Source organism: Hypanus sabinus, chromosome 8 (assembly GCF_030144855.1).
Source record: "Hypanus sabinus isolate sHypSab1 chromosome 8, sHypSab1.hap1, whole genome shotgun sequence".
NCBI lineage: Eukaryota > Metazoa > Chordata > Chondrichthyes > Myliobatiformes > Dasyatidae > Hypanus > Hypanus sabinus.
This window is the reverse complement of record NC_082713.1, coordinates 160,032,945-160,265,686: the sequence shown is the minus strand read 5'-3', so window position 1 is coordinate 160,265,686 and position 232,742 is coordinate 160,032,945. Positions and strand designations below refer to the sequence as shown.

The following is a 232,742-nucleotide window of genomic DNA, read 5'->3' as shown; positions in this document are numbered from 1 at the left end:
GATTTTGAGGAAATGTGTGTGTGTGTGTGTGTGTGTGTGTGTGTGTATTTATATATAGTAATCATGTGCACGGGTATTCTTTAAAATTTTCCATCCAATTCAGTTGGATGCTTTGTATTATTTTATTTAGTAAATGTTTACGTTCATCATGAGACTAAACATGGCTTTGTCAATAAAAACAATCTCAGTTTGATTTGTAAGTTAAATTTTGGCCACTTTCTTCGTCCACATTAAAATAAGGCGAAAATATGTTCGTTCGGATTATTATTTTATTTGTATTATATATTTTATTTCTGTCACTGTCACTAATCGATCGACAATCGCTTTGCTAATTTAGATGATTCTAAACATTTGTTTGCAATTTGTTTGGCAGACTGTCAAAACCCCTCGAGAAGTTTTGGGGAAACCATGGCGCCCAATCAGCTGCAATTGATACGGGTTCCAGAATGGCAAACTTTAACCAAATCCAAGTCATAAACCGATCAGGGTGTGTTTATCTATGCACGTATGTTAATTAGAAGCATTGGAACGCCCGACCTGACTTAAGGTAGTTACAATTTACGTAAATATAATTATAGCCTTTGCGCGCCTACAAACCTTAATCACTAATACACTTGTAACTAATTGATTTTGATTTTGTCAATGGGAATGTAAGATTTGATGTATTATCACATTTATTCGTTTTTCGTTGCTTCAGTCGGTTATTGGTATGTATTCCTTCCCAACTCACCGACAGAATGATAATCGGAAAATAGAGCAAGTCAGCGAGACATCCCATCCCTGCCCTCCCAAAACATGTCTAACTCTTCCTTCTCCTTTTTTCCTCTTATTGCACAAAGCATCTGAATATATCTCAATTCTTTTTTTTTGAATACCCTGCTTGTTCACTACACTTCGATTGCAGTTTTGGAGCGAGAATTACCAGAGGCGAGGCCTACCCATAATTGTTCATTCAACGGAAGAACTGTGAGTGCAGCGGTGCATCGGCTCTCTTCCTCTGCTGCATTTTAATAAAACATAAAGCAGGTAGACACGTCTCAATATTTAAAATAAGTCAAAACTTGGATGTATAACATCCGCGTCGCGATTAACAAACTTTGGACCCGGTTTCCATTACATCCGTGAAGCAGGTGGACCCAATGCCCTGTCAATATGCCATGGCCCTTTTACCTCGATTTGTATAAACAGTTCCATACTTAACGCTAGAGTTACTTAGCCATTCCACCCACCTGCGTGCTTAAAATTAATTTAAAATTAAGATAATTTTAATAATAATAATCATGTAGGGGGTTTGACGTTCGAACATTAGTTCCTTAAGCAGCCCAGCTTGGTTAGGAGATTCATTTCTATCAACATCTTTGTGTGTCCTAACATTAGGCCTTATAACCATATAACCATATACCAATTACAGCACCGAAACAGGCCATCTCGGCCCATCTAGTCCATGCCGAATGCTTACTCTCATCTAGACCCACTTACCTGCACTCAGCCCATAACCCTCCATTCATTTCCTGTCCATATACCTATCCAATTTTTTTTTAATGACAAAATCGAACCTGTCTCTACCACTTCTACTGGAAGCTCGTTCCACACAGCTACCACTCCCTGAGTAAAGAAGTTCCCCTTTGTGTTACCCCTAAACTTTTGTCCCTTAACTCTCAACTCATGTCCTCTTGTTTGAATCTCCCCTACTCTCAATGGAAAAAGCCTATCCACGTCAACTCTATCCCCCTCATAATTTTAAATACCTCTATCAAGTCCCCCCTCAACCTTCTACACTCCAAAGAATAAAGACCTGACTTTTTCAACCTTTCTCTGTAACTTAGGTGCTGAAACCTAGGTAACATTCTAGTAAATCTCCTCTGTACTCTCTCTATTTTGTTGACATCTTTCATATAATTCGGTGACCAGAACTGTACACAATACTCCAAATTTGGCCTTAACAATGCCTTGTACAATTTTAACATTACATCCCAACTCCTACACTCAATGATTTATAAAGGCCAGCATGCCAAAAGCTTTCTTCACCACCCTATCGACATGAGATTCCACCTTCAGGGAACTATGCACCATTACCTGCCACCTTCCCTTCGAACTGCACCAATATTTGTGACACCTGCCATGGTATCGTACAGGAATGTTCAAGACATTGTCCCAGCAAACTGACATTTATCCGTCACAGGTTAGTGTTTATATGGATGTGAAATGAGTTCAAAGAGCATTGTAAGAATGACTTACATGCGATTCACTAGGCGTTTTACAATCCATTCAGTCATTTTAAATTATATATATTATTGCAAGACACTCAACATCTAATGTTTGCACCTGAAACTAAATATAATGCCTCGACTAATGCAAATCCTTCTGAACATGTTTTTAATATTCTCTCTAAAAGACACCACTTCAAATAATTCAGCACTTTATCACCAGTGGGCACGACGTTTTACAGTACAGACGAACAGGGTTCAATTCCGCTTTGCCTGAAAGGAGTTTGTACCTTCTCCCCGTGACCGTGTGGGTTTTCTCCGGGTGCTCCGGTTTCCTCTCACGAAGATGTACCGGTTGGTTAATTGGTCATTGTAAATTGTCCCATGATTAGGCTAGGATTAAATCGGAGGATTGCTGGGCGGCGCGGCTCGATGGGAAAGGCCTAATCCGCGCTACATCAATAAATAAATAAGTAAATAATCTCCAGCCTCGGGGTACCAGTCAGGATCATTGAACAACACGGGTTCTGAAAATGAATGGCCTAGAATATAGTTCATTAATTTTACATTTTGATGTCTTAGCCTGTTATATTTGTTATAGTTAAAGCCAAATAACCAAACAACGACCGAATTACCAGCATTTTGTTACCGAAAATTTTGTGGCTTGCTATGTTGACACCAAAATGTGCGGTGACACTTGCAGCACATCACAAGGTGTGTTGGCTGTTAACGCAAACGAGTATTTCACTGCACGTTTCAATGTACGTATGATAAATAAATCTAAATCTGAAAACAAATAACACACAGGCAATCTGAAAAACACGAAACCATTTCGTTTGGAATAAATGCAAATAAAAAGCACGATCGCCTGACTCAGAGAGCAGTTTGCACCCAACTGATCCTTTCTGCTAAATCAGAATAACCTATCTCACTGCTAAATAATTCCCAGCAAAGAAGTAATAGATTATAGCAGAGAATTACCTGACGGTGCCCGGTATGTCCTGATTTGACGATTTGGGACCTTTTTAAACGCGTGCAGGATGCCTTGTACTTTGAACGTTGTATGGGTATAAATTGATCTCATTAGGATGAATTTCTGAGATGCATCAGCACTGCAGTGAAAGTGAGATTTAACCCCATACTTTTATGGCCAATATATTGTGGGATTTTCTTCCCTCTCAAGGTTTAATTGTCAGTAAGGTACAATTGTTTCTCACGGAGCATGTTACTGCACTTGTTTTACGCTTAATGTTAACTCCACCTAAAGATATTCCAAATAGCATCGCATAAAATAGTCCAGATTTTGGAAGGTTGCAGCGAAACTTTGAATGAGTTAATTATCGTTGACATCGTTGACATTTCCAAATTTTGCCGACTGAGAGAGCGCTCAACAGCGCGGTGAAGGCTTCTGTTTTAAGTTTTTGTGTTAATCAACGTGGGATTTAAAAAAAGTGAATGTTTGACCGTTCAACTGCGAGTAAAAAATATTGGAAATAACACCCTCAAAATTTGGAGTCACGATATACGGTGTCCGCTAGATTATAGATTCCACACATATTTAAAGAACTATTATTCTAAAAAGCTAATTGTGTTGCACATAACTTTTTCTTTCAGTTTTTGTGCTAAGGTTAATAAATAATCCTTCACGCGGCCAGCTTCGTTTATTTTCCGAAAATCACTAACTATTTGGAAGGTGCAAGTCGCAGTTAGAAAATGCGAAATATGGGATACAATCCCAATTAAAAGTTGCGAAAAATTGGCTGCATTCCCGTTTGCTCTCACATACATTGCACACTTCATCCACTCTACTTGCTGATTTCTGTAATAAATATACATAATTAATTCTAATATATATTAGAATTACAGTAAACAATGACCATATAACCAGAATCTTCATACAGAAAAAATATTTAATCTACAATTTGATTAGTTTTGGATTAGTTTTCAGATCAAGCGAATTCAAGGTGCAAAAGTATCCATAAGACCATAGACACCAGAGCAGAATTATGTCATTCGGCCCTCGAATTTGCTCCTCCATTCGATCATGGCTTATTTATTATCCCTCTCAACCCCTTTCTTCTGCCTTCTCCGCATAACTCTTGACGCTCTTGCTAATCAAGACCTAGCAACTTTTACTTTAAATATACAAAATGATTTGGCCACCACAGCCGTCGCTGACAATGAATCCCACAGCTTCACCAACCTCTAGCTAGATTCTTCATCATCTCTGCTCTATTCTGAGCCTTTGCTCTCCGGTCCTGGACTCTCCCACTAATGCAAGCATCCTCTCCACACCCGTTCAGCCTAAGCCTTTCAACATTCGGTAGGTTTCAATAAGATCTCACTCATTCTTCTGAACCCCGGCGAGGACAGGCCCAGAACCATCAAAAGTACAGCGTCATCAAAAACCAACAGTCATTGATCGCATTCCTAAAGGCTAGAATGGTGGTCCACAAATCAGATTTTTTTTTCATTTACGCCAAATTAACGTGCCTATAATGCTATCACCTGGTCGGAAAATGATAGGCTCAATAGAAATAACACCATGGCGCTTTTCAGAGAGGAGCACCTGCCACAACAAAACCTATCAATAGGAGCTGCTTGAAAAGCTAGCAGCTGCGATATCTTTGCTGCTCCGGTCGCTGGGAGGAGAATCAGATCTTTAAGATACGGTCCTCAAGACGAACATACAAGAACGAGGGTGGAGGTCAGGGAAAAACGATCCTTTGTGCGTATGTGAACAACTTTTACACCACGATCTTCCCCTCGCCAAGATGAGGCTCGGGAAAATCAAGAGAACGGGCATCGCGGCGTGTTAACTACATTTGACAATTTAAGAGGCGCTGTGATCACTTATTGACGTTTCATTGCTGGCAACGCAATGGAAGAGTCCTAGGTTTGAGCCTGACCTTTATCTGTTTTTCATGCAGTTTCTCTGTGGCTGCTTGGCTTTATACAATCACACCCCAAGTAGGCGCTTGTAAATTAAAACCAGGATTTCCAGCACCTGCATATTTTCTCTTACTCTTAAGTTATCGCTCAGCTTAGGTTCATGATAAATAGAATTAATGAGCATGCTTGTGAGAATAAGAGCGGAAAATTGGGACTAATGGGATCGTGCTTCTGGGGGACAGCGTGGACACAATGAGAAGACCTCCTACGCCATTATGTAAAATTTCTCATTTCCCTACTTTGTAAATAGACAACTGACGTTTCGTGTTGACTCTTATCTGGACTAGGATCTTCCATGGAGGTTGCCCAACCAACTCGAGTTCCTTTAACATTTCAAGTGTTGCTCCAGATTCCAACACTTGTAGTCTCTTGTAACTCCAGATTCTCTCTTGTACACATCTTTCACCTTGGTTGGTGCATGATCTAACACTATTCCCGTTCTCTTCAACAGAATGTCACTGCGAAGCAGCACTTTTATATCTCGACAGCTACACCTTCTTCACAGCCCTTTCCAGCTGCGGAAAACACGTTTTCCAGTTCCCTTGGCCCAAACAACCCCTGCAGCGCACCATATAGTTTACACATTGCAGAAAGCCGGATTGCTTTGCAGAACACCCCAGTCTACAAGGTCAATTTTAATTCTCAATCCACATCTCTTGGACTCTTCCAGTTTCACCAAGCTCATCGAACAGTACATTTCTACCTTGCTCTACTCAGGATTCCGGAATTTCAGATTCCCTTAATTTCCATAATTTCAGATAACCCTTTCCAGTTTGTTTTTATTTATATTCATTTCTCTTTAAATGCAATTCTTGAACCCAAAAGTATTTCCAGACATATATTTTGCATTCCAAGAGTCAAGTATCTTAAGGCTGATTGATCACACTTCCCATCGTAGGTAATGATACAGAATTAAAATTGCAACACTTAAGTGTGATAATTGAACATTTTAAAACAACTATGTTTTGTGTAATGCGTTATAGAAAAGTGAAGATTTCAAACTGGTTATTCATTTAGTGCCCACTAACCTGTTATTGGTACTCACCCTATTCTACAGTACTGCATCAAGTAATCTTAGGAACCCTAGATCTTTTTAATATTAATTTTGTTTTCTATATTAAAGTATCAGTGGAATGGGGCAAGTTTTAGATCTCCAAATATTCATTTTTCAAAAAATATGGTAGAGACATCTGCATTTTGTTTTTTTTATAAAAAGTTGATTATTTTGTAGGTATATAGCCCAGTGCAAGATTAAACAAAGATAACACAGGATGCTAATAATTAATGACATGAGTTGAATGAACTAAACCATCCAGAAATGGGAACAGAAAGAATTAAATTGGGCAGAGAACAACCGAAGTAAAAGATGAGGGTGTGGCAGTGTAACCTTCAAATCATCAATTCTTACACTATGGCAAGAGTGAGCATTAGAAGGTTGTCAGCACAAGGTGGTCAGCCTGCATCAGCAATGTCTCTCACGAGCAAGTTTTGTGGCAGACAGAAGTTCCAAGATGTGCTGTCCAAGCTCTTCCAATGAGGCACAGAAATGGGCAAGGTTGAGGACCAGAAACACAGTGGTCAGCCACAGTGCAGCAGACAAGATATACAGCAAACTGACATTTTTTCAAAACCAGAAGCCCAGCACTGCTATCAACTCTGAACTCACAGAACCCACTGTACACCCAAGTCCATAAGTAGTCTTCATGGAAGAGTTGCTGCCAAAAAGCCATTCCTCTGAAGTAGAAACAAAGAAGAAACTATCCTACACCCAAAAATACAAGGACTGGGATGCTGAACAATGGCAGCCAGTGCTCTAGACTGGCAAGTCAAAATTAAAAGTTTTTTGCCTCAAACAAGAGGCAGTTTTTCTGTGGAATTGCTGGAAAGGGCATGAATGAGTGTTTGCAGCCAAAAGTGAACCACTGCTGTAGTTCCCTGCAGGTTTGGGGCTCCATTTCTACAAACTGAATTTGTGATCTGGTCAGGACTAATGAAATCCTCAATGCCGAGAAGTACAAGCAGATTCTTAACCACACAGTACCATCAGGGTGATAACTGATCGGTCCCAACTTCATTCTGCAGCTGAACAATTATCCAAACACAAGGCCAAATTCATAAAGGATTAACTGCAGCAAAACGAACAAGGTGTTTTGCAACCGATGGCATAACCTTCACAGAACCCTAATCTCAACATCATCAAAGGCTGTCTGGGATTACCTGGACAGAAGCAAACAAAACAGCCAGTCTACAGAACTGTGGCAAATTCTCCAAGATGCTTGGAACAACCTAGCAGCTGATTCTTATAAAGCTGCACAACAATTCACCAAAGAGAACTGATGCCGTTTTAAAGACAAAGGGAGGTCACACCAAATGTTGATTTGATTTAGCTTTTTCCTGTTTACTGTTTTACAGAAATTTTTGATATTTAGAAACATCTCACTTATTTTTGAAAACATATACTCTTACAGAACTTTTTTGACACCGCACCTAAGACTTTTGCACACTACTGTATATTCAAAGCTTTTGTCACTACATATTTAAGCAATTAAGAACAGCAGGGTCAGAGAAACACTATCACAGACAAGTCACTCCCTCCAATCAATTTAATACAAAGCACCCCATTATTTTACTTTGATATGAACTCACAATTTAAAAGCCCATTCCTTTCAGCTTGCCCAATTTGTACATCCTTCATACTCTCAGTTACACGAGTTTGTGTTGAGGTCTAATGAAAAGTAAGTTATTCCCTTGACAGAGCAAAACCAGACCCATGTCTTAGTGATTGATTTATCCCAGAAATCTTCCTCTTTGATCAGCCGAGCAGTAATTAAAATAAATAAATTTAGATCATCAGCTAACGTTTAGAACAGCGATTCTCAACCTGAGGTCCATGGACCCTCAGTTAGTGGTAATGCTGCATGACACAAAAGGAGGTTTGGAACCCCGGCTTGGAATTACTTTCTGCTTACGCAGACTGCAAAATTCATTTATTTAAATAAAAGTACTTGGAAGAAAACTCCAATCCCTGTATCCTCCATAGGGAGTTTGTAAGTCTTTCAAGTGGAATGCGTGAATTTTCTCCGGCTACTCGTTTCCTTCCACAGTCCAAAGACTTATCGGTTAGTAGGTTAACTGGCCATTGTAAATTGTCCCTGTGATTAGGCTTGGGCCTAATCATGCTGGGTAACATGGCTTGATGGGCCACATTATATTTCTAATAAATAATAAAAAAAATTAAAAGACAAGTGTAGAAAGGAAACCCAAAGTTAGAACAGAAATATATAATAAAAATCCTACAAACCATGATATATTAATCAATATGGTGAAACAGACCAATAAAGAGAAGCATTTCAAAGATAGCGAACAGGCTGCGTGACAGTTATTTATTTATTTACCACAAATCAAAATAAAACATTTTAACGGTAAGATTTCTGGTAACGTGCACGGGCACCAGGTCCACCGAATTTCTTGGCCTCACAACGACGAGGATCAGCAACCAGCAGAGTCCTGTCATACTGGATGAGGATGTCCTTGATCTCCTTCTTGGATGCTTCATCTACATCTGTACAGCAACAACAGAAGTCATTTTAAAACTGCCCAATGGAAAAAAAAATCAGAAAATATTTCCAAGCAAGATGTTGTCAAGTACATACATTTCTGGTAGTAAGCCACCAATGCTTTGGAAATGGATTGACGGATAGCTGTTGAGAAAACAAAACCACGTTAACCAGCTTCAGAAGAAAGATATAGGGAACAACTATCACAAAAAAGAGCATTTTAGTTCTGAAATACACATTAATTTGCAACAAAATTTTTAATTCAATGACCATTCCCTTCTCATTTTACAACAGCAGTGTCACCCCTCTCCTGCCCACAGCTGGACACCTCCAGGCTTAAAAAACTCACTTATGGGACTACTGGCATTTATTTGTCTCAGAACAGAGATAGCAATGACAACTGCACAGATGGAACCGAATCATAGGTACAAAAGGCAGGTTTCCTTCCTTGAAGGACATTGGCAAATGAGATGAAAATTCATGAGAAATCAGAAGTCTTGTGGTTAACCTCATTCATATTACATTTCCCCTTCAGATTTATTTAACAAGTTGAATTTGAACTCCCCAGCTACTAAAGGATGATTCAAACTCTTCCCTCCAGATCAATAGTTCAGGGCTCCGAATATTAGCCTGGTAACTTAACCATTATTTGTACAAGTAGGTTAGTTTGGCAGCTGGACCTTGGAATCCATGTCTTGAATAGAATCTTTAGCTCAAAGGAAGATACCATTCGCACAATTCCAGCAATCTTTTGAAGCTCCCAAATCTCATGCCTCCACATTTGTGCAAGTGGTATATAAACAGTAAACAGCCAATAAGAACTAAATTTTCTACTTTATGAGTGGGCTGTAATTATTGAGGCAAATCCCAATGGTTTTTACTTGGACTACTATTTTTTTCAGGCAGTATAACCAGCAAGTAGGAGAATTTCTGAAAATGAATAAAGTATAGAATACATTGATAATAATACCATAGATTTGAGCTACGTGACCACCACCCTTCACACGAACTCTGATGTCGACACCAGCAAATCTTTCTTTGCCCAACAGCAGAACTGGCTCCAACAGCTGTAAAGAATAAAATGATGTTCTTTAAAAATCTTATTTACACTTTGTTCAGTGTAAAATACACAACAAACCACCACAGAATGAGTATTAAAAGCCCAGAAAGACCGCAATTATTTTGCCTCTTCCAGCAAGTCAGCATCTCCCCCTTTCAACAATTGAACGTATTTCATGAAGAGTGCTTTATGACATTTAGGTAACTTAAACTGAGAAACTTAAAAACAGTGCAGAGTTGAATGCTAAATTATATTAAAAAAATACAACTTTTCTACTCCATATTCCAATAGCATCACTGTTAATAGCGTTTTCTTGCTTTGTGATTTGCAGGATGAAATTTCAGGCTTGTATTCTGTATACATATTTTGATAATAAATGTACTTTGAATAATATATTGCAGAATCCAAGTTTATTCAGTTACAAGTCAGCATCCTGAATGTCACTGACTTGAAACATCCCCTGTTTCTCCCACAGATGCTGTCAGCCCCATGGAATATTTCCAATAGAACCTAGAATAGTGCAATGCAGTACAGGCCCTTCGGCCCACAATGGTATGCTGAACTCTTAACTTACTCCGACCAATCTAACCCTTCCCTCACACACAGCCCTCCAGTTTTTATTATGTTTACTATTATTTTCAGATCATCATGGTCTGTCACATTTTGCATTTAATCAGGAAAACTTCTCCATTGCTGCCTGGCGTAAGATACAAACTCAAACAATGATCAAGAAACACTTTTGAAAACTAATAGTCTAGTGGAATGAATGCATCAAAGACAGAATTCTGAACACGGAAATATCTGGTAGCCTTGGTCTCCATCAGTGTAACTTTTTATACATGGAATGCTACTTACAGAAAATGTTTGAAAACATATATGCTGTTTGATTCACAGGAGTGATGGCCAACAAGACCACCATCTCCCCACCGTATGTTATATGAGAAGCTAACTCAGAACAGTTTTCCACAAAAAGAATAATGCCCAACAATTTAGTGACATACAGATGCAAGAAAAAGTTTATGAACCCTTTGCCATTACCTGGTTTACTGCATTACTGATAAAATGTAGTCTGGTAATGTGATCTTCATCTAAAACACAAAAATATGATAAACACAATCTGCCTAAACTAACAACACATAAACAATTGTACTATTTCTTGTCAATACTGAGCACACCATTTAAACAATTACAGTCTAGGTTCAAAAAAAGTATGTGAACCCCTGGGGTAATGCCTTCTACAAAACAAAGACACTCAAAGTCAGATTACTGACAGAACCCGCTCTTCAAGAAAGATCTGTTTGTGTGCACCATGCCTCAATCAAACAACTTTTAGAGGACCTTAGAAGATGAATCGTAGAGATGCATGAAGTTGGAAAAGGTTACAAAAGCATTTCTAAAGACCTGAGTGTTCATTAGCCCAGTTAGAGAAAGTGTCTCTAAATGGAGGAAACTCAGTACTGTTGGTACTTTCCCTAGGAGTGGGCATTCTGCAAAGATCATACTAAGGGCACAACATGCAATGCTGAAGAAGGTAAAAAAGAACCCAAGGGTTATAGCGAAAGACCTGCAGAAATCTCTAAAACTTGCTAGTCTCTGTTCATGTTAGGACGCCACAAAGGAAACAACCGCTCTCCAAACAAAAACATTGCTGCACATCTCAAGTTTGCAATAGACCACCTCAATGTTCCACAGTACTTCTGGGACAAGGTTCTGCAGACAGAAGTTGTTTAACATTTTAGCAGAAATGTACACTGCTATGCTTGGAAGGAAAAGGACACTGCACATCAACACCAAAACCTCATCACAACTGTGATGCAACATGAAAGGAGCGTCATGGTTTTGGGCTACTTTACTGCCTCAGGGCCTGGACAGCTTGCAACTGTTGAGGGAAAAATGAATTCAAAATTGTATCAAGACATTTTACAGGCAAACGTCAGGGTAGCAGCCCTACATCTGACGCTTAATAGAAGCTGGATGATGCAACAACTCAATGATCTGAAACACAAGAGAACCCATGTTTTAGAATGGCGGAGTCAGAGTCCAGACCTTAACCCAATTGAGATGCCATGGCATGACCTGAAGAGAGCTATTCATACAAGGTTTCTCAGAAATATTGACAAGCTGCAAGTTTTGTATGGAGGAATGATCTAAAATTCATCTTGCCGTTCTGCAAGTCTGTTCAGCATCTACAGGAAACTTTTGGAAGTTATTGCTGCTAAAGAAGGTTTTACAAGGTAACAAATACAAGGATTCACACACTTTTTCCAGCCTGGACTGTGAATGATTAAACAATGAGTTCAAAAAAGAATGAAAAGTACAATTGTTAGTGTGTTAATATTTAGGCATATTGTGTTTGTCTATTATTGTGACTTACATGAAGATTAGACCACATTTTATGAATAATTAATACTGAAAATCAGGTAATTGTAAAGGCTTCACTAATTTTTTCTTGCAACAGTAATCAGCATTAGCTCTAATTATCGCAACAACATACAACTGAACGTGCACAGTACATGTTATAACTTCTGCTGAAAACTAATTCCAATAAAGCTGAAACTCAGGAGACCTGTGATCACATAAATACAGTTTACCAGGTTAAACATTACCAAAGAAGTTTTGAGTTATTATTGCTCTTGACAGTATCTCCGAAGATGTACCCAACCATCAAGTAAACTAGACAAGCAGTGAAACAAACTAACATGCACATAAACGGTTCTACCAGATCCAGGTAACAAAGTGCACAATATATCAAAATATGAAATTATTTTTTTCTGGAATATAGTTCTGCAGTTTGATTCATAAAGATGTGACACTTTTTATTTTACAAACATCAAAGCTTGAGTAAGGGCTGTTCAAGCAGGTCACTCAGTGCCACCACCCTCAGCTCTGAGACAGTCAAATGTATGAAAACTCATTACAATTAATGATGACACCAGCACCAATCCTTGGATGAGTCATCAGAATGAACACTGACCCTCTGTTCTGAGATGTTAGAAAAACTCTCAAAATGCTCGTCACTACAGGTTGAACACCCCTTATCCAAAATGCCAGAAGTGTGTTGGATTTTGGAATATTTGCTTCTGCACAATGAGATAGTTTGGGGATGGGACCAAGTTTAAACACAAAATCCATTTACAAAATGTTTGTGAAACCTATCAAACCTATCAAGAAGGATGTCCCTTTTCAAAAGGGCGATTCATGCCCTTTTGATAATGGACTGGTAAGGTACTCACTCCTTCAAACAGTGAGGACACAAGTTTTTACCAACCACAGCAGGTTTGCACTTATGCATGGATGCTGCATTACCATATCCCAGCAGTTATACCATCATTGGCGACCTTAATTCCTGTAAAAGCTTTCTCATCAGCTGTGGTCAGTGTCTTCCTGGGGCAATAATGCCAGAACAATTATTTCATCAGCTTTGAAGATGCGTTCATCAGTGACAATCTTGATAAACTCATCAATAGATTTCTCTGCTGCTTCACAATCAGCAGAGGTTTATCATCACAAATATTTCAAAATTTAATGCTGTGCTTTTTCTTAAATTTCTACAATTAGCCTGCTGAATATTAAATTACCTTCAATTATCAGTACATGGTAGATGCTTCTCCCTATAGATGCTGCCTAGCCTGCTATGTTCTACCAGCATTTTGTGTGTGTTGTTGGTAGATCTTTGCTTGTTTCATGATCAGCATACCATTAAGCAACATATTCAACACTGACAATTCTACTTTTTCCATACACGATTGAGATTTCATTTACTGCTTTATGCAATGTTTTTCTATTTTTCCTTAACTTCTGTTTGCTCAGGCTGCACAATGCCACACTCCTCAGTGTTAGATGCTTCACACAAGCTGTTGTTCTTCCAACAACTTGACTTTCTGTGTAATAAATGCTTCCTTTTTTCCTTTTCACTATTACCTATTGGGGTAACTGCAGGCCTTTTAGACATTTTCAACAATACTTTCACAGCACAGGGCAAGGAGTAAGTACGAAACACATGGTAATCACTGTGAGTAACACACGAAGGTCTGGCTACAACTGCTGAAAACAAATTGGTGGCAGCAGGCCCCACTCAGGATATGTGAGGTCACTTCACAAAACTCAGTGGTGCAGAGCTCCTTGGATTACCTGGGAACTTTCCCAGTGTCCTGTGGAATTTTCCACTTGTGGTGCCATGTCAGCACTCAAAAAATTTTGGATTTTGTATAAGGACTGCTCAACCTGTATCCATATCTAACAAAAACATCACTGATGTTTAAGGGATATTATGAACAATTTGGCACTAATTGCAAACCACTGAGATAACAACACCTGAAGACATGCAAGGTCATTGTTGAAGGAATACTGTACTAGATTCTTCTAATGTCAATCAAGGATATGGGAAGCATCTGCATCACAGAGAAGTTCAAGTGCTCTGAAACATATTTGTGCCAAATAAAAACACAAAATGCTGGCAGAACTCAGCAGGCCAGACAGCTTCTATGGGAGGAGGTAGTGACGACGTTTCGGGCCGAAACCCTTCATCAGGAGTACCAAATCCCAGTTCCGAACAAAATCTTTCACAATTCCACACAATTGACTTGTTCAGTGGTGCCAACAACATGGGGCACCAAAGGTGCAGCTCTACACCACAGAGGAGCAGTTAAATCACAAGATCACAAGACAAAGGAGCAGAAGTAGGCCACTTTGCCCATCCGGTCTGCTCCGCCACTCCTCTGAGCTAAACTATTCTCCTACCTAGTTACAATTTCCAGCTTTCCCCCCATATCCCTTGATATCCTGACTAATTAGATACCTATCAAATTCCTTCTTAAACACCCTCAATGATCAACTGGTTATTCAAAAGTTGTAGGCTCAAATTCTCAGTTCAAACCAGCATGGATGGAATCTAGGATCGCCTGTTTGTTGGTTATTGCCGCATAGCAGTAAATTAGAGATTTACAACCTCCAACTTCTCCCAAGCAAGCAACTTACAAAAAGCAGAGCCTGCATACGTTTCAGAATGCTCTGACAGTCAGCAGGCATAAACAGGTGCAGAATATTTCATATGAATCCCTTCACTTACCTTGTACTGTAAAGTCTTTGGCTCAATCTGTTCCAGAGGCCTGCCATTCACTTTGATGAGGCCATTTCCCCTTTTGCAATGGGCAACAGCAGTCGCTGTTTTCTGTAGAGCAGAAAGGTTTTAAGTTGACTTCAGAATCAGAACCAAGTTTATTACCTCTGATACAATGTGAAATTTGTTGTTTTGCAGCAGCAGCACAGCGTGAAAGACAAAAAACATTGTAACTACAAAATATAGTACAGAAGTGTTCATTGATTATGGACCATTTATAAATCTGACAGAGAAGGGGAGGAGCTATTCCTACGGCTCTTCATCTTTACATCTGCAAGTGAGCTTCATGGAGAAAACACAATTTTTTAATGCTGTAGTTAGGCTGAAGGAGTTAAACCATGATAGACTAGGATACTGGGGTAGAGGACTGACTGGCTTATACATTTTACTTCACACTTCTGCAGAACATACCAGTGGACTGGAGAATGACAATCAGAAATCTACTTTAATCTGAACACCTACAGTAGTTTCCCCACATCTTTGATAAAACATCCAGACAGTACAGTCAGAAGCAGCCCGACAGGTTTCAGGCAATAAAGTCCATAAATTATTTACAGCAAGAGAACACATCACAAAAGAATTAAATGTACTAAATAAGATATATATTAAGTTAAAGACTTAATGTTTCTGTATAGTCTATCTTGTGATAATCTTGTTAACATCCTATCCCTGGAGATCTGAGTATAGTGAACTGAATAAAGATTTAGGAAGGTTTAAACAGAATACAGGTACTCAGTGCAAGTAATCTATTGCATTAGATATTTCTCCAGAATGATTTCTGCACATTGTTTATTGCTTACTTAAGACATGCAAAGGGTTCTATAGAGGTTCCTCACTGCCCAAGTAGAGTATGTGATCCCTTCACGGGTGTGAACTTTCAGATCGTATAATGTGGATTAACTATCAAGTACAAAATGGTTGAAATAACGGAATAATTGAAAATTGTTGAAGAGATGGAAAAAAAGTTCTGCATTATCGTTTAGAAATTGAGGTCAAGTGGCTAGATCAAACTAAATGCAGGACACTTTAGAGGAGAAACCGTTTTCATCGGGGCTTACAATGCAGTCAAATTCACTTCTAGGGTTAAAATGCAAATCAAAATTCAATACTGAATTGGCTAAATGAAGCAAACAAAATCACTGGGGAACTATGCAAGTCAGTGTAATTTTAACTATTACTGAGATTAACCTACAGCTGAATAATTGCCTAAATAATAACATCGACCATGTTAAAAACAGTCAAGTTCCACGCTCTACTTAAATAGCTGTATTTATATTGTTTTAACCAATTCAAATATAATCCAGAAGATTCACGTCTCAGAACGAACTATTTGTGTCTAAAAGAGAACACGTATCGATGACATTTCAGGCTTTTGGGGCACATGAAATGTGAAGATAAAGAATAGATGGGGATGCTCACATCTAAAGGGGAAATGGCAGGCCGCTGCCACCCGTCAGACTTGCCCCGATCGCCTGGGACGGCCTCGGGTTCGAACTGAGAACAACGAGAAGCACGGGCATCGCGATCCGGGACCGCCCGAGGTTGCAACTCAAGAAACACGAGGCCCAGGCGCGATCGCTGCGCCAAGTACACGCGGGGGAAGTCCGCCCCGTAGAAAAAAAACTCACCTTTCGCCCAAAAACCTGAACAGATTGCAAAGGTCCTTTCGCAGGCATGTTCCTAAAGTTAAAATAAGAAAAGAAACACAGTTACAATGGGCACAGAAGAGGTGTAAAGTCCTGAAGGTCCCACATCCGACAACTAGGCCCATTCACCTGGCGGAGCGGCAGCAGCTAGAAAGACCGTACGGGGTTTCCGACCCAACAAATCAAGAGCCGTTTTACGGCAGCAGCCCGGTTTTGCGACGGCTGAGGCTGAGGAAATGACGGCTGTCCTGCTATTGGCTGAGGGTTTGGATGACGTTGTCAATCAGTCGGCGCAGCCCGCCGAAGTTGAAGTCGGGGTCGCTGTCGCTTTGAGGACTTTTTCCTTCATTAAAAGGGGACATTTTTTACCAACTAATTTCTGCGTAAGTATTTGGAAGGAGAAGCTATGGAAACAAGAAGGGTGAAAGGTTTTGCCGAGATCCGACGAAAGCCGCCTGAGCAGTCTTGAGGGCAGCCGTCAGAATTGGTTCTGGGGGAAATGAAGCCTTGGATCAGCAGCAGAATGAATCACGCGTTTATTCAAGTCCTTTCTCAATCTCAGTGAATTTCGACGGGTATAATGTACCAATTAATCTGCACATAAAAGATGCCACAAAATGACGTGAGATAACGGAGATTTGGTCCATTCCCAGAGTTTAACTCTTTACGTACTTGCTTATATTTCATCACTAATTCCCATAGCTATCAAAAATGCTTGAACAAAACCTTTCTACTCTGCCCAATCACTGAACTGTTCTCACAAACAATGAACTCATTTTCAAGAACTCCATCTCATGTTCTCGATATTTATTGCTTGCTTGCTTGCTTATTTGTTTATCTATTACTTTCTTATTTGCACAGAGTTGTCTTATTGGTGTGGTCTTTCACTGATTCTGTTATGGTTATTGGATTTATTGAGTATAGTTGCAAGAAAATTAAACCTCAGGGTAGTATATGGTGATATATGTGTACTTAGATAATAAATTTCAAAGTTTTTTGAACTCTGCCCATCAGTCTTTTTCTATAAGTGGGCCGAGGAATGGCAAATTGAGTTTCACTTGGATAAGTGCAAGGCATTGCGTTTTGGAAAGACAGATAGGACCTTCACAGTAAATGGCAGAGCCCTGGGGAGTGTTGCAGAACAGGGGAATCTCGCAGTTCAGGTACATGGTTCCCTGGAAGTGGAGCCACAAATAGACAAGGTGGTGAAGAATGTTTTTAGTAGGTTGGCCTTCTTCAGTCATGGCATCGACTGAAAAAAAAAAATGGGAGGTCGTCGTGCAGTTGCACAGGGTGCTAGTGAGGCCACAATTAAAATGTTGTGTTCAGTTGTGGTAGCCCTGCTAATTGAAATACATTATTAAACTAGAAAGAGTGTAATGTTGCCAGGACTCAAGAGACTGAATTTCAGGGCAAGGTTGGACAGACGAGTACTTTATTCCTCGGAGAGAAGGAGACAGAGAGGTGATAGAGTCACAGAAAACTACAGCACAAGAACAGGCCATTCAGCCCATCTAGTCCATACCAAACCATTTAAACTGCCTACTCCCACTGACCTGCACCCAGACCATAGCCCTCCATACCCCACCCATCCATGCACCTATCCAAGCTTCTCTTGAATATTGAAATTGCATCCACCATTTCTGCTGGCAGCTTATTCCACACTCTCACCACCCTGTGAGTGAACTTGTTGGTGCCAGATGAGGTGGCTACTTTATTAGGTACAGGAGTGGAATCTGGAGTGGAGTTTAGCTGCTGTAGCCCATTCACTTCAAGGTTTGATGTGTTGTGTGTTCAGAGATGCTCTTCTGCACACCACTGTTGTAACGTGTGGTTATTTGAGTTACTGTTGCCTTCCTGTCAGCTTGAACCAGTCTGACTATACTCCATCTCATTAAAAGGCATTTTCAACCACAAAACTGCTGCTCAATGGATGTGCAAACACGAGGAAATCTGCAGATGCTGGAAATTCAAACAACACACACAAAACGCTGGTGGAACACAGCAGGCCAGGCAGCATCTATAAGGAGAAGCACTGTGGACATTTTGGGCCCAGACTGTTCGTCAGGACTAACTGAAAGGAGAGATACTAAGATATTTGAAAGTAGTGGGGGGAGGGGGATATGCGAAATGATAGGAGAAGACCGGAGGGGGTGGGATGAAGCTCAGAGCTGGAAGGTGATTTGTGAAAGTGATACAGAGCTGGAGAAGGGAAAGGATCATGGGACGGGAGGCCTCGGGAGAAAGTGGGGGGAAGCACCAAAGGGAGATGGAGAACAGGCAGAATGATGGGCAGAGAGAAAAAAAAACAACTAAATATGTCAGGGATGGGGTAAGAAGGGGAGGAGGGGCATTAACAGAAATTAGAGAAATCAATGTTCATGCCATCAGGTTGGAGGCTACCCAGCCGGTATATAAGGTGTTCTTCCTCCAACCTGAGTTTGGATTCATGGATGTTTTTTTTTGGTTTCTCACACCATTCTCTGTAAATTCCAGTGTTTGTTGTGTATGAAAACCACAGGAGGTAAGTAATTTCTGAGATTCTCAAACCACCCCATTTGGCACCAACAAGTTCACTTAGATCAGATTTCTTCCCCATTCTAATGTTTTGCCCGGACAACAACTAGAATCTCTTGACCATGTCTGCATGCTTTTATGCTTAGAGTTGTAACTTACAGTAGATATATTGCATTAGCGTGCAGGTTTACATGTATCTAGTAAAGTGGCCACTGAGAGAGGCCCTCTGTTGGTTGAGGTGGACCATGAATATTGTGCCCTGGCTGTCTTTGTGATATGCATACCATGCAGACCCTTGAGTTTAGATTGGAAATTCATGGGCCACACACAGGCAAATGGTATTAGCCTTGCTGGGGCACCTTGGTGTGGAGCTGTTGAGCTAAAGGGCATTTTCTCTGTAGTATAACTCTATGAACTCCATGAAGTTGTAAGTTTGGGTGGCAGATTGAGTTGAATCCCAACAAATGTGCACTTTGGGAGGTCAAATTTAAGAGGAAAGTGCACAGTAAATGGCAGGAAACCTCACAGCATTGATGTATGAGGGAACTTAGGATGCAGTCTCATTGCTTCTGATGCTGCAGTGTTCACCGAGCTCAGCAGACAGACAGACATACTTTATTGATCCCGAGGGAAATTGGGTTTCGTTACAGCCACACCAACCAAGAATAGTGAAGAAATATAGCAATATAAAACCATAAATAATTAAATAATAAGTTAATCATGCCAAGTGGAAATAAGTCAAGGACCAGCCAATTGGCTCAGGTGTCTGACACTCCAAGGGAGGAATTGTAAAGTTTGATGGCCACAGGCAGGAATGACTTCCTATGCCGCTCAGTGTTACATCTCGGTGGAATGAGTCTCTGGCTGAATGTACTCCTGTGCATAACCAGTACATTATGGAGTTGATGGGAGACATTGTCCAAGATGGCATGCAACTTGGACAGCATTCTCTTTTCAGACACCACCGTCAGAGAGTCCAGTTCCACCCCCACAGCATCACTGGGCTTACGAAAGAGTTTGTTGATTCTGTTGGTGTCTGCTACCCTCAGCCTGCTGCCCCAGCACACAACAGCAAATATGATAGCACTGGCCACCACAGACTCATAGAACATCCTCAGCATCATCTGGCAGATGTTAAAGAACCTCAGTCTCCTCAGGAAATAGAGACGGCTCTGACCCTTCTCGTAGACAGCCTCAGTGTTCTTTGACCAGTCCAGTTTATTGTCAATTCATATCCCCAGGTATTTGTAATCCAGGTATTTGCAGTTAGCTTGCAGACGTTTCACCACCAGTCAAGGTGACATCCTCAGTGTGTAGTTGGTGTTTCTCTCTGGGAGTGCTCCTGTTTATATAGACCCCCATTCGCTTGTCTTCGGCCTGATTGACTACCCTTCCAGTTGACCTTTAAATTCTATTGGCTCGCATTTCTTTGGCAAGTGAACGGGGGCCTATATGAGCACAAGCACTCCCAGAGAGAAACACCAACAACTGTGCACCAAGGGTGTCACTTCGACTGTGATGAAACACCTGCGAGCTAATTGCCAAGTCGGCGAACATTGCAACAGCAAATGCCCCAGCCCGAGCTACAAATATTCACCACCATCCTAATTCCGTGGGCTCCTGAAAGTCACAACACAACAGATAAGTTGGGAAGGAATGTGTATAGCATGCCTATTTTCATCAGGTGAGTACAGTGGAATGGTAAGTCATGTTGCCGGTGTATAATACCTTGGTCCAGCCACATTTGGAGTTTGCAGTTGCAGTTTGTGCATTACAGGTAGGCTGTGGAGGCTTGACAGAGTCATAGAGCACCACAGCAAAGAAACAGGCCCTTCTGCCCCTCCAGACCATAGGTGCAGAAGAGATGTTAGCAGCACACACAAAACACTGGAGGAACTCAGCAGGCCGGGCAGCATCTATGGAAAAGCGTACAGTCGATGTTTCGGGATGAAATCCCTTGGCAGGACTAAAGGAAAAAAGCTGAGGAGTAGATTTAAAAACTGGTGGGGTGGGGCAGGGGAGAAAGAAACACAAGGTGACAGATGGTACACCACCTTATATTCCATTAGGGTAGCCTCCAAATTGATGGCATGAACATTGATTTCTCAAACTTCTGGTAATGCTCCCGTCCCCTTTTTCCTCTCTCACCTCACTTCCTTGCCCGCCCATCGCCTGCCTCTGGTGCTCCTTCCCCTTTTGCTTCTTCCATGGCCTTCTGTCCCTTTCACCAATCAACTTCCCAGCTCTTTACTTCATTCCTCTCCCTTCACTTGTCACCTGGTGTTTCTCTCTCCCCTCCCCCCACCTTTCGAATCTACTTCTCAGCTTATCTCCCGTCCTGCCAAAGGGCCTTGGCCTGAAACGTCTACTCTTTTCCACAGATGCTGCCTGGCCTGCCGAGTTCCTCCAGCATTTTGAGTGTGTTGCTCAGATTTCCAGCATCTGCAGATTTTCTCTAGTTTTGTTCTAGGTGTTGCCTGGATTAGAGAGTATTCACTATAAGCAGAGGCTGAACACACACTTGATAAGGAATTTATAATTATGAGAGCATAGGCAGGGTGGATGTCAAATACCAGATGACATCATTTAAAGGTCAGAGGGGAAAAGTTTGAAGAAGATTTACAAGGCAGGTTTTTTTTCATCGAGATCAGCTGGTGCTGGGAATGTGCTGTCCGAGGAGACGGAGGAAGCAGATATGACAGTAATGTTTCAGAGACATTAAGACATGCAGGGAATAGAGGAACATAGACCATGTGCAGTCAGATAGGATGAGTTTAATTTGGCATTGTGGGTGTTACATTCTGTACAAGGTTATATACGTTTTGGCATTGTTGGCGATTCATTGCCCATCCCTAATGGCTTCTCTGTCTGGGTGTGATCACTGGAGTCCTGGGTCTTGGGCTAGGTTTAATCAATGCAGTTTGTGGATTGGACTTTGTAGTTTATGTTATGATTTGTTTCTGGTTCTTGGTTGCTGCTTTTTTTCTGTTGCTATTTTGATCGGGGCAGACTGCATGTAAAGAATGACACAGCACGAGATTAAACTGAACTGAATATGCCTGGGTGCTTTCAATGACTTTGTGGGTTGGTGTTTTATATTCTGCATTTTTGGCTAATTTTTTTTCTTTGTTTTGTTGCTGTTTGTGCGGAAGAATTTCGGGGTTGTACACTGCATTTATACTTTTATAATAAATGTACTTTCAACTTGAATTGTCCGTAACAAAGGGAAAGGTGGTAGTGACTCATGTTTTTGAACTGCTGCCCTGTTTTTAGATTGAAAGTTCCAAGATTTAGACTTAGACTCAGTGACAAAGAAGGTCATTAATATATTTCCAAAGCAACACACACAAAATGCTGGAGGAACTCAGAAGGGAATGCAGCAACTATGTCAACCAACAAACAGTCGCTGTTTCAGGCCAAGGCCCTGCTTCAGGACAAGGCATAAGACCATAAGAAATAGGATCAGGAGTAGGCCACCTAGAATCAAGCCTGCCATTCAATGGCGGCATTCAATAAGATCATGGCTGTTCTGCCCATGAACTCATATCCACCTACCTGCCTTTTCCCCATAACCCTTAATTCCCCCCTTTTTATTTATGAAGTGATACAGCACTATAACAGGCCTTTCTGGCCCAACAAGCCTACGCTGCCCAATTATACCCATGTGACCAGCTGGAGGAAACCCATGCGGTCATGGGGAGAATACACAGTACAATCTCCTTACAGGCAGTGGGGAACTTGCACTTGGATGGCTGGCCCTGTAATAGTGTTACACTAACCACCTCGCTACTGTGTCTGGACAGAGTCTTTACAAGACGGGTGACCCCAGCTGTTGTCAACACTCTTCAGAGATTGCCTGCCTGGCATCTGTGGTTGCATAAACAGAGCTTGTGATGTGCTCTACCTGGCCCTGATCGTGGGGGGCTAAGGAGTTGCTAAAACTGGCCCAAGGGTGACCTGCAGGCTATCTGACAGAGGGAGCGTCTTGCACCTCCTTTGGTGGCATTCACAGCTTCATTCATCGTGCAGTAGTTTACTGTCAGTCATACAAGTCCCTGGTGGAGACTCAGGAATACTGTCACACACAGACGTTGAGGGATTCTTCTTGCTGTTTCCATAATAGTTTTGATTGATCAGTCAGGGTTGTTGGCCCTGAGGCGAACACCAGAACCTGGAGGACCAGTGGACCACTCTTGGTCTGGCCTTTACCCTTTGACCTGTTCGGCATGGGTGATCCTGACTCTAGCCAGCATAGCTCTCTGGGTCATTGAGGCACACAAGCCTCCAAACCCTACCACAGGTTGTGGTCCTCTTGGACGAAGGGTATATTTAGGCTAAACTTAAAAGTCACATTTGGTGTAAAGAAATCCTTGCAGTTTATTCAGACCAAAAGCACAAGCAGAACCAAGAATCACACTGAAAATCTCAAACCATTTATTGAATTTTATTTCCTTTGTAAACATACTGTAAGATTTAAATCTTGTAGATAGTGAAGAAAATAGTGGAAATACTCAGCAGGACCAGATTACTTCCAGCGTTTTCTGCTTTATTTACAGATTTCCATAGTCCAAAATATCTTACTTCAATTTATCTCACACATTTGGATAGGAGAGAGTGATGTCATCACAGGTGGCAATTATTATACATTGTGCAGAGCACACAATTTCCATGGCTCCATTCCAATAGTAAAGAGAAGCCATTGGTTAGGGAGTTGGAAATATATCAGTGTTGATTTCACAGAGATTGTAGAAGCCTTGTGGCAAAACAGTTGTGACTGGTTTGAAGGGGAAGTCATAGGGAGGGACAGGAGAGGAGAAATGAAACACAAGGTGCTATAGCCTGGTGCAATGAACATCTGTTTTCTCAGATATTCTCCCTATACACAGGGTGCCTCAGCTGAACTAAATGTAGTTTATAGTAGGAAATTGCACAAGGGCAGCAAAGAGACACAGCATATTACCCAAGACAAAACAATCGCAAGGTTTATCTACACAAACGTTCTTCAGGGTATCTAATCTTACAGTTTAAAAAAACTATTCTAGTGGTTTGAATCCAATTAAGATGATGTCATTACTAAACGGCGGGGGGGGGGGGTTGGGTAGATTCGGGTTGTAATGGTTCTACATCTGGAAGGCAGAGCTCTTCTTGCATGGTTAAAAATGCACTGCACGGCATATTGCAACAATTTAAAATTTAATGTATCTTCTACTGTCAAGTCATGGTTATCATCCTGTCACACACAGTTTCAAGATATAGGTAACGTGCTCCAGGCTTCAGCAGACTCCTAATTCATCCCTGGTTAGATAGGGGAAACGACCACCAGAGCTTTGCAATGCTCAGAGTTTATACCTTTATTTGGTATCATAATTGGTATATTCAAACAGGAAACCTTTGTTAGTTGATCCTGCATCTCAACTGGTACATGCCAGTCTACAGTGGCCTTCTCCAAACTCTCATGGTCCAGTCCCTGTCTACCTAGTAGAATCTGACAGCCCTATCTCCTTTTTTTTGTGCTGGAGTCACAAAAGGAAATGATATGCCCCAGAAAAGATAACATTACCACATCAAATTTAATGGCTCAGTCTTCCTGAATGGATCATTAAAAATAACTAAAACTTGTAGAAAATAGAAGGCTTTGGTTAGGTAGACTTACAAGAGCCTAAAATAAAAACAGAAGTCTTCCTTGACCATTTTCCAAGATAATGTGACCTGTACACTAACAGCTCTATTAAGCTTGCCTGTATGACCCTTGTTCACTATACAGTACTGTGCAAAAGTCTTAGGTTCATGCATATAGCTAGGATGCCCAAGACCTTTGCACAGAACTTTAGTAACTTATGTAAGCAAAGTTTGGATAGGTACATGGATGGTAGGGCAATGATACCAGTGCAGGTCGATAGGAGTAGGCAGTTTCTTTGGTTTGGCACAGACTAGACAGGCAGAATAGGCCTGTTTCTGTGCTGTACTTTGCTATGACTGTACTGCTGCAACAAAAATAAGTCCTGACGTATATGAGTGATGATAAACCTGATTCTGATATGCATCTCTATTGTGGACTGAGGGTGGGGAAGGAAAAGTGGAGGGAACAGGAAGCTCCAGAGAGATATTCCATGATGATCAATAAACCAATTGTTTGGAATCAAATGACATTGCCTGCTGGCTCAGGGCTGGGTGTATCTGAACCTGTGCCACCCCCACCCCTGGTACTCCTCTGCCATCTGTCCCATATTACCATCCCCATCAGTCTTTACTCCTGCTAGATTTACAAACCTGGTCTCCGCTCCACATTGATAAATGTGTCTAGGACTTTTACACAGTATAGTCACTGGAAGTTATAGATTTGAATATAATCTCCTGTTATATTTCCTCAAGTGCTTTTATTCCCACCCCATCCATGATATTGCAGAATATGTAACACCAACAGGCATTCCTATTCTATTAATCTAAAGACTACTCATATTAATAATAATGTGAAATGTCAACTGGTCTCTGTAACTGCACTCTCTGGTTACATTTCCTCCCAAAAAACACACTCAAAGTTAGTATACGTCACTTATTCAGAGATTGATATCTAATCTAAACAGGTAGCTTAAAGTCAATTATTCTTAATATATTATCCATTGAATGTTTTAAGTGTTTTCTTCCGGTTAACTATTGTAACCATAACCACATTCACTATGCTTTGTTACTACTGTAGAATCAGGGAAGTGAACAGACAGTTTGCTAACATGAAGATACACATGTAGTCAAATGAGCAGCATGCTGTGCAGATTTTTGCATATGAGAATATTCATACACGTTGAGATATTGAGATGGCACGGTTGTGTAGTGGTTAGCACAAAGCTTTACAGTACTAGTGACCCAGCTTCATTTCCCACCGCTGCCTGTAAGGAGTTTGTACATTCTCCCCGACTGCATGGGTTTCCTCCAGGTGCTATAGTTTCTTCCCACCATCCAAAGACGTTCAAGTTGGTACATTAATTGGCCATTGTTAATTAATTAGGGGTTAATTAATTAGGGGTTGCTGGGCACCATAGCTCAAAGGGTCTATGCTGTACTGAATCTCAATAAATAGATAAAGTTGAAAAAACTAATTTTGCCAAATTAGTTCATAACTATTGTAAAATAAATTCTGCAGCCTTAGCAGTTGGTTGTCTTGCAGTTCATGCTACAATAAGTTTTATTTTTAATAACCAGCAAAATGTTTCAAAATTGGCATTTCCAGGATCTGAATGGCTATAATTTGTGTACTGTATATTAATATACAGACATACATGGTGGAAATAATGGCGAGAACAGGATGTACGATGATATCAGAAATATGTTTGTTAGGAAATCAATGAACAGAATAGCACTCTTTGAGAGAAAGCTGAATTGAAGCCTTTCAGGACAAAAAAAGCTTTGATAAATAAAACCATTTCTTTCTGCATGTAGGAAAAGCCTAGTTATGAGTTATTGATGCAAGATGGTTATCCAGATTATTTACCTGTGTGGAGCAGCTATAGTGTGTACCACCTACAAATTGAACTGCATTTAATCACCATGACTACTCAGACGACAACGACCAAACCGGTAATCTTTATTCCCAAGCACAATGATTTAAGAGCCAGGTCAAATGGGAAAGGTTGTGTAATTCAATGCAGCAGAGCAGAGGCAAGAAAAGATCCAAGGTTTGAACCATTTAAGATTGAGCTGGAAAGGCCAGGTACTGGTCATATCGAGGCAACAGACTCCAACCCTGTGGGCAGGGAAACAAGCTGAGGTCTGGCTGATTTTAAACGCCAGCGCAGATTGAAACAGTCAGGGTTGGAAGTGAGCAATGGGCCATTCAGCTCGCTGTTACGTCGGGTTTACTCAACTCTTGCGTTGGACCGAGGCTGTGTCCTGCACCTAGTAGTCTTCGGAATTGGCTGCAAACAGATCTGAATGTTGTTCAATTCTTTGTTTTTCCCCCACACAATTTGTTTTTTCCTCTCCTCTCTTGATGGTCTTTTTACTGGGTTCTATTGGGAGTTCTTTCATGGCTGCTTCTAAGCAGACAAATCTCAAGGTTGTATAAAGTATACATGCTTTGATAAGAAATGTACTTGAACTTTGGTAACAAGCATATGGGAAACCACTGCCCACTGGTTCCCCTCCAACATACTGCCATCCAGTTTTCAATACTCTGGGTCTAAACCATGGACCACCTTGTACCTGGACTAGAAGAACAGCAGTGACTCCAGAGGACAGCTTACCACTACTTTTTGAGGGCAATTAGGAATGGATAATAAATAGTATTCTGCAAGTATGGTCAAATTAATGCTCTATACAAGATTAGTGCAAATTCCTTCCCCCCCCCCCCCCCCCCCCCGCCCTCCCAATCCTATTGCTCTGGAAATAGCTCAATACATGCTTCTCCCTACACCCCCACCCACTCCAGAGCCTTGCTGATCTTTAGTGCAAATTTTAATGATCCATTTGTAAACTAACAACTGACCTCTCTATTCTTAATATATCATTATCTGTGCAAATTTTCTTTTAAAACAAGAGGCTTTTTTGTGGTCAGAAAATTCAGATTGCAGTAATGGATGGAATATCATTCTCCTGGTTAACCTCACTTGAATTACAAACAGATTAGCAACAATGTATTCATCTTCCCATCCATCAGAATTGGATTTGATATTTCTCATGAGTAAATTATGGCTACAAAATACTTGACCATACTGAACCCATGTAGATAAACTTGTATTTTCCTTGAATAATTGGTGGGTCTACCATCTACTGATACAATCAAGTAGTTAATAATCTAACAAAATCTACTAATTCTAAAAGGGTTTTAATATACTAATTCTTATAAAATTAATTTACTACACTATGGGATCTGACCATACTATAGACATTGGGGGGGGAGGGGGGGTGAAGAAACAGCAGATGCTAGAAGTCTGAAATAAAATAGAAAATGCAGGGAAAAACTATAGATCTGAACAGTTCCTACAATTTCTACTCAAGGGAAACTTTCAAGTTTGCTTTAAAAACTGAAGGAAACTGCTAAACCTTTCTTCCCCGAAATAACATTATTCTAAAAGAAACAAAGCTACATCAAATTCCTGCAAGGAATTTGTTCACTTACATTGGGATTGCACCGTTTGAAATTTGTTCACACATTTCATGTCATATGCAGGTGATATTAAACCTGATTCTGATTCCTTAATATTGCAAAGCAGGCTTCTACTGCTGTTTATCACATTCCAGCAGGAAGGCAACTAAAGACAAGGCTGAACCAAAAAGGACAAGTACAATCTTTAAGCTATTGAAAAGGTCAAATTACAATTAAGAATATCATAATTACATTCCATGCAAGGCTGCCTTATTTAAAAAAAAACTTTTTCTATATATAAATACTGAAATCTACCCCCCCCCCCCCATGAAAACATGCAGGTGAGGCACAGGACTAATTATAGAACTGAACCTTATGAGGGGGCATTTTCTTGCTTTTTGGGTGCCATTGACTACAAAGCTCTAAATTTTTTTAAAGTAGCAGTAGTGGGATGGGAGGATTTAAATAATCAAAGCTTGAAATTGTAAAGTAGTTTATTAAATAAGTGCAAGATTTGAATTCAGCCATCATAAACACGCATACAGTCTCAAAAATACAATCAAGGGCACTTAACTCATCTTTGGAAAAAGCATGAAATCTCAATTCAAACCAGCATTACAAGTGCCTCAGGTCTAAACCTCCCTAATACTAATATTTGTACAAATAGTTATCCAAACTGTATGATATACTGGTTTAGGGAAATAAAAGGAAATCTTAGTTTAGGACTGAATACAAGGGATTTGTAATCAGTAACGCAATACTGTGCAAATTGCTTTCTGAGCCCTGGTATTACAGGGCAAGTCGGATGCTTGCTCTTTAACTGCTTGATTACTTACGATATGCCTTTCCGTGGTTTAACCCAAGTCCTCAAGCATCGATAATTAAACTTATTCACTAATGCACAAAAACTTAGATGCCTAATGCCAATCATACACTAAATATTTATGCCAGTGAAAAGCCTAGTTGTTTTGTTTAAACTTCAGACAATTTGCATTGCTTTATCATTCCACCCAGAATTAGTTTGCACTTTAACATAATTATCAAGCCTTTTACAACACTTAAAAATACTAACACAAGTGTAAAACATCAAAAAAAAATTTCACCCTTGAATATAAAGACAAGATATTCTGATAGTTTTATACAACAGTGCAGGATACTATATTAAGTGGTTAGGTTTAGTGTACAATTGATCATTTAGCCAACACTTGATAGACAAAAATATGGAGGTATTTTGATAGCCAAATGGCAGGTTAACAAGGATGGTGGATACGGCTGCCATTCTTGTCATATTTTGTAAGCAATGAATAGCCACTTTCAGTGGTAAATCTTTCTCATGTTCAGCTGGGAAGAAGAATGCACAACAGCAGAGATCCAGCAGGTTTGATGACTAAGTGGGGACCCCAAATCCTTCAGTGCAATTATTTGAATTATGTCATTTGAAAGTAATCTCCATTTCATTCTATTGAAATCAGGTTTTATAGATAAGTTTCTGAACCTGTTGGAATATTTCAAGCTTAATAACACAACATTTCCATCTTTAAAAAAATATTGTATGATGCATATTGGAAGTAAACTTGACAATACTAAGTAATTTACTTATCCACAATTCCCTAACAAAAGAATCAAAGAACAGGCAAGCTAGCCAATTGGTGGCAATATGACTTAAAAATACAACATTCTTTCCATTTTTAAGGATGCAACACAAAGAGCCACAACCAAGAGATTGAGAAATCTTGTAGCCTACAAACAGTGGAGTCCGTTAATGATCTGCGGTTGATAATAAAAACAAAAATCAACTGGGGTAGAACAGAAATAGTGCCATTGTGCCCAAGATTAAAACAGAGTATTTAACACTGGGGAATGTTCATTCCAATTCAGGTGAATTTATTCCACTGGCACCAGTCTGAGCCCAAAAATGCTAGAAGGAAATTATTTATCATTCTTCAGCATTGAATAGTTTGTTCCATTCCAAGACAGGGAATGGCAAAGGCAACAAATTAAATTCTGAATAGATTTTTTAAAAAAAATCAATTATCTGCCTCCTGAGCATAAAAATGAAGATTCTATCACCGTGGAGCAGAATTCACTTCAATTCCCTGCCGTCTATAGCTTGTTCCTTTACAACAAAGTTTGTGCAGGATATATATGCAAACTGCCCATGTCATGGTGTTCAAATGCAGGGACTTCACTGGCAAGGAAACGCAGTACCCAGCAAAGAGGATGCGGTAGCTGCTGGTTGGCAGATAACAGTTCATGCAAAGAGATCAGAAGCCCAACTGTCTGATTTGGGTCATATTTCGCTTGAGTGATTATATGCACACATTCCTTTAACTTAAAGACGATAGTTCTCACAAATAAATAGCTGATGAAACTAAACTAAAAGTATTAAAATTTCTCATTACTTGTTTTTGAAGACATGGAAAGCACATTTTTGATAGAATGAAGGAGATTGTAGGAAGGAAAACAAAAAATTCCTCTGTTTAGTCCTGGCCCCACAGAGAAGGGAGATGGCATATCACAATGACAACTGACAAATAGATCTCATAAGATTTTACGCAATAGCTTGGGTGCAGCAGAACCATGATGGAACATTAGTCTAGGATCAAATCGGTACCTAAAATACAAAATAAAATCTTGTTAAATTGAATAATGATCCAAAATAAAAGTAGCATTAACATGAGCACAACAATCACATTGAATCTGCATACATGGAATGATCAGAACTGAAGGCTCTGTAACTCTCAGCTTAGCCAAAGGTGGCGGACATGTCAAGTTACACAAATCTATGTACAAATGTGGCAGTACCAGCTATTCTTTCATTACATTCTTTCAAATAGCTGGGAATTGCCACATGTACTGAAAAAAGGCAGACGAGCTGGACGGGAGTGAAATTTATGAAGAATTTTTACTTTAATGTACTGTAGGTGAGGCACATATACAAGTGTAAATCCAAAATACAAAGGAAAAATCATTAATATTTACAATACAAACCACAATAGAACCATAACAGAATTGTTTCATTGAGTACTACAAGGTTGAATTAAAAAAAACAAGCCAGATAGAAAATGGCAAAAAACTGAAGAGTTTTTTTCCCCTTGGAAAGTAGAATAAGTAGAAGTCCATTTATTATGAGCATGGAAAGCCATCTTGTAGATACTTGGTGGATCTGCATGACAGCAGTCAACTGCATTCTCTGCAATAGATTTACTGGTAGCGCAAAAATATATACAGAGAGAAACTGTGCTTGAACAACTAGGATAATAGAATAGGGCAAATTTCTATAGATGTGTGGAGGACAGAGTGCTGACCGGCTCTTTGGAGTGACTGAACATTATAGAGGTGTAGAAGATCGACACACAAAGAGTGGACGGCTGGCACATTTTTTCCAGGGTGGCAATAGGCAATAGTAGGAGGACAACATTTAAGGTGAGTACAACAAGTTTAGGGGAGGTGTGAGAGGACAAGAAAAAAAATGGAGGTATATAGGCTGTGTAGAAGTGAAGGGCTAAATTAATCATGGATTAGGTTTATATAGAGTAGGAAATTTGTGGAATGCTCTGCCACAGACTGTGGTGGAGGCCAAGTCCATGGGTATATTTAAGGCAGAAGCTGATAGTTTCCTGGTCGGTCAGGGCACCAAAGGATACGGCAAGAAGGCACATCTGTGGGGTGGAGTGGGATCCAGGATCAGCCATGATGGAATTGTGCAGCAGAAGTGGGCCATTCTGCCCATGTCATATGGCACTACACAATGGCCTGCAGGACCCATACTCTGTTGTACTGTTCTATTTTCTGTAACAACCATTGATCATTTTGCCTCAAACCCTGAAACAAAGCCCTCTTCCAAGTTAAGATGCAGGTGCTATATAAAAAAATCATTTCCACTTCTGTTGCATCTGGACACCTGTCTGAATGCCCAAGACTTGGATTCAGAAAACAGGCAACAGCAGCTATTCACAAACATTGGCTACCTATATTGATTGCTGAGACAGAGCAAGGGACTGCAGGAAGTCACTCTCTCCCATTTGTAATTGTTCGAGCAGCATGTCGATAGCAATGGAAATACTGCATTAGTGTTTACCACTGCTGCACTATTTTTCCTTACCTTGGATCATATACCCCAGGCGTGTGACATGTTGATCCAGAACAAGACTGTAACATCATTAGACGATGGTTCATCTTCTCAAGGATTTCTTGATCTATAGTCTTTGCTATATTATTGATCTGGTGTGGGTCAGAGGTTAGATTATAGACTTCCACAAAGACCTAAGTACAAAAGGAAAAATACTCAGGTGAAGAAAATGGGTTTGCTTTTCTGTGCAATGATGTACAGGCTACACTTTCATTAATTGTGCATTGTAAATATCACTGCCTTAATTTTTTTTTAAATCCTCATTTCATCATTAACAAGGCATTGGAAAATTTAACCCAATATTTGAAAAATCAGAAAGAAACTTCACTTGCTGCTGACATATAAATTGCAACTATGAAAATGGAAGAAAATAATTGCCAGAAGTATTCCCAGAATTTACTCAGTTACATCTGTGAATATACATCACATCCCCATCCACCTTGAATCTCGTCCTGTCATGTTGCAGAGGGAAATTCCTGCAGATTAATCAAAGACAGGACAGAGGGGGCCAACATCCAACAAATGAGTTTTCTATCAGAAGATAATCTAGCCAGGTTCATTTATACTTCACCGGCACTACAAAAGTTGCCATTAGGCCAATTCCAGTTTCAAAATCATTGCTATTTAATGATCACAAGGCCTGCTACGTTAAAAGGTTAGATTTTGTGGCACCTTATCCATTCAGTTCTACCTCACTTCCTACCAATGCAAGTAGACAACGAGACTTGAGTTATTGAAAAAATCAATAACTCAGCACCTACCAAAAGAAATGGCATTTTCATTACAGGAAATCAAATCATGAAGACTGACTAATTGGAATGCTTGTACCTGATTAGAACTGTGGACAGAGGTAGGCAACTCAGCCCCTCAAACCTGTAGTTAATCATCAAGACAATGGTTGACCCCATTACTACTTCTTCCTACATATCCTAATAATCTTTAAATCCCTTGCTTATAACAAATATCAACCTCTGCTTTACCAGCAAGCAGACCCCATTTTCACAGTTCTTTGAAGGGTTCCAAAGACTTTACCTACAGGACTACAAAAAAAAAGCAAAACATAGCCTAGTATGGAAATACCAATGCTCTCAAACAGAAAATCCTACAAAAACCATCTAATACAGCCCACAGCATCACGGATAAAACCCTCTGCACCCAGAGTACATCTTCATGAAGTGTTGCTGTAGGAAAGCAGCATCCCTCGGAGACCCCCCAAATGGCAGGGCATGCCTTCTCCCCATTGCTGCCATCAGGAAGGTGGTACAGGAGCCTCAGGATCCACAACACCAGGTTTAGGAAATTATTACCCCTTAACCATCAGATTCTTGAACCAAAAGGGGATAACCTCACTCAACTTCACTTGTCCCATCATTGAAAGTGAGTCCATGGGTTGTGGGAACATTTCAAAGACTCTTCATCACATGTTCTCAATATTTATTGCTTATTTATTATCTCTATCTTTGTATTTGCAGTTTGTTGGGTTTTGCACATTGGTTAAGCGCCCAGGTTGATGTGGTCTTTCATTGATTTTGAGAGAGTTTTTGTTCTATTATGGATTTTCAGCCTCCAAGAAAATGAATCTCAGGGTTACATATGGTGGCATACATACATGTACCTTGATAATAAACTTACATTGTACTGAAATTACAATTCAAGTACAATTACAATTCAAACTCAAATCTTGCTGGAAATTTTCCCAAACGTTCATCAAGACTAATAATTTAAAGTTAGCCTACAAACACAAATTGGGTAGAACCTTCCTCTTCAGAAGTTGGTCTTATCTTCCAATGAAACTGCCCCAATTACATTAAAATGTCACCATAACGACAGACCATTTAAACCAGATATTAGTATAATGACTAAAGAAACTCCAACTGGCTTGAATAGTTTAATGGAGAAAACAGTGCGGAGAAAGCATCATTTTAATGAACAGACAACAAAAAAAAGGACAATGGAATTGTACCTCAACTGCACTCACCTCACTATCATCAAATTCACAGTACTGTAGGTCAGCTGGGGTGGCAATAGTTCTCACACACGCATAGGTGTTGTTATATGCATCTTCACATACACAATCAGGGAAGCAGCTCTACAGGAAAAGGTTAGATACAATAAGTGGAGTTAACATATTTATTATCATACAATGCAGCCATTCGGTCCATGGCTCTATGCTCAACCCCACAGAAATCCCTTTAGTTCCATTCCCCTTTCATTATTTTCAAGAGGTTCCGCAATTTAATTTCCCATTCCCCCCTTTTAAAAAAAAACACACAACTCCCCTTTAAAATTTTGCCACTCATCAACACCAAGGAATGTTTTACAGCAGGCAATGGAAGTATACAACCAAGTTGACTTTCTTACCACTATCAACCCTTTTACTTCTCACCTGCCCATAAGTTCCCCTGGGCCCCCTCCTTCTTCCCTTTCTTCTTATGGTCCACTCTCTTTTCAGATTCTTTCTCCATCTCATTCCCTTTCCCATCCACCTGGCTTCACCTGTCACTTTACAGCTAGCCTCCTTCCCCTCCCCTCACTATTTTTATTCCGGCGTCTTCCCCCTTCCTTCCCAATCCTGAAGGGCCTTGGCTGGAAAATGCTGACTGTTTCATCATTTCCACAGCTGCTGCCTGACCTGTTGAGTTCCTTCAGCATTTTATGTGTGTTACCTACTCCAAGTAAATGCTTGGTGGAAGCTATGACAACTTTTTAAAAAGAACTCTAGGCCTTTTTACAACCCCAGGACAACTGAAGTTTCAAACACACACTCCAAACTTACTTAGGAAGTTTCCTCAATTTTGTTAAAGCCTGCATTTAAGTTATTTATGTTACAATTGCCTTCAAATAGCATACAAACTTTACAGCATCAGAAATAAAACTTACTGTCACCCCAGGCCCTAATGAAGGACAGTAAGGGTCACATTTATTCCGTCCCTCCCCTTGATACTCCACAAGGAGGTCAGTCCTCCAGGTCACGTTTTTTGCAGCATCATTCTGACGAAAGAAGAATGACGAGTCACAAAGTCAGTTTCAGATATAGTGTACAACATTCTTAAATATGCACATTAACCCCCTCAAAATGTATTTATTTATTTAGTGGTACAGTGTGGAGTAGGCCCTTTGAGCCCTGCTGCCCCAACCTAATCACGGGACAATTTATCATGACCAATTAACCTACCTGGCATGTCCATGGATTTTGGGATGAAACCGGAACACTTGGGGGAAGATCCACACTTCCACAAGGAGGACATACAGTGATTCCTGATTGTACGGTGCCAAAATTGAACTCTGGAATGCCCCGAGCTGTAGTAACTGCTATGCTACCAACGTACCCAAATTATGTTTAATGATTATTGAGTTTTATCATCATAAAATCCAACTTCTTTGTCATGGATTTGCAGCCAAAATAAAGCTCGAGGTAGATCTGTGTTAAATTGATGATGAAATTAGTTATCTCACAGAGTTACCTTTTTATATGATTGGAAATACCTGAAAAATGTTAGCTATAATAAATGTTATCTATTTTAAAAAAAATAGATTTTTAAAAAATCTATTGGCTACACAAACCTAATCAGCTAATTACAAACCTACCAGCAGAGGCAGGAGAGACTTGCCATCCATCCTCGTCTTGTTAATGTCATAGCCAGCAATATCCAAGATCGTGGGAGCCAAATCAATATTTGCTACAAGCAGCTGGAGAAGAAAGAAATATTCTCAATTTAAACTTTGCTAGAGTCTTTCCAATTAATTTTAAAAAGATTAAAGACAGTGCCAAAAATGAGAACTGGTTGCTGAATTCAGAGATTTATCAGTAGCACAGAAAAATCAGAAAATGATTCATTTCAATCCAACTGCTATAGATCTCACTCTCCTCACAATATATTCAATAGAACTTATTTCAGTGGTTGACCAATTTTAGGGGAAAACAACTGTCACATAATTTTAAAGAGATTATCATCCAAATCATATGCATGGGGAATAGATTCAATTTATGAAGGAATTTCAATTCACAGAATTAAGTCTGAATTTCGAGAACCATAAAAATATGGAATGCAAATATACAGCATAGTAATATTGTTAAATTATCCAAAATAAAATTTAACTCATTTAAATGAATTTGATGAACACTATGCAGTAGGGAAATTCTAGGCAGCTTCTGGATTAGGTTACATGGTCAGCACAACGTTGTGGGTGAAAGGACCTGCGAAGTGCTGTGGATTTTCTATGTTTCGACAGGACACTATTATAATGCCTTAAATGTTTTTAGGTTTCTGCACGTGTGAACACGTTTCTAAGTTCAAAAGAGAAAGTAGATTGCTGAAATATTGTGGGTCAGAATATCCCACCCTTGGCTGTAAATGCTCATTTAGTTTACAGTCCTGCTGGAAGCAATTTGGATTGGAGATGGTCACCAAACTTGTAGTTGCTTACACCACAGAATGAGCAGCTCTGGTTTAATAACACTTTGGGAAAGGACAGTGTCTCAGGTCTGTCAGGGAACCCTAATGTAAAACCTTAGAGGCAAGGAAAAGAATTCAGTGCTTCATGCTGCTTTCTGGTTTGCATAATCCAGTCTTGCTTTCCAAAACAATAATTTTGTGGTTGCACAAAACTGGAGATTGCATTCTCTAAAAAAAAAAAGCAGTTCATTAGTTTGTATCAAATTTTAGCACTTCAAACAAGGGAGAAGATGAGCAAGCAGAAAATCAGATTTTGAAACTGGTTGATTTAATGGACTGATAGCTTCAAACAGAACTTAACACAAGTCCACAAGATATAGGAACAGAATTAGGCCATTTGGCCTATTGAGTCTGCTCCATCATTCAGTCATGGTTGGTCCTTTTTTTACCACTTCTCAACCCCATTTCCTGGCCTTCTTCCCGTAACCTTTGATGCAGTGTCCAGTAAAGAACTTATCAATCTCTGCCTTAAATATACCCAATGACCCAACCTCCACAGCTGCCAGTGGTAGCAAACGCTACAAATTCTTCACCCTTTGGCTAAAGAAATTTCTCCACATTCCTGGTTTAAATTGATACCCCTCTATCCTAGGCTGTGACCTCTTTCCCTAGACATCCCCACAATGGGAAATATCCTTTCCACATCTGCTCTGTCCAGGACTTTCAACATTCGAAAGGTTTCAATGATCCCCCTTCATGATCCTTCTAAATTCCAGAGTACAGACCCAGAGCCATTAAATGTTCCTTGTTTGATAACCCTTCCTTTCTCAATCATCCTTGTGAACTGCTTCTGGACCGTCTCCAATGCCAGCACATCTTTACTACAATGAAGGGGCCCAAAACTATTCACAATACTCAAGGAGAGACCTCACTAGTGCCTTATAAAGCCTCAGCATCACATTCCTGCATTTGTATTCAAGATCTCTTGAAATGAATGCTAACATTGCATTTGCTCTCTTCACCGCTGACTCAACATGCAGAATACCCTCAAAGGTTAACTTGCAGAAGGACTCACATCAGATTATTGGATTTTTGCCCAGTTTAGAAAATAGTCTGCACACCTATTTCTATTACCAAAGTTCATGACCATGAATTTTCCAACACTGCATTTCATTTTCCACTTCCCTGGCTATTATCCTAATCTGTCCTTCTGCAGCCTACGTGTTTCCTCAATAGAACCTCTCCTTCCACCAATCTTAAAATCTGAAAATTTGGCAACAAAGCCATCTACTCCATCATCTAAATCATTGATATACAGCACAAAAAGCAGTCCCAAGACCAACCCCCTGCAGAACACCACTACTCACTGGTAGCCAACCAGAAAGGGATCCTTTTATTCCCACTTACTGCCTCTTACCAATCAGCCAATGCTCTAACCATGCTAGTAACTTTCCTGTAATATCATGGGCTCTTAACTTGGTAAGCAGCCTCATGTGTGGCACCTTATCAAAGGCCTTCTGAAAATCCAAATGTACAACATCCACTACATTCCCTTTATCTATCCTACTTGAAAACTGCTCGAAGAATTCCAAATTAGGCAAGATTTTCCATTAAGGAAACCACGCCAACTTTGTCCTATCTTGTCTCGAGTCACCAAGTCTTCCTCACCTCATTCTTAACAATTGACTCCAACATCTTCCCAACCACTGAGGTCAGGCTAACCGGTCTATAGTTTCCTTTCTGCTGCTTTCCTTTCTTAAAGAGTGAAGTGACATTTGCAATATTCCAGTCCTCTGGCACCATACCAACGTTCAATGATTTTTGAAAGATCACTGTTAATGCCTCCACAATCGCAATTGCTAACTATATCAGAACCCCAGGGAGCAGTTCATCTGGTCCAAGTGACTTATGTACCCTTAGGTCTTTCAGCTTTTTGAGCTTCTTCTCCCTTGTAATAGTAACTGCACTCACTTCTCTTTCCTCACACACCACAACATTTGGCACACTCCTACTGTCTTCCAAAGTGAAGACTGATGCAAGATACTCAATTCAGTTCATCTGCCATCTTCTTGTTCCCTGTTATTTCTCCAGCCTTATTTTCCAGCAGTCCCACATCCACTCATTTCTTTTAAAAACATTCTTGAAGCAGCTTTTACTATCCACTTTGATATTATTCGCTAGTTTGCTTTCATATTTCATCTTTTCCCTTCTAATGATTCTTTTAGTTGCCCTCTAGGTTTTTAAAAAGCTTCCCAATCCTCTATCCTCCAGGTAATTTTTGCCCCCTCTTTTGTTTTTACATTAGCTTTGACTTCCCTTGTCAGTCACAGATGTACTATTTTGCCATTTGAGCATTTCCAAGTTTTTGAAGTACATCTGTCCTGCACCTTCCACATTTTCCCCAGAAACTCAAGCTGTTGCTGCCCTGTTGTCATCTCCACCAGCAGCTCCGTCCAATTTACTTTGGCCACCTCCTCTCTCATACCACTGTAATTTCCTTTACTCCACAGAAATATTGCTATTTCAGACCTTACTTTCCTTCAAGAGCTGACTTTCTAAAGAGCTATGCATAATCTACGTAAGTAGGTTGATCAATTCCCTTCTAATCAATAAACTTCCCGTAATTTTATCTGTTTGTTGGACAGAAAAATCACTTCAGAGATTCAGTATTACAAGAAGAGGGGGCAAGAAGTGATTTGTTATATTTTAGGATGGAGACAGCAAATGGGAAGGGGATCATAAACTAAAGAGAAATTGTTTTTCCCAGAGAGGGAATCAACAATGTTGCTTGGGTACATTATCCAGAGAACATTTTTTTTTGGGCACAGATTGGAGAAAGGCAGAGAGGTGAAGAGATGGAGGCAGTTCAAGAAACCTATTATTCAGATACAAAATAATGTTATTCATATGCAAAAATGGTTCTTGAAATTCGTTTACTCAATGCAGAAAAAAGCTGCAAATAATTAGTTTCGGAAAATTTATTGATACTTGCACCTGATAAGCAGATGAATGTGACGGCAAACACAGGAGAACCCAGCAACAATTTTTACCTCAAGCTATTCTATCTCCATAAGATCGCTCTTTAAGAACAACCTGTATCTCTCAGAGTGCAGAAGGTATGCTGGAACCAGCTTACAACTTAAGTAAGCCGAAAATATTGACCAAAAGGATGTTGTTCACTGAAATGGGCATATTTTTACAAGTGAAAATTTGTTATGAAGTAAGCTATCCAACCAGCAGGAATTACAATCAAAAAATACTCTGACATTTTCTATAATGTTAAATGAGTCAGGACACTGCTTCCTAGCCACAAGTTTATATCCCCACAAGTATGCAACGGAAAAAGGGAAATAAAGTAAAATTCCATATCCTGTTTAAATCTAGAAAACATTTTACATTCATGTTTAATTCCAATATTCTTGAATAATAAAGGGAATATGGATGTTAGCAACTGCTTATGATGCTAAATAATCTTTTAGTGAACTCAGAGGCTGGGAGAGGCCGCAGGCAGATGGCATCAAGAGCACAGGAGGGTCAGTTATGAGTTTCTGCATGTATTAAGCCTAGTATGATATTGTCAGAGAGAGACTGACACCAGACAAAGTAAAACAAAAAAAAAAATTAAAAGATGAATGGTTGGTTAGACTGTCTTTCCCTACAAGTCAAAGAGATGGCTTCAAAGACTACATGCTGGTTCAGATGAGCATTAAAAAAAAACAAAATTACACTTACAAAAGAATTACTACCCTTGAATTCATAAAGCCACTTTGGCTTCTGAAACATCGCAGGTGCATATAAACAGATTAAAATATTATGCCTGCCTTCTTCTTTAGATAATTTTGAACACAAGTCTTGGACTGAAAATTCAGCCTGCAGCACATACCTTATTACTAGTGTTAGATTTTATGTGAGGTCCTCGCACTAGTAATGGCACTTTGATATCAAACTCATACAGCTGTCGTTTGTCAATTGGCAAAGAAAACTGACCTGAAAAACATTTAAAACAGTACATTACTATAGCAGAAAGTCCCACTAAATACAAATTTATAGCAGATAGAGTTTTATTTTTACTAGTAAATACTCTGAAATAAGACTGACTTTGCATCAGATGAACACCAATCATCTTTCATTTAGATGCTCTCTAATTTGAGTATTTACAGAACTTCTGCTTTTATTTTAATATTTCTGCTATCCACGCATTTTCTTTAGAACAGAATAAAACAATGCTGCCTCAGTCTTGTATTATTACATCAAGCGGTTCTGAGATGAGTACATTGATAAATGGCAAAGGATGATTTATTTATTGACATACAGAACGGAGCAGACCCTTCCAGCCCTTGGAGCCATGCCATCCAGCAACTCCCCGATTTGTTCCTAGCCTCATCACAGGCAATTTACAATGACTAATAAACCTATCCACTGGTCGGTCTTTTAAGACATGGGAGGAAACTGGAGCACCCGGAGGAAACCAACGTGGTAACGGGGAGAGTGTACAAACTCCTTACAGGCAGCAGCAAGAAAAGTTTGCAAATTCTCAGAGGAGCAGAAGATTGCTGAAGGTGAGGCTGAGAAGACTGCTTGAACAATTTAAACCCCAGTTACAAAGCAGAATTCTACCCATTTCAAACAGGAGAGATATAAATATAAAAATTACACATGTAAAGTACATGTTCAGCACAGCATTGTGGGCCAAAGGGCCTGTATTGTGCTGTAGGTTTTCTATGTTTTTATCATGCAAACAAAGAATTCCTTATTGATGTCAAGCCAAAATCTAAACATTAATTGTAAAAGTATTTTCTGAACTGTACTGGTCATACATTCCATCTCAAAGCATATTGATAAACCTTTGTATCAGTCTTTCATGCAACCATCCAAGGTACAAAGCAGTACATGTTCCATTTATAATCCCACTATAGGCATCCCCCACTTTATGAATTTGCTTTAAGCCACTTAGCTTTTAGAAAAGACCTACATTAGTAACCTGTTTTCACATTACAAAGCAGATTTTCGCTTTTACGAAAACTTTTCCCATATAAATAATGGTTCTTCGCTTTATGCCATTTCGGCTTAAGAAAGGTTTCATAGGAACGTTGTACCTTGGTAAAAGTGGGGGGGGGGGGGGGGGGGGGGAGACAACTGTACACAAGAAGGCTCCTAACTGAACAAACCTGGCTAGCTTAAATAAAGCTCAAACCTTGTCACAGCATAAAGTTCCTAGTGTTTACCTGTATGGTAGCCATTATCTGATGTAAAGAAAATATAGGTGTTTTCTAACTCTTTGATTGCATCCAGTTTCTTCACTACTTTTTCAACAAGGTCATCCACTGATAATAATGTTTGCCATCTAAGGGGGGCGAAAAACATGTACTTAGGATTGAGAATTCATCCTTTGCAAATCTGCAAAAAGTTAAGCATGAGAAAGAACTGTACCTTTTTCGAAAAGCATTATCCAGAAATTGAATTGAAGAGTTGGACATGGGCGTCTTTGCTTGCCTGATTAGCCAATGTTTATCCTTTGAAGAGTTCAAAAGGATGGTTAATTAAGACATGACCACATTAAAGTACATAGAATAGATACACCAGTCTTTTAAATGTATTAATATGCAAACCACAAATTGAAAACTGTACTTTCCTCATCTACCTTAATACAAGGTTTATGAATGTATACTCAAACTTTTATAGGAGCTTCCAAAGATAATATTTTAACAAACTCCATGAAAACCCATCCAACAAAGCTAAATTAGTTGTCTTTAAGTCATACTACTCACGTTACAGAAAGCATATTACAATATCAATACAAATGATTACAGCCCAAACCAGAAACGAGTCTTAATAGTTAACATGCAAAATATTATTCAAAATTATTTTTGGTTCCCAGTTTATTGCACAAATAAAATCACTCAAATTTTTTTTTACCTTTCCATGTATATTAAAGTTACTGTTCCTTGGTGCTTTCACTTTCATAAAATTTTTTTCATATTGTGGGGCAGGAGTCCAAGGGAAGTGTGGTGCTGGAGTTGAGATCATCATGAAGAAAGGCACATACTTGGGTCTGTATTCCAAGAATTCCAATGAAACATTCGACTACCAAACAAAAAGTGTAGCAATTATAAATGTGCCATCAAGTTCAAATAATGATTTTAAGATCACAGTCTGTAAACAGAGGGCAACTTGTAATAAAAATACCACATACTGCCCATTCATTCCACTAGACCAGGAACAAAGAAACTATTGTAGTCCAAAGCAACACGCACCCACAAAGTGGTGGAGGAACTCAGCAGGTCAGGCAGCATCTATGGAAATGAATAAGCAGTCCATATTTTGGGCAGAGATCCTTCTTCAGGACTGAGAAGGAAGGGGGAAGACACCAGAATAAAAAGGTGAGGAGAGGAGGCGGCAGCTAACTGGAAGGTGATAGGTGAAGTCTGATGGGTGGGCAAGTTTAAGGGCTGGAGAAGGATTCTGATAGGAGAGGAAAGTGGACCATAGGAGAAAGGGAAGGAGGAGAGGACCCAAGGGGAAGTAATAGCCCAAATCTCTCCATGTTACATGATCTTAAATATTACTGATTCTGTGCACTAATTTATTATCACAGTTGAGCTTAGCTTATTGAAGAAACCTAGACCTGCAATTCATCCTTGAACAATAATCATTGCTATTCTTGCACAATTGTGTTCCACTTCTGATACCTCCTTTGTTGAATGTAATGAAGGCAAAGCAGCAAGGTGGAGAGAGGGCAGGGTGGTGCATATGATTCAATACCTTAAAGCTTTAGTTACAACTTGAAAGCATTGAAAATAAATATATGCAATTGGAAAATATTAAAGTATAAAATCTAATTTACAGCATTTATGCCAGTCAAAAACTAGTCCTCCAGCCATGACAATAGAATTAAAGTCTGCTCTAGGATTTAGCAGAATTAGGCTGTTATCCAAGAATATCACAAATGGAATGTTGCATGGTCAATGCTACATCCTTTCCAAGGAGATATGAAAAATCTCCAAGCTAGCAAGACAACTTACTGCAATTGTCGGCACTCTGCAAAGTTTAAACAAGTCGCAGGCATGCTACATTGCAATAGTTCTTCATTTGGATTCAAAGCACATTGGGACAACAAAAAAGTAGTGAGAAAACCTTGAAAATTACAGTAGTTGTTTCCGTCTAACTGGGCAGAGACTGGATGTAGGGAAATACATTTTACTGGCTGCTCAGGAATGGATCAGAAGACTGAATGTTACCAACATTCCATATCACAGCAGTTCACTAAAGCAGCTGATATGGATTAACGCGTTTGCATGGTACTTGAACTCATCAAGAAACTTTTGTGCTCTAGTCATTATTGGTAAACAAGAAAAATTAAGTTACTTACTAGTAAATCAGTTAGATAATCTTTACTATAGTTCTGGCCATGATGCTGTGGCTTTCCGTTGACAGAAAGTGTGTAGTTATAATATTTTGAATTCTTCACCTGTCAGAAAGGAGTAACCAGCCAGTTTTGGGATTATACTCAAGTAGACACAAATGTCCCATTCCAAAATAAAATACTAATAGCACAGAAATATGATAGTGATTTTTTTTATATTAAATGCAACACATTACATTTTCATTTCTTGTGAAATTGTTATAGACCTCTCTTCCAATTTTACATTTTTTTTTTAAAAAGTATTCACACTTAAAAAAAAATTTGGAATACACTCTAAAGCAATCCATTAGATTTATCCCAATGATTAGTCTACAGTCCAACACAAATTACACAGCTAGGTCATTAATTTGTAGACAATACAAACTAAAAAAAAACCTACCAGAGCATACCAGTAATCCCAGCCTGGTGGAACATGTTCAACTCCACCTGCAGGCTCTGATCCATACTGTGGAAGAAGCAACACATAGTGTGTAACCAGACCTGTTTTAATTCCATTTACAGATCAGTTAATACTGAAGCAAATCATCTATCAGCTGAAAGCGGCAGGACGTAAGGATGCCTGGAAAATACAAAGGTTATCTTGAACTCCAGCAACCAGATCTGGGGCTGTCTGGCATTATACTGGATGTTATTTCGATCCATCTCCTCTACAAAAGAACTGAAACATGCAGTGGCAGAGAGGAAAAAAAAGCGTCACAGTGGAAATGCAGATGGAGGGCTGCAATTTGAGAATACGGTGGATTCCAGTTAATTGGTCAGAGCAGGGATTATCTGGGACAACTCTTAAAGAACAAACCCAATTGAGAAAAGAGCCAGGATGCCCCTCATTTATAACGTAGAATAGTACAGCATAGTACAGGCCCTTTGGCCCACAATGTTGTGCCAATCCTTAAACCCTGCCTCCCATATATCTCCCCCCCCCACCTTAAATTCCTCCATATACCTGTCTAGTAGTCTCTTAAATTTCACTAGTGTAGCTGCCTCCACCGACTCAGGCAATGCATCCCATGCACCAACCACTCTCTGAGTAAAAAACCTTTCTCTAATATCTCCCTTGAAATTCCCACCCTTACCTTAAAGCCATGTTCTCTTGTACTGAGCAGTGGTGTCCTGGGGAAGAGGTGCTGGCTATCCACTCTGTCTATTCCTCTTAATATCTTCTCACCTCTATCATGTCTCCTCTCATCCTCCTTCTCTCCAAAGAGTAAAGCCCTAGCTCCCTTAATCTCTGATCATAATGCATACTCTCTAAACCAGGCAGCATCCTGGTAAATCTCCTCTGTACCCTTTCCAATACTTCTACATCCTTCCTATAATGAGGTGACCTGAACTGGACACAGTACTCCAAGTGTGGCCTAACTAGAGTTTTATAGAGCTGCATCATTACATCGCGTCTCTTAATCTCTATCCCTCGACTTATGAGAGCTAATACCCCCATAAGCTTTCTTAACTACCCTATCTACATGTGAGGCAACTTTCAGGGATCTGTGGACTTGTACCCCCAGATCCCTCTGCTCCTCCACATTACCAAGTATCCTGCCATTTACTTTGTACTCTGCCTTGGAGTTTGTCCTTCCAAAGTGTACCACCTCACACTTCTCCAGGTTGAACTCCATCTGCCACTTCTCAGCCCGCTTCTGCATCCTATCAATATTTCTCTGCAACCTTCGACAATCCTCTACACTATCCACAACACCACCAACCTTTGTGTCGTCTGCAAACTTGCCAACCCACCCTACTACCCCCACATCCAGGTTGTTAATAAAAATCACGAAAAGTAGGGGTCCCAGAACCGATCCTTGTGGGACACCACTAGTCACAACCTTCCAATCTGAATGTACTCCCTCCACCATGACCCTCTGCTTTCTGCAGGCAAGCCAATTCTGAATCCACCTGGCCAAACTTACCTGGATCCCATGCCTTCTGACTTTCTGAATAAGCCTATTGTGTGGAACCTTGTCAAATGCCTTACTAAAATCCACATAGATCACATCCACTGCAGAACCCTCATCTATATGCCTGGTCACCTCCTCAAAAAACTATCAGGCTTGTTAGACATGATCTGCCCTTCACAAAGCCATGCTGACTGTCCCTGATCAAACCATGACTCTCCATATGCCCATAGATCCTATCTCGAAGAATCTTTTCCAACAGCTTTCCCACCACAGACACAAGGCTCACTGGTCTATAATTACCCAGTCTATCCCTAATACCTTTTTTGAACAAGGGGACAGCATTCACCTCCCTCCAATCCTCCAGTACCATTCCTGTGGACAACAAGGACATAAAGATCCTAACTAGAGGCTCAACAATCTCTTCCCTCGCCTCGTGGAGCAGCCTGGGGAATATTCCATCAGGCTCCGGGGACTTAACCGTCCTAATGTATTTTAACAACTCCAACACCTCTAGTACACTCAGTACACATTTAGTACACTTTGATGTATACTTGGGACAGAAGACTGTTGCTGAACAGTTTCTAGCTAGTGTCAGTACATGCAATTGTGTGCCCACCAGACAGTACACTGTGCTTAGATTAATCAGTTTTTAAATTAGCATCAGTTGCATATGTTGGTGTTCAAAAAGCAGTGATTTTTATCACTGACAGTTGGTGAGAAAAAAATGCAGTAAAACCACTTAGAATGGTTTTGCTCACTGCAGATCCAAGCATTCAGGCTTGGAAATGCCAGAAGTGAAAATGAAATTATTTCACTACGAAGAACTTGAAGGTATTGACAATCATCTGGAATGTTACAATGAAAATTTGGAGAAAGCATTTTCTGAAAGCAGTCCATTATCGGCACTAGGTGTCCACACTGACTTTTTTCATTTACATTCAAAAGAAAACAACAGCATACATTGAATGAATTCCTCCATTAATAACTATTAACTAATACGCATTTTAATAGTACTGTAGTAGAATTGGTGCTCTAATTTGTTCTGTATTTAATTTAAACAATAAGTTGTTACTCAGTTTGTCCTTTTTTACCATTTCCATGAAACTTTGGCTAATTCGGGCAGCTGCTTAATTGGGCCAAAATGTACTGGTTCCAATATGACCCAGTTAGTCAGAATCTACTGCAATCTGCAGCTAGTTGTTCAATGTAACAACAGACGTTTGACTCTTTCAACACAACTACTTTATAAATGTTAATGTTAACTTTTTAATGCAATCGCTCGATTTTTGGACCTTCATCAAATCTCATCAAAACAAATGGAGACGTGGCAAGGACAGCAAAAGAAACAAATCGTCCTCTGATTAACTGTCCTAAAGATAGAATTAGTGTATCTGAAATGAAATTATTCCCTAATGTTTCTAACAGATTATTTGTGAACATCCTGGTAAATACAACACTGAAAAGCCACAGCACACAAAGTGTTGGAAAATCACAACTACCAACAAGCATTCATATTAAAAAACCTTATCTTTCACTTTTAAAATGTAATAACTTTTACAAATCTGATCTAAATTTTGGTGCACCCAAGTATTTATAACTTTGGCCCACAAAGTACACTGAACTAGTTAATCAAATGCCCAATCAAACTAATTCTTTCTGTCTATACAATGTCCATATCAAAACTTCATGTGCCTTCCTAGGGACTCTATCATCTTTGCACCACCCAAAGCAGCACATTCCAGACACCCACCACTCTTTGTAACCAATGAAAGAAACCTGCCCTGCACACCTCTTTTGAACTTGCCCCTTCTCATCTTAAATGTGAACTCTTTGGCATTAGACATTTCAATGCTGGATTGAAATTAATCAGCTGTCTACTTATGCCTCCATTTATCAGTTTTATAAACATACATCAGACCTTATCTCTTATGCTGCCCCCCAGAAAAAAACCCATGTTCATCCAACTGCTTCTTACAACACATTCCCTTTAATTCAGCAGTATCCAGGTAAATCTCTCCACAGCTTCTCCAAAGCTTCAACCTCCTTCCTCTAACAAGTGGCCAGAACTAAATGGAGTACTTTTGATGCAGCCTAACTGGAGTTTGATTACACTGCAACATAACTTCCCTACTGTTGAACTTAATTCCTTAACTAACAAGTGCAAACATATAGCATGTCTAAATTTGGAAAAAAATTAGGAGTGGTACTATCGACCCTTTGGTTAAATTTGAAGAAACTTGCAAGGCCATTTCTTCAATATTTTCATATGATGTAAGCTGAACCTTTCTGAATCCTTTTCCTTAGTAAATTTTCATGTATAGAGGAGCAGAGTCAACGACAAATTATAATTTTACTAACGAAATATGGCAGCCCTATCTTTGTTTTTTTTTTAAGTTTAGTTTTTCTTAGTTTAGGGTTTTATCCCCCTCTTTAAAAATATCTTTTTCATGGTTAATTACTAAGAGATTGGGAGGTTCAACTCCATTGGTTACTGAAATGTGTTTTTATATGTTAATCATTATTAATGTAATCCCGATCTCTATGTACCATTATCAATATTTTGTTTATTAATTTGAAATTTAATAAAAAGATTGGGAAAGAAAGAATAAGTGCTAACATTCTATATTCTTCTCTATCACCTTATCAACCCATAGAGCCACTTTCAGAGAGTGACACATGTACTTGGATCCCAAGACCCTTCTGTTTATCAACACTGTACTGTCCCTTACAATCGATCTTCCTGAGTGCAATACTTCACATTTGGCCAGGTTAACCTCCTGCCATTTCCCTGCCCATATTTGCAACAATTAGCTGCACAATTAGCATGTTCTACACTAATCTCCCTCTCCTTCACATTCTTCTCGTTGGCAAATATCGATGAGAAGCTGCGGTTAGGACCATTTAAAACAGGGGTTCCCAAACTTTTTCTTTTAAAAATGTCATGGACCAATACCATTAAAGCAAGGGCTCTGTGGACCCCAGGTTGAGGACACCTGCTTTAGAACTTCCTATCTTATAGTTGTCTCAAGCAGAACTATAGAAGGAATAAAACCTGCTAGTTTTGTTTTGAAAAGCATGTTTTGAAACTTGCAAATGGCATTCAAAGTAATCCATCGAGTCTCAAATATAACATGATAACATTGAACACAAGAACAGAACAACATGCAAAGGCAACATTGTTTTGTGGAATTAATAGAATTGAAACCATACGAAAATAGAGCTTTACCTCATTCAAGTATTTTCCCGCAAAAAATGTTCGATATCCACAATGATCATGGAGGATAGCTGGGAAGGTATGTGGCTCTTGTGTTTTCTGCCATGCTTTACTACTGCAGTTCCCTTCAAGGGTGTTGTTAAACACACGATGATTGTGGGGATACTTCCCAGTCAGGATACTGGATCTGCTGGGGCAGCACAGTGGGCTGGCCACATACTACACAAACACAAGCAAAATGCATATTAAAACAAGGAAGTAGACTGACATTGTGCACGTTTCACCATTTTCAAGACTTCATTAAAAAGTAAAAACCCTCCCAACCATTGCACATATCTACATGAAACACTGCTGTAGAAAAACACCATCCAAAGATGGACACTACCCAGGCCATGATCTATTCTTGCAGCAGCAGCCATCAGAATGAAGGTACAGGTGCCTCTGGAGTCACACCACCAGATTTAGGAACAGTTACTACCTCTCAACCATCAGGCTCTTGAACCAAAGCAGATAACCACACTTATTTAAAGATTCTTTATCTTGTTATTTCATGCCTGTTATTTATATGTGCATTTTCACAGTTTGGTTACAGTTCCTGATATTTACAGTTCACAGATCCTGTTCACAGCAACTGTTCTACAGATTTGCCCGCAAAAAAAAGTAATTGTATGCGGTGACATACATGTACTCTGATAATAAATTTTACTTCGAACCTTTAAAGTAATTGTTTCATTTATTTCAAATATTTCAATAAAACATTTTATAAAATAATGAGGTTAGCAAATTTTAAGCACTAATTTTGCAATTAGACAGAACTGCAAAACAAATACAACGATACACATTCAGACAAGCATTGAAAACAGACGAGACTCCGAGACCGGTTCCTAAATTACCCTTTAACCCTACAAAGAAAAGTAACTCACCACATTAGTAAAGGTTATTCCAAGGTCTCCGATAAGTTTTCTGGTTTTCTTCAGCGGTGTCTAGAAGGGGAAATATTCGCAATAAAATATACCTGAGTTTACTTCCTACATCACACATTCTACATTAACGCGGATAGAGCCTTAAATTGGCCACTTAAGTCACAAGCAAAGGACTGAAATATATGGTTGGCTGGTTTAACTACGTATTTAATGAAAACAGAAAATGCTGAAAACTCTGCACGCCGGGCAGCATCAGAGGGACGAGACACAGAGCTGATGTTTCAGGTTAAAGACCCTTCATCGGAAACTGCAGAGTTTCCATTGTTTACCCCCAGATTTCCGGCATCTATGATTTTTAAAAAAAACCTTTAATGGCATTTTTAACCCAGGCCTAACATAGCAGGCCTAATCGTTGTGAATAACATGACCAGGCCTGGCGATACTACGGACGTCCGTTTTGTTCATTAAAAAAAACCCTCTGCTACTTTAAAGCAACCCCCAGTCGCGCCCTCCCGTCAGCCGAGGCTCCGCTCGGTCGCCAACCCCCGCCGCCTCTGCCCTCCACTCACCATTCCGCCCAGGAGAACATCCTGATCGTCCGTCAGGATCAAAACTATGTTGGGTTTCTTCGAACTGACCAGTGCAAGTGCAACGTAGAAAAAGAGCAGAGTGGCAGCCGAGTACACTGTGGACAGAGCAGCCATCGCGCAGAACACAGCCACTCTACGTAGATTTCCTCACTTTAAATTCAGAGCTGCGCACTCTGCTGTCTTCAATGATTCACCAGTCACATGCGCCTCCAAAACAGGAAAGGACCATCAGCTGATCGCAGCACCGGGCGAGACCTTTCAAAGGGCAACAATGTGAGAGCCCAGTGGGGAATGCTTATTTTTCGCAAGGGTTTTACTTGCAACCACACGCCAGAGGTTGCAATAGTTGAACACTGATACATTTAGTTGGTAATTTTGCTTACAGTCTGTCGGTGGGGTGCTAACTAGTGAGAAAGTGCAACAACTGTTTCAACCCATTTGTTACAGAGGGATGTGAAGTAATGTTAAAGCGCTATTCCAAAATGAGGAAGGATTTCCAATAAGCGTATGCAGCAACCGTTTATCTCAGGGTCATCTTTTGTAAGTATACAAAGTAATTATTTATTTTGGATTGTTGCTGAGAAAAATAGCCTAGTTCACTTATTAAGGGGATTATGAATAATAATCCTCTGAGAAGTATGCACAGGGGAGGGAAGTCGTCATCATTAATCTCTCAGATATACCACCAATCTCGTTATTTATTCATATTTGCATTTACTCAGTTTGTTGTCTTCTGCACTCTGGTTCATCTTATATTGATTCTGTTATAGTTACTGATCTACAGGTTTGTTGAGTATGCCCGCAGGAAAATGATTCTCAGGGTGACAATGTATGTTATTTGGTAATAAAATTTACTTTGATCTTTGAATGTATCAGAAATGTATAAGGAACCACCTGGGTCCATTGGTCCCGAGTTTGCAGTTGACTTTGTAGAGGTTGGTACCTCCTGTGGGTAACCAATAATGTTCAGGTACTGGAGCTTGGAGATGTCGAATAAAGAATTTCCTAGTCTATTAGTCTCTATCGCATCTGCCCTTTCGTTCTCTTAGTGGGTTTTTTTTTTGCCTTTACATAATGGAAGATTGGATTTTTCAGAAGTAATCAGGGAAAACGTAGGAAGGAGTTCCTGCGCTTCAAAGAAAAATAATATTAGATTAGATTAGATTCAACTTTACTGTCATTGCGCCGAGTGCAGATAACAAGCAAAAAGAAATGCAATTAGCGACTAACCTGAAAAGAACAGTGTTATTTTCAAAATAACTGCGAATAAAAAGTGCTACAGCACACAGATATTAAAGTTCTGAGACAGTACAATACGGGTGCAATACTGCTTAGCGCTGTGATGTGAGGTTCAGCAGGGTCACAGTCTCAGGGAAGAAGCTCTTCCTGAGCCTGCTGGTGCGGGAGCGGAGGCTCCTGTAGCGCCTACCGGATGGGAGGAGAGTAACAAGTCCATGGTTAGGGTGAGATGCATCCTATCAGGGATGAATTTTATAACATGTCTGCAAACTGTGTTGCAAAGCCTTGAAATGCCAAGTACATTAAACTGTAAGTGTTTATAGTGCTGAAGGACCCTTGAACTGTTGTACTTTTCTGAAACAATCAAGCTTGCTGTCGTAGGCTGAATCAGCTCATAGGAGGGAGATTGAAAACCTGGCTGAATGGTGCCTCAACAACAAACTCACTCAAAGATCAAGGAGCTGTTTGTTGACTTCAGGAGGAGGAAACCGGAGATCCATTCCTTCTCGGAGTATCAGAGGTGGAGAGAGTCAGCAACTTCAAATTCCTTGGCGTTATCGTTTTGTAGTACCTGTCCCAGGTCCAGCACGTAAGTGCAAGTCCATAGGCAAACATGACAGCACCCCTTCCTCTTTAGGAGTTAGTGAAGATTTGGGCATGACACCTAAAACTTTAAGACTTATATAAATGTGTGGTGGACAGTATAAACAGCCTGGTATGGAAACATCGATGCCCTTGGAAATGCCAAGGCCAATGGAAAATCCTACAGAAGTAGTGGATACAGCCCAGTCCATCACGGGTGAAGCCCTCCCCACTATTGGGCACAACATGAAGTGCTGTCGCAAGAAAGCAGCATCCATCATCAGGGGCACCCACCATCCAGGCATGCTCTCTTCTCGCTGCTGCCATCAGGAAGAAGGTACAGTTTCACACCACACACCAGGTTCAGGAATAGTTACTAACCCTCGACCATCAGGCTCTTGAACAAAAGGGGATAACTTCACTCAACTTCACCTGCGCCATCACTGAAATGTTCCCACAACTAATAGATTCACTTTCAAGGACTCTTCTATCTCATGTTCTCCAGATTGATTATATTTGCACATTTTCTTGTCTTTTGCACACTGGGTACATGTCCAAATTGGTGTGGTCTTTCATTGATTCTATTGTGGATATAAAGGGTTAATTGAGTATGCCCAAAAAAAAATTAGTCTCAGGGTTGTATATGGTGACATTTATATATTTTGATAATAAATTTACTTTGATCTTTTTACTTTTTAAGGCTGCCTTGATAATCCTTCATGACCCTGAATAATCATTTGTTTCTATCGGTGATGAACTTCTATGAGATTCCTGAAAACAGGACATGTTTTCGCACCCTGCCATTTTAAAAACTGTGATCTGACCACTGTTACTCATAAATCTTTCTCCAGATATCATTTCTGGTTTGTCATTAAACTTTCCTCTCTCTGGCTTCATCCCGATAATAGTGATGTTTTGATTTCGCCATGAATTAATGCACTTTTCATAATTGCACTAACTGTGATACAGTCACTTTCACTGTAGGTTTTTAATTACCTCTTTGTTGGTTTATTCTGCATCATCATTTATAAAACCCCAAAGTCTTTTGGAATCCATCTCTGCCTTTTTCTTTCTGCCATCCTCTTGTGCGTACCTGTCCATTCGGTCTTGCTCTACGTACAGATCCTTCAAGGTTGTTATAAATGTAAAAGTTCTATATCTTGTGCTTTTATTCCCAAAATGTAAGATCTTGTACTACTTAGCATTTAATTGTTTCCGTTGTAGTCTTTTGTTCTAAAAAAAAGTGTCATTTTGGTTATTTTTACAGTTGATTTTTGTTGTTCAAAAATCCTTTGAGTCATTGGCAAATAATAATAGTTTTATATTACAGTCAACATCGAAAGGCCTCTGAGGGATATTATTTCAGAGATGAATGACCTTTACTTGTCAATCAATATTCTCTCTGTGTTGCTATATTTTCGAATGTATAATATATTTCAAAGTGTACTATATGTTAAAGTTTTACAAAGGCATTCTTTGTGCAAGCCTGTTAGAGCAGGGTTCAAAGTTCAAAGTAAATTTATTATCAAAGTACATATGTCACCATATATAACCCTGTTTTTCTTGCAGGCATGCCCAATAAATCTATAGAATAATAACCATAACAGAATCAATAAAAGACCACCTAACTTGGGTGTGCAACCAGAGAAAGCAAATACAAAAATAAAGAAATAATAAATAAATAAATAAATAAATAAATAAATAAATAGATAGATAAATGGATGGATGAATAAATAAATATACAATGAATAGCAAGAACAGGAGTGAAAAATCCTTGAATGTGAGTCCATTGGTTGTGGGAATGTTTCAATGATGGGGCAAGTAAAACTGAGTGAAATTATCCTCTTTGGTTCAAGAGCCTGATGGTTGGTGGGGGGGGGGGGGTAGTAACTGTTTCTGAACTTAGTGGTATGAGTCCTGAGGCTCTGGTATCTTCTTCCTGATGGCAGCTGTGAGAAGAGAACATGTCCCGGGTGGTGGAGGTCCCTGATGACGAATGCTGCTTTTCCAGTGACAGTGTTTCATGTAGATGTGCTCATTGGTGGGTTGGGCTTTACCTGTGATGGACTGGGCCACATGCACTACTTTCTCTAAGATTTCCCATTGGTGCTTCCATACCAGGCTGTGATGCACACAGTCAATATACTCTCCACCACACATCTAAGTTGTTTGCTAAATTTTAGATGAAATCCCAAATCTCCACAAACTCTTAAGGAAGTAGAGGCGCTGTCGTACATGCTGAGCCCAGGACGAGTCCTCTGAAATAATAACACAGAGGAATTTAAAATTCCTCTCCTCTGATCCTCCGATGAGGACTGGCTCATAGATCTCTGGTTTCCTCCTCCTGAAGTCAATAATCAGCTCCTCGGTCTTGCTAACATTGAGTACGCCAACTCTTGCTTCTGTTACTTTTTGAAATAATTTTTTACTGAATTGGAAAGTAAAGAAAATGCTCCAAGTCTGAATGTTAAACTTTGTATAATATGTCTCAGGTCAATTAGCATTTGAAAGGGATAAAGTCATGGTGTATGCATTCATTAGCTTGCTCTGTGGCATCATAAGAAATTGGTGCATAATATACAAGTCAAAGCTGCATTTCCATTAATTTCTATTCATCTCAAGATACAGATACTGGCATATGTAAATATTCTAAAGGTTAATGATTAACATTAGTGCCACAGTACCGTAGCAGTAAGTACAATGTTATTACAGCTTGGGGTGTCTGAGTTCAAAGTTCAATTCCAGTGTTGTCTGTAAGGAGCCTCAGTATATCCTTCCCATGGAATGCTTGGGTTTCCCCCTGGTGCTCTGGTTTCCTCCCAAAGTCCAAAGATATACTGGGCAGGTTAATTGGTCCTGTGATTAGTTTAGGGTTGCCAGGCATGACAGGGGCAGCATGGCTCGAAGAACTAGAAGGGCCTGTTCCACACTGTATTGCTAAATAATTAATAAACAGTAAACATGGAAGCATACTGTGAAATGTGTCACTTGCCTCAATAACCAACACAGTCCAAGGATGTGTTGCGGTGTGGGGGGGGGCAGCCCACAAGTGTTATCACCATTCTTCCGGTGCCAGATAGCACGCCCACAACTTACTAACCTGTATGTCTTTGGAATGTGGAAGGAAACTGGAGCACAGGGAAGAAAACTATGTGGCCACTGGGGAAATGTACAAACTCCTTACTGACAGCAAAGGGAATTTAGCCTGATCGCTAGCACTGTAAAGCATTAGATTAGCTGCTACACTACCATGTTACCATCTGATATAGGATTGATCAATCAAAGAAACTGCAATGTTTTATACAAATAATGTTTATACCTATTGTCTGGGAAAGTGAACACATACAATACTTGGTATCTCTTGGTTTAAGATACTGTTTTTATTGAAAATTGGAAATTGTATTTGGGCTACCAAGGTCAGGCCACGTCTATGGAAAGGAATAAAGAATCGACCTTTCCGTAGATGCTGCCTGACCTGCTGAGTTCCTCCAGCATTTTGTATGTGTTACCCTGGATTTCCACCAGCATCTGCAGAGTCTCTTGGGTTCAGGCTTCCTATCCATTTCATGATAATTAAAGCATATTACATGCTAATTGTCCAAATTGAGTCCAATTTATACTCTCTGTTACAAACCAAATCAGAATCCTGAGCTTGTCTATGCTGATGTAATGGCATCATAGCTATTTATAGCTTTGATTTAGGTCATTCTAACTATAGGTTAAAAATTAATTTTTAACTTCTTATAGTCAATGTTTGCTAGGCTTTGCCTTTAACTCTCAGAAGCTATTTTATGAACAACTACTTGAATTTAAAGCAACCTTAAAGTACTGAAACTCTTAAAGTATGACAATGGCAATGAAGATGTAGAACAACATATAATCAGTATGGGAGTTGCCCACAAATGAGAAACAACAGTTGGTGTAACCCAGACCATTCCTGAAGTGATGTTTCAAGGGATTAAAGGTCAGATATTTAAATTTGAGCTCTTGGTGTGGTTTTAACCAAAATATATGACCTGAATTAAACAGATTCAAATTCATGCAAATGGCAATTGTAGGATGTGTATGCATAAAGTGAATAAGGATGGGAAGATGGACTGTAGCCCACACAGTTGTCACATTGCTTAAGAATGTTTGTTTATTTATTGCCATAAAGTGTGGAATGGACCCTTCCGGCCCTTTGAGCCATGCTGTCCATAACCCCTGATTTAATCCTATCCTAATCACGGGACAATTTACAATGACCAATTAACCTACCAACCGGTACATCTTTGGACTGTGGGAGGAATTCCACACAGTGACAGGGAGAACTTACACACTTCTTACAGGCGGCAGTGGGAATTGTACCTGGGTTACTGGAACTGTAAAGCATTGTGCTAACCACTGCGCTACCGTGCCGTCAATTGAATCCTTGTACTGAGATGGTTTTGAAATTGTGTGAAATACACATCAGTTGTGAAATATTTAAAAAACGTTTGGCCAGATCAGCGCAAGGTTAGCGGTGGCAACACACTCACGAACTTTATGCTGAAAAGGAGATTCAGTGATAATTAGAGCATAAGAAGTCGAAGATGGAGTTACTTTTGAGCAAAGAGTTTCTGCAGCATGAGAAAACTGCTCCCAAGGAAAAGAAACTATTGATAATTCTATGCAGTAGGGGGCAACATTCAGACTGAAACGGAATGGTTGTGTTTTCATTTAAAGCTCTAGGTGGCAGTAAAGACCAATCTCCCATTTGTAATGGTGAATCCTTAGGCTGTGGTGGCTGAGGGGGCTGGGGGGGGGGGGGGGGGGAACCTGACACAAGTGTTTTTTTTAAATCCAAATAAACTTTATTCATAATAAAAATTTACTTAAAAGAATAAGTGGTGACATGCTTTTTCATTCTTGCATCCATAGTCAATGGTTTCAGCACTGTTCTATTCCATTCCTACACACTGCTGCCACTAGTGGCCCTCTGGGGAGGTAAACTACTAAAATAATTGAGGTGCTCCCTTGCACCTCAATTCCCTGTGAAATAATGGGAAATGTAGATAGTCAAACTCTTTTTCCCAGGATGGCCTGGTCAAATATTCGAGAGTTGAGCCTTAGGACGACAGCAAGAAAGCTTGAAGTAGATTTACAAAGCATGTTTTCAAATGCAGAAAGTGGTATGTACACTGGCTGTGTCGCCAGGGGAAATGGGGAATGTTTAAGGAACATTTGGGCTATCACATGAACAGGTAGGGAATGAAGGGATAACCATATCTTGGCAGATAGGATTAGTTCAAATTGACGAACTCAGCATCTATGTGGTGGGTTGATGAAGCCCTCTCCATGTTACACTGTTCTATGTTCTATCTACATTCCGTTTCCTATTATTAAGCCAGTTTTCAGCCTCAGGACAGCTGCCTCTTTCTGGGCCTTCATTATTGATGATAAACCTATTACATTCCATCTTCTGAAATGCCTTTTGTAAGTCCATACATCCTACATCAACGTCATTCCTCTCATGGACTGTATCTGGTATGTGATCAAGAGTTAGGTTGACACAATTTATCTTTAACAACTCCATGTTTGTCCAAATAACTGCTACTTCTGTTCCTGAAGAAAATCTATATACTGAAGTTAAAGGGGAAACTTAGGTAGTACAGTACTACCTTCTTGTCTTTTTACACCCCACCTCAGAACCCAGGACATGCCCTCTTCTCATTGTTACTGCCAGGAAAGAGGTACAGAAGCCTGAAGGCAAACACACAGCGATTCAGGAACAGCTTCTTCCCCCTGCCATACAATTCCTAAATGAACATTACTTAACTTTTTTAAAAAAAATATTATTTTAATCTAATCTCTCTATATATTTACCTACTTACTGCAACTTATTTATTTTCTTTCTATATTATCATGTACTACATTGAACTGCTGCTGTTAAATTAACAAGTTTCACACCACAAGCCGGTGATAATAAACCGGATTCTGATCTTCTCTCGCCACTCTCTTTCTCCTCTTTATACAGTTTCCACCCAAAACATCAACAATTCCCTTCGTCACACAGATGCTACTTCATCAGATAAGTTTATCCAGCAGAGTTCTTGTTGCTGTTGAAAATTCAGAGCACTTCAGGTTATCGCAGACATAATAAATGGAGCATGGAGAGATAATAGATTGTAGACTCCTTCATCCGCTGACGACTGTTTTTGTTCGGCCTAGGAGTTTGTGCTGACAGAGGTTAAGTGGATTAAACAAATCACATTCTAATGAGACTGTACAGAAACAATTAGTATGACACTCACCACACTGGGCAGCAGTTTTAAATGTATATGTGTACTATAAGTCTTACATTGCAACTGATGAATAAATAACAAATGTCAAATATGTGGAGCATTTGATGGCTCTGGGCCTGTACTTGACTTGCTGGAGTTTAGAAGAATGGGGGTGTGTCACAATGAAACCTGCTAAATATTGAGAGGCCTAGATAGAATAGATGTGGAGAGGATGTTTCCAATATTTGAAGAGGATAGCATCAGAGAGCATAGCCTCAGAATATGTGGATGTCCCTTTAGAACAGGGAGGAGCAGGTAAATCTTTAGCCAGAGGGTGGTGAATCAAAGGTTCATTTATTATCAAAGCATACAACTCTGAAATTCTTCTCCAGGTAGCCATGAAATCAGGAAAGAAAAGAAAGGCAACACGATCATCAACCCCCAAGTTTCCCTCCCCACAAAAAATGAACAAAAATGGAAAAGGCACATCAACCCCAAAATCCTTCCTCCCACACAAAAAATAAACAAAACAGAACTAGCTCATCAACCCCCTAATCCTCCTCCCCCCACAAAACAGGAGAAAAACAACAAAACATTAAAGACCATAAGACTGAAACAGGTTTATAGTCCAAGTCCACATCCAAAACGCAGAGAACCTGGGCAATGCTCTTCAGGTACAGGGGCAGGCTCTCCCCTCTCTGGTAGTTTATCGATCAAAAGACAGGCAGCTGTCACTCATCCCACACTCACCTCAATACTTCAGTTCTCCTTGTCACTTTAATTGGTGAAATGGACTCAAACTGTTCACACCCCATCCCACATTCTGCCCACCATGAGGTTTGTGCATGCTGCCTCTGGCTCCCAGAATCCTCTTGGAGACTGCAGAGCCCTCAAACACCCAAACAATCCCCAAATCACAACCTCCAATAGTTCCAAAATTTAACCAAAATGGAAAACAAACATAAAAGACATAAAAGAAATTAAATATATGGTTTCATGATCTATCCAGAAGATGTCAGCCAAAGGAATGTTGTATGCAGGCATCATCTTGATGAAAGTATTGTACAGATGGCAATGGGGGCCAAGGCATTGGGTGTATTTAAAGCAGATATATTTTTGATTAGAATGGGTGTCAAAGGATACAGGTTGAAGGCAGAAGAACAGGGTTGGAAGGGATAATACATCAGCCTTGATCGAATGGTGGAGCAGACTCAATCGACTGAATAACCCAATGCTGCTCCTATGTCATATAATTTCAAATAATATGACAATCCTGTGAGATTCATGTGCCATTAGATTTTTAAAATATTGCTTATGAAGTAATATAGTTGAATATTTTCCAAAACATATTTAAGCTGCAATGAAAAATAAATTGAACACATTTTTAGAAGCAGTTGTGCATTTTTTCATTTTCAATTTTTTCCATCAATTTCCTTCCTCAGAGATGTTAAATATGTTGATAAGATAGAGGTAGATGGCTCTATAGAAGTGCAAGTCATTTCACCTACCTACACACTGTCTTGGCCATCGACTTAATCTACATTATTTTATTATGCTGTTGTGAAGTGCCCTGCTTTTTATAAAGGGACTTTGTTATTGTTTACAAGGGCATAACAGTTAAGCTTTTCTGTCGTGGGTATCAGAGGTTGTTGGATAATAGTCAGTAAACCTTTGATAATAGTTCCATCCCAAATCCAGAAGTATTGATCACAAGATCACAAAATGCTAGAAGAACACAGCAAGCCAGGCAGCATCTATGGAAAAGAGGACTGTCGATATTTCGGGCTGAAACCCTTCAGCAGGATTTTGTGTGTTTTGCTAGGATTTCCTGCACTGTAGATTTTCTCTTGTTTGTGATTGGATCACAAGATCAGCTGTGTTTCCTATTTTAGTATTTGTTAAGATCTCCTTTCACTGTTTTTTTTAAATGCAAGTAATGACTAACATACATACCTCAGTAAGTTATTCTTCCAAATTAGTAGCAGATTGAATCTGTACGTGTAATTACTTTGGTGTTTTGACACTAAGGATCTATGCAGGACTCAAAGGATGAGGCATTGCTCTCTTTTGTCCAGTTTATCCAGAGATTTGTGCAGTTTGTACTTAGAAACATGTTATACTTTGAGTTGCCAAATAAAGTGGAAGCCAGCTTGGGTGCCTGCTACAGATAGCTGGTGTGTCCCCGTCTTATACAGGTTGACCGCCCATAATTTGGTTCCACCGCTGGTTCAGACATAATTTTCACCAGCCTAATTTCAAATTGCCTTTGTCGCCGCACCAACCCGTCGCCGTGTCCAGGTGGCTCCATTGGCAGAATCAGCTGTTGGCACGGTCTTTAAAAGAAGCAAATCGGCCTCCCGTGCTATTCTGCACTTATTTTTATGACCTATGCTTATCTAGCCCCATTCACGTCTTCATGGAATTCGCTTCTCATGGTGTAAAGCGCAAACACAATATGTTATCTGTCCAAGATAAGGTGGAAGTTCTGAAAAAAAAACTCGATAGTGGTGTGTCTGTGAAAAGCATATGCAACCTGTATGACGTTGGCTTTCCAGTTTATGATATAAAGACACAAAAAGAAAAGTCTCTCCAGTTCGTAGCTGACAGTGAATTTAAAAAAAACATGTCTGCGTAAGAAAAACAATGAAAGATAGAAGATGTTCAGAACTAGATAAAATTCTCATAAAGTGGTTTAAACTCTGCATCAGCGAAGGCGTCGAACTACCGGGAGAGATGGTGAAGGAGCAAACAAAATTATTCCTTGGAGAATTAGGACTGGATTGTGTGTGGTGAAAAACGGTCAGCAGACAAGCAAGCAGCTGCTGAGTTTGTTGATAAGTTCACTAAGTTTGTTTTTGATCAAAATTTAAGTCCCAATCAGAATAAAACCGCCTTATATTGGCGTTGTACTCCAAGGCGCACACTGACTGCAGAGGATGCAGACTCACCAACGGGTTCTCAAGCATCCAAAGATCCTGTCACTGCAGGAACCCACAGGTGTAAGTTGTTAGACATAGGCAAAAGTTTACGCCCCAGAGCTTTCAAAGTTATGAAGCAGTTATTTACTGTGCCAACAAAAGAGAATGAATAACAACCGAACCAAGAGAAAATCAGCAGACGACTGACATATTGGATTGGTCTGAACATTACTTTGTTCCAGGAACTAGAGCGTACTTTAAAGGTAGGGTGAGGTGATCATCAGGTGGGTTAGAGGTGATAATTTCCGCCTAAACACCTGTGATTCGCAATGTCGGCACTGCACAGCTCCCAATCATTCCGGATTTGTGGTGGTCAACTAGCACCTGGCACACTGCCATCTGGAACACCTTGCACTTGATAGTAAGATCCTTGCAAATCAAGCAGAGCGCTAAGGACACAGGCATGTGGTGCACCTGTACTGTTGGAAATGTTTGCCAATCCAAACTGACTGGAGTCTGCAAGTGAAAAATCCAGGATTCAACTGCACAAGCAGATACTGCTTACTGATTACTTTTGAGGGAATGCTAATACTGAATGCCTCTGTTTGCCATCTCCACCCACTTTGTCCCAACTTTAGCTTGTATTCATGAATTCTTCCTTGTAATTTTTGGTGCAAATCCCCACTTATCAAGATAAGATGCATAGCTTCTTCAGCTGGTAGGGAATGACCATGAAATGGAGGGAGGATTCTCCCTTTCTCCAGCTCTAATTCTAAAGGATACATTGCTTCTTCTTCAGCTTGCAAAGGTTATTTAAAATTCACTCTGGATGGAAACGTGTGTCAACGTGGCAATGTGAAGATCTGAGTAAAAGAAGTAAAATTATCCAGAACAAGGGCTTTTTGAATTTGGTGCTCTCTTTGTCACATTTTTACCTTCATTACAGACCACATAGAAAATAAATACATCATCTGCACACGATAATGAAAATAGGGAATTATTTTCTGCATTCCATCTTAGACAGTTATTCCATTATGTGAATGTATGAGTTTTAGTTTAATGTCCTTTCCTGGTACAAGTTTAATTTTTTTGTTCTGAGTGTCAGCAAATGAGTCTCTGAATAAAGTTAGACCAGGGTATATCCTCCCACAAAAGCACATCTAAATTCTTGTGCATACCACGAGGTCCAGAGCAGACTTGACTCAAATGACTATCACTTGGACATAAGCTTGCTCAAGCACCAATATATGACATATGTTGGTGTTGGGTATACTGAAGATGTGAAGATAGATGTCTTGGATAGGGGAGACACAGGTGGAAATGGAAAACAGAAGCATTCAGTACTATCATTCCCTCAAAAGTAATCAAGAAGCTTCAAGACCTTGGCCTCAACATTTTCTTGTGCAATTGGATCCTTGATATTCTCACTTGCAGACCCCGGTCAGTTCAGGTTGTCGAGAATCTCCATCAGCACAAGTACACCACAAGGCCGTGCACTCAGCCTCTTGTTCTACTTGCTTTATACTTATATCTGAGTGGCTGAGCACAGGTTCAATGCTGCAGTTAAATTTGCTGATGATATTATTGTTGTAGGCTGAATCAAAGGTACTGATGAATCAGCATTTAGGAGAGAGATTAAAAATTTGGCTGAGTGCTGCCACAACACCAACCTCCCACTCAATAATGATCGCCTGGTAATGCTCACATCTACAGTGATGAAATGCTTTGAGAGGTTGGTCATGCCTAGAGTGAATTCCTGCCGCAGCAAGGACATGGACCCAAGTTTGCTGACGATACTAAACTGGGTGGCAGTGTGACATGCGAAGAGGACGTTAGGAAAATACAGGGAGACTTGGATAGGCTGAGTGAGTGGGCAGATACTTGGCAGATGTCATTCAATGTGAATAAATGTGAAGTTATCCACTTTGGAAGCTGGAACAAGAGGGCAGAGTATTGTCTGAACGGTGTCGAGTTAGGTAAGGGAGAAATGCAAAGAGACCTAGGAGTCCTAGTTCACCAGTCAATGAAGGTGAATGAGCAAGTGCAACAGGCAGTGAAGAGGGCAAATGGAATGTTGGCCTTTGTTACAAGGGGAATTGAATACAAGAGCAAGGATGTTCTTTTGCATTTGTACAAGGCCCTGGTGAGACCACACCTGGAATATTGTGTACAGTTTTGGTCTCCAGGTTTAAGGAAGGACATTCTGGCAATTGAGGAAGTGCAGCGTAGATTCACTAGGTTGATTCCTGGGATGGCAGGGCTGTCTTATGCAGAGAGATTGGAGAGATTGGGCTTGTACACGCTGGAATTGAGGAGATTGAGAGGGGATCTGATTGAAACGTTTAAGATAATTAAAGGATTTGATAGGATTGAGGCAGGAAATATGTTCCAGATGTTGGGAGAGTCCAGTACCAGAGGGCATGGATTGAGAATAAGAGGTCAGTTATTTAAAACAGAGTTGAGGAAGAGCTTCTTCTCCCAGAGAGTTGTGGAGGTGTGGAATGCACTGCCTCAGAAGATGGTGGAGGCCAATTCTCTGGATGCTTTCAAGAAGGAGCTGGATAGATATCTGATGGATAGGGGAATCAAGGGTTATGGGGACAAGGCAGGGACTGGGTATTGATAGTGAATGATCAGCCATGATCTCAGAATGGCGGTGCAGACTCGAGGGGCCGAATGGTCTACTTCTGCACCTATTGTCTATTGCATATCCTCACCACCCAGGCCATGCTCTTTTCCATGCTGCTGTCAGCAGGTAAAAGTACAAGTGCCTCAGGACTTACAGCACCAGGTTTAAGAACAGTTAACACCAGTCTCTGGAAAAAAAAGGAGATAACTTCACTCAGTTGCCCAACCATTGAGATATTGCCATAACCGATGATTTGACTTTAAGGACTCTTTATCTTTTTATTTCATGCTTTCCTTTTTTATTGCTACTTATTTATATTCACATTTGCTCAGTTTGTTGTTTATTGATTTTGTTTACAGTTACTGTTCTATAGATATACTGAGCATGCCTGCAGGAAAAAGAATCTCCAGAAGATCATAAGATACAGAAGCAGAATTAGGCCATTTGGCCCATCAAGTCTGCTCTGCCATTCAATCATGGTTGATCCTTTTTTTCCCTCCTCAACCCCATTCCATAGCTTTCTCCCTGTAACCTTTGATGCCATGGCCGATCAGGAACCTATCATTCTCTGCCTTAAATACACCCAATGACCTGGCCTCCACAGCTGCCTGTGGTAACAATTTCCACAAATTAACCACCCTCTGTCTAAAAGAAATTTTTCCGCATCTCTCTTTTAGATGAACACTCCTCCACCCTGAGGTTGTGCCCTCTTAGCCTTGACTCTCCCATCATGGGAAGCATCCTTTCTACATCTTCTCTGTCTAGGCCTTTCAACATTCAAACGGTTTCAATAAGATCCCCCCTCATCCTTCTGAATTCCAGTGAGTACACACCCAGAGCCTTCAAGCGTTCCTTGTATGATCACCCTTTCATTCTCGGAATCATCCTTGTGAGTTCCCTCTGGACCCTGTCCAATGGCAGCACATCTTTTGTTAGAAGAGGAGCCCAGAATTGTTCACAGAACTCAAGCTGAGGTCTCACCAGTGCCTTATAAAGCCTCAGCAGCACATTCTTACTCTTGTATTCAAAGCCTCTTGAAATGAATGCATACATTGCATTTGCATTTCTCACCACTGACTCTGCAAATTACGACATTCTGCATGAGGACTCCCAAGTCCCTTTACATCTCAGATTTTTGGATTTTCTCCCCATTTAGAAAATCATCTGTACATTTATTTCTATTACCAAAGTGTAGGACCATGCATTTTCCAACATTGTATTTCATTTGTCACTTTCTTGCCCATTCTGTTAATGGTCTGCATCCTACCTGTTTCCTCAACACTGCCTGCCCCTCCACCAATCTTTGTATCATCTGCAAACTTGGCAACAAAGTCATCTATTCCATCATCTAAATCATTGATATCCAGCATAAAAAGAAACACTCCCAACACTGGCCTCTCTGGAACACCACTAGTCACTGGCAGCCAACCAGACAAGGACACTTTTATTCCCACTTGCTGCCTCCTACCAAACAGCCAATGTTCTAACATGATAGTAAGTTTTCTGTAAGACCATGGGCTCCTAACTTAGTAAAGAGCCTCATGTGTGGCCCTTGCCAAAGGACTTCTGAAGGTCCAAATATACAACATCCACTACACCCCCTTTATCCATCCTTTTAATCTCCTCAAAGAATTCCAACAAGTTTGTCAGGCAAGGTTTACCCTTAAAGAAACAATCCTTTGAGGAAATTTATTACCTTCTTTTCTCCTTAATGAACAGCTTCGGTCTTGGTAGGGGTTAGACTCTTTTTTCTTTTGTAATAGATCAGTTCAATATAACTATTGATTAACTTATATAAATATGGAGCAATGTAATTGTTATTATGAACAGATATAATGTAACTGTTAGTTTTTTAAATCTTTTCTGACCTTTTATATATACTTTCTTGTACTCTGTATTCTTCAAAGTAGAAACTAATAAAAATATTGGAAAAAGAAACAATCCTGGCTTTGTCCTATCTTGTCCTGTGTCACCAAGTATTCCATCACCTCATCCATAGCAATTGACTCTAATATCTTCCCAACCACTGAGGTCAGGCTGACTAGTCTATAATTTCCTTTCTGCTGCCTTCTGCCTTTCCTAAAGAGTGGAGTGACATTTTCAGTTTCCAGTCCTTTGACACCATGCCAAAGTACAATGATTTTTGAAAGACCATTACTAATGCCTCCACAATCTCGGACACTACCTCTTTCAGAATCCTAAGGAGCAGTTCATCTGGTCTGGGTCCACCAGTGGTACCCCTAGGTCTCTCAGCTTTTTGAGGACCTTCTCCTGTGTAATAGTAACTGCACTCACTTCTCTTCCTTAACACAGCAACATCTGGTACACTGCCAGCGTCTTCCAGTGAGGACTTACGCAAAATACTGCCATTTCCTTGTCCCCGTTATTATTTCTCCGGCCTTATTTCCAGGGTTGTATGCGGTGACGTACGTACACTGATAATAACTTTTACGTTGAACTTTGAACTTTTTTGTCCGCCCTATTGGGTGCGGTCTTTTGTTGATTCTATTATGGTTATTGGATTTACTGAGTATGCCCGCAAGAAAACAGATCTCAGGGTGACATATATGGGCTTTGATAATAAATTTACTTTGAGTTTTGAACTTCGAGGTGGAAAATAGATCCAGACAGCAAAACAATGATTTATTCACCCTTAAGGCGTCTACAGGTTAACGGAGTGTTTTTAAAGGTCCTGACCATTTTCTGCGGAGCACGGTATTTGCGAGTTTTAGCCAGGCGGCAATGACCTCCAACCTTCAGTCATGGCATCGGATTTCCTTGATTAAAGTCAAAACAATCGTCCAATACTCAATAACAAACAAGCGATAGCATCTAGCTCCACGCTAAACTGTAACACACCCAAGTAGGAAATGGTCTGCTGCCAAGTCGGGGACGGGAAGCCAATGCAAGGACGCGCATTTGTTTATCTCTACAGAAGAGGAAAATTGTCCCGATTCGAAGCAATTTTCATCCAGTCGTGAATATTCTGGCGTAATGTACTGAGTGGTTTTATAATACTAACACTAATTACTCGCATTAAGCACAACTCCCCTTAAATCCAAGTTGTTGTACCTTTGGCAAATTTTCGAGCAATTCCCAAGCTGGGTAAAATGGCTCGCCGTTAAAATCCCTTGCCGTAATTCTTAATTCGGTTTTCCAGTCAAGTCATATTTCGATTTTTTTTTTCATCCAAATACTGACCGGTGCTTGGCAGCAATTTCACAACACTATGATTTATCTAATTTGAGCGTGTCCCATTTAATTGATATTGAGCACAAATGGCTTACGTGTCATTCAGAAGAACGTTTACGTGCAATTGCCAAAAGTGACAGGATGTGACATACTTCGAGAAAGGTTTCCTGAAAACTCCTTCTAAATCATCCTGGGAAGTGCTTCGCTTTTGAATTAATTTCGAATCCTTCCTGTATTTTGTTAATGCAACGTCCTGATCGCGATGAATTGTATTACCTGCGCTGCGAATCCCGACGTGAAATGTACCTGCCGCAATATTCCAGCTCGTGGAATGTGCCATGGGAATGGGGGGGGATGTGGACGTATTACTTCCATCAGGAGGATGCATCAGCACCTTAGAGTTTACCTAATAAAGTCATGCTAAAATGCAACTTTTATTATAGCAGCAAACATGTAGTTTGGTTCGGGAGAGGGATTGGGTAGGGGATAAATGGAGCGTTTTAAGTTGCTGCCTCCCCAGTAACAGATTGGAGGGGACCCGGAATTAGCTCCCGTCTTACCTGCTCTTCGCTTCTGGTCACCACTTCGACAAGTTGCGGTGATCCTTCTGAGAGCGCCGAAGAATGGCGGCTCTTGGCAGCGTCCCGCAGCGGGATTTTTCCGAATTCGACGTCTTCAATGGGAACTTTTTTGAAGGAGAGGGGGACTCCTTCGTGAACTCCCTTGGAAGTAACTTCCAGGGATGGACGCCGAATGTCGGCTCCTCGGCAGCAATCCGAGGCCCTTTGCATTTAATGGACAGCGAGAACGTCTTCCTACCGTCCGCTGGAGCCCCGGTCCAGCATTGGACAAGGGGGGTGGCCCCCACGGAGAAAACGCTGGGATCTCACACCGATCAAGGAGGCAGAGACAGCCAATCTGGAATGGTTTGCCGGAGACCATCTTCCATCGTGGACGGTCTGCTGACGGAACTCTATGACAACTACACATACGGCGGCAGGAGCTTTGACAGTGTGGATAGTTCAACGGAGGCCTCCAGTTCCGATGCTTTTCTGGGAAGGAGTAATTCCGGATCTGCTTTCCTGCAGGAGTTTCAGGAACAGTACACGACTAAACACCAGATGCAATACTTGGCACAAAAAGGTATGTCCTTAAACTTTTTTTCTCTGATATCAGTCGACACTGCCTATACGATAAACCTGCGATTATCTTAACGCATCCATTTGTGTTTGGAGCTAATTAATTAGAATCTTGTATTTACGCCCACTTCAAGCCCCTGGGGAGCAAAGCTGTTGATCGAACGATGGTGCCAGTCTATAAATTATTGTAATGGAATAAAAAAAAACAGAAAATGCTGGAAATTCTCAACGTGAGATGGCATCTGTGGAAGGAGATTAAGAATTGAATATTTACGGTGTTTTTTTTTGCTTCGTTGTAATAGGATTTCATAACCCGGAAAAAAAATCGTGGGAATTTGTAAATGTGATAGAAAAGCGTAGGGGTCAATTGATGATCTGTACCACTTGCAGAAGGCGGAGAGAGGACATCATGCCTTGAAGCGTTTGTCTTTATTTCCCGATTAATGGGTTAATAATGGACGGCATCCCCGGGGTCACCGAAGCTCATTGTAGCCGAAAATACTAACTACAAAGTTTGCATTAATTTGATTTTCACTACAAGTGACGAGCAAACACTGAGGACGACTTGCCTGCGTTAGCAAGTTCCTCTGCCGTAAATTGCACATGCGCGGCCGGTCGAGCATTCCGGGGTCAGGAACTGAACGAAAAGTGATTTTAATGTAATGAAATATCACGGATCGACGCTGAACTCAATATACAGCGCCTTCGATCTTCGATAAGTGACCACAAGGAGGAACCAGGCGTGAGAAAGTGAGTGGTCTGAGCAGTAATTAAACCTGACTGATTCTGAGAGGATGTAGGAACTCCACAGCTCAAACCCATAAGTTGTAAACTCTGCTCAACTGGATTTTTCACTTGCTGCATCTTTCTACTTTATAAAACAATGAAATATTACATTTCAGACTGTTTGGCACTCTCCCGAGCCCTCAAGAACGTACCGTTCCAAAATGTCAACTGTTCATTCCTCCCCATAGCCTGCGGCCTGACTTGCTGAATTTGTCCAGAATTCTGTGCTTATTCCACTTCATTATTCATCAAGACCATCTCCCCTGCTGCCTGAAAAATGCTTTGGGTCTCCTGAAAGCAATTTGGAAGTTGCTATTTAAATGCAACTCTTTTTCCTTCAACATTCCAGTCGTGTGGATGGAGGCTACCACAATGAAGTGGGGGATATTTGATGACTTGAAAGGAGGATCTATTTATTAGATATAGCAGAAAGTATTGAAATGAAGTGCGCACAAGAACATTAATGGAATCCAAAATTCCAACCGTACATAATTATTTTTAAGTAGAATTCTATATTATTTATCATGGTTTCATGCGTAGCAGCACTTAAATTTAGTGCCATTGCTGTTCCATATTATAATGCCTATTTCTGTTAACAGATTTAGAAGAACTGAAACGAATTGTAGAAGAGCTAAAGTACAGAATTGCGGTGCAGTCTGCCAAGCTGGTCCGTCAGCTAAGGAGAAAGGACACCCTTTCACATAAACTGCAAAAAAACAGTGATATTGTGACAGCATGTTTGCAAGCAGTTTCACAGAAAAGGCGTAAGTATGTTTGAAGTAAGGCACCTTTTATTGCCTCTTTTTGTATGTTATAATATTTGCATTATAGAGCACCTTATCATCTGGGTTTTAAACTCTGTACATGATATAGTTGTTCTTGGACTGGCATCATTTGCTAAGAAGGCAAATATGTGCTTAGTTTGACATTGGCTTTTCCATTTACTATTGCATGTAGGGTCAGGATGTTACCCCAACATTATATGGCTTTGTGTAATCCATCTACAGACTGGATCCAGGTTGAATAAATTGGTCAAAAGTGTTTTTAATGAATGCTTAAATTTAAAAACATAAAGATCATGTTTGTCTTTTGATAATTTAAAATTCTAGGGATATATGTGGTGTGTATTTATTTAAGATGTAACCTTTATTAAATGGACCAGAAAATTAACCGGTAGTGCATTAGTACCAACAATTATGTGGTGGGGGTGGGGGAGAATCAAATCCACCCCGACTTAGCATTTTTACTGCAATAAAATGGAAGTGTCACAAATGGGAAGAGTGCTTGGCAATTGCACTTTTCAGCACCAACTTTGAACAATCTTAAGTACTTGTGCTTTCTGAACTCAATTCAATCAAGTGCCTTTCAATGTGTTACGTTCAAGAAGTGTTCATTTTGAAGCCTCTCTTATGTTGCTTACACTAACATAAGAATTTTTGAAAGCATTACAATTTGTAGCAACAAATAGGGAACATAAAACTTTGCTGTCAAATGAGTGTTAAGAAACCTGGTGATCTCCTTCAGCAGCAGAATTGCTGAAAGAATTTAAACCTTCTCCTTTCCCTCTACAGAAATATCCAGGTAGAAATTGCTATACCTCGATATTTCTATAGAGGGAAAGGAGAGGGTTAGATTAAATTAGATTAACCCTGTCATTTAATTGTGGTGTTGAGTCATTTCTTCTAGCTATAGCACTCTACTCCTACTCTGATTGTACTTTGAACTTTAAAACATGAGGCAAGGGATTCCGGGGAAATGGTTAATTACATCAGAATCAATGAAATATAAGCAGAGGTAGACTATTCAGTTCCAGATTGGACTATTACCTTTTCCAAAGTATATCTGTAGTATCTTACTTTCAATACTTTTATAAGCCAGCATTCTATCTTGTTGAACAATGAATAATTTGAAAAATTTTAAGTCTCTAGCCTAAACTTTGAGGAGTGAAAAATCTTCAAATTGTTATCTGTATCAAATACATGGTTATCAGTCTTAGATTTTTTTGCAAAACACCTCAGTTTTAATATATTCTGCACTCAGTCACTATATTACTAAATTCAGTCTTCTAACATCTGTTGTCCTAACACATATGACCGTTCATGAAACAGAAGCAGGCTAGTTTTAAGAAACCAGAGCAAGCTGAAATAATACTGAATTACCAAGCAGCAATTGAGACTGGAAGATTAAATACTGATAAACCCTTATAAAGAAGAAAGTAATGTTTTGATAAGGTACTTAAGAATACTTCTTTACTTACTGCCCATTATGCCACCGGCATTTAGGGCAACAATGAAGGTCCTCCACGGTTGTATAGAAGGATTCTTCATGGCTGTTTCTGTAACAAATTTGTTTTCCCAGTCAGGGTTGTTAGCCTTGAGCTGAACCCCAGAACCTGGAGTTCACTCCAGGTGGAACATTCTTAAACTAACCTTAAACTTTAACACTCTTAAACTAACCCTAACCCTTTGACCTGTTTGGCATGAGTGGCCCTACCAAGAGCCAAAGCACAAAGTCCTGACTCCAGCCAACTTAGCTGTCTGGGTCATTGAGGCATGCAAGCCTCCAAACCACGACAAGGATGTGGACTTAAGAATTAATGGTTTAAAATAAATACCAGCTGTATCAAACTTAAAAAGACTATTGATGTCTCATATTCATTCATCATAAACAATAAAGCATCAGAAGCTTCACACTGATTCAAGATAATACTTGGTAGAAATAGTGATTCAAAATAATGTGAAGTGTACATATCATGTTTTAGGTTGGGAAATACATGTAGGAAGTATGTCGTAAGTTAATATTTAATTGTCTGTTTTGTCAACACGCAGCATGGCTGTGCTCTGTGATAAGGTAAATATAATGGATTTATGTTGCATTCACACTAAAAGCATGCTGGTCTGATTCTCTTTATGGCCTACTGTTAGTTGATTACTTTAGTCTTGGTATTGAATGGTTTTTAGTTTATGTGCATGTATTAATATGCTTGCTTATTAATCTTACACGCTATCCTGCTGAATATTTGCTTAGTGATACAGCACAGAATAGGCCCTTTCTGCTCTTCAACCCCCACTGCCCGGCAACCCCCTGGCAGCCCAATTTAACCCTAATCATGGGACAATTTACAATGACCAGTTAACCCACCAGCCGGCACATTGGACCGTGGAAGGAAACCAGAGCGTCTGGAGAAAACCCACGCGTTCCACGAGGAGGACATTCAGAGACTTCTTACAGATGCCAGGATTGAACTCAGAGCTCCAATCCTCTGAGCTCTGAGCATTGCGCTAACCACTGTCCTGCCGTGGTGCACCAATATGGTATTTATTTATTTACTTATTGAGGTACAGTACAGAATAGGCCTTTCAGTTCATGTCATCCAGCAATCTAACCCTAGCCTAGTCACAGGACAATTTACAATGATCAATTAACCTACCAACCAGCACGGCTTTGGACTGTGGGATGAAACCGGAGCACCCAGAGGAAACAATGCGGTCACGAGAACGTACAAGCTCCCTACAGACAGTGGCGGGAATTGAACCTGGGTCATCTGTACTATAAAACGATGTGCTAACCACTACACTACCGTGTGTGTAGATACTTTTAAGTACTTGAGAAACAAATACTTAATAAGGGATTGCTTGCATATTTCAGCATGAACAAATATTACCAAACAGCACTTTAAATGAAACCTGCTTCATGCATCAAGTTAGTTCCTTGAATGCTTTACATGTAGACTTGAGACCTTTAATTGCTTTAAACTCTTGTGCTTCTTTCTGGGTCTTATGATGTTCTACTGTCATTCCTTATTATGACACATACTGTATATTGTAACTGGGTCCTCCTGGTCAAAATATGCAAGGCATGTTGCATAATCATGCTTGGACACACGAGATAGATTATTTAATGACTTGTTTCATGAGAAAAATTGCTGCTATGATATATCATTTAATTAAAAATACACTACAAATAGTAATAAAGTGTTTTCACAGATTCCAGTGCCTATCTCTTTAAGGGAAAAAATGTTCAGTTATTCATGGTGTTAAAAGCAGAAAGCCAGCTATGTAAGTACTCAAGTATAGTCACCAGACTGGAATAGGTGGAGTCAACCTTATCAGATTTTTTTTTAGTATCACTGTTGGTTCCCAATGAACATAAAGTAAGCTTTGTTCTGTATTGACAAGGAGGTATTATCTGATCTGCATTTTATTTTATAGAATATTTTCTTACAACTCATCTAATACTTTTTTATTCGATTTGAGTAAATTGTACTTGTCTAAATAAACACATTCAATTGGTTACAATTGGTTCGGCAGAAGTTAATTACTTTTACTTCCTGGTGTGAGGAAGGAATATCAAAGTATAACGCCAGTAGTACAAGGAGGACTTAGGAATCTACTTGCTAAAATGTGTTTACCTCAATGAAAACCATTTAGTATCTAATTAGTAACGTGCAAGTATTAAACAAAATTTTTGTATTTTCCATGCATCAAGTTTCAACTTAAACATTTTAAACATATGTTTTGATAAAGTATTTAGTATGAATCAGGATATTGAAAATAACTATTAATGTTTGACTTACTATAATCATTGGTTTGAACTAAATATACTATTCTGACTGTCTTCACACAGTTACAGATGCTGTTGAGGGGTAGTATTGTAGTTGACTTGATTTGAGCAGGTTCTTGATTGAAAAAAAATTCTTACCAGCACATCATGATTGAAAGAAAAGGACTGGAATTGAGCAGATGACAAGGGGTCTTTGAAACATAATAACTACACCTGAAAAATAATAAAAAATACTGACTCCATAACTTTGCATTTGCCAAACATCCAGATTTTTAGATGTGAAGAAATAAGAGGGATACAAAGATTTTTTCCAATTATTCCTAACCAGATTTGTTAAATTATGGCAAATAATTATGTGATAAATTCTGTTGTTGAAGTAATAAATTATTATTAGGGGTTGTCTAAAAGTGGCATATGGGTTCTAAGGTGTATTAGTAAACAAAATCCTAATTTGGCTTTATGTCAGAAGGCAGAAGGCAGTGGCTGACTTTGTGAAATAGGTGATGACAAAATAAACACCCATTTTATATCCATCCAGAGTTTTTGTACTGTCAGCAATTGGTCAGCCTGCAATTACACTCAATGACTTCCTGATCAGAGTGATATAGTTTTATTCATATTATGAGATCCCTGTCACAATTTATATACAAATGAGTCTGCTGAATGATTTCATAAAGAAGTTCTAAGTAAATTTATTATCAAAGTACATATATGTCACCACATACAACCCTGACATTCATTTTCTTGTCGGCAAATACAATAAATCCATAGAACAATTACCACAACAGAATCAATGAAAGACCACGCCACTTGGGTGTTCAACCAGTGTGCACAAGACCAACTATGCAATACCACAAGACAGAAATGATAATAAATAAATAAGCAATAAATATCAAGAACATGAGATAAAGAGTCCTTGAAAGCGAGTCCATAGGTTGAGGGAACACTTCAATGATGGGGCAAGTGAAATTGAGTTTGGTTCTAGAGCCTGATGTTTGAGGCTGAGCCATGAAATCTGCAATCTGCTGAAGACCAGATCAGAGGCATTCAAGTCTGGTCACCAAGAAAGTCACATGAGGTCCAGATATTGATACCCAGAAAGCTATCCCTACTGGGGCCTAAAAAGAATGTGGAGACGTGCCTTGAAAATGATTGTCTAGTAGTACTTATATCAATGGTGTCTTGAGAGGTTGATTGCGAAGCATATCAATTCCTGCCTGAGAAGTGACCTGGATCTGCTCCAGTTTGTCTAACAGAGCAGCAGGTCGACAGCAGATGCAATTTCTTTAGCTCTTTTCTCAACACCGGAACATCTAGACAGTAAAGATGCATACATCAGATGCTCTGATCGACAACTCAGCATTCAATACCATCTTCCTGTCAAAATTAATTGATAAGCTCCAAGATCTTGACCTCAATGACTCCTTGTGCAATTGGATCCTTGATTTCCTCACTTCCAGACCCCAGTCAGTTCAGATTGCCAACAACACCTCCTCTGTGATCTCCATCTGCACAAGTGCACCACAAGGCTGTGTGCTTAGATCCCTGCTCTACTCGCTTTACACTTATGACTGTGTAGCTAAGCACAGCTCCAATGTCATATTCAAATTTGCCAACAATGCCACTGTCCTTGGCCGAATCAAAGGTGGTGATGAATTGGCATACAGGAGGGAGATTGAAAATCTGACTTGAGTGGTGTCACAACACCAACCTCTTGCTCAACGTCAGCAAGACCAAAGAGCTGATTATTGACTTAAGGAGAAGGAAACCAGAGGTCCATGAGCCAGTCCACATCAGAGGATCAGTGGCAGAGAGGGTCAGCAACTTTAATTTCCTCAGTGTTATTATTTCAGAGGACTTATCCTGGCAGTGCACTTACAAGGAGAACATGGCAACATCTCTACTTCCTTATGAGTTTGCAGAGATTTGGCTTGACATGTATAACTTAATAAATCTCTATAGATATGTGGTGAAGAGTATATTGACTGGCTGCATCACAGTCTGGTAAGGAAACGTCAATGGCCTTGAATGGAAAATCCTACAAAATGTAATGGATTACAGGTAAAGGCCTCCCCTCCATTAAGGACATCTACATGAAACACTGTCACAGGAAAGCAGCATCCATCATCAGGAGACCCCCCCATCTCCCAGGTCATGCTCTCTTCTCATTGCTGCCAATAGGAAGGAGGTATAGGAGTCTCAGCTGATTGTATGATTATAGGTGTGAAATCACACAGAGGGCACAGTGAAACACAGGCTGCAAAGTTCTGTCCCTCAAGGACATTGGTGAGCTAAATGAGTTTTGCCACCATCTGTGATTAATAGCAATCATGTGAGTTTTGTGAGAATGTGGATGAAATCAGCAAATGTCTTTAGGTCAGTGAAATGAAATATCTGGGATTACTCTTGGTTTAACCTTCCACACCCTTTCTATCTGCTCTTTCAAGTCCTGGTATTTCTCTAGCTTCTCATATTCTTTCTTCCTGATGTTGCTGTCATTTGGGATTGCCACATCTATTACTATTGTCTTCTTCTCTTCCTTGTCTAGTATTATTATGTCTGGTTGGTTGGCCAGTACCTGCTCATCAGTCTGTATTTGGAACTCCCACAGGATCTTAGCGCTGTCCTTCTCCACTACCTTCTCGGGTGTTTCCCATTTGGACTTGGGTGAGTGGAGATTCCCGCAACCTGATGGTGCTTTTCAGTATATGCTGTCGCTGCCTGCATCTTGCACCCTGCTGGTACGTGCTGGATAGTTTCAGTGGTTTCCTTGCACAGTCTGCATCTTGGGTCTTGTCTGGTGTGATAGACCCCTGCTTCTATTGCTCCTGTACTCAGCGCCTGTTCTTGTGCAGTCATGAGCAGCATCTCTGTGCTGTCCCTCTGCCCTGTCATTTCCAGCCATTGGTAGGGCTTTCTTATGTCACCCACCTCTGATGTCCTCTAACAAACCATAAGTGGACGAGACTGGAAAGCACAGAATTAATGGAATGCTACTTCAACAGTAACCCTCATGAAAGAGGATACACCCAGAGCTTGTGCGGACTCTGACAACAATGAAGACCGTTGTCCACATTCACCAAAAACAACTGGTTACCAATTGGTTAAACATTGTCGACAGAGGATTGCTATCACATCTTGAATTGGAGGACATGCAGTCATGATGCACCACAGCAACATCACCACAGAACTGAGCTGATCAGGGAACACGAGCTCAAACTCCATCTCCATAGCTCACAGATGGCACAAAGGTAATAACCTTGTGCATGCAAAATGCAAGTTCAAAACTCTGCTGGGGGCATATCTTTGCTGGCTGTTGCAGTCAGATCACGGCTTTGTCAATCAGCAAACTAGCTTCCCCAGACTTAGAGTTAAAATTCCATCAGGCAGCATGCTTGAAGCAGCCAATGAAACCTACTCACAATTGCAACCTTCAACATGCCTGAGACCAATAACGAGATATATTCATCAGCAGCATCAGCCCTAGAAATACTGATCTACAAAATGGGAAACAGTGGAGAATACTGTCATACACCACCCCTCCACCCCGCCAGAGACAATGATCGGAAGTCAAGGTGAAATATATAACTCTCTCACTAAATAGTTTAATGCAATTTGTATTTAGGCCAGTGAAATCACATATCTAACCTTTATTAGTAACAAGTGACAAGTAATTTTCATTTGAAGCTTTAATGTCATTAGATTTTAATTGAGACACATTTTTGATATAAAGATTTATAATGACAGCAGACAATATCCAGTATGCAAAATGAGAAAAATAATCAATTTACATTGTTTTAAAGTCAGTTAATGTTTTCAGACATTTTCATTTCTGTTTTATAATTATAAAACCTGTTTCAACAAAGAACAAATGGGGATGAAGTTAATGCATGCTTTCCAAGAATATGTCAAATAACTTAAGCACTTTATTGCTTTTCATGTCAATAACTGCAAAATACAATACACTTTGACATGGTCTGAACATTTCCATAATTTGTGTTAATTTTCTAATGCATTGCAGATGATGTTCAATATTTACTGTTGTATGAGTTTCATCTGTTTTTGTCATGTGTTTCATTATGAAAAAGTCTATGAAATTGTAAAATGTTGATCATTTTTAAAGAAGTTAATTTTATTAGAATATTGGTTCACAGGTGATTTGTTGTATGTATTGTTACATAGAGTACTCATAAAGAGAAAGCCATCTCAGGTTTGTAAATAAATGCAGGAACAAGTTTTCAAGAAGGTTTATGTGTTTGTAGCAAAATTGGAGGTTAGTCTGTTTACAGAATTGGGATTGGCCATTTCATTTTGAGTAATGAAGGTGTGGAAAAAGGGCCAAACAGATGCCAGCCTACAAATTGTCTAGCAGGTTAATGTTGACATGCACAATGCAGTAAAATTAGAAAACCTCTTACTGAATGTGATTGTCTACTTATTGCTTTGTTCATAGCATTGTTTCTGGACTCTATGTATGAGACATCCAAGCACTGAGGTGACCTGACTTACACATTGACATCCAACATAGGCGGCAACTCATGCAGAAGCAGGTCTTCACAATTAATTTGAGATCTCCTTCAGTGATACTAGGAGAACTTGGCTGAGCAGACCTTACAGTCTCTAATTAAAAAGTTACACGAGGAGATACTGAAAGCGGGGATCTATCAGCATGATTAGTAGGTTTGCAGGATTGAAACCAAAATTGGTGATGTGATGGACAGTGTCTAGGGTTGCAACAGAATCTAGATCAACTGGCAAAGAGGGCAAAGAAATAGCAAATGGAATTTAATTCAGAGTTGAATGGTTTGGGAAGGTAAGCAAGCACAGTAAATAGTGGATTTCTGTGAAGGTTTTAGAATAGAGCACCAGCACGTACTGCAGTTCCCTGAAAGTTTTCACACAATTATGTAGGGTGCTCAGAGCATTGAGTACAAGAGATAGGATGTTATGGTACCGTTGTGCAAGACGTTGGTGAATGCATTCGGAATATTGTGAGCAGTTCTGGTCGCTGTGCAATAGAACAGGGGTTTCCAACCGTTAACTGAGGGGTCTGTGGACCCCAGCGTGGGAATTCTTGCTATAGAGGAATGTGATTAGGTGAATGAAAATGCAGGAAAGATTCTCATGAATTTTGCCAAGACTGGAGGGGGTTTATTTATAAGGAGGGAGTGTTTAGGCTGAAACTCTTTGCCCTGGAGTCAAGAAGACTAAGGAGTAGCCTTATAGAGAATTATAAAATCATGATGGGTGTATGGTCAGTCTTTTTTTCTCACCTAGAACTAAAGCGAATGGGTATAAAATGAGAGGGTAAGATTTAAAAGGAGACCTGAGTGGCAAGTTTATCAACGGAGGATCAGTGTATGGAATAAACTGCCAAAGGAAGTGGCTGAGGCAGGAACACTTACAACATTTACAATGTGGGCAGTTAAATGGATCAGCATCATCATGCGCCATATCGTATTACGTAGGCAATCATGGTCCATGACCATGATTGTTCTTGGCAAATTTGTCTACAGAAATGTTTTGCCATTGTCTCCTTCAGGGCAGTGTCTTTACAAGACAGGTCACCCCAGCCATTATCAATACTCTTCAGAGAGTGTCTGTCTGCCTGGCGTCAGAGGTTGCATAACCAAGACTTGTGGTATGCATCAACTGCTCATTAGGCCATCCGTCACATGCTCCATGGCTTCACATGACCCTGATCCGGGAGAAGGGTGAGGGGACTAAGCAGGTGCTACACCTTGCCCAATGGTGACCTGAAGGCTAGTGGAGGGAAGGAGCACCTTACACCTCCTTTGGTAGCTACATATCTTCACCCCAACATCCAAAGATAAATTGATAGGAAAGGTTTAGAAGGAAATGGGCCAAGGAAAAACACAGAAAATGCTGGAGGAACTCAGCAGGTCAGGTGGCATCTACGGAGAAGAATGAACTGTTGATGGCTCAGGCTGAGACCCTTCATCAGGATGGGATGTCAAATAAGACAAGCTTGTTCAGCAGGGAAGAATTGGGCTGAAGACCCTTTTTCTAGGCAGCATAATTCTGTGACTGTGTACCTGTTGTACCTGGGTGGAAGTAGGTTCAGAATGGGGGAACAATCTCCTATCACCCCCTCCCCCACCAATCAGGCAGAAGATATAAAAGCCTGAAAGCATGTACCACCAGACACAAGGACCGCTTCTAACCTGCTGTCTTAAGGCTCTCAAACAGTCCCCTTGAAAAATAAGATGGGCTCGTAACCTCACAGTCTGCATCACTGCAGACTTGCATCTGATCATCTACCTGCATTTCACTTTCTCTGCAAAAGCAACACTTTATTCTGCATTCTGATATTGCTCTTTGGTACTGATTCAATCTACTGAGAAGATGAAATGATCTGGCAAGATCTTCGTTGCACCTTGGTCCATGTGACAATGATAAACCAATTTACACCTTGGAGCACGTTTGGTATTCAAGGCCTGTGCTATTGCACACAACCCCTTCGGCAGTAGGATTCTGCAGAACCCAGCCATCACATCATCAACTTAACACCTCTCTGTGCAGATGATTCTCCAGGTCACTGTGTGTTTTTTCACGGAGGAGGAAGGAAAAACCCTGGATACTTTGAAATAGCCATTGAAACTCTAGAAGAAGCCAGTGCTTTTTGAACCGGGGAACTATGATTCTGTCGGGCTTAGATGTTCCCCGTACGCCGCAAAAAGGATTATCTGCCTTTTTGATTGAAGAGAATCTAGGTTTAAATCTGTTTATATCTTGGTTAGGCATTGAGCAATAGGGTTACAACAGAATCTAGATCAAATGGGAAAGAGGGCAAAAGAATAGCAAGCGGAATTTAATTCAGGCTCAATTGATTTTGGGAATTCAACAATATTGTCATCAGGGAAGTCCTGGATTTGCTTGGATTGATAAATAGAATGTACCACCAGATGAGGAAACCACCCAAAAAAGGAGTCAATTACTTTTCATTCCCAAATAAGTAGTTAATTAATGATCCAAATTTGAAGCATATCATTTTGTCTTTAAGGAAAATTCATGGGTAATACCAATGTAGCATTATTTTCTCAGTCATGATATGCTACCACTGATGATCAAATTGGATTATAATTCAGAATCTTGTGTTTTTGAATCTACAGTACAGGTAGCAGTTTGATAGTTCAAATTCACTTGTGCTGACAGTAGATTAAGTGTAAACCAAATTTAACATGAAGGGTTAATAAAGGATGTCACTATGGAAACAGGAGGAAAGAAGTATTCTGAAATAATCAGAGAACCTTAAAGAAATCTCTTTAATCTTATAATTAGGCATTATAAACAGTGCTGAAGAGGCAACCTTTGAAAACCCATAAGACTCAGATAAGACCTTAAGACATAGGAGTAGAAAAGGGCCATTCAGCCCATCTAGTTTCTCTGTCATTTCATCAAGGCTGATTTACTATCCCTCTCAAACTCCATTCTACTGCCTTCCTTCTATGAGCTTTGGCATCCTAACTAATCAAAAAACTATCAACTTCCACTTTAAATATTCATAACGACTTTGCCTTCACAGCAGTCTCGGCAAAGAATTCCACAGATTCATCATCCTTTGTTGAAAGAAATTATTCCTCTTCTCTTTTCTGAAGGAATGTTCTTGCATTCTGAGGCTGTGCCCTCTGTTCCTAGACTCCCCTGATATAGGAAAGGTCCTTTCCATGTCCATTCTACCTAGGCTTTTCAGTATTTAAAATTTAGATGTGGGGCACAGAGAAATGAATACTGAACCTGTGACCAAGTGATGGAACATTGTAGCATTGTTCCCCACTTGGCAACGGAAATTAGTTCTTTAAGTAGGAAGGCCGCACTCAGCGTTTGCTCTGCACCACCCTGTAATTCAGCGCTTCAATACCTCTGCAGTACATGATGTCCAATCTCAGTTTACAGCAACTATTGTTGTACCTGTGCATGGACCAACCCTGTACTGTTTCACACCCACATCGCTCTGGCATCAGAAGTGTCTTCCTATGCTGAAGGGGCACTCTGAGCTGAAGTCCAGCTGACCGCATTCTCACCTCTCACTCAGAAACCCCTGGGTTCACGTTCCACTCCACAGGCTCTCTGAGATTCTTTTACTTTCCATGTCTCTCAATGTCCAATTCACGCCAGCCTCCTTGAATAAACTTTTCAGGCTTGTGCCATCACTTCCTGTGGCCTGAATTCCTCAGTAGACGTATTCCTATCTTAAAGATGCCTTTGAAATGCTAATTGGTTCCGTTGTTCATCTGACTGCATTATCTGTATCATTATCCCATATGTACAAAATTAATAACATCTTTGCAATTGGAAAGACACCAGTAGTATGATTTATAATACGATCACAACTCTGAATCTCTCAGTGAGAAAGAATTTGATGTAAAATTGTTGGGGAATGTGATTTATTAACAAAAGTCCTTGGCATTTTGGTGCAATTGTGACCCTTTTTCAAGTTTCTTATACTATACATCATATATAATTATTGTATTACATATAATGTATAGTATAAATATAATAGTATACATGCATTTATTGCGCAAAGTCTTAAGCACATATATACAGCTAGGGTACTGGTTTGTCAATGTGGAGTGGAGACTGAATTTGTAAATCTGGCGGGAGCAAGGAATGTTGGGGATTGTGAGGGTGGAGTGCCACGGGAGGGATGTGGGGCAGGTGGCAGAGAAGGATGGTGGGGTAGGAGGTTGTGCAGGTGCAGACACACTCAGCATGAGACACCAGGCAAGGTCATTTGATTCCAAACAACTGGTTTCTTGATCATTACAGAATGCCTCTCTGGTGCCTCCTGTTCCTTCTCCTTTTCCCAACCACGATTCTTCTCTTTCTGCCCCCCTCTCACTCTCAGTCCACAATAGAGACCCGTATCAGAATCAGTTTTATCATCACTCGCATGTGTCATGATTTTTTTTTGTGGCAGCAGTACAGTGCAATACATAAAATTACTTGAGTACTGAGCAAAAGTCTTAGGCACTCTAGCTATCCAGTATATACTGTAAATGTGCCTCAGACTTGTATGTATGTATATTCTGGATCATTGGGATCTCATCTGTGGAAGGTATGACCTGTATAAAAGGAGGGTTATACCTGAACCCAAGGGGGATCAATATCTTTGTGGTTAGGTTTGCTAGGACTGTGAGGGATGGTTTAAGCTAATTTGGCAGGGGGATGGGAACAACCAGATGCAGTGTGTAGTGAGATTGTGAAGAAGGACAGGCAGATTATAGGGCAAAATTGCAGTCTGTGGGATGAGTTAAAGTGTAATAGGGAGCCAAAATCAAAAAGACGAATACGGGACTGACAGTATTACATCTGAATGCACACAGTACTTGGAATAAGGCAGATGATCTATTAGCACAGGTAGAGAATGGCAGATGTGATATTGTGGCTGAAAGAAGATCATAGTTGGGAGCTTAACCTCTCAGGGTACCAAAAAGACAGGCAGGTAGGCAGAGGGGGTGGGGTGGCTCTGTTGGTAAAGGTAAAACAAAATCCTTAGAAAGAGGTGACATAGGTCGGTAGGTGCTAAATCCTTATAGGTAGAGTTAAGAAACTGCAAGAATAAAAAGACCCTGATGTGAGTTATATACAGGCCTCCAGCAGTAACCAGAGTGTGGACTATAAATTTTAACAGGAGGTAGAAAAGACATATGAAAAGGGCATGGTATGAAAATCATGGGAGATTTCAGGTAAGTTGGGAAAATCGGGAGGGAATTTGTAGAATGCCTATGAGATGGCGTGTTAGAGCAGCTTGTGATTGAGCTCACTGGGGGAAGGGCAGTTCTGGACTGGGTGTTTTGTAATAGAACATAGAAGTCTACAGCATATTACAGGCCCTTCAGCCCACAATGTTAGCTGCCTTGAATTTCCCTACTGCATAGCCCTCTATTTTCTAAGCTCCATGTACCTATCTAAGAGTCTCTTAAAAGACTCTATTGTATCCGCCTCTACCACCATTGCCAGCAGTGCATATTCCATGCACCCAACACTCTCTGTGTGAAAAGCTTACCTCTGACATCCCCTTGGTACCTATTTCCAAACATCTTAAAACTATGCCCCCTTGTGTCAGCCATTTCAGCCCTGGGAAAAAGCCTCTGGCTATCCACACGATCAATGCCTCTCATCATCTTGTACACCTCTATCAGGTCACCTCTCATCCTCCGTCAGTCCTAGGAAAGAAGACCAATTTCACTCAATCTATTCTCATAAGGCATGCTCTCCAATCCAAGCAACACCTTTGTAAATCTCCTCTGTACCCTCTCTATAGTATCCACATCATAATGAGGAGACCAGAACTGAACATAGTACTCCCAAGTGGGGTGTAACTAAGGTCTTGTATAGCTGTAACAACTCAGATTTGAATAGAGGGCTTAAGATAAAGGAACACTTAGGATACAGTATTCAAAATATAATAGAATTCACCTTGCAGTTTGAGAAGGCAAAGCTGAGATTGGATGTATCAGTATTACAGTTCAGTAAAGGAGTTACGGAGGCATGAGAGAGGAGCTGGCCAAAGTCGATTGGAAGGAGACATGGGCACAGATGACGGCAGAACAGTAATGCCTGGTGTTTCTGGGGGAAATTCAGAAGGTGCAGGAAAGATGCATCCCAAAAATAAAAGAAGTATTCTAAAGGGATAATGATACAACCGTGGCTGAGAAGGGAAGACAAGGGCAGCATAAAAACAAAACATCGGGCATATAACATTGCAAAAATTAGTGGGATTGTAGAGGATTGGGATTTTAAAATCCAAAAGAAGGCATTTAAAAAAGCCATAAGGCGAACAGTTGAAATATGATGGTAAACTAGCCGATAATATAAAAGAGGATACTAAATAATTTTTCAGATATATAAAGAGTAAAAGAGAGCTGAGAGTGATATTGGTCACTGGAAAATGTGCTGAGAGGTAGTAGTGTAATAGGGGGACAAAGACATGGTGGATGAACTTAATAAGTATTTTGAGTCTGTCTTCAGGGTGGAAGACACTTCCTAGCAGAATGCCAGAAATGTGAGAGCAGCAGGGGCAGAAGTGAGTGTCATTGCTGTTACTAAGGAGAGGGTGCTTGGGGGAACTGAAAAGTCTGATGGTCAACAAGTCACCTGGACCAGATGGACTACACCCCAGCATTCTGAAAGGGATAGCTGAAGAGATTGTGGAGGCATTAGTAAAAATCTTCCAAGAATCATTAGATTCTGGAATGGTTCCAGAGTTTTGAAAAATTGCAAAGGTCACTCCACTCTTTAAGAAGGAAGGAAATTATAAGCCAGTTAGCCTTATTTCAGTGGTTGGGAAGATAGCATTATTTAGAATGAGGTTTCAGTGTATTTGGAGGCACATGATAACATCGGCCAAAGCAAGCATGGTTTTTCTTAAAGGAGGGATCTTGTCTGACAAATCTGTTGGAATTCTTTGAGGAAATGACTGGCAAGATAAACACTAGAGTCAGTGGATGTTGTTTTATTTGGGTTTTCATAAGGACTTTAATACGGTGATGCACATGAGGCTGTTTTATTAAGATAAGTGCCCACAAATAGAAGATTGGCTGGGAGGCAGAGTGGGAATAAAGGGGGCCTTTTCTGGTTTGCTGCTGGAAACTAGTGAGGTGCTGTAAGGGGTTGGTGTTGTGACAGTTTCTTAATTGATGGCTTTGAGGCCAAATTTGTGGATGATCTGGAGAGGCAGGTAGTGTTGAGGAAGCAGGTTGTCTGCAGAAGGACTTGGGCAGACTGGGTGAATGGTCAAAGAAGTGGCAGGTGAAATACAGTGCAGGAAGTGCAAAGTCATGCGTGTTGGCAGAAGCAATAAAGGTGTGGACTATTTACTAAATGGTGAAGAAAATTTAAAAGTCAGAAGTGAAAGGGAACTTGGGAGTCCTTGTGCAGAATTTCCGAAAGGTTAACTTACAGGTTGAGTCAGTGGTGAAGAATGCAAATGACATGCTAGCATTAACTTCCAGAGGACTGGAATATAAATGTAAGGATGTGACGCTGAAGGCTTTGGTCAGACTGCACTTGGAATATTGTGAGCAGTTTTAGGACCCTTATCATAGAAAAGATGTGGGGGATTTGGAGGGGGTCCGGAGGATGTTCATGAGAATGTCCCAGGGACGAAAGGGTTAACACATTGAAGACCGTTTGTTGGCTGTGGGGCTGTACTGGCTGGAATTTAGAAGAATGGAGGTCTCAATGAATCCTATCAAATATTGAAATGCCTAGATAGAGTGGATATGCAGAGTGGGGGAGATTAAGACCAGCGGGCACAGCCTCAGAAATGAGGGGCGTCCATTTAGAACAGAGCTGAGGAAAGATGTTTTCCGTCAGAATCTGTGGAATTCATTGCTTCAGACAGCTGTGTAGGCCAAGTCGCTGTGAATATCAGAGAGGCTGATAGGTTCTTGATTAATCAGGGTGTCAAAGGTTATGGTGTGTGTGTGTAAAAGCACTAACCTTAACTGGAGCTAATTTTGTTTTTGCAAATTTGTGTGAGAAGATTTTCATGGTGGTCCGAAAGGCCTGTAGTATGTGGTGTACTGTTTCATGTTGTAAATCTAAAACCAGAAGTGTGTATGTGAGTGAGAATGAGTGGTGGGGACGACGAATAGTGATGTTACATGGACCATTTGTTTGGAGACTACTTTCGAGCGCCCTGTACATCAGACCACTCTTACCCAACATTATAGGAACTGGGAGAGAGAGGGTTGGCTTCTCTGTTTTTTTTACATCCCGGCGCTACACTTCCCGAATTCGACGCCTTATCAATTAATATTCATCGTCAGTATTTCCAAGCCGACCTACAATGCCCGCGTATACAATTGGCAACGTTCACTAAAATCCAACCTTTCCGACGTGAGAAAACGGCCGCTGCTTCGGAAAGTTTATTTTAATCGGACCGGGATATCCGCAAACACTCCGTTCGAGGAGGTGCAGCGGTTTCCGAGTGAAGATACTCTGGTGGTGATGCTGTGTCAAGGTGGGCGGTTACACGGATTGCAGTGAAACGGCCGTGTTACTACTGCTGCACTGCAGATATCCCCCGACAAAGACATCAACAAACCCTTTAATGTCTCTGCTATCGCTGGCTCTGTTAGTTTTGTCCATATACTTGTGAAAAAAACCCAGAAAATCTCGAAATGACAAACGCGATCGGGCGCCCATCTGTTTCCAGGGAATAAGCTCTCGGGGGTTGTGCTTTGAACCAGGATACGGAATGAAAAAGGGTAAACAGTCCCTGTCTTCAGGCAAACGTATTGGGAAGTGTTTGAAAAGGCAGAACACGGCGAGTATGACCAACATCATCAGCAATGTCCTTAAAAAGAGGAGCTGCATCGCGCGGACCGCTCCACGGCTGCTATGCACTCTGGAACCAGGTGACGCCTCTTCTTGTTGAAAAGAAACCACAGTAAAAGAGCGATCCGTAAGGAACATCTTGTAAATCGTGTGCATGTCCTATTGTGTGGAGGGTCCAGCCCAACAGCGGAATGCCAGGAGTTTAATGTCGAAATGGCACCGCCGCAAGATCCATTTCCCCCAAGTTTAAACAATGCCCTTGCTTCTGTTTTTAATGCCGGGATGAGGGGAGGGGAGGGGAGGGGGCGAGTTATAATCGCGGCTCAATGGGTCTATTGTGTCCATTAACAATGCGAGGACCAGCGAGTGGGTGTATGTGCATCAGCCGGTTAGGTTTCATGAGCGGGGTGTTTGCGGATCTGCCGGTGCCCGGGGAAAGCTTCCCTAGACGGGGGTTTTGGATCGCAGTGACAGGGAAGCGAAGTCCGATGGCAGCAGGTATGGCGGAGAAAGCGGTGAGCCGGGAGGCGGTGTGTATGAGGCTCCCTTGTTTGCACAGGGGAGCGGATGGATGGTTGGCGTTTTGCTTAAAGGAGGGAATGCTGGTGGCGGGGGTTGCAACAGAAAAAGGCAGGAAACTCTTCAGTTTTCACCAGCAAGCCGTGTACAATGCGGAACCGTGAACCTCTGGCGACCGCAGCTGCCGAAATACGATTTGGCCCGGCGGAATGACGAGCGGTTTATTGATCTGCGCACGCATTCGGCAGCGCCCGTGTCCGGGACATTCAGCACCTGCTGTTCCGTGGACAGTTCAAAATGGGCTCCCTGCCCTTCCTGCAAATGGCCTTCTATAAACTGCCCATCTTTCCGACCCCAGAAAGCGGCCGAGAAGCTGGCTGTTGGTGTGGCGAGGAGAAAGCAGACTTGTTATCTGCCCCATAGCGTGATGCTTCGCGAGAGCGCGGCGCCGTGACCGTGATTTGACGGTGGCTGCTGGAGAATACAGCTGTTGTTTTGACGGACAATTACTGCGGAACAACCGTCTTAATAGTATATTCAATGAAACGAGTCTGCTCCTTTTCCTTATATAAGCACCACACGTATTGTAAGAATTTGCACGTTTCTTTTTGGCGCTAATATTTCCTCTGTTTCCCCTCCGCTTAGGAGTCGATACAAAGTTGAAATTTACAATCGAACCATCTCTGAGCAAGCACGGGTTTCAGCAGGTACGGAACTCTCTTTGACACGGTCCCAGAACTAAGATACTAGAGTCATAATTGGGATGTGGGAAAGTGGTTAAGGGTATAATGTAGGTGACCGGTAGGGAGAGAACTTGCTGCCCAATGCCCTCTTGAAAATATCTTAGTTCCTGTTATGATTTTGCCTCCCTCACGGCATTTGCTCAGATAATGAAACAGTTGGCATTTTTAGACTGACGCAACCCCAAGTTTTTGTGAATGAGTGGCAAGTAACATTGACATAAACTGGCTATCTTCAACAGAAGAGAGACTCCAAGGCAAAGCAACTATCACAGATGCTGAAAAGCTGGAAGAAGTACTCCAATATTTGACAATCATCTGTAAAAGCAGATTGACCAGTCCTGCAACTAGCGAGGCTTTTAGATGACGTCCTTGGCCACACACACACTTTAGTAAGAGTTTGGCCCCCGAAATGGGTGTGTTGCTGCCAGTTACATTAACCACTTCAAGCTGCAAAGTCCATGACTTTTAATGACAGAGGGACGGACTGCAAACTATATTCTTTTCCAAGTCAATTTGACTGGGTTGTGTGTGCTTACTTACTTGCTGCCTGTTCCACCACTAGTGTGTAGGGGTAGCAATGAAGATCCTCCATCTCCGGCAGCGTTCAGGACTTACGTCATCATGTCAGGAGCTTCCTCCCAGTTTTCATTACTGTCGGTCCTGCAAATCCACTAGTAGAGATTCAGGAATACCATCGCATACACAGATATACAGTAGAAGGTTTCTCAAATGCATCTCTCCCATCTCCCGCACATCTGCCCACCACCCCACTCGGGTAGGGTTCCCCTTGTCCTCAACTACCGCCCCACCAGCCTCCAGGTCCAACGTATAATTCTCCTTAACTTCCACCACCACCAACGGAATCCCACTACCAAGCACGTCTTTCCCTCCCCCCTCTTTCTGCTTTCTGCAGGGATCGCTCCCTGCATGACTCCCTTGTCCACTCGTCCCCCCTCATCCCTTCCCACTGATCTCCCTCCTGGCACTTATCCTTGTATGCGGAACAAGTGCTACACCTGCCCTTACACTTCCTCACTCACCACCATTCAGGGTCCCAGAAAGTCCTTCCAGGTGAGGTGACACTTAACTTGTGATTTGGCTGGTGTGGTATACTGTACCCGGTGCTCCCGGTGTGCCCTTCTATATGTTGATGAGACCCGACACAGACTGGGAGACCATTTCGCTGAACACCTACGCTCGGTCTGCCAGAGAAAACAGGATCTCCCAGTGGCCACACATTTTAATTCCACGTCCCATTCCCATTCTGATATGTCTATCCATGGCCTCCTCTACTGTCAAGATGAAGCTACACTCAGGTTGGAGGAACAACACCTTATGTTCCATCTGGGTAGCCTCCAACCTGATGGCATGAACATTGATTTCTCTAACTTCCGTTAATGCCCCTCCTCCCCTTCTTACCCCATCCCTGACATAATTAGTTGTTTGCCTGTTCTCCATCTCCCTCTGGTGCTTCCCCCACCTCTTTCTTTCTCCCGAGGCCTCCCATCCCATGATCCTTTCCCTTCTCCAGCTCTGTATCACTTTTGCCAATCACCTTTCCAGCTCTTAACTTCACCCTCCACCCCCACCCGGTCTTCTCTTATCATTTTGCACTTCCCCCTCCCCCCACTGCTTTCAAATCTCTTACTATCTTTCGTTTCAGTTAGTCCTGATGAAGGGTCTCGGCCCGAAACGTTGACAGTGCTTCTCCTTATAGATGCTGCCTGGTCTGCTGTGTTCCACCAGCGTTTTGTGTGTGTTGAAGGATTCTTCATTGCTGTTTCCATAACAATTTTGTTTGACCAGTCGGGGTTAGCCCTGAACTGAACCTGTAAAGCCAGAGGACAGATGGACCACTCTTAGTCTGTCCTTTTACCCCTTGACCTGTTTGGCATGGGTCAAGAGCCAAAGCATAAAGCCCGACTCCAGCCAACATATGTAGCTCTCCAGATCCTGAGGCACACAAGCTTCCAAACTCAACAACAAGGTCATGGTCCTCCTGGAGGTAGGGCGTGTATCAAAGTTCCTTAATTGTCACTTGGTTAGGGTTCTGAAAAACTCAAACCATGCATATTGTAAGGGCACATTCAACAAGAGCCAAACCAAAAACTAAACACCTCCTGCTGCAAGGCAAAAAAAAACAATGAACAATCAAAGAATGAGTGACCAGATCAGACAATGAAAACTTGACAAATAGTAGGAGCAACCAGTTGCATGAAGACAAAGTCTATTTAACCTTAACACTTTCAGACTGGTAACTCATGTAAGACCCAGCATACCAGTGGAAATATCCATGCATAGATGAGAGATCAGGTGAATATGAGCACTGCCAATTAATGTCCTGACAGATTGTACTTGACTCTAATGTTTTGACATGTCAAATACTTTTAAGAATACAATGGCTTCATTGTCATGGGAAGTTGAGAACTAGCACAAATCCCCACAGGGCAATCAAACCTATCTTTACCAGCATCAATAGTTGGGATGCTTGGAAATTTTTGATTGGATGAATGATTGGAAAAAGGATTTTACTTCAAGATGAAAATTGCAGTGATAGCTAAAACAACTTAAATACTTTTTTACTGAAGCTACTTTGTAGAATTAACTGCTAACTATGCCTTCATTTTAGTGGTATGATGCTCTGAAAGCTGTTGCTAGATTGCCAACGGGAATACCGAAGGAATGGAGGAAAAGGGTAAGTGATTCCCAATTGTAAAGACTCTTTCTATATCTTTAGTTAACAAGTATTTATCAATAATAATACTTAAAGAGTTATTTTCATCTTCAGTGGGCATATTATGCAGTAATATGTGCAATCAGGGTCTGATTAGGAACAGTCAACATGGATTTGTGTGTGGAAGGTCACGTTTGACAAATCTTATTGAATTTTTTGAAGAGGTTACGAGGAAAGTTGATGATGGTAAAGCAGCGGATGTTGTCTATATGGACTTCAGTAAGGCCTTTGACAAGGTTCCACACAGGAGGCTAGTTAGGAAAGTTCAACCGTTAGGTATTAATGTTGAAGTAGTAAAATGAATTCAACAGTGGCTGGATGGGAGATGCCAGAGAGCAGTAGTGGATAACTGTTTGTCAGGTTGGAGGCTGGTGACTAGTGGTGTGCCTCAGGGATCTGTACTGGGTCCAATGTTGTTCGTCATATACATTAATGATCTGGACGATGGGGTAGTAAATTGGATTAGTAAGTATGCAGATGATACTAAGGTAGGTGGCGTTGTGGATAATGAAGTAGGTTTTCAAAGTTTGCAGAGAGATTTAGACCAGTTAGAAGATTGGGCTGGGCAATGGCAGATGGAGTTTAATGCTGATAAGTGTGAGGTGCTACATTTTGGTAGGAATAATTCAAATAGGACATACATGATAAATGGTAGGGCTTTGAAGAATGCAGTAGAACAGAATGATCTAGGAATAATGGTGCATAGTTCCCTGAAGGTAGAATCTCATGTGGATAGGTTGGTGAAGAAAGCTTTTGGTATGTTGGCCTTTATAAATCAGAGCATTGAGTATAGGAGTTGGGATGTAATGTTAAAATTGTACAAGGCATTGATAAGGCCAAATTTGGAGTATTGTGTACAGTTCTGGTCACTGAATTATAAGAAAGATGACAACACAATAGAGAGAGTACAGAGAAGATTTACTAGAATGTTACCTGGGTTTCAGCACCTAAGTTACAGGGAAAGATTGAACAAGTTAGGTCTTTATTCTTTGGAGCGTAGAAGGTTGAGGGGGGACTTGATAGAGATATTTAAAATTATGAGGGGGATAGATAGAGTTGACGTGGATAGGCTTCTTCCATTGAGAGTAGGGGAGAATCAAACAAGAGGACACGAGTTGAGAGTTAGGGGGCAAAAGTTTAAGAGTAACACAAGGGGGAATTTCTTTACTCAGGGAGTGGTAGCTGTGTGGAACGAGATTCCGGTAGAAGTGGTAGAGACAGGTTTGGTATTGTCATTTAAAGTAAAATTTGATAGGTATATGGACAGGAAAGGAATGGAGAGTTATGGGCTGAGTGCGGGTCGGTGGGACTAGGTGAGAGTAAGCGTTCGGCACGGACTAGAAGGGCCAAGATGGCCTGTTTCCGTGCTGTAATTGTTATATGGTTATATAATATAAAGGATTATTATTACTGATTGCAGTTGTAGCTCCAGTTGTAACATAATCTTCAAGTTTGCAGTCTTCACAATTTGTGACAATGGTAATAGAGAGACAGCATTTAATTTGGATCTGGAGTATATTGATTATTTCATAAGAGTTTGTAAAGGCCAGGACTCTTGAGAAGGAACAGCTAAAGTCAGGTGTATCAGTATTGTAGTGGAGTAAAGGAAATTACAGAGGCACAAAAGAGGAGCTGGCGAACATGGATTGGAAAGGAACATGAGCAGGGATGAGGACAGAGCAGCAATGGCTGGAATTTTTGGGAGCAATTTGGAAGACACAGGATTTATACATCACAAAGAAGAAGTAGTATTCCAAAACCAGGATGATACGACCATGGCTGACAGGAGACGTCAAAGCCAACATAAAACCATGTTTTTATAAACTACAGTATTCACTATCCTCTCATTGTCCACTTTCTCTTCCCTTCCTTAGTTCATTATAAACCATCCATTGTTACGTGTATTTTAGAAACAGAAAACCTACAGCACAAAACAGGCCCTTCAGCCCACAAAGTTTTGCCGAACATGTCCCTACCTTAGAAATTACTAGACTTCCTCATAGCCCTCTATTTTGCTAAGCTCCATGTACCTATCCAAAAAGTCTCTTAGAAGGCCCTGTCGTATTCGCCTCCACCACCGTTGCTGGCAGCCCATTCCACATGCTCACCACTCTCTGCGTAAAAAACCTACCCCTGACATCTCCTCTGTACCTACTCCCCAGCACCTTAAACCTGTGTCCTCTTGTGGCAACCATTTCAGTCCTGGGAAAAAGCCTCTGACTATCCACACGATCAATGCCTCTCATCATCTTATACACCTCCTCAAGATTTTTCTCTTGTAATAAAGACCAGATCCCTAATGATAAATATGGCAGGAAAATTGGAAGAAAAGAGTAAAGTTGTTTCACATAAGAGGAGTTTTTGGAACACTGAATGGTAGGCAGGACATAATAAAGGAGCAATTGTTACATTCCTATGGTTGCATAGACAGGTGTTGTAGGAGAATGAAAGAATATTGTGTTAGCTGTGGAAGTGCTCTCACAGTAGAAAGTAGTCAATAGCCTTCCCTATGGAAATGTAGGAAGAGAAACTGAGGAAGGGAAGGGAAAGTGAGGATAATGGAATAGAAGTTGGAAGTAATGTTGATGATTTGTAGAGTCTGGTGAGAACAGAGTAACATTCCTCAGTTTCTAAACAAAGAGGTAAGTGGAGTGGAGTTGCAGCTGATAGGCAGTGGGGTGCAAGTGATGGTGGTGATAAGGGCAGGTGGAACAATATGTTGGTGGACATTTTGAGTAGGACTAGAACAACACTGTGTCCCTCCAATCCCACAGAATAGACTCGACCAGGTTGGATAAGGAAATGTTTCCAACATTGCATGCCCAAAACTTACCAACCCTAACTTGTGCTTCTTTGGAGCATGGAAGGAAGTCGGAAAACTTGGAGGAAATCCATGCGGTCATGGGGAGAATGAATAAATTCTTTACAAACAGTGTCAGGAATTGGACTGTAATCTGTAGAGCTTTATGCTAACAGTGTCTTTGTAAAGGGATTGGGCATCTCTCGTTTCACAGATGCCGGCTTAAAAATTCTGCAATGTATAGTAGATCAACATTTTTGTGCATTGTGGAACAGAGCGTTAACAAAATAATTGATTGTATTATGAGCATTTTCTCTGAAATTATATTGTGGCCATCTGGGCATAAGCAGTGATGTCAAGCAGCATTCATGATTCATTTGACATCTTGGCCTTTTCTCCTTGGAGTGACAGAGGATGAGAGGTGACCTGATAGAGGTGTATAAGATGATGAGAGGCATTGATCATGGGGATAGTCAGAGGCATTTTCCCAGGGCTGAAATGGCTAGCATGAGAGGGCACAGTTTTAAGGTGCTTGGAAGTAAGTACAGAGGAGATGTCAGCGGCAAGTTTTTTTATGCAGAGGGTGGTGAGTGTGTGGAATGGGCTGCCAGCAATGGTGGTGGAGGCGGATACGATAGGGTCTTTTGAGAGGCTCCTGGATAGGTACATGGAGCTTAGAAAAATAGAGGGCTATGGGTAACCCCAGGTAATTTCTAAAGTAAGTACCTGTTTGGCACATCATTGTGGGCCAGAAGGCCAGTATAGTGCTGTAGGTTTTCTGTGTGCTACTACTTGTGAAATATTGTTATGCAGTGATAAGGCTCATGAGTGTCAGAAATACACCTTCAACAATGAAACAAGAAGACCTTAATTAGAGTAACACGTACAAAATGCTGCAGGAACTCAGCAGGTCGGGTAGCATCTGTGGAAAGGAATTAACATTTGAGACCAAGACCCTTCATCAGTACCCTTCACCTTAACTGGTGTGGTTGAGGGCTGCTGCAGTATCACTTATAACTGTCACCTCCCTGATGCTCTAATGTCATATTGTACACAAATAGATCTTTCAGCTCATTGAATATTTCTATCTGTCATCCATCCATCTATCATCATTTGCCCACGTTCTCTTTAGCTCCCCCCCGCCAACCTCCCCCACAAGGCTGACATTCATTTATATAATAGGGGAATTTACATGGGCAGTTAATCCACCAATGCACGTATCTTTGAGGGGGTGGGAGGAAACTGGAGCGCCAGGATAGAGAATGCAAACAGCACCTGGGATCAGGATTCAAACTGGTTCTCTAGCACTGTGCGGCAGAGGCTTCACTAACTGTGTCACTGTGCTGCCCACTGAATTAGCTGGAGTGGAGTCCATGGCATCAGCCATCTGTTGTCTTCAATGCAGAGGCTACTTTATGTTTCATTAGAACTACCAATTGTTCCAACCACTGTTGTCTCCTCACTACCAAAGTTCAGGGCCATCTCCCATCTAATGACCTCCGCTATGTTCTCCGCGGCTGGCATTGCAATGTGATGACTCACCCCATCCTTCTCCCCCCTTCCCCCCCACCCCCTGCGTCCTGTTCCTGGACCTCTGCCAATTTCCTGGTATTCACACTCCAATACAATCCCCACTAACTTTCTCTGTGATGTTAAGACCATAAGACCATTAGACATAGGAGAAGATTTAGGCCATTTGGTCCATCAAGTCTGCTCCACCATTTCATCTTAGCTGATGTAATTTTCCTCTCAGCTCCAATCTCCTGCCTCCTCCCTGTATCCCCTCATGAATCTATCAATCTCTGCCTTAAATATACATAAAAACTTGGCCTCTATAGCTGCCTGTGGCAAAGAATTCCACAGATTCACCACTCTTTGTCTAAAGAAATTCATAAGATCATAAGATATAGGAGCAGAAGTAGGCCATTTGGCCCATAGAGTCCGCTCCACCATTCAATCATGGGCTGATTCAATTCTTCTAATCATTCCCACTCCCCTGCCTTTTCCCCATACCCTTTGATGCCCTGGCTATTCAACAACATATCTATCTCTGCCTTAAATACACCCAATGACTTGGTCTCCACAGCTGCTCATGGCAAAAAATTCCACAGATTTACCACCCTCTGACTAAAGTAATTTCTCTGTATCTAAATGAATGTTCTAAATGAACGTCCTTCAATCCTGAAGTTGTGCCCTCATGTCCCAGACTTCCCTACCATGTGAAATAACTTCACCATATCTAATCTGTTCAGGCCTTTTAACATTCAGATTGTTTCTATGAGATCCCCCTTCATTCTCCTGAACCCCAGGGAATACAGCCCAAGAGCTGCCAGACGTTTCTTATACGGTAACCCTTTCTTTCCTGGAATTATTCTCATGTATCTTCTCTGAACCCTCTTCAATGTCAGTATATCCTTTCTAAAATAAGGAGCCCAAAACTACACACAATATTCCAAATGTGGTCTCACGAGTGCCTTATAGAGCCTCAACATCACATCCCAGCTCTTATATTCTATACCTCTAGAAATGATTCCTCCTCATCTCTGTTCTAAAAAGATGTCCGTCTAATTCTGAGGCTGTGTCCTCTGGTCATAGACTCCGTCACCATAGGAAACATCCTCTCCACATCCACTCTATCAAGTCCTTTCACCGCTTGATAGGATTCAGTGAGGTCACCCCTCACTCTTCTGAATTCTAGAATAGAAGAGCCACCTAGTGATTCCAGAGGCATCAAATGCTCTTCATATGACATGCTATTCAACTCTGGAATCATTTCCATGGACTTCTTTGAACCCTTTCCAATCCTCTCTAAGATATGGCCCAGAACTGCTTACAATATTCCAAGTGAGGCCTCACCAGTGCTTTATAAAGCTTCTACATTCCATCCTTGCTTTTATATTCTAGTTAACGTTAACATCACATTTGCCTTCCTCACCGCAGACTCAACCTGCAAATTAATCTTTAGGGAATCCTGCACAAGGACTCCTAAGTCCTTTGCACCTCAGTTTTTTTTAAAAAAATCTCTCCATTTAAAAAAAATAGTCAACCTTCTCATTTCTTCTACCAAAGTGCATGACCATATACCTCCTGACACAGTGTTCCATTTGCCATTTCTTTGCCCATTCTCCAAATCTGTCCAAGTCCTTCTGTAACCTCTCTATATCCTCAAAACTACCTCCTCCACAGGCTTTCATGTCATCTGCAAACTTTGCAACAAAGCCATCAATTCCATCATCCAAATCATTGATATACTATGTAAAAAGAATCAGGTGCAACATAGACTCTTGTGGAACATTACTAGTCAACCAGAAAAGGCTCCCTTTATTCTCACTCTTTGCCTCTTGCCAATCAGCCACTGCTTTATCCATGCTAGAATCTTTCCTGTAAAACTTATAGCTTGTTAAGCAACCTCGTATGTGGCATCTTGTCAAAAGTCTTCTGAAAATGCAAGTACTGTACACAACATCAACCGATTATTCTTTGTCCATCCTACTTGTTATTTCCTCAAAGAATTCCAACAAGTTTGTCAGGCAAAATTTTTCCTTGAGGAGACCATGGCCTACAGCCTATTTTATCATGCGCCTCCAAGTACCTTGAAACTTCATCCTTCATAGTCAACTCCAACATCTTCCCAACCACTGAGGTCAGACTAGCTGGTCTATAGTTTCCTTGTTTCAGACTCTCTCCCTTCTTGAAATGTGGCATAACATTTGCAATTTTCCAGTCTTCTGGAACCATTCCAGAATCTAGTGATTCTTAAAAGATGATTACTATTACTACTTACTCCAATATTGACTGTACTGGAGATCTTGAATATACTCTTTTTTGCATAGCTTGACATATACAAATATTTCACCCCACCTGATGTCTTGAACCTCATATACAGAATAGCTCAGTCTAGGAACTTGTGCAAATATTGAACTGGTGTCTTTTTATCATCATCGTTATGTCCCATGTCATTTGACATGGGCAATCATGGTCTTTGATCATGATTGTTCTTGGCAAATTTTTCTTCAGGAGTGGTTTGTCTTCTTCTGGGCAGTGTCTATAGTTACTAATTTAAAGGGAATTTATTAGCATTTTACAAATTCCGGATTGCTGTTTCTGCCAATCAGTTAGACATTGAAAGTGCAAAACATTTATAATGATCATCCCGCCTAATTATGTTGTTTTTCTTTTGGTTGGAGTCAATTCTTCCCCATTATGTCTTGATGAAAAGCACTAGGATGTTTTACTATCATAGAGACAGTGCATATATATCTTGTTTAATCTTTAAGTAAGCAGCATATCCTCTATGTTTTCGCAATAGGAAATATCAATGGTCTAATAATTCCTTAATTGTATGCAGTTTGAAGTGAAAGGTACTATTACAGATAATCAGACAAAACATCAGACATTTGACCTTCATTTTAATTGATGTATTGTTGTAAACACACTTTAAAAATGATAGCACATAAACTGTATTTTTCGTGTGAACTATTAATAGTGACGGAGAAATAATTTAGAATATTAAATATACAGAATTTTGCTGATAAACCTTTTTTTAATTAACTGGAACTATACATTTAAAGTAATTGAACTCTCTGGTAACTTTAATACCTTTATCCAAATCTCAGTTTCATTTTGAAAATGTACAGTCACTTTGGATGTTTCCAATAGATCAGTTAAAACTGCTTTAGTTTTAACAGTGTGTGTGTGTGTGTGTGTGTGTGTGTGTGTCCCCTTTAGATAATCTTCTTTAGTGTGCTTAATGTTTATTATAATCTACTTTTCCTTGTGGAATTCAGGGTTTTATTGAACTGTCTGCTCCCTTTCAGGTTTGGCTGACTCTGGCAGACCATTATTTGCACAGTATCTCAATTGATTGGGAAAAGACAATGCGGTTTGCTTTTAATGATAGAAGCAATCCTGACGATGATTCCATGGGCATTCAGATTGTGAAGGTACATATACCCCAACATAATTACTTACAAATTTAATATTTTTATTGTTCCCATTCTAGTACTGCTGAGGTACGTGGAGAATACCATATGTGTGTGAAAATATTTTACAAGTGCAGGTGTTCCACAAGAGCAGAAATTTTCATTTTGAAACTTAATGCATTTTCCAATAATGTATTTCAATGTTTGTACAAATTAGTGAAGCAGATGGTGCTGGAACAAGCCAGAAGTTCCACAACAAGCTAATGAGTAAGGGGAGGTTTTGTTCTTCTGCAAAGTATAAGACTCAGGCACGCTGGCTATTGTACTTTGCATCTTTTTCAATTGCGTCCCAGTGTTGGACAGCAGTGGGATATGAATTTTCTGCAACTCTTCAGCCGCTGTGCTGGGAAGTCTGATGCAGTAAACTCATTCATTTCAATGGAGAGGAATATGAAGACTAAGAATTAATTCTTAGTTTTGAATGAACTAAGTACAATGTTTTTCTGCTCTGAAGGGTTTCACTGTAAAACTTTTATTAATTTCAAATTGTTTCAGTGAATTTTAAGATTTTATAACAATGCAGTAGAAGACCATTCAGCCAATCAGATCCATTCCAGCTTCCATGGCAACAAGCCCATTATAGCCCCATTGTCATTGCCCTTACTTCCTAATACCTCTGGAGTTTACTCCCTCTCACATATACATCCATTCTCTTTGTCATTATCCTACAATAAAGGGCAATTTACGGTGGTCTTTGTAAGCTTTAAGTTACAGTATACCAATTTCACAGATTACCCAAAGCATGGAGAAATAATAAGTAGTTTACTTGACAAGTGACAATGACATTTGAAGCATCTATCAAACTGTTGATCTGTCGTTAGAGTTGAAACACAGACACTCTTGATTGATATCTTACCCCCTCTCTCATTACCTAAATTCACTTTTCAATGAAAGTCACAGATCCCTGCCTGAAAATGTCCATCAGCATTAAATCCAAACCAAAGAATACAAATTTGTATTCCAACCGTATCAAGCTGTTGACAGAAATTATGGAGACCTGTAAAAGTATGGTAGGTGTTTACGATGCTGGAGCTGCCTTGAAGCTCACTGCCAAAGAATGGCACTAAAATCAGGGTCATACGCTCTCAGTGGTGTGGACCGATGTGTACAGAGTATACAATCAATACTCATTTCCAGGTACAATGAAATTTCTAAGCTGTTATCTTTCCATTACACAAAAATCTAATTGTCAGATAACATTTCCAACAGCTGTCTATTCTTATGAAAACAAATTATTTCGTGGTCAATTAATTTCTCTGGTACTTGAACTTAAACCTCTGCTTATCTTTCCATGTTTTTATTTATCTTTCAAAATAAATCTGTTGATGCTCTTGATCTCTGCGGGATGTATAACTGGCACAAAATGGATGTCAATATATCCTAGCAGCACTCCTTTGATATGACATGTTATTGTGACCCTAAATTATATATTACATAGAGTAGGTTCTCAAATAATGCAGATGCTTATAGGAGGCTTCTACTGTACTGAGACATTTAGATTGTTTTTGTATTGGATGAAGGCTGAAGTGCAGCGTGCTTGTGAACACACTAAGCAAACTAATTAGGAAATAGATAAAAGCAGACAATGTTTTACTTATTAAATTTGCTTTCGGGTTCTAAATGTCCTGTTTCAGCATTGTATCTGTCATTGCAAGGGCACCACTTATATTACTCATCCCTCCTTGCTGTTAGGACATATGAGTCAACCAAGGTAATTTAGACTTCAACCCACCTAGCAGAAATTTGAGGAAAATTAACTCTCCACTCATCTTGCACAACACGCAATTTGCACTGTCAATAGGAAGATGGAGTGCATTTATATTATTATTGTGGTACAGTAGGGGGCCATTTGTCTGTTCTGACTTCTGCTAGAGCAATCTCCCTAGATTCATTTCCATACATATTGTCCAGAGTATTTCAAACCATCATTAAGTACCTTTATCAAGTATCTTTTTTATCTGAGTGAGGAGAAAATAGTTAAAATTACAGATGCCTTATTAATCCCACTGTTAGCAAAGTCTTAAGTCTTGTGTGATAGAGGATGAACTCTGAATCTCTGCAACCTAACTCGTCGTGACCCATGCCTTTCCATTGCACTTTCTCTTTAACTGTAACATGGTTTTCTGCATTGCAGTGTGATCGGATTAATCTTTTTATTAATACCATTGCACCAAAACAGAACATTTTCACCAGCAGCACAGGCAAAATGCTGGAGGAACTCAGGAGGTCCGGCAGGATCTACGAAAAGGAATAAAGGGGTGATGTTTTGGGCTGAGACCCTTCATCAGGACTCCATCAATATTGCCCACTTACTCAGCCATTGATTCAATTTCTCCATGTTGTGAGAGCCACCAAGGCCGTAAGCTCTGGAACTGCTTTTCTGCTTTTTTGTTTCCCCTCTCCTTTTAAGATGCTTAATAAAACCTACTGCTCTGACTAAACTTCTAGCCATCTAACTTAATATCTCAATACCTTCCCTCTACATTCTCACACAGGGTCTCGATCGGAATATTTCCTGTCCCTCTACTTCCACAGATGCTGCCTGGCCCAATGAGTTCCTCTGGCAGTTTGTTATTAATACTATTGTACGCAAAAAGCACTTAGATTTATGACTATTAGGTTTATGAGTTTCTATAATGTGCATAAAGAGTTACTTAAACATGTACTTGTCTGTCTGAAGGATCTTCACAGGACAGGGTGCAGTTCTTACTGCGGGCAGGAAGCAGAACAGGATCGAGTGGTACTGAAGCGGGTCCTTCTGGCCTACGCGCGTTGGAATAAATTTGTTGGTTACTGTCAAGGCTTCAATGTGCTTGCAGCACTCATATTGGAAGTGATGGAAGTAAACGAAGGAGATGCACTGAAGGTGAGTGCAGAGGCAGAGAATGATCTTGTTGATGCAGTTAGAGATGAAAAACTTATCTAAATATTGCAGTGTCACATTCATGGGAACTTGTGCTTTCATTGTTCGATATTTGCTCCGAGCAGCCCCCTAATTGGAGCTCTGTCATAGGTACATGATAGGTTTCTAACTGAAACCCTATCTTTTCTTAAAGGCACAAGATGAAAAAAAGAACAGAGTTTGTAATTATGCAGTGTCTTCCATGTCCTTGCAGGGTTACCCAAAATTCTTTACCCTTACTGTTTGAATGTAGGAACCTGGTTAATTTGACTATTGCAAGTTTCCTTGAAGAACAATATGATAACAACTAGGTAATCTATTCTTTAGTATTTATGAGTGGGGAATAAATATTGCCCAGACACTCAGAATAAATGTTCAAAATAATGCAAAGTAATCTTCAGCTGAGTGATTAAGTTATACTTCAATGAATGTGTCAGTCAGTCAGTGGCATCGACACCAGGCTATGAGGCGAGTGGTCCCAGGTTCGAGCCCGGCCGGCTCCTTGTACACTTTCCACGCTGGGTTGAGCATCGAGCTAGCAAGTTGACTCGTAAAAAACAGATAAAAGTGTTAAAGGTTGTCACGCAATGCGCCACAAGGTGCAGGAAAGAACAGTAGCAATGCATGTCACCTGAAAAAGTTATTTATCATATGTGACAGATCTGGAACCTTCCTTGGTTAACAGTTATTGTTAAAACAAGGCTGACCCTTCAATATTTAATCATTCAGGATAATCATAATTGACTAAAGAATAATGTGCCTTGACTGCAGTTGAGTATCTCAAATATAGAACTGCGCTTCCCCAACTTCATACAAGTCAGGTCAATGGGAGTAGGCAGTTTAAATGATTCAACACAGGCTAGATGGGCTGAAGGGCCTGTTTCTGTGCTGAACTTTTCTATGACTCTATGACTATAATTGGAATCAAGGAATAAAACCAGGACTGTCATTTGTATGAATGTGAAAAAGTACCCTGCAGGTACTCATTTGTCTATTTCATTTTTACGTGTGGCGGTGTGCAGATACATCTTATGTAAGGCGCTTCTACCTTCCACTAGATGGCAGGTCACCCTTGGGCAAGATGTAGCACCTGCTTAGCCCCCCAATCAGGGTCACGTGAAGCCATGGGAACAGGTAGTGGGTGGTTATACAAGCAGCTGGTGCATATCACAAGCCCTGGTCATGTGACCACTAACGCCAGGCAGACAGTCTCAGAAGAGTATTGATAAGTGACTGGGGTCACCCGGCTTGTAAAGACACTGCCCAGAAGAAGGCAATGGTGAATGACTTACGTAGGAAAAATTGCCAAGAACAATCATGGTTATGGAAAGACCATGATCACCCACATCATATGACTCCACATTTAACAAATGGATGATTTTCATTTTGCATACTGTCAAAGCCACAGTGGCCTGAGTCCTGAAGCAGGCTCTTGATCCAAAATGTCGAGCATCCATTTTCCTCTATAGATGCTGTTTGACCTACTAAGTTACTTCAGCAATTAATTTTCTGCTCTAGTTTCCAGTGCCTGCAGTCTATTTTGCCTCCGTAAACTACTTGTCTGTCTTCTCGACATTTTGGTTTTTATAAATAATTCCTGATGGTAATTTGCTGCATTACGTTACATCATTGAAAGATTCAAATTTGGGATTTTGCATAAGCAGCCATACAATATACTAAACTTCACCACAGCATCTGGGGCTGAGATTCTGGTTCTAATACAAATCCAAATGAAAAGCATAAGAATTAATTCCAGTTTGAAGTTTTTTTTAAAAAATTGTGGTTATAGAATAAATTTTACATAAGAAGGAAAATTTAGTTGTGTTATATCTGTTTCACATTGCTTTTTATTTTTTAACGTGCAGATAATGATTTATTTGATTGACAAAGTGCTTCCAGAGAGTTATTTTGCCAATAATCTACGTGCTTTATCAGTGGATATGGCTGTTTTTCGAGATCTTCTTCGGATCAAGCTACCTGAGCTTTCTCAGTACCTGGATGATCTCCAGAAGGTCGCTAACAAGGAAAGTGGAGGTAATTTCCTCTGTTTTATTATAAGAAGATTTCCTTTCTCAGCAATCTATTTTTCTTCTTTCCGCAAACTTGTATTGTTAATTATTTCCAAGATTTCCAAAGACACTTTTATGTTGAGAAGGGGATGTTTTTGAAAGAGTAACAAATCTGACATGGGTCTGTAAGCCAAGGACATAATTCAGCCCAGCTGGTCCATGTGCTATGTATCTGTTCTCATCCTAATTAGGTGAAGGTTTGCAGCATTCTTCCTATTCATTTGGTTCTTGTCCCCCTTCCTAAATGCATCTATAAAATATTGCTCTAATAGTAATGAGTGCAATAATTTACTAACTCTCCAGCAAAATATTTCTCCTGAATGTTCCAAAAGATTTATTAATGGCCAGCTGTTATTTATGGCTCAAAGGTTTAGTCAGCCCCAATAGAAAAGATGTCCACTCTGGACTGGGGTAGTGATACAAAGGAATGTGTGTACGAAGAAAAGAGACTGGTGATCCAACTTGTCCAGGAAGCATAATTACTTTTGATGCCTCCTGCTTAATGGGTGAATGAGGAGAGCTAGAGAGAGGGGGAAAAGAACAAAAGATCCGGTTTAGAGATTAACATTATTTGTCACAAGTACATCATGACATGCAATGAAATGCGTCAAATCAAAGATTGTGCTGGGCAGCCTGCAAATATCACTGCATTCTGGCACTAACATAGCATGTCCACAACTCATTACCCTTTACTCTACGTCTTTGGAATGTGAGAGGAAAGCAGAGGCAGCTGCGTCGTCATGGGGAGAGCATTTAAATTCCTTCAAAATAAAAGTTCAAAGTAGACCTCATCAAAGTACATACATGTCACCGTATACAACCCAGAATATGCCGGCACGAAAGTGAGATTCATTTTCTTGCAGGCATACTCAATAAATCCAATAACCATAGTATAATCAATGAAAGACTTCTCCAGTAGGGTGGACAGCCAGTGTGTGTGTGTGTAAAAAAAAACACAACTAACTGTGCAAATACAAAAAGTAAAAAAGAAAAATAAGCATTAAGTACTGAGAACATACGATGAAGAGTCTTTGAAGGGTGATGGGTGATGGAAGGGTGAAGGGTGATGGAACAGTTCATTGATGGGGACAGGTGAAGTTGAGTGAAGATATCTCCTTTGGTTCAAGCGCCTAAAGGTTGAGGGGTAAAACCAGCTCCTCTACCTTGATGGTAGCACAGGGAAAAGAGCAAGACCTGGGTCGTGGGGTCCTGAAGGTGAACACTTCTTTTCTGAGACAACTCTCCATGTAATTGTGCTCAATAGTGAGGAGAGCTTTACTGTGCCGTATCTACTGGTTTTCGTAGACTTACAGACAATGGCAGGAATTGAACCTCGATTTTACAGCTGATGCTGTAAAGCACTGTGCTAAATGCTACGCTGCCTTATCACTCACTAGATTATTAAGATGCCCAACAGTTATTAAACGATTGAATACATACTGGAAGTACTCAGCAGAGTTGGCAGTATCTCTGGAGAGAGTTAATGTTAAAAGTGCATCAAAGATGTTGCATGCAGGATAGGTGAGTCCCGGGGCTGCAGTGGCAGGTCAGAAGATAAGGTGTTGTACCTTGAACTTCTAATGGGCATCTTTGGCACAGCTTCGGTGGCCAAAGGGAGAGTGGAACGGACAATTAAAGTGAAGCTCAGAGTCACTGAGGAGATCACAATATGAGAACTAATGCAGCATGCAAATTGGATGCAGCACGTGTGGGTGTGGGTCACTGGATTGTAAGAAGGGAAGAGATTAAAAAGCCAGATGTTGCACCTCCTTCAGTTGTGCAGGAAAGTTCAGTGAGGAGTGCAGATGCTGGTGGAGGTGGAAAAGTGAATCAGGAAATAGTCCCTTTAGAATACTGGAAGAGAGGAGGCAGGGGAAGAAGTGTGGTGGTGGAATTACAGTAAAAACAGCAAAAATTATGGACAATGTTTTGAATGTGGAGGCTGATGCAGTAGATCAAGAGAACAAGGGAAACTCTATCCTTGGACTGTCTGCAGGGAGAGAGCTGAGAGCAGAGTCAGAAATAGACTCATTTGAGAGTCCCATCAACAGTGGAGAGGGGGAAGCACAGTCAATGGGAAAGGGAGTCCTCTCGGAAGCACCGATCAGAATCAGGTTTAATATCACCGGCATTTGTTGTGAAATCTGAAAATGTTATGGCAGCAGTACAATGCAATGTCTGATAATGGAAATGAAACATTGCCTGTTTACTCCTTCCCATAGATGCTGCCTGGCCTGCTGAGCTCCACCAGAATTTTGCACTTACTACTTTGATTTTCAGCATCTGCAGATTTCCTCGTGTTCATTACCTGATAAGCTGCTTCTGGATCTTTGTTTCTCCCTTCATCTACGCATAAATTTGTTGAAAAGTTGCCTGATGATGCAGTAACAAATGGAAGTTTAAATTGGGGTTGGTTTGGGGCATGAGGCAGGAGGGATGCCGGTTACAAACCTTTGCCTTAAATCTGATTACGTGCTTTTCTGATCGAGCTCGATTTTATTTTATTATTTGACAGGTAGTTACGAGCCTCCCCTGACAAATGTTTTCACCATGCAGTGGTTCCTAACGTTGTTTGCCACATGTCTTCCTAATCACACTGTCCTCCGAATCTGGGACTCGGTCTTCTTTGAAGGGTCTGAAGTGATCCTAAGAGTGGCCTTGGCGATCTGGGCTAAACTTGGAGAGTAAGTTGCAGATTTTAATTATTACTGTTAATACCTTTCGGTGCACATTATCAGCCTGATTATAGTGGAAAGAATGTGGAAAATGTTTGTGGAAGAGGCAATTTCTTTAATGTCAGAGAGAGAACTATGCAGGACCTAAATAGGCCCATCAACCCAATAAGTTTGTAACCATCAATCACCTATTTTTATATTAATCCTACCACGACCAGTTTTATTCTCCACACTTTCCTCCTGATTCTGCCAAACATCTACATACCAGAGGCAAATTACAGTGGCCAATTAATCCATAAAGGTGCAGAAGGAAAGCAGAACATCTAGCAGAAACCCACGTGGCCAAAGGGCGAATGAACATACTTCTAATGAAGTACTAACTCCACATTCAGCTCAACGTTTCATGTGAATATCTCTCCCTACCATCAGAATTATCAATTATCATAAAGGCAATATCTCTCATCAAAGACCCGCATCATCTGGGCCATGCGACCTTCTCACAGTTATCATCAAACAGGAGGTCCAGAAGCCTGAAGTCCCACACCACCAGTTTCAAGAGTAGCTTCTTCCTGTTAATCACTTGGTTCTTGAACCAACCTGCACAACCATAGTCGATACTCGTCCTGACGAAGGTTCTCGGCCCGAAACGTTGACAGCGCTTCTCCCTATAGATGCTGCCTGGCCTACTGCGTTCCACCAGCATTTTGTGTGTGTTACAGCAATACTATGACCTCTTTGCACTACAATGGACATTTTTTTGTTCTAATTGTGTTCTCTCTGGTATAATTTATGTATAATTGTGATTTTTCTTGTGAACATTGTGTCTCTAATGCAACGTGCCTGTGGTAGTGCTGCAAGATTGATTTTCCTTGCAGCTTATGCATACGTGTACTTGTGTACATGACAATAAACTCAATTTTGACTTTGTGACTTTTATAGCAGTGGAGTTATGAGGGAGCATTTCTACTACCTGCAGCACTGTGCCATCCCTTTCCCTGGGCCTCCGTCCTCATTGTGAAATGTCCACTTGTTGTTCCATCTCCTCTGTGCAGCAGCTTCATATAAAAATCAATTTCCCTTCTGTATGGTGGAAAAACCAATTTCACATTTTCTCTCCCCTGCTCTACCACCTCTTGCATGAAAGTGACCGTTGTTCAGCCTGTATGCCTCAGGGGAACATCTACCTTCCTTGATCCTTCCCCATGTTTCTTCGAGTATTTCTCTAAGAAATGAATGTGCAATACAGATACAGGGGCGGTGCAAGAGGTGCGCTACACGACTCTCAAACCCCAAGTTCAAAGCCCACTATGGCAGCCATGGAATTTAATTCAGTTAATAATGTAAAAGTTAAGGGGGTAAAAAAAGCTTAAAACCAAGATATAAACATGAGAAAATCCAAAGCAACACACACAAAATGCTGGAGGAACTCTGCAGGTCAGGCAGCATCTGTGAAAATGAATAAACAGTCGACATTTTGGTCCGAGACCCTTCATCAGGATCCAAGCCAAGATAATTATGAAACTACTAGATTATTGAAGAAAACCAATGGTTTCACTATTTCATTCAGACAACGAAGCCTGTAATCTTTTACCTGTCTTTTGAGACTCTAGTTTGATTCTTAAATTTTGTCTAAAATGGCTTAGCAATAGACATAGCCTCAGAATAGAGGGATGTCCTTTTAAAATGGAGATGGGGAGGAATTTATTTAGCTAGAGAGTGGTGAATCAACTGAATTCTTTGCCACAGACAGCTGTGGAGGCCAAGTCCTGATGTATATTTAAGGCAAAGTTCGATAGGTTCTTGTTTGGTCAGTGCATAAAGGGATGCAGGAAGAAGGCAGGAGATTGGGGCTGAGAGGAAAATTTGTTCAGCCATGATGAAATGGCGGAGCAGACTCGATGAGCCAAGTGGCCTAATTCTGCTCCGATATTTCATGGTCTTATAATAAATTCAGCAAGACGAAGGAATTGGTTGTTGACTTCAGAAGGAGTAGCGGACCGCACGACCCCATCTACAGCAGTGGTGCACAGGTGGAAAAGGTCAAAAGCTTTAATTTCCTCGGGGTGAATATCACAAATGACCTGATTTGGTCTAACCAAGCAGAGTCCACTGCCAAAAAGGCCCACCAGTGCATTTACTTCCTGAGAAAGCTGAAGAACTTTGGCCTTATCCTTGTTACAAACCCCGTAACTAGGTGTCTTACCAGCGAAGATAGGAGTAGCCGTTGAAGTCTGATGATACTATTTTTAACAGTATTTATTAGTAAAAATACACAAAAATAATATCAACGCAAATATACAGATAACATACGTCATCAATACTAAACCTAAAAGAGCGGGTATAATAATCATCAATAAGAAATAAGCTCTATTGTTGTCGAGGGGATAATGAATTGTCCGATGGGAATATACAGTTCAGTTCAGTTCATACAGGCTGCAGCCATTGTTGATCGCTGTGTTCCAATTGTTGGAGAGAGAGAGAGAGAGAAAAACTTGCCGACTTTCCTTGTTAAGATCTTGATCTGTATCCGTCCTTTAGCTGGACCGTTCCGTGGAGGACTCACCACCCAGGCAAGGATGGACATACACACAAGCCCCCCACCGGTCTCATACGTTTCTCCTGGTGTGTCTGAGGGGTGTTCCCCAGACCCGATTTTTATCCTCACTTACGGGGTCTCAGATGTCAATCAGGTTGGGATGATGCAATCCCTCAACCAGACCACTCTGGTTGCCCCCCGAGGGGTTTCAATGAATAGTACAGTACTCAATACACAATTCCTCCTTCAAGAGACAATAGCAGTAATCTCTCTCTTTGTCAATAGGAGACATTCCACCTTGTGTATTCTGCGTTGTCTATAACAACTGCCTTTGCTGTTATCCTGTGTCTCTGTCATTACTGACATGTTGTGTATCTCTCTCATTTCCTGGCTATCAGACCCGAAATAATAGCGATTTTGCGATTCTCAAAAGGGGGGGGGGGCAACTTTGCTCCCTTCATTCGTAACATCCCCTAAAACCCTCACTAATTTTTATAGATGCACCATAGAAAGCATTCTTCTAGGGTGCATCACAACCTGGTATGGAAGTTGTCCTGTCCAAGACCGGAAGAAGCTGCAGAAGATCGTGAACATAGCCCAGCACATCACACAAACCAATCTTCCATCCTTGGACTCACTTCACACCGCTCGCTGTCAGAGCAGTGCTGCCAGAATAATCCAGGACATGACCCACCTAGCCAACACACTTTTTGTCCCTCTTCCCTCCAGGAGAAGGTTCAGGAGCTTGAAGATTCGTAGATTTGGGAACAGCTTCTTTTCAACTGTGATAAAACTGCTGAACGGATCCTGACCCGGATCTGGGTATCCCCCTCCAATAGTTTTTGATAACAGGGCAGTCCCAAAAAATATGATAATGATTTGCATTTTGATTTCCACAATTTCTCCAGCAAACAGGGAGGTTACCATCATAATGGGATTTCTGAGAGGGTGTAATAAAATGTCTTAGCAAGTTTTTCCGTCCAAACTCCCTCCATTTCTGTGAATTGGTACACTTCCATTGATATCTCCATATTGTTGTCCATTCTTCCTCAGATATAATTATCCCTCCTTCCTTCTCCCATTTTGTTTTAATGTATGAAGTTAATGTATGTATGAAGTCGAATGTGTTTTAACATTTGACGACCCCTTATACATGCTTGAAATGATTCTACTACCATTATCTGAATTATATGCTTTTCTAAAGAGCTCTATCAAGCATGTATTTGCCTTGGTTACATTTTTAAGCGTCTTATTAACATATTGTCGCATCTGTAAATACTGATAAAAATCTTGTTTTTCTAATAAGTGTTTCTCTTTAAGCATTTCAAAACTGAACAGTGTTCCTTCTTTTGTTATGTTGCAAAGAACTGTTATTCCTTTAGCTGTCCAGTCCTTAAATCTAGCATCTAATTTATTTGGTGTAAAATCAGAGTCATATGCACACCATTTAAGATTTGCAATATCTCCCTCTAGATTATATTCTTTTTTAGTAGTTTTCCATATTTTAAGAGTCAATTTCACCCATGGGTTATCAATAGTATTTATGTACCTTTGCAGGTTGTTATCAGCCAAAATTGCTTGTATGGGAATTTTCTAATTATGATTTATAATTTAAATTTTTATTATATTTACTTCAATTTGTACTTAAGGGAGCATGAAGCGCAGGATCAAATATCGCTGTGATGATTGTATGCTCTAGTATCAATTGTTTGGTGACAATAAAGTAATAGTTAAGGAATCATTTTCATCCTGTTTTTGGTATGAATGTGATGAAAGCAGCGGCTGGCATAAAATCAAAGGAAATGCAACCTCTTGATTATTAGCTGCATTTTGTCCATATTTGTTGAAAATTAATTATAAGAAATATTAATATTCTTCGGTGAATCCTGCACAGGAAAATTGTGTATTCCTATCTGTAATTTTAGCCAATTAGCTAGAATTCTAACCAATTGTTATCCTTTAGATGTTATAATTCAGATAAGCTTGCTTTGTACAAGAGCTAGATTGCATTTTTCTGATGCAATGACCTAGATTCAAGCTGCATGAAACTTGGAGAATATAAAAGAATAACATTTGAATTAATATTATTGCCAGTATGTACAATTTCCATTATTAATGTGGATTTCCACACTAATTTAACTTTTCTTTCTTTCTTTTTCAATCTTTTTATTAAATTTCATATATAAAAAAAAACAACACAAAATAATGAATAGATTACAGATTCAATAAACTTGAGATTACATTAGTAATAGGATAATAATATCCTATTAAAACATCCATCAACAAAAGGTACATAAATCAATCAAGTCTATATAAATATATATGAAAAACAAAAATAATCGTCGAAAAAAGAAAAAAAAAATTGAAATTATATATGAGAAAAAATATATATTAAAAAAAAATACTAAACTAAAACTAACATGGGCAATAATAGCACTTTATAAATATATAAAGGTGTCAAGAAAAGAACTCCAGAACTCCATACCTGAACAAGTATAAGTAGAGAAAAGGATCTGAAATAAGCCAAATTAAATCATATGAAAGTGTCGAATAAATGGTCCCCAGGTTTCTTCAAATTTAATTGAAGAATCAAAGATAGTGCTTCTGATTTTTTCCAAACTCAGATAAGAAATAGTTTGGGAGAACCACTGAAATGTAGTAGGAGGATTTACTTCTTTCCAGTTTTGTAATATAGACCTTCTGGCAATTAATGTTACAAAGGCAATCATTCGTCTGATTGAAGGGGAAAGCTGATTGCCATCTTCATTTGGTATACCGAAAATTGCAGTAATAAAATGGGGTTGTAAATCGATATTCCATACTGAGGAAATGACATCAAAAATGTCCTTCCAATAGTTATGTAAAGTGGGACATGTCCAAAACATGTGAGTCAATGAAGCCACTTCTAAGTGACATCTGTCACATTGAGGATTAATATGCGAATAAAATCGGGCAAGTTTATCTTTAGACATATAAGCTCTATGTACAATTTTAAATTGTATTAAAGCATGTTTAGCACAAATAGAGGAGGAATTAACCATTTGTAAAATTTTTTCCCATTTATCTGTTGATATATTACATCGAAGTTCTTTTTCCCATTCTTGTCTAATTCTATCCGATATTTCTGGCTGTATCTTCATAATCATGTTATAAATAAAAGCTACTAATCCCTTCTGACAAGGATTAAAAGTAAAAATCAAATCTGAAAAATCCGATGGAGTTGAGTTAGGAAAAGATGGAAGAATTTTATGTAAGAAATTTCTAATTTGTAAGTATCTAAAAAAATTAGATTTAGGTAATTCAAATTTGTTGGATAGTTGATCAAAAGACATCAAAGTACCTTCAAAAAAAAGATCACGAAAACATTTTATACCTTTCCTTTTCCATATACTAAAAGCTTGATCTGTCAATGAAGGTTTAAAAAAAAAATTACATAAAATAGGGCTGTCCAGAGCAAAGTTTTTCAGATTAAAGAATTTGCGAAATTGAAACCAAATTCGTAGTGTATGTTTAACAACAGGGTTAGATATCTGTTTATTGAATTTGGCTAAATCAATAGGAAGAAAAGAACCAAGAACGGAAAATATAGAATATCCCTTAACCTCACTACATTCCAAATTTACCCACTGTGGGCACACAGGTGAATCCAAATCTAGTTTCCAGTACATTAGGTTACGAATATTATTCGCCCAATAATAAAATCTAAAGTTAGGTAAAGCTAGACCACCATCTTTTTTAGACTTTTGTAATTGCCTTTTGCTTAACCTAGGATTTTTATTTTGCCACACAAATGAGGAAATTTTTGAATCAATATTATCAAAAAAAGATTTAGGAATAAAAATTGGTAAAGCTTGGAATAAATATAAAAATTTCGGTAAAATCATCATTTTAATAGCATTAATCCGACCAACTAATGATAAAAATAAGGGAGACCATCTAGTAGTAAGTTGCTGAATTTGATGAAGCATAGGTAAAAAATTCAGTCCAAATAAATCTTTATATTTCTTGGTGATTTTTATACCTAAATAGATAAAGTTATCAGTAACAACTTTAAATGGCATCCTATCACTCAATAAAGTTTGCGCGTTTAAAGGGAATAACTCACTCTTATCTAAGTTTAACTTATAACCAGAAAAGCTACCAAATTGAGCCAACAAGGATAAAATAGCAGGAATAGACCTACTAGGATTAGAAATATATAACAACAAATCATCAGCATAAAGCGATAATTTGTATAACTTCTCATTACGGGTAATACCAAAAATATTAGGAGACTCACGAATAGCAATAGCTAAAGGTTCTAATGCAATATTAAATAATAAAGGACTTAAAGGACAACCTTGTCTCGTACCACGAGATAATTGAAAAAAAGAGGATCTATAATTATTTGTAAGAACAGAAGCAACAGGTTTATAATATATTAATTTAATCCATGATATAAAATTAGGACTAAAATTAAAGTTTCTCAATGCATTAAATAAATATGTCCATTAATTTAACTTTTATTTATTGAGATTTAACAGTTTCCACTCGAAGCTTGCAAAAATAAATTTTTAAAACTTTATAATTAATGTTTATAATTTACATTCAGAAATACAAGTTCCATTTCCTAACCCACTACTTCAGTGATGACATGGGCACAGACAGTATGATATAACAAATAGCTCAGAACTAGAATTTTTCTGGTTATCAGTAATAATATTATTATGAGTATTATTGGGATGTTGTGAAAAGTTATTGAATTCCCTTCTCCTTCATATAGGCAAGATTAGATAGAGTTATAGAGAGATAGAGTACAGAAACAGTCCCTTTGGCCCACCGACTCTGCTGAACATCAAGCACCAATTTTTCCACTCCCTCCCATCCTTTCTCGAAGAGGTCCACAACCTTGTCGTGGATTCACTGTGCCTCAGTGACCCGGAGAGCTGTGCTGGCTGGAGTCAGGGCATCAAGCTTTGGCTCTTGGTAGGGTCACCCATGCCAAACAGGTCAAAGGGCTAAGAGCGGACCACCCGTTCCCTGACTGGTAAAACAAAATTGTTACGGAAACAGCAATGAAGAATCCTTCTACATCTGAGTGTGACAGTATTCCTGAGTCTCCACCTGGGACTAGCAAGAATGATAAAGAGCTACTGACAGGATGGAGGAAGTCCTGAGCACTGCCAGAGGTGGGGGACTTTTATTGCTGTCCTAAACGCTAGCGGCGTAACAGGTGGAAACAAGCTCCTGCCCTAACCTATGTTATTTTCTACACCTTCTCCATTGCTTCCTCTAAATCAAGGGGTTTACCTGGAGTCCATGGACCCTTTGCTTAATGACATTGGTCCACGGCATAAAAAAAGTTGGGAACACCTGCTCTAGATTCTACATATTAGGGCAAATTACAGTGGAAAATTAATCTATCAATCAATGCACTGTTAAGATTAGGGAGGAAACTAGAATTCTTGGAGGAAACCAGTGCAATCACAGGAAGAATGTGCAAACTTCAGACAGTCATCATTGAAGTTTGAACTCTACCAGGGTCTCCAGCTTTATTATCCCCTGAGATATATATGCAAACATTTGTGTATATATATAAACCTTAAATTCCAGATTCCTAGTTATCCCAAATTTAATTAACATTCTGTTGTCATTGAGACTTTCATCTACCAAGGTCCAAAGCCTTGGATTTCCCTTTCCACGTCTACTTATTTTATCTTAAAATCAGCCCATCGGACCAAACATTTGCTGCCTCCTTAGGCGGCTATGTGTAAATTATACAATAACACTTTTGTGAAGCTCTTTGGGATTTATATTGTTAACAGTACCACTGGAAAACTAAGCTATTGTTATTACTTGTTATTCATTAAATATTTTTCTCAATGATTAGAAGTTAAACTTTTCCCTATGCTGTGAGAACTGAATACAGTGACAGGTAGTCTTTTTGAAAACCTTCCCGTACACATTGGATACTGCTGACCAGAAACATACTCAGTTATTCCAAGGTTTTGTATTTTTGGCCAGTGGAATATTATTATAACCACAATAGTAAAGTTTAAATCTCTTCTGTAGGGGATGTGTTTGGATATATTACTGCACGATAGCATAACAGTTAGTGTAAGACTGTTACACGCACTCACCACTCTCTGTGTGGAAAAACTTATACCCTTGCACCTTCTTCCAAGCACCTTAAAACAATGCACCTCGTGTTAGCCATTTCAGCCCTGGAGAAAGCCTCTGGCTATCCACACGATCAATCCACATCATCTTTTCACCTCTATCAAGTCACCTCACATTCTCTGTCGCTCCAAGGAGAAAAGGTCTGGTTCACTCAACCTATTCTCGTAAGGCATGCTCCCCAATCCAGGCAACATCCTTGTAAATCTCCTCAACACTCTCTCTGTAGTATCCACATCCTTCCTGTAGTGAGGTGACCAGAACTGAGCACAGTACTCCAAGTGGAGTCTAACTAAGGAATTGTATAGCTGTAACATTATCTCATTGCTCTTGAATTCAATCCCACGGTTGATGAAGGCCAACGCACCATACGCCTTTGTGACAAGTTAAAGGATAAGACACTAAAGATCTGTTAAGTTAAAAAATTGTTAAAAACAGTGAAAACACATGTTAAAAAGGGCTAAAATACTAACAGGTATTTAATTCGTTTGTTTCTTTCATTCTTTATTGTGTAAAGTTAAGCCCTGATAGTATTATCAGTGATCTGCAGAGTAGCCTTGATCTGCTAGCCAGAAGTCAATTGCTTCTGTCTCCACCCACATACCCAGGGGACATCGCGGTACTTTCTTCACTTGAGTAAATTCTCAATGAGGAAACCACATCATGTCTTTGTGGTGATTATCTCTCCCCGTTTTTCAGGGTCGTAACATCTTCTCAACAGCAGCAGCTTTGAGTGTCTTATGAACATGGACCTCAAGATCTTGCTGATCCTCCACACTGCCAAAAGTCTTACTTTTAATATTATTTAATTTCATCCCACATTCCAAAGATGTACAGGTTAGAAAATTGGTCACGTAATTGTAATGGAGCGGTGATGGTTTGTTGTGCAGGAAGGGCTTGTTACCATGGTGCAGCTCAATATAAAACTAAAAAATAAAATAAAAATTCATCGTTGATCTAAATTCATCTTAAAGAATACCTCTATTTTTGGAGGTCTAATAAGGTTAACAAATACACTATGAATGACTAGGCCCTGTTGTGAACAGAGAGATCTTGGGATGCTAGTCAATATAGATTCCAAAATGTGGCAGCTCATGTAGATAAGATAGTGAAGAAAGCCTACACTAGGCCTAGAATACTAGAATCTGGTACAATTTTATAGAACATCCATTGTGTAGTGTGGGGTCTAGTCACCACTCCATAAGAAGGACATTATTACTTTGGAGAAGGTGTAGTATCGACTGACCAGAACATTATAAACATGAAAAGTCTGCAGGTGCTGGAAATCCAATGCGGGAGGAACTGAGCAAGTCAGAGCGCGTCTATGGAAATGAATAAACAGTCGACGTTTCAGGCTGAGACCTTTCTTCTGGACTGAACAGGAAGGGGGAAGATGCCAGAATAAAAAGCTGGGTGGGGGATGGTGGTGAGGTGGATAGTTAGAAGATGATAGGTGATGGCAGGTGGGAGGAAAAGGTAAAGGGCTGGAGAAAAAGGAATGGGATATGACAGGAGAGTGGAACATAGGGGAAAGAGAAGGAAGAGGGGACGGACTGAAGGGGTGCTGATATGCAGGTGAGAAGAGGTAAGAGGCTAGAGGTGGGAATAGACGAAGGGGGGAGGGGTGATGGTTTGTCTGGGATGAACAAACTGTGCTTGTTTTCCTTTGAATGGAGGGTGACCAGACAGAGGGAAACAAAATTGGGAGAGGCTTGGATCGTAGGGACTTCTTACCCTTGACAGGGATATCTATATCCCTGGGTTTAAGATGATATGGAAGAATGTTTTTCTCTGAGAGGGTGGTTGCAATCTGGAATGCACTGCCCGAGAAGGTGGTGAACTCACAGAACGGTTTAAAAAAAACAACTGAGTCACCAGGATATTAATGATTTCAAGCTAAGTGCTGGTAAATAGGATTAGTATAAGCAGGATCTTAATGACTGTTGTGCACCTGGTGTAGGGGTGCAAAGGGCTTGTTTCTGTGGTGTAACAATTAATAATGCTTCACACAAACACAGAAGTACCAAGTGTTTGTTTTTTTAAACAGTTCATACACATAAGTGTATGTGTAAAGTGTTAGTAACAGTTCACTTTTTATAGCCTATGAGATTGCTCTTTGAATAAATATATAAGTGGTTGAATTCTTGTCAGATTTGTGCAAATACCACTCTGCCTTCTGTTATTTCCTCAGACTCAACAACCTGCAGGTTATGCTGTTTGTACTAAGTTGGCAGGGGCTGGTGAAATACAAATTGACGTGAATATTTGCTGTGCAATGCCATCAGCGGGCATCTTTGTTTAGAGTAAGGATTCTTGGCCTATTTTATGCCATGGACCGAGGGATCTTTAACTGAGGGGTCAGAGGACCCTAGCTTGGGAACCCCTGATTTAGCGTAAGTCTCTTATTCTCATTTTCGTTATTTTTTGCAGAAGAATCAAAAGCTGTCAGAGTGCAGATGAATTTTACAGCACCATGGGAAGACTGACTCAGGAGATGCTGGAGGATAATCTGATTGACTGCAGTCAGCTGATGCAGGTCAGTGACCTGGACCCTTTCACCGAGAGTGAATTTCTTTAGAAACATTTATAATAAAATTATCGAGATTTCCTGAGGGTTTCGTCTTTCTGATGTTTTTACAGAAGTCTTAGCTACTTTTCAAAGGAGCATGTTGACTATTTCACTGGAAGTGCCATCCAGGGAAATTCTTAATGAATATATGCTTAGTGACTATTTTCTTAGGTACACCTGCTCATTAATGCTTATCAGCCAATCACATGGCAGCAACTCGATACATAAAAGCATGCAGACATGGTCAAGAGGTTCAGCCATTGTCCAGATCAAACATCAGAATGGGGGAGGAATGTGATCTAAGTGACTTTGACTGTGGAATGATTGTTGGTGCCAGACAGGGTGGTTTGAGTATCTCAGGAACTTGCTGATCTTCTGGGATTTTCATGCACAATAGTTGCTAAAGCTTACAGAGAATGGTGTAGAAAAACCCCCCCAGAAAACATCCAGAGAGAGGCAGTTCTGTGGGTGAAAATGTCTTGTTAACGAGAGAGGTCAGAGGAGAATGGCCGGGCTGGTTCAAGCCGACAGGAAGGTGAAAGTAACTCAAATAGCCACTCGATACAACAGTGGTGTGCAGAAGAGCATCCTTGAACACACAACATGTCAAACGTTGAAATCAATGGGTTACAGCAGCAGCAGAAGACCACGCCGGGTTTCAAGATGTACTGAGTAACGTGGTCACCGACTGTATTTGTAAACACTTAGTAACCTGAACGTTTAAAATCGAGGGGTGGTGCTGAAGGTTTCTTTCTCAGGATGTGTAAATTATCGAATGTCCTTCAGAATGTCGGAAAGAAAATGTTTTCATGGGTCTCACACCCACTTGAGAATTTCTAAAGAGAAATTACTGGATTCATTATCTTAAATGTTCGGGGGGTAGAATTTCTCTAGTGCAATTTTCAAGGAAATCCAAAACTGAGTAACTAGCAGTAATTCTGTCTTCCAGACAACTGCAGAGAGTACATTCTCAGTGATGCCACATGGCATGGAGCACAGGTTTCACTTCCACTTATGTATGTGGAGCACATGAACAGTCTGAGGCTGTCACACGGAAGGATGAATTTTGACCAACTTCAACATTACCAGCCATATTTAATGACTTCTATGGCATCATTCTTCTACTTTTCAAGGGCCTGTTTTACAGATTTATTTAGTGTTCACTCCCATGTGTTCAACTCTTTGCTTGTTTCTTTGTTTTACGATAACAGGCCGTGCTGACCCAACATACCATGTACATCGATGTGACCAATTAACCCCCTGACCTCTATGGCTTTGGAATGTGGGAAGAAACTGGAGCTCGTGGGGATTGTAGTCACGGGGAGAATGTACAAACTCCTTACAGACTGCGGCGGCTGTTGAACTTGCGTCACTGGTGCTGTAATATCCTTATGCTAACTGCTACAGTACCACATCACCCAATGTTTCTGATGTCATTTCAGCCCTTCCGACACCTCCACCCATCCACAATGTACCACCTCCTTCCACATTACGCCACCCTCAACCACTCCCATTGACTCCAGCCTGCCCCACCAAGCGTGCATGTTTCTGTCACGTGAAAAGTCTTGGGACTCAGGGTCGTAAGGTCATTATTAGCAGGGGCTGTGCTTTAAGAAATATTCCACACCACATGTTTAAGTTTCCCTTTTCAGCGCTAAGGCATTTGTGTGCAGTAATTAAACTGGCAATTCTTGCAAAATTGAATTAATGTCAAAATTGCAACCTATTCATCAAGATGATAATGAGGATTTAGTTTTAACTAACAAGTTATCTATGGCATCACAGTCTGAATCTTGTGGGATTACTGTAAGATATCTCTATGCATACATCTAGACTTAATTGGGAAATGTAAAATGCTTGTATTACTATGATATATTCCTTGATTCCCAGCTAGTACTGATAAAGAAACAATTACTTATGTCCAAGAGAGGATGGCATTTGATTAGGTTAATGTCACCGCTGGGCAAGGAATAGCATTCAAAATAACCATGCTGAGTGTCAGGAAGTGTATTCTGGGTCTGCATGTGTTGTGTCTACTGCAGGTGGAGGTAGTCAAGTCTAGTTAAGTTCAATTTATTGTCATTTAACTACAGAATGCCATCAAATGAGACAGTGTTTCTCTGGACCAGGGTGTAAAGCGCAGTAGCACACATAACACACAATAGCTTAGGAAAGAAAGAATTAAATCTATAAATGAGTTATGCATAGATAGTGCATAATTAAATATTGTAAGGCACAGTACAGATTATCCAGTGAACTTTCGAATGCGATGCAGAAGGGAGATAAAGAAGCCAAATGGCCTGAGGGAAGAAACGGTTTCCCATTCCGACTGTTCTTGTCTTTATGTTTTAAGTTTTCTGCCTAATGGCAAAATGTCAAAGAGAGTACTGGATAAATGGATGTGATGATAGTAAGGGCCCTGTGTACCTTGCGCTCCTGATAAGTGCCCTCGATGGATTGTAGGGAGACCTCTATGATCCTCTCTGATGGAGCACTGGCTCAACAAATTGTTCTGTTCTAAATTGCGTTTATTGTGCATTCAGAATCCACCTCTCTTCTGAACCCCAGCAGGTAATGATGAGGCTTTTAAGAGCTTTGCGTCTATGCAGAGTACACGGCTTCCTATAGTCTGAGGTTGGTATGGCTGACTCAATTCGAACTTCAATCTGTGATGATCCCCAGCAGGCTGAGGTTGGTGAAGCTGTTAAAGATTGAGGGAATGTGATAGTGCTTGAGAATGTTAAAAAAAAATTGGCCATACAAATAGAGCACGTTACCTGCAGTTTGTCAATCTAAACCTGCGTTGAGTAATGTAGTCCATTTCATTATCGCAGGAGCTGTGACTCACTTGGTTGCTGCTGTTTGTGTTGGACTCCTACACAGTTTCGTACTATCAATATCAAAGCTAGAAATGATTCCTACTCTGTGTTAAAGTGCAATTAACATTTGAATCAGAAATTTATTCTTCCATCCTTCCTTAATGAGAATATTTATTCCAATTGGCTGAGATGGGGTAAAGATATAGGAAGAAAGTATTGAAATTGCAGTGTTCGTGACCAGTGGAGCAGGCTGTTCAAATGTCCTCTGCCCTATGGGTGGCTGAGAAACAACACACAAAATGCAGAAGGAACACAGCAGGCCGGGCAGCATCAAGGGAGGGAAATGAACAGCCAACATTGAGATGAGAAACATATGTTGCAAAATATATACAATATAAAGCATCTTCAGACTTCCTCATGTTTGTGAGCATGAAGAACTGTCTCACTGAGACAGTGAGAGCAAGGATAAACGAGATCTGTTCTTTAACATTTTGCGACCTGGGATGGAGATTGATTGAATTAAAATGTTTTGCTTCGTGCAATCTGAACCATATGTATATAAGACCAACCCCACAAAAGAAAGCAACACGTTTATTTGAGTGCCTTGAAGTAACTTGCTTTCTTGCTTCATCAGTGTGTTGTGCGTGCCTCAGCCTTTATCACTGTTATCACAAAGCCACCAGACGGGTGTGGAAGCCAGGTCATTGGGTGTAGTTAAAGGAAAGGTTGGTAGATTCTTAATCAGTAAGGGTGTCATAAGTTACAGGAAGAAGTCAAGAGAATACGGTTGAGAGGGACATTAATGATGGAATGACAGAGCAGACTCAATGTGTCAAATGGCCTAATTCTGTTCCTATGTCTCATGGTTTACGAGTGTGATAGGTATAAGAAGTGGGAAATAACTAGCTAGTGAGTATAGTACTCAGACTGCATCTGAGAATGACTGAAATTTATCACACAGAAGAAATCTATTTACCCTATCCTGTTTGTACAGGTATAACAGAGAACAGGGATCTAAATTCCTTGGATGGAATTAGGGACAGCTTAGCTTTAGTCTGCAATGATCATTGTTCATTGAATCCCGGACGTGGAATTTGGGTGCCTGAATAGGAAGTGGTCCATTTTTGAGCAAATAAGCATTAAAAATAAACATCTTTACAGCAATTATAAAAGGACTTGGCTTTAAAAGTAAATGTTGCCCTCAATACCTCAGAGGCATTGAGTTTGTTGTCTTTTGCACACTGGTTGAATGCCCAAGTTGAGATAGATAGATACTTTATTGATCCCAAAGGAAATTACATTGTCAGCATAGCATTACAAATACACAGATATACAAATACAAATACACAAATATCAGAAGAGAAGTAAGAAAGAATAAAAAATAAGTTACCTTAAACAGTCTAACAGGAGGGGATCATCACTTCCCAAGCTACAGGTTGACTCATTATAGAGCCTAACGGCCAAGGGTAAGAATTACCTCGTATGTCGCTCTTTGGAGCAGCGCAGTTGTCTTAATCGATTACTAAAAGTGCTTCTCTGTTGGCATACAGAGAGTGAGAAAGATTATCCAGAATTGCCAGGTTTTTCTGCAGGGTCCTTCGTTCTGCCACAGCCTCCAGTGTGTCCAGTTTGACTCCTACAACAGAGCCAGCCTTTCTAATCAGTTTATTGAGCCAGTTGGCATCACCCGTGTTGGTGCCATTGCCCCAGCACACCACCACATAGAAGATTGTACTGGTGACAATAGACTGGTAGAACATGTGAAGGAGAGGCCTGCATACTCCAAAGGACCTCAGTCTCCTCAGGAAATAGAGGTGATGCTGACCCTTGTACACAGCCTCTGTTGGTGCTCCACTCGAGTCTGTCATCCAGGTGAACCCCAGGTGCTTGTAGATCCTCACCACGTCCACATCCTTAGCATCAATAGTAACAGGGAGCAGTGCAGCTTTAGTCTTCCTAAAGTCCATCAGCATCTCCTTTGTCTTACTGATTCAACTGCAGATGATTCAACTTGCACCATTTGACAAAGTCCTCCACCAGGGCCCTGTATTCATCCTCCCATCCGCCCTTTATACACCCAACTATTGCTGAGTCATCAGAGAGTATCTGCAGATAACATGACTCTGTGTTGTATCTAAAGTCTGAGGGATACAGGGTAAACAGGAATGAAACAAATACAGTCCCTGTGAGGCCCAAGTGCTGTTTATAGCCATGTCTGACACACAGCTCTGAAGCCACACAAACTATATGGTCTGCCAATCAGGTAGTCTATTTTCCAGGATACAATGGAAGTGCCAACCTACTTTGAACAGAGTTTCTCCACCATCCCTCCCCCCCAGCAATGAGGGCTGTATGGTGTAGAAGGAACTTGAGAAATCAGAAAGCATGATCATCATGTACTGCCCTGCTTATCCAAATGGGAATAGGATCTGTTCAGCAGGTAGATGACAGCATAATCGACTCCAACACACTCCTGTTGGGCAACCTGCAGGGGATTGAAGGTTGATCTGATCAGGGGTCGGGTGTGAGCCTGGACCAGCCTCTCTAGGGTCTTCATGATGTGTGAGGCCACTGGACGATAGTCATTCAAGACTTTTGCTTGGCCCTTCTTGGGAACTGGGATCACAAATGAAGTTTTCCACCCTTTCCAGGCTGAGACTCAGATTGAAAATGCACTGGAGAACTCCACACAGCTGCTGAACACACACCTTGGTGCAGTCTTTCATTGATTCTGTTATGATTATTATTCCATGGGTTTATTGAGTATGCCTACAAGAAAATTAATCCCAGGGGTTTTATGTGGTGACATATATGCACATTGATAATAAATGTATTTTGAAGTGATACACTTTGGAAGGTCAAATGTGAAAACAGTACAGGGTGAATGGCAGGATTCTTATTAGAGGGCTCTTGGGGTCAGTGTCCATTATGCCTCAAAGTTGCCATGCATATTGGTAGGCTGGTTAAGCAGCTGTTGGTATGCTGCCCTTCATTATAATGTGAGGCTTTATAAGGCATTGGTCAGACCACACTGGAAGTATTATGAGCAGTTTTGGGCACCTTATCTGAGAAAATATGTGCTGGCATTGGATCGAGTACAGAGGAGGCTCACAACAATGATTCAGGAAATGAAAGTGTCAATGCATGAATGAGTGTTAGCTCTGGGTCTGTACTTGCTGGAGTTTAGAAGAATGGGGGGTGGTGAGATTGCAAAATAACCCATCAAATATAGAAAAGCCTAGATAGACTGGATGTGGAGAGGATGTTGTGTATGGCGGGTGAGAGGACATAGAGGACAGACTCAGAATAGAGGGACATCCATTTAGACCAGAGCTGAAAAGGAATTTCTTTAGCACAAGAGTGGTGGATCTGTGGAATTCTTTGTCATAGATGGCTGTGGAGGCCAAGTAATTGGATATATTTAAAATGAAGGTTGATACATTCTTGATTCGTCAAGGTGTCAAAGGTTACAGGGAGAAGGCAGCAGAATGGGGTTGAGAGGGATAATATATCAACCATGATGAAATGGGGGAGCAGAGTCAATGGACCGAATGCCATAATTTTGTAAATACGTCTTACTAGACAGGGCACTGAGTTCAAGAGCTGCGAGGTAATGTTGCGGCTCTATAAAACTCTGGTTAGACCACACTTGGTTTTGTCTCCTCATTATATGAATGATGTAAAAGTTTTAGAGCGTGCAGAGGAGATTTACCAGGATGCTACCTAGAACAGAGAGCATGTCTTATGAGGAGAGGTTGAGTGAGCTAGGCCTTTTCTCTTTGGAACAAAGAAGGTTAGAGGTGACTAAAGGAATGTTATTGCTTTTTTAATTTAATATTATCCGGCGTTTTCTGTTCCTGAAGTTTATTTGCAATGATGGCAGCTATATCCATCACCAGCAAGTCAGTAAACTATTCAGAGCTTGAAAGGAAGCACTGCTTCTTCATGGTAAATGGCAATATTTTCAAAGAAGGCAGATGAATGCCTGTTGGGCATTTGGAGCAGCCATCAACTTATCAGCTTCTGATTGTTCTGAAAAACAGTGAAGAGCTGCAGTCGTGTACAAGCATGTAGCTCATGTTACAAAACAGTCAAGGTTAACTCTTTTTAAATGAAGGATTTACTGTGCTTATCCAAATAAAGTCAGCATACAATTACTTCACTGAAGAACTTGAGAAAGTGTATAATGGTAGAAAATAGATCCATTTGAAAACATGTTTAGTGTAAGTATAGAAAAAAGTGTATTAATTTGCTAATTCAGTCATAAGTGCTGAGGTTGTTTGCCAACCACCAAAGGAAGGTGATATCATCTAGTGTTATTTTTGTTGTTTTTTTTACTTAATAATTATGTAGTGACAAGGCTATGCTCATTGCCTGAATACAGTCGGCCCTCCTTATCCGCGGGTTCCGCATGCACAGATTCAACCAACTGCGGATCAAGAAAACCCGGAAGTTCTCTCTCCAGCACTCGATGTTTAAGCATTGTTCGCCTCGCGTCTCGTTCGGTCGCTACTTTGTTTCTGTGAAAACATGGCTCCTAAAAAATAATTAGGTGGTCAAAGCAATTCCTCAAAGGCTAAGAGGGAGCGTAAAGTGCTATCTCTCACCGAAAAAGTAGAAATCTTAGATCTTTTGAAAAGTGGCGTGTCACTTGCCGAAGTGGACCTCGGCCCTCACCTTGCACAGATCCTGACTTGAGTATTATTGAGCCTCTTCCAAAGTGTCCTTACTCCCTAAACAAGACAGAGTAAGAACTATTCACATAGCATTTCCATTGCTTTAGGTATTATAAGTACTGTAATCTAGAGATGATTAAATGTATTACTCGTTTGAGCATTGTTCATCTCATGTCTTGCTCGTTCGCTACTTGTGTTGTAAGCGAGAGGAAGGAGTTTAAGGCTAGTAAGGGATGGCTGTCCAGCTATGTAAAGTGCTGCAGCCTCAAGAACTTAAAGATCACGGGGGAATCGGCATCGGCTGATGCCAAGGTGGCATCAGTGTTCCCAGAAGCGCTACGATGGTTGCGTCTGTACTGAACACGTACAGACTTTTTTTTCTTGTCATTATTCCCTAAACAATACAGTATAAGAACTATTTACATAGCATTTACATTGTATTAGGTATTATAAGTAATCTAGAGATGATTTAAAGTATACGGGAGGATGTGCTTAGGTTATATGCAAATACTACACCATTTTCTATAAGGGACTTGAGCACCCGTGTTTTTTGGTATCTGCAGGGGGTCCCAGAACCAATCCCCCACGGATAAGGAGGGCCAACTGTACAATCATTTGACCCCCATCACCCAGGGCATGCCCTCTTCTCACTGCTACCATCAGGTAGGAGATAGAAAAGCCTGAAGACACACACTCAGTGATTCAGGAACAGCTTCTTCCCCTCTGCCATAAGATTTCTGAATGGACATTGAACCCATGAACACCACCTCACTCCTTATTATTTTTATTTTTGCACTATTTATTTAATGTAACTGACTTTACTGTAATTCAGATTTTTTCTATTGTGGATTGCAATGTACTGCTGCCTCAAAACAACAAATTTCACGACATATGCCAGTGAGATTAAACCTGATTCTGAAGTAAAGTTGTCCAAGTTGTTCCTTCCATAAGAATACAAAGAATTTAGGAATCTGCAGGAGGTTATATTTACTCTCTTGGTGTGCCCATCTGCAAGTAGAAGATTGATTCAAAAGCACACTTTGAGTGTGAAGAAACAATAAGCAATTAATACCAAACTTTTGGAGGAGTTCAGTCTGATGAGCAGCATCTGACGAGGGAAAGAAGTGGACAATATTTCAGATTGTGACCCTGCATCAAGACCGAGAGTGTAAGGGGAGATGCTGGTATAGATGGTAGGCGATGGGTGGAAGCTACAGAAGGTTGTAAAATTAGCTCCCTCTCGGGTACTAGCCGTAACTGTATCCAGGACATCTTTAAGGAGTGGTGCCGCAAAAAGGCAGCGTCCATTACTAAGGACAGGATTATTGAAAAGCTGCATACGGACACAGATGGTCAAACAACCAATATGCAAAACACAACAAACTGTCCAAAAACCAAAAAAAGTAGAAAATAACAATAATAAAAAATAAATAAGCAATAAATATCGAGGACCTGAGTTGTAAAGTCCTTGAAAGTGAGTCCAGAGGTTGTGGAATTAGTTTTGTGCTGATCTGAGTGAAGTTATTCACACTGGTTCAGTACTCTGGTGGTTGAGGGTTAATAACTGTCCCTGGACCTAGTGTTGTTGGACCTAAGGCTCTTACAACTCCTTTTGTAGTTTAGGGTCTGTGGATTGATTGTTTTTTTTTAATAGTTTGCTGTACTTGCATTCTTGAGAGTTCAGTTCTCCAAATATTTCAGGAAACCATAAAAATGCCAAATCACACAGACAGCACAAAAGAACACCTCCTGGCGCAAAATTACGGGCAGTGAATGTAGTCCCGATAAAGTATATTTAGCAGAATTGCTAGTAGTTTTGTTTGCTGCTTGTGAAGTGCCACCATGTCTTGCCAACACCATGATAAGGTTGAGGAATTTAAGGTTACTGACCCACTCCACCACTGATTCCCTGTTGAGGACTGGTTCATGGGCCTTCTTACTTTTCATCTTCTGCTGCTTCTCTCAAGTACCTGCGTCAAACATTTAAACAATAAACCAATATGCAGTGGAGCTTCTAAAACAAAATATTCTGATCTGATATGTCAGCGTGCTGGGTTGCATATCGTATAAGTTTGCAATCACCCTGGAATACCATGTTTCCTTATTTCTTTTGTAGACACTTTACTCAATGGCACCATTCCCTTTCCCACAACTGGCTGAACTGAGGGAAAAATATACTTATAACATCAACCCGTTCCCAATCCCTGTGAAGCTCTCTGAATCACAACGGTAAGTAAAGCTTTCATTCAACTAGTGATCATAAAACATTTAGGTACTTAACATTTAGATAATCAATATATTCTGTGTATAGATGTTATGATGAGTATTTGGTAATTCATCAGGTTTATCATTAAAATTGGAAATATTTCAAAGTGTAATATATTTATAGGGGTTTGTTGAAAATGTTTCTGCACCATTGGAAACTGTTTATGTCACTCGTGGTGTCGATACATACATATACAGTACAGTATAGTTTTGGGCAGGTGGGCTTGTCAGCCTCGGACGGTAGTCTGCCTCAGGGGTGGAAAACTTTGATTTTAAACCTCCGTTGCCTTGCAGCCATACCCACCCTTGGGAAAGGCTTTGGGAGTAAACCCCAAGGAAAAAAATCTGGAACAGGGGCCCCTAAGGCAGTTTGATGTTGTTTACAACTTCACTCTGGCAACCTCTGCGACGACACTGGTGCCAAGCTGTATCGGTGCTTGTCCTTCCCTTGGACTACATCAGTGACATGGAGAGGGGGAACCCGCTGCGTGGACAACAGCCGGTTCTTCAAATCTTCCCACCCAGGCTTGCACCCTGGATGGAGAGGACACAGTGACCTGTGTGTTTTGCTCCTCCAGTGTAATTTTAAACAATAATTGATTTAAAAGTGGATCAAAACTGAAAACATCATTTCTCGAGGCCCTCTGTTGGTTGGGGTTGACCATAAGTGTTATGTGCCAGCTGTATGATAAGCAAGCCAGGGCAGTAAGATATGGAGAGCAAGCTGTTGCCCATGTAGCAAGCTCCCCTCCCCACGCAGCTGATGAATCCAAAGGAATGGCAGAGACCGATGCAGTTTGGCACCAGCGGCATCGCAGGAGTCGCCAGTTAACATTGAACTCAATACAGGACAGACACCAGCTCCAGATTTTTCCTCAGGATTCACTCCCGAAGCCTCCCCATGAGTGGGTTTTGCCGCAAGGCAGCAGAGGTTTGAGATCAGAGTTTTCCTTCCAGATGAGCTGCTAACCCATGTCTGATGAGTCCCGTCTGCCCAAAGTGACTGGCTTTGAGGTGCCAGTAACCCGCCTTTTCCTTGTCTCCTGTCAGTAGACACGGTTCTGCTGGGTTTAGTAGCTAAGCCATACATGAAGGCCAGAAGCTGGACTTTGTAGTCAGAGGCTATTTAAGGAGCATGCCATTGGGAGCAATTAGTAGGTAGTGGGAGCTTATCCCTACTGCCTCCCTCAGCTATAACAACCTTAAAAGAACCTATTACATCATTACTTAGTTCTTCACTAAGTATAACTTGTAATATGGATGTGTTCTAATCTCTTTTTGTGCTGTTTGCTATTTGTATCTGTTTTTATTGAACTGGACTTTCTTTCTCTCCCATAACCCTCAATCCAGGAATCTCAATAAAACCAAAGACAGCGATGAAGAAATCGATTTGGACGATGAAGATGCAATAACTTCAGCAGTTGGTTGTCTGGGACCGTTCAGCCTTCTTGTACCGGAATTGCAGAAGTATCAGAAGCAAATCAAAGGTAATCTGCAATGTATATTTTCATGTGCTTTTTTATTGTTTTTTTTGTGGATGAAGAGCATTTTGTTAGAACAACCCAACATGGCATTGCTCAGGAGCAATCCCGAGAATGGTAAATCTGGCTCACTTCTCTTCAACACACAAGCAAGCGTATGCTGCTCTGTTTTGCTTCTTTCTGGAATGGACTTTAATTATCCATCACCTGTTGACTCTTACCAAATGTATTTTTTAATTAAATTGCTTGCAGGAAAACAACACATTTGCCACACTTATTATTCTTGGCATGGCCTTCTGATTGGCAAGAATGCAGGCCATACCCCGGTAATGTACAGGGTCTGTTTTTACAGTCAAATTTTCTTCAGAAGCACTAAATTACACAAAAATCACTTCATATGGTAATCACATCTGTACCCGATTATAATAAATGGCGTCAAAAGCACATAATTTTTTTTAAATGAAGGAGGAAAATAGTTCTCCCATTTGAAGGAATAAATGTATGAGCATGCATTGAGGTTTTTAACTTAATAATGTTATGGGAGTTTGTTTTATATGTAGGGGTGTCCATAAAGCAGATGTTCTGAACCTAGGAATACTCTGTAACTGCAGCAGATTCTGTTGTTGTGGGAAGTATCAGCTGGCTGACTAACTCTAGGAAACACCTCCTCTTGGATTACTTTGGACTCATCCCAAGTACTATGTATCCTGCACTGTATTAGATGTGAAGGGTTAATTTACATTGCACTCTGCACTCTTGAATTCACACTACTGTAAATAAGTGTTTAAAAAAAACTTTACTGCGTGTTGGTCGTAACGGTGTTAATGTATGCAGCTGGATTCTCATGTTAGTTGCAGCAGAGAAGCAGAATTCATCGGAGAAGCAGCATGGTAGCATAATGATTAGCACAATATTTTACAGTACCAGCGACCCGGGCTCAATTCCTGCCGCTGTCTGTAAGGAGTTTGTACATTCTCCCCGTGACTGTGTGGGTTTCCTCTGGGTGCTCTGGTTTCCTCCCACTGTCCAAAGACATACCAGCTGGTAGGTTAATTGGTCATTGTAAATTGTCCCATGATTAGGCTAGGATTCAGTTAGGGGTTTGGGACAGATTGGCTTATTCTACACATATCTCAATAAACAAACCAATGAACTCAAGAAAGTCTGCAGGTGCTGGAAATCCAAAGCAACACACACAAGATCAGGTCAGGCAGCATCTATGAAAATAAAGACGCAGTCGACGTTTCGAGCTGAAGCCCTTCTTCAGGGGGAAGTGGGGAAGAAGCCAGAATAAAAAGGTGGGGGGAGGGGAAAGAGGCTAGCAAGTAGGTGATAGGTGAAGCCAGGTGGGTGGGAAAGGTTAAGGGCTGGAGAAGAAGGAATCTGATAGGAGAGGAGAGCAGACCATTGGAGAAAGGGAAGGAGGAGGGGACTGGGGGGAAGTGAGAGGCAGCTGAGAAGAGGTAAAAGGTCAATCTGTGGAATAGAAGAGGGGGGAGTTTAAGTAAACTCGGAGAGACTCTTAGCCTAGGGTTTGACTAACCTAAACTGTGTAAAGGATATTTCCAACCATTATATCAATTCAACTTGCTTCAGGGTGGTAAATTGCTTACAATTTGTTGGATCTCTTTCACAGAAAGAAGCACCCTGAAGTGGTGAAGCAACAGATGACAGTTACCAGTAGATGGGGACTTTTATTCCCTTGTCAGGACACAGGCACCAGAGTCTAGGCTCACATTTGTTGTGCATTCCTAATTCCTTATTCCCTATGATATGCGTTGGTGAGCGGCTTCTTGAATTGACGTAGTCCTAGTGATGGCGCTCTTACAGTGCAAGTTGGCAGGGTGTTTCAAAACAACCTGGGGGGGTGTGGGTTCTTCTCCCTTCCTTCTCAGTCCTGGTGAAAGGTCTTGGTCTGAAATATTGACTGTTTACTCTTTTCCATAGATGCTGCCTGGCCTGCAGAGCTCCTCCAGCATTTTGTGTGTGTTGCTTTGGATTTCCAGCGTCGGCAGATTTTCTCATGTTCAAAATATTTCTATTCAGTTGAGTTGCTCACTGTCATTCATTGTGTAAGCAAAGATCTGAGGCCACTATTACTCAGCATTTAAAATCTGTATTGAAAGTTTAATTTCCATATACCCAGTTAATTTCTAATAGGTGAAGTGCTTAAACATGCCTTTATAAAGATAGTTATAAATATGTAGATTTGCTTTTAATCTTGTTAATCCAGTTTTCTCATTAGTACCAACTTGTGTTCATATGTGTTACGTGGAAACAGGTGCACGGGTTTGGTGAGTGAGGCAGAAGACACTGACTATGAATAAGCATATTTATTACTTATTTACAAACAGTAAAACATGGTACCAAGTATCTAAGTAACCCTCCCCCACCCCCCAAGTCACTGAACTACAAAGCTAAAAATCAACAGATACTTTGCTAAGAGTGCATGAGGGCCCTCCTAAATCTGGAGCATTCTTCCCCAACGGTTCCTCAGCGCTGGTCGCGTCCTTCGTGAGAAAACGAGTGCCTGGAAGACAAAGGCAAGGCGCCTGAAACTGGACACCGGTGCCATGGCAACCAATGGGAAAGAGAAGCTGCATCTTTTAAATGGGCCAATCGATGTCCAGCAGAGTAGAAATGGCCTTTGACCTATAAGTAAACTACCCCCCCCCCCACACACACATGACAATGTGCAACTTGTACACTACAAGATTTGATGTCTTTATTAACCCTTGTCTGTTATCTGAATGAAACAGATGCCTCACATATTATTGGTTTGTCTTTCCATTTAACCTGCGGGCATATGTAATACGAGATCTAATGTTTAACATGAAACTCTAAAGCCTCTCCATGTTCTGATTTATGGTTCCTGTAGATCAGCAGGATGAGCAGATCCTGAAATCGAGTAACATTGCCGAGCTCAGCCCTGGGGCGATCGATGCAGGCCGGAGTGAGCACCAGTCTGTTTTTAACAGCATGATGATGGAGCGTATGACAACTGACATCAATGCGCTGAAGCAACAGTACATTAGGATAAAGAAGAAGCAGCGGCAACAACAGGCCCACCTCATTTTCATCAAAGCAGGTATTGTATCATCCAGAAGCATTTCCAGAATCATGCTCCTTTCCTCTTCATCTTCCCTCGAGGAGGATTTGCTTCCACTCTGGTAGTATAGGGTTCGGAGGTGGCTGTTGAGACCGATGTGAGATTCGTAAATGAGTGGGGCAGAGGTTGCTTGGTGGGGTGGATAGATTGAGAGGTACTCTGCTCTTCCTGCCATTTACCTGTGCTTCTGGTGCCATGTTAAATGCTGCTTCTGCATTTTGAATGGTTTTGGGCCAGGGTTCCCCATGTGTCAGTGGGGGAATTACACTACTTGAAGCTGACTGTGAGAAATCTTCAAATTGTGTCCTCTGTCTATCTGAGAACCCTTGCACAAATGGAGCTGGGAGTACATACAACATAGAAAATTACAGCATATTACAGGCCCTTCGGCCCGCAATGTTGTGCCGACCATGTAACCTACTCTAGAAACTGCATAGAATTTCCCTAGCGCATAACGCTTTATTTTTCTAAGCTCCATGTGCCTATCTATGAGGCTCTTAAAAGACCCAATTGTATCCACCTCCACCCCCATCATCGGCAGTGCAATCCACGCACCCACCACTCTCTGTGTGAAAAACCCACCCCTGACATCCCCTCGGTGCCTATTTCCAAGCAGCTTAAAACTATGCCCCCTCATGTTAGCCATTTCAGCCCTGGGAAAAAGCCTCTGACTATTCACACGATCAATGGCCCTCATCATCTTATACGCTTCTATCAGGTCACCTCTCATCCTCTTTCGCTCCAAGGAGGAAAGGCAAGAGTAGAGTGTCCTTAATGACAATCTGGTGTCAAACCTGCAAACAATATGGCCTGTCCACCATGAACCTTGTTGCTTTGGGGAAGACGCACAGTGCAAGACATCAGAATCAGAATCAAGTTTAATATCACCGTCATATGTCCCAAAATTTGTTGTTTTTGCAGCAGCAGTACAATGTATATAGGTTCAATGTCCATTCAGAAATCGGATGGTGGAGGGGAAGAAGCTGGTCTTGAATCATTTGAGCGTGTGTCTTCAGGCTTCTGTACCTCCTTCCTACTGGTAGCAATGAGAACAGAGCACATCCTAGGTGATGGGGGTCCTTAATGAAGGACAACGCCTTTTTGAGGCATCACTCCTTGAAGACGTCCTGGATGCTGTGGAGGCTAGTGTCCATCATGGAGCTGACTGAGTTTACAACTTTGCATCTTCTTTCGATCCTGTGACAGTTGGCAGTAAAATAAAATCGTGCTGCTTAACGCACTAATTATCAGTTAGCAGAGAAACATACAATTGGAGCAAGGTCATCATTAACTCTAAAACCAATTTAATATCTTAAAGATTTTGTATCAATTTACCAGCAATGCAAATTCTGTGAAGACTAACTCATTTTTACAATTTCAAAATGTTGTGTTTCTTTTATTAGGAACAGAAAATGAAATGAATCCTGGGATCACCCCAGATCCTAGGGACCAGATGAATAATACTATTGAAAGAAGTTAGTGTCTTACGATTTTATTTTTCATTCATGGTTTCTCCATAATGCACTAATGTACTGAGGCACTAAATGTACTAACACCCTTGTGTAGATTAATGTTTTTATTTAATTATAATGTCATCTTCTACTTATCAGCAACGTGGTATCTTTTTTATAGAGCTGGTTGTACCAGCAGAATAAATATCAAAGCCTACTAAAATTACAACATAAGTGCCACAGATATCTCTTCAGCTTTTCCAAGATGATGAACACCAATACAGCAGATCCAAGGGGTGATAATTAAGAAAAATGGCAACTGCTTCCCTCTATTGTTATTGCCAACTCTGCTGTTATGAGCGTAGTTTCATAAGGAAAGTTAGTCCAAAAATATAATACATTTCCGTTGATAAATTGGCAAAGTCTGTCACTTCTTCAAAACTATACTTTAACATATTTAAATTGTTTGAATTTTCATGGAAGAGTGGTACTCTTTGCACTTCTTCATCTTGATGCAATGTCAATAACTCTCGGAGACGGGAGGTGTACGATAGGCTTTTATTAGCTGCAAGAGACCACGATTAGCAGCAAGAGACCACCACACAACATCCTGGAGACTGAGGGAGGAGCAGTGCCTCCAATCGCCTTTATACAGGGGTCTGTGGGAGGAGCCACAGGAGCAGTCAGCAGAGGGGCATGTCCAGACAGGTATATGTAGTTCACCACACATCTGCAATTCTCAATCAAATCCTTAAAGCACCTCGGGCATATATAGCCTCTCTTATAATTCAGCTTCCTGTTCTACGTATGCACTTGTCGTTTGTTGCACGTTCTGTCACGGAAGAGTATTAACAAGCAAGTATTTCTTCACTTTTTTCCCATTCCCATGGGAAGCTTGGTCTCACCTTTTGACTTTTCATCTATCTAAGCCTGGCCAGAATAGATGGCGATCAAACCGACTATCTCGCCACTTTTGTTTGAAACTAGAGTGATGCAGATTACAACAGAAAGAAACATTCTGCATCTGTGCAAGATAAAGCATTTGTCAATAGCCTTTTAAGTGTTTAACACCATTAATCCCACTTTTTCTGATGAAAAGTGTAAATGGCAATCTCGTCAAATAACTGCCAATCATATTAAACAAAAATCTTTCTCTGCAATTCTATCTATTGTGAAATGGTCAAAGGTCCTGAAACTTGGAAGTTATAGGAAAAATCACAGTCTATTAATCCCAATCCTGATTAATAAACCTTAGTCACTATTTCTATAGCACTCAAACTAAATAATACTTATGAAGGAGATAAATATTTAATGAGAAAAGAATTTGTTTCTTCATGGTATGATATATTTAGGGGTTGATCACAAACAAGAAAAAAATTGCAGATACTGGAAATCCAAGCAACAGAAAATGCTGGAGGAACTCAGCAGGCCAGGCAGCATCTATGGAGAGTAGTACAGATGATGTTTTAAGCTGAAACCCTTGGAAAAAAAGGATGAGAAGACAGAGTAAGAAAGTGGGGGGAGGGGAGGAAGAACCACAAGGTGATGGATGAAACCGGGAGGGGGAGGGATGAAGTAAAGAGCTGGGAAGTTGATTGGTGAAAGAGATACAGGGCTGGAAAAGGGGGAATTTGATAGGAGAGGACAGAAGGCCATGGAAGAAAGGCAAGTGGGAGGAACACCAGAGGGAAGAGATGAGGTGAGAGAGGAAAATGGGAATGGTGAGGGGGGGGGGTCATTAACAGAAGTTTGAGAAATCAATGTTCATGCCATCAGAACTGGAAGTTTGAGACGCAGATCGGAAGACAGCTTTGCCAAGCACCTGTGCTTCATTCACCAGAAAAAGCTGGATCTCCCAGTGGCCACCCATTTTAATTCCACTTCCCATTCCCGTTCCAACATGTCAGACCATGCCCCCCTCTCTTATCATGATGAGGCCACACTCAGGTTGGAGGAACAACACCTTGTATTCCATCTGGGTAGCCTCCCAGACGGAATACCTCGATTTCTTGAACTTCCAAGAATGCCTCTTCCCCTTCACCAGTCCCCATCCCCATTTCCCATTCTCAACTTATCACCTCCCTCTGGTGCTCCTCCCCCTTTTCTTTCTTCCATGGCCTTCTGCCCTCTCCTAGCAGACCCCCTTCTCCAGCCCAGTATCTCTTTCACCAACCAACTACCCAGCTCTTTACCACATCCCTACCCTTCACCCCCAGGTTCCACCTATCACCTTGTGGTTCTTCCTCCCCTCCCCCCCAGCTTCTAACTCTGACTCCTCATCTTTTTTTTTCCCAGTCCTGAAGAAGGGTCTCAGTCCAAAATGTTGACTGGACTCTTCAATAGATGCTGCCTGGCCTGCTGAGTTCCTCTAGCATTTTGTGTGTGAAATTTCGGGGCTGAATATTTTGGAGTAAATAGCTTTGTTTCAGTGATGTGCGTACCCATTTACTTGTAACTTTTTATTTACAATTAGACTGGGATTTGTCCGTGAATAACATATATGGACTTGTGATTATAGCTCTTTCACACTATTTAAATGCAAACCGGTTTAATAATTGTTTATTTTGTGAGTAAGTTGATAAACAAAAATAGGAAATGCTGGGGATACTCAGAAGGTAGGGCTGTGCCTGTGGGAAGGCAAACTGAATCCAAGTATCAGGCTAGAAACTGACCCGGAACATTTGCTTAAAATCCCACAGACGCAGCCTGACCTGCTGAACGTCTTCCAGAATTTTCTGCTTTTGTTTTAGGTTTCCAGTTTAAAAATTTAAAAATTTTTCCAATAAACTGATCTCCTGGTTTGATTTCCTTCAGTGGATTGGGCGCCACTGTTGGAAAATGCATTTCATTTAAAAAAACATTTCCGTCTGTTGTCTGGATTAGGTGTAGATAGCCCATGGGCTAGACCTGCAATGTAATTGTTTCACCTCTGCCCCAAACTCACGAAAGGATCACTGAAATTTTAATTTTCTTTGCTATATATATGTGTGTATGTGACCTGTCAAGTGTGCCTGCTAGGTGGTTCTGGGTTGCAGAGAGCAATATGTGCCCACCAGGATCTAGGCTAACGCGAAACAATATGCAGTCAAGGCTCATCCAAAACTTGTTAGGTTACACCAAAATCATACGGTGAATAGGTAATTTATTGCCATGATTTTTGAAAATTGTCGTTCAATGTGAACTTTGTGTCTCAACTCTGAATGCTTTGGAAGAAATGTGGTCCAGAGAAAGAGGCTGTGACTGTCTCTGTCATTATTAAGCTGCTTTTTTTTATCTTTATTGTATATTTCATAGGTGAAGGATCTGCCGGCACTATTCTGCCTTCAGCAACCAATGAAACCCCAATGATGAATCACTTACTTCTTGGGAAGAAACTGCAAGTCACTAACAGGATCACAAGGAATGCTGTCCTTCATGTGGCTGAGTCAAAGGCCCCACACGACGATACAAAGTCAAAGCTAAACTCGCCGTGGCGCACGCATGTCCGTGTGCATCGAAAAAACCTTGCACGGACCAGGAACCAGCTGAGCTACGGTGACACCATAGGGCTAATGGAGGAACAGGGCCCGGTCATAAAGGAGAAAAACACAAAATCAGTTGAAGAGTCATCCCTCAGCTCAGCAGAAAGTGCAGACACTGAGGCTAAGGGTGTTGAAGACCGAGTATTGTCACAAGGAGATGGGGAGACTTCCACACCAGTTTACAGGGATAATAATGACAATGTGACTGAGATTCAGCATCAGCTAAAGTTGCTGGATTTAAGCCCAACTGACACAACTGCAGCGAAGCCCCCCAGTCCTTCACCAAGTCAAAGGTGGTCTTCCGATTCTTCAGATTCTGACAAAGGGGTTTCAGATTCAACTCACAGAATTAGCACTGTGAAGTCTCAGACATTTAGCCCATTTCCCAACGTCAAACCACCCCGGAGATCGGCAGCGGCAAGAAATTTAGGTTTATACGGCCCAACTGAGCGGACCCCGACAGTCCATTTTCCCCACATGAGCAGAAGTACACATAGTTCGGGAAATGGCAAACTGAACAGGGCCAGGAAGGAGTGAACATGTCAGAGGCATTTAGTGATTACTATTTTGTTATAATTTATGCTTAAATTAAGATGTTTGAAGACACTTTATATCATGTGCAGTGTTACAAAACCTACTACTTGTAAATAACACATTAAAAAAAGGTCAAATTCCAAGGTATTGTTGGATTAAATCCGTTTTCTGGAAGACAAACTAATTTTAAAGCCACTGCCATATAATATTAATGGACAATTAATGGCAAGCCAAAAATTATGAATGGAAATTCTTAAATTTATCACAATTATTGTCCTGTCTATTCCTATTGTATGATGTGACAATAAACACTGCTGTTTACAATTTTAATGTAAGATTCTTTTCCCTATTTAGACATGAAAGATTAAAATCTCAGAATAATTGTGGGTTCGTACTTGTTACAAAACTTGTCCAATATCTGTTCTGCTGCACATTCAGCTTTTCCAGGTGCCTCCAAGAGAAAATTTGGGACTACTTTTAAGAATCTGCTACAGGTAAAGAGCTGGTGAAGAAGGAATCTCATAGGAGAGCAAAGTGGACTATAGGTGAAAGGGAAGAAGGAGGGGCAACAGGGGGAGGTGATCGGGACTAGCTAGAGGATAGAGGACTTTTGTGGAAGTACAAGACCATGCTTACATTTTTGCTGGTCTCCCGGGATATTGCTTTGACATTATGTTATTCCAGACTCTCTCAAGCTCTCTTCTAGACCATTGCAACAATGGAATCATATTTGATCCTGCGTCACCTTGTGGGCCATATTTCTGCACCACCTCCAGCAGTGTTTAATTCTGTCCATTTCCTGTTGAAAGCATCATCCTTCCATGGAGAGAAATAAACAGTCAATGTTTCGGGCCGAGACCCTTCATCAGGATTTGATAAGGGGTCTCAGCCCAAAATGTCAACCATTCATTCCTCTCCATAGATGCTGCCTGCCCTACTGAAATCCTCCAGCATTTTGTGTGTGTTTCTCTGGATTTCCAGCATCTGCCCAATCCCTTGTGCTGAAACTTCATTCCCACCTTGTTTACACCTGGTAGCTTCCTGTCCCCTGTCTGTTCTGAGTCAGGTCCCGGAGCTCACATTCCGCATCAGGTGAAGACTACATTTTGGACTGAAATTTCTAGGCCCTGCCGTGGAAATTCTCCAGTGTTGGAAATGCTGGCATTTTTATTTTGGAGGGTCAGCTGTTGAAACAAATTTCTGCCTGCACTACCACTGGGTGGATGTAAAAGGACTTGTAGCAACATTTTAGGAAGCTACCGTGATGGTACTAGCCAATAATTGTGTCCCAGTAAATGTACCTAAACCTCAACTGGTCTTGTACTGACTTTCACAAAATCCTCTACCTTCTAACTAATCCCTATCACCTCCCCCTGGTGCCCTCCTGCTTCCCTTTCTCCCATGGTCCACTCTCCCCTCCTATCGCATTCCCTCTTCTCCAGCCCATTACCTTTCCCATCCACCTGGCTTAACCTACCCCTCTCTAGCTAGTCCTCCTTCCCCACCCCACCCCCATTTCTTTATTCTGGTGCCTTCACCCTTCCTTTCCAGTCCTGAAGAAGGGTCTTGACCTGGGAACTTCCAATGTTTATTCTTTTCCATAGATGCAACGTGATCTGTTGAGTCCCTTCAACATTTTGTATGTGTTGCTCTGGATTTCCAGCACCTGAAGAATCTTTCGTGTTTACAAAGTCCTCTTGCCTGCTTCTCCAACACTGCCCCATTTCTCAACCGTAGCCTCCCAACTAGACAATGGATTGATTTTTGTACCAAGTTCTCATTTTTGTTTATTCTCCAGCCTCACTCTCCAACCTCTGTTCAATCCACGTTCCTTTAAATCTCGTCTCTTCAGCATTCCTGATTTTGGCTATTCTATCTTAAAATGCAAAGGTCTACTGGTTTAGAATCCCTTTCTTAAATCTCTCCACGTTGTCATCTCTCTTTTATTCTTTAAAAAACCCTTAAACCAACTTCTTCGGTTATCATATTTTTTATTTCCCAGTCTCTGTCAAAATTTGTTTGCTAACTTACCTGTGAATCATCTCTGATAATGAGTTCACTATCAATTATTACGGGAATTGGGCTCGTTTTAATGTTTACTGGGTAAATGCGTCACTTAATGAGGTATTCAAAGTGAAATTTGTCTTTGTTCACTAGTGCTGAATGTGTAATATGATACAGATTATGCAACATATTCCAACTTCGACATCTGTTCCTGTTGACTCCAATACAGTGGCAGCCAATCGGCATGATAAATTGGTGATTCTGAGCAAGAATAACTTCCTGACAGCTGAGCTTTACAAAGTAGGAAGATTCTGTGGAAGTTGCAGCAAGGTAAGGGTTAAGATAATGGCCAGTCAAGTGAAGTCTTTGAAGAGCACATCTTCCCTTTGCACAGCAAGGGACTGGAGCCATTTGGCATGCGGAGACAAGATGAGGATCTAATTGAAGAACACAGGCACATGCATCAATTAGGGGACAATTACTTTACTAACTTTAAAATATGATTGGTTGTTAGCTTGTAGTTTCTATTGACTTTTAACACCTGTATTGTGAATGGGGATTTATCTTCCAAATAAGGATTTTGAACATACACAAGGTTACCAATCGGCCATTATCCATAACTGCTTGTCAATTCTGTATAAAAATGGTATTCCTCTGTTCAGAAGCGTGGTAGTGTAAAGCACAATGCTTTAGTGTACAGGTGAGATAGGTTCAACTCCTACCACTGCCTGTAAGGAGTGTATACGTTCTCCCCATGACCATGTGGGTTTCCTCCGGATTCTTTCCACTGTCCAAAGACATACGGGTTGGTAGGTAAATTGGTCCTGTGAATTAAGCTTGGATTAAATTGTGGGATTGTTGGGTGGTGTGGCTCTAAAGCTAGGAGAGCCTCATCCACACTGCATCTCAATAAACAAACAGCGTGGTGACAGGGGTCATGCTTGTGCACAAGTAAATAAATTGTGTTTGAGGAACAAGTGTGAGTTTTCAGTCTATTTACTCAACGACGACTGTTTCAGGTTAAATCCCATCTCCCGAGATTGGAATAGATCAAATAATAAATCAGAGGTGATAAAATTTGCGTAAAACACCATAAATACTGTGAATCCCACTTCATCACTCTGAAGTTTACTTTTTTGCAACACACTGGAATGTTCACAGATATTCATCGGCCAATTCTAGACAAGGAGGCCTGTTCCTGATATTATTTCAATACACCAGGTGTTTTCCACAGAGCTTTGACTACTAGACAAGCCACAAGCCACTGTAGACAATTTACGTTTCTAAACATCCTCCATACTGTTGGAGGCCTGCAGTATAATGGACGGAAAGATTCAGTATTTTCCTCAGGTAGGTCTGGGGCATCCATATTTGACAGCACATATGCATTTCTCATACCTACTCACTGTTAAACAGCAGAGCCACCACCATTATGTAACCAAATAAAGCCCAAGATGTATTCAAGTTTGTAATTGTTTTTTTTATGCTGGGTTGATGTGCTTCAAATTTCATAATTAGTTTGCTCATTATACCTTGTTAGTCAAATCAGAATCTACTGATCTTTGCACTAATGCATTTCTAGGACTCTGTCCCTCTACCTTTGAAAGCATCTTAAAATCTATCTCTTCACAAGACTTTTGGTCCTGTGTCCTGGTAATTTTGTTTAAAGCTTGTATTGCACATATGGCCACATTAAGTATGTTTTACTGTAGATGGGTGGATGGGAGAGAATAGTAATTTTATACTGTAATTTGGCTCTGTGCATAAAACCCAGATAAAAGTGATCACATAAAGAATGTAGACAGGTAAAAATCTAAAGATGTATTTAATATGAAGAGCTAGAAAGCCCCATTCCTATGCTGTTTCACACGCCAATGCACCTGCTCATGCAGAGAACATAAGAGATACTAAATCAAGTTTCCATTGAGCTCGTTGAATGATGAATAACATTTTATTGACGCCCAGGAAACATTGTCCAAGATTTAAAAACACCCAAAGTAGCACTTTCAATAATAAATTTAAATTTTAAAAAACTGCAAAAGTTAGAGATCTGATATAAAAACAGAAACAGCCAAAAATGCTCAACTGGTCAGGCAGCATCTGAAGGAAAAGAAACAGAACTAATAAAACATACAGGGCTCAAATGCATTTCACAGATCTTAGATGTCATTCGGTTTATTCTCCCCAATCCTCACTTCCTCTGTCCCTCTTCCCTCTGTCTCATTGTCCTCCTTATGACAACCCTGATCTCACCTGATTAGACATAAGTAGTTGAGTCCTGATGAAGGGTCTCAGCCCAAAAACTCAACAGTTTACTCTTTTTCATAGATGGTGCCTGGCCTGCTGAGTTCATCCAGCATTTTGTGTGTATTGCTTTGGATTTCCAGCATCTGCAGACTTTCTTGTGTTTGGATTACTACCCTTCCCTCATTCACTTAGCCTCTTAAGTCTAACCTGTCTTCCCAGTCTAAACAAAAGATATTTGATCTAAAATGTTCCCTCTAACTATCTTTGTTGATCTATTAGTCATATAGCCTACACCCCCCCCCCCCACGCAATGTAAAACTAACCTTTTCACAGATCTGAAGCATTAACTTGTTTTTTCTTTCCATTACAGCAGCCTGAGATGCTGAGTGTATCTTGCATTTTCTGTTTTTTTTTAAGTTTTGGCAGTTTCAAAAACTAGGTAGTATACATATTCAGAAATAACAAATGAGGCAGATATAACAAAGACAATCAAATTTACATTTAACAACTGGTTCTGATGAAGTACTGAAGAAGTAAATCAAGAAGAAACAATAAAACAATTGCTTTACACATTCAGTACCCTGTGAGATAAAGATCAAGTAGTAAATCATGCCCCCCCAAAATATCTCAATATAGTTTTCCTCTCTGATTCCAGAAAAATCTAATTTTTTAAAAAATGTATTTAAAGGAAAATGGGGCAGCACATGTTTTGCTGGTCCTATATATGCTCACATCAACTTCCACAATTTCTGAGATACCTAGGTCAGAGCGAGGACAGGCAATGTAACTGCAGAAGTACATTTCTGAACCTCTCACTTCACTTCCATCTGCCTCAATCAAAATGGTCTCCTTTTCAGAGGAATGCAAAATAATTAACAATGGGGCTTCTGCATGCGACTGCCAAATCAGCCCAAGGAACAACAAGAAGTGTGACACCATTAATCAAACTACATCATTCACGTGGACTCCTATTTGTTCTTTGGGTCTTAAGCTTTTCAAGCTGCTGTCCTTCAACAGTAGTCCAGATGCTCTAATGACTTGGCCTAATATACTTTGGATGCACTTTATTACTCCCAGTAGAGAGAACACAGAGCCAAAGAAATGGAAAATAACTCTTAACTCTTCACTTGAAATATTAGAATTATTTGAGCCAATGGACAGTGCATTGATTTTTAAATTGCACTTTAATAATTTATCGACTACAAAGCAGAGCATGAGAGTGTTCATTGTTATTCCATTCCGGTTCCAACCATTACTTATGGACAGGGAAATATTATTTAATCTTAAATGAAAGACAAATAGCCTGTTCTATAAACAAGCTATTTTTATCCTCATTAGAAATACATAAGATCTATCTAGTTTATAGTTGCAGAATAAAATTAGCATCTCCTCCACCAATAAATCCCTAATTTTGTAACTAAAAGATTGAAAATTTTTCCTTTACGTGTCCCATTAAACCATTTGTCAAGCTGGTTAAAACAGGAATATAAGTGAAATGGAAAAAGTTAAGTCATACATTAACAATGTAAAACAAGGTGGAAATGTGAGAAATGGAAATAGCACAGTAGCAATTTTTAAATTGTTAGCTGTTTCTGTAGCGAGTGCTCAGGTTTTCAATCTCCTTTTGCAGATGTGGAGGATTTTGAAGATCAGATTGCAATGGACATGGTATTTTCAACTTTGTGTAGTCCTCCGACTTCACGTGTTTGCGAACAAATTGCAAACACCAATCCTTCAGTGAATACACTGTAAAGAAAAAAGTTTATTATTCACACAGGTATGAAAGGAACAGATTTGCAATGTTTTGACAACTAACCAGTATAGTTAACTTCAGTACAACTTCATGTATAGCAAATTAAAAACATGTCCAACAACGAAGTTAACTTAACCAACAGATGAGCTAAACAGTGAAAATAGTGGACATTTACAGTAAGTGTTTTAAAGAGATAAATATAACAATGTTTTTGGTCTAGATTCAAATCACAATTTATATTAAATTAGGATGTATCAAGAAATTTATTATTGGGTTGAGTTGCTATCCAATCTTGGCAATTTACTTCCAAAAGTTTTGTCACCCTACGACGGTGTCTCCTTGTACGGTGATGGAACGTTTGCAAGTAAATTGCCAAGATCGGAGAACAGCTCAACCCAGCCATCAACCACCTACACTATACATATTCTGAATTATTTCCAAAATTATTATTTTGCAGAATATCAGTTGGTGACTAGATTCCACTGCTGAGCAGGATTCTTTCCAAATAAATAGACAGGTTGTATGAAAAGGATTTTTAATTATAGAATACTCATATTCTCTCAGTGGCCTCTTTATTAGGTACCTCCTGCACCATCAAGTGTATGTTTGTGGTCTTCTGCTGCCTTAGCCTAGAAGACTTTAACACTTAGCCCAGAAGCCCAAACACTTTAAGCTTCAACGTATTTTACATTCAGAGTTACTCTTCTGCACACCACTGGCAGATCGAAAAGGTCTGGCCATTCTCCTCTGACCTCTCTCATTAACAAGGCGTCTTTGTTCACAGATCTGGAAGTTCTTCTTTTTTTTCCACCATTTCTGTAAACTCTGGAGACTCTTGTGTGTGGAAATCTCAGGAGATCCACAGTTTCTGAGTTAATCAAGCCACCCCGTCTGGAACCAACAATCACTCCGTGGTCAAAGTCACTTAGATTACATTTCTTCCTTACTCTGATGTTTGGTCTGAGCAAATGAACCTCTTGACCATGTCAGCGTGCTTCTATGCATTAAGTTGTTACCACACGATTAGCTGGTTAACAAACAGATTTACTGAATAAAAGGTGTGTATGCCATTCAACAGTAACTAGGTTCAGATTCTATCCGTTTGTCCCTTCCCTGATCAAAGCATTGAAGTCACTCTAATCCCCGGACTAGCGTCACAGGATAAGACCAGATAACCGATTATAGTCTGTTATACTACCGTCTGTATGGTTCATTCAGGATGATCACCAGCAATGAGATATTTGTACCTATATGGACAAATGTTTTAAAACAATCTTTGAAAATTAAAAAAAATTTTTTTGGTGTTCACCTGGCGGAGAATCTCAGCTGGTCCCTCAACACCAGCTCCATAGCAAAGAAAGCCCAGCAGCATCTCTACTTTCTGCGAAGGCTGAGGAAAGTCCATCTCCCACCCCCCATCCTCATCACATTCTACAGGGGTTGTATTGAGAGCATCCTGAGCAGCTGCATCAGTGCCTGGTTCGGAAATTGCACCATCTCGGATCGCAAGACCCTGCAGCAGATAGTGAGGTCAGCTGAGAAGATCATCAGGGTCCCTCTTCCCACCTTCATGGACATTTACACCACATGCTGCATCCGCAAAGCAAACAGCATTCCGAAGGACCCCACGCACCCCTCATACAAACTCCTCTCCCTCCTGCTGTCTGGGAAAAGGCACCAAAGCATTCAGGCTCTCACGACCAGACTATGTAACAGTTCCTTCCCCCAGGCTATCAGACTCCTCCATACCCAAAGCCTGGACTGTCACCTTACTGCCCTATTGTCTCGTTTATTATTTATTGTAATGCCTGCACTGTTTTGTGCACTTTCTGCAGTCCTGGGTAGGTCTGTAGTCTAGTGTAGTTTTTTTCTCTGTGTTTTTTACGTAGTTCAGTCTAGTTTTTGTACTGTGTCATGTAATACCATGGTCCTGAAAAAACGTCGTCTCATTTTTACTATGTACTGTACCAGCAGTTATGGTTGAAATGACAATAAAAAGTGACGACTTAATTAATGACATTCTGTCAAAACTGCTAATGACCTGAGAAAGTCGTTTTTACAAATTTACTGAAATATTAATGTTTAGCTATGAAGCAAGACACCCTGAAAATTCAGAAGCCTTTGTAGTTGAGTGAGAGGATTAAGATGTAATTACAGATCTGATGCGAGGGACATTATGTTTTGTGTTTGTGAGTTTGGTGCAGTTGAAAGCCACACATGTTATACTTGCCTGGAAGTGTGATGTAAACAGGAAGATAAACGGGGTTGTTTCCATCATATAGTGCAGATGTTGGAAAATAAATTTCATCTTTATTTATAAGCAATTTATCCCCAGTGTTTGCATCTCGAAAAACCCAAGGATGAGCTGAAATAAAAGAATCACGCGTCAGATAATGGAATGTGTTGACAGCTACCAACAATTCACATAAAACCCACTGTCACTTCATGGATACTGGCTACAAGCGCACCATCATTTTGTTCCATTAGTGACGCTACAGCGTTGTCTGAGGCTCCTGGCGCTGTGTAATTTGTTACAGGCCAACAGTTACATGTTTGTTAAATAAAAACAGGAAGTGTTGAAAATACTCACCAGGATGGGATGTGAAACAGAGTTAAATTTAAAGACCTTTCATTCAGAACTTTTATATTTTATGAAGCTGATTTTTGTTTGAAAAGAGTAAATCTGCTTCTAAAAAAACTTCCTGCATGTGCTTAGTTAAAAAAATTCAGCTGCATGTTTGTATTTATCCCTTGTTGAACTACTCTCTGTAGGAAATAGGCATCAAAAGCAAAATCACTGACATGGATAACTGCTGGCACTCACGTTCACTCACTGGCCATTTTATTAGGTACAGAAGTGAAACCCAGTGTTACTGTCGCCTTCCAGTCAGCTTGAACCAATCCGGTCATTCTGCTCTGATCTCTCTTATTAATGAGGCATTTTTGGTCACAGAACTGATGCTCACAGAATTGTTTTGTTTTGTGCAGAATTCTCGGCAAGCTCCAGAGCAGGACTCTCCAACCCGGGGTCCACAGACCAGCTGCTTAATGGTATCGATCCCCGGCAGTAAAAAAAAGTTGGATCATTGTTAACTGATTTCCATAGTTCTGACATAGAAAAGAGGGTGTTTCATTCTGAGGGTGAAGACTCCATTAGTACTTTTTACAGCATCCTGAGTGAATGTCCTTGTGGAGAGGCTGAGCAGCTGGGAAGGGTCTGGGAGGAAGAGCTGGGAGGAGAAATTACAGCGGAAACATGGGAAGACATCTGTGATAATGCAAAGAAGATATCAGTTTGTAATAGAACTAAAGCATTGCAACTCAAAATTCTGCATAGAGCCCATCTAACTCCAGATCGTCTCTTGAAATTTAAGACGGGGATTTCTCCAATGTGTTCTAAATGTAAAGTCAATACTGGAACTTTCACCCACTGATTTTGGACTTGGCCCAAACTTCAGGCATACTGGAGTGATATTTTGGGTGAAATGAAAAAGATTCTGAAGATGGATCTTGAACTGGACCCAGTGTCTTAGGCTTACCCAGCAGTCGTATTATTAATGCACATCAGAAAAAAACTTTTTAACATCCTGACTTTTTGTGCAAGGAAGAACATTTTACTTTGTTGGATATCCGATAAGGCCCCTGGACTTTTTGGTTGGCATAAATTAATCATGGAATACATTCCTTTGGACTTTTTGACATGTATGGTACACTCAAAAGCAAATAGTTTTCATAAAACATGGCAACCTTTGCTGCAGTATATAGATATAAACCAGTCTGCTATACTAAAAGGGCTTTTGTATAGGATGTTGTGGTGATGTCTATGTTTTGATGGAAGTGTTCTGATACCTGATATCTCTGAAGGGAAGAAATGTAAAGAAAAGTGTATCTGGAAATTGAAGGTTTTGTTATGCTGAGCAAAAAAAAATTTTTTGAATAAGTAGGGAACACCTGCTCCAGAGACCATTGTGCATGAAAACCTCAGGGGATCAGCTTTTCTGAAATACTCAAACACCATCTGTCACCTACAATCGATCCACGGCCAAAGTCACTTAGATCACATTGCTTTCCCATTCTGGTGTTTGGTCTGGACAACAACTGAACCTCCTGAGCATGTCTGCAAGCTTTTCTGCACTGAGTTGTCGTGACATGATTGGCTGATCAGATGTCTGCATTAATGAGCAGGTGTACCGTATAAAGTGACCACTGAGTGTAAATTGCTCTTTCTGCAACTAACAGCAATCTTTATAAAATGAAAAGTTTAGAGGACAAAAACTTACCTATATCAGATCACTGCAAGGCAATGCTTTGCGTGGTTCTCCTATCAAAATCTGAGCTTTGATCACAGTCTTGTCAAATTATTCATTATCACTTTCTGAATCAGATCTTAAATTAGCAGGATTTGGTTATCAGTTTAAAACAGCAAAAAACTGAATTCAATGTAGGAAAGACGACTAACTATATATAATGTGCTTTGGAAGGATATCTAATGACATTCATGATTATCACATGTGTCATATGCTGTACGACGTGGACAATCATGGTGTATGACCATGCTTGTTCTTGACAAATTCTACAGAGTTGGTTGGCCATTGCCTTCTTCTGGGCAATATCTCTACAAGATGGGTAACGCAAGTCATTATCAATACTCTTCAGAGATCGTCTGCTTGGTGTCAGCGGCTGTAATAACCAGGACTTGTGATATGCACCAGCTGCTTATACGAACATCAACCAACTGCTCCCATGGCTTCACGTGACACTGATCATAGGGCTAAGCAGGTGCTACACCTTGCCCAAGGGTGACCTACAGGCTAGCGAAGGGAAGGAGCACCTTACACCTCCTTTGACCTCCTAATGACAGCAGAATTGAATAATAACCAAAGCCTGGAAGCTGTGCATTGTCATTTCATTTGAGTAGAAATTTGAACTTGTTTATGACATTGTTTCACTTTATTCTGCATTGTATTCCGCTGGCCCTTAAAAGTCAATTTCTAACATTACCAATGAATTAACATTCTCCACTACCATTGCCTAATGCACATGACTTGCATGGTAATTTTTCATGTGTGGAACTCATACTGTCAATGAGTCTTTCTCGCAGGCATCACTATCAACTTCACAAACGTTCAATGTTCAAAGTAAAGTTATGATCCAAGTACATACATGTCACCATATACAACCCTGAGATTCATTTTCTTGCGGGCATACTCAATATAACTACAGAATGTTAACTTAATAATCATAACAGAATGAAAGAAAGACTGCCCAACTTGGGCATTCAACAAGAGTGCAGAAGACATCAAACTGTGCAAATGAAAAAAAAAGGAAATAATAATAATAAATATCAAGGACGTGACATGAAGAACCCTTGGAAGTTGGTCCGTTGGTTGTGGGAACAGTTCAGTGATGGGGCACGTGAAGCTGAGTGAAGTTATCCACTTTGGTTCAAGATTCTGATGGTTGAGGGATAGCAACTGTACCTGAACCTGCTGGTATGTGTCTTGAGTCTCCTGTACCTTCCTCCTGATGGTGGTGGTGAGAAGAGAGCGTGTCCTGGGTGGTGGGGGTCCCTGATGATGGATGTCGCTTTCCTGCGACAGTGCTTCAAGGAGATGTGCTCATTGGTGGGGAGGGCTTTACCCCTGATGAACTGGATCGTGTCCAGTACTTACTGTGACACAGCCAGTCGATTTCACACCTAATGACAAACTTCCAAGTTTTAGATGTTATTCCACAAATTCCTGAAGAAGTAAAGACTCTGCTGTGCTTTCTTCGTAATTGCACTTATATGCTGGGCCCAGGACAGGTCCTCTGATATGATAACATCGAGGAATTTAATGCTGCTGACCCTCTGCACCTCTGTTCCTCCAATGAGGATTGGTTCATGGACTTTTAGTTTCCTCCTCTTGAAATCAATAATCAGCTCCTTGGTCTTGCTGACACTGAGTAAGTCATTGTTATTATGGCAGCATCGATATATACATGCACTTTCTAGCACTTACCAGCATTAAGATGAAATCATTGTGCTTTAAAAGATTAATTTTCAATTCAAGAGGCATCCACTTTACTTCAAACTTTAAAGTAAATCTATTATCAAAGTACATATGTCACCATATATAAACCTGAGATTTGTTATATGACACTTTCACTTCAGCACTATTTCTGGTGATAATGTACTCACAGAAACAAGGTAATACTGATACCTTTGGAACTTACAAGACCACCTCAGATATGCTTGCACATAATCTCTGTAAGTACAGCACTACAAAGGCCAATATGTTGAGTCTGAAAATTGTAATTCTCTCCTAGTCAGATAGGCTGCACTAGCCATAGACATAAAACACAGTCACTACTTTTGATCATCTCCATTTGATTCAAGTTGAATGCCAGTGCTTTCATATGATTCTAGAGCCACAGAATACCAGACTCAGAGAAACAGGCCTGTCTGTCCACCACGGTCATGACCAAGTTCTCATCTAGAATAGTCCCATTTATCAGTAATTGGCCTTCAGCAATTGACTTGTAACCTTCAACAGCTTGGAAATTCAACTGCTCATCTAGTTAGTTCTTAAATGTTGGGAGGATACGGGATCCCACCATCCACTGAGGCAGTTTGCTCCGCATTTTAACCGCCTTCTTTGTAAAGAATTCTTCCCCAGAGCCTTCCTAAACCTCTTCCCAACTGTTAGACTTAACTTACGCACTTTAGCTTTGACACTTCTGTTTTGGGGAAATGTTTCCAACTATCCACCCTGTCTATGACCTACATAGTTATGTATACTTCAATCAAATCCCCCATCAACCTCCTTTTCTCTCAGAAAACAAACGCAGCCTAATCAGTCCCTGACTGTAAGTGACTCACCATCAGGGTTCTGAATAGTACATGCATCCATGAGCTCTACTTCATTATTCCTATTATTTGCACTAATTAAATTTATTTTTGTAATTTGTAGCAACTTTATGCCTGCCACCACAAAACAACATATTTCACATAATCTAAGCCAGCAATAGTAAATCTGATTCTGATTCTGAGATGCTCCAACCAAACAATAACCTGGTGAATCGCCACTACATCCTTTCCTCCTTGTACTGAGGTGGCCAACACTGTAAGCATATTCTTGCAGTGACCCAACCAATGGCTTATAAAGATGTTCCTTAACCTCCCTGCTCTTACTGGTAATTAGTAATTGGTTTATTGTTGTCACGTGTACTGAGGTACAGTGAAAACTCAGGTTATTATGACATCTCTACAGATTATTTCAAAACATCAGTACATTGAGGTAGTCCACGGGAAAAGAAATAAATGCAGAACACAGTGTAATAGTTCCAGAGAAAGTCGGGTGCAGATGGGCAATAAGGTACAAGACCATAGTGAGATAGATTGTGAGATCAAGAGATCATCTTATTATGATAGAAACCTAGAGGGGCAATCGATAGTTTTAAAACTTTGTCAGTAAGACCAAGGAATTGACTGTGGACTTCAGGAAGGACAGGCTGAGGATCGGAGGATCAGTGGTGGAAAGGGTGAGCAGTTTCACTTTCCTCAGTGTCAACATCTCTAAAAATCTATCCTGGGCTCAACATATTGCTGCAATTACAAAGACAGGCGTGACAGTGGCTCTATTTTGTTAGGAGTTTGAGGAAACTTGGTACATCACCAAAGACTCTCGCAGATTTCTACAGCTACATCATGGAGAGCATTCTAACTGATTGTGTCATCATCTGGTATTGGGAGGGGGGACGACGACAAATGTACAGGATCGGAAAAAGCTGCAGAGAGCTGTGAACTCAGTCAGCCCCATCATGAGTATTAACTTCTTCAGCATCCAGTACACCTTCAAAAGATGAAGTCTCAAAAAGGAGGCATTCATCATTAAGTACCCCCATCATCCAGGACACACCCTCTTCTCATCGCTACCATTAGGGAGGAGGTAGAGCAGCCTGAGACACACATTCAATGTTTTAAGAATAGCTTCTTTGCCTCCAACTTTAGATTTCTGAATGGACAACAAACTGATGTACACAATCTCACTATTTTTTGCACTACTTGAATTGAATTGACTTTATTTCTTACATCCTTCACATACATGAGGAGTAAAAATCTTTATGCTACGCCTCTGTCTAAGTGTGCAATGTGCAATCAAAGTAATTTATAACAGTCAATGTAACATAAATTACACTCAAATCAGCATGAGTTAATCAGTCTGATGGCCTGGTGGAAGAACCTATCCCAGAGCCTGTTGGTCCAGGCCTTTATGCTGCGGTACTATTTCCCAGATGGTAGCAGCTGGAATAGACTGTGGTTGAGGTGACTCGGGTCCCCAATGATCATGTGGGCCCATTTTACACACCTGTCTTTGTAAATGTCCTGAATCATGGGAGGTTCACATCTACAGAGGCGCTGGACTGTCCACACCACTCTCTGCAGAGTCATGCAATTAAGGGAGGTACAGTTCCCATACCAGGCAGTGATGCAGCCAGTCAGGATGCTCTCAATTGTGCCCCTGTAGAAAGTTCTTAGGATTTGGGGGCCCATACCAAACTTCAACTGTCTGAGGTGAAAGAGGCGCTGTTGTGCCTTTTTCACCACATAGCTGGTGTGTTCAGACCATGTGAGGTCCTCGGAGATGTGGATGCTGATGAACTTATAGCTGTTGATCCTCTCAACTCCAGAACCATTGATGTCACTGGGGGCTAGCCCATCTCCATTCCTCCTGTAATCAACAACTAGCTCCTTCATTTTTGTGACATTGAGGGAGAGGTTGTTTTCTTGACACCACTATGTCAGAGAGATGACTTTTTCCCTGTAGGCCACCTCGTTATTATTTGAGATAAGGCCAATCAATGTAGTGTCGTTGGCAAATTTATTTATCAGATTGGAGCTGTGGGTGGTGATACAGTCATGGGTATACGGGGAGTAAAGGAGTGGACTCAGTACACTGCCCTGAGGGGCTCCTGTATTGAGAGTCAGAGGGTTGGAGGTGAGGGAGACCAATCTTACAACCTGCCGACAATCTGACAGGAAGTCCAGGTTCCAGCTGCATAAGGCAGGGTCAAGGCTGAGTCTGAGCTTCTTGTCGAGCCTGGATGGAACTATGGTGTTTAATGCTGAACTATAGTCCAAGAACAGCATTCTCACATAAACATCCCTCTTCTCCAGATGTGTAAGGACAGTATGTAGAGCAGTGACTATTGCGTCATCTGTCGATTGGTTGTGTCGGTAGGTGAATTGTTGGGGGTCCAGTGTGGGTGGTAGCAAGCTGCAGATGTAATCCTTGACCAGCCTCTCAAAGCATTTGTTTATTATTGAGGTGAGTGTGACAGGACACCAGTCGTTTAGATGTGTTACCCTGGTCTTTTTTGGTACGTGGTTAATGGTGGATAATTTGAAGCAGGAGGGTACTCTACACTGGGAGAGGGAGAGATTGAAAATGTCTGTTAACACACCTGCCAGTTGTGCCGTGCACATCCTGAGCACTTGCCCTGGAATGCTGTCTGGTCCTGCAGCCTTGCGACTGTCCGCTCATTGGAAACCTTTGCCTACCTCAGCCTCAGAGATGACCAGGTTGCAGGTTGTAGCTTTCCTCGGAGGCTCAGAGTTAGCAACATCGAACCAAGCATAAAAGTGATCGAGCTCATCTGGGATAGAGGCTGCGTAGTTGGGAGCACCACAACATTTGGCTTTGAAGTCTGCAGTGGTATGCAACCCTTGCCACAAGTCACGTGTGCTATTCATTGTGAATCCTGACTCAATCTTGACCTTGTATTGCTGTTTCACAGCCTTGATAGCTTTGCGCAGATCATAGCTGCTTTTTGTGAGGTCCTGCTGATTGCTGGCAACGTAAGCTCTCTGTCGCATGTTAAGTGCTGATCCAGGGTTTCTGACCCTGACTGACTTCTGGGGCACAACATCATCGATGCACTTCCGGATTAAGCACATGACTCCATCTGCAAACTCGGAGATACCCTCATCACAGAAGACATTCCAGTCAACATCATCGAAGCAGTTCCAGATTCTTATATAATGACATATATTTCTTATTGTGACTTATAGTTTTTTTAATCAATGTACTGCTGCGAAGAAAAACAAATTTCATGACATATGCCAGTGATATTGAACTTCATTCTGATTCTCAACCACAGAGTAGAAGCTGTCCTTGAGCCTTATATTCTAAGCCCTAGCTAATTAAGGCAGGTATCCCATTTGCCTTATCTGTCTGGCCTGAAAATGAAATGTAGTACATGGTGACATTTACAGTTCAATGGTTCATTTAATATCAAAGAATATATACATTATACAACCTGAAATTCTTCCTCTTTGCAGACATCCATGAAACGGATGAAAATGCCCAAAGAATGAATGACAGAAAAACTTAATGTACTTTATGTACTTTGATAACATAAAAACATAGAAAACAGGTGCAGGAGTAGGCCATTTGGCCCTTCGAGCCTGCACCGCCATTCAGTATGATCATGGCTGATCATCCAACTCAGAACCCTGTACCTGCTTTCTCTCCATACCCCCTGATCCCTTTAGCCACAAGGGCCATATCTAACTCCCTCTTAAATATAGCCAATGAACCGGCCTCAACTGTTTCCTGTGGCAGAGAATTCCACAGATTCACCACTCTCTGTGTGAAGAAGTTTTTCCTCATCTCCGTCCTAAAAGGCTTCCCCTTTATCCTTAAACTGTGACCCCACGTTCTGGACCTCCCCAACATCGGAAACAATCTTCCTGCATCTAGCCTGTCCAATCCCTTTAGAATTTTATGCGTTTCAATAAGATCCCCCCTCAATGTTCTAAACCTACTTATAATAAATTTGTAATTTATAAACTTATATAACTTACTTACTTATAATAAACTTACTTGAACTTTGCCATCTTCAGAGAGACTTGTTTACCAAGAACCCTCCATTCCCCTGCATTCTGTCCACAGTTGCTTAAGTTTCTGTTGCCAATACATTATTCCTACATCCCACACCTACCCCAGCCTCCCTATTGTCACCGACACGAGGCCTAACACAAACTGGAAAAACCGCATTTCTCCTTCCATTTGAGCAACTTGCAGCTTTCAGGTCTTCTCCAACTTCAGATAACTCACTCTTCCCCTTTTTCCCTGCATCAGAACTGGCCATTTCTGTCAGTCATCTATGATTGAGGTTCATTTTATTTTCTCTTTCCAATGATAAAATCTATCCTGCTGGGAGTGTCCTTCCACCTTGCTATTAATAACATTTTTTAAAAAAAGACAAAAATTGATCTGATTCTCATCTACTGTCACATTAATTTGGTTAGTCTCCACTCTCAGAAATGTTCCCTTCTGTCCTGCCCTCCAAATCCCACCTTCTCTGCTACTGAAAACTTGTTTTCTCTCTTTCTCAGTTCTGGTAAACATATTTCCACAGACTGGTCCCCTGACTGTTTCCTTCATTTTCTCGTTTTATTATGGATAAAACCGGTCTTTTCACAAATCAAAATTTCAAATAAACACCTTATATCCCCGGGTATTGTCCATAAATACGCAGCCGACTGCAGCGCCCCTTGAAGGGCTGTACTTCAGGATGCAAGAGGCTTCAGATAGGGAAGAAATTGAGTCTACAGGTCTGTCGGCCTCACAGAAGCACCGACATGTGATTCGCATGTAGACCTGATGTTTTAAATATATACTTTGTTTGCACTTACTGCGATAGGTGCGCATATGCGAAATGCCTCCCGGTGCAATGTCATCATATTTTTGAGGAAGTCCATTAAAATCGATCCACCAAGGTCTTGCAGTACGCTGGGTCAGATTAACAAACTTCACAAAGCTGGCTTCGTCAGAATGCAAAGATCTAAGCGCGCACGGAGGCTGCTCGTTCATGACGGCCATAAACCCGAGTCGCTGTCGTTATCGGTCGCTTTTCACCGGGATCTTCTACCGATTGCAATCAAAAATCAGGAAGCGGCAAGTCCAAAGGAGATGGTCCTCGCGGGGATCCGGGAGCGGGCTGAGTTAGGCGGAGCCTGGCTGTAAACAGTGCGGGGCATGTGAGGGTGTGAGGCAAATAACTTGAGTGTGGTTGAAAATTTTGCCACCTGCTTTCGACATTTTCCTCACAGACCATTCCCAGAAACTGTCCGCGGGATCGTTTGTGAAGAATTCCCCCTCTCGCACCCTCCCCAAATGCGCCGCCCTCTGCGTGGTTCTGTGAGGAGTGTCAGGTAGGAGGAGGAGGAAGGTAACTCAACGCATTAAACTGAAGAATCCTCGCTGAGACTGTGAAACAGGAAGTAAAACACTGATATAAAATATTTCTAAATCTTTGTAAGCAAAATAATGATTGACGTATATATATATATCAGATGAAGTGAAAGATTTATACAAAGTTCAAAGTAAATTTATTATCAAAGTACATGTATGCCACCACATACAACCCTGAAATTCATTTTCTTGTGTGCATACCCAATAAATCTATAAATCAAATCAAGTTTAACAATCATTCAACCATACACGGATACAGCCGAATAAGACAGCGTTCCTCTATGGCCAAAGTGCAAAACGTGCACAGTGCATTCAAGATAACAAGAAAGAAAGAAAACATAGTCATGCAGGAGAACACGTGTATGGAATAATAACCGTGACAGGTAACAAAACCAAAAAATAATCTGGTTAACAATCTCCACAGTAGAAACTTTGTTTTGAGGGAATGGGGTACTGTGCAAATTTATCTTTCACAGAGAGGTTGAAAACTTGTTCCTACTGTATTGAAGACCCACATGTTCATGAGGACACTAGCCCTAGCATTTCTCTGCTGTTCGTAGAGGAGGGTACCCTGTGACAGCACTGATGTGATTTTGATGCATTGACAAAGTGAGATTAAGCGTGTGCTCTATTCAGGAGCTGAGTAAAAGCACATTGTGGAGTTTCGTGAATGAAACAGTGTACTAATTACCTTTTATTGATGTTGTTGGCTTTATCGTTTTAACACTAAAATACAATTTGTTGAGACAAAGCACATCTCTGTATCAAGTAAATCCGACTTGAGTTGTTCAGAGTCCAAATTAAAACTCTTTTGTTCATAAAAGCTGATTGTTGATACCTTCAAATTCTTCATAGTTCTTAACTTGTTGAAGTAGTGAAATCATTTTATTTTCACTCCTGGCCAATTTTTACATCTCCAAGCCTGAATGCTTGACACTGCATTGAGCAAAATAATTCTAAGTGTCTTCCTGCTTATTTCTACTCAACTATCAGTGACAAAATCATTGTTTTTCAAACAGACACACACAGCTAATGCTATATAATGTTATTCACTCTAAGCATGGTGTAATATTTAATGTCCACACAAATTCACGCAACTAACGCTAGTTAAAACCTGTTTGGCAACAGTCTCCTGTCCCAATTAAGTGGCACAATGTCTCAAATAAACAAAGAGAATCCTGTTTTTTCAATTAATTTTTGTTCTTTAAGAGGTGTCCCAACTAAGTGGCTGCCCTGATTAACCGACGGACCAATTAACTGGAATCCACTGTATATGCAATTTATTGATTAAGTAATAAAAATGATCAGTGAGGCAAGTGCATTTAGTAAGGTATTCGTGGACTTACAAATATAATTGATGACAGGACACATCGCATATCTCTTGCTCAAGGTTGAAATCTTGGAACAAAAGGGCTTTAATAGAAGTAAGAAACGAAATGGGAAAAGTGAAAGAAAATCAGAAAATACTGGAAATACCTGGCAGGTCTGGCTGCATCTGTGGGAAGTGAAACTGAGTGAATGTTTTGGGTCAGGGAGACGTCATCAGAACTCACAAAAAGTGGAAGTTTTTATTTAAACTAGAGGCTAGAGCAAGTGGACTTGGTATCTGGGCTATCGCATTTCAAAATACATGTATTCTGGTTAATTGGGACACATCAGGCCAACACATTTTCACCCATTTAAGTGGCTGTCCAAATTTGCTGAAGTTTCATGGAAATAGTTAAAAGTGTATAAAAAAAAACTGAGTAACAAATGATGCATTTCAATGAAATACAAATCAAATTGGAATGCTACTACAGTAACATCAAACTGTGTATTAGCTCCTAATTGGATATTCCCAATATGGCGGTGCGACACAGCTTGCAGTGGCCACTCCGGAGCTGATTATCTGTTATTTGTGAAGTGGGGTGCCGTGCGCAATCATAATCGATAGAAAACAGATGTGGGAGCACGGAGGAACATCAGGAAATTTCCAGGAAGACCTTCTTCATTGCTGCTGCTGCTGTGAGGTTCGGGTCTCTGCTGGGAAGAACAAGTCCCCAGTCCTTGGGGTCACATTGACGATGGCCATTGGTGGGGCCGTCTTAACATGCTCGGCAGAGGATGGTGCTCGGAGAAACTGTGCCGGAGGGGATGGTCGGAGGCTTGGAGGTTCAACGGACTCAGAGTCCGCTGCAGTCAGGTTGCTTTTGGTGTGTGCTGCATCTGCGAGGCTGGGTCCGACGGAGCTTTCATTGTGTGCTGCGTCTGCGAGGTTGAGTCGGGCGGCGCTGGGAAATCCATAGCGGAAGTATTCCCTTCTGCTGCTGGCGTGGGATGGCGAGTCTGTCGGGATCCTGGGGACTTGTGGAAACTGTGTGGTGATTTCTTTTAAACTTATAGTCCTTTAACATCTTTGGACTATTTTTACTGTGTCCATAATCTGTTTTTTTTTATCAATTATGCTATTGTTTGCACTGTTGTAACTATGTGGTTTTGTGCAGGTCTTGTAGCTTTAGTTTTCGGTCTTGTTTGTCTGGTAGATCTGGAGCTCCTTTCTGGGGAACGCGCTAAGACGGTAGCGCGATATTAATACGCAGCAGCCTCTCCGGACTCTGGATTGGGGATTACCTAACGTTGTGGATTTTCTAGTGTAGTCTGTTTTGTCATATGCTTTTGTGATATCATTCTGGAGGAACGTTGTCTCATTTGTTAACTGCATTGCATTTGTGGTTTCTAAATGACAATAAACTGAATCTGAATCTGAATGAATAATAGTTATTGACAGAGGAATTCATCCAGTGTATACTGTTGTGTTCTCTTGATTGACTGTAAATGAACAAAGTCAGTGCAGACTCTTGAAATTGGACTGCCTTCATAAAATCTTTTTGAGGATGGCATCCTCCAAATCTTTATTTTCATTGTTACATTCAAAATGATTGACAATACCTTCAAATTCTTACAACACACACAAAATGCTGGTGGAACACAGCAGGCCAGGCAGCACCTATAAGAAGAAGCACTGTCAACGTTTTGGGCCAAGACCCTTCCTTCAAATTCTTTGTAGTTTGTAACTTGCTGAAATAGTGAAATTGGTTCATTTTCATTTCTGGCTTTTTCTGGCATCTCCAAGCCCGAATGTTTGAAAACACAGTGAGAAAAAGAGTTTTCAACTGTCTTATAGCTTATTTCTCACCAACTCTCAGTGACTAAAATCACTGCTTTTCGAACACAAACACATGCAACTGACATTATTTAAAACCTGTTCACTCTAAGCATGTTGTAGTGCCATGCAAGTGCATGCGACTGACGCTAGTTAGAAACTGATTGGCAGCAGTCTCCTGTCCCAATTAAGAGGTATAGTCACTCATACCGAACTTCTTCACCTGTCTGAGGTGAAAGAGGCGCTGTGGTGCTTTCTCCACCACACAGCTAGTATGTACAGTCCAGGTGAGGTCCTCGGTGATGTGTATACGGAGGAACTTGAAACTACTCGCCGTCTCAACTACAGTCCCATTGATGACAATAGGGGCAAGCCTGTCTCTGTTCCTCCCGTAAACTTCAAGAAGATGTATACTCAGTATTGTGGAATGGGTAGATTGTGGTAAATGAAATTTAACATAAGCTGTTAAATTTTGTAGGAAGAGTGAGAAAAGATTATATAAACACAGGGCATAAACTATTACTTACTTTATTAATTACACTTCTTCTCGAAAGCAATCATTGCAATTAATAGCCTGAAGTTTCCCTTTCAGAGTTGATCTTTTGAACTGCATTTTTGCAGGGTGAACTGAATTCTCAAAGGTGCAGGATGGTTGCGGTGTGGCATGTACAGGCTGAATTGAGCCAATTTAAGCACAAGACAAGATTGGAAAGATTGGCTACAGGCCAAGTTGTGGCATTGGGTCCAGGGCCCAAGAGTGAGGAACAACTTGCTGATGGGCTGATTTAAGTGCCAGCCCAGACTGAAAAGATGAGGGTGTCAGGGCTGGAGGGGTGGAATGGGCTGGTGTTCAGCTCACTGCTTGTGACGTTTGCTGGTCTCGATGTTGAACTGAGGCGATTAACTGGCTATATCTGGCTTCGTGGGTTTGGAAACTCAGTTTTGTGAATTTCAGTTCTAAATGTTATTTGCCTACTGTTAGTGTTTGCATGATGCTTTTCCTGCACATTGGGTGTTTGAGGATCTTTTTAAATGGTTTCTTTGTTTTGTGGCTGCCTGCAAGAAGACGGATCTCAAGGTTGTATATAGTATACATACTTCAATAATAAATGTATTTTAAACTTTAAACTTTATTGCTTTCCTTTTAAGCTTCTGTTTCCATTTTATCTGATATTGCAGATTAGAATCTTCAAAATTAGCGCTATTTTAATTTACGAACATTCCCTTCGGAATTTTCTTTCTAGCTCCTGAACAGCGGTACAACTCTTATGAAAGACTGATGAATGATATTTATCTGGGTTGTCCAGTGATCACAACCAATGGCCAGTCTGATAAATTCCCTAAGCAAATTCAAACAAAATTATAATGAGAACAGTGACTCAGTTGGTGACTCTCCCTTACTCCATCTCTGCCTTAAAAGTTAACGAACTGGAACAAACAGATTTAGGTTATTCATAACCATGAAAAAGTCCACAGATGCTGAAAATCTAAACCAACACCTTTGTGCCAAGATGGCGCCTCCGTCAGGGTGGAGGAGCAACTCCATCTGTGTATCCTCCAAACTGATGGCATGAATATCGATTTCTTCTTCCAGTAAAAAAATGTTTCCCCCACCATCCCCTCTTCTTCTATTCCCTACTCTAGCCCTTTACCTCTTTTCACCTGCCCATTACCTCCTCCTGGGTCCCCTCCTCTTTTCCTATCTCCTATGGTCCACTCTCCTCTCCTACCAGAATCCTTCCTCTCCAGCCACCTTTCCCACCCACCTGGCTTCACCTATCATCTTCTAGCAATCCTCCTTTCCCACGTTCCCCCCCCCACCTTTTTTTAATCTGACATCTTCCCCTTTCCTTTCCAATCTTCAAGAAGAGTCTCGGCCTGAAATGTCAACTGTTTATTCATTTCTGTAGGTGCTAACTGACTTGTTGAGTTCCTCCAGCATTTTACGTGTGAAGCTTTAAGTTACATATTTATTTACTCTTTTTAGTTTTTGAGACCTGGCATCTACTGGTAAGGTTTGAATGTGGTTTCCTTCCCTAATTTCCTTTGAACAGTCTTACTTGCTGCGCCATTTCAGAAGGTGTTTTAGATTCAGTTATGTGTTAGATGTGAAGTCATGTACAAGCTACAGTAGGTAGGAACGGCTGATTTTCTTTCCTGAGGTCTTTAGTGAACCATACTGTCCCTCTCTGTGTTAGAAATGCCTGACCTATGGACACTGGAACATATGAATAAATGTGTGGGAATATGAATAAATTTCTGCATGACCTCTATCTCCACCCTGCTCCTGAGCTACAACAGTCAAAAATTTGTTGTGATTGAAAAACCTAGATAGAAAGGACATGGAGAGAGATGATGTTTCCAGTAGTGGGAGAGCCCTGGACCAGAGCACACAGCCTCAGAATTCAAGAATGTCCCTTTAGAACAGAGATGAGGAGGAGTTTCTTTAGCCAGTGGGTGGTGAATCTGTGGACTTCATTGCCATAGCTGGCTGTGGAGGCCAAGTCATTGGGTATATTTTAAGAGGAGGTTGATAGGTTCTTGATTAGTAAGGCTGTTAAAGGTTATGGGGAGAAGGCAGAAGAATGCGGTTGAGGGAGACGATAAATCAGCCATGATTGAACGACAGAGCAGACTCTACAACCAAATGTTCTAATTCTGCTCTTACATTCTGTCCTGTAGTCTTAGGGAGCTGAGCAGGGGTGGGAGCTTTGAGGTGACTCACTTGCTCACTCCCAGCGCAGCTGGTCGCTGTTCCTCCTGCACGTGCTCACTCTCCCTTCACGCCTGTCTCTGTCAACCTGTCCCAATGACCATTTTGTTCTTTTCTGACTCATGAATAGCTCTCAGGGGGACAGCCCTAACTCAGTCAGGGAATTAACTGCCTTTACACTTGCTTACAATGATCCCAGTTGCTTTGAGGTCAACATTACTAATGATTGTCGCGATGAAGGATGGTGTCTGTTTCGATATATTTGTTTACAGACTCATCCGATGAGAACCACGCTTCTAAAGATTCACGTGCCTGCTTCATGTTTTAACTGGGACACTGCAGAGGTTCTGATGCAGAAAAACATGAAGTGGACTTGAGAATTTTGAGTAGCAAAGTTCTCTTCTGATAACTCTATAAACAAACCTATCGAAACACACACCATTTACGAACCTCTAAGCACGAAAGAAACGCAAGCCAATAGAACTCAATGGCCAACTGAAGGGGTAGCCAATCAGGACCGAGGCAAGTGAATGAGGGCCTGTATAAACGCGAGCAATCCCAGAGAGAAACACCAACAACTGCACACTGGGCATGTCACCTCAACTGGTGATGAAATGTCTGCAAGCTAATTGCCAAGCTCAGCGAAACTCGCAACACCAAATGCCTCAACCCGAGCTACCGATATTACCCACCACTTTTTTGTTGACTGCTTAATTACATCTGGAATTGCTTAACACGCCTAAGTTAGTCTAATTACATTGAAGAAAGCTATATGCTTAGTACTGCTTATTTTTATATAGCTCTAGTTTTAGTTTCATTAGTTTCCATCTTGGCTACAAGCCTCCGTAGTATCCAAGACATCTTCAAGGAGTGGTGCTTCAGGAAGCCGACGTCCATTATTAAGGACCCCCACCACCCAGGTCATGCCTTGTTCTCATTGCTACCATCAGGAAGGAGGTACAGAAGCCTGAAGGCACACCTCAGCGATTCAGAAACAGCTTCTGGACACCTTCTGCCATCAGATTTCTGAATAGATGTTGAACCCTTGAACACTACATCACTTTTTTATACTATTTCTGTTTTTGCACTATTTTTAATTTAACTATTTAATATACATATATATACTTCCTGTAATTGGTTTACTTACTTATTGTTGTCTACATTATCATGTTTTGCACTGTACTACTATGGCAAAGTTAACAAGTTTCACAACACATGCTGGTGATATTAAACCTGATTCTGATTCTATCTCTCGATGAACAACGCTTAGCAAAAAAAGCAATGAGACCTTGACATTGATATCACTCACAATAAGCAGACAAAATATAGATTGTGAACATCACATGTTTTCATTAACAACTGCACATATAATAAACCTAGTGGAAAAAAAAAACAATACCAGATAAAAATGACAAAAGTGAAAAGCGCAGGATTAAGTTTCTTCAGTTTAGCTGTCAAGGATAGAGTGAAGAGGCTGGAGTCCCTGCTGGTCTCTCACAATGTTTATTTGAGTTTATCTTTTACATTCTCCAGGTTTGTCCGTTGCTCTCCAATAGAATTAAACTCCTTTTAAGGATTAGCATAGCTCAGCAGAGAATTTTTAATTGCATAAGAAATTTTCCATCTCCAATAATAACAGACAGTTGGAGGAAAACTGCAAGGGGGTGATATTGTGCAGGTGGTAGCGACAATGGCCAAGAATGGGAAAGGATACAGTTTATCTGCTAGGAAATCTGTGAATTTATCATTTTGAATTTATCTTTATTTTAAAGAAAATTCTCCATTTCTTGACAGCAGCCCATCGGCTTGATGGCAGTGTGACTATGTTGGAAGTCAGGCTTGTGGGTCTAGGCGGCAGCCAACGACCTGGGAATGGCAGGGGAGCAAGCTCCAGACACTCCCATTGCAGAAGCTGGTGGTGCATCAGATTGTGTGTAACTGAATGGGGGAGTTTGATAGATCAGATTAGGCCATAGACCGTAAGACCACAAGACATAGGAATGGAACCCACCTCCCCAGTTTTCTCCCTGTAACCTTCGATGCTGTATCCAATCAAGAATCAATCAATCTCTGCCTTTAATACACCAGAAAAGCTGGCCTACACAGCTGCCTGTGGTAACAAATTCCATAAATTCACTACCCTCTGACTATAGAAATTTTTCAGAATCTCTGTTTTAAATGGAAGCCCCTCTATCCCAAGATTGTGCCCTCTTGTCCTAGACTCCCCCCACCATGGGAAACGTCCTTTCCATGTCTACTCTGTCTAGCCCTTTCAACATTTAAAAGGTTTCAATGAGATCCCCCTTCATCCTTCTAACTTCCAGCGAGTACAGACGCAGAGTTATGGAACGTTCCTTGTATGATAACTGTTTCATTCCCGGAATCATCCTTGTGAACCTCCTCTGCACCATCTCCAATGCCAGCACATCTTTCCTTGGATGAGGAAACAAAAATTATTCAAAATACTCAAGGTTAGGCCTCACCAGTGCTTTATGAAGCCTCAGCATCACATCCTTGCTTTTGAATTCTTGACCTCTTGAAATGAATGCGAACATTGCATTTGCCTTCCTCACCACCGACTCTACCTGCAAATTAACCTTTAGGGCATTCCACACAAAATCTGCCTAGACCCTTCTATCTCAGATTTTTGGATTTTCTCCCCACTTAGAAAATCGTCTGCACATTTATTTCTTCTACCATAGTGTATGACCCTGCATTGTCCAACATTGTATTTCATTTGCCACTTTCTTGCCCATATCCTACTCTAAGTCCGTCTACAGCCTACCTGTTTCCTCAACACTACCTGCCCCTCCACCAATCTTTGTATCATTAGCAAACTTGTCAACTAAGCCATCTATTCCATCACCTAAATCATTGGTATGCAGCATAAAAAGAAGTGGTCCCAACACAGACCCCTATGGAACAACACTCGTCACTGGCAATCAACTAGAAAAGGATCCTTTTATTCCCACTTGTTGCCTCCTACCAATCAGCCAATGCTCTAACCATGTTAGTAACTTTCCTGTAATACCATGGACTCTTAACTTGGTAAGCAGCCTCATGTGTGGCACCTTGTCAAAGGCCTTCTCAAAGTCCAAATATACAACATCCCCTGCGTTCCTGTTATCTAACCCACCTGCAATCTCCTCAAAGAATTCCAACAGGCTCATCAGGCAAGATTTTCCCTGAAGGAAACAATGCTGACTTTGTCCTATCTTGTTCTGTGTCACCAAGTAGTCCATAACCTCATTCATAAATATTGACTCCAGTACCTTCCTAACCACTGTGGATAGGCTAACTAGTGTATCATTTCCTTTCTGCTGCTGTCCTCCTTTTTTAAAGAGTGGTATGACATTTGCAAATTTCCAGTCCTCTGGCAGAGTCCAATGATTTTTGTAAGATCATTACTAATGCCTCCACAATCTCTACCGCTACCTCTTTCAGAACCCTAGGATGCAGTTCATCTGGTCCAGGTGACCTATGTACTGTTGGGTCTTTCAGCTTTTTGTGCACCTTTTCTCTTGTAGTAGTAACTGCACTCATTTCTCTTCCTTCAAGGCTTTCAATATCTGGCACACTGCTAATGTATTCCACAGTGAGGACTGATGCATTCAGTTCCTCAGCCATCTCCTTGTTTCACCATTATTATTTCTCCAGCCTCATTTTCTGGTGGTCCTATATCTACTCTCATCTCTCTTTTATTTTTTACATACTTGCAAAAGCTTTTACTATCCACTTTGATATTGTTTGCTAGTTTCCTTTCATATTTCATCTTCTCCCCCCAATGATTCTATTAGTTGCTCTCTGTAGGGTCGTTTGCCCTCTCTTTTGCTTTTACATTAGTTTTGACTTCCGTTGTCAGCCACGGTTGTACTATTTTGCCATTTGAGTACTTATTCATTTTTGGAATACATCTATCCTGCACCTTCCTCACACCATTAATGTTTGGCTGTCATCCAGGCCAGCATCTCCTTCCAAATTACTTTGGCCAACTCCTCTCTCATACCACTGCAATTACTTCACTGAAACGCTGCTATGTCAAATCCACTGGAATACTGCTATCTCAGACTTTACTTTCTCCCTGTCAGATTTCAAGTTGAACTCAATCATATTGTGTCTCTGCCTCTTAAGGGGTCTTTTGCCTTAAGCTTCCTAATCACCTCCAGTCCATTACATAACACCCAATCCAGTATAGCTGATCCTCCTAATAGGCTCACCGACAAACTGCCCTAAAAAGCCATCTTATAGGCATTCAACAAACTTACTTTCTTGAGATCCATTACTAACCTGATTTTCTAAATTGACCTGCATGTTGAAATCTCACATGGCTATCATAATATTGCCCTTTTGGCATGCCTTTCTATTTCCCATTGCAATCTGTGGTCCATATCCCAGGTACTGTTTGGAAGCCTCTATATAACTGCCATCAAAGTCCTTCTACCCTTGTAGTTTCTTAACTCAACCCACACAGATTCAACACCTTCTGATCCTACGTCACGTCTTTCTACTGAATTGCTTCCATTCTTTAGCAGCAGAGCCACACCACTCTCTCTGCCTAACTTCCGATACAACATGTAACCTTGGACATATAGCTCCCAACTACAGCCATCCACAATTCAGTGATGGCCACAACATCATACCTGATAATCTGTAGTCGTTCAACAAGATCATCCACTTTATTTCTTATTCTCTGTGCATTGAGATATACTTTGAGTACCGTATTTGCGACCCTTTTTGATTCTGCATCCCTAATGCACTGATACTCACCCTGCCGGCTGCAATTTCCTGACAGTCTGACTGCACGCTGTCTTTTTGCATTTTTACCATCCATCCTGTCCTGAGTCCCTTAACTCTGGTTCCCACCCGCCTGCCAAATTAGTTTAAACCCTCCCCGACAGCTCTAATAAACCTTCTGATAAGGATATTAGTCCCCCTTAGTTCAGGTGCAATGCATCACTTTTGTCCGGGTCATACCTCCCCCAGAGGAGATCCTAATGATCCAAGAACCTGAAGCCCTGCCCCCTAAATCACCTTCTCTGACACACATTAATCTGCCAAATCATCCTGTTTCTGATCTCACTGCTGCGCAGCACCGGCAGCAATCCAGAAATTATTACTGTGGAGGTCCTACATCTCAGCTTTCTATATTCACTTTTCAGGAATAGCAGGATGATGGTGAGAATAAGGCACAATGGCACAGATTGCAGAGGTAATCTCTCTCTGGCCCGTTGCACTGCTGGTGTTCAGAGCAGCAGTGAGGATCCTCCAACTCTGGCGGTGTTCAGGGCTTCCTTCACCGTGTTAATTGCTTCCCTTCAGTTTTCACTCCTGTCAGTCACGCAAGTCCCGGATGGAGACTCAGGGATACCGTCGCACTCAGATGTAGAAGGATTCTTCATTGCTGTTTCTGTAACAATTTTGTTTTACCAGTCAGGGTTGTTAACCTTGAGCTGAATTTCTGAACCTGAAGGATCAGTGGAACACTTTTATTTCTGGTCTTTACCCTTTGACCTCTTTGGCACGAGTGACCATACCAAGAGCCAAAGTATAAAGCCCTGACTCTGGCCAATATAATTCTCTGGGTCAATGAGGCATACAAGCAGTACTATAAAAGGCACTTGCTTGTGAATAATAGCCTCCTACTCACTTCTGGACTCTAGGTGTTAAAGTGTGGAAACAGAGAGTATGTTTCAATTATTGTAAAGATCAGCCTTTCTTCTGAAAGTGAGTTGGTTTTCCATATCTGACCCAGAAGTAGAAAGGGACAGTGCTGGAAGAATTCTCATTCGAGCACCATTTATTGAGAGGAACAAATGCTACGGGCCAATGACCTTTTCATGTCCAGCATTTTCTATTTTTATTATTGTCCCATGGGTTGGGAATGGCTCACTCATTTCTTAAAACCTTACAAACCTACCACTATTTCTCATGAGAGGTTAAAGTACTTTTTTGTGTCCCTTCACTGGATTTTAGTTCCTTGGAGCACATTATTGTAGCACAGTGCCACCTGTGGGTTGGATGATGTCAAGTATCTTCAAGTTCAAGTTTATTATCATCTGTCTGTACATAGATACAATCAAATGAAACAACATTCCCCAGTCTGTAGTGCATCCACAATACGTATATCACACACAGAACATAAAACAAAATATTACCTTAAATAGGCATGACACATTTTCCTGGTGGCTAGCACAAAACTTTAGTGTACAGTCCAACTGGGTTCAACTCCAGCCCCTCTCTGGAAGGAATTTGTACGTTCTCCCTGTGACCTGTGTGGGTTTCCTTTGGGTGCTCCAGTTTCCTCACACAGTCCAAAGACGTACAGGTTGGCAGGTTATTTGGTCATTGTAAATTGTCCCGTGATTAGGCTAGGATTAAATCGGGGACAGCTGGCCAGTGTGGCTCGACAGGCAAAAAGAGCCTATTCCACGCTGTATCTCAGTAAGTAAAAATAAAAGTTAATAAAAGATGTCAACAATGTTGAAATTAATTGCTTTTTAAGGAATTTTCTCCCAAGTCTCATATGTGTTTTTTCAGAATCAGAATCAGGTTTACTATCACTGACCTATGTTGTGAAATTTGTTGTTTTGCGGCAGTCCAAGTTATAAAAACTACTATAAATTACAATAATAAATAACTCGTGCAAAAGAAGAACAATGAGGTAGTGTACACAGGGTGGTGGGCTGTTCAGATAGCTGATGCTCAGGAGAAAGATGCTATTGGTGATGGCATTTGCTCAATTGTTTCCAGTTTTTGTACACCTTACCAATGGAGTAATAAACCTCACATACAACAAGGTGAACTTCGTCTTTGCTATTAGCCTGGTCTGAGAATGCCAATACTACACAAACAGAAATCATTAAAATGAGCCCAATGCTGCTTTAATCTAACGTTCACACATCTGGTAATCAGCAACCCAAGGAGGTCTTATGCCTGTAATCATTAGTCCAATTAAACTGTAGATCTCCACAGTCTTAATTTCAGTTACATCAATAAAATGAAAGGAAAGGCAATATATGCAAGAATGACTGTGATTGGAAGTCTGTTACTAGTGGTGTACCCCAGCAATCAGTGTTGGCACCCTTACTGTTTGTAATATGTACAGTTCATTAAGTATTTGAATGCGAATGTAAGAGGTATAATTAGTAAGTTTGCACATGACATTAAAGTTGGTAGGACGGTTGGTATTGAGAAGGATTTGAATTGTTCCATTTCAAGTTTATTGTCATCTGAGTGTACATATAAAGAAGCTGCAGAAGGTTGTAAATTTTGGGTACTAGCTTTCAAAGTACCCAGGACATCTTTAGGGAGTGGTGTCTCAGAAAGGCAACGTCCATTATTAGGGACCTCCAGCACCCAGAGCATGCCCTTTTCTCACTGTTACCATTAGCTAGGAGATACAGAAGCCTGAAGGCACACACTCAGTGATTCAGGAACAGCTTCTTCCCCTCTGCCAGCCGATTCCTGAATGGACATTGAAGCTTTGGACACTACCTCACTTTTTAAAAAAATATACAATATTCCTGTTTTTGCGCATTTTAAAAAAATCTATTCAATATACATAATTGATCTACTTGTTTATTTATTATTATGTTTTATTTTATTTTTTATTATTATTATTTTCTTCTCTCTCTGCTAGATTATGTATTGCACTGAACAGCTGCTGCTAAGTTAACAAATTTCACATCACATGCCGGTGACAATAAACCTGATTCTGATTCTGAAACAAAACAACATTCCTCCAGACCATGATGCACCCACACAACATATTACACACAGCACATAAACCAAAATACCATTCTATAAATAAGTTAATAAAATATAATTCAGAATGCATGAAGTCAAGTGCAGGACAGGTAAATAGTAAACTGCTCACTGTCCTGGTAATGAGACCTCAGTGCTGGCAGGGAATTGTGGAAGGACTCATAAGGGGAAGGCATGGAAATGCTCAGCAGGCTTGTAGAGAGTATATCTATGAAGCTTCTCAGTCATCCAGGTCATTGTATATCAAGCAGTAGTAAATCAAGGCAACTGGATTTGCTGTGTTGTCTAGAAGATGTTTCGCCACTCATCCAAGAAGCTTCTTCAGTTCTGATCCATGGTGGGTAGTTTTCCGGTTTATAAACTCTGTGAGTTGTTTAATGGTATAGCAATCACAAGAAACATAGAAAACTTACAGTACAATACAGGCCCTTCAGCCCAAAAAGCTGTGCTGAACATGTCCTTACTTGAGAACTACCTAGCCCTCTATTTTTCGAATCTCCACGTATCCATCCAGGATTCTCTTAAAAGACCCTATCATTTCCACCGCCACCGGCAGCCTATTCCACACATTCACCACTCTCTGCGTAAAAAAGTTACCCCTGACATCTCCTCTGTACCTACTTCCAAGAACCTTAAAACTATGCCCTCTCATGCTAGCCATTTCAGCCCCTGGAAAAAGCCTCTGACTATCCACACGATCAATGCCTCTCATTATCTTGTACACCTCTATCAGTTCACCTCTCATCCTCCTTCGCTCCAAGGAGAAAAGGCCGAGTTCACTCAACCTGTTCTCATAAGGCGTGCTCCCCAATCCAGGCAACATCCTTGTAAATCTCCTCTGCACCCTTTCTATGGTATCCACATCCTTCCAGAAGTGAGGTGACTAGAAGTGAGCACAGTACTCCAAGTGGGGTCTGACCAGGGTCCTATATAACTGCAACATTACCTCTCAGCTCTTAAACTCAATCCCACGATTGACGAAGGCCAATGCAGCATATGCCTTCTTAACCACAGAGTCAACCTGCGCAGCTGCTTTGAGTGTCGTATGGACTCGGATCCCAAGATGAGGGTCATTAAAAGTCGTAGAGATAATGAGAGGGTCATTAGTTTTACCTTAGAATGAATGGAGGTGGGAACTGTTGTGGAGACACTGAGGTAGAGATGTTAGGACTGCATTGTAAGTAGCTGATAGGTGGTGTCATACCCCACCCCCTGTGTTCAGGGATGGGTTTTCCAGTTTGAGAAAGATGGCTTCTTTAACCTCTCTTTCAAACCACCTGTCCTCCCCATCCAAAATGTGCACGTTGTTATCATCAAGGGAGTGTCCCTTGTCCTTTAGGTGTAGATATACAGCTGGCTCTTGACCCTTGGTGTTAGACCTCCTATCTGTTTATGAAGTAGTTGCTTTGTCTTGCCGATATACAGACCTGTGCAGTTCTCTTAGAGAATATTGAGTAACAGAGCAGAAGTGTAAAAGTCTAAAGATACCTGGAAGTGGCAGCACAGATGGATAAGGTGGTGCTATAATTACCCAAGGCATCAAATATAAGGGGATGGTAGCTTTTGGAGATACGTCTCGTCCAAAGGAGGTGCAAGGCCCTTCCCTCCTCTAGCCTGCAGGTCACCTGGGGCAAGATGTAGCACCTATTTAGTTCCCCCACCAGGGTCATGTGAAGCCATGGGAGCAGGTGGTGGGTGGTCGTATGAGCAGCTGGGGTGACCCGACTTGTGAAGTCACTGCCCAGAAGAAGGCAATGGCAAACCACTTCCATAGGAAAAATTGCCAAGGACAATCACGGTCATGGAAAGACCATGATCACCATGTCACACAACATGGCACATAATGATGATGATGATGATAATAAAGTATCAGAGCAGGGAGGTTACGGGATAACTTTATAAAATCTTGACTGGGCCACCACCAGGCACAGCACTGGTCAGAGAAAAAACATGATTGTGCTGAAAAGAACACAGAGGAGCTCACCAGGGATGAAGTGTTTCACTTATTGGGAGAAACTGAACATCAGCTGTGTTCATTTTCCTTGGAGGCTGAGGAAGTGGGGAATGCCAGCGGGGAGAATAATAGTGGTCTACAAAATTATGAGGGCACAGATCAAATAGATAGCAGGAAACTTTTCCCAATAGCAGAGGTGTAGAAAATCGGTTAACTATTGTTACATGCACTGAGATACCATGAAAGTATACAGGGGCCTTCAAACAAAGAGGTGATTTCATTCCAACGGGGCATTGGGGTAGTACAATACAAAGTAAACCAATCACAGAATGTAGAATAAAGCGTTGCTGTTACATAGAAAGACCATGCAGAGAGATGAGGAAGTGAAACAGAATTAGTTGACATAGGTTTTGGGTAAGGGCTAAGTGGCAGATAGGATCTCCGGAAGAATCTCATCACCCGGAAAATGACTGGAATATAGAGCACACAGCCTAAGTGGGCAGAGGTAGTAGACACAGTGGCATAGAGGTTAGCACAACACTTCACTGCACAGGTGACCAGGGTTCAATTCCCGCTGCTGCCTCTGAGGAGCTGCTATGTTCTCCCCGTGACTGTGTGGGTTTTCTCCCTCAATCCAAAGACCTACTGTTTGGTAGGTTAATTGGCCATTGTAAGTTGTCCCATGACTTGGCTAGGATTAAATTGAGGTTACTGAGCGGCTTGGCTCGAAGGGCCAGAAGGGCCTACTCTGCCCAATAAATAAGTAAACACTCTCACAAATTTGGAAGTCTCTAAATGTGCTCTTGAATCATCATGTAAGATGACAGACCAAATGCTGATAAATGAGATTAGTGAAGACAGGTACTTGACGGTCAGAATAGACGTTTTTTGGCACCAAGGGCTTGGTTCTGTCCTGTACGACTCTATGAGTATAGTAATTCTCAAATTGGGGTTGTGACCCATTTCGGGTTGCAAAGATTGAACAAAAGGTGCTGTATAGTGGAATGTTACTTTGATAATCTCTCATTTGAGGTTGCAAAAAAATTTGAATGTTTTAGATGTTTAGTAGAGGTAATGCTAAGAAAAATGTTACAGCAAGCAGGCAATGCTGCAGATGTGCGACCCGTTTTAGTTTTTGAATAATTTCTACCTGTAGATGGCGCTGCTTCAGCTGCACACCGGGTATAGACTGAGCAGTATCCATGGAGGCTCTTCAGAGAAGGATTATCATAATGTCTGCACTGAGCCACAAACTAAAGCCAAGTTTCTGTTATTAAATCTTTCTGGATGTTTTACTGCCTCAGTAAAGCAGGCAGCATAATCAAAGATCGACATACCCTGGACGTTCTCTCTCCTCTTCCATCGGGCAGTAGTCAATTCCAGTCAAGTTTATTGTCATTTAACCATATGCATGCACACTGTCAAATGAGACGACGTTTCTCCGGACCAGGGTGAAAAGCACAGTTGTAGACATAACACACATAAAACACACAATAACTTAGGAAAGCAAGAATTAAATCTACAAATGAACTATGTACAGGTAAACAATGTGAAGTGCATAAATTAAATATTGTAGGGAACTGAACAACTGGCACTTCAAGTGCGATGTGGCAGGGAGTGCAGAAGCCAAATGGCCTGAGGGAAGAAATTGTTTCCCATCCAGACCATTCTTGTCTTTATGCATCGGAGTTTCCTGCCTGATAGTAGAATGTCAAAGAAAGTACTGGATGGATGGGTGGGATCCTTAATAATACTAAGGGCTCCTGATAAATGACCCAGCTCAGGAACACAAAAGTCTGACAACATGTACCACCAGGCTCAAGGACAACTTCTACACCACTGTTGTAAGACTATTATGTAGCTCCCTAGTAGATAAATTGGACCCTTGACCTTCCATCTACCTCGTTATAATCTTGCACCTTATTGTTTGCCTGCACTGCCCCTCCTCTGTAGCTGTTACAATTAACTGTATCTGTGTGGCGGGGTGGAGATACATCTCTACCAAAGGAGGTCTTCGGCACTCCTTCCCTCTGTTAGCCAGCAGATCACCATTGGACAAGGTGTAGCACCTTCTTAGTCCCCCCGAACAGTCACGTGAAGCTCCAGGAGCAGGCGGTGGACGGCTGCATGAGCGGCTGGTGCATATCACAAGTCCCAGTTATGTGACTGCTGACGCCAGGCAGTCAATCTCTGAAGAGTATTGATAATGGCTGGAGTCACCCATCTTCTAAAGCACTGCCCAGAAGAAGGCAAAGACAAACTGCTTCTGCAAAAAAAATTGCCAAGAACAGTCATGGAAAGACCATGACCACCCATGTCAATACAACACAGCACATAACGTATGAACGTTGCACGTTATTATGAAGCTAATTTTGGTAGCTAATTAATCTGTCGGGTACGGGAAGAAATGGAGACCATGCAAACTCTACACAGACTGCACTGGAGGTCATGGTCAAACTCAAGTCAATAAAACTGCTGTGTAGAGTTCAAAGTACATTATATTATCAAAAATGTATAATTTATACAACCATACAATTTGTCTCCTTAGAGCCAGCCATGAAACAAAGAACCCCAATCGAACCCATTAAAAACAAAAAAAAAAGATTGTCAAACACCCAGTGTGCAGAGAGCCAGAGAAAAAAGAACAAATCATACAAACAATAAAGCAAGCAAACAGCGTTCAGAAGTGAAGCTGACAACACCAAGCGTCACTACCATGATCCAAAAGCCCACTAGCTGCAGGCCGCAGCTTCAGTCCAGTGCAGAGACAAGGAAACCGCACAGGGCAGCGAGCTGAACCGGCCCCAACACCCTGACCTCTTCAATCTGGTCTGGTGCTTAAATCGTCCAAACCTCAGTATCTTTCTTGACCTTGGGTTCGGGCTCGGGCTCTGCCATCTCAAATCGGCCAGGATCCAACCTTTACAATTCAGCTCAGCTTTTAAATCAATCAAATCTCTGATACTTTCTGGACTCCACTGCATGGAAGTTCTGGGCAAAGCAAAGACATGGCAGTAAAACACAGTGCTTTAGCCAAAAGCAGGAATATCTGTGTCCTTACAAAGAGTGCAACCTTTTACCAGGGTGTTTAGTACAGCTTAACTTGCAATGTTGTTACAGTGCTTTCTAATTCAATACTGTGAACATTAATATCCTAAACAATGGCTCATACCTTGGGAATAACTTGAGGTCAGCAAATTTTTCTTTCACGTATACATGGGTGGGACAAAACCTCTGGTCTGTTTCCTTTCACATGTTTTGTTTTTCCTTGGGACGTGTCAGACAGCCATAAAACTCTCCATTATTTTCAATACATATTTAGGTTGAATGTTCAAAGCTGTTTAAAATATACTTCTACCTTTCTGCAAGATGGTATTAACAGAACATTGCAGACCTTTACTTCACAATGTGCACCTACACAACACAAATTTCATGTGAATGAGATGAACTAGCACTGGATAAATAATTTCTAACTTCTTGAGGATATCACTTAAACCTCCAATGAATCCCGATTTTGATCCATTCGTCATGTTCCATCTTCCAGGAGTGAAGCCACTTGATAATCTGTATCTGTACTTCAAGAACAAAATATTGTGATGCTGGAAATCAGGAATATAAAATAAATTACTGGAAGTTGTCATCTTCCCTGGCAGCACCTATTGAGGGAGAGAAACAACCACGTTCTGATTAATTCATCCTGACATAGTGTGCATTTCCAGCATTTCTCAAGTTCAAAATTCCAAGCAAATTTATTATTGAAGTACACATATGTCACCATTTACAACCCTGAGATTCATGTTCTTTTTCTGCAGTTTGGTCCCTTAAAAACTATGACCACTCAATTTTAAGAGTTAATTGACATAAAGCAGTTTATTCTGCATACTTACCAAATGGAGAAACAAAATTGTTAAGCATTTGATTCACTTGTAGTTAATTCCATAATCACAATCTATGATTAGAGTTTTAGGAGGTAAAACAAGGAAAAATAATCTTGCATGCATAGTATATTTTCCTTTTTACACATAAAAGCCTGCTTGATGTTCTGTCTGAGTCCTATTAATCCTCAAAGGAAAATGTAATTATATTAGTTTATCTTGATGAAACCTTGATTGGATTCAGGAATCAGATTTTCCTTCTGCAATTTGAAATCTCTGAAGTGCACTAACAATCATTTGAAGATAATAGCTTCAAATTTTGAAGAGATAGCAATCGTAGTTGAGGAGGATCCAATTTGGTATCTGAGAAAAGACTCAATACATACCAGCCATGTATTATCCACTTGTCAGATTGCACGTGCAGGCTACATGGGAAACTCACTTGACTGTAAATCAAATTCTACGTTTGTAATAAGACACTGCAAGATTAGATAGTTCCATGTGGTAGACTTCAAACCTGGATCAACCAAACAGTTTTCCCTTGTAAACTGATGAAGAATTAGAATAATTTTGGATTTCACATGCAGTTCTGGAGAACCAAGGCAGCACGGAGGCGTAATGGTTAGCACAGTGCTTTACAGTTCAGGCGACCTGGGTTCAATTCCCGCTGCCACCTGTAAGGAGTTTTTATGTCCTCCCTGTGACCACATGGGTTTCCTCCAGGTGCTCCGGATTCCTCCCACAGTTCAAAGACCTGTATTGCAAAGTTAACAAATCTCACGATATTTAACCAGATTCTGATTCTTAGTGACTGATGACGTCTTTGTAACTTAAACATGTACAGAGAGCGCAGTTGAAGTCCAGAGTTAGGTTAATTGGTCATTGTAAATTGTCCTGTGATTAGGCTGGGATTAAGATTGGAGTATTGCCGAGCACTGTGGCTCAGAGGGCTGATAGGGCCTGTTCCGTGCAGTATCTCAATAAAATAAAAATAAAATGTCAGCAGACAAGAAGAACTTTCAATAATACAAAAGATCCCAGGCCGATTGTGGTAACCACTTAAGGTGATGTGGGACCAGTGAGTAACGTCTTAACCCCTGGGCAGAGTGCGTGAATTTCACTGCTCTCTTACGCTGTTTTATTTTGTCACAGCGCTTTCTGCTGGACAGAATATCAGCATATACCACCGGATTCTTTCTTTTTGATCAGGGTCCACAGACCCCTTGCTTAATAGTATTGGTCCTTGGCATAAAAAAGTTTGGGAAAAGTTAGATGGTTCAATAAACAAGGATGCAAAGCAATTCTGTGAAAGTGAAAAGTTATTTTCTTGCTTGCACATCAGCACCAGCAAATGTGGTAGAGTGCTGCCAACTCTCGATTACCCAGGCTAATGGAGAAGAGCAACTCCACACGTAATACAAAACCTAGACAATACTGAACTGATTAATAGGCATCAAAAAGGTAGCATAGAACTTACGTTGTAGTTTATTGTTTTTTTTCTTAACAGCAGCATCTTTTGGAGTCTCTAAAGCACTCCCAAATTTCTGTTCAATAGACAAAACCACTCATTTCCATTTACAGACGTAATTGTACAAGTTTCCTGCATACAATACAGCACTGCTGTGTAAGTAATGTTCCATAAACTTGAAAGATTTTATCAATGTTAATGTAATCTTACTGTAAAACTTGTATTTTTAATGTTCTAATTGTAGTTAATTCACTGTAACAGTAATTAAAGTACTAACTATACTCATTGTAATTATTGTACAGTTACAATATTCTGAGTGTAGCTAATTTTCTCTTTCTCTAACTGATAAACTACTATCATATGAGACAGGCATGTCCTGTTGATGCTGTTTATTCAAACAGAACAACTCAGCCTTGTTTTAATTTTAAATTGCAACAACATTGCAACATTGAGGTAATACTTTATGCCAAATACCGTGCTGTAAAGACTTGCTTAGGGTAAGTAATTCCACTCAGCAAACATGACATGGTCCAGCAGGCGGTGCACCAGACCTCTCCCTACAAAGTTAGGCTTGAGAAACTGGATGTTTTTCTTCTTGGAGCCGAGAACATTGGAAGGAGCTTTGATGAAGCTGTGCAAGATCATAACTCATTTAGAAATAGATTCAGATTAGCAGAGTGGTTAGCGCAACGCTTTACATTACAAGCAATCTGGCTTCAATTCCCACCACTGCCTGTAAGAGGTTTGTATGTTCTCCTCGTAAGCGCATGGGTTTCTTCCAGGTGCTCCGGTCTCTTCCCACAGTCCTAAGACGTACCAGTCGGTAGGTTAATTGGTCATTTAGGATATGGTTATTCAGGGGATTGCTGGGTGGTGTGGCTTGAAGGGCCTATTCTGCATTGTATCACAATAAATAAATAAATTAATTAATAAACAAATTTATCACACGTACATCGAAACATACAGAGAGATGTGTCTTTTGTGTTTACAATCAGCACAACCTAAGGAGGTGCTGGGGACAGCTCGCAAGTAGTGTCACACATTCTGACACCAATATAGCATACCCACAATGCTTGGCAGAACAACACAGAGCACATCAAGCAACAAAACTACAGCAAAAGGTTGAAGGCTGTAGCCCAGCAGTTCATTGGGTTCTGGGATTTGATGTCTGTGCGAGCAAGGGGGCCCGAGAGCTGCTGACTCCCTAGGCCCTGGTATTTAGGGTCACGTCATTGGCGAGTCAAGTGCTCAAGGCCTGGAGTTTGGGGTCTCATCACTGGCTAATCCAGAGGACAATACCACAGACCGAATCTCAAAGGTGGATCGGAAGTCTGGAAGTCAATGCCCAATTGGCAAAACCCTCAGTGTATGACTCTGAAATCCACTGGAGAAGGCCCATTGTTCCTATGTCTGCTGGAGGCCCAGTGTCAACAAAAGAAGTCCATTCCTATTCGTGAGCAGTTTAAGAACTGGGACAGAAGTTTTACACATTTGAGGAGAAAATATAAGTGGGATGTGAGGAAAATGTTTTTACACAGAGGTGATATATGAGCTGAAGCTCACTGTTTTTAGGGATAGTGGAAACAGAATCATTCAGGGCTTTTATAAAGGGATGGGTAGGTACTTAGTAGAAAATCAATTGTAGGGCCATAGAGAAAAGATTGAGACCCTTAAAATTACCCTCCAGGAACTGGCATAGATTTAATAGGCCGTATATTTCATAGAATCTCTAAAGGGCCCTTTGAGGATCAGTAATTTGGTTTCCAGATTCCTGAAGAAATTAACTGCAGCACATGCTGTGATAAATTTTATTGAATGATGTTCAACAACTATTGTGACATAACATTATTTGCATGTCCAAAGGGAAAGCATGCAAGGAACGTCGTGTCAGGCCTTTTGCTGAAATGGCACGCAGCCCACTTCTGGCATAAAATGAGCAACAACACATCACTCTTTATGTTGTTTCCTTAAAAACTGATGGATTAATTCAGAGGCTTGCAGGGCTTGGGCCTAGCCCCCCTACCAATTGGGTGTCCAACAGGAAATTGGCAGAACCGCTGCGGGTGTGGCATCCTCCCAGGTACAACCAACAGGAAAGCAATATTGCTTGTTCTATACCTCTTTGATCCAGGTCCAGTTTCCCCATACTATAAAAACTGGGGAAGGAGGAGAGGGCTCGGAACCTCAAGATAATCTGATCTCCAGACAAGGAGTTGTAAAATTAGTCAGCTCCATCATGGGCTCCATAGTATCCAAGACATCTTCAAGGAGCGGTGCCTCAAAGAGGCAGCATCCATCATTGAGGACCCCCACCGCCCAGGACATGCCCTTGTCTCACTACCATCAGGTAGGAGGTACAGGAGCCTGAAGGCACACACTCAGCGATTCAGGAAGAGGTTTCTCCTCTCTGCCATTTTGATGGACATTGAAATCATGAACACCACCTCATTACTTTTTTATTTCTGGTTTTTCACTACTCATCTAATTTAACTATTTGATGTGCATCTATATACTGACAGCAATTCACGTTTTTTCCCATGCATTGCTGCAGCAAAGTTTAACGTATTTCACGACATATGCTGGTGATATTAAACCTGATTCTGATGCTGAGTGACTGATGATGTCTTTGTAATTTAAACATGTACAGGGAGCGCAGCTGAAGTCCAGAGGTAGAAAAGATTTCTGTGTTCCCACCCCTCCCACTCTCTCTGGCTGAACCCTAGGGACCACCCAGTGGAGGGGTCCATTCCCGGATTCACTGAATGTCGGCTTAGGCCAGGACACTGGGGAACAATATGTCACAGTAAGGGGGATACAGTACTGATTGGCACACACCTGTTGATGGAAAGCAGGCTGCAGTCCCAGTGTGCACAGGGCTCAAACAGGCACTTACTGCACTTCAGAAAAATCCTATAATCCTTCAATGGAGAATAGACTGAATGATTCTCACTGCTTCTGCCTCCCTCCCAGATTGTTAGGGACAAGCACGCATATAAGAACAATAGTTATTGATGGGGTGGGGTAGCACAGGGAGGAAACGTGTCTGACATTAATTTGGAGAAAAGGAAATGTTTCCTCTTTTGAAAGGTAACAGGAAGGTGCAAACACTAACTAAAAAGAATCCCTTAGCTGCAATCCATTGATTTCTGAATGCCCGGAGGAGTTACCTTCAGATTGGTTATGAAATGTAATTTTTCACTTTGAGAACTTTGGGGCTTTCACCAAGTGGTAAGTTTTTGGAATCAGGCAACTGGCATATTCTGTATGATGTATTCTTTTCCCTCCTTCAGGTGATATCATTTCCTCCAACATCCACTATTGCAGGAGCTGGATTTCACCGTAGAGTGTCAGGTGGTCCGGTATAGGGTGTCAATGGCTGTTGCCACAGTCACAAGTCCTTCTACGAGCACAAGTGGTATGTAAAGGAAGGCCAATTTTCTGTCTTGTCCTGGAAGCCAAAACTTCCTAAAACACCCCTCTCCTTAGGCATCTACCAGTTGCCTATGAAACAACTCAAGTTCTCAATATTATTATTTGAAGACTTTGTCCTTTGCACATGTTTATCAGTTTTGAACTGTATATGTATAGTTCTTTTTTGTAAATCCTATTGTATTTTTCCTGTAAATGCCTGCAAGAAAATTAATCTTAAGACGGTATATAGTAACATATACGTACTTTGATAATAAATTTATTTTGGACTTTGAAACACCATCAAAATGCTGGAGGAACTCAGCAGATCAAGAAGCATCTATGCTAAAGAATAAGCCATCGACATTTCGGTCCAAGACCATTCTTCAGGACTGAGAAGGAAGGGGGGGGGGGAAGATGCCAGAATAAAAAGGAGGGGGAAGGGGAAAGAGTCTAGGTGGAAGGTGATAGGTGAAGCCAGGTGGAGGGAAAGGTAAAGGGCTGGAGAAGAAGGAATCTGATAGGGGAGGAGATTGGACCATACGAGAAAGAGAAGGAGGAGGGGACTCAGGAGGAAGTGACAGGCAGGTGAGAAGAAGTAAAAGGTCAAAGTGGGGATTAAAGGAACAAGGGTGGTGTGGGGTGGGGGTAATTTGTTTACAGGAAGGGGAAATCGATGTTCATGCCATCAGGTTGGAGGGTACCCAGACGGAATTCAAGGTGTTGCTCCTCCACCCTGAGGATAGCCTCAACTTGGCGCAAGAGGATCAAGATGTCGGAACGGGAATGGAAATTAAAGTGGGATATTTAATTGCAAGACTGAGGTTTCTAGAATCATCTAAATTGCATTTATTTGATAACTCATCTTCTTCCCTCATGACTTGTCCGATGTGTAGCAGATGTTCTCAGTACCATCCTGAATACTGATTCTCCACTTCAGCTGGTCAAAGGCCAATAGTTCTGTTGCCAGTGGGAAAGACCCTTTGAGCCTATCCTTGAAAATTTTCCTGTTGATTTTTCCTGATGATTTCTTCCCACAACACAACTTGGAAAAAAAACTAAGCAAATACACACAAAATGCAGGAGGAACTTCAGCAGGTCAGTCAGCATCGTTGGAAAAGAGTAAACAGTCAATGTTTCAGGCTGTTTTGGGAATCTGTTATTTGTTTTGTGAATGACGTGACCTGTCGGATAAGGCTAACTGGAATTAAGGCTTGAATGCCAGGAACGTGGCCTGAGAAAGGACACTTACCTATTCATCCGGTGACCTCAGAGGACTTTGTGAAGGCAGAATTGGTGTTTTTCCCTCCCAGTACCTTGAAATGCCTGCTGCAGGTAGTTCAGGTCTATAGTGACAACACAAACACTTAGGAAATTATATAAATGAGAAGTTAGATCAAAAACAGACTGCAGATTTACATCATTACACGTTAGTGTGAAGCAAAACAGCTCTGCCCTGCCACTGCAGTCTTGTGTAAGTAAAGTGTAAGGGAATCCCTTGTTTGTGGAGAATCTGATTTATTTCCTCTGCTGTGTTTGAAGTTTGGACCTACAACAGGTAACTCACTCTTGTGTTAATTTGTTGCAGGTCCAGAGTTAATTTTCCAGCTCAAATACATCACCCACCCAGACAATATATTGAAAATCTGGGAGAATAACCGTGGTATTTCAATGAGTTTCAGAATCAGGTTTAATATCACTGACATAATATTGTGAAATTTGTTATTTTGCAGCAAAAATACAGTACATTAAGAAATACAAATTACAACTATATATATGTAGCTGTAATTTGTGTATGAGTATATATATACATATACACACACACATATATATTATAAAAGGTTGGGTACATGATAATATACCTTTTTAAATATATAATTTTTTTTGGTGTGCTATACTCTGCTAGAGCCTCAGCAACCACTTTTTTTTCAAGTGGTTGTCTTGAAGGAAAGATTCTGTGGTCCCCCATGTCCTTCTCACAGTGCAGTTTTGTTTTTCTTTTACGAGGCCGAGTCGCGAGCTCCTCACTCAACCCGGCACAGATAGAAGTCGTGCCTGGGAGCAGCCAGACTGGGTTCGAACTCGAGAACCTTCGCTCCGGAGTCCGGTGCTGATATCACCGTGCCACCAGCTGAATATATAGATAGTTCAAAAAATAAGTGAGGTGGTGTTCAATGTTTATTCAGATATCTGATGGTGGATCGATATTTTAAATAGGAACCCTGATGTATGCTCTGGCAAGTGAGACTATTTACCAGGGGCAAAAATCAGTAACCGATTTGTTGAAATGCTACAAATGTTGAAATACCTGTTGTTCAAGGCTATTATAAGTGAGATGAAAATTGTTTTCCTCTGATATGATTGCACATATGGTCATTGCAAAGCTAAGAAGCTTTGGGATCATTTTTCTCTCAATTACCCAGGAAATACAAAGAATTATTTTGTCCTATTTCTTGCCCTGACTGAGGTCATCCATCTGAGTATAATCAAAGATTACAGTGGAAATTTCCTGAGCAAGAATTAGTGCTAAAATCAATATAGGATAAAAATATCCTATTTCTAGCAGACGTATAATGGTTAGCATGGCTCAGGAATACAACTATTACCTAAACAGATCGTCCAACAAATTCCAAATCAGTGCTCCCAAATGGTGGTCAGTTCCTGCACTGACAGAAGCTTGCTCCTGAATCACCAACAATAATTTTGGGTAACTTTTGCAATCTGTTAAAAGGGCAGCAGTTGCCAAATTTCAAGCAGCTCCTGTACCCAAAGTCAGCACTGAATCCATTCATGAAACCATGGAGTTGGACATACAAAAAGATTTCCGATTTCATGTCAGCAATTTATGCACCATCAAGAAAAATGAGTGGATGCCACAAAGTAATAGATCACAAGGGCCCAAACCGTTTGTATTGCAAGAATGTTGTGATTAACACTTCTCAGTTAATGTATGCCACTGTTGTTCCAGTATGTCAGTAACCATAAATGCATTAATTTCTTCTGTTGGCTAAGCTTTAATCAATGTTTCTATTAAAAAGATAAATTGCATGCAATAATAAAATACATTCATCAACTTTGAACTAGTCAAACACAATTTACATAGTCATAGATCTGAATACCTTGTTTATACATTCTCTTTATAAAAGCAAGGAAAAGCAAACAAAATTCTCAATGTTTCTCATGAGTTCAGAATTGATCAAGGAAAAGATTTCAACATTTCTCGTCAGGGCAATTTCCTTCCCATGCTAATACTTCCATCATCTCGGGCTATTGTTGTTCCTTTTTGCACATTGGGTGGCATTTTTGCCATTTGCGTAGCATTTTGAATAGGAGGCTGAGTTGCTAGTTCAACCCTCAACCCAGTACAGATGGAAAGCGTGCAAGGAACTGCCTGGATGTGAACTTGGGACCATTTGCCTTGAAGTCCAGTGCCAATGCCACTACACCACTGGTTGGCATATCATCTCTGTTGGGGCACGAGAAATATTCAAAGTTCAAAGTACATTTTATTATCAATTTATGTATACTTCACACAACCGTGATACTTGCCTCCTTACGGGCAGCTACAAAACCAAGAACAGTTTTCTTTGTTTCATTGACCAGCGGCTGCTTGCCAGGAAGCAGCAGAAGGAGCCGTCTCACACCATCTTATTTAATAGGCTGAACCTTCTGGTTATTTTTATGTATTCGTTGTAATGATGGTCTACCCTGATCTGCACCACATTATTTTTTCCATTTAATTTAATTGCCACACCATCAAGTGTTTTTCTTAACTGTTTGTGTTAAAAATATGGTTCACATATCTATCTTCATGTAAGGAAAATTTCTACTATGCAGAGTTTCTGAAGGTTTGCCAGTGTACTTCTGTTTCTCCAGCACACTTCAAAAACTTTGTGACTGCAAGCCAGATGAGAGCTAGGATACGCAAGAGCTGTGTTACACAACAGACAGCTGGAAACAAAGCAAAGGGGATAAGAAGGTCCAGATGCTGATTTTTTTTTCCCATACTAATTGTTTGGGTTTGGACAGAGAATGTAACTGGGGCCCACATCCCTGATTCACACGCAGATGGAACTCGTGGTGCATTTAGCATTTTAGTGAAGCACATCGCTTCCTCGCTTGCCCTCAATACAGGTGCACCTCAAGAATGCATGCTGAGCCTGCTCCGCTCGTCTCTACAAGTGCGGCTGAAGTACCACCTACAAGTTCCCCGTTATCGTTTGCAGAATCTCAGACGCCGATGAGGGCGTTTACAGAGGCAAAATAGATTAGCGGGTTGAGTGGCGTTGCAACATCAACAACCTCATCTCAGTGCCTTCAAGACTGAGGAACTGACGGTGGATTTCAGGAAGGGGAAGTGGAGAGAACACATGCCAGGGGTCAGCAGTGGAAGGAGTGAGCAGCTTCAGGTTTACAGGCATCAACGTCTCAGGTGATCTATCCTGGCTCCAACACTAATCAAGACACTCCAGTGGCTCTATTTCATTAAAAGATGAAAGATTTGATATGCCAGCAAAGACTTCCCAAATATCTCTAAATGCACAATGGATAACATTTGGACTTGTGGGATCACAGCCTGGTGTGGTGTCTCCAATGCAAAGGATTGCAAGAGGCTGCAGACGATTATACACTTCATCATTGGTGAAATCCTTCCCACCATCGTCTTCAAGAAACAGAGTCTCAAGAGAGCATCCAACATTAAGGACATTTGTCTTGTTACTACCATCAGGGAGGAGGTACAGGAGCCTGAAGACCTACAGCCAATGATTTAGGAATGACTTCTTCCCCTCTGTCTTTGAGCTTAGAAAAATAGGTTACATGGTTGGCACAACATTATGGACTGAAGAGCTGTAATGTCCTGTAGATTACTACATTCTGTCAGCAAATTTCTGAATGAACATTGAGCATTAATTTGTTATTCTGTTTGCTTTTGCCCCATTTATTTCAGTAAGTTACAGTAATGTTATGTCTCTGCAAAGTTCCTCTGCCACTAAACAACATGTTTCATGTCATACGGTGAGTGATAATATATCTCAGATCTGAAGTACATGTTCCCCTATTATTTCTGGAGATTATTGTATTTTATTTACAACATGCTTAGAATACAAAATATCAGATGAATTGAAGAATTTTTTTTAAAAAAGGCTTAATGTGTTTCCTTCTTGTAATAGAGGGTGAAAAATTTTCTTTGTAATGGAAATTTTTCATAAAATATCGCTAAATATCAATCGCCAAATTTTAAATGTATTTCATCCAACAGAGCTCTTTTCAGCATATTTTAATACTACACACACACACACACAATGCTGGAGGATCTCAGCAGGGCAGGCAGCATCTATGGAAGTAAACAATCAGTCAACATTTTGTGCTGACACTCTCCGTCAGGACTGGAAAGGAAAGGGGAAGGTGCCAGAATAAAAAAAGGTGGAGAGAGGGGAAAGAGAATAGCTAGGTGATAGGTGAAACTAAGTGAGTGGGAAAGATAAGAGGTTGGAGATGAAAGAATCTGATAGGAGAGGGAGGAAATCTGACAGGAGAGAGGACCATAGGAAAAAGGGAAGGAGGAGGGGCACCTACTGAAATTGATAGGCAGGTGAGAAGAGGCAAGAGGCCAGTCTGCAGAATAGAAAAGGGGAGGGGGAGGGAAATTATTTCGTACCGGAAGAAGAAATTGATATTCATGCCATCAGGTTGGAGGCTACCCAAATGGAGTACAAGGTGTTGCTCCTCCACCTTAATGGTGGTGTCATGTGGACTGACATGCCAGAACAGGAATAGGAATGGGAGTTTAAATGTTTGGTCGCCAGGAAGTTTCATGTTTGCCGGATGGAGCGGAGGTCCTCAATGAAGCAACCGCAGCCCCCCCCTCCCCGCCCAATTCACGATGCATCTGACTAATGTAAAGGAGGCTGCATCAGGGGCACTGGACACAATAGACCAACCCCAGCAGATTCACAGGTGAAGTGTTGCCTCACCTGGAAGACCCTGAATGGAGGTGAGGGAGGAAGTGCTTGTAGAGGTAAATACTGGGAGGATGAATGGACAAGGGAATCATGGAAGGAACAATCCCGGTGGAAACCAGAGGGTGGGGTGGGGGGAGGGAGGTACCCACTTGAGTTTCCCTCCAGGTGCTCCAGTTTCCTCCCAAGGACTTACTGGTTGGTAAGTTAATTGGTGATTGTAAATTGTCCCGAGATTAGGCCAGCGTTAAATCAGTGGATGGCTGGGCGGCACGGCTCAAAGGGCTGGTCGGCACTATTCATGCTGTATCGCAACAAATAAAAATAAAACAGAAATAAATAAAGATATCTTTAAAGGTAGGATCTCTGTGGAGATGGCGGAAGCTACAGAGAATAATATTAGTTTAGTAATGTTCTTTATGCTAATATGAATATTAATACACATGAATGGAATTGAATCAGGGCGTTGGGGTCCTGGCCAGAAAGCAGGGAATGAGCCGACATTTGGCCATTCCTGGAGCAAACATGGAGGCAATTTGAGTTGGCCGAGTCAAAGCAGCAGGGCCTGGGAGTGAAGAAAGACCCAAGGTTTGATAAGTTTAAGCGCCGAGCCGAATTGGAAAACTTGGGTGCAGGGCTGAATTGAGGTGGTTGGACACTGACCCAAGAGCATATTGAAGCAGCAGGGTTCGGGCCTGAGAGCAAGGTCAGGCCAGACTGAGAAGGACAGGGTTTTTGTAGCCGGAGGCGAGGCATAGGCCGGTTCAAATCGCTACTCTGCAAAGCTTACTGGCCTCTGCACCGAATTTCAACTCGTTACTCTGCGAGGCTTACTCATCTCTGCACTGAACTGTGGCTGTGGCCTGCAACTGTCATTGTGAACTCAAACAAGAGAAAATCTGCAGATGCTGGAAATCTGAGCAACACACCCAAAATGCTGGAGGAACTCAGCAGGCCGGGCAAAGAGTACTGTCGACATTTTGGGCCAAAACCTTTCGTCGAGTGTGAACTCACCTTTGTGAGCTTCAGTTCTGAATGCTTTTTGCTGACTTTTAATGTTTGCACTTTTTGTTTTCTCTGCATATTGGGTGTTTGATAGTCTTCTTCTGTTTCACTGGGTTTCTTTGTTTTCTGGCAGTCTGCAAGGAGACCATTTTCAAGGTTGAGTAAAGTATACAAACTTTGATAATAAATGCACTTTGACTTTTTTTTAAATTGAAGGTCAGATATGCTTCCACAATAGATGCTCTTTCATAAGAAGACACAATCCCATTTAGAGTTGGGGTTTTGCTTAATTCCATCAACTTAATTAAAGAAAGCCAGACAATGAGAAATTAAAGTAATAGTGTTTGGGAACTGAAGAGACTGCAGGTACTGGAAATCTGGAACAACATGCAAAACACTGAAGGCCTATGAAGGGAAATGGACAGCTGATGTTTCAAGTTGAGACCCTTCATCTGAGCTGGGATAAGTAATAACAATAATTGTTATTTACTACATTATCCATGCCATTGAATGAACAGTTGGACATCTGGGAATATTGAACTCTGCAGATCTATGGAAGAGCCTTCTAAACATAGAGTATCACAGCATAGAGAGTGACCCTTCAGCTCATCTGGTCCATGTCAAACTGTTTTCTGCCTAGTTAAATGGACTGGAGCCTTTATACCCTTCCAATCCATGTACTTATCCAATGATGTAATCAAGCCCATATCCATCACTTCCACTGGGAGCTCGTTCAACACTCCAAGCAAAGAAGCTCCCCCTCAGCTTCCACTTATATATTTCACCTTCCACCTTTAACCCATGCAGACATTGATCTTTCCACGCAGTTTTGTATCTGCCCGTGGTTCTCTTTGTGGTGTGTTGGTGACTGATCAGGGAATCTCAGGTTATTGCTACATGCTGCCATTGTTCACCCCTCTCCCGCCTGACACACCACTTCGTGTCACTGTATGTGACCAGAAACAGGGAGGAAATGAAAAGGAATACTCTTTGATGTCAAGCACATCTGATTAGTAAAGTAGTTCTGGGAGACAGGAGATTGCACTATTTACTTACGACTCCACAGATTCTTGGAACGGGTGAAAGAGGGTGATTTCATAAAGTAGTTTTTTTCAATTTTCTGTCATCACTCTTCCATTTTTCTTCATCCAAATTCTTATTGTCTCAGCTCTTTGGGTTTCTCCTGTAACAGATGGCAAAAAGAATGATATACACCAGAACGACTCTGCAATTCCTAAAGCACAATGAAAGCATGTCACAGATTTAGGTTAAATAATATTCTCAAAATCCATTGCCTTCCCTTTCACAGATTTCCTATATTTTTCTATATGTTTGTGTCAAATGCTAAACCAGAGAGGCTTTGAGACAAACTGCTTACAATTCTATTGTACATTTGTACACTAGAAAAATTATTGTTCATTAAGGACATTTAAGGGATTCTTAAATGTCCTTAATGAACAATAATTGTTCTAGTGTACAAATGTACAATAGAATTGTAAGCAGTTTGTCTCAAAGCCTCTCTGGTTTAGCATTTGACACAAACATATAAATGGATGACAGACAAATGAAGGATCATGTGGGAGGAAAGGGTTAGATTGAGTGTAATTGTTAGCACAACGCTTTACCAGCAACATAGGTTCAATTCCCGCCGCTGCCTGTAAGGAATATGTTCTCCCTTTGATTGCGTGGGTTTCCTCTGGGTGCTCCAGTTTCCTCACACAGTCCAAGACGTACCATTTGGTAGGTTAATTGATTATTGTAAATTAACCATTGATTAACTATATAACCATATAACAAATACAGCATGAAAACAGGCCATCTCGGCCCTTCCAGTCCATGCCGAATGCTTACTCTCACCAAGTCCCACTGACCTGCACTCAGCCCATAACCCTCCATTCCTTTCCTGTCCATATACCTATCCATTTTTAAATGACAAAATCGAACCTGCCTCTACCACTTCTACTGGAAGCTCACTCCACACAGCTACCACTCTAAGTAAAGAAGATCCCCCTAGTGTTACCCCTAAACTTTTGTCCCTTAACTCTCAACTCATGACCTCTTGTTTGAATCTCTCCTATTTTCAATGGAAAAAGCCTATCCACGTCAACTCTATCTATCCCCCTCATAATTTTAAATACCTCTATCAAGTCCCCCCTCAACCTTCTACACTCCAAAGAATAAAGACCTAACTTTTTCAACCTTTCTCTGTAACTTAGGTGCTGAAACCCAGGTAACATTCTAGTAAATCTTCTCTGTACTCTCTCTATTTTGTTGACATCTTTCCTATAATTCGGTGACCAGAACTGTACACAATACTCCAAATTTGGCCTCACCAATGCCTTGTACAATTTTAACATTACATCCCAACTCCTATACTCAATGCTCTGATTTATAAAGGCCAGCATACCAAAAGCAAAGAATTAGGCCAAGAATAAATCGGGGGGGGGGGGGGGGGTTGCTGGGCAGTGCCGCACAAAGGGCTGGGGTGGGGGGGGGGGGAGCTCTGTGCTCTATCTCATTATAAAAATAAATGATACATCTTAACATTGTGGGCTGAATGGCTTACATTGCTGTAATGTTCTAAATTCAAAGTTTAATGCAGAACATGTTTGAATCACTAAGTGCACTATCTCTGCATCAACATGGTTCTTTTCAGAACTTCTTCAGTCTGTACGGTATGTGTTTGTTTTTCTCCCTCGATGTCGTTTCTACTTCCGACTCCTTTTTCTCCTTTTGAAGTACTTTTGCTCTGTGATGTTGTTTGTTTCCCTCGTGCTTTCTTTCTTCCTCTTGGTGCCCACAAAATCTCTTGGTTTTATCCCCCACCCCATTTCTATATGCAACGTTCTCCCTTTGATGGTTCTTGTGCATTTGCCAGGGTTTGGGTCTTCGTGATGCATGAAGCTCTCAGTTCACGTGGAAGAATTTTGTTTAATGCATTCCACGCCTTTGGCTGTCCGGTCACCAGTCTGTAGCAAAACGAATGCTGCTGCCATTTGTTTTTGATGTTTTCCTCATTACTCCCTGCACACCCTACAATATGCTCTGTAGAACGGACATTTGAAGGGTCACTGTGGTGAGAAACTCAGGAAATATGGGAATGCACATTATAGATGGGAGCTCAGCACTCAGCACCTCCCCTGCTGTGATCATTTCCCTCCTGCTGTGCATGAAGAGGAAGTATTTACTTGTTCAAATTGCCATGTGTTTGTCTTAATAAACTGCTGGGTTTCAGTTACAAAGGGCCCCTGCAATGTAACTGCAGCGTGGGGAAGGGAGGCTGTGGTAGGCAGTAGCACTGAGGTTGTAAGAAAGGCGTTTCATTTAGTGGAAAAGCTTCAGTTATATTAGTTTCCTGCTTTCTTTCTTATGATTCCCTTCTTGAATTCGTTTATTATCAAAATTTGACGGAGAAAGAGTTCTGATGGAAATTTGTGATCATCTGGGAAGAGGAGAGTATGCCAGGGGATCTCGGAGACAGCATAATTGTGACCATCTTCATGAAAGGAGACAGCTCCAATTACAGTATTTACAGAGTGGTTTCTTTGCAGTTGGCCGCAGGGAAGTCAACGCAAGAATCTTCTGCAATTATCCCCTTTCCAGTGTACAGAGATCCTCCCAGCAACACAATGCATCTACTGTAGTGTTCACTACGTAACAAATCTAAGAAAATCGAAGAGAGCAGAATTAACTGCTTTTATGAATACCTCTCGTCGCTCAGGCAGAGGCTCAAGGACAAGGATGACTTTCTTCTGTTCCAGTTGCTGCCAGTTTCAACATCGCAAAAGCCTTCAACTCCTCCAAGTGAGCATTGCAGAAAACCTTCAAGTTTTTGTTTTCTCAGAATACACTACCATTCTCCATTCCCTCTGTAATTACTTTGTCCATTCTTCCCTTCCCCCTAATCTCCCTCCCGGCATGTATCCCTGTGAGTAATCTAAGTGCTACACCTGCCCATTCACCTCCCCCCTCACCTACATTCAGCGCCCCAAACAATCCTTCCAGATGCAGCAACACTTTGCCTTTGAATCTACTGGCTCATCTGTTGTGTCCAATGCAGCCTCCTCTACATCGGAGAGATGCCTCGTAAATTGGGGAACCGCTTTGTCAACGCCTCCGCTCCATCCACCAAAAATGAAACTTCTGGTGGTCAGACATTTTAATTCTGATTCCCATTCCAACAGGTCATACATGGTCTCCTCTATTGACAAGTAGAGACCATGCTTAAGGTGAAGGACTAGCGTCTTATATTCTGTCTGGATAGCTTCCAACCTGATGGTATGAATATGGATTTCATCTTCAGGTGAAACATTATCTCCATTCCCCTCCCCTCTTCTAATCCCCACTCTGGCCTTTGACCTCTTCTCACCTGCCTACCACTTCCCCCGGGATCCCTCCTCCATCCCTTTCTCCTGTAGCCCACTCTCCTCTCCTATCAGATCTCATCTTCTCCAGCCTTTTACCTTTCCCACCCACTTGATTTCACATATCACCTTCTAGATAGCCTCCTCCCCCCACACCCACACTTTTTTTATTTTGTCGACTTCTCCCTTCCATTCCAGTCCCGATGAAGGGCCTCATCCCGAAACGTCCACTGTTTATTCATTTCCATAGATGCTGCCTGACTTGCTGAGTTCCTCCAGCGTTGTTGTGTGTGTTACAATTCAACACCGCTACTCAAAGACGCGCATAGTCATGATTGTAACCAAGGGTAAACAATTGAGATAATTCCAAGGCAAACTGATATAAAGTAAGGCTTTGTCATTCTATCAGTTTCTGGCGTCTCCAGTCCAGTAGCAAGATTGCCTGAACCTCTATTGATGATTTACAAAATGCAGACAATATTGATACATACAATATTGAGTTACAACATCTCATCTCATACAACATCTGAGATGTACGAGAAGATGACCCTGATACCAAAAGCAGAAGTCCTCTACCCCCCTGCCCCCTGGCGCACAACAGCACTCTCTACCAATCAGGATCCACCAAATCACCCTGGAAATGTGGGTCATTTATGGAGTTGTGTCTCCGGCACACAACAGTGGTAACATTCACCATTACCTCCGATTCACCAGTACAGCTTGGACCAACCGAGGAAAAGGATTTTCAACATTCAGTCTTAAACTGACACCAAGGTTATGGTCTACCAAGCAGCAGAAACCTTATCCCGCTCTATGCATTAGAGATGTGGAACTAGCGACAGCAGTAAAGGTGGACCCCCCACTGCTGTCTTCACAATATCCTACAAGTTATTTGTCTGGATACACAAACTAATGTCAGTGTCCTCTCGTAGGTTAATACCCACAGCATCAAAGCTCTGCTTCCTCAGAGGTCTAACCACTGACACCAGACTCTGAAGTCACATATACTACTCCAGGCTCCATTACTGCAAGGGATTTGCAGAAACTGCTTCAAAGACGTTCTCAACGTTTCCGAGGGCATACTTGACGTTCTGTCTGAGTCTTGGTTACCGCTGGTCTGCAGCCGCTCAAAGAAGTGAGGGAACGTCTGAGGATCAACAAGGAGGCTATCAGTGATCAGGAGGAGGACACAACATCTCAAACTACTAATCCACCACCCCTATCTACAGCACTACAGCAGAGCCTACATACTGAAGATAAAGATTAAAAGACTAGCTTCATTTGTCACACATTCATTGGAGTAGTTCCTCTCCACGCTTTGTGGTACACTGGGCAGCAATCTTGCCATTTGTCTGGTTTTGTTTTTACAAGTTGCTAGCTCGATGTTCAAACCACCACAGATGGGAAGTGTGCAAGGAGTCAGCCGGATTCGAAGCCACGACCACTCGCCTCAAAGTGCGGTTCCAATGCCACTACTCCACTGGACGGCTACATACATTGAAACGTACAGTGAAATGCATCGCTTGCATCAAATCAGCAAGGATTGTTGCTGGGCAGCCCGCTAATGTTAGACTTCCATCGCCATGCCCACGTAGCGTGCCCACAACTCACAAAGCCCAACCGTATGTGTTTGGTAACCAGAGCAGCTGGAAGAAACTCAAGTGGTTACAGGAAGAACGTACGTTTTACAGGTAGTGGCAGGAATTGAACCTTGATCTTAGACTACTGGGCTGACACTGTAAAGCGATGCACTAACCACTATGGTACCGTGCCTCCATCGAGTCTGTGGATACCATGGGGTACTCTTCAGGACCCACAGAACTGGAACAGAAAAACGTCATCATTGTCCTCCAGGTTCCACTGAAGGAAGTGTTCTTCATCATTCAGAGAGAGCTTACTATACAAAACAAGTCATTTTTTATTGTCATTTCAACCATAACTGCTGGTACAACACACAATAAAAATAAGATCTTTTTCAGGACCATGGTGCTACATGAGACAATACAAAAACTACACCGAACTACGTAAAGACAACACAGAAAAAACTACACGAGACTACAGACCTAACCAGGACAGCATAAAGTGCACAAAACAGTGCAGGCATTACAATAAATAATAAACAAGACAATAGGCACAGTAGAGGGCAGTAAGTTGGTGTCAGTCCAGACTCTGGGTATTAAGTAAGTTAACTGTTGTATCTTTGTGCCACTTTTTAAGCAATGAAATCAGACATGTTACAACACGTTTCCAAGTTGTATCAATCCTTTCTATAGACTACTTTGGGGCTGTTAAGGAAAAGTAAATGACAGAGTGTTATAGAGGAAGGTGAGAATATGAAGTTGGAGTGAAATAGCCATGAACCCTCTGAACTTTAATGGGCTGCGAAGTTTAATACTAATGGTAGTGAGTTACTATCAACAGCACCTTTTCCTGTCAACACCCAGAGAAGACCCATCAACTCAAAGAGTAGCAGGGTAGCGTAGCAATTAGCGTGGCACGATATGGCACCACCGATCAGTAGGGTGGGGTTCCATACCTGTCTGTACATTCTCTCCATGACTGTGTGAGTTTTCTCCCACGTTCCTAAGATGCGCAGATTAGGGATAGTAAGTCGTGAGCGTGCTATGTTCGTGCCAGAAGCATGGCAGCACTTGCTGGACATCCCCCAGTACAGCTTCAGATTACGTTGGTCGTTGATGCAAACTGCACATTTCCCGGCGTGTTTCAATGTGCATGTGATAAATAAAGCTGATCTTTAAAAAGGAACTTGTGAGCGCAACATCTCGGCAAATACTGTAAGGGTTATAGTTCAATGTGGTTGTTAAATATGAGAGGTAAAGCAACAGGGCTGTGCGGTGGTGTAGTGGTTAGCACAGTGCTTCACAGTACAGGCAGCCCAGGTTCAATTCGTGGCAAAGCCTGCAAGGAGCTCGTACGTTCTTGAAGGTGGGCATGCGGGTACAGCAGGCGTGAAAAAGGCAAATGGTATGTTGGCATTCATAGCACAAGGATTTGAGTACAGGAGCAGGGAGGTTCTACTGCAGTTGTACAAGGCCTTGGTGAGACTGCACCTAGAATATTGTGTGCCGTTTTGGACCCCTAATCTGAGGAAAGACATTCTTGCCATAGAGCGGGTACAGAGAAGGTTCACCAGATTGATTCCTGGGATGGCAGGACTTTCATATGAAGAAAGACTGGATCGACTAGGCTTATACTGACTGGCATTTAGAAGATTGAGGAGGGATCTTATTGAAACATATAAAATTCTAAAGGGATTGGACAGGCTAGATGCAGGAAGATTGTTTCCAATGTTGGGGAAGTCCAGAACGAGGGATCACAGTTTAAGGATAAAGGGGAAGCCTTTTAGGACTGAGATGAGGAAAAACTTCTTCACACAGAGGGTGGTGAATCTGTGGAATTCTCTGCCACAGGAAACAGTTGAGGCCGGTTCATTGGCTATATTTATGAGGAAGTTAGATATAGCCCTTGTGGCTAAAAGGATCGGGGGTATGGAGAGAAAGCAGGTACAGGGTTCTGAGTTGGATGATCAGCCATGATCATACTGAATGGCGGTGCAGGCTTGAAGGGCTGAATGGCCTACTCCTGCACCTATTTTCTGTTTCTATGTTCTCCCCAACTGCACCGGTTTCCTCCAGGTGCTTCAGTTTCCTCCCACAGTCCAAAGACGTACCGGTTGATAGGTTAATTGATCATTGATTAAGCCAAGATTAAATTGAGGGAGTGCCGGGTGGCATGGCTCAAAGGGCCTATTCTGTCCTGTATCTCAATAAGCAAAAAATATATAATGTCAGTGGGGGAAGTATATTAAGGTATAACGATTAAAGTAATGAATTGTGTTTCATTATTTTCCAGAAGCACGCCACACAGAAGGAAAAGTAATCAACAGAGTTCTCTCTTCAGTGTCTGGCCTTGCATTAGTGTTTGAAGTTCTCCTCCGGAACTCCATAAAAGTACCAACCATGAGTAAACCACTCTACTAGAACCTATCTCAGCTGGAAGAGAAGAGACCCAAAATTCCTTTTAAAATTCCAGCAGAGTTTTAGAAATCTTTGCCAGCTTTGAGAAATTCCAGATGGATTATCCCAAGCTTTGATCTTTGTGAAATTCTCCCCTCTGATCTTCTTGTTTATACAGTCGATGGAGACAAGGGACAGCAGGCTTTAGTCACCTGCTATATGGCAACTCTTGATAGCAGAAATCCCTCTTAACCAACATATTGTAAAAAAATTTGTCACTGACTGGATATGTTGTACATCATCTTCTGCTTTTTACAAGAAAGAAATTACGTTTTTTTGAAAACTGTAGCTTTGACTGGTCTCAGGCCAGTTGAAATTCTATGGTCTCCACAGGAAATGACCTTCACCTGCTGACTGAAACCTCTCCAAAGTCACTCGAGCTTTTCCAAGAGTGCTTGTAAACACATTCCTTCAATCAAATGAATGGATGAACGTTTTTTGTCTTCTTGACACTAAAAGCAACAGATAGAAATGTTGAAACAAGAAAGTGCATCAAATAGCTGTCTTAAACAATGTGTGTATGTGTGTGTGTGTGTGTGTGGGGGGGGGGGGGATTCTCCATTCAGCCTTTCAATAAACTTAGTTGCTTTAAAAGCTTTATATTCATGAATTGAACAGAACATTAAACGTATTGCTTTGTATGAAGTATGCAGTTTTGAAACAAATATTTCAAGATGGACAAAGGCAGGCAGCTGTGTTATTCAAAATAAATTAACAAATACCTTGCTAAAGGCATTCAATTTTCATCAGTGAAATTCTTTTAATCTAAAATCTGTCTCTGAAACGCTTACACAATTACAAGTAAATTTGATAATCAAAACCAGAGATGCTGCAATTTCTGTTTTAGATACTAAAAGGTATGGTACAGATGCTTGTCGAAACATATTCATATCTTTTCATTTTCATATATTTTTGAAGTATATTTAAACAAGATGGGCCTGACTTAAGGCAATGGCTTCTGTGATCATATTTCATATTTTCCTTCCACTCTCCAACTTTCTCCACTCCTGTCCTGCAAACACGCTGAGGGACAGACCCAAATATCTTTGCCCCTAATGATCCCTCATCCAAGTGAATGCTCTGCCCGAACAAATCATGTTCAGCAGGTTATTCCAGTGTAACCACAAGTGCTTTCATAGCTTACTCCAGCTCCCCCTCACAAAGGAAGTGAGAATGAGGGCTGATTTTTTTTTCCCCTTTTCCTTCTTCCTTTGCCCCAGTAAACTGTGGCCAATTGCAGGGCCCCTGCTGTTAGCCCATCTGAAACCAGTTAACTCTTACAGAACAAAATTGGACCAAAAATGCTGGGAACCTGCCACAACCAAACCAGACAGCATATTTATCAGAGAGAAATCCTTAATCACTCTAAAATACAACATGAAAATATAATTAGGTTCTTCTGTTTTGTTTCTGCATAGAGTTTATAGGACAACATATCAAGCTTCAAGCGTGGGTAACTTACAAAGTTCTTGGTGTTGTAATGTTGCAGGAACTGTCATATTTATTACATTCCAACAGGCGTGGAACATGGGCTCAGTTAAATCAGGTTTTCAATCCTCCCGACTATAGTTGTCCTGCTGAAATTATTCTCTGCAATCTCAACCAAACCCCTGTTGAAAATAGGTGCTTGCCGTTAAATTTGCATGAGATTGGCAACCACTGTGGGACGGAGCAAAAAAGAAGCGATCTTGTCATAGATACCGTGTCCTGAACTTGATGTTCATGCCTGAAAGAAAAGACTATTTTCCCACAGTACCATCATCTATATTTTTGATTAGCACAAGGATTAAATAACAAACTGAATACAAGTCCATAAACTACAAGTAGGCAGAAATAGGCCATTTAGCCCATCAAGTGTGCTCCATCATACCATCATGGCTGATATATTTTCCATCTCAACCCCATTCTCCTGCCTTCTCCCCATAACCTTTGACACCTTCAATTTAATAGCACTTTGAGATAGATTGGATGGAAGTTTTATTGGGGGATTGCTTAATCCTAAAACAATTGCTCAGCAATAAATCATCCCTGAAAATACCGTGCACAAATAAATTTAGAAGCTCTTGTGTTTCTGGTATAGAAAAAGTGTTCTATTATGTTCAGCAGTACCTTAGGGTTGTTATAGCCAGAGGTAGTAATGGGAATAAATTCCCTCTACCTGTTAAATGCTCCCAATAGCGTGCACCTCAAATAGCCTCTGACAACCAAGTCCAGCTCCTGGCCTTCATGTGTGGTTTAGCTAGTAAGCCCAGAGGAACCACTTCTACTAACAGAAGCAGCAAAGATGGGTTACTGGCATCTTAAAACCAGTCAGTTCGATTAGATGGGGCTTGTCAGCCGTGGTTGGCAGCTCATCTAGAAGGAAAGGTCTGATCTCAAACCCCTGCTACTTTGTGGTTATACCCACTCACAGGGAAGGCTTTTGGAATAAATCCCAAGGGGAAAAAATTCTGGACCCCGGAGTCCCTGAGGCAGTCCTACATTGAGTTTAATGCTGACTGGCAGCTCCTGCGATACTGCTGGTAACAAACTCTGTCGTTCCTTTGGGGTCATCAGGTGCATGGAGAGGGGGAGCTTGCTACATAGGAACAGCTTGCTCTCCATATTGTACTGCCCTGGCTTGCGTATCTACACAGCTAGGATGCAAAATCCATGGTCGAGTCAGCCCATGATATAATTATATTGGTGTATCTTGGCAAAAGCAATAGTATGCATGTAACAATCTTTTTGACTCTCACCATATGATTCCATAGAGGGCAACTATTCTCAAAAAAAAAAGAATGCACCATACTCGCCTTTTTTCATTTGTTCGATTCAATGTCGCCAACACTGAGCCCCCCGAGCAGAGCTGCCGAGGTCTCTGAGGCCGAGGTACACAGGTGTTTCCAATGGGTGGACAGTCGCAAGGCTGTGGGACCGGACGGCATCCCAGGGCGAGTACTCAGGATGTTCACAGCACAGCTGGCAGGTGTGTTAACAGATATTTTTGATCTCTCCCAGTGCTTTAGGAGTCTGGTCAAGGACTGCATCTACAGCAAGCTGCCACCCACACTGGACCACTACAATTCGCCTACCGACACAACCGATTGACAGATGATGCAATAGCCACAGCTCTACATGTCATCCTTACACACCTGGAGAAGAGTGTGAGAATGCTGTTCTTGGACTACAATACCATAACACCCTCCAGGCTCGACAAGAAGCTCAGAGACCTCGACCTTCATCCTGCCTTGTGTAGCTGGATCCTGGACTTCCTGTCAAATCGCTGGAAGGCTCCCTCACCTCTGCCCCTCTGACCCTCAGGCCTGTGTCCTAAGCCCCCTCCTTTACTCTCTGTATCCCCATGACTGTGTCTCTACCCACAGCTCCAATCTGCTAATTAAAATTGCTGACAAAACTAGACTGATTGGCCTAATCTCACGTAATAATGAGGCAGCCTACAGAGAAGAAGTCATCACCCTGACACAGTGGTGTCAAGAAAACAATCTTTCCCTCAAATGTCGCAAAAACAAAGGAGCTGGTTGTGGACTACAGGAGGTATGGAGACAGGCTAACCCCTGTTGACATCAATGGATCTGGGGTTAAGAGGGTGTACAGCTTTAAGTTCCTCAGCATACACATCACCGAAGACCTCACGTGATCTGTACATACCAGCTGTGTGGTGAAAAAGGCACAGCAGCACCTCTTTCACTTCAGACGGTTGAAGTTTGATATGGGCCCTCCAGATCCTAAGAACTTTCCACAGGGGCACGATTGAGAGCATCCTGACTGGCTGCGTCACTGCCTGGTATGGGAACTGTACCTCCCTCAATCACAGGACTCTGCAGAGAGTGGTGCGGACAGCCCAGCGCATCTGTAGATGTGAACTTCCCACTATTCAGGACATTGACAAAGACAGGTGTGTAAAAAGGGCCCATAGGATCACTGGGGACCCGAGTCACCCCAAACACAAACTGTTCCAGCTGCTACCATCCGGGAAATGGTTCCACAGCATAAAAGCCAGGATCAACAGGCTCCGGGACAGCTTCTTCCACCAGGCTATCAGACTGATTACGGTAATTCATGCTGGTGCAATTGTATTTCTATGTTATATTGACTGTCCTGTTGTATGTGCTATTTATTATAAATTACTATATATTGCACATTGAGACGGAGACATAATGCAAAGATTTTTACTCATGTATATGAAGGATATTAGTAATAAAGTCAGTTCAATACCTGAGTGATATCATAGCATCCATGCATTTCCTATGCGTTCTTCCAGGTGTAAATGCAGATTTGGCATTAGCTGAGTGATGTCTCTGCAGCAGGGGGCATATATGAAACATTCCAACAAAGAAAGAGATGATGGAATTATTAATGCGTGAATCAAAAAAAAACTTGAGGTCTAAGGCTTTTTTTTTGTTTGAAATGAGTTTGCTAGGTTAATGAGAAATAATGAACAAAGGTAATATGGTGACACGTTCAACAGAAAAGCTGCAAAGAAAAGTGCCTCGTCAATAATTTGCTCGATAAACGTTACTCAGGAAGAAAATAAATGGGGGAAGGTTGAGGAAAAGAGAAAGAAAATCTGGAATTTATTGTCACAGACAGCTGAGAAACCAAGTCACTGGATATATTGAAAGTGGAGTTTGATAGGTTTTTGATTAGTCAGGGCATCAAAGGTTATATGGAGAAAAAGACTGACAGGGATAATAAATCAGCCATGATAGAATGGCAGGGCAGACTTGATGGGCTGAATGGCCTAATTCAGCTCCTATATTTTAAGGCATTATATTCAGTTTTGTATAACAGAAATAGTCACATGTCATTTTTGCAGCAACTGCCAACACCTATTTTCCAAGGGTGAATGTTTGGGCTGCTACACCTGGCTGCCTGAACTAACCACAGTGTAATTTTTAGCTTTAGTGCAAGTGAGTGCTTGATAGTCTGTGCAGACTTGATGGATTTGAAGGACCTGTATGACTCCAGGGTTTAGCTGATTTCAGAAACCGAGGTGCTTTTGGCCATTTCAATCTCAAGATGTAGATTACAACCTTGAAGTAACCTGCAATTAATACTGGACGATATTTTTATTCTGCCTGACGGGCAGGAGCAGCGCAGGATAAAAAGGCCAAACTTGATAAATTCCATTTAATCATTATCACATTTTTGCTCGTGGCACTTGGGCTGTTTAATTCATCTGCCACTCCTCTCAGATTGTTACAATGACTGGACTTTAAAGAGGGAAAAAAACACTTATTTCTCCGCAAAACATTTTGGCACTTAGTGGCGTGAAGTACATGCCTGCCCATGCCTGCCCATTAGGACAGCAATGAAGATCCTCCATTTCGAGCAGCATTCAGGGCTTCCTTCATCATGTCAGTAACTTCCCCTCAGTTTTCACTACCGTTAGTCACGCAAGTCCCGGGTGGAGACTCAGGAATACCATCAAACTCAGATGTGGAAACATTCATTATTTCTGTTTACAAAGCAATTTTGTTTTTATCAGTCAGGGTTGTTAGACCAGAACTGAACTCCCAATTGGTGGACCACTCTTAGTCTGGCCTCTACCCCCTGACCTGTTTGGCATGGGTAACTCTACCAAGAGCCAAAGCATAAAGCCCTAAATCCAGCCAGCATTGCTCTCTAGGTCATTGAGGCACGCAAGCCTCCAAACCACGGCAAAGTTGTGGTCCTCCTGGAGGTAATGTGTGAAAGGCATTACATAAATACAAGCCTTCAGCCTCTTACAGCATGTTTATTCTGCTCTATGTGCGTTCATGCTGGCAACTACCTTTGATGTGGAGGCCAGCTGTCAGTAGATTCCATGTCCTTGATGTCTATATGCATTCAAGCTGATTGGGAAATAATCTGGTTTATTATTAGCATTGAAGTTCATTATGCATGCTTTGAAACTGACAATTTTGGTCATGCGTGTATGATTTAGCCTCAAATGGATCATTTAAAATGGATACAGATTATTTCCCCCCACATACAAATAATTCCATTTATTTTTATGTACACATTCCAAAGTTACAATTATTTTGTCTTGTTAATTTAAAAGTCCTGTTCCTTTAATTAAATTGCAGGTGCTGCTAAGTATTTAAAAAACTTTAATTAGCATCTGACCCATCCTTGCCTCTATTATTTAATTCTCAATTAAAAGTTATACAGTATATACACTTCATTGCAATAATTCTAAATGCTGCATGACATAGTTTAGCCACATCATAAGAAATAATGCATGTTACTAGTAGCTAAAGAATTCTGGAATAATATTAGCAGATCATAGTGTGGATCAGAGAAACTTCTGGAATAGAAGGAAGCCATTTGACCTATTGTGTCAAACTGCACATCTCCCTTCCTGCTGTAATATAGTCTAAGCCAGGGGTTCCCAGTGTCTTTTATGCCATGGACCAACATCATTAAGCAAGGGGTCTGTGGACGCCAGTTAGCAGACTCCTGGACTGAGGAAAACCTTCCAAATAACATAGTAGGGGTGAATCCTGGTAGTAGTACACCTGTGGGCTCTTTGAATGCATAGTTGCTGATTTTTTATTTTTCATTTATTGATGTACAGTATTGCAATATAGCAGGGAATAGACCCTTTTGGCCCTAAACTGTTGACTGGTACTGTTGTGGGAAATCTGATTTGGATGATCTGGAATCTAAACAGTCAAGAACTAAAGCAACACACACAACATGTGGGAGGAACTCAGTAGGTCAGTCAGTATTTAGGGACGTGAATAACCAGGCGATGTTTTGGGCCAAGGCCCTTCTTCAGGACAGGAAATGAAGTGGGAAGCTGCCAGAATAAAAAGGTGGCAGAAGGGGAAGGAGGCTAGCTGGAAGGTGATAGGTGAAGCCAGGTGAGTGGGAGAGGTAAAGGGCTGGAGGAGAAGGAATCTGATAGAAGAGGAGAGAGGACCATGGGAGAAAGGGAAGGAAGAGGGGACCCATGGGGAGCCAATAGGCTGGTGGGAAGAGGCAAGAGATCAAATTGAGAAATAAAAGAAGAGCGGAAGTGGAAGGGACCCAGAGGGGAAGTAATAGGCAGGTGAGAAGTAATAAGAGACCAGACTGGGGAATAAAAGAGGGGAGGTGGAGGGATTTTTTTTTAACTGGAAGGCGAAGTCTATATTCATGCCATCAGGATGGAGGTTACCCAAGTGGAATACAAGGACTCGTCAAAAACTAGCCTCTATTATTGATAGGAAACTTGAAAGAAAAAGAACATGGTTAAAATGAGAAACTTTTAATAAACCATGGTAAACTAAGTGGAGGCTCATGCCTATAGTCAACTGAAATTAATACAGAATAATATCAATGGCAGACAACTGGTTTCTCAAAACAGCAGTGATGCCTCCACATCTTTCCTTTCACCTGGATAAAAGTTAGATTTCTCAACCTTTCATCTCATCTCTCATTCTCACTTTATATTTTTATTATTAAACAGTCAACATTTCAGCCTGCTTTTAAGCTTGGTGGAAGACTGATGTATTACTACAATCTAAACTCTCCAGCTGACAAGAAAAGCATTCCAAAACTTTTGCAGTCTTTTGATCATCGAACCACTTTGTTATCTGTTGGAAGATAAATCATAGCTTCAAAATCAGAACTGGCTGTTCTATCCAAAGGATCTTCATCTTACTTTACTGTGTAAATTGTCAGATATTTGATTTACTTCACCATGCTTCAGTAAGCAAAGAGAAACAGCTAGAAACTAATGCAAAGTTAGTTTTGTAAGCATCACCGCAGTGGGTCCTACTGTTGTCAATTAACATAGGTCACCCATTATTACATTTCCATAAATACAGATAAATCACGTGTCTTAAACCTGAGAAAGTCTGCAGATGCTGGAAATCCAAAGCTATGCGCACAAACTGCTGGAACTCAGCAGGTCAGACAGCATCTATGGAAATGAATAAACAGTCAGGCAGAGGCCCATCTTCAGGACTGAGAAGGAAGGGGGAAGATGCCAGAATAAAAAGGTGGAAAGAGGGGAAGGAGGCTAGCTAAAAGGTGATAGATGACGCCAGGTGGGTGGGAAAGGTCAAAGGCTGGGGAAGAAGGCATCTGATAGGGGAGGAGAGTGGACCGTAGGAGAAAGGGAAGGGAGGGGTGGGAAACAGCGGAAGCGGGCGGGGCCAGTTGGTGGAATTCGCACGTCATGCTGCCTAGTACAAATATTCGGAGTTTGTCACAGTTTAAGCAATCAGCATCAGTTTATGGCCAATCACTCCCATAAGCATATTCCACATCCTTTCCAATCAGGTGAGGTCGCTGGGTCCTAGTGTCTCCCTATATGTGAATGGAATCAAAGCAACAGAACTGTGCATCATTCAGGTGCAACAAAATGGAGCAAGAAAGCATACTGGGAGAAGCATGCCTCACAGCTCTGCGGTGTGTCTCATGGTTTCATGGTCGCAGGTTCAATCCCGACCTTGGCAGTGCTGTCTATGTGGAACTGAGTTTACCAGGAGTACCATTGTTTCCTCCAACTTCCCCAAGGTGTGCAAATAGATTTATTAACTGTAAATGACTTTACAGTATGTGGTAGTTGGGAGAATTGGTTGGAGGGGGACTTGATGGGGGTGTGAGGTGGAACAGGCTGTAGCGATTCAGTTGAATCCCTGCTTAGTGTGTTTTTGACATTTCCTTTCTTCGGATCAGAGCTTTGGACCTGGTAAACTTATTTTGTTAATCTTCTGACAATTGTAATACATGGACCCCACAAAGCGTTGACTTCTGAAAGGAATTACTTCAGGCTTTTTCTAAAAAGAGGCATTCAACAAAATTTATTGTGGCAGAAGGAAAAGCGGTTTGAAATCTTTTCCATATTAATGTGCAATTTAGCTGATTAATTTAATGTTTTCTGATCTACTTTATTCCAGAGAAAATTAAAAACAGTCAGAAAGCAAAAACCTCTCAAAAGGCTCAGAAATTATGATATGGAAGAGAACTTGCGTGGAGTGATGTTGAGTGAAATGAGGTATACTCCCCAATTTGCGTTAGAAAGTCAGTGAGCATCGCACTATACAGATCTATCCAACCAAAATCTGTGCGCTTAATGTCCACTGTGGATGCATTATTGACGTGTTTATTTCCACCTTTCCTAATTTCCAACATTTCATTTTGGAGTAGTTCTTGAAGCCAAATAGAGCCTCTATTTCATTAGGAGTTTGAGAAGATTAAGTATGTCACCAGGAACACTCACAATTTTCTACCGATGTACCCCAGATGGCTGCATCACCATCTGGTATGGGAGGGGGGGGGGGGCTACTACACATGATCAAAGCAAGCCACAGAGAGTTGTAAAATCAGTCAGCACCATCATAGGTACGAGCCTTCATAGTATCCAGGACATCTTCAAGGAGCAATGCCTTAAAAAGGCTGCGGACGTCATTAAGGACCCACATTACATATATATTTTAAACAATAATTACATTACACATAATGTAATTCAGTTTTTTCTGTATTATGATGTATTGTATTGTGCTACTGCAGCATAGGTAACAAATTTCTCAACATATGCCAGCGATTTTAAACCCAATTCTGATTTTACTTTGACTTAAAAATCCCTTTGCAAATAGTTTGGGTTCCATTTAAGCACTTCTGTGGTGAGGGAAAGGGCTTTCTTTCGAAAAGAACAAATCTTCCAGCCCTGTGCCAAAATGATGAGGGCTATAGATAGGGTTAATGCAAGCAGGCTTTTCCCATTGAGGTTGATAACGATGATGATGACGTCGACTCAGGCCCGAGAGGCCAGTGTCGGGCATTTTCATGCCTTACAAGGCGCGGAACGAAAGACTGCGTGGCGCTCCACTCCTCACACAGACGTTTCGCAGTATTTCTCTTTATTTTACGAGGTCGAGTTGCGAGCTCAACACTCAACCCGGCACGGATGGAAAGCGAACTTGGGAATGGCCCGACTGGATTCGAAAATGGGTTAAGGGCGAAAAGCGAAAAGTTTAAGGGGAACACGTAGGGAGATTTCTTTACTCAGAGGTTCGGAAGCACGTAGAATGAGCTACAGCACAAGTGGAGAATGAAAGCTCGATTTCAACATTTAAGAGAGGTTTGGATAGGTATTTGGATGGCAGGGGTATGGAGGGCTATGGTCCCAGTGCACATCATTTAAACCGTTTGGACATGGACCAGATGGGCCGCAGAGCCTGTTTCTGTGCTGCACTTCTCTATGACTTTATGCAGTGAGATGTATCCACCTTCACTCACTCCAACAGAATGGATTATGGTGAACAATAGCTTACTCCTGCTAATCATATCCCTTCAATAAACAATTTACAAGCTAGCACGCAAAAGATGACCAATTTCAGAGATGCTGTACATTTCCCGTCAAATATTTTCCACATCTACCATCCTGGTTGTTCTAATGTTGTATTCAGTGTGAGTGTTTGAACTCCTTCTATTAGCAGCCAAACTGTTAGCTCAGGAAATGATCTCAGTGCACGAAGCCCTATCCTCATTGGAATTCATTGGGTGCCAGGAGCTTAGGCACAGCTTATTGTTGTGAAAAGTGTTTTAAAGATTTAAAAGTGTCAGTCTGTGTCATCTCGATAACTGGATGTAGAATAAAGTCCTTATTAATCCTCCCCAATAAACACAGTCAAACTTAGGTATGAGATGTGTACAACAGCTGCTGCTTAGAGTAAAATCTGTCAATTTACCAACAAATTTCACAGGAGAAGGCTTCACCATTTTACAGACTGTAAATAAATACAAAGTATAATTCTGTGCAACATTTTGACATCTCATGGTCCATAAATGTTGAAAACCCTATCATCACGGTGTGCCCTGCCAGTGTTGTACATATGAGGGGTTTATTTTTTTTAAATCAAGTCACTTGACCTTGCTCAGAGGAGGTAGCCTAAAAATTCTACCAGCTGTTGCAAATAATTTTTTTTTATGCACAATAACCTGGAATTTAAAATAAAACCAATATACGTTTTAAATTCCTACTAGTAGTAATTTCTTAAGGTCACCTCCCAGGAGACAAAATTTATCAACCATTCCAAACAATTAACCAGTCAAAGACCGTGCCATTAGCACGGTTTCCAAGTATGGTAGTCTTAATCATTTCTATTAACTCAGAAGGATGTGTACATGTTAAAGTTAATGGCTGGTAGTTTCTAGCTGTTCAGTGTACATTTCTAGACTTAGACCATAAGATATAGGAGGAGAATAAGGCCTTTTGGCCCTTTGAGTCTGCTCTGCCATTTCATCATGGCAGATCCAGTTTCCACTCAGCCCCAATCTCCCACCTTCTCCCAGTAAAACTTTATGCCCTGACTAATCAGGGATACATTAACGTCTGCCTTAAATATACCCAATGACTTGCCTCCTCTGAACCAAATTCCACAGATTCACCACTCTCCGGCTAATGAAATTCCTCTTCATCTCTGTCCTAAATGCACGCCCCCCCTATTCTGAGGCTCTGCCCTCTGGTCTTAGACTCCAGCACCATAAGAGACTTCTGCCAATGCTTAAATCAAGTGACATTTACTGTTAGGTGCTCAAGTATGATGAGGTCTAGTACAATGGAAACAGCTTTGCTTGCAACAGTATCACAGGCATGAGGCTACAGACAACACACAGAATATACAATGCCTATAGAAAGTATTCACTGCCCTCAGAAGTTTTTATGTTACACTGTTTTACAACATTGATTCACAGTGCTTTTATTGACACTGATCAACAGAAAATACTCTTGTGTCAAAGTGAAAACAGATCTCTAAATTGCTCTAAATTTGTTACAATTATTAAACACAAAATAATTGATTACATAATTACTCATCCCCTTCGAGTCAGTATTCAGTAGATATGCCTTTGGTAGCATTTACATCCTTGAGTCTGTGTGGATAGGTCTGTCAGATTGCATGGGGATCGTGAGTGAACAGCCCTTTTCAAGTCCAGCCACAAATTCTCAATTGGATTAAGGTCTGGATTCTGATTTGCTCGCTCCAGAATATTAACTTTGTTATTTTAAGCCATTTCTGTGTGGTTTTGACTTTATGCTTGGGGTCATTGTCCCGCTGGAAAACAAATTTTCTTCCAAGTCACAGTTCTCTTGCAGACTGCATCAGGATTTCCCTGAATGTTGCTGCATTCACTTTACCCTCTACCTTCACAGGCCTTCCAGGGTCTGCTGCAGTGGAGCATCCCCACAGCATGATGCAGCCACCACCTTGCTTCACGGTAGGGGTGCGGTGCTTTTGATGATGTGCAGTGTTTGGCTTATGCCAAGTATAGCTTTTTGTCTGATAGCCAAAAAGCTCAATTTTGGTTTCATCAGACCACAGAACCTTCTTCCAACTGACTTCAGAGTTTCCCACATGCCTCTGGCAAACTCTAGCCAATATCTCATGTGTTTTTTTTCCCCCAACAGTGGCTTTCTCTTTGCCACTTTTCCATAAAGCTGCAACTGGTGAAGCACCCGGGTGACAGTTGTATGCACAGTCTCACCCATCTTGGCTACTGACGCTTGTAAATCCTACAGAGCTGTCATAGGTCTCTTGCTGGCCCCCTTCACTAGTCTCCTTCTTGCACAGTCTCTCACTAGGCAGACTTACAGCTGTGTCATATTCTTTCCATTTCTTGATGATTGACTTGACTTTACTCCAAGGGTTATCAGTGAATTGGAAATTTTCTTGTATCCAACTCCTGGCTTGTGCTTTTCAATAACCTTTTCACAGAGTTGCCTGGAGTACTCTTTTGTCTTCATGGTGTAGTTCTTGCCAGGATACTGACTCTCCAGCAGTTGGACCTTCCAGGTACAGGTTTACTACAATCAGTTGAAACACCTTGACTACACACAGGTGATCTCCATTTAACTAATTATGTGACTTCTGAAACCAATTGGCTACAGTGTGATACTACAGTGTCTATAAACTACAGCACCTATATATTTTTATAGGCACTGTAAATTACACATAAAATTGTTCTATCTGGTGATCAAAAAAAGACTGTGCAAAAACAAGACATTAGTTCAAGAATGACAAAGACATATTTAAAGGCAAGACCAGTTAAGTGCAAGAGGTATCCTATGTGTTCCATTGCTGATGGAAGATCAGGGATGCGGCAGATGGTTCACAAATCTACTATCAGAAAGGTGGTGTTCCAGAATGTGATGGTTTAGGTACCTCCTGGATGACAATAGCAACAAGAAGAGAGCATGATCTGGATGGTGGGGATCCTTAATACTCGATGTCACCTTCTTAAGGCAGTGACACCTATAGATGGTGTCAGCAGTAGGGAGGGATATGCCCATTATCCATGTGTTAGCACGTGCCCAAGTGGTTAAGGCTTTGGGCTAGCAATCTGAAGGCTGTTAATTCGAGCCTCAGCCGAGGCACTGTGTGCGTCCTTGAGCAAGGCACTTAACCACACATTGCTCCTGCATGTTTATAGCCCAGTGGCAGCAGTTGGTGAAGTATGGGCAAGACAGGACAAGACAAGCCATTACTCTCTGCAGCCCCATGCATTCCTGTGTGTTGGAATTGTCCTCCCAGGTAACTTCAGAACCTACCTGGCAGCAACAGGCAACACATAAGCCAAGGTGTTTTTGTTGAACTACTGGACTCACAATGGAGTTCAATCTTACTGAATTCCCAAGCATTTACGCTGCAGAGGCAGCTCTAGAATCCTCAGAGCCATAGATTTCCCTGGGGATCATAGGACAAAGGAAATAAAGAGACTTATCTTGTTCAATATTATATGATTTAGGTAGTGGGATGGAGATACGTCGCTACCGTAGGAGGTGTAAGGTGCTTGTTCCCTCTGCTAGCCTGCAGGTCACCCTTGGGCAAGGTGCAGCACCTACATAGCGTCTCCCCCCCCCACCCCACCCCACCCCGATCAGTAGCATGTGAAGCCATGGGAGCAGGTGATGGATGGTCACGCGAGCAGCCGGCGCAGAAAACAAGTCCTGATTATACGACCACTGACCCCAGGCAGACAGTCTCTGAAGAGTATTGAGAATGACTGGGGTCACCCGTCTTGTAAAGACACTGCCCTGAGGAAGACGATGGCAAACCACTTCTGCAAAAATATTTGCCAAAGACAATCACGGTCATGGAAAGATCATGATTGCCCATGAGATATAATGCAGAACATGAGACTGATGCTTATATAATGATTTATAGCCATTTAAAATTCCTTTTGTATTTTTTATCTTTTAATAATTGCTTAATTTCTCTTGGTTTTTCAAAGACTCCCAGTACCTTTGTAACCAGCGTACTATTACGTGGCTGGGCCTTCCTCAGGCACTGCTGTCACCCAGATCCAGTCCCGGTTCGAGCCCTCTAGGCATGGATCAAGTGAAGGGCATTGGGAAGCTGTGGGAAATTATGTTGGCTCCCGTCAACATAACATGGCCCCAGATCCTGGCGGTAATATCACCAAAGTACGTTACAGTGATAGAGAAGACCTGAAGAGCAATTAGCATCTGGCTTCAGTTAGAAATGGAAAATAAGAAGCCTAAAGAAAATGAGAGACCCAACTGTCCTGAATTATGTCGATCCTAGGCAACCAAATGTTTTGTCAGAAGAAGCAAGCATTAGATTGCTTCCTGAGATACTCTGCATTACTGCAAAGATCAATGCCAGAAGCAGTAGTCATATAGAATATTGTGAGTAGGCCACACTGAGAGGTTAGACTAGAGACATAACACAGGAGAGGAATTAAGATCCAAATACTACAAATGGTTGAAAATAAAATGCTTCTGGGAATTGTAGCATTCAGAATCTCCCAGGTGACAATACCTGATTACCTTTACTCTTACCATCTTATAACTAGAATAAGTGGTTCCCAAAAAAAAAGCACTGCAGGATGAGGGGTTACCCAAAGGTTCTACACCTGCATCTGTGTTGTTTGAAGGAGCCAGTCCTTACCTGAAAGCCATTCATAGGGTGGCCCTGAGCTTGTCCTTCTTCAAGGTATGCTTTCCATCTTTTCTTTACTAGATGATCCCTGACCATCACCATCCCACCCCAGATGCTAACTCATATGGCCCAAATACTTACTCAATTACTCATCCCCCTGCCAGTTAAGAGCTAATCTGCTATAACAGATGTACTAGTCTAATAGGAACCATCTGTGATAGGAACCTATCAGACTGGGCCTTGTGTGTGATCTGAGCTCAGACAATGACCTGACAATGACATACTTCTGAAGCTCGGAAAAGATCGTACACCCCACACCTTTAAAATATGATAGAGCTCCCTTGCTAAAGAAAAGCATAACAGAAACTTGTCCATGATTTTACATGCAGCAAAAATGATGCCAGATAAATCAGGAAAATCTGAGGTAATATCCCTGTTCTACATCAAGACAGCTTTTAGCAGTTACAGGATTAAAAGCTCATACTGTACTTCCCTCAAGATGGGGACGGTAAACAATCGAAATGTTTCTTTATACTGATTTCTTTTAAAAAATCTCATCTGATTGAAAGAGTCGATATGTAGATGAACCTGTAGACCAAATTATGTCTGTATATGGTCTTACTGAATGCTATTAATTTCAATAGAAATTCAAAATCACACTATTTTTAATTTTAAATATATCTATCCAACAAAGAAATAGTTAATTAAGTAATTTCTTGATATACAGTACCATATAAACTCCTTTTCATTGAAGGCATTCCTTTTCTAAAAATAGATTTATGAACAAAAATCACTTGCAGATTGATTTCACAATTGTTTGTTCAGCTAACTAGTGAAAAATATTTGTGCAAAATAGTCAGCCTAATGCAAACTAATATAACGATAAGAAGCTAATTTTTTTCACAGATTTTACTCATCACAGCTATATTTGTTAACGTTGAGTAAATTGAGAACCTGTTATTTTAAACTTTGCTTGTCGTTTTAACAACATGCTCCTAAAGTGTCACTCACAACTAAGATCTTTCAGCAAAGTTCTTTAATCTCTCATTGTTTGAAGTAGTTCCAGCAGCTTCAAACATTTGGGCAGCTCAAACTCCCTAATACTTAAAAGGGAATAGTCAGAGTCAGATGAAGTTATCATCTTGTAATCTATTATCACAACAAAGAAAGTTTATGGGTAAATAGGTTAGTGGATGCATATTGGGAATACCAGTTGGGGACCAGTATATTTTTCATAGTTACACATCAGTGAGGCATCATTTTCAATTACTAGGTACTTGTAAAAAGACTGAATTATTAAAGTAATACAAAGTGATTAAATTTGGCTAAATTATCTTCAGTAGAAATCATAATTTGTTTGCTTCTTCAGTTTAATGTTGGCTCGTGATGTGGAATGTTTTAATACTTGGTGGCAAAATCAGTTTACGCTCATGACATGTACCAATCAAACCCCTAAAACACATAGCAAAACAATGAATCAGTTCACTGTTCACAGAGAAGCTGCAAGTTAACATTGGCCTTGCTACTTTTTGGGCATTAAGAACTGATATAGCAATTTAGCAAGTTAAGATGATAAATTCTGATACAGTAAAAAAGATTCAAAGATCCAAAGTGTGTGTGTGCAGAATGAAACCCTGAGAATCACAGAGAGCCGCGAAGCAAAGGAAACTGTGGAACCGGTTCGAAGAAAAACATCGAACCCCCAATGGACAAAGAAAAAAAACGTGCAACTGGCACAAAGAAAGAGTGAAAAACACCGAGCATAAACCATCAAACCGCAATTCATTGAAAAAATTTGGAATATTCATTTCAGCTCAGTTTAGTTCGATCCAGTGTTGCACTGTTGGTTCGCTGCTGGCTGCAGAGCCTGTCTGCCCCGATCAAACCCACGATGAAAAGCGAGAAGAAAGGGGCAACCAGAAATTAGAAACACACCAGACCATGAGTGCAATCCACATACCGTGCCGATTAAACCTTGTCCCGGGCCCAAGACTCTTGGGAGCGAGAGAGAGGCTGCACAAAAAACAAACTCCTTCCTCCAGGAGCAGCCAGCGAGACAGAAAGAGACCGGTCACCTGCAGGCAGACGCTGCTGAACACCTGCTTGCCTTCCGCTCTCGGCCTGGTTGATTTCAACACAGAATCGGCAGAGCCTCCTCTAATCTAACTGGAGAACATAAACGCAGCTAATGGTTTGTAAGGTTTTAGGTTTTCTTTTTACCCATTAATTTCTGATTCTATATCATCAGAATTACATTTAATATCAGTGATATATATCATGAGATTTGTTGTTCTGCAGCAGTAGTACAGTGCGATACATAAAAACTATAAATTACTATCAAAATATATTGAAAACATTAAATTAAGCAATAATAGTGAGGTAGTGTTCATGGGTTCATTGCCCATTTAGAAATTTGATGATGGAAGGGAGAAACTGTTCCAAAAATGCTGAGTGTGTGCCTTCAGGCTTTTTTACTTCTTTTCTGATGGTAGTAATAAGAACCTGCCACAGCCTGTAAGGAGCTTGTACGTTCTCCCCGTGACTGTGTGGGTTTCCTCCCACACTCCAAAGATGTACCAATTGATAGGTTAATTGATCCTTGTAAATTGCCCTGTGATTGGACTAGGATTAAACCCAGGGATTGTTGGGCAGCACGTCTTGAAGGGCTGTGAGGGTCTATTCTGCGTTGTATCTCAACAACAAACGTATTTTAAAAAGAAAACAATTCCTGCGTGATGGGGACCCCTGATGATGGGTGCCAAACTTTTCAGGCAGTCTTTTGTAGATGCCCTCGGTGCTGGGGAGTCTAGTGCCCATGACGGAGCTGGTTGTATTTACAATCCTCTGCAGCTTTTTGCCCAGGCTACACTAGAAGACTTCCAGTAACCATCCCTTTGTGGTCATAGTTGGAGGCTAGTTCTTCAGTACTATCTATGGAAATGTCACAGTAAGTTTGTTCTGTCCTCACCTGAACACCTTTTAGCAAAGGTCACTGTTTAGAGATCAGAGGCAGGAACTATGGCTGATTTTTATCCTCCACTTAATTCTGGTTCATCAAAGAGATTTCTAGTGCTGGCCTGACTCAGGCTGCGTAATTGATTACACTAGCTCATTTCTGGACACAGGTGGTCCATTCATCAGAGTCGCTGTTTGTAATGCTTTACACAAATATACAGAGCCCTGCAATATGACTAATTTCATAATCATTGCACCATGTAGTCTCAAGTATCTAGAAAGAGAAGTTTTAAATTAACAAGTATATGTGGGTTATAATACTTAAAAGATATTTATCTAATGCAAATATTCTATGGTAAACATTAGTTTCATAGATTAAAATTTTGCACAGTGTTGGATCAGCAGATAAGGACCCCAACTTTCTGAAATTATTTTTGTTTCTCTTCCTTAAAACTGGCTGGGAAGTATGATGCAAACCACTCGCCCCTCTCAAATTCTCTGTAATCTTGCCAACATGTTTCAAACGCTGGCTATCCTCACTTCAATCTCTTTCAGATGGCTTGGACTGTGCAGTGAAAGGTTTACAAACTCTGACAGGCACATGATTGTGCGTTAACGTTTGGGTCTGCTAAACCACAGTATTGACTTTCCTCACTTCTAAGGCAATTTGGTAATAATATGCTTTTCATCTCCAGTACTCTCATAATAAACAGTGTATGTCTGATGATTTCACCAAATGAAGAGAACACTTGTGTGGGGGAGTTTAATTAAATGCCCAGCCTTTTCAGTGAATTGCAGGATTGCTGTCCACATCCTGATTGTGATTATTTGTCTTCACATTCTTTAATTAACAGATAGGCAGGTCAAGCTTGCAAAAGCATTAAGTTCACTGGCAGTAATGTTTAAGTAAACATTGTATTGATGACTGTTGTTATTGGCTCTCTTTCTCAAAAGCCTGATTTTTCATCTTGCTGTAGCTGTCATTACAGTTAGTATACAATAGATTCAGAGAAAACATTTCTTTAACACTTATCAAAAGAATCTTCCTTTAACATAACAGTCAAATTGTGTGATTCACATTGTTTGGAATGTTTTATTTTGAAAGGCATTATGTCACCTTCCAAACTTATGAACTGGATAACGAGGCTATTGGGAATATATATAAAATTTGAGAACACTGACAGGTTTTAGACCCTGTTGGTTGTGTTTTATTTACATTTTAAGTTACTTTCTTCCTTTTTAAAAAATACCTTTGGACTACATGTCCTTGGCGAAGAACAAGCTAGCTTTGCCAAATCTAATTTGATCATATTTGAAGCAATCAACATTAGACAAAATGCCATGTCTTCTCAATATCTTTTAGTCTTCACTTGACACTGTTCTGTTTTGTAACTTCAGAACATTAAACGAATCCAAAGAAAGACACTCAAGTCCGGGAACACAGGTGTAACTTTGTCTTTACTTTAAGCAAGGAGCGCACGTATCACAGGATGTGATGACATATGCAATTAACATATTTTTACATATAACCCATAATTAATTATTTAAATGAACAAGAATGTTTTAATTAAACAATATATATGCAAGATTAGTCAAATATTATTGAAATATTAAATACACAACAGATACCTTCCTTGGTACAAGTGTCAGCATTTAACTATTAGAACAATTACTTTGTTGTTTTGTGCAGTGACAATGTAAATATTCTCAGAAAGAAATGAGCATAATTTTGTCTTCACTCTTTGGAAAGTAATCTGGTTGAATAGATTTCCCAGTTCTTTGAAACCTGCCTAATTTTTAATTTGAACTTTTCAATAAAATAATAATCACACAATCTTCTACAATAGACAAGAAATCTGCCCCTTCAGATTCAGGAAGTGATGTTAAAATGTATTGCAATGTGTTTAGAATATCATTTTCCTCCCATTACATGACCATTATATTTGACAGCTACAGAACATCACCAAACTGCACTTCTGACACACTTAAACTTAAAGTAAATGCAAATATTTTTTATTTACAATTAATGCTAAATGATACGTGTTTATCTCATTATAACTTAATTTATGCTACTAAAATGGTTTAAGTTAGTCCTGCATAAAAATCAATACTTTGTGAATTAAAGGGAAAGGACTAGAGAAGAAGGAATCTGTTACTTTAATGCTGTTGAAGTGACTGCATTATGGCTGCATAGCGGTTAACACAAGCAGTAGTAGAAACCCGCTGCTGTCTGTAAGGAATTTGTACTGTACATTCTCCCCATGTCGGCGTGAGTTTCCTCCGGGTGCTCTGGCTTCCTCCCACAGTCCAAAGACATACCAGTTGGTAGGTTAACTAGTCATTGTAAGTTGTTCCATGATTAGACTAGGAATGAACTGGGGGTTTGCTGGGCGTTACAGCTCGAAAGGCTGGAAGGTTTATTCTGTGCTGTATCTCAATTAATTAATTAATCAATTGTATTAGGTCACTGAACAGCAGAGCAGTCACTTTAGAAATCTTGTGTCCATGGTGGTGCAGTTCGCTTATCCAGCTAAGCAATAACTCAGCCTTCCTGTGACAGATCTTCAGGGTACTGCTGACAGTTTCCAAGCCACCCTCAGATATTTCTTCTCTCTGTAGCTGAAGTACTTAACATTACGATTGATCTATGCACTCAAAGTAAATTTAAAAAGAACACCAAAATAAATGCCAGATTTCACCTCTATGAAGAATTTTGAAAGTACTGTACTGTGTAAAAGTCTTGGGAATTGTAGATTTTTTATACGGTTTCAGATGGTGTGGCCTCCACCGAGCCCTGATCTCAACTTCAGCGAGGCTCCCTGGGATTCATCGAGGCTCCCTAGGACTACCTGGAGAGGCAGAAGCAAGTTTAGACAGCCAGAGTCTGCAGAAGAACTGTGACAATTTCTCCAAGATGCTTGGAACAACCTACCAGCTGACGTCCTTGTGTAACTGCACGACGGTATACCTAAGAGAATTGATGCAGTTTTAAAGGCAAAGAGTGCTCACGCCAGAAATCGATTTGGCAGAGAAACGTATACAATTCTTGTTTCCTGAAATTCCTGAAATTCTTTTTCTTTGCAGACATCCCCAAAAACAGAGGTGCCCCAAAGAATGAATGACAGTTAAATGTTAGAACCCCAAAGCCCCACCCCACCAGTTCCCCCCTCCCAGGCATAATCAGCAGTAAAGTAATGACCCCTTCCTTCACCAGCAGAAAAAGCATCGACACCCCTCAAGCGTGGAGCAAATCACCAATAAAGTCACAGACTTGCAATATCCCAAAGACTACTCATTCACCCAATTTTTGACATATCACAGGCTCTCTCTCTCCCTAATAAGGGAAAATGAGGTGTCCCCACCTTGTTATTTTTACTGTTTTCTGCTCCTTGCACTAATTTTTTCGATATTTAGAAACTTTTTGTTTCATTATTTAGAAAGCATGTACCTAAGACATTTACGCAGCACTGTAAGTCAATCAAAAAGTGCCAAATCTAAAGAGCAAACACGAGGAAATCTGCAGATGCTGGAAATTCAAACAACAACACACACAAAATGCTGGTGGAACACAGCAGGCCAGGCAGCATCAATAGGGAGAAGCACCGTCAACGTTTCAGGCCGAGACCCTTCATCAGGACTAACCGAAAGGAAAGATAGTAAGAGATTTGAAAGTCTATCTTACTACCTTTCCTTTCAGCTAGCCCTGACAAAGGGTCTCGGCCCAAAACGTCGATGGTGCTTCTCCCTATTGATGCTGCCTGGCTTGCTGCATTCCACCAGCATTTTGTGTGTGAAATCTAAAGAGCAACCATGCACAGAGCTAACACTTGGAGATTTCTATAGATATTGTTCCAATTGAGACTCTTGTGCTTCTTCAAATTACACCAAAACAAGAAAGATCAAAACACGATGTTTCTAAATTTCTGTTTGCTTATTGCAGAAGGTGGTTCCTTTCCATTTACTAATACCTTCAAAGATAATCTTCTATATAACAATGACACTCTCATACCGATTCTAGCAGTAGGAATCTTGGCCAGTGTATGGGCGATCACTAGGACAAAGACTTCATTTTCTGCTCAAACAAATTCTTAACCCCAGCCATAAAGCAAGGACTTGTCAAACAGCGGTGAGGTAGCACCCTATAAATGGTGAGATGGAAACAGAAGAGGGTAATATTTGCTAGACTGCTTTTGCAGATTTCCTGGAGCCTAAGTAAGAATGAGAAGAGAGCTGCCTGTGAGTAGAACACATGACCCGGTTGTAAAACAGCAGGGAATGTGTTGCCTGAGGAAGAAACACTGAATGAAATAAATAAGGCAATAAAATGATAAGAAGTATTTAATAAATTATAAATATTTAGGGCGAGCAACATAAATAAATTAGATTGAAAGTCTAGATGAATAATTATAGGCTTCAGATTTAACTCTTCATGGTACACGGATGTTCTTCATTAAAAACTTGTAACGAACCAGATGTTTTTTTAAGAATCTCCATGTTTATTGCAAGGTGAGATTCATACATTTTCCTTTGATGCTGTACAATTATTTGGACCATAGAAGCTGCCTCGTCATAAAATAAAAGGGAACCATGCAAAATTGATCCAATACTCAACCCATAAAAGCAAACAAGTTACACACTCTCTCTCTCTCTCACTCAGTGGCCACATTATTAGGTACCTCCTGTACCTAATAAAGGAGAAGAGATTAAACCATGGAAGAAAGGGAAGTGATGAGGAAAATGGAAGGAGCCAATGGGAGATGACATTGAGTAATAGGAGTTGCATGGAGGAAGGCAAACAGCATTTTTCTGGGAAATGGTAAAATAGGCAGATAATTGAGGATTGTAGTCGCTTATAAGATCATAAGAAATAGGAGCAGAATTAGGCCATTCAGGTCAGTGAGCTTCACCATTTGATCATGGCTGATCCAGTTTCCTCTCTACAATGTTTTCCTGCCTTCTTCCAATCAAGAACTTAACAATCTTTGCCTGAAATACACTCAATAACTTGGTCTCCACACTGCCTGTAGCAAAGAATTCCACAGATTCACCTCCCTCTGGGTAAAGAAATTCCTTCTAATTACTTTTCCACATGGATATCCCTCTATTCTGAGGTTGTGCATCTGGTCCTAGACTCTCCCACTAGCAGAAACATCCTCTCCATATCCACTCGATCTGGGCCTTTCAACATTTGATATGTTTCAATGAGATCCCTCTTCATTCTTATAAATTCCAGTGATTACAGGCCCAGTGCCATAAAGTGCTTCTCATATGATTGGCCTGTCATTCCCAGAATTTTCTTTGAACCCTCTCCAATGTCAGCACATATTTCTTTATATAAGGGGCCCGGAACTACTCACAATATTCCAATTGATGCCTCACCTGCGCCTTACAAATCCTCAGCATTACATCCTTGATTTGATATTCTAGTCTTCTCGAAATGAATGCTAACATTGCATTTGCCTTCCTTACCACTGACTCAACCTGCAAATTAACCTTTAGGAATCCAGCACAAGGAGCCCGAAGCCTCTTTGTGCCTCTGATTTTTGAATTTTCTCCCATTCAGAAATAGTCCACACTTTTATTCTTTTTACCAAATTCCATGACCATACATTGTATACCATTTGCCACTTCTTTGCCCATTCTCCCAATCTGTCCAAGTCCTTCTGCAGACTCCTCGTTTCCTGAACACTACCTGCCCCTCCACCTATCTTCGTACTATCCACAAACCTGGCCACAAAGACATCGATACATGACTTAGAGCGTAAAAAGAATCAGTCCCGACAGTGACCCTTGCAGAACACTTCAAGTCACCAGCAGCTGACGAGAGAAGGCTTCCTTTATTCTCACCATTTGCCTCCTGTCAATCAACCAATGCTCTACCCATGCCAGTATCTTTCCTGTAATTCCATGGACTCTTATCTTACTAAACAGAATCATGTGCGGCACCTTGTCAAAGACCTTCTGCAAGTCCAAGTACAACAACTTCCACCAATTCCTCTTTGTCTATTCTTCTTGTTACTTCTTCAAAAAATTGCAATAGATTAGTCAGGCAAGCTTTTTCCTTAAGGAAACCATGCTCACTTCTGCATATTTTATCGTGTGCCTCCAAGTAACCTGAAACCTCATCCTTAATAATCAACTCCAACATCTTCCCAACTACTGAAGTCAGGCTAACTGGCCTTTAATTTCCACTTTTCTGCCTCCCTTCCCTCTTGAAGAATGGAGTGACTTTTGCAATTAGTGTTCCAGAAACATGCCAGAATCTAGTGATTCCTGAAAGATCATTACTAATGCTTCCACAATCTCTTCAGCCACCTCTTTCAGAACCCTGGGGTGTACACCATCCACACCAAATGCTTTATCTAACATCAGAACTTTTAATTTCCCAAGCACCTTTTCCCTAGTATTGGCAACTGCACTCATTTCTGCCCCCTGACACTCTCAAACTCTCAGCATATTGCTGTTTGTTTTTGAAAGCTTCCCAATCCTCTAACTTCCCATTAATTTTTGCTCTGTTATATGCCCCCTCTTGCTTTTATGTTGGCTTTGACTTCTCTTGCCAGCCATAGTTGTTCCATTCTGCCTTTAGAATACTTCTTCTTTGAGATACGTCTATACTCTGACTCACGAATTGCTACAAGAAACTCCAGCCATCGCTGTTCTGCCATCATCCCTGCTTGTGTCCTGTTCCAATCTTCTTGGGTCAGCTCCTCTCTCATGCCTCTGTTATTCCTTTCTCTCCACTATAACTTTGATAGATCTGACTTAGGTTCTCCCTCTCAAGATGCAGAGTGAATTCTGTCATATTATGATTACTGTCTCCTAAGGATTCCTTTACCTTAAGCTCCCTAATCAAATCCAACTTATTACATTACACCCAATCTAGAATAGCTCATCCCCTTGTGGGCTCAACCACAAGCTGCTCTAAGAACCTACAAAATCTCTTTCTTGGGATCCAAACTCAGCACAAACCTGATTTTCCCTAATTTACCTGCATAGTGAAATTCTCCATGATTCTCGAAACTTTGCCCTTTTGACATGCATTTTCTACCTCCCATTGTAATTTGTAGTTCACAACTTGGCTAGTGTACTGGAGCCTGTATATAACTTCCATCAGGATCTTTTTAGCCTTGCCATTTCTTAACTCTACCCACAATGATTCTACACTTTCTGATCCTATATCATCCCTTTCTATGGATTTGATTTCATGTTTTACCAACAGACGCATATCAACACCTTTGCCAACTGGCCTGTCCTTTTGATACAATGTGTATCCTGGATGTTAAGCTCCCAACTATAATCTTCTTTCAGCAACAACTCAGTGATGCCCATAACATCATACCTGCTAATCTCTACTTGTGCTACAAGATTATCTACCTTATTCCATATATTGCGTGCTTTCAAATAAAACACTTTCAGTCCTGTATTTGTCACCCCTGTTGTATTGCAACTCATCTCACTGACTGCAATTTTGCTCTATCATCTGCCTGTCCATCATGACAGTCTCACCACACCCTGCCTCTGCTTGTATACCTACTACACCACTCTCAGCCCTATTACCCAGTTTCCCATCCCCCTGCCAAATTAGTTTAAACTCTCACCAACAGTTCTAGCAAAGAAGTTGGTCCCCCTCAAGTTCATTTGTAACCTGCTCATTTTGTACAGATCATACCTACCCCAAAGGAGACTCCAGTGATCCAGAAATCTGAAACCCTGCCCCTGGCACCAGTTCCTCAGCCACACATTCATTTGCCAGATCATCCTGTTCTTACCCTCACAGGCACGTGGCACAGGCAGCAATCCAGAGATTACTACCCTAGAGGACCTGCTTTTCAGCTTCCTACCTAGCTCCCTAGATTCTCTCTTCAGGAATCCTCCTTTTTCCTTATATATACTTATTATCTAGTGAAGAATACAGTGGGCAGGACTTAAATGAAAGAAGGAACGAAGCGTTTAATGTATTGCTGAGTTTTGAATGTTGCCCTGGTTCTGATATTTATCTGATTAAATTAACTAAGGATCTGAAAAAAGCGTTAGGAGATATTGTGGGCAAAAGGCCTTGAAGGAATGGGGCACTCTTGGTGTTTTGTTAAGATAGTAAGCAACATGAGAAAGCTTTAGGGTTAAAGCTGTGGGAGGACGCAAAGTACCACCAAGGAATTATATTGAAGGACAGTGACTTTGGAGAATAATCACGGGAGCACCTGTAGATGTATCCACAGGCCAAGTTAAAAATAACTTGGTCAGGTGAAAAGCTGAAAATTCTAAATATCTAAAAAGGTTATGTGGTGGAGTAAGAATGGACAGCTTATCAGTGTTGATTAAATAATTGATGGGAAAAAGTTGCCAGATGGAGATTATTTAGGCTATATGAGTTATAGGTGTCAACCCCTCTGAGACGTTTTCAGTGCCAGAGTTTAGTCATGTGTGTAGTGGTAAAAAGTGGTGAGGTAGGTTTGGTGGTGAACATGGTCATGGTGATTGTGGAGAAGACATGGACTTTTGAAATAAAATTTCATATGCAGAAGCTCTTCAGAAAGTACAGAAGACGGTATCATTGGGACCTATTAATATCCAGAATACAGATAAATTTAAGTATGTGTGTAAAGTGCATGATTGCATAACAGAGGATTTGTTGATAGTTGCTAAACTAAAATATGTTACTTTCACGGCAGATGTGGTAGATTTTGCAGCACAAACTAAAAATAGGACAGATTAAAAAAAATAAAATTATATTAAAAGCTGCAGAAAACATCTAGTGATAAAAGACATTTCCAGAAGTTATTAATGGTGCTTTACAAAGAGGACTAAATAATATTCAGACTTGAAAGAAGAGTTTTGTTTTCTTTTTTTCTTTTTTTATTTCCTTTTTTTTCTTATTTTTTACAAAAATGCCAGACATTTGTTAGCTAATGGTCAGACAAAGGTTGTTAATGTTCTTTTTCCCACTTCACAATGGAATGCTAGAAGTTTGTCAGCTAATGCTCATAATACTATGTGGAGTTGTAGGGGCACAAATATGAAAGGGATGGTGGCAGAACACTAACTGGAAGAGAAGTATTTGGTGTGCTTGAATAATGCTCAGTAGGTGGCAGTAATGCGCCTTAAATTGGTCTGCCCACCGCCATTAAACCTTATGAGAAGAAGAAGATGGGAGAAAGGAAAAGGAGAAGGAGCACCTGGGGCAGTGATGGGCAGGTGAGGGGAAGAGGTAAGAGACAATAGTGGGAGATGGAAGAAGAAAGAAGGGAGAAGGGAACAAAATTACCGGAAGGTAAAATCGATGCTTATACCATCACATTGGAGGCTAACTAGATGAAATATTAGGTAGTGTTCCTCCATCCTGAGAATGTTCTCAAAATGGCAGAAGACTGTCATGTTGGAATGGGAATGGGGATAGCAATTAAAATGTTTAACCACTGAGAAATTCCACATTTTGCAGATGGGGCAGAGGTGCTCAGCAAAGTGATCCCCCAATTTATATCGGGTCTCACCAATGTAGAGAAGGCTGCATCAGGAGAACTGGATACAATAGACAATCCCAAAATATTCACAGGTGAAGTGTTCCCGCACCTGTTTGGGGCTCTGAATGGAGGTTAATTGTCAAGGGTAACATCTCTGCCGCTTGCAGGAATATGTGCAGGAGGAAGATTAATGGGGAGAGAGCAAATGGACAAGGGAATCACAGAGGGAACAGTCCCTGCTGAAAGCAGAGAGGGAGAATGGGGGAGGGGGAGGTAAAGATCTGTTTGGTGATTGGATCCCATTGAAGATGGCGGAAGTTGTGAAAAATGGTGTGCTTGGTGCAGAGGCTTATGGGTAGGTTAGGATATGTTAAGGACGTGGAAAGATGGGAGGAGCGCAGATGTATGGGGAATGGAAGAGATGGAAGTGAGGTAAGTACCAATGGTGGAGGAAAGGAAACCCTCTTCTTGAAGAAAGAAGACATCTCTGATGTCCTGGAAAGGAAAACCCCAACCTGGGAACAGTTGCTGTGGAGAAGAAGGAACTGAGAAATGGGAATAGCATTTTTACAGGAGACAGGGTGAGGAAAAGTACAGTCAAGATAGCTGTGGGAATCGGTATTATCAATGACATCAGTAGAGAATTTGTCTCCAGAGAGACCTGGAAAGGTTTCGATTGAAACGAGAAATAAAAAATTACTGGGAAATAAAGTCTCCTTAGTAAGTTCAATTAACGGGCCTTCTCTTAGACTGGTAATTAATTTAATTCTCTTTTGCTTTACATTCTCATCTCTTTTTGCCATTTAATCTTTCTATCCTTTCATCTTATTTTAGGCCTTATGCACTGCTCCCCTTCCCTGTTTCTCTCCCTCATAAAGCATGTTATGATGAAAGAACTTTGAACTTTTCTTTCTCCACAGATGTTATCCAGCCACTTAAGTATTTCTAGTATCAAAACTACATGGTCCAGATTTCATTTTTCTTCTTTGCTGCATTTGGTGCTGTGGCAGATGATTTACATCTGCCCTCTCAGATATCTAAGATTATAAACTTCAACAAGCTTGGAATTCCAATAATGTTCTAGATTTCCATCCCAGTTCCAACCCCTGCTCTATTTTTGGTGTCCCTTCTCATCGAACATGCTCTTATCCCAGATGATTCGTTCCCAGCAGAGGTCTCAGATTTATCTCCCCATATCCATATCTTAATCCAATAGCACTTGAGCAGGTAAACAGATGTTTTAGTGGGAAAAGGGTGAAATACAGGCATATGGGACCAGCTTAGATGGGCATTCTGATTGACATGGACAAGTTGGATTGAAGAACCTGTTTTGCTGTTGTAATCTCTATGATTCTAATGATTTCCAAGCTCAATCTATTGTTGGATTTCACTTCTGCTGCCTCTGCCTTCCCTGTTCCAAGCTCTTTCTCCTGATCCATCTTTACCCCTCCTCAGCCCTCATGCCATCACAACATTGTGATTTTTACATTGCCCTGATTCTCCCCAGCCTACCCCCTCTTTGAACACACTGCACTTCATTCACTCAGAATCACACCTGGTTCCTTACCAAACTGACATACATGATCTTGCAAACTGACCTTTATCAGCTCTCAAACACTTCCTCATTCCTCCCTCCAAATCATGACTTCCATATTGAACAACAAACTATTGCCTTCCATGCAGTTGTGGACCTCATTTCTTTGGGATATCTTCTTGCCACACCTTCCAGCCTTTCAGTCTTCAAATCCAGAAAAACCACTTCCACCTCCTTTCTAAGACTGACTTGGACCAGCCATCTCTTGCCCCATTGAAACTAATTCTTACAATCTTGATTCCATCCTTTCTTTCCATTCCAATCTATGATGGATAGTTTCCATTTCGCTGACCCCAACCAGCTCCTCTTTACCATGTTTGCGCAATCCCTCTACACCTCCTGCCAGGTTGGTCTGACGGACATCCATCTCTTCCCTGAACAGAGAGGGTCATCCAGTTCCCATCCAACAACCCACTCACTCACCTGAGCCAACTTGTCCTCGCACTGAAAAACTCCTTTAACTCTACTTACTTACTCCAAATCAAAGCTGCATGTATCAGATGGACCCACGTGCAGTTTCATTTTGTAGGATACAGGAAGCTCCCTTTGTTTCAGCTCAACTCTAGTCCACTCCCTCGGCTCTGTTCCTGATATATCATTGTTTGTATTGGAACTGCTGCTTCCTGCACTCATACAGAACTCAAATATTTAATCTCATTTGCTTCCAATTTCTACCCTGCTCTCTTATCTTCACATGGTCCATCTCTGTCACTTCCATCCCCCTTCCTTCTAGTGCAGGGGTTCCCAACTTTTTTATGCCATGGACTTCTTGAGGGGTCTGTAGACTTCAGGTAGGGAACCCCTGATGCAGAGTGCATCGTGTTATTGAGGGGAGAATTTCAAGGATAAGCCCCAGAGTTTATGAAGGAACAGCATGCATTTCTAAACCAGTGATTTAGAAGGGAACCTTCTGGTGGTGCGATCTCCATCAACTTGCTGACCTGTTTAGAAAGGTTGTTGTCTGAGTTGTCTAGGTGAGTAAAAGAAGTTTAGTTTGTAGATGGCCCAACACTGCTGTCATGGTGGAGAGAGTGAATGCTTAGGGTAGTGAATGTATGACAAATGACATGAGATTCTTTGTCATGGATAGTGTCAATTAGTTCCATCTATCCAGTCAATGGGACAGTATTCTATTACACTTGACTTGACCTTTGTCAGTGATGGAAAGTCTTTTGGGTGGTAGAAGTGAGTGACTCATAAAGGATACACCGTTTGTTCTGCTTTTATGGTATTTATCTGGATGGTGAAGGTAAGCCTTTTTTTGTAAGTAAAGATTACATTTCTAGAAGAGTAAAGTACAAAGTACATTTATTTTCAAAGTATGTTATGCAGTATACAACCCTGAGATTCATCTTTCCACAGACAGCAACAAACAAAGAAACAGCATGGGACCTGTTCAAAGAAAACATCGAACACTCAACATGCAAAAAAGCAGAACAATTCACACAGACAGCAAAAATCAAGCAAAAAGCACAGAACGTAAGACATCTGAGTTATTGAAGCAAACTTTGAAGAAGTATAACTCTCAACCATTATAAGCGCACAGCTCTGATGTCTATGGATTCTCTCTCCCTGCATGTGTAATCTCTGTTCCATTCTCCACTCTCTCTGTTTTTATTGTATCAGTTCTGACGATGAGACTGTTAAAATGGAAATTTGGGGAACTGCACCTCATCTTCCACCTGACCATATCACAGCCTTTCGGACTAGGAGAGAAAGGATAGAATCAAAGTGAAACAAATAATTTCAATGGAACAATAATACGTTGAAAAATTCAATGATTTCTTAGAAAGGATGTAATAAAACTGGAGAGGATTCAAAGGAGGTTGACAAAAATGATTCCAGGATTGAATGACTTGTCATATGAGGAGCATTTGATGGCTCTGGGTCTATAATCAATAGAATTCAGAAGAATGAGGGGTGACCTCATTGAAACCTATCGAATGGTGGAAGGCCTTGATAGAGTGGATATGGAGAGGATGTTTCATGTGGTGGGAGAGTCGAAGACCAGAGGACACAGCCTCAGAATGGAGGGACTTCCTTTTAGAACAGAGATGAGAAAGAATTTCTTTAGTCAGGGGGTAGTGAATCTGTGGAATTCTTTGCCACACGCAGCTGTGGAGGCCAAGACGTCATGAATATTTAAGGCAGATGTTGATAGATTCCTGATTGGTCAGGGCTGGAAGGGATATGGGGAGAAGGCAGGTATTGGGGCTGAGAGGAAAATTGAATTAGCTATGATGAAATGGCGGAGCAGACTCAATGGGCCAAATGGCCTAATTCTGTTCCTATATCTTATAGACTTATTTCAAATAACTCACTTCCTTTGCATCAGAGTGAACCAGTTCTGTGATAGTCTTTCATCTGCTATATCAGCTCACTGCTTCCACTTTCCATTGGCAAGATTCAACCTGTTCAATGATATATGCTGTTACATTTACTTGTTTGCATTCTATCTCTTTAAAGCCCTTGTTTCATGGGTTCTACATACTTTTGTTCATGGCTTCCATCCCTGTCTCCCTACACTAACCCAACAACCAGATGACTTCATTTATAGTTTATATCCATAGCAACCTCAGCCTCCCCTTATCAGATATTCCTGTTCTACCCATTCATCTCTTGTCATTTGCTGTAACTAATTTACTTTGCTCTTTCCTAGCTCCGATGAAAGGTTTTCAATCTAAAACATTAACTCTGTTTCTCTTTCCTAAGTTACTACCTGACCTACTGAGTGTTTCCAGCATTTCCTGTTTTTAATTCCATTTTCCAGCATCTGCAGTTACTTTTGGTTTTTAAATATAGCATTCACTGATTTTATTTCAATTTTCTACGAGCCACTGTAAAGGCCTTAATATGGCATCAGCGAACAACATGACCAAGAGCAACATCTTCCGGATGGTTCACTTCTTTTGCATCTTCTTTTTCTTTTAAATGTAGTTCTGCTACTGTTTGAGCCTGTGACCTTCATTTTGGTGGTGCATTTTCAGGCCAATTGAGCGGCCTGGCACTTTGCTGTCTCCAAGACAATTCCATGATGCTTTGAGTGAAATGAGCAAACTCAAGGCCAAGAAGCTTGGAGATGGGGTGCAAGCCCATTATTGACTCCATTTCTCACTGATCTCTCCAATTCGCCAAGGAAGATTGAAATCATGGGATGTTCAACACCGTCTACCAGCCCCTCGCTAGCTGCTGCCAGAGGAAAGTGGCTGTGTGTGACAGCCTCTCTCCCTCTTCCTCTCGCTCACTGCTCCCGAAGGAGGGTCCCTGCATTCGGATGGTCTCTCTCTCTCGATGTGGTTGGAGATGGTGCTGGATTTCTGGGTCTTGGACAAGGTTTAATCAATACGGTTTGTGGACTGGTCTCTGTAGTTCAGGTAATGATGTGTTTCTAGTTTCTTTTCACTCCTCTTTTTGTTGCTATTTTGTGCAATTTTGATCGGGGCGGACTGCAGATAATGAACTGAGTTGAACTGAGTATGTCTGGACACTTTTGATTTTGTGTTTTATGCTCTTTTTTTGTTGCCATTTGTATGATTTGCCTTTTTTGCTCATGGGAGCGGGTTTGACATTTTTTGTTTCATGGCTGTCTGCGGGGAAGACAAACCTCAGGGTTGTATACTGCATACATACTCTGATTATAAATGTACTTCAAATCTTTGAATTATTCTTTAATTCCACTTTATTCCAGTTTCCCTTAATAACATAGTTTAATACATTTTACCAATGGAGGCCAGTAACAAATACAAGTCTTTCAGTACTTTGTATAATGGTAACATGAATTCGACCATCCCTATAAAGACTAACGTTCCATTAGCATTTTGATTAATTTTGCACCTGTTCATGGCATTTAATGACTTCAGTCTTTTTGAGTATCCGTTGTGTCTTGCTTTTCACTTTACAGGCAACTGCCCGCAAGAAATCTCAGGGCTGTATATGGTAGCATATATGTATTTTGATAATAAATTTACTTTGAACTTTGAGATCTCTGCTCCATTTTTTCCCCAACCCAAAATATATGTCTTCCTACTTCCTTGTATTCAGTAGTCTGTGGTCTCCCTAGTCACTGTACTTGTAACCTACTGCTTTCATCTATATAGCTTATACTATCAGTAAGTTTCAGTACATGGCTTTCTGCTTGGCCATCTAAGTTACTGATAAATACCAACAATATAACGAGTCAACTCTTACCAATCTGAGTCCCTGCCCATTCTCCTAACTCTCTTATTTCATGCTGTTTCCTTGCACCTGCCGATTTTGATCTGAGACGAATTTGCAGGATCAGGAGGTGCTGACAGGAAAGTTTTGACGAGTTAATGTAGTGCATCCTGCAGCTGGAACACACTGGACCTACTTATACAGCTGGAGTGGAAGGGGTAGGTTTTTAAACTGGCGGCTGAAGAGATTATCAAACAGCTTTGACCTACCTAGATCAGGACTTTCAAATGTTGTTGCAGCTGCTTTGAGCTAATGAATATTTCCTCAGATTCTTGACTCAGAATTACATCTGCAAGAACATAGGAAGGAATAGACATCTGGAACCATTCTGCTTTTCAATCAGATAACGGTTGATCGGTATCACTATTCCATTTACCTAACTTTGCTCCTTATCCCTAAGTAACATTAATCTATCAATCTTATGCTTACAGATTTCAATTAAGCCGGCATCCCAAAGCTTTGAGGATTTGAAATGCATTTTTCCAACACTTTATGGAAAAATTGCTTCCTGACTTCAGTTGCAAATGGCCAAGATTTAATCTTAACTTTGAACTCCATATTCTGGATGATCTAACCAGAGCAAATAGCTTGCCTGTACTTTTTTTTGGAGCTCCTTTCTCATCTTACCTAACTCAGTTCAATCACTTCACAATCTCCTATGCCCAAGCAAATGAAAGCCAGATTTATAGAACTCTATATAATTCTACTCTTTCATGTCTAAGGTCTCTTGCTTTTTGAAGATGGCAGCAAAGTTCTGGGAAGTTATATATACATTGCAGAATAGACAGTCTTACTGTTCAAGTCGTGGAAAAAAATCATAGCTTTTCAACATTGCTCAAAGATGTAATGAGGAAGCAAAACAATTTAGGACAAATGAAAACCTCACTTTATATAGGAATCAATAAAAGTAAAACTTATCTACAGAAAGTTGTTACTAAGAACTACTGTATTTTGAATCTAAAATGTTTAGAAAATAGTTATCAAATCCACTCTTGTGGTCTTAAACGTCAAACTACGCCAAAAATTTCCTCATAATTGCATCTATCTGCTGTTGTGAAGGTGCCAGGAGTATGGAGAAAACCACAGCTTTATTGCAATGGGAGCAAACTGAGGACACTCTGAATCCTTTTGGTCCATAGGAACACTGCACCAAGTAATGAACATTTTCTTGCAAGGTGTTGTATTAGCATTTGAATGATATTGAAAGGTAGTGAGACAATTAATGTGTCTACAAAGCAAAAATAATATTAGCATTATTTCATGCAGATTTTAACTTTGAACTCCATATTCTGGTCAGATAATAATGTACAATCATTATAATGGTAGATGCATATAGATGCAAAATTAAGGTGCTTTTTTAAAAGCCCAGTATTGTTGCTTATTCCTGACTGTCTTGTTTATCAACTTTTCTTATTCTTTCTACTCATTTTCTCTCTTCTTTTACTTCATTATTTTCTCTCCAGGTGATCTTCAGTTAACCTTCTTCCTGATCTCATCCATCTTTTTTTGTTCTGACCTTTTTACTTAACTTTAACCATTTACTCTTCTCTGGTCAGATCTGTAGCCTTAATCCAGGTCACTAGCTATCTGTTCACCCTTAAATTGACCTTTGTCAAGCCGTTTGCTTGTTTTAACTGTTTCTTGATTCTATGCCTCCTGTGAGATTACTCCACCCTTCCCCCGGATATTTCATCCCGTTATCATCATCAATTCATCAGTGCCTCTCTGGTGCCTCGTTCGCCAATTCTCTTTTAAGACAACCTGACATTTGTCTTGGTGGTAAGGTGCACACTTACAAATTGGCAGCTTCCTCGGTAGGAAGAACTTCAAATGGGCTGATCAAAGAAAAGAAAGCTAATTCAGTGCAGAGAAAAGTGTGTCGACTGGAGGCTGACATCAGAGCCACTTGAGCTGGAATTGTGTTGATTCATAACTACTTCCTCACTTCTACAGCTATTTCAATTCTACTTCTCATTTCCACACTGACAAGTCTGTTCATGACCTCCTCTACTGTCAAATCGATTAGAGGAGAAACACCTCGTATTCCATCTTGGTAATCTCCAACCTGATGACATCAACATCAATCTAACTTCCAGTAAACATTCCCATCTGTTTCCCTCTCCACATTACCACCTGCTTGTTATTCATTATTCCTCTTGATCTTTCACCTTCCCTTTCCCGATCTCATCATTCACACCTTCCTCCCTCTTATTCTCCTCTTCTTCCTCTTTAATCCATGGACTACTGTCCTTTCCATCTTGCTCGACTCTTTGCCTTTTCACATCATTCCCACTTCTCTCTGCTCTGCCACACTACCTTCCCCACTCACCTGGATTCACGTATCGCCCACCAGCTCATGATTCTCTCCCGTCCCACCCCACCACCCTTTCTTTCTGACTTCTGCCCTCTTTCATTCCAGTCCTGATGAAAAGTCTCAGCCTGAAACGTCAACTGTTCACTTCCCTCCATAGATGCTGCCTGACCTGCTGAGTACCTCAGGCATTTTGGGTGTGTTGAACAATAAATGCCAGTTTTGTCAGTGCTGTCAAAGTCTTATGAAAAAGGTCTTACGACACTCAGGTGGCCTGTATTTCTAAGGAAATTGAATTTGCATATTGAGTACAGTCCCTTTGGATTACTCAGGTACAAAATTAGAAGCTAAATTGTTTCAGAAGATAAATGTGACAATCACTACATATGGATATAAATGTGAAAATTCATTTATTATACCTATGTTTAGTAGATAACTATCTTCCATCATCAAACGTCTAACCTTGACAAGAATTTCCAGTATTAAAATATCTTCACTGATCTCCAGTGCCAAGCACTAGATGGCACTGTAATGGAGATTCGAACAGTAAGTTACAACATCAAGTAATGGTTATTCGCAAACATGAGGAAATCTGCAGATGCTGGAAATTCAAGCAACACACACAAAATGCTGGAGGAATTCAGCAGGCCAGGCAACATCTATAGTTAGAAGCGCTGTCAACACTTTGGGCCGAGGAGATAGTAAGAGATTTGAAAGTGGAAGGGGGAGGGGGAGATCCGAAATGATAGGAGAAGACAGGAAGGGGAGGGATGAAGCTAAGAGCTGGACAGGTGATTGGCAAAAGGGATACACAGCTGGAGAAGGGAGAGGATCATGGGACGGGAGGCCTCGGGAGAAAGGAAGGAGGAGGGGAGCACCAGAGGAAGATGGAGACGCCCTATGTTCCGTCTAGGTAGCCTCCAACCCGATTGCATGAACATTGATTTCTCTAACTTCCGTTAATGCCCCTCCTCCCCTTCTTACCCCATCTCTTATTTACTTATTTTCCTTTTTTTTCTCTCTCTCTCTCGCTGCCCCTCTCATAATCACTCCTTGCCTGCTCTCCATCTCCCTCTGGTGCTCCCCTCCCCCTTTCTTTCTCCCTAGGCCTCCCATCCCATGATCCTTTCCCTTCACCAGCTGTGTATCCCTTTTGCCAATCACTTTTCCAGTTCTTAGCTTCACCCCACCCCCTCCTGTCTTCTCCTATCATTTCGGATCTCCCCCTCCCCCTACCACCTTCAAATCTCTTACTACCTCTTCTTTCAGTTAGTCCTGACGAATGGTCTCGGCCCAAAGTGTTGACAGCGCTTCTCACTATAGATGCTGCCTGGCCTGCTGCATTCCATCAGCAAATAGTGATCATTGCCTTGTTAGGTAGAAGTAAGCCCTTTCCTCCATTGGTCGTTATATATTCTGTAAATAATGCTTTTATTTTCCTCTTAGAAATTGTCAATGTCAATAAAAGATGGCTTTGAAGAAGAATGTTTGAAATTAAGTAGGATTTGCTTCATAATTACTAGGCAAAACACCCA

General features: G+C 40.9%; 4 protein-coding genes across 4 annotated transcripts; 1 reads left to right on the top strand and 3 right to left on the bottom strand.

The window, feature by feature from the left end:
- Window positions 1-8,528: 8,528 nt before the first annotated feature.
- rps16 (ribosomal protein S16) lies at window positions 8,529-16,681 on the bottom strand. The gene is made up of 5 exons (XM_059978386.1): window positions 16,524-16,681; window positions 14,845-14,946; window positions 9,687-9,783; window positions 8,813-8,860; window positions 8,529-8,721 (listed from the first exon to the last, which is right to left on the bottom strand). The coding sequence occupies exons 1-5, from the start codon at window positions 16,569-16,571 to the stop codon at window positions 8,576-8,578; spliced, it is 441 nt and encodes a 146-aa protein (XP_059834369.1). The 5' UTR covers window positions 16,572-16,681; the 3' UTR covers window positions 8,529-8,575.
- An 11,932-nt stretch (window positions 16,682-28,613) lies between these two features.
- On the bottom strand, window positions 28,614-51,212 carry gnsa (glucosamine (N-acetyl)-6-sulfatase a). The gene is made up of 14 exons (XM_059978384.1): window positions 50,691-51,212; window positions 50,122-50,181; window positions 49,211-49,417; window positions 44,469-44,534; window positions 44,036-44,134; window positions 42,583-42,750; window positions 42,097-42,179; window positions 41,892-42,010; window positions 40,550-40,653; window positions 35,858-35,959; window positions 35,150-35,260; window positions 34,248-34,358; window positions 32,243-32,403; window positions 28,614-30,751 (listed from the first exon to the last, which is right to left on the bottom strand). The coding sequence occupies exons 1-14, from the start codon at window positions 50,823-50,825 to the stop codon at window positions 30,679-30,681; spliced, it is 1,599 nt and encodes a 532-aa protein (XP_059834367.1). The 5' UTR covers window positions 50,826-51,212; the 3' UTR covers window positions 28,614-30,678.
- A 16,806-nt stretch (window positions 51,213-68,018) lies between these two features.
- LOC132398658 (TBC1 domain family member 30-like) lies at window positions 68,019-138,180 on the top strand. The gene is made up of 14 exons (XM_059978383.1): window positions 68,019-68,656; window positions 70,038-70,202; window positions 88,474-88,535; window positions 91,201-91,266; window positions 98,923-99,048; window positions 101,768-101,953; window positions 103,855-104,023; window positions 106,574-106,742; window positions 117,856-117,961; window positions 127,606-127,718; window positions 129,105-129,241; window positions 132,114-132,323; window positions 133,748-133,819; window positions 137,090-138,180. The coding sequence occupies exons 1-14, from the start codon at window positions 68,137-68,139 to the stop codon at window positions 137,851-137,853; spliced, it is 2,865 nt and encodes a 954-aa protein (XP_059834366.1). The 5' UTR covers window positions 68,019-68,136; the 3' UTR covers window positions 137,854-138,180.
- Window positions 138,181-141,792: 3,612 nt separating this feature from the next.
- Window positions 141,793-156,099, bottom strand: vhll (von Hippel-Lindau tumor suppressor like). The gene is made up of 3 exons (XM_059976585.1): window positions 155,538-156,099; window positions 146,085-146,219; window positions 141,793-143,847 (listed from the first exon to the last, which is right to left on the bottom strand). Exons 1-3 carry the CDS (start codon window positions 155,722-155,724, stop codon window positions 143,684-143,686), a joined length of 486 nt encoding a protein of 161 aa, XP_059832568.1. The 5' UTR covers window positions 155,725-156,099; the 3' UTR covers window positions 141,793-143,683.
- Between the last annotated feature and the right edge of the window lie 76,643 nt (window positions 156,100-232,742).

What these genes read in the sequence shown, in the direction of transcription:
- vhll (XM_059976585.1), bottom strand. Translation starts at nt 155,724, where the DNA reads ATGGCCGTCATGAACGAGCAGCCTCCGTGCGCGCTTAGATCTTTGCAT. An exon ending in GCATATGCGCACCTATCGCA is followed by an intron (nt 146,220 to 155,537) that starts GTAAGTGCAAAC and finishes CTTTTATTTCAG; the next exon opens with CTCATCCTTGGGTTTTTCGA. An exon ending in TGTTTACATCACACTTCCAG is followed by an intron (nt 143,848 to 146,084) that starts GCAAGTATAACA and finishes TTTTCTTTACAG; the next exon opens with TGTATTCACTGAAGGATTGG.
- LOC132398658 (XM_059978383.1), top strand. Translation starts at nt 68,137, where the DNA reads ATGGCGGCTCTTGGCAGCGTCCCGCAGCGGGATTTTTCCGAATTCGAC. An exon ending in ACTGCAGTCAGCTGATGCAG is followed by an intron (nt 117,962 to 127,605) that starts GTCAGTGACCTG and finishes TTTCTTTTGTAG; the next exon opens with ACACTTTACTCAATGGCACC. An exon ending in GTATCAGAAGCAAATCAAAG is followed by an intron (nt 129,242 to 132,113) that starts GTAATCTGCAAT and finishes TGGTTCCTGTAG; the next exon opens with ATCAGCAGGATGAGCAGATC.
- rps16 (XM_059978386.1), bottom strand. Translation starts at nt 16,571, where the DNA reads ATGCCTGCGAAAGGACCTTTGCAATCTGTTCAGGTTTTTGGGCGAAAG. An exon ending in TTCAGGTTTTTGGGCGAAAG is followed by an intron (nt 14,947 to 16,523) that starts GTGAGTTTTTTT and finishes TCTGCTCTACAG; the next exon opens with AAAACAGCGACTGCTGTTGC. An exon ending in TCACGTAGCTCAAATCTATG is followed by an intron (nt 8,861 to 9,686) that starts GTATTATTATCA and finishes TTTTCTCAACAG; the next exon opens with CTATCCGTCAATCCATTTCC.
- gnsa (XM_059978384.1), bottom strand. Translation starts at nt 50,825, where the DNA reads ATGGCTGCTCTGTCCACAGTGTACTCGGCTGCCACTCTGCTCTTTTTC. An exon ending in CATTAGGGCCTGGGGTGACA is followed by an intron (nt 34,359 to 35,149) that starts GTAAGTTTTATT and finishes CTTTTCCTGTAG; the next exon opens with AGCTGCTTCCCTGATTGTGT. An exon ending in CCTGGGGTATATGATCCAAG is followed by an intron (nt 30,752 to 32,242) that starts GTAAGGAAAAAT and finishes TTTGTATTTTAG; the next exon opens with GTACCGATTTGATCCTAGAC.